The sequence below is a fragment of the Podarcis filfolensis genome, assembly GCF_964270895.1.
Source record: "Podarcis filfolensis genome assembly, chromosome: Z".
NCBI lineage: Eukaryota > Metazoa > Chordata > Lepidosauria > Squamata > Lacertidae > Podarcis > Podarcis filfolensis.
In genome coordinates this window covers 27671967-27948151 of record NC_139617.1, presented here as the reverse complement: position 1 = coordinate 27948151, position 276185 = coordinate 27671967, and the positions used below count along the sequence as shown (strand labels likewise).

Here is a 276185-nt window from a genome sequence, read left to right as displayed (position 1 = left end):
GATTTCTGAAGGCATAAATGATGGGGTTGATGAGCGAGTTGAACGCTGCCGGCAGGGCCAGAGAATAGGTGTAGACGGCTGGGTAGCTGGAGTCCGCCACCAGGGAATAGATGGCCAACGGGATCCAGCAGAGGGCGAAGGTGCCCAAGATGACCGAGAGCGTGGCGATCCCCTTGCGGGTGGAGGTGGCCTGAGAGGTGGCGATGAACTGGTGCTGGATGGCGATCTGCTGGGCGTGCCGGAAGGCGATCTTGCAGATCTGCAGGTAGAGGTGCACCATCAGCGCGAAAATGAGCAGGAAAGCGACGGCCAGCACAGTGGCGTTATTCTTGGTAACGGGCCGGAGGACACTGCAGGTGCTGCGCTCCCGCAGGCAGTTCCAGCCTAGCAGGGGCAGGAGTCCGACGCCCAGGCAGAACAGCCAGACAAGCAGCAGCATAGCGGCCGTGAAGGTCAGCGTGCGCTCGGAGTGATAAGTCAGCGCGTTGTAGAGCGACAGGTAGCGATCGACGGTGATAGCTAGTAGGCTGCACACCGAGGCGGAGAAGGCAGTAATCAGCAGGCCGGCGGCGCTCAGCAGGGCAGTCTCGCTTGGCGAGGACAGCAGGTACTGCACGCTGAAGTTGACGATGAGCCCCAGGCCGGCCAGCAGGTCGGCTAGGGCCAGGCTGCCGATGAGCAGGAATGTGGGTGCGCGCAGACCGGGAGTGTAGAAGAGCACCGCCAGCACCAAGGCATTCTCGCAGGCCATCGTGGTGCCCGTGGCGCACAGCACGATGTCCCACGGGTTGACCGCCACGGCCGCCGCGGCCACATCCCCGCTGTCTCCTGACGCCGGAGACAGATCCAAAGGGCTCCCCGCGGTGGCAGAGGCGACCGACGGCGGCCAGAGGCTGGCGAAGGGCCGGGAGGAGGCGTTGAGGAGCGTTAAGAGTTGCTCCTGCTGCTGCTGCTCCAGACTTTGCTGCTGCATCAGCAAGTGCTCTTCCATGGCTGCTGCTGCGGCTGCTGTAGGGTGACCGAGCATCACTGAAGAGTGGAAGAAAAAGGCAACGGGAGATAGTTATAGGGGAGAAGGCAGGGCGGGGGGCGGGGGGCGGGGGGCGGGCGGTCCCTGGGAGAAGGTCAAGGAGGAGCTGGCAGGGTTTGGGGTGCGTGTGTCAAGTATGGTGGGCACCCGCCCACCCCCAGGTCCCCACGTGGAAGGGAGGAGGGAAGGGCCATTAGCGGTGTTTGCATCCACAGAGCTCAGGTTTGGGTTTCACTAGTGTGCATTCAAACTCGAACGGAGAGGATGCTCCGCGACAGAGCACCTGCTTTGTCTGGAGGATGCCCCAGCTTCAGTCCCTAGCATCTCCAGGTATAGCTGGGAGATAACCCCTGTCCGGAACCCCGGAGAGCCGCTTCCAGACAGTAAGGACGATACTGAGTTAGATGGACCAGTGGTCAGCACCTGACTCCATGTAACGGCAGCTCCGTATGCATGGGGAAGTAACTTTGCTCAGTGGTAAAGCATCTGCTTTGCATGCAGAAGTCCCAGGCTCAAACTCCCGCATCTCCAAGACAGGGCTAGAAAAGGCCGGGAACCCTGGAGATCCACCACCAATGGAAAGCAGATGCCTTTGTTCCTATGACCCAATATATCCCAGTCCCATTTCTGGGGATGGGGAGGCGGGGTAGGGAATGCCAATTCCACCTGGATTTAACACCAAACCAGCCACCCCGTCCCATTGCCAACGAAAGGAACCATCAGCCTTTAAGGCATCTTATAATCAGCGTGGATGCTCCCTAACTTCTCTGCCCCAGGAAACACACATCGGTTCCCGAGCCGCGAAGGTGGAGGCACGGAAGACGACGCTCTCCTCAGCCTGTATTAAAAGCTGTTACCCTAAAAACTCCGGAGCCAGACGCCAGAGGCACTCGCGGGAACACAACAGCAGCTTTGAAAAGGGCACCTTTGCAAAAGGAAAAACCAGTCCCTTCCCTGCAAGCAGTGACCAGTAATCTGGGCGTATGTCTGGGCGTGCAGACTTAGCTGAGTGTAACCTGCTTGGTTACTTCCTCTCCCAAAACCCCAGGTGAAGAGTCCTTCATAGGAGGACTGCTGATTTTCGGGGTAGTGAGTATTTTTAATTTACTGTAAATTATCTCCATTCCCTGCCGCTCATGCCCCTCACAAAAATGAGCAAAATCAGAGTGCCATGTTGTGCATCCAAAATGTTTTCTACCCCCCTCTACACACACACACACTGTTAGGATGCAGAGGCGCTTGCATCATCAGTTGTATGTTGGGTGCTGCGGCTACATGGTGGGGAGGGAAGGAAAATGGGACACCGATGACTTACATAGCGTTATATAGCGGGGCTAGAATTTCTTGGCTTGGTCTTTCCCAGAGCTAATAATAATAATAATAATAATAATAATAATAATAATAATAATAATACCTTTTGACTCGAATGGGAAAGAATTATCGCTCTCTAATTAGCTATATATATAGGCAGATATAATTTGTAGTCTAGTCCTCTCCGGATATCTATTTGCATGATTCCAAAGCACCTTCTCACTCAAATTTCGTTCATAACACATCCAGCTACCGTTAGAACAGTAAGACTGCCGCACCGAAGCAAAGCCAGTTTAATTTGCAGTTCCCGCCCCGACCCCTCCTTTTTGGGGGAATGACACAAGCCGCCTGCGAACAACCGCAGAAGCTCAGCTGCCGCGAAAAAAACCAAAAAAACCAAACGCGCGCGCGCGCAGACACAACCACAAGTTACCCGCACGCAACCTTTCCAGTCTGTGAGACTCCAACGTATTCCCACCCATCACCCCTTCCTTCTACAACCACCGTGCACGTTTCTCTCTACTGTCAGGTTTTAGCGCTGTGAACAAAGAACCCGAGAGCCATTCAAAGGTCACCCTTTGGGCGTTTGGTCTGTGCTGCTGCAGCCGCTGCTTTTGACTCTTGTGGCTGCTCCCATAATACAACTTAACAGAGCCCACCAAAGAACAATTTAGAAAACAGTAGCCAAGCCGTTGGGCTGGTTTCATTGTTCCATGCAACGCGAACACCCTCCGCCTCCCGCTTTCCAAGCCCACTGCGGGATGGAAGAATGTGTGGGTGGGGAAGGAATCAGGTAGACCCCAGGCGACATTCAGAAACAGGCATGCAATTCCCCACCTCCCCAGTTGTTGTTTGTACCTTGGTTTCCAATTCTTTGGTCAGTTGTGCTCCCTGCTAAATCCTTCTCAGTCCTCGGAATTAAGGCTTCCTTCTCTGGTTTACATGGCTAATAACGCTGGCAGGTCTCTGCCAACCGAGTTGCTCTTAATATTTTTCCCCCTTTGGGTCTGCTGATATCTCTCTACTCTGACGTCAAAAGTCTTCTCTTATATTCACGATCGGCTCCAAGTCTGTGAATCAGAGGAGCCTGTGATCAGAATAACAACGAGGCGCTTTCTCACACTAGCTCAGCTCCTCCTCTCCTTTTCTCCAAGATACGCACCGGCGAGGAGATAAACACACTCTCGCGCGAGCGCGCATACACACTCGTCCTCTGGAATTTCATTCATAAGGCTGCCGAGACCCGCCTCCTTTTCCCAAGGTCAGGTGCTTCACATCTTCGCTTTGAGCGAAGAGAAACCTGCAAGGTCTCTCCGGTATGAAATGCAGAACGACACAATATGAACATGAAAAAGAATGCATTATTATCATTATTATTTTGACTGGAGGATGGATGCGAGCTGGTGATGACTTCTGGGGCTCAACTGCACCTGGAAGGATGTTGTGTAATTAGATCGAGCTGCAGGGACCCGAGATACTGATGGGGATGAGAAGAGCAACCTAAGAGCGTTAAGCACTGCTTAAACAATAGCAACAGTATTGTGGCAGTTTAAAGACTAGAACCTGTGTTATGGCACAAAGACCTCTAATGCATGAAGTGTTATACTGAGTTGCAAGTATATAAACAAATGCATGCTAGAGACATTATAAATATTAAGGTCAGATGAAAATGTGATGTAGAAAAGTATAAATAATTAGGTAACTGATTTTTAAAATCACGCTGCATGTGTTAATTGGCTTACCATGCCAGGATGTTTGTGTTACTGGCACAACTGCTTGTTGTGTATGACCACAGCTAACTATGCAAATATGTCTGTACTTGTTTGCATCTCATTTCACTTTGGCCTCACTCTTTGCATGCATGAGCACACATGTGCATGCGTGCACACACACAGGAACATAGGAAACTGCCTTTTACCAAGTCAGACCACTGATCCACTATGTTTGTGGCAAGGAAAAGAATGGTACAAAAGAATAATTCCCTGGATGCCAAGAGCCAAGTTTCGGGCAAGTACTCTTTGGTGAGAGAACCCCAAATATGCAGCAAAGTAAAGCATGGAAATATAGGCTGTTATACCTTTGATATATGTCTTTCTGAGAGAGTTCCAAAATAGTCCCCTCTTCCTCCAGCATAGGAAAAGAAAGGTCACATGTTTAGTAAGATAAAAATGGTTTACTTACAAACTCTTCTCAGACCTCCTCAGACCTCTTCACATGTTAAACTTCTCAGGTAGACTGGGGGGGGGGGTGAAGAAATATTTGATGACCTAGTCCCTCCCATGGTGAGCTAAGCCTGGCAGGACAGCTTACTTTACATTATGAACCCCATCATGGATTAGACTTAATTAAGCAGGTTGGTTATATGAGGCTGGTTATCACACCCACCTAGTTCAATATTGCCTACACTGACTGACAGTGGCTTTCTAGGATTTCAGGCAGGAGTCTCTCCCACCCATGAAGCTCAGTGAGGCAATTACCTTTGGCAGCAGGTTAGGGGCAGCTGGAAGGGGCAGCAGATTCAGGTCCCACAAGAGCATGCTGCTTGCCAGCAAATGTGGGAGTGGATGAGGAGGGCACCATTTTATGTTTTGCCTTGATTGGTAAAACATCCAGGGCTGGCCCTGATGCCAACCCTGCCTGGAGATGTCCATGAAGATTGGACCTGGGATGTTCTGTTTGCAAGGCAGATACTCCACAACTGAGCTACGACCTCACCCCACCCTCCACAAATTATGTACATATGTATCTGCAACTCAGGATAACACTATGCATCTGATGAAGTGGATCGTAGCCCACAAATATTTATGCCATCATAAACATGCTAGTCTTTAAAATGCCACAAGACACTTTGTTGATTTTGCTAACATAGAATATTAGAATTATAGAGCTAGAGGAGATTCTGATGGTCATTTAGTCCAACCCCCTGCAATGTTGGAATCTCAACTAAAGCATCCATGACAGTTGTCCACCCAACCTTTGCTTAAAAACTTCCAAGAAAGGAGAGTCCAGCACCTTCCGAGGGAGACTGTTCCACTGTCAAACAGCTCACACTGCCCAAAAGTTCTTCCTGATGTTTAGTTGGAATCTCCTTTCTTGTAACTTGAATCCATTGGTTCGGGTCCTACTCTTCAGAACAGGAGAAAGCAAGCTTGCTCCATCTTCCATGTGACAGCCCTTCAGATATTTGAGATGGCTAGGATTGTTATTCTTTTTTAAGTGGGTAACCCAAAGTTGGGCCACCCCAATAGAAAGTCCAAGATGCTTTCCAGGGCTGCAGTGTCCCAGGGCCTCCAAGCTAAGGATAATGCACATTCTTTCAAGTTAAGCCACTTGAGACCCCTGCTGAATCAAAGGTCCATCTAATTCAGCTCTCACAGTGGCCAACCAGATGCCTCTGGGAAGCCTACAAACAGGACATGAGCACAACACTTGTGATTCTCAACAACTGGCATTTAGCGGTACCCTGCCTCTGACACTGGAGGTGGTAGTACATAGCTATCACGGCTAGTAGCCATTGATAGCTTTATTCTGCTTCATCTCTGGAAGTATCACTTGCACATTGTGTGAGATAGATGGTAGATAGATGATAGATAGATAGATAGATGATAGATAGATAGATAGATAGATAGATGATAGATAATAGATAGATAGATGGTAGATTAGATAGATAGATGATAGATAGATGATAGATGATAGATAGATAGATATAGATAGATAATAGATATAGATAGATAGATGATAGATAGATAGATGATAGATAGATAGATAGATAGATATAGATAGATAGATGATAGATAGATAGATAGATAGATAGATGATAGATAGATAGATAGATATAGATAGATATATGCATTTAAATAACAAAGCATGTATGAAAATGCTGCCTTTGAGGAAGTATTATGGATGTTTTTAATTACAACAAATACGTAGGGCTGCAACTCTAGTGGGTTTTATTTCCTTACTTGAAAATGAATTGGAACATGAATAATGTTTTGAAAATGGATGTACCATCCTATGCAAGTGGATTTCAGGGCTATATTGAAGGAGGGGCAATGCTAAGCTCTGGGGCATAGTTTCATTGTAGGAATGGATTGGAACACTAGGAGAGGATGTATTGTTTAGTTATTATCCTTCCTAGCTCATGTGAGTAAGGTCAGCAGAGTACCATCCTTTGCAGCTTAAACTTAGAAGCTAAGACAAGGTTGACTCGACATTCTAGAAAAAAACAATCCAGGATGCTCTGAAGCAGTCAGGATTTCCCCTGGTATTACCTTTTCCCCCCTCTTAAGAACATCAATCACACACATTGTTTTGTGAAAAATAAAAGAACTATTTACTTACATGATATAGGTCTTAAAGCAGGAGTTACAGTAACAAAATGAAAGCAGGTTTATAACTACAGTCTCACCGTGGGTTACAGCCACTTCAGGTTGCATTTTTTTTTAGTTTCATACCCACCGAAACCCATAAGTACTGGAATGGGTTACTTCCGGGTTTTGGTGATCACGCATGTGCAGAAGCACTAAATCGCTTTTTGCGCATGCAAAGAAGTGCCGAATCGCAACCCGCACATGCGCAAACGCGCCAATGAGGGTTGTGAATGCTGCGGGTTGCGAACGTGCATCCCGTACGGATCATGTTTGCAACCTGAGCATCCACAGTACTATCTAAGTTACAAAAGTACAAAATGTAAGTTCAAAAATAGTGTCTGAGCTGCAGACTTCAGACATGTACAGGTGGTCAGCTTGGAAGCAAAGAAAGAGATGTCCAAGCTGGAAGGAAGTATGTGGTGTTACAGCTTTCTGCCAAGGCAGAAAAAGAAAGTGATTTCAGAGAGTTCTCTCTAGCAAGTTTTATAGGAAAGCTTTGTAAGCTTGAGCCCCTTCATGTGCCCATCTGGCAAAACATGATTTGTTGGTTTGACTGCAATAATGTCCCACATGAATAGCCTGCTAAGTTGTTTAATTTGATCTGTTTGCCAGTTCCTGCCAAAGGTTTAGTAAGAAACTTTGCTCACAGTTTCACATGTAAGGAAATGATGCAATGGGAAATCTGTGTGAATTTCAAAATCCGTATTACTAGAGCTAGATGGTAAATAAAAGTAACAGAGTTCTGCAGAACTCAAAATCTTGTGTCCTATTGTTATAGCATTTGGGTTGATCAAATAAAAGTATTGCCTTAACATGGATTTTGGAAATTCTTTTATAGATCAACACAGCTATTTTCCTTTTATTGCGTGTGAATTTAATTTAGATTGTATGGCACAGCTCTCTCTTGGGCATATTAGAATGGTGAAGAAACACTGCAAGGCTGCAATTCCTATATTTTCATCTGATACACTGGGGTGTATAGTAATCAGCACTGTGTACTAAATATTTTAAGAATGCAGAAGAGGAATAATATAAGCTAATTAGTTGCTAGACGTGAATCTCCCCACCCCCGAGCAGTGGTGTGCAGTTTTCAGTCCAAACTCACTGGGATAGATTCAAAGGATTACCAAGAACATGTTTATATTAAGCAACTCTTGCAGAAACATGTCACTTTAACCATCTGCCTCCTCAAGAGAGGCTCTCTCTTTCTGACACATCTCTCTTCTCATTCCGACACATTTAGGCATCACAATCTGGCACAGTCAGAAACAACTGGCAGTTTTTGCTAAGCAGAGACTGGATCTGGTACAGCTAAGAGTGAAAACCATACAGGCTAAAAAGCGTCCTCCATGGTCCCTCTTAGTTTTCCAGGTAGCATAGGGGACAGTCTAGCCACGTGCACAAAATACATCAGGTGAGGAAGGTGTCTTGCACCATCAGCAGTCAGAAGGCCTAGAAAGGGAAAAGTTCTCCAGAAGGTTTTGTTTTTTTAATATACATAGTATATTATACTATATCCTTTCCCACCACTCTTCCATGCCATGGAACCCAAGCTAGCACTCATATGGTTCCCAAGCAGTCACGCATCCAGGCATAGAACAGATCTAGACCTGCTTAGCTTCAGCAAGGCCTCATTGATATAAGACAGGACTTTCACTGTACAGTACAGTGGTACCTCAGGTAAAGTACTTCATTTGTTCCGGAGGTCCGTTCTTAACCTGAAACTGTTCTTAACCTGAAGCACCACTTTAGCTAATGGGGCCTCCTGCTGCTGCCGCACCACCGGAGCCCGATTTCTGTTCTCATCCTGAAGCAAAGTTCTTAACCTGAAGCACTGTTTCTGGGTTAGCAGAGTCTGTATCCTGAAGCATATATAACCTGAAGCTTATGTAACCCAAGGTACCACTGTACACTTTCAGCACCTCCTAAGAACATTTTTTGTTTAGGCAAGCTTACACAGGTGTTAAGAAAGTTGGTACTGAAAGTTGGTTAAGCTGTTTTTATTTTATTGCCATTTTAACTGTTGGAAAGTCTTACATTATTGTTGCTAATTCATCTTAATGCTTTGCCTTTTTTTGTAAACCACTTTGAGTTTTTTGTTTTTACAAGTGGTGTAAAATTTTTTATTAAATAAATAAATGTGCCTTCATGTGGTTTCAGTCCGTAGCCTAGAATAAATCTATTGAGTAGATCTATGGAGGCCATGGCACCAGAAGTCTCCAAGCAGTAACTGAGGGTTTATGTCAGGGTTGAGGAAGCTGCAGTCTACTTGGTGTTGTTAGACTCCAGCTTCTTCCCAGCCAGTCAGGGGTGATGGGAGCTGTAGTCCAATGACATATAGAGGGCCTTAGGTTCCCCATTCCATGGTTTATGTAGTCAGCTTGGTTGACTCACTCATCCTGATGTATTAGTGAGGTTCTGATCCTGACTGGACATGGTTCCCCCTGTCAAGTAGGAATCTGACAGGGGATGCCTCATGTTTCCAAACAAGTCTACACATTGGTTCAGACTCCTTGTAGTCCATGTTCTTTAGTCTCCTGTGATGATGGAAGTGTCCCAAGCTGGGAATGTGTCCAGTTGGAGCAAATTCTTGGAGTATGGTTTCTGGTGTTCACTCTTGGTGACTTATCTCCATCCAGTCCTGGTTCATGCTGCAGCACATGCTGGGGTCTTCCTTCTGATAAGGAAGTCTCATCAAATTCTACAACTAGGATTTGACCCGTTTCTGAAGCTGACCTACGCCAAACCTCTCCTTCAAATGTTTTGGACGATAACTCCAATCATCCTCAATGCTTGGGGAAGTCTACCCTATACAAATACAGTGGTACCTCGGGTTAAGAACTTAATTTGTTCTGGAGGTCTGTTCTTAACCTGAAACTGTTCTTAACCTGAAGCACCACTTTAGCTAATGGGGCCTCCCGCTGCCGCTGCACCACTGGAGCATGATTTCTGTTCTCATCCTGAAGCAAAGTTCTTAACCCAAGGTACAATTTCTGGGTTAGCGGAGTCTGTAACCTGAAGCGTCTGTAACCTGAAGCGTATGTAATCTGAGGTACCACTGTAGTAGATGTTGTTGGCAGACAATGACCGCTTTTGAGAAGATGCGGTATTTGCATTTGCAAAGATTTATATCACATTGTATGGCAGAAGTTTAGTCCTGGGTCATGTTGCTCAGATTGCTGTGAGACCAGAATTAGCACAGGATTGTTGAATTTCTGGGTTTGTGATTCTGGTGATCCATTGTTGCTGGCGATAAGATGACTGTTGAGAGGTAATTTAGAGCTGAGTGAGACCTTTAAAGAGCTGATTGTTGGGGGGGGGGAGAGAGAAAGAGAAATATAGACAACATGACAATGGGATACTGAAGTTGGATGCTGCGTTGCTCATTCATAAAATCCAAGCATGTCAGGGCAAAACTGTTCAAGGATGGCAACAAAGGCTTTTTATTGCCATGTGACATGACCACATGCCATTATAAGAATCCATTCCTGCAATTCCTGGGGAGTAAAAAAAATAAATCCCTTTGTTAATGATCCTGGTTTTAAAATGGTCTTTTGCTACTGGGTGGCCTGGGTAGCACATACACACTTCAGAAATGCTGTTCACAGTGTGCTGGCATTCATCACAGCCACTTTCCTAAGAGAAAGCTCCTCTTTACTATCACAGTGGCATACAATTGCATAACATAATGGACGGCATAATAACAGAAAGATGTCAAGATCATGTTTGGAAATAGAACAAGGCATAAGTCCCACTTGTCTGGATGGAGGAGAGGGAGGGGGTATGTGAATCTGTGTAGACAGCAGCCTTCTTGTACAGAGGTGAATTGTACATTGGCTGCCCCACCCACTTTTGCCTCTAACTCTGCCCACCACTGGCATGCAGCCCCTAGATTGGTGTCTAGAAGGAAATGTGGCTCCAGGTGGAAAAAGCCCCTGACCCCTGGGTTACACCACTGCAGGGGGTTTCCCCTTTTTATTTCCTGTTTCTATGACAGCATTTGAGTCTCAGCTTTGCAGCACAATATATCTAACTGAGTTCAACGGTTCTACTCCCAGGGAACTGTGTGGAGGATTGTGTTTTCAGTCAATTAATTAATTGGCTAGGTTAATCAGTTAAAACATTTAATTGGACAAACTGTAACTGTCAAGTGCTATCTTGGAAGAGGCATCACCCCCATTTGAGTCAGAATGGAGCTGCAGTATGGGGTGGGTATCTGTGGGAGAAAGAGAGAGAGTTGCAGGGCGTAGTGGTTTCGGGTATTCATAGGGGATTCAGTGTGTGTGGAGCATAGTGAAGGGGCTGCAGCATAGAGTAGGGTATTTGAGGGTATGGACAGAGGCGGATTTAGGGCTGAATAACCGGATCCCCTGCACAGGGTGTAAGGGACAAGGGAGTACCTTCTCATCTCCTTCCCAAAGCCTAGTAAGTACTGGGCTTTGAGAAGAAGATGTGAGGGTTCTGACAGGTTCTAGAGTCCTCCTTCCTTCCCAAAGCCTAGTTAGTACTTGCCTAGCTTTGAGAAGGAGGTGGGGGGGCTAGGACCCTGCTGGAGTCTCACATCTCCTTCCCAAAGCGGGCACCTCACTTAGCCAGCTTTGGGAAGGTGGCTTTGGGATGGCATGGGGGGGCAATTTTGGTCTGCCCCAGGGCGCCATATTACCAAGGTCCACCCCTGGTGCATATGTGGTTGTGGGGTGCATTCTCCATGACCCTGTTGCAGGTTTCCAAATAAGCTGGTGTGCTTATCTAACAATTGCACAACACTATCTTATTCCAGGGACACGGGTGGCGCTGTGGGTTAAACCACAGAGCCTAGGACTTGCTGATCAGAAGGTCGGTGGTTCGAATCCCCGTGACAGGGTGAGCTCCCGTTGCTCGGTCCCTGCTCCTGCCAACCTAGCAGTCCGAAAACACATCAAAGTGCAAGTAGATAAATAGGTACCGCTCTGGCGGGAAGGTAAACAGCGTTTCCGTGTGCTGCTCTGGTTCGCCAGAAGCGGCTTAGTCATGCTGGCCACATGACCCGTAAGCTGTACGCTGGCTCCCTTGACCAATAAAGCGAGATGAGCGCCGCAACCCCAGAGTCGGTCACGACTGGACCTAATGGTCAGGGGTCCCTTTACCCCTTTACCTTACGATCTTATTCCATAACTGAATGAATAGGTTAGGGGTCAGCAAACTTTTTCAGCAAGGGACCAATCCACTGTCCCTCAGACCTTGTGGGGGACCAGAGTATATTTTGAAGGAAAAAAAATGAATGAATTCTTATGCCCCACAAATAACTCAGAGATGCATTTTAAATAAAAGGACACATTTTACTCATGTAAAAACACGCTGATTCCCGGACCGTATGCGGGCCGGATTTAGAAGGTGATTGGGCCAGATCCGGCCCCCGGGCCTTAGTTTGCCTACCCATGGAATAGGTTGTGGCACAGTAGTAGACAATGTACTTTGCATACAAACATTTAAGGTTTAACACACAACATTTCCAGGAAGGGAAAGGCCCTGTCTTAAACCCTGGAGAGATGCTTTAGTGTACTGAGCTAGATAGACCTATGTTTTGACTCAATTGAATAAAACTTTATTACGGACACAGACCTGCATAAGAGGAACATATGAATAAAATAGCAATTAGGATTTAAACCGGTAATTGTTAAAGCAAATAAGATCAAAGAAACAAGCATAGGATAAAACATGTGAATACGAGATTAAACCCAGATAGTTGATGAATAAGAATTGATAATTAAAACAGATACGAACTAAAAGACACGCAGTTAAAACAACTATAAGGGTGGAGCTTAAGGGAATATCGGTCTTGCAATATGGGCCTTCAGTTTAGGACTGGTTTCTAGCACAAACCATCCTTGGGCGAATATCCATCATGGCAGCACAAAATCTAGCAACTGAGTATGTAACATCTGGGTTTTCATCCTGGAGTAGCAGGGAGATGTTGAGTTGTTCTGTGCATCCTGGGAATTTGTGCAGGATAAACCTGGCTCGTATGTCTACATAGTACTGGCAATGGAAAAGGGCATGTTCTGTTGTTTCCTGCTGCCCGGAGCCCCATGGGCATTTCTTCTCCTCATATGGTGTCTTCCTATAACGTCCTTCCTGAATGGCTGAGGGGAGGGCCTGACAACAGGCCAGAGTGAAAACCCTTCACTGTTTTGAGATTTCAAGGTTGGTTATATATGGCATTTGGGATGTGAGGTATCTTCTGGTTTCACTGATTAGAAATTTTGGGACCTAGCTAGGCCAGCTTGGCATTCTGTGTCTTCCACACGCTGTTTAATGTTTCTTCTAGCTTGTTCATGCCCCATGTCAAGTAAAATCTGTGGGTTGGAGCCTAGAGTAGTTATTATATTTTTCACAGCTCGTTTCCATGTTGATTGGAAATCATCCTTAATAGTCAGGGGAGCAAGGCCACTCAGGAAGAAAGATAGTCTCAACCAGTAATTAAGAGTGGCAAGCCACACTCTGGCCTCAATTCTTATGGATCCAGTTTCAAGACGTATGGTAGCATTGGAGACATGTTTAGGCACTTGGAGAAGACCATATAACAGCTGTGCAATCAATTTAGCCTCAAACAATTTGAGGGCTGCAGGTATATCGTGTCCACCTGAGGTACCTGAGGATAGCATTTGTGCTTCTGTGGGCATTCCTTGCAACGTAGTCACCGTGGGCTTTTCTGCTTCCCGAGGAATGTGGGGCTAGACCCAGGTATTTGAAGCAGGTGACCTGCTTGATCTTGTGACCATTGATGTACCATGCATGTGGTTTGGGCCTCTTGGCAAAAACCACAATTTTGGTTTTCTGGTAATTGAGCTCCAATTGACCCTCCTTGCAATATGCTGCCAGTGTTCTCGAGAGGCTTGTTGCGTCATCTGCGTAAAGCAGCACCGGAATATGCTTTCCTGTGAGTTTTGGAGGGTGGAAATTCATATTGTGGAGGTGGGGAATCATATCATTTATATAAAAATTGGATAAAGATGGGGCCAATATGCATCCTTGCTTGACTCCCTTCTTGGTCTCTATTGCGTTGGATAGATGTCCCTGGAGGGAACATGGCACTTTTAGCAAGGTCCCTTCATGTGCTGTGCGTATTAAATATAGCAAGCATCTGTCAAGTGTGGAAGTCTCCAGTTTTCCCCATAGCTTTATTCTGGAGATGGAGTCGACGGCTGCTCTGAAGTCGATGAAGGCCACATAGAGAGAGAGACAGTATTACTAGATGAGTACTTCTCTATTAGGTGTTGGAGAACTAAGCCTTGGTCAAAGGTTGAGAGTCCTTCTCTGAATCCCACTTGTTCATCTGCAAGTATATTTTCTTGTTGTAGCCAGTCTTGAAATTTCCATTGTAGGTCACTTGCATCCAGTTTACTTATTATGTTAAGAAGACTGATTGGTCTGCAGTTGGCAGGATCATCTTTCTTGCCTTTTCTATATCTTGGGACAATGATTAGGAGTCCCCAGTCCTTGGGAATCATTTTCCTGAATAAAATTTTCACCAAAATTGGAAATATAGTATAAAAATGATTAAACAATGGAGTTAAAATTGCCCAAGTGTGAATTCGCAGCACTTTCTAAGTTGCTGTTAACTACAGCATGGAGGGGGGCACAATTTGGAATTTGCAGGTTTGTAGACCCCTTGAAGTACCATAGGTTTTGGTGTATAAGACGACTTTATAATTGCGGAAAATCCTCTAAAAAGTTGGGGGTTGTCTTATATGCCGGGTCTCCCAGCGCAGAGCCCACCACCCACTGCTGCTGCCCCGCGAAGCTGCTGAAGCTGCAGTGGGTTGTGGGCGGCAGGCTCCGCGCCAGAAGGAAGCCACTCAGCAAAGCCGGCTTAGCATCGCTGGGCAGCTTCACCAAGCAGCTTCCTCCTGGCGTGGAGCCCACCACCTACAGCCGCTGCCCAGCGAAGCTGCCACGTATAAGACTGGTCATCTTATACGCCCAGTCGCCTAATACGCCGGAATCTACAGTAAATCTTGTATGTCAAGTCTTATGTTATTGGCTATACTTTATTATGATGGAGCACCTTTTTTACCTTTATCTACCTACATACCAACTTAGTAATTATTTATTTTGCTGCTCACCTTAACTAAAAAAGGCACTTAGATATCTATATCTATATCATCTATATCTATTGCCATATTATTATTATTAAAATTTGTATACCGCCCTTCAGCCATGAATCTCAGAATGGTTCATAACTTAAAAATACAACATAGAAACACATAACACCCCCTCCCCCCATCCTTCAATAGGCAGGGAGTTCCAAAGGATAGGTGCTGCCACACTAAAGGACCAAGTTCTTACAAAAATAGAAGGGTATTATGTGGCATCTGTTGTAGTGCCAATTCCGTCAGCTGAAGTGGTTGAGTGAGCACAGGTGGGGTAAGGCAATCTTGGAGATAAACTGGTTGCAAGTTGTTAAGAGCTTTATATACCAATAGTAACACCTAGAACCTGGCCTGGTAGAAAATTGGCAAACAATGCAGACCTCTGAGCACAGGTAATATATGCTGACAAGGTCTCACTTCTATCAGCAATTGTGGAGCAGCATTCTGCACTAACTGCAGCTTCCAGATCAAGCATGAGAGAAGCCCCGCATAAAGCATATTGCAGTAATCCAGTCTTGAAGTAAAGGTAAAGTAAAAGATAAAGGACCCCTGGATGGTTAAATCTAGTCAAAGGTGACTATGGAGTTGCAGCACTCATCTCTGCCTTCAGGCCAACGGAGCCGGCATTTGTCCACAGATAGCTTTCTGGGTCATGTGGCCAGCATGACTAAACCACTTCTGGCACAACGGAACACTGTGATGAAAACCAGAGCGCACAGAAACGCTATTTACCTTCCCACTGCAGCAGTACCTATTTATCTACTTGCACTGGTGTGCTTTCGAACTGCTAGGTTGGCAGGAGCTGAGACAAAGCAATGGGAGCTCACCCCATTGCACCAATTCGAACCGTTGACCTTCCAGTTGGCAAGCCCAAGAGGCTTGGTGGTTTAGACAACAGCGCCACCTGTGTCTTGAAGTAACCAGTGCATGAAGTGTGGCAAGGCTTTCGCAGTCCAGGAAACCAATCACAATTGGTGAGAGGAACGTCCAGTCACTGAGGCTACCTGAACCCCCCAGTGACAGGGCTTAATCCAGAAGCACACACAAACTGAGAGCCTGCTCCTTCAGGGGAAGTGCAGCCCTGTGCACTGTAGGCAACTGACCAATTTCTTGGATCTGAGAGCTACTCACCCACACTTCCTTTGTCTTGCCAGGATTCCAGCTCAGCTTGTTTTTACTCATCCATTTCACCATTGCATCCAGGGACTGCACAGCCTCTCCTGATTCAGATGTTATAGAGAAGTAGAGCTGACTGCAAATGACTGCTCCTGGTGACTTCATGAAGATAGCACTGGAGATAAGATAGATCCTTGTGGCACCCCATATTGTTGCCACTGGGGAGTGAGGGGGGAGCAAAAAGCACTCTACCGATGCTACTCTCTAGAGGCAAACCAGGCTCCCTTGCACCTTTGGCAAGGAGCTGTATCAGCCCCCCTCTCTGTCCCTTGGGTCCTTGGCTTTTTAATATGTAATGTTTTATTGTGCTTTTATATATGTTGGAAGCCGCCCAGAGTGACTGGAGCAACCCAGTCAGATGGAAAGGGTACTACTACTACTACTACTACTACTACTACTACTAATTGGCAAAGAGCAGTATCATCATCCCCACATCCCTAGCAGAGTCCCACGCCTACCCATGCAGAGGAGCAAAAGAGTGGCCTGGGGAGCAGGCAGATGGGCTCCTAGTCACTCCTAGTCAGAGTGGAGCTGCTCTCTGGACTTAGTCCTGAAGGTAGGGTTGGAATTTATGCAATACAATGCCCACATTTCCTTTTCCTGGAACCAGTCCAGGAGGATACCATTTGATGGTATGGGATTGAATCTCACCCCAAAATAGTGACAGCCGACAAGTATACCTCACCTGCGCTTGGCATCGAGAGTATTCAAGCTGAGAGAGGAGGAACACAGAGGAATCAGCTGCAGATCTTGACAGTGCAAGTTCTGAAAGCAGAATGGACTTGCCATGGAGAGTTAATACAAACTCCTGGGCTTCACAGGGGGAATGTGGCTTTTGGAATGCAAAAATTACAGAAGCACCTCATCCCATCCAAAAATAGTGTGAGCGCTTCATTTTTCTCTCCGCTATCAATGTTTTGAGTTCTTGACATTTAGCAATGCTAGGAGGCCTCCAGCAGTGCAGCTGCGCTTCTCACATGGTGAGTTGGAGAGAAATGCCTTTGGAAGGTGGTGCTGATGTTTATGGTTACAGAACCAAAACCTGATTTGAGTAATGGTGTGCAATCAATCAATTCTGCTTCAAGGAGCCACTGTGATTGCAATGGCAAATCTGAAAGGGCCCAGGCCATGTGTCTTGAGGACAGAAGGCTGGAGTCAGGGGCCCAGGGCAGAACCTGTACAGAGCTATGTTATACACTGGTAAGGATTAAGGCCCCTTCATGGATCACTGCCTTGCCGTGGCGAAGGGGCTTGAATAACTCAGAGAAGCTATGAGCTATGCCGTGCAGGGCCACCCAAGATGGACAGGTCATAGTGGAGAGTTTTGACCAAACGTGATCCACCTGGAGCAGGAACCGGCAAGCCACTCCAGTATCCCTGCCAAGAAAACTCCATGGACAAAGACAACAGACATATAAAAGTTTTGACGCTTCCCCTCAGGTCGGAAGGCGTCCAACATGCTACTGAGGAAGAGTGGAGGACAAGTACAAGTAGATTCAGAGGTGATGAAGTGGCTGGGCCAAAGCCGAAAGGACGCTCAGTTGCCGATATGCCTGGAAGCGAAAGGAAAGTCCAATGCTGTAAAGAAAAATATTGCATAGGAACCTGGAATGTAAGAACCATGAACCTTGGTAAGTTGGATGTGGTCAAAAATGAGATGGCAAGTATAAATATTGACATCCTGGGCATCAGTGAACTAAAATGGACGGGAATGGGCGAATTCAGTTCGGATGACCATCACATCTACTACTGTGGGCAAGAATCCCGTAAAAGAAATGGAGTGGCCCTCATAGTCAACAAAAGAGTGGCAAAAGCTGTACTGGGATGCAGTCTCAAAAATGATAGAATGATCTCGATATGAATCCAAGGCAGACCTTTTAACATCACAGTAATCCAAGTTTATGCACCAACCACTGGTGCTGAAGAAACTGAAATTGACCAATTCTATGAAGACTTACAACACCTTATAGAAATGACACCAAAGAAGGATGTTCTTCTCATTATAGGGGATTGGAATGCTAAAGTAGGGAGTCAAGAGATAAAAGGAACAACTGGCAAGTTTGGCCTTGGAGTTCAAAATGAAGCAGGGCAAAGGCTAATAGAGTTCTGCCAAGAGAACAAGCTGGTCATCACAAACACTCTTTTCCAACAACACAAGAGACGACTCTACACATGGACATCACCAGATGGGCAGCATCGAAATCAGATTGATTATATTCTCTGCAGCCAAAGATGGAGAAGCTCTATACAGTCAGCTTAAACAAGACCTGGAGCTGACTGTGGCTCAGATCATCAGCTTCTTATAGCAAAATTCAAGCTTAAACTGAAGAAAGTAGGAAAAACCACTGGGCCGGTAAGATACACTCTAAGTCAAATGCCTTATGAATACACAGTGGAAGTGAGGAACAGGTTTAAGGATTTAGATTTGGTGGACAGAGTGCCTGAAGAACTATGGATGGAGGCTCGTAACATTATACAAGAGGCAGCAACTAAAACTATCCCAATGAAAAGGAAATGCAAGAAAGCAAAGTGGCTGTCCAACGAGGCCTTACAAATAGCAGGGGAGAGAAGGCAAGCAAGTTTAGTTGTTTAGTCGTGTCCGACTCTTTGTGACCCCCTGGACCAGAGCACGCCAGGCACTCCTGTCTTCCACTGCCTCCCGCAGTTTGGTCAAACTCATGCTGGTAGCTTCGAGAACACTGTCCAACCATCTCGTCCTCTGTCGTCCCCTTCTCCTTGTGCCCTCCATCTTTCCCAACATCAGGGTCTTTTCCAGGGAGTCTTCTCTTCTCATGAGGTGGCCAAAGTATTGGAGCCTCAGCTTCACAATCTGTCCTTCCAGTGAGCACTCAGGGCTGATTTCCTTCAGAATGGATAGGTTTGATCTTCTTGCAGTCCATGGGACTCTCAAGAGTCTCTTCCAGCACCATAATTCAAAAGCATCAATTCTTCGGTGATCAGCCTTCTTTATGGTCCAGCTCTCACTTCCATACATTACTACTGGGAAAACCATAGCTTTTACTATATGGATCTTTGTTGGCAAGGTGATGTCTCTACTTTTTAAGATGCTGTCTAGGTTTGCCATCGCCTTTCTCCCAAGGAGCAGGCGTCTTTTAATTTCGTGGCTGCTGTCACCATCTGCAGTGATCATGGAGCCCAAGAAAGTAAAATCTCTCACTGCCTTATCACTCTCTTCTGCCTTATCTTATGTCAAACTTGGTATGCCTAGATCAGTGTTGTATACACTGACTGGCAGCCTCTCTCCAGGTTCTCAGCCAGGAGAGTTGCAACGTAAATAATGCAGCCAAACATTAAGTAAGTTTGTAAATAGTTTAAAATTGATTACCTCCATTAGGTGTCTTCTCCGTGTCATCTTTCCAGTGTACTGAATAAACATGTGCCATACTGTTTTAAAATAGTTTTTGGTCTTTGCGTCGCTGAACAGTGTTCCTGGGCTTTTAGAGTTAAGTAGCAGATGCTTTCATAGAATCATAGAAATTGTAAAGTTGAAAGGGAACCAAAGGGTCATCTAGTCCAACCCCTGCCATGCAGGAATCTCAGCTAAAGCACCCCTGAAATATGACCATCAAACCTCTGTTTAAAAACAGCCAACGAAGGACAGCCAACCACCTTCTGAAGGAGTCCATTCCACTGTCGAACAACCTATTGTCAGAAAGTTCTCCCTGATATTAAGTTGGAATCTCCTTTCTTGTCATTCAATCCATTGATTTGAGCCCCATCCTCTAAAGCAGCAGAACACAAGCTTGTTCCATCTTCCATGTGACAGCCCTTTAGATATTTGAAGGTGGCTATCTTTTCCAGTATTGTGTTGTTATATTTCCAACTGCAGACATGAAAAAGGTTAGTAGATCCTTAAACAGTAAATTCTTTAAAGGATAGATCCACCTTTACATGCAAATGGAATCAATTTTTTCTCCCATTCTCCCTATGCGCAAGTAAATCCCACTGAAGAACTTCTGAGTAAACATACAAAGGGCTGCACTTTTCAAGTTTCTAGCCCTCCCAGAGGAAGCCTCACATGAAAACGTAACTGTCAGAGCTGCCCAAGGTCCCAGCTCACAAAGGACCAACGCTGCTTCGTTGTTAAGTACAAAAGTCTTTATTGAAGTTCAGTTTCACTTCCAGAGCTGCAGCGCGCAGCTCTACGTCTCAACTGTCAGACCACTGATGCTCCGTCTGAGTCTCCTCCCCCCAGACACCAATTTAAGACTCTAGCCTTACTCCACCTCTTCCTCAGTTCCTTCCGCCTCTGGTTCCGCCTGGCCGTTGGGGTCTCGCCCTTTCTAGCCTCTTCTGACGCTGAGTCCCCTGAGCCTTCCCCCTCCCTCCGGGCTTTAGGAGCTGGTTCCCCATCCGGGTCTCCTGCTGTTCCCTGCGCCTGTACATTTGAACTTGGCGCGCGCGCCCAGCCGGTAACTTTTCTCCTGACCGTTTCACTGCTGCTGCTGTCACTGCTTCCCCCTCTGGGGGGGCTAGCTGCAACTGACCTCCCCTCCATTGGAGGCGTGGTCAGCCCTGACTCACTCTCTCTCCCCGCTGGAGGAGACGCTGGCCCTGGCACATGTGACTCTTCCCCCTCACTACGCTCTGGTGGGGAAACTGGTCCCGATCCCCCACTGCTGCTTTGGGGTTCCCCTCTGGCTCCTTGTTTCTGGTGCGTCCCCCCTGGGACCCCCCTTGCCCTGACCATCGGCGCCCCCTTCTGGGAATCTTCTGATTCGCTGGAGAAGCTCATGGAATCTCTCGGGCCACTGTCATACTCCCCTACGCTGCCCTCGGATTCTTCCTCTTCGCTCTCCATTTCCTCTCTCCCCAGTGCTCCTGCTCCTGAGTCCCTGACAGTAACTCTTTCCTTTTCACTTTCTTTAGCTGCAAGCGTTCTAGATGTGCATTCGCTCTATTCAGCCTTTGGGGAGCTAAAATAAAACCTGCCTTGATGTGATGCCTCTATTTATATGCACCCCTCTCTAGCTCCTTACCTCCCCCATCCTCTTTTTTTAGCATCTTGAATCGTCACAGTGAACCACACCCTATTTTAAATAGCATTTTTAATTGTGTGAGTATGTCTTATGGCTTTGCTGGTGGTGCCACATCTTCCCCCCCCCCGCCCCCACCACTGCTGCCTCATTGGGAAAGCCACATATCAGGCCCTTTCAAAATGTTGCTTTCAAACTGAGTGGGAAGAACAGAGCTGTCAGGGCCTCCCTTTCAGCTCATGAGCTACCCTTTCTCCTTCTTAAATGTGGATGTAGCAAAGGAAAGCGACACTGACTGACTGGTGCTCACTGCCTCCCACCCCCCTTTTGCCAAGCAAAAGGCACCAAATGAAGCTCCAAATCAACAGCCTCCTCCTCTCTTCACAAGCCTGCCATCAAGCACACCCTCCTGGCACACCTATGGCACACAAGAAAAGCCTAGCCACCTTTTAACAGGCTACCTGAACTGGGCTCCTTCGTGAGGAAAAAGTCACCTCAACTTGAACAGGTGACAATGAAACCCAGCTGCTTTTTACTTTTTCTTGAATGCACAAAAAAGGCAAGAATTGATAGCCTTTTCATTTGTTTCGTTCCCAAGTGAACAAAAGAGAAGGCCAGGCTCCAGGTCAGGAGTCCCCATGTGCTTTACCAGCTCAACAGAAATGAGCTGCTTATCTATTTATTTAATGCAATTATATCCCACCCTTTTCTCTAAGGAACTCAAGGTGTGACATACACAATTCTCCCCCTTCTCATTTAATCCCCACAGCAACCCTGTAAAGTAGGTTAGGCTGCTAAGTAATGACTAGGCCATGGTCATCCAATGAGCTTCATGGCCAAGTGGTAGATTTGAACCCTGGTCTTCCAGGTCCTAGCCCATCACTCTTAACTGCTACACCACACAGGTTGCCTTTTCAAACAGCCCGCCCCTATAAATATGTCCTCAGGCATGCGGACCCCAAAGTGAGTTAAGTTGGGTTCAGATTTCTGCTCCGTTCTTAAATTCCGAGTGACTCCAGAGTAGTTACTGTCATATCTCAAAGGGCTGTTGTGATGACAAAGCAAGTTGCTCTGAGACATGTTGTCACTGTGTGGTGAAAGATACTTTGGGTACAAGTGGGATATGAACAGTGAGTTTTTTTCTGGGGGTACACAGGGGTACACATACCCCTAAACGTTTTGTGAATCTAAGTTTGGCCTCATTGAGGAGCAGTATTTCAACATGAGTAGGGAAATGAGAATACCCCTAAACATTTTTTTTTAAAAAAGCACTGGGTATGAATAATTTGAAATAAATATATAATATTGAGTCAAATTATTTACCTATCCAGGTCAGTATTGACTGGCAGTGGCTTTCTAGTCTAGGATCCTGGTAGAGGTCTTCCCCATCTCTTTATGTGGGAGCTTTTTCACTGGACATGCCACAGGGTTGAGAACCTTGCAACCTTCAGAGCATGAGAAAGTAGATAAGAACTTTTGCAAAGCGCTGAGCTGTGCCACTGGCCCCCTTCCCAGGAAAGCTGACCTCCGTGCTTCTCTAACAGGGTCTCTCCGTCTTTGTACAAAAGCATTTCACCTTGCAACTTGCGCAGCATAATTGTTCTCTCTTGGAAGGGAACGTCATGAGCTAGAAGAAAATAAACAATGGGAGGTATTTTCTGCACAACGACACGGGCACATTGCACTGGTCACCAGGCATGAGACCTGATATTCTTGGAAAGCCTGATTGCATAGATGAGAGACCACCCACCCACACGTATGCTGTACTTTTTAAAAGTCGGTGATGCCCCAGTCTAAAAGCACATCCCTAAATGGACTACATAATATCCCATGTACAAATCAAATGAGTAGTACAAATCAAAGTAGTGAAGGCAGCATTTGTATCACAAGCAATCAGATGTAAGTGGGAACATGCTGCAAAATATTGCAGTGTGAAGTGCTCCTGTTCAAGGATTCAGTCAGCAAGCCGCATCCTTTTCCAGGACACTCCATTCCATTTGTTCTCCTCATCCCCACCCAGAGTTTTCAATTTTTCCATGCAGACCAAGTATGCTTAAGTCTCATTGGGCATTTCTTTTAGGGTTGCTCTGTTAAGCCCCCCCCCCCGAAAAGATTAGTTTTGCAATTTTGCAAGTTTGCAACAGAATCCAGCACTGATTGACTGGTGCCCTTGATATCAGCATGAGAACTCCTGCTCCAAGCTCACAGTGGTTTTGTATGGGGTGAATGAGAAGGAGGTTCCTTTTTATATTAATAGAGTGATTATTGAATAGAGAAATGGCTAAATATATAACTGCAATGCTTGAGGAAGGGAGGGATTAAAAAGCAAGCAGCACACATCTGAAATATGGGTGAAGGATAAGACTGATGCTGAATCAGAATTTGGCCCATGGTTATTTGCAAAGCAAGGCAGGTCCTGGGCCTCCACTACAGATGAGTCCGCTTAAAAATAAAATAAATCTATGGTACTATTGGCCTGTAGTCATTAAGTCTCTCTTCAGCTGAGTTTATCACTTATCACAAGAAACCATTCATGTATAAGTGAAATATCACCCCCCCCCCCAATATTTCCAAGGAGAATACAATGAGTAATCACTATAGCAACAAGCAATCTGCTTCTCTTTGGCAAGTGACTCATCACACACTATTACATCGATAGAACAAGGGTGATGGTGACAAGCTGCTCTGAAAGGGCAGATGACCTTTGGGTTTCTCTGGCTTGCTCCAGAATGGAGGGGAGGCAGGTGGCCTCACTCCTTTGCTCAGCAAGGTTACTAAAATACTGAGAAAGCTATTGGGGAACCTAGACATTTTGAGCACCATAAGGTCTACATCTAAGGCTGGTTCGCAATGTTGCCCCACTTTTTGGAGAAAGACCAAACCAATAGATTTCAGTAAAGTTAGTTAGATAATTTGTATATTAAACCAGCCTCCCACAACTTGGTGCCCTCCAGATGTTTTGAACTACAACTGGGTTACTTTGTGAGGCATGACCAAATATTTAATAAATAATAAAATACTTATAACTCCCATCAGTATGTGTGTGTGCTGGCTGGGGCTGATAAGAGTTGTACTCCATATCATTTGGTGGGCACTAGATTGGTGAAGGTAGTATTAAACAATTTGCACTTTAACATGCTAATCCTCACTGTCAACCTTCAGACATTTATTGAAGACTTTCTTATGCCAACACAATTATTCAGTCGTTTCCTTTATATCATCTATCTATCTATCTATCATCTATCTATCTATCATCTATCTATCATCTATCTATCTATTTATCTATCATCATCATCTATCTATCATCTATCTATCTATATCTATCTATCTCTATCATCTACCTACCTACCAACTTACCTACCTACCTACTTATCTATCTATCATCTATCTATCTATCATCTATCTATTCATCATTCATCTAAGCCCATCATTCCTGGGATTATTTTGTACCGTTTTACAGTATTTTAAGACTCACACCACCTTAACTGGGTAGTTTATAACTATTGCTTATAGGACTGGAGGGGTTGGCTTGGATGATACATGTGGGTGTCAACCAAGCCTGTGATTTTGTATATCTAAGGTAGGAATTTGCCATAGAAGATATGGCTGAACTGGTGAAACCATTCTCTTTGTTAAGGTAACAGCCCTGGTCAAATCTGCTGGACATCCATTTAAATATCTAAAGAGTTGGTCAAGTACTGATGTGTTGCCATAGAAACATAAGAACAGAAGAAGAGCCTACTAGATAAGGTTGATGGCCTATCTAGTCCAGCAACCTGTTCTCACAGTGGCCAACCATACGCCTGTGGGAAAACTGCACGCTGGACCTAAGAATGCTTGACCTCTCCAGTGGTTTCCAGCAATTGGTATTCAGAAGCATTGCTGCCTCCAACTGTGGAGGCAGAGCAAAGACATAATGGCTAGTACAGTGCTACCTCGTGTTACAGAGGGGATCCGTTCCAGAGGCCCGTCCATAATGTGAAATGCCTGCAACTCGAAGCACTGCATCTGTGCAGGCGTGTGGTGCAATTTGGTGCTTCTGCGCATGTGCGGGGTGTGATTTAGCGCTTCTGCGCATGCGCGAGTGGTGACCCGTTCCGGGACTCCTGGGTTGCCGCGGGATGTAATGCGTAAAGATGCAACATGAAGTGGATGCAACACAAGGTATGACTGTAGATCAATAGCCCTCTCTCCTCTATGAATCTGTCTAATCTCCCATGCCTAAGACATCTATGTTGGGGCCATTGCTGCCTTCCATGGGAGCAAGTTCCATAGTTTAACTAGGTGCTGCATGAAGAAGTCCTTTCTTTTATTTGTCCCTAATCTTCCAATATTTAGCTTCACTATCCACAAGTTCTGGTGTTAAGAACGAGAGAGAGAAAAATGCCTATCTACTTTCTCCATGCCATGCATAATTTTATAAACTTGTATCATGTCACATCTTATGTGTTTTTTCTCTAAACTAAAAAGTCCCAGATTGCTGGAAGTTTTCTTAATATGAGAGTCTCTCCATCCCCTTGATCACTTTGGTTGCCATTTTCTGAACTGCTTCTAACTCTACAATATCCTTTGTGAGGTAAGGCGACCAGAACAGCACACAGTATTCCAAATGCAGTTGCAATGTAGATTTGTATAATGGCATTATCATGTCAGCAATTTTATTCTCAGTTCCTTTCCCAATGATCCCTAGCATTGAATCTGCCTTTTTCATAGCTGCCACACACTGCATTGACATCTTCATTAAACTACCTACTTGAGGTCTTCATCAATCTCCAAGGTCATGATGGGTTTAGCCAATGAAAGATTTCACAGGTAGGTGGAGACACCCACCTGTCAATCACATAATGTCATTATGACACCACTAGATTGACAGGTGGGTTATCCCAGCCAGCCAGCAAAATTCCTTGGACAGATTTCCAAGCATTAGAGAACAACAATGCAAGGGGAGTTGGTATCCTTAGACTGAGGGGAGTGAGGGTCATCACACTGCAGGTGGCCCAGGGAAGTCCTGGCACACTGAAGGAGGCCAAGGAGCAGCAGGCAGTGGTGGTGGTGGTGGAGCATGAGGAAGGCAACAAGGGAAGGATATAAGGAGTGGTGTGTTCCTTGGGGTGTGGGTCTGCTGCCCCTCCTAGACTGCCACCTGAGGCGATACCCTCACTGTGCCTCATGAGCAGCCAGCCCTGTGAAGAAGGAAAGGACTTGTCATTTAAAAGGATTTATTGGACTGTGTGTGTCTATTCTAAATTCTAAATTTAGAATAAATTCTAAATTCTAAATTAAGTTCTCAGTAGGAAATGGGCATGGATGGTGCAGTCAAATGTAGGCTTCTGTCTCTCTCGACCAAAGAACTGTGTTTCCCGGGGCAGATATCATTTCCCCACCACAGCCACATCCAATACTAGCAACTCCTTCTAAAAGCTCAGTCTTCCCTACCCCAGTTGGTTCTCCCCATGACTCTCCTGGCAAAGCTTTCCTGCATGATGTGGGATGAGACCCTACACTGCATCTCCCATAAGAGTGTGTGAGAAAGCCTGCAAGTAGGCTTCTCTTTTCTCTCTCAAATAACAGCTCTGGGAAAGCAAATCTTCCCTGCATGATGTGGGATGAGACCCTACACTGCATCTCCCATAAGAGTGTGTGAGAAAGCCTGCAAGTAGGCTTCTCTTTTCTCTCTCAAATAACAGCTCTGGGAAAGCAAATCTTCCCTGCATGATGTGGGATGAGACCCTACATTGCATCTCCCATAGGAGTGTGTGAGAAACCACTTGGATAAGGATGAACCTTGGGGAAAAGCTGCTGACCTTGGAACTGGGAGAAGGTGAGATAAAGTCTTTATTTTTGTGGTCCTCATCTCTGCCCGCCAAAGCAACACTGGGCATTGTTTAATTCCTACGCAGCACCTGCTTCCCAGGAGGAGAGGAACAAGGAAAGCTGATCCTTGCAAAAGGGGTTCGTTCTCCTGCCCGACCCCCTTCTCCTTCACAGAGCAATGTAGGAAAATAATAGGTCTGTTTCCTTTTGCAGCACACACCTTTTCCCAGAGAAACTGAGCAGGATTTACCTCTGCCTGTTACGTATCTGTTAAATGAGGGTTAAATCCTGCTGCTTCTAGCTGCCAGCATCTCTTCACTACTGGGAACAGGCAGCCACAACAGTGCAGAAGTGAGCTTCACTCTCCTCTCCCACCCATTATGTCACAAGTGCTGTTGGATGATTGATGGGTAGGTGTGGTTGGGGGGGAAATGGCCTAGTGGACCAAATTGGAAACCCTGGTGGGCCATGACTGGGCTATGGGCAAGAGGTTTCCCAGCCCAGCCTAGGGGTAGGAGAACAAAAGGACAGCAGCTTGTCTTTGTTTTAGTCTAGGCTGAAGGTGGGAGCTAGAAAGACAGACTCGTTCTTTGTGCCAAAACCAAAGCTAGAATTTTGGGGAACCCATTAGGAATTTAATATGGAAGCCATATCAGGGAATTGGGTGTGTCCAACACTGGTGATAGCAGTGGGATTATGGTTCCTGGAGGAGGAAGTGTGAGCCTCTCCTTCCTAGATGTCTTTCTAAACTATGTTGTTGTTGTTTAGTTGTGTCCAACTCTTCGTGACCCCATGGACCAGAACACGCCAGGCACTCCTGTCTAAACTATAGAATGTGGCAAAAGCCATTGGTAGTTTCTGGATTTCTTAGCTGCTTTGGCAAATAGCGCTGTCCTATATGTTATAACAGAGGGACGCGGGTGGCGCTGTGGGTTAAACCACAGAGCCTAGGACTTGCCAATCAGAAGGTCAGCGGTTCGAATCCCCATGACAGGGTGAGCTCCCATTGTTCGGTCCCTGCTCCTGCCAACCTAGCAGTTCAAAAGCACATCAAAGTGCAAGTAGATAAATAGGTACCGCTCTGGCGGGAAGGTAAACCGCGTTTCTGTGCGCTGCTCTGGTTCGCCAGAAGCGGCTTAGTCATGCTGGCCACATGACCCGGAAGCTGTACGCTGGCTCCCTTGGCCAGTAAAGCGAGATGAGCGTCGCAACCCTAGAGTCAGCCACGACTGGACCTAATGGTCAGGGGTCCCTTTACCTTTACCTACCTATATGTTATAACAACTTCTAAACTGCAGCTAACCAGTTTTTCCTGGCTCCTGAAAAATTCAGATAATGAACACCTGTTAAAATATCAGCACTGTTATCCATTTGACTCCAGAACAAATAGCACTTTCAGCACTGTAAGAATATGTTGCTGAAAGACATTGTTACGCCATCTACTAGAGACTCATTAATGTGATTGTACTCGTATTTCAAGGCATGTTCATGAGCTGATTTAAATTGTTTGAAAGATTTAAATCCATGGTTGATGAAAATAAATAAAACGAACATGAATATGTTTTAAGAGTATTGGTTGCTTGTGGAGCTGAAACAAACATTCACACAGAAGTTTTGAAATGTCTGGCTTTGCTACTCAAATTCTGAATGTGCAATGAATCTGTGAGTGTTTTACAGTACGGATGGATGAACTCAGGTTTCTCCTGGTTTCTCATTTGTCCACAATTTTGCATCACTATGCTCATCCTCATGATGATCTGTTATAGCTTATTAAATTTATATCCTTTTGTTCCTAATACAGTGGTACCTCGGGTTAAGAACTTAATTCATTCTGGAGGTCTGTTCTTAACCTGAAACTGTTCTTAACCTGAGGTACCACTTTAGCTAATGGGGCCTCCTACTCCTGCCACGCCACTGGAGAACGATTTCTGTTCACATCCTGAAGCAAAGTTCTTAATCTGAGGTACTATTTCTGGGTTAGCGGAGTCTGTAATCTGAAGCATCTGTAACCTGAGGTACCAGTGTAGAGTCCAAGGAAGCAAACAACAAAGCAGCAAAAGCAATATAAAACATTCAAAACTTAAAAAAAGAACTGTATGTACTTTTGAATTATATACATATTTCTGCAAGCGGTCTGGTTTTTGGTTTTTTGGTATGTTAGGTTGACTAATGCGTGCCCTTCTAGACACACTTTCCGTAATAAATGCATTTTGTAACATAATTTCAGGGGGTTGGAAAATTGCATTGCAAATTCAGAGATGAGCACTTTTAAAAGTTTATCTGAGTTCTAGTTCTCCTGGTAACTGCAAATTAGGTAGGTTTATATTAAGATGTAAACCAATCAAATTTCTACTCTATCCACACTTTGAACTTATTGACATTTCTTGATGGCTTTTCCTGAATCAAATAAGAACTCTTTCAATGTAATCATAGGTCAAATCCTGTCAAATACTGAATAACAGGAAATGTCAATGTTAGATGTTGAGCTCAAATACTGTATTTAGTTGGAATACTCATAGGACATGCATCAGCAATGTTCTCAGAATGGCATATGAAAGGAGAAAATCACTTTTGAAAAACAAAAATTGCAAACTTTGTTTTAGGCCAAGCAAGGTATCACAAACTAGTGTGCAAACTTTGGCTTCTCCAGAACTTTCCATCAGAACTATCATGGTGGTAGTGGTGGTGGTGATGGCAGGGAGATAGAATGTTGCTGAAGCCAAGGCGTTTGCATCTGGCCACAATCTTAAGATGGAATTTGAGACGAGGTAGTAAACATTCAAATTAGGCTATGCGGGTATTAGGTTGCAACAAGGCCTGTTGGGAACAAGAAGCATAATAGTGGCTGATTCCCCATCTTTGAAAAGATGTTACTAGGCTGTGGGGAAAAACCAGTTCAGTTTGCATTTGAAGGCAAAGTTACCTGAATTGTGCTTTCTGAAGCATTATGTGAACCAAAATGCAGCCATCTTTCGAAATTTGCATTTCTTGAATTTTGCAGTGTGGTTCTCCAGCCAAATAATGTGTACAAAAAATATGTATAGGGTAAAGTGCTCATAAGAATGCACATATCACTGAAGATGCAAATATGTGCTTGTTAGACAAAGATGCATATAAAAAAATGTGTATATTGAAATAAATTCAGGCATAAATGTTGATGAATTTTCATGAGGACTCACTTAAACAACAACAGCCCCAAAGTGGTGTGAAAATCTGGAGAACTGAACTAAAGTTTGTTTTTTGTTTTTTTTTAAAAGATATTTATTAGGGTTTTACAAAAAACAGAGATTTACAGAATGACAAGAAAACAAAAAAAAGGAAACATACAAAAAATACAAAAATACATAGGAAAAAAAAAGAAAGTACAAAATACAAAAAACAGATAAATAAGGTAGAATTAAAAAAAACAAATCCATTTTTTTGGAATCTTTAAGCTCATTTGCTTGTTTCCTTGACCTCCTCACACCTCCCCTTTTTGTATTCCCATTTACATAATCAATTCAGCAAATCCTTATCCTCTTTCATTTATCTTAACTCTATATCATAACATATTATAACTCTATATTTTCATCCATTTATCAATTCATTTTTGCATATTCTTATTAACTTTTGTTGCTGAATACCACTTATTGCCAATCTAAACATAATTTTAACATTCATTAATTTTACTATATTTCTGAAGATAGTCTTTAAATTTCTTCCAATCTTCCTCCACCACCTCTTCTCCCAAGTCTCGGATTCTGCCAGTCATTTCCGCCAATTCCATATAGTCCATCATCTTCATCTGCCACTCTTCCAGGGTGGGTAGGTCTTGTGTCTTCCAATACTTTGCAATAAGTATTCTTGCTGCTGTTGTTGCATACATACATAAAGTTCTATCCTTCTTTGGCACCAATTGGCCGACTATGCCCAGGAGAAAGGCCTCTGGTTTCTTCAGGAAGGTATATTTAAATACCTTTTTCATTTCATTATATATCATCTCCCAGAAAGCCTTAATCCTTGGGCACGTCCACCAAAGGTGAAAGAAGGTACCTTCATTTTCTTTACGTTTCCAACATTTATTATCGGGCAAATGATAGATTTTTGCAAGCTTGACTGGTGTCATGTACCACCTGTATATCATTTTCATAATATTCTCTCTTAGGGCATTACATGCCATAAATTTCATACCGGTGGTCCACAACTGTTCCCAGTCAACAAACATGATGTTATGACCGATATCTTGTGCCCATTTAATCATAGCAGATTTAACTGTTTCATCCTGCGTGTTCCATTTTAACAGCAAGTTATACATTCTTGAAAGTGTCTTAGTTTTGGGAGAACTGAACTAAAGTTTGGAAGAAGTAGAAACTGAGAGAAGCCAAAATTGACAGATTTGCCAGTACCTATTTGTGACCTAGATCCGGCTCCATTTCTTGGCAAAATACATGGGAACCAGGAGAAACAAGGCAGATCTTATATCAGTGAAGGTGGAAATTGGTTTTACGTGGTGTGCTGGACAAAAAGCCAATAGAAACCAGATTGGGGAGCCTTACCTAGCAGCTGGAAGGACTGCTCATTTGGAGCACCAAGTCCCACCTTCACATAGTATGAAATACTCTTCCTCTAGTTTACAATCCCACTAGATCAACCTAACACCTCAGACAATTAAAAGACCTGCATAATTAAACAGCTTTCCGTGTTGCCCAAAGCAAAAAAAAGGATGGTGCCAATAGCACTACTCAAGAGAGGGAATGCAAAGAGATGGGTAACACAATTTAAGAAGCTCTGCCTTCAGTCATCATTTGTCTCACTGCAGGATCTGGAGCAGGCTTTCAAGAGGTGGGTCTTAACAACTGAGTACACTCATAAGACAGCAGGCTGTTCAAGTAAACTGAACCTTATTTGTGCATTCAAAAGAACTTATGAGAGGTCAAGCTAGTGAGGGAGATGTCTAGACATACTTACCCCATCCCTCATTTTAGGAAGTGGGAATGAAGAGGGCTTGTAAGTACCTTTAGATGAATCCACTTACAAGGTGCCCCCCCCTAAAGTAAGGTTACCAGATTTTTTTCAATGAATCCAGGGACACTTTTCAGCTTCAATGGATTTTGTATGGGGACTGATTTGTAAATCCGGGGGACTGTCCCCAGGAAACTGGGACGTCTGGTAACCTTACAATAAATAATTCTGCATTATCGGGGTTACTGTTCATGAGGAAGGCTTGTAAGCCAAATGTGCTTACAAGCCTCTTTCAGACCCTGTCACTTAACAATGGAAGGTTGGGAGTGAAATGGGCACACCTGGTGCAAGTGGGAGTGGTGAAGTGGTGCACCCCAGTTTAAACTCTCATTCATTCTTTTAGATATGCATTTAATTAAATAAAGTACAATGCAAACTTGTTAAAATAAAATACAAACCATTGATATGCTGGAGCTCTGCAGCCTTGTTCTTTTGTAGCAGCATATTGAATAAAATTAAACCAAGCAGCAGAAAATTTGCCTGACTTCTAATTATGTCTCTATTTGCTGCATCTGACAGTACAATTTCCCACTGAAATTAGATCTCATATTTGTTGAAACCAAAACAAGTAAATTAGCAACAAGGGATCACCAAAACTTGGTAATGGTTAATCTTGCTGCATTGATCAGATGAATAATATGGTCTTACCAGGTGAGATATTGGGGGTTTGCATCAAATTTGGACAGAAGAGCAATTTTTGAGTCTGGGGCTATAGTTTAATTTGCAATCAATTCTGGCTTGTGAAAGGTTTTAATACAGAAGTCTTTGGCCCAGGGGCACCATGTCCATGCACACTCATTAGTGGGCAGCATTGCAGCCAGACCCCAGGCCCACAAGTGATCCAACAAATGGTGATCCTTGGTCCCCACAGTTCCTCCAACAAGCTGTGTTATTTGTTTTAGAAACGCTACTTAGCAAAAGTGGATACATCAGTTGAGTGTTTTTAGAGGATTTTCACTAATTGTAATGAGGAGAGAAGGGGGGGCGGATTTTGTCCCAAGACCATTCCCATGAAGTATTGCATATTTTTATATCAGGATTTAAAACTAAGGAGGTTTGAAGATATAAGGGAATATTATCAACTTAATGGAGTGTTGAAAAGAAGGGTTTTTCAAATAAAACCTCCCAGTTCAAAAGGGATTTGTTAGAAAATAAAATTAAATTAATTTCTAAAATGTATAAACTTTTATTAGAGTGGCAAACAAAAGACAAACAGGTTAAATTGGTTATGATCCACTGGGCCAAGGATTTTGGTTATAGCACTGAATCAGCCATGTGGGAGAGACTATGGACAACAAAATTAAAATTTACAGCATGTTATACTCTGAAGGAGAATTATATGAAAATGATGCATTGCTAGCAAATTAGCTAAGATGTACAAATCAAAGTCTAAAATGTGCTGGAAATGTAAAGAAAAAGAGGGTACTTTTTATCATATGTGGTGGTCATGTAAGATGATAAAAGACTTCTGGGAAATGATATATAATGAACTGGAAAAAATGTTGAAAAGAACTTTCCCTAAGAAACCAGAAGCTTTTCTTTTAGATACCGTATTGGCCTGAATATAAGCCACACCTTTAAAATTGGGTTACAGGCTGAAAATCGCTGAGGTTGGTACAATTGTAACTCTGAGCCAATTTAAGCCTTTGAACTTGCAAGCCCGCAAAATTTACCATAAATTTATCAGTAAATTCACAAATTGCTATTCAATCGCTACAATTCCGCAGGCACTCAAGCTTGCAAATCGGCAATAAAACATTTTTTGTTCCATTTTACTGTATGTCTGTTTCAGCAGCGATATCGTAAAAGCCAATTTTTGTAAGGTCGTGAATTTAAGCCGCACTTTAACTTTTCACAGTCAGAATTTGGAAAAAAAGTGTGGCTTATATTTGGGCCAATACACTTTTATAGGACCAGAGATCCTGAAGGACCAGGCGAAACTATTTTTGTATGTGACCACGGCTGTGCGGACTTAGCCCAGAAATGGAAAGATGGTACAACTCCGACCAAAGAAGAGTGGCAGACAAAATTGATGAACTATGCTGAGATAGCAAAACTCACAGGAAGAAATTGAAATCAGGAAGAGGAGGTCTTTAATAAAGCATGGGGAAAGTTTATAATTTATTTGAAAAGCTATTGTAAACAACTACATATATTGGTAGGATTGAAAGAAAACTTGTAGTAAAAAATTGAAGTATGGATTGACAAAGGATTTATAAAAATAGTTATAATAGAGATGCAGAGGGGGAAATCATTACATTAAGATCCACAAGGGGGGGGGAGTCAGAAGTGATTATATGTTTATGTTTTTAATTCATTTGTTTATGTAAAATAGAAAATGCAAATTATATATATATATATATATATATATATATGAAGTATTGCATATTTTTTCTCCCTTAATTCTTGAGCTTCTAAATTAAATAAGGAGCTCACTGAGGGTTGTAGCAAAATGCTATAAAACCTCCCAGACCCATGCTTTCTAGGTGCAGGACAAGAGTAGAAGAGGAAGAGCCTTTATAGTATCTTTTGTTTCTAAACATAATTTATCTGGAATTCAGATTATAACCCCTCCATCACACCTCCATTGGAGCATTCCTGACATAAGTCTTGAAAAATGCTATTTATGATACTTCATATTCTATTTTATCCAGGGTCTTTTTTTCAGCCGGCACTTGCCGGAACTCAGTTCTAGCACCTCTCAGATGGGCACCATTGCTTTTTAAGATAACAAGATGTTCATGGTGAGTTCTAAGAGGGATGCAGGTGCTGATCAGAAGGTCAGCGGTCCGAATCCCCGCGAGGGGGGAGCTCCTGTTGCTCGGTCCCAGCTCCTGCCAACCTAGCAGTTCGAAAGCACGTCAAAGTGCAAATAGATAAATAGGTACCGCTCCGACAGGAAGGTAAACGGCGTTTCCGTGTGCTGCTCTGGTTCGCCAGAAGTGGCTTAGTCATGCTGGCCACATGACCCGGAAGCTGTACGCCGGCTTCCTCAGCTAATAAAGCGAGATGAGCACCGCAACCCCAGAGTCGGACACGACTGGACCTAATGGTCAGGGGTCCCTTTACCTTTACAGTGGGTTCTGGCACCTCTTTTTCTAGAAAAATAGCACTGATTTTATCCAAAACATGCTAAACCTTTGCATCAAGTCATTTTTAAACAAGTGCTTTATAACGTTTCTGGCACTTTTACCCTTCTTTGGTTTAAGACAAAGATCTCTCTGTAGCCATTCTATTTCTTCAGGCTGGAGGTTTATCTCAAGGAATAACCGATTTATCCAGGCAATAGAAGCAACTTGCAGACTATACTCCCCAATTTTCTTTAGGTACCCCGTAGCCCTAATATTTAGGTGGCAATCCTGATCTTGAATGTTCTCCAACTGCAGTAATAGGCCGATTTGTGAAGGTTTCATTCCCTTAATGGAGGCTTTATTTTTCAAACTGAGCTCCATCGCTGCATTGGCTCTTTTAGATGTCTCTGTTATGCTGCTGGTTAATTTGACTGTCTTCCTTCAAAGAGGCATTTTGTCAAATACTGCGCCAACTCCTTGCTTATTTGAGATACCAAACCCAAATGATCATTGGATTTATGCAAGATTGCTGCTTCTGAAATACGGTATGTGCCCCTGGACAGAAAATTCTATCAAATATGATAGGCAGATAAAGTGAGCATTTTGCAGGGCTGGATATTATTGTGCATAAGGCAATGAAACAGTAGTAAGGTCATAAGACGTCCTAATGGTGGTTGCCTGGAGATATTCAATCCAAAGCATAACACTTAGCTGGTTTGCTGTTCTTTCTTTTGTTTTGTATGATTTAATTATGTGCTTGAGTTTCTTTTCTGCTGGATGATGTATATACAATAATGTTTCCCTGGCTCAGAGATGGGGAGCTTGTGGTCTCCCAGCTGTTGTTCAACTCCAGCTCCCATCATTCCCAACCCACTGCCATACTGGCTGGGGCTGATGGGAGTTAGGATTTCAGTAACATCTAGAGGGCAGAGGTTATAGGTGATTTCCAATTATTTCTTACATCTGCTAAGACTTGCACACTAGTTGTTTGCAATGATTTTATCATTCTGAGTAGGTACTCTACACATTAATCTGAACACAGATAACTCTTTTAGAATACCTTGATAATCTCACCACAAAAGCAAATCTGTAAGAGGCAATTCACCCTCCAGGTGGCTCACTGCAACATTTAAAAGCGTTAGGCATGACAACTAAATCTGCAACAGTAAAAGCAGGAAGGAACAAACTCAACACACTACTGGTTATTCAATTCCAAAAGCCAGTTTTGAATAGCAACCTGCTGGAGACTTGCACTGTGATATTCGAGAAGAGGAAGTGCTCTGCTATAGTATCCTTGTTGTCTTAGGAAGACAAAGCCCATCACAGCAGCTAGTTTAGCAAGACCAAAACTGAACTTGTTCCAGAGCTTGACAAAAGTGCAACCTATCCTTTGGAATTACTGGAGTCCGTGGCAAGTGGTCAGAACTAGATTTTTTGAAGGGGAAGGAAAAAGGCACAGAAAAATGTTTGCAGCACGTCATACCCTCCAACTTTCCTCAGATGAAAATAGGGGCATTCCATTCTACACCAGTGTCCTTCCCTGCACCCCCCTATATATGCACACTGTTGATGGAATGCAAGGAAAGGGCTGACAGGCTCAGCTGTCTGAACAGCTTTTTCCAAAGGAGTATGTAACAATACCATACAGGCAAATGTCTTGGTTATATGCTTCTGATTGTGGAGGTGGGATATAGCCATCATGGCTAGTAGCCTTCAATAGCCCTCTTCTCCATGAATCTGTCCAGTCCTCTTTTAAAGACAACCAACTTGATGGCCAACACTGCCTCCTGTGCAAGTGAGGTCCATAGTTTATGTGCTGAATGAAGTACCTCATGGATTTGGGAAAGGTACTCACTATGTGAAGAGACCTTGCAATGGGTCTGCACAACTACCAGTAAGCAGCTGGAACCAGGAAAACTTTAAAAGCTGTATTTATTTGTGAACCATGGACCATCAACGCAGCAGAGCAGCTAGCACTTGCTACACAGGCAAGACTAAGAGCTTATCCACACTTATCTCTCCTCTGCGCTTTTCAGGCAATTTAAAGCTCTGTGTTCAAATGCCCACCACCCACACTTTTGCTCTGGAGCTTTCCCTGTGAAAACCTGCTCTTTAAAGCTGAATCAGGACAAACAGCAATGCACAGAAACCTCAAATTTCTGTTTGTTGTGCTTCAGCTATAAGGAGTTTAATCACTGCCCCCAGCCAGCATGCCACCAGAACTGGCAGAAATGATTCTTCTGGCATTGGTTACTGCAGCCTCTTAACTCACAATCCCAGGAGATACGAGACACATAGACAAAAAAAAAAAAACAAAAAAAAAATTCAACCATGCTATCCAGGCCCAGCTCTCTGCCTCTTAAGAAATTGCCTCTTAAGAGTGAAATGTTAGGCAGTACATATTTGTCCTGATTTGAGGCAGTCTCATATCTGCACGTATTTGCCACTCGGTTTGTGCATGGTCCCACCTACCCTGTATGAACCTGCCATGTGATTTGACATGTTTTACCTTAATGGCATGTCTTACAGCAGTAGAGGCTACTAAGTCCAGGACCTCCCTACACTGTACTTCACCCAGTCTGTTTAAAAGGGATGAAAAATTCTACATTCTGTTTAAACACTTGGCAATCCCAAGAAACCAGAGTACAATACATTTACAACTAGTGGGAACTGCCTGACACTGCCCAAAAATTTGTAGAAAACCACCACCAAATGTGGTTTTTTTAATGGATAGTGTAATTTGTGTTCAAAAAGTTGCTTTCTCCCCAGAGAAGCATTAGCTTCCAAACATGTGGGTGAAGTCCTGCTTTCTATTCTAGAAAAAAAGGTGTGGAAATCATTAATTTAATCAAAACCCGTGCTCTTAATAGAAGTTATGTGCAAAGAAACGGGTTGAACATAAAACTCTTATTACAGACACACAGAGATGAGACTGTTGTCACAAGGACAGTTGCTCATCAAGGCTATTCAACATTCAGCATGAAGTTTTGGAGAAATAAATGGTCAATGTAAAGTTTTTTGTTTGACAACCCATGGTGGCTTTCAAAGGTGGGGAGAGCCATTTCAGGCTAGACCTCCCCAAGGGGAGAAACCAAATCCAGGCATCAGTGCAGTGGGCACTACAAGTTGCCCTTACACTTGCCTACTGATGTATTATGTGCTAATGCCAGGCCTGAACATGCCTTCTAAGAGGCTGAGCTGTGAACCAGGAAGCTTCCATTTCAAATCTTACTTCTAGCTCTCTCATATGCAATATGGCTATATTACCAACATACCATATAACAAACAAGGGTAATCAGCATGGAACACTCCAGATATTCTGAACTATAACATATATCTTGTACTGGCATCAGTCAGGCAACTTTGTTATATCTGTTTTGGCACATACTAAAATCTCTGTTTGGGCAAACCTACCCAGACTTGTAAAAGCTGCCATGAGCTTTAATTTCTAATTTTAAAAAACGGCTTGCACCTTTGCTAATTTTAATCTATACTTTTGTTTTGCCGTTTTGTCAACCACTTACAAGTTTTATTTACAGGTAAGCAAGACACACATTGTGCTAAATAAATAAATAAATAAAAATATATAACTGGCATGAGTCACTTTATCTCAGCACAGGGAGACTACACATACCACCTTTCAGAGGATAGAAATGGAATAAACATATCCCCTAGTCTAGCATTTAAATTCAATTTAAAAACAGCAACAACGCACATACATTTGAGGCATTTCACCTTCACCATACTAAATCTTTTATTGGAAACATTTCGGCAGTCATTTAATTATACAGAAGCAGCATCAAACCACTCTCTTCACAATAGAAACTGTAGCAAAAGTGCACTTTTAATCTATAGTATACATATCTCTTAATATTTTCTATTTCTTACAAGGCATTTTATTTGTAAAAGGATTATCACCAATTATACAAAATAGAAGTGGGTGGTCCTATGTTCTGCCTTATGTTCTCCTACATTACTCTGCCATTTGCTGTTTAGTGCGTGCCTTCACACCTGTGACCTTCCTCTGAAGACCTACAAGATGACAGGCTTTGCTTAACGGCCCCATTTTGGGTCTTTACGGGTGGATTTCTAGCCAAGAGAACATTCACTTGTAGTGCATTATCAAGAGCCAGTTGTCAAAGACTTATTTTATTAGTGATGACAACCTCTGAAGAAAAGATTACTTTTGCATATTTTGGCATTAATATATTAGAAAACATCAGTTTTCTCCCTGAAGTGGTTGAAGTGTGAATGCTGAAACCTGACAGTTTGTCCGTTTTTAATTGCAGAATTTGTTGCTAGCAGAATTCTGCGGGGGAGACAACTGCGTAAGAAGACATTAAGAGAATGTGACGTGATGTTTGCACATAATGGTTGTTGTTGGGGGTTTTTTTTGGGGGGGGGAGAACCAGAGCACAAGTTATGGAATTGCAATTAAGTAGATCTCCTCCTCCTTGACAGTGAGCATGATACGGAGGGCTGCTTCGGGACAAGCAGAGGCAGCTTTAATGTTACAACCAAATGGAAGGCTGAATCTCCACTTCCACTCATGTGTCCCAGTACAGAGTTCTATGTGCTCTAACGCTTACAAGGAGCTGCTGCGCATGTTTCCCATTGCTACAATGGAGGTAATCCTGATGTTTTTAGAGGACTGCTCAAAGTGTCTCCCCTCCACTTGAACCTGCTGGGAAGCCATTTCAGGTGGGAATGTCAATTTAGGCACAACAAAGACTCCCCATAGCCAAAACTGGTCACTGGATCCTGGACCACCCCACTCAGGAGGCACAGTGGTGACCAATTCAGGTGGCAGGATAAACAGGGGCAGCAGATCTGGTAAACAGACACTAAGTGAAATTCAGTCTTCATGAGACAGCCTTGTTTTTCTGTTGAAGCAGCAGCCAATCGAGAACTGGGCAATTATACATGGTCCACAGCTTAAATTGGATACTTCTCAAGGCATCGGTACATGTTGACCTCAGTTAGTTCTTCTTAAACTCCCGCTGTTTGCAAAACAAGGATGATTTGTTCATTAATTCTCAGAATTAGTGTTGCCTCTTAATAGGTATTTATAGAATGTAGATTCATTCCAAAAACTGCCTTTTTGTTTGTGTCTGTCGAGTTTGTTATACGGTGAAACAAACAACAAATATATCTATTTTCAGTAGAGGGCACTTTTGGCTTATATAAGAGCTCTAAGAAATACAATCAATTCATCTTACAGGTCCTCAAAGACTTCTATCTACTTTTTGCTCCCTTAGATTCTGCAATATTGCGGCTTTGAGTAGAGAATACATTATAAAGCACATAAAAATAACATTTCAATAAGATTTGGGGGGGGAAACAAAGTGGGGATAAATGAAGAAGAAGAATAGTGTTGTCTGAAATCAAAATGCTACCCTTTGAGGAAATTCACAACACTATAGGAACAACTTTTTCTTTTTCTCTTGCCACACACAGAATTAAAGGCATGATATTTCCAATACAATTTAATCTGGCAGCAATCCTGTTTTGGGCCACCAACAGCAGTCAGCAACTTTCTGCAACTCATACCCTAAAACAGGTCTTGAGCTGACACTAAAGACTGAAATAATTCTGCTAGAATACAGAAAAAAACAGGAGAAATAGAAACCAAGGGACAGTCTCAGGCCATCAACCCTGAATGATGAACTAACTGTATAATACTACTGAAAAGCAAGAAAATATTTCCTTGGTTCTTGAATGTTGAAGCAGGCATCTTTCAAATAGAGGTAACACAGATTTGGGAAGACAACAAGTATAAAATAGCCCAGAAAGAAATCCAAAGCAAGATGCCTTCTTGCTAATGGCAGTTGTCGTCTTTGAGAAAATGTCCCAGTTTATGTCCTGGTAACGTCCTATGGTCCTATGGCAATGATGAGGTATTGATTTTACTATCGCTACAATGTCCTATCTGAGCAGGGGCTTGATTCCTTTTCTGAAAACATGCAAGATGCTTCAGGGTGCATTGTCTTAGTGCCTTGATTCATAGAAGAGGATATATGCAGATTCTGAGTTTTTGGAATCGTCCGATGATAATCCATAGAATTCTTCAATTGCTTTAGCATCAATTTTCTGCAATTTAAGACAACAAGAAGATTAAGGAGGGGGAAATAACATCACTACCTGCTGAATCTCACTTAGTGTCTCCCCCCCCCTTTAAATTCAGCAAAATATTTCTGGGAGGTGGTGGTGGTGGTCACAGAGAGACTGCATCAGAATTAAAAGACTTGGAAAATTCACTTGGATTATGCAACCGGCTATTTAATTTGGATTATTAGCCACACATTACCTCTAAGTATACTACAGAAGGACAAAAATTGTTCAAAAACAAATATTTCCTAGCCTAAAAAGGTACCACTGATTAATCAAGCAGGACTTTAATTAAAAAGGGGGCTCATTTTAAAATATAAAAGCTTTCAATTTCTATAGAAACTTAGAAAATCATCTTAGAAAAGCTACAGTGGGACCTCGGGTTAAGAACTTAATTCGTTCCGGAGGTCTGTTCTTAACCTGAAACTATTCTTAACCTGAGGTACCACTTTAGCTAATGGGGCCTCCCGCTGCTGCCGCACAATTTCTGTTCTCATCCTGAAGCAAAGTTCTTAACCCAAGGTACTATTTCTGGGTTAGCAGAGTCTGTAACCTGAAGCGTCTGTAACCTGAAGCGTATGTAACCCAAGGTACCACTGTATTTTGCTTTAGGCTATGGAACTCTTTGTAATTAGAGACCATGCATCCTTTCCCTCTTAAGATGGTCTATTATCAACAGTAAATTGCATTAATTCTACCCTGTAGTTACTTACTGGCATTGTGACAGCTTATCTTTTCTTTTTTAAAAAACAAACAAAAAACTGATTTTACTTTCATATGTTTTTTCCTGTAACCTGCTTGTTATTACAATTTAATTTAAAAATATTTGAAAATGTTAAAGGAAATGCATTCCTTTAGATTCTCCATGTCAGCGATGGGCAGGAGCCCGAGGAGTGGGGGCATGTGTGGGCAGAGGAGGCAGGTAGGAAGGATAATCTAAGGGGAGGGCCAGTGATTTGTGTGGTTCTGTGGAACCGGTGAGACAGCTGCCTGCGGCGGTAGAAGAGGGGAGTCTGGAGGAGGAGACTTCGCCACAGGAGGACTTATCACCAGTGCTAAATCCATTTCATTGATAAGGCCCATACAGTAATGGAAGGTAAGATTTGGATGTATAGGTAAAAAAGAAGCAGACATTTAATTTATCATAGCTAGCACAGTTCTTCAGAAACTGGCAATTATTGGCAAAAACCCAAAAATATAAAGAAAACTGTTAGTATTGATCTACAGTGCAAAAGTAGATTTTGGGTTTGATGGATACAATCCAACAGCCCCCCTTTTTTGCACTGGGGTGGGGGTGGGCTGGATTGGGTAAATGGATGGCTGGAAACCCCAGAAACAAGGTGTGTGAAGGGCCTGAGTTAGCCTGGGATGCACAGGACCCAGAGCAGCACATGATACAATCAAGACTCATCTGGGACTAAAAAACCGTGCCAGCTTCAGGTTCACAGCATTTTGTCTGCCTGCCCCGTTCCCTGCCTTCTGCTCTAGCACAAGAGGCAGACCTATGGATGTGATGGTGGCCCCATCTTTTCATCAAGCCCCATGGCTGCCAAACTGGGGTTTCCATTTCTGTCCAAATCTATGTTGTATTAATAAGTACCACCAATATTGAGGTTTTATATTCTTAAAAGATGTGTTAAATAAACTTGGGAGCACTGTTTCTCATAGCCAACACTATTCTTTATTAGACATATTAGAACCCGAAGGCACAGTTGGATCTCACCAACCAGTTCTGGGCACCACAGTGTAAGGAGGATATTGACAAGCTGGAAGGTGTGCAGAGGAGGCAACCAAGATAACAAAAGGTCTGGAAACCAAGCCTTATGAGGAACGGTTGAGGGAGTTATGTATGTTTAGCCGGCAGGAGAGGAGATTGAGAGAGGGTATGATAGCAGTCTTCAAATATCTGAAGGGTTGTAATGTGGAAGATGGAATGAGCTGGTTTTCTGCTGCTCCAGAGGGTAGGACCCAAACCAATAGATTAAAATTAACTCGGAATGAGATTCTGACTAAACCTTATGAAGAGCTTTCTAATATTAAGAGCTGTTCAGTTGAACAGACTCCCTCGGAAGGTGGTGGGTTCTCCTTCCATGGAGGTTTTTAAACAAATGTTGGATGGCCATTCTGCTAGGGATACTGTAGCTGTGATTCCTGCATTGCAGGGGTTATACTAGGTGACACTTCTATGATTCTTTGAAATGTTTGTATATGAAGGTGAAAAGGGATATGGGCATTTGGGACTTGCAATGACTACACCACAGGAGCAGACCTGTGATTCAGATCCTTGCCAACCTCCTGTTGAGCCAAAGCAAAAACAAGTCAAAGACTGGACAAAAACAGCAGAAGGCATAACCAGGCTCTCAATGTCCTGAGTAATGGTGGAAGGCAGGCAACTGATACCAGTGTCTGATTTAACAGAATCAACTGGGTAGCAGAGGATATGATATAAGCCATCCAACAAATTCAGGAGGAATCAGACAAGTCACGTCAGGAGATACTAGCAGGTGCTGGGAGGCAAGTTACGAGGGAGAAAAAGGGAGAAGATGATTAAATAAAAATTGAGAGCACTCACAGAACATCACAAAGAAAAACAGAAAAGGCAGCTGGGAAAAGATGAGCCAACACAGGGCTCATAATACAGCAACAAGAAGTCATTACTCGAATTAAACCAATGACAGCTACTCAGATCCAGGCCCTAACCAGGGAAATAGAGCCACTGACAGAATGAACAGTCTTCTGGCTCACATGGGCAGTGAGGCTGTGGAAAAGTCATGGTAGGTCTGCTGGGACTTTAAATGCACTAGCAGAGGCTAATGGTTCAAGAGATCCATTGCACCCCTACCTGTTTGATACCAAGATAAGGATTCTTATGAAAAGTGGTTCAGGAGCCCAGCTATAGTAGTACTGGGGGAGCTGGATACAAGCTATTTCAATGCAATCCAGCAGAGACCAACTCAGATCCTGGATGGATATGTAGCCATCAATAAAACAGCAGCTGCAGTTACTGATTTGGTGACACATAAATCTGGGGAGAGAAACTGGGATTCTGAGGACTCATACAGGCAGTGGTGGGAGGATTCTTCCTTCCCATCCAGGCATTTGCCACTTTCAATGTGAAGCAGGATCCAGATGGTGACCCTAGAGCACCAAGGTTTGCCAACGACACCCTAACAGAAACTATAACACTGACAAAGAATACCTGTAGACACGGAATTCCATTTCTAAAAGAAAAAAGAGCAAGAACAGCTGTCCTCCAGAGTGATCTGGTGACTCACCCCAGTGGAAACCTCAGAAACCAACCTAGCCCCAGGACACTAGACTGGCAGCAACCCATGCCACAAATGTCAATGGGGAACCCAAGATAGGTAGGCAGGTGCCACGGCAAAGGGAAGGGTACACACTGTATTTATGGCTTGATGGAAGATATGGAAGATGTGGTCCTGGAACGATATGGAGCCAGACCCATATAAGAGAAAAGAAAGGAGGCTAAGCTCTGTCTCCATGGGGTTATAGGCATTAGATCTAGAATACACTGTGGTCCCTGGGAGAAGACCTTTACACAACCCATCAACCAACCAGCTGATTACCAATTCTGTAATAAAAATGAAGAACTGATAGGGGAAACCTGAGGGTCCCATAACCCTGACCAGTGGCTAAATTGCGGAGGGCTCCCCTCCCCACCCAACAATAAGCCACTTAATTAACCACACAGCTTGGTTGCAATATCTTTTCCTTTAAACAAACAGAACTTTCTCCACACATGAAAAAATCTTTCAGACTAAGAACTGAAAAGGAAATGGGTTCCAATTTTCATTGCCAGTCCTTTCAACAACAGTTCTTCAGAAAAAATAGCCAGGGCATGAAAACAACTTCTTCCCGTTTCCGCAGCTATTTTTCACAATCTGATAAACACTTTGACGCTGCTGGCGAAACTATTGGCTTCTGGAAGTGAAAACACATCAGTCTCATGGCAACCAACACCCTTATGTTCCTTGCCCTAATATCAAGAATACTGCAGGATCAATACTGTATTTTTGGAAAAGTTACATCTTCATAGCCTTGAAACTTAGAAGTACAAGTTCGTGTTGACCCAGAGTGTCTTTTCTAAATGGCCTCCTTCGTCTCTCCGGTGGAAAGCAGTGAATAGTGACAGCACTCTGACCCATTGACTGCTATGTCTAGACATCAACAGATGTTGCTCCAATCAAACAGGGAAGAGAAAACATGATCTAGACCAGTGTTTCTCAACCTGTGGGTCCCCAGATGTTGTTGGACTACAACTCTCATCATTCCTAGCCAGCATGACCAGTGGTCAGGGATGATGGGAGTTGTAGTACAACAATATCTGGGGACCCACAGGTTGAGAACCGCTGATCTAGACAGTGGACAGTAAATGGGATCAATTTTGTCCAGTGCAGATGTAACATGGGTACTCTGGTTGGCAAATCTGGAACTGGACAGGAACGAAACAGTCCCTCCCTTTCCCCCACTCCAGGGTGATCATCCTCTTTTATTCTGGATATTTAACCGGGATTTTGCACTACCTGTGCATCTATGTAAACCATTTTAAATGCAAGTCACAATTCCTTTGTAAATGAGAGATTGAACACATGCTTTGAAGTGGGTTTGCACACCATGGTTAGAAGAGACGTTTGAAATTATGTTGTTGCCTTTAACAAGGCAACCAACAGAGTGTAATAATTTAATCACTTTTCAATATCAACCACCTTCAAGTCAGGGCACCTGTATCAGTTGACTTCAGTTGTTCCAGGACCTGCACTGAACCCCAACCTTCAAGATGGAACTTTATTAATTTTTGCCTCCCTTCTCCTTCCCTTCCCCATCCTGCTCTTTGCTTACTTATGAAGCCCATCCAGGACTTCTGCACTTGTTGCTATGCAAAAGCACCTGGTGGCAGATCTCTTAAGACTCTCCCCCCCCCTTTGAACCCTTATTCTTCTGTGACCATCAGTGGCAAAGAATGAGAAAACAACAGCAAAATAACCAACCACCAAAAGTGTTTACGGGACTGGTAAAAGCAGCTCACTTTTCACCAGTCAAGGTTAAACGCCTAAATAATGTGTCGTGACAATGACTTACATCCAAGACACCGTGAGAGTTATCACCAGAGTGTGAGAAGTTGGCATAATATATAGACCTACCTCTACAATATCATCGTCAAACAGCAACCAAAAACCATGACTCTTCACAATGGTGATGTAATGTCCACGGTTTGGACCACTGGAACAAAATGAAAACGTTGGTGCTGACCTTTAAAGCCCTGAACACCTTTAACCCTGTATACCTCAGTGTCCTGAAGGAACATTTCCACCTCCATTGGACACTGAGGACCAGCTCTGAGGGCCTTCTGACGGTTCCCTCCCTGTGAGAAGTGAGGTTATGGGGAACCAGGCAGAGGGCCTTCTCAGCAGTGGCACCCGCCCTGTGGAATGCCCTCCCATCAGATGTCAAATAAATAAACAACTATACGACTTCTAGAAGACATCTGAAGGCAGCCCTGTATAGGGAAGTTTTTAATGTTTTATGTTTTACTGTGATGTTTTAATTTGTTGGATGTCGCCCAGAGTGGCTAGGGCAACCCAGTCAGACAGGTGGTATATTAATATCATAAATTAATGGTTGTCACTGAAACCTACAGATTTTTTTAAAAGTGTGTGCGAATACAGGATCCACACAGCAATGTAGGCCTAATTCTTAGCAACCTGGGAATCTGTGTCTGTGCTCTACCACTTCAAGCAGATGGCGGTTCACAAGACTGAACAGCCCTCCAAATGAAAACATATCATGTGCATGGCAAACTAGTCAGGGTAGAGGTTAGGCTGCAACCCTTCTCATTGGCATTTACTGTTCTTTGGGAAAGGGCTGTGTGGCTCAACGGCAGCACACATGCTTTGGATGCTGCTGGCCCCTGACTCAACCCCCAGCATCTCCAGGCAGGGCTGAGAGGAACTCCTGAGCCACTGCCAGATAGTGCAGTCACTACTGAGCTAGACTGACCAACGGTCTGACCATGTCTAAGGTAGCCTCCTATGTGCAGGTAATGCTCCCTTTTGCCATTTTTAATTGGCTATCCTTGTTAACTCGGTGCTGATGAATTCTCACCAGGTGGCGCTGACTCCATGAAAATATAAACCTTTAAAAACATTTGGTCAAACTATACTGCTTTAAATAATTTCATTGTTCCAATAATAGATTTTATTTCAATTTCCTTTTCAGAGAAGATGGGAGCAGCCTACACCTGGCTTCTACAAATAACTCAGCATTTCTAAACGATCAGTCGAAAACATTAATTCATGTATAATTTGTGCGCGCATCAAGCAAATGTCTTAAATTACTGTAGGGGGCGGCAGGGAGTGGGGGAAATCCAACAATAGTTTTTTGCTTTTTAAAAACAACTTGAGAACTCTTCCTTGATTGTACAAATGAGATGGAACACATTAAGCTACTGTAACATATAAAATAGTTATCAGTCATCTGTCACCTGCAGTCATGAGCAGCCATTCCCTAGTGAGCTACCCTCTGAGATGCAGACTTATTATTATTACTAGTATCACAACTACATTTATTACTTGCCCTTCACTAGCAGGGCCCAGGGTGGGTGACAGCAATTTTAAAAATCAGTATTAAAAACAGTTAAAACAAACTACAAGCACAGGATTAGTGTGCATCCTGAAAACATACTTCTCAAGCCATAGCAAAGAGGTGCCTCTTTCACATTTCCTGAAATCTGAAATTCCACAACTTAGGGGTTGCCAGAGGTGATGCCCTCTGCAGGGATACAACCGCCACCCCAAACTTCTGAGGGCAGTAGAACTACCAAGACAAACTACCAGGTATTCTGCTGATTTTACGCCCGGAGTAAGTCTGTAGGGAAGGAGGGGGTCATTTGGTGCCTAAGACAATTAGTATTTCAAACACTAGGGTGAGCCCATTGAACTAGGCCTAGAAACAAACCTGCAGCCAATGCAGCTGTGTTAGAACAGGGGCTATATGAGTTCTATAGGGAAGCCCAGCCAGTAATCTGGCTGGAGCATTGTGAACCAGATGAAGTTTCTGAGTTGTCTTCAAGGGCATGTTGGAATAATCCAATCTGGAAGTTACCAGAGCATGGAGTACAGTGGTTAAGTCATCGCTGTCTAGAAGGGGCTGTAGTTGGCAAACCAGCCACAGCTGGACGTAAGCATTCCTAGTCACTGAGGCCATCTGAGCCTCAAGTGATAATGTTAAATCCAGCAGTACACCCAAGCTACAGACCTGCTCCTTCCACAGAAGTGCAACCCTGTCCAGAGCAAGCCATCTTCCCACGTCCTTGACTTGAGAACTTGGAACACATAACATCTCTGTCTTTTCAGGATAGTTTCTATTTCTTGGTCCACATCCAACCCACCAATACCTCCAAACACCAGTATAGCACCTCAGCCACCTCTCCTGACTCAGACAGGAGAGACAGATAGTGATGGGTGTCATCCACCTATCCCTGCAAGAACCCTGCAAGACATCGCAGGAAAGCTCCCACAGTGTCAAACAGTAGCTTCCCATAGTTACTTTGTGGAAATGCCCCTGAAGATATGAGCAAAACTATTGAAGTACAGTGTGCTCAAGTCTCACTTTTTTGAGCCAATCCATCAACAATGTCACCAAACAGGGCAACTGAGGCAGTTTCAGAGCAAGACAGAAATGGATCCAGATATTCAGTCTCCTCAAAGCATGCCTGAAGCTGGACCAACACCACCCTCTCAAGTACCCTTGTCCCAAAAAGTGATATTTGTAAACAAGTACCGCCCCAGCGGGAAGGTAAACAGCATTTCCATGCACTGCTCTGGTTTTTCCAGAAGCGGCATAGTCATGCTGGCCACATGACCCAGAAAAACTGTCTGCAGACAAACGCTGGCTCCCTCAGCCAGTAAAGCGAGATGAGCGCCGCAACCCCAGAGTCGTCTGCAACTGGACTTAACTGTCAGGGGTCCTTTACCTTTTTGATGGTTGCTTAACACTTACAGGTAGAGGGAGGTTCTAAGGAGGTTCTAAGGAAGTTCAGAGTGGGTGGTACCTCTCCCTCCTCAAATGAAGCACTGATCACTCCCTGGACCCACCCAGTCCATCTACTATGGCCAACTTTAAGAAGCCAAGATGGTCAAGGGGATAGGTGGTCAACCACACTTCTTCAAGCTGGTCTTCATCCTCAGACATGCAGGTCACTAGAGTACAAAGACAACCTATGTGCTCCACAGCAATGGTGAATACACTCAGGAGAGATCATGCTGATGGCTCCACATACATCACCATTCCACAGTGTGATGAGAGTCTCAACATGTCAGCTGGGAAATCCCCCAGAGCATTCAGAAATCCACCAGACTCCATAATTCTGAGGGTAGACCATCCTATGGGAAGTGTCATCAGCTGGTGAAGACAGGTACCAAAGAGCAGAAGCAGAATGAACAAGAGGGGGACTACTTTGCACAAGAGAAGAGAGGTGAAAGCTGTAGGAAGATTTCCTTTAAAATGTTTTGAGAGAAGGCTTGTAATAGAGAACATGCAAGACACTCTTGTGTTCCTCCAGGTATTGCTGGACCACAGCTCCCAGCCAACATGATCAGGGAACCAATTATCACAGGCGAATTATCTTGAATCTGTAGTTCCGCAACATCTGGAGGGCCACATTCTCCCCACCCCTGAAGTAAGAGAAAGCTTGAACAGACCAAAGACTCATGCAGTCCAGCACCTGTTCCTACAGCGGCCAAGCAAACGCTTATGGGAAGCCTACAAGCAGAACGTCTCCAAACAGACAGAGAACAGACAAATATTTCCCCCAAATACATAGCAAATGCTATATCACATGGTATGCATGTGATCTCTCATAGTTTACCTGCCGCAATGAATAACTACAGCCACAAGATCATACATCCTATCTGGGTTTGAAGCATCTCCTGAAGTGTTGAAGAGTCGAAGCTCCAAAGGAAAGATTACACGGTAGGAAAGTTTGGTATATCGATGCAGATGGTCTATGTATTTGAATCTTTTCAAGTGCAGAGAAAGAATCATGGGTAACTTTTTCACTCGCATCCTAGGTCCACAAAATAAGACCAAAAGAGAATGAGATGGTGGAGGGTGGAATCCATGTTATGAAATCACTCTGAATTCTAAGAAAGCTTGTTTAAAACAGTAAACATGGTAGGTTATTCAAATAAATGGATAGCTTTTTCAATATTAGCAAATCTGAAACATTACTCAGTACCTCTTTTGTGCAACATTGGGAAGAATCAGTGCGGCTGTTTGCCAACCTGCTGCCCTCTAGATGTTTTGAACTACAACTCTCATCAGCCTCAGCCTACAAGCCCTCTTGTGCTGGCTGAGGTTGATGGAAGTTGGAGTGCAAAATATCTAGAGGGCACAAGGTTGGTGAAGGCTGAGAAAGAGCATTATGGAGCATCTGGACTCAAAGCAACTTCTTATATGGCCCAAAAGCATCCGTCTCTCATCACAACAAGGAAAGCAGAAGAAAGAATGAACTCTGCCTTTTGGCTCTGGCTGCTATTGACTAAGAAATAAGAACAATTGATTTTCTCCTGTATCCGTGAGAAAAGTAGGAGGCAAAAGTGGTAACACTTACTCTTACCCAACCATCCAAGTCAGATGGCTTTAATTTGTTTTTGCAGGTTATCAGTCGGCATTTTCCAAAAGGAGAAAATATTGAACAGAAGATATTTGATTGGCTCTGCTTCAAAACACAAAATATGTTCCTGCTTTGTATTGAGACATGACAGCTTTCTTTTACATAAGTCACACAGGATGAAGCTTATCAGGGTCGCAGCCTCCACATGTAAACCTTCAAACACTCTGCATCAAGAATACGAAGTTTTGTGCCTGCTGAATTCTGCAACTTGCTGAGTTCAGTCTCTTATTTTGCATAAATCATTCATCACCTTTTATAAAACAGGTTTGAACAATTGATTCAGATTCTGAAAGTCATGCACAGAGCTTCTTCAGTGCACCCTCAACCAATGCCCGACTACTGGAAACTTAGTTTAGTCATCCTTCCACCACCTGAGATTTCAGCAGGCATAGTTTCAAGAAATCCATCACAAAAGTGGGGCACCCCACAAGCAAGCAAAAAAAGGGGGGTTCAGCGACAGAAAGTCTAGGGAATACAAATTGTTCCAAACTGCAGCTGCTTTGAAATAAGTGCTGCTTTGTAGCATGGAGAGTTCCCACCACCACCAACACCACCACCAAAGCAGTAAACATGCAATATCATGTTTGGTGTTTTTCTGTACTCATAGTATTGCAGCAGACACACCTGGCTCTCTATATAATGTATTGTCCCTAATTCAGACAAAAGAGAACTGTAACCAACCTATCTTATTTTTATTGAGAACCAGGGTGGTTTAATGATTAAAGTGCTGGACAAAGGAAGACACAGGTTCAGATTCCGAATGGACTTTTCTATCACTTTTTCTTATCCTAATCTACCACACAAGGCTATTGTAAGAACAAAAGGGGATGGAGAACCATGCCTACTGCCTTGAGCAGATTGGAGGGAAAGTGACATAAAAATGCAACAACCAATAGCTGTTAGGCTTACCTCTTTTGCGCTTCCTGTTTGCTGCGACACTGCTCACAGTAGTATTTTTGATCACTGCACAGAGTCTCAGAAATACTGAATTTCCTGTAAAAATGGGAAGTTAAATCAGAGTTAGGGCAGTTAGGGCAATTAGCCAAGTACTGCGAATCCCATTTTTCAAAAGCCAAAGCCATGGATCCCCTACTTTTGAAAATGTTGGTATCTCTGTCATAGTTTTTGTTATGTGAACAGCACTCAATGAGTCCCAGTGCAAAACCAGGATGTGAGTCTTCTGCACCTTGCTCCTGTGCAAGTCGTGTGACCTACACAAGAGCACAGCCCCCCAAAACAGGATGTTCCGGACAATTGACAGGTATGTGTCATAGGCCCCCTGGGTGGGTTACATGGACCACCAATTGGCAACCACTGAGTTAGTACATTCAGGCGTTTCACCACCAACCAAGAACTCCTGTTTGCTCATACCTCATATTGGGGAGCAGTTTACCTATGAGAGTGCCTTACCCCGTTTATGCCCACTCAACCATTTCAATTGGTGGAACTGGCACTGTTTCAGGTGCCACATTAATACCTGCTCCGCATTTGTAAGCACTTAATAATAATGATGATGATGATGATGATGATGATGATAATGATAATAATTTATTTATACCCCACCATCAGGCTGGGTTTCCCCAACCACTCTGTGCGGCTTCCAACAAAGATTAAAAATACCGTATTTTTGGCACCACAACACTCACTTTTTTCCTCCTAGAAAGTAAGGGGAAATGTCTGTGCGTGTTATGGAGGGAATGCCTATGGGTGGTGGTGGGGATCTGCTGCAGTCGTGAGCAGATGATCCATGGTTCCCCTTCCTTCCCTCCTCCGTGGCTCACTTTGAAACAGCAAAGCAGGAGAAGAGCCGCTGAGTGGGGAGGAGAGAGGGACAGAGAGCCTGCTTGCTTTAAAGGAGCAAAGCGGGAGAGGAGAAGAGCCTTCTCCCCTTAAACCCCTCTTCTGCATTATTAGCAGCATCCTTCTCCATCACCCCCCGCGTGCTCCTTGTCCCTTGAGTGCTTTTCCCTCCCCACTTAAAACGTGGTTACAAAGCACGGATCCAAATGGATCCTCAGGATTTTTGCACTGGGTCACCCCAAATTCACCATCAGATCACATAGCATGTCCATGGCTACAGTTTGCACCAAAAAAATCATGCACCCACTGTCACAGTGGTGCAAAAACGTGGTTACAAAGCATGGATCCACATACATCCACTGTTTCGTTTAGAATATTTTTTGTTTTGTTTTCCTCCTCTAAAAACTACATGCGTGTTATGGTCGGGTGTGTGTTATAGAGCGAAAAATACGGTACATTAAAATCTTTTAATGTGGAAGCACCTCCATTTTGGAACTCCCTGCCTATTGATATCAGGCAGGCGCCTGCACCGTACTCTTTTTGGCACCTGCCAGAAACACTTTTATTTAGACAAGCCTACCTAGATATTTAGAAAGGTGGTGCAAGTTTTGTTTTCAATTTATTGATAATTTTAATTTTTTGAAAGTTTTAAATTATTGTTGTTAATTCCTTTTCATATTTTTTTGTTTTGTTTTGTAAACCACATTGTTTTGTTTTACAATCAAGCAGTATATAAACTTTATGAGATAAATAAATCTGTTTTTTATTTATACTATAGCAAACTCAGGTTCGCAGGAGAAAACTCACATCCCATCCGGCCCACAAACTGGACAGCCGGCAGGATGAGGCTGAAGCTTCCTCTGTCACATGATTTATTGTCACATGTTCCTAAGGCTCCATTCCTCGCATTTCTGCACCACAGGGATAGGGAACTTGTAACTCAAATCCCAGCAACTCCAATGAGTGCTGAGAAATAAGATCTGTGGAAAACCACTACTAGTCTGCACAGGCGATAATGCGTTGGATGAGGGTAATGCTATCAATGGTGGAATGCTGGAAACCACAGAGTGCTGTCGCATTCATGTCCAGCCCTGTTACTCAACTCAGTAGAAGGCAGATGATTACCTGATTGACTGAACTGATATCCTGCCCTTCCTTCCAAAGGAGCCCCATGTGACTTCCTATGTTCTCAAGGCTTCCCATTTCTAGCATAAGTGAATTTGCTCGTTTTCATCCCTTCATTGGTGTGATGTGAACAATGGGTTAAATGACAGTGCTTGGGCTCATGTCTGGAGGAAGCACATCCCCTAAGTCTGGATGCTCTGAGATAAGGGTGCTGAGTCATTCACCCTCCCATTGGTAGGTGTAGAGATGGGTATAATAATCTCTAGCTTTCAGTATGTCTTGTGTATGTCCTGAGGTCCGTGTTCTGTCCTGATGCTGTCAGGATCCAACTCTGAATCTGTGAGAGTCAAGAAAAGAGGCTGTGGTTTTTACATGGTGGTAGTGCTAGCGGATTTATCTGTACACGTTATCTTTACTTCAAAGCCCAGAAGAACTTTATATAGAAGATAGTACTGTTTCACTTTGCTTTGTACCTGGGGACTCTGGAAGCTGTTCTGCTGGGAGCAGGAAATCTCTGAAGATTCTGCTGGGGCTCTGTATGCTCTGCTGATACATCACAGTGGCTGAGGTCTGGTGAACTACCAAACTACCTCAAGGCCTGCCTCTTCCCATATGAACCTACCCGGACCCTGAGATCATCCACTGAGGTCCTTCTTCAAGTGCCTCCTCCGCGAGAGGTCAGGAGGGTGGCAACACGAGAATGAACCTTCTCTGCAGTGGCTCCCCGTCTATGGAATGCTCTCCCCAGGGAAGTTTGCCTGGTGCCTTCACTATACACCTTTAGGAGCCAGGCAAAAATGTTCCTTTTCAACCAGGCCTTTGTCTGACTTGATCTACATCCTATACCCTTTTTAAAAATGCTGGCTCTTTGGGGCTTTTGTTTTTTATTGGGTTGTGGGTTTGTTTTTATTTTATGTATTTGATATTTTATGTGAACCACCCTGAGACCTTCAGATATAGGGAAGTATAGATATTAAATTAATACAATAAGAATAATAACTGACTTGCACAAGTCACCAACATGCTTGCTATGCGGACTCTGGCTTTTCTCCCCACTCCACCCATCTGTCAAAATTTAGAGGATATGTTCCTTGGGGAAGGATACAACTTTTTAATGACATCTCTCAGTAAAACAGTATTCATGGTGACCTCCAAACATTTTGGACTATGACTCCCATCAACTCTAGCGAGCACAACCATCGCCAAAACATCACTGGCGGTTTCTAAACAGAGGTTGGATTGTCACCTGCCAGGGATTTTTAAGCTGTAAATCCTGCACTGCAAGGGATTGGCTTAGACCCTTGGGGTCCCTTCTAACTCTTCAATTCTAGGATTCTATGATCTGGAGGTTGGCAAAAGGCTCCTGTAAAGTGTCATATATTGACAGCATTACACAAGTGCTTATCTGGGAAGCTCTTGAGGTGTTTGGGTTTTTTAAAAAAAAAAATACCTCAAACAGTGAGTTATTGATGTATTTTGTTCCACATCAATTGAAAGGTCCAGAAAGTCCTCATCTTTGCTGCTAACCTTGAAAAGAAAGAAGAAAAAAAGAGGCAGGGTAAATGGAATAAAAATAAGCAAGTTTAGAAATGCTAAAACGTAAGAAAAGTCTACTGGATCAGACCACTGGTCCATCTAGTCCAGCATCCTATTCTCACAATGGCAAACCAAGTGTCTGTGGGAAATCTACAAACAGGATGTGAGCACAAAAGCACACTCCCCTCTTGCAGTTTCCAGCAACTGCTATTCAAAAGCATCACTGCTTCTGACTTTGGAGGCACAGCACAGCCACCATGGTTAGTAGTCATGTTTCAAGTTTAAGAAAGAAGACATCTTTAATACAGGCAACTTCCGGTTTAGGCATGTCGAAATAATGTGCAATCACACACACTGCCAAACTAATTGCACACTGCCAAACCTGGAGGTAGCCCCCAAACACCACAAAAACATCATGCAAAGGGACAGAGCGGGGGCAAGCGGGCTTATGCAAGCTCCGCCAATGCACGCAGAACCCCCGCACAGGATTGCCTATACTCAAATGGAAGTATGAGTAGGGGTGGACACAGAAACAATGAAAAGTGGTAGGAAGGGGAGAACCAAACAGGAGTACCCAAGAATCCTTGGCAATACTGCAGAGAATGATGGACACGGCTCTTTGATCTCATGCAGTCAAGCATCATTTGACACGCAGCATCCTCTCACACTCATAAATCAATACCACAGCTTATAATACAGATTCATATGCTATAGATCAGCTTTCCCCAACTTGACAGCCTCCAGATACTGACTGGGGCTGACGGAAGTTGTAATCTCAAACATCTGGAGGGCATTAGACTGAGGAAGGCAGCTATGGACCACTGGCTTTCTATTAATGGGTTGCAACCCCCAAATTAGTCATGACCTGACCCCAGTAGGGGCATACCAGTTCCACTAACATTTGGGTTTTTTAATTAATTTTTTCATCCTTATTTTTTTAAAGAGATAAACAGAAAGCCAGGGAAGAAAGGAAGGCAAGGAAGAAACAGACAACAAAATTACGTGACATAACTCCCCCTGCCCCCTGCAAACCCCAGGGATTGTAGTTTGCTCCCCTCCCCCCACACTACAATTCCTAGGGTTTTCCTGCAGAGAAGGAATGACTGTCAAACTGGTATGTCTGCAGTGAGAAATAAAGACAAGGAATAATTAAAAGATGCTGAAGAATCAATGTTGAGCCCCATGCTGCCTCTTATTGCCTCTCTTCATATACTGGGGGACATGTTGGATCAATTGCTGGACTTCAGCTCCCTTCATCCCTGACTAGTTCCCCTTCCCTGCTGTACTAAAACGTCCATGTTCAGAAGCTATTGTATTTTAAATCTGGTGCTCAGACAAACAAACAAACAAACAAACTAGGAGGCGGGCTATTGCCCTCGTGGCCTGATGTGGGCTTCCTAGAGGAATGCCACAATGGGAAGCTGCAAATGGGTTCCAGTCTAAGGTTCACGTTGCTGGTTGGAGTTAAAGGTTTCAGGTCTGAAAAGGTTGAAGACTGCTGAAGATAAGAGCATAAGAGGAGCTTGGTGGATAAGGCCAGGATCCCATCTAGTCCAGCATCCTATTCTCACAGTGGCCAGACAGGATTCTTGTGAGAAACCAGCAAGCAGGATCTGAGCACAAGAGCACAGTCCCCTCCTGTGGCTTTCAGCAGCTGGTATTCAGAAGCACTGCTACCTCTAACTGTGAAGGGAGAGCACAGCCATCATGGCTAATAGCCATCAATAGGCCTCTCCTCCATGAAACTGTCTATTCCTCTTTTAAACCCATCCAGGCTCGTGACGATCGCCGCCTCCTGTGTAAGTGAGTTCCATAGTTTAACTATGCACTGAATAAGAATACTTCCTTTTATGTGTCCCGAATCTTCCAGATAGCTGCTCAGCCTCTTCTCAAAATAAGTGGCAGTTGCAGGCTACATGTAGTTTCATCCACACAGAACACCTCTCCATATAAAATGACAAACTAAGCATAAAACTATTTGTCCGATCAGCAATTCCATTGGTGCAAAAGGAAGCCTTCTTTCCAGTGCAAAGGCATGTGCAACTTCCCCCATCCAACCCAGACAGGGACTGCAGCTGGGCCTGTTCAGGTTTAAACCCCTCCCCACTACTCCCTTGATTGGCTCTGAATTCAGCTCACCTGTGATTGCTATTTATATTTTAAAAAAACAAACCATTCACACAACTGTTAATTGTGTGAGTGGGGTTATATTTAGTTTGGCCTTTGGAAAGCCTTGCATTGGCGACAGGCAATTGCCGCAGAACCAAATTTTCACAACCTGCGCCATGTCGGCTGAGAAGATCCCTTTAGAATGGAGCAGGTATCAAAACCAATGCTATTTTTAAAGCACATTAAGTTTAAAAGCCCACTCGAGATTCCCCCCTCTGCTTAGGACTTTACTTTTCTGAAATAGGTCAGGATCTAGAGAGCTATTTTAGGAGTCCCGCACACGTGCACATGCGCGCACGCACACACACACTGCTTTGGAAGCTCATCTCTTGTTTTCAAAGGCAATTCACCATATAGCAGAAACACATCCAAAGCAAGTCATGTAGTTCCTTGGATGCAGGACATGCTGATTGACTGGATTTGTTCCAGGAAACGATGCAAATTAATGGCTGGCTGACTTAACTGGTTCCTATTTCAATCTTCTTCAGACTGAAATGCGTCTTAAGAAGAGCCCTGCTGGATCAAGTGAAGTAGATTTTAACTTCAAACCTGTTTCCAAGAGTGATAAGGCAGATGTATCAAGAAAGTCTAAAGTACGATGACAAAAACCAGCAAAATTGATAACACTGACTGTTCCATATAGCTGCCATGGCTTACAGCCATTTGTCTACTCCAGCCTTTGCCCGCCTGGTGCCCTCCAGATATTTTGAACTACAATTCCTATCAGGGTATTGGCTGCAGCTGATAGGAGCTGCAATCCAAAACATCAACAAGGTATCAGGCTGTGGTGAAGGCTGCTCTACTCCTTCAGTCTATGGGGAACTCACCTTAAATCTCCCCTGGCTATCTTAGACAGGTGACATCCACACCACACATTAAAGCACATGGCTTTCAGTTCCCAGAATCCTGGGAGCTGTGGTTTACTCTTAACAGATCTGAAATACAAAGCACCATTAACGAGGAGTCATATGCATGAAATGTGCTTTAAATGTATGGTGTGGATTACCTTAGATTCCCCCCCCCCAAAGTAGTCAACATATTCATACCTTCTTATTTGACTCATTTTTTCATTTCATTAGCATACTAGCCATGAAGCTAAATATACAAGGCCTTTGCTGGAATACCTAAGACGTGCCACCAATCACCTAGCTTGATGGTCTTGGTGTTACTGGGCTTCTGGAACCTGCTTTTTAAAAAATCACTCATCCTCCCAAGCTTTTGGAGTTATCTGATTGTTCAAGGTCTCTGTGTAGTTACTGGCCATTGCAAAGAAAGTTTGCTTGACACTTTTCTTTAAGTTGCTTTGGCAGCTGCTGTGTTCCTTATTTTATTTAAACTGTGTTTTATTGGTTAGATGTAGCAATTGTTTTGTTTAAATATTATTTGTATCCCATTATGGGATCCAGAATGAATGAAGAGCACTCTTAAAATGTAATAAAGCAGGTAAGACCAAAGTTATCACCATACTAGACTCCCCAGCATTTACCACAGGGATGGAGAATGTTTTTCAGCCTGAGGGCCACATTCTATTTGGGCAACCTTCTGGGGACCACACGGCACTGGTGGGTGGTGCCAGAGGTGAAGAAGGCAAATAAACAGATGTGAATTTCTAGCATTCATCAGGCAAGCATGCTAGGACACATTCTAGCAAAGCAAAAACACTCAAGGATGGTGAGAAGCAAGTCTGGTAATGGATGTGGCCTAGGAAGAGTTCTAAGGACCAGATGGAGAAGCCTGGAGGGCCAGATTTGCCCCCCTCCCCCGATGAGGTTCTTCACCTCTGATCCAATACTGACACATCACACTTCTTGCAAAACTGCTTTCCTACATCATTGTGGGACCTTGTGCCCCTTCTGTTTGGTATCCCATAACAGAGTAAATTATTGCAAACAACACACAATAAAAACCCCTCCTCTGTGATCGTGAGGAATCAAGAAGTGAAAAAGAGGCATGCACAGGAGGTGGTAGCATAAGTCTGAATCACACCTCACCAAGAGAGAGTGATCACTGGGTGACTTTAGTCCAGTTATAGTCTCTCAGCCTAACCTACCAGGGCTGTTGTGAGGATAAAACTGGGAAGGGGAACCACGTATACCAGCTTGAGCTCATTGAAGGAAAGGCAGGACAGAAATGAACAAAAAGAAAAGAAGTCATACTCTGAGTAGGCCCACTGAAATCAATGGACCAACATACTCTAATGGCTTATTGTTGGATAAGGAAGAGCTTTGGGGGATTTAAAGAACAACAACATACAGATTCACAGGTTAGACATCTGGTTTCATTGGTTAGTGTCCCCTGGAAGATTTCATGGACCCAAGTGCGGTCCACCTTCTCCCCTTTGCTTCTATTCCGCAGCTTGCCATTTTGCTTTTCCTGCTTCTTCTCATCTCGTAGTAAGTCAGCAATCCTGTTCAGCAGGTAGTTCAGTAATTCATGTGCGTCCTGTTGCATGGTGTTGTTGAAGAGTTCTGGCAATGAAGATGTGCAAGACAAACAAAAGGAAGGGTGATTAAAATGCTGTTAGGTCACTCACAGCGTACAGTTTCAGTTACTTCCAAGATGAAGTATGGTGGGGCAGAAGGAGGTGAAATGCACTGCGTAATACTGTTCCTCTTAATCGTGCCACTTGATATTGGTGCTCCACTCTGCCTCATTAAGTCTGGAGAGTTATTTAGAGACTGACAATGGACACAAGGCTTAGGTAAGACACAGCTGACTGGCTGAGGCACAGAGCGCTTTTAAACTAAGCTGGATTGATTGCTGCATGTATTTTTATACGCATATATTAGATCTAGCAGAGAAAGTGCGGATCCACTATGGAGATTCCCAGTACTAAGGCATATAAAGTCTTAAAGAACTTAGAAGCAGGATACCTAGCATACCACTTCCCCACAGACATTCCTGGCCAATGGATAAGATCTACAGACAAAGCCTTGCTGGCTATACTGAAGCCCCTGGGATGCTGCCCTATGACACCTAGGGAGTGGGTCTTCTTAGTACGGGCACCAACCTTCTGGACACCCTCACAAGGGCAGAAGGTGGTGGACACAGTAGTTACTTTTAAATGCCTCTAGAAAACACACTCCCCTGTTTCAGCATTCAATATCCAGGCTGTACGCTATTGTTCACAAAATTAGTAAAAGGGAACAAAGTATTAGAAGTTGCTATCTGTTGGCTGTTATCTCTTAATTTAGTTAATTTTGGCATCATTTTAATTTTCCAGACTTCCATTAACCACTCTTTCAACACTGGATATGTACATTCATGCCATCCCTTCAGGATCATAAATTTCAGACTTGTCAACAAGTGCCATATCAGCAGCTAATTTCCCATCTCAAATATCCAGGTAATGGGCAGGATCCAGGCTAAAGCAGCTGCACTAAAGTCCCGTTTATTTCAACGAGGGACTAAGCCATGGCCATCTTGTCCCATTGATCTCAGCAGGATCTAAATTATAAATAGTTATAAACAGTTCTAACTTATGTTTTATTGTGGGTGTGCATTGGGAGGGGTGAATAACAAAGCACACTGGAGTGAACTGGCGAGTGGCTTCTTCTCTCCTGCAATAAGATTAGGGCCCCAACAAACCTCACATCACTCTGCTGTTTTTGGCCTTTTCTGTCCCATACATGTCCCATTCTTTCTTACAGATTTCTTTTTGTTATTGTAAATTGTTTTAAACTGTTTTTACAGTTGTGCTTTAATATTGTAACCTGCTCTGGGACAACAGGGTGAAGGGCGGGTACTTAACAACAACAACAACTTGTTTGTTTGTTTGTTTGTTTGTTTGTGGCTCTCTCCTCCTTGTTTAATCGCCACAACAACCCTAAGAGGTAAGTTTGGCTGAAAGGCAGTGACTGGCCCAAGGTGAGCTTCATGGTCAAATAAGGATTTGACCTCTGGTCTCCCAGATTCCAGTTCAACACTTAAACCAATACATTACCCTCTCTGCACCCCCCCCATCTCCATGTTCCTCTAGGAAGCAGCTCCCAAGCCACTAAAGTAACACCTGAAAGGCCCCCAAGGATGCATAACACTGAAGTGGACATGGAGATTTAAGAAGTCTAGTTACCGTTGTCTTTCCGCAGCTGGGAAATAAATTTCTTGGGAGGGATGACCCCCACCTTCATCTTTTGTGTGGCGATGTCGTTGAAAAGCTCTGAGAGGCATGTCAAAAGGGTTTCCTTTTTGTGCGGCTGGACCTTGTAAGCCAAAACCTTTTCCCGAAACGGACGACAAAAGTAAAGTGCCTGCAGAACAGAGTTGCAATAGCAGGTATTGCCAAACTAAATGAAAGAAAGCCGGGGGCGGGGGGAGAGAAAGAGAGCAAAAAAAGAAGAATTTTTATTCAAGGTCTACTAAAATGGGGGGGGGGGAGGCAAAAAGTACCTGAACTAGCTGCAGTGAAAGGGCATGAGGGAAATAAGCAGAGTATGACGGAGGCTGACTGCACAATGCATGTGATTTCATGAAATGGGATGGAGGCTAGCTTTAAATTATCTGTTTACCGGATTGCCCTGAAAATAAGCCGCACTTGCCCCCCAAATTCTGACTGTGAAAAGTTAAAGTGCGGCTTATATTCAGAATCGAGCGCTGCACTCCCAGCTTCTGGCACTACTGCCCTGAATGGGGGTGGGGGTGGGGCAGCCGGCGCTGGCGCTGGCTTGGGGAGGTAGTACCAGGAGTTGGTAGTGCTGGAAGTCAGGCATGCAGCGTGCGTGGAATCGAGCACTGGCACCGGCATGGGGAGCAGGGTGCCAAGGCCAGCCACCCCCCATTCAGGGCAGTAGTGCCAGGAGGTGGGCCACACCCGCAAATTTTAAAGGTGCGGCTTATTTGCGGGTATGATTTATATTCGGACCAATATGGTATTATAACCATTATTATAATTATATATATTATAAGGCTTAGTTCTCCAACACCTAATAGAGAAGTACTCATCTAGAAATACTGTCTCTCTCTCTCTATGTGGCCTTCATCGACTTCAGAGCAGCCTTCGACTCCATCTCCAGAATAAAGCTATGGGGAAAACTGGAGACTTCCACACTTGACAGATGCTTGCTATATTTAATATGCACAGCACATGAAGGGACCTTGATAAAAGTGCCATGTTCCCTCCAGGGACATCTATCCAACGCAATAGAGACCAAGAAGGGAGTCAAGCAAGGATGCATATTGGCCCCATCTTTATTCAATTTTTATATAAATGATATGATTCCCCACCTCCACAATATGAATTTCCACCCTCCAAAACTCACAGGAAAGCATATTCCGGTGCTGCTTTACGCAGATGACGCAACAAGCCTCTCGAGAACACTGGCAGCATATTGCAAGGAGGGTCAATTGGAGCTCAATTACTAGAAAACCAAAATTGTGGTTTTTGCCAAGAGGCCCAAACCACATGCATGGTACATCAATGGTCACAAGATCGAGCAGGTCACCTGCTTCAAATATCTGGGTCTAGCCCCACATTCCTCGGGAAGCAGAAAAGCCCACGGTGACTACGTTGCAAGGAATGCCCACAGAAGCACAAATGCTATCCTCAGGTACCTCAGGTGGACACGATATACCTGCAGCCCTCAAATTGTTTGAGGCTAAATTGATTGCACAGCTGTTATATGGTCTTCTACAAGTGCCTAAACATGTCTCCAATGCTACCATACGTCTTGAAACTGGATCCATAAGAATTGAGGCCAGAGTGTGGCTTGCCACTCTTAATTACTGGTTGAGACTTTCTTCCTGAGTGGCCTTGCTCCCCTGACTATTAAGGATGATTTCCAATCAACATGGAAACGAGCTGTGAAAAATATAATAACTACTCTAGGCTTCAACACAGAGATTTTACTTGACATGGGGCATGAACAACCTAAAAGAAACATTAAACAGCGTGTGGAAGACACAGAATGCCAAGCTGGCCTAGCCAGGTCCCCCAAATTTCTAATTAGTGAAACCAGAAGATAACTCACCTCCCAAATGCCATACAGTCATACCTTGGGTTACAGCTGCTTCAGGTTGCGTTTTTTCGGGTTGCGGACCACCAAAACCCGGAAGTACCAGAACGGGTTACTTCCGAGTTTCTGCAGTTGCGCATGCGCAGAATCGCAACCTGCACGTCCACTGTATATAACCAACCTTGAAATCTCAAAACAGTGAAGGGCTTTCACTCTGGCCTGTTGTCAGGCCCTCCCCTCAGACATTCAGGAAGGACGTTATAGGAAGACACCATATGAGGAGAGGAAACGCCCATGGGGCTCCGGGCAGCAGGAAACAACAGATCATGCCCTTTTCCATTGCCAGTACTATGTAGACATACGAGCCAGATTTATCCTGCACAAATTCCCAGGATGCACAGAACAACTCAACATCTCCCTACTACTCCGGGATGAAAACCCAGATGTTACATACTCATTTGCTAGATTTTGCGCTGCCATGATGGATATTCGCCCAAGGATGGTTTGTGCTAGAAACCAGTCCTAAACTGAAGGCCCATATTGCAAGACCAATATTCCCCTAAGCTCCACCCTTATAGTTGTTTTAACTGCGTGTCTTTTAGTTTGTACCTGTTTTAATTAACAATTCTTATTCATCAACTATTTTATTCATATGTTTCTCTTATACTGGCCTGTGACTGTAATATAGTTTATTCATTCATTCAGTCTTCGTTTTTAGAAATAAAAAAATGTTATTTTTTTATTTAGGCCATGGATCCCTTAGCAATGACAGACAATGTGTCCTCCTTCTCTTGGTACTCACTTAGTAAATCACATAACTGTATCCTATGGTTTTTTTCCTGGAAATTGTGACAACTTACTTTTAAAAAACAGTTTTTCTTTATCCCCACCCTCGAAACCGATTCATTATTAAAATTCAATAAAAATATATTTCGAAAAACGGGGAGGGGGATTGGAGGGGAAAGGCAGCTTTGTTTTGGCAGCAAATGTTCTTGCTACCTATTATTCCCCTCCCTGAATGCCCCTTGGAACAATGCAACATGATTGCGCAACAATATTCCAAGGGGGGGGGGAATGGGGGGAGGTTAAGTGTGGGTAGTAGCTCCCATAATGAAACCAGCAACAATAGAAAAGGTAAAGGGTGCAGCCGTGTGTGTAGCTTCAACCCCCTCCACAATTTCAAACCAAGAATTCTCAAGAGAACTTTTGGCTCAGGTCTAAAATTAGATATCCTGTGATCTTGAAAATAGTTCCATAACAGCTGAGCAAGTGGGGAATAAACATTTTTGCTAGCATTGGAAAGGCTAACCTGATTGCACAGATTGTGGCAAAGCACCTGGTTTGTGGGCAGAAAGTCACAGGTCACAATCTCTTCTCTCCCACCAGCTGAAGGAGGTAGAATAACAGAATCACAGAACTGGATGGGAACCCAAGGTCAACTAGTCAAATCCGCTGAAGGGGCAGGGAAAAAAGAGAGCCCTGCTAGCCAGTGTAGAAGCAACTGCTGGCTAAATGGACTTATGGCTTGACTGTATAATTCAGTCTCATATGCACACTCTCAGAGGAGGAGGAGAACTCAGAAATAAATAGCACATACTGTGGAAACAAAGCCATTGGTGCAACATTTAAAATTGCTAGCTCTGTTAAACAACTTGTGTTTCCCGTTTTGGTCAGCCTTCCTCAACCTCATCCTGATACACTTATAAGATTTAAAACGAGGAATTCTAGCGTAACTTGTAGAGGCTTGGGTGAAGACAACCCCCCCCCCCGGTAAAGCCTTGTGATGTGGTTTGGCAGAGAAGGGGGGAAAACAATTGTCCTGCTAGATGCCGCTCAAGAGGGAGCAGACGCAATGCTCTTGCCGTGGGTTAAGACTAGTAAGCAGCTAGCTGGCTTGTGGGGAGGGCAAAGATTGTGGTTTCTGACACACAGTGGTACCGCTGAGAATACCCACCTCTCGCCCCAAAACATGAAGCTGATATGATTGCTCCAAATAATCAAGCAGGCTGAGGTTTTCCCTCTGGGCCAGCTTATAGTGAGGATAGGTGGGTGGGAAACAATTCAAAGTTGCTGGTGTTTGACAGGGAAAGATGCCTTTGGGGGCAAAATGAGACATCCAGTTCACATTTCCTGTTTACAAGGATATATTGGCAATGTGCCGGAGATAGCTAGAAGCAGCTGTTTTGCATCTGTCACATTTGAAGGCTGTCTCATTTCATGGAAAAAAGGAGGATAGGGGCTGATGAGATACAGAATCTAGCAAGGAAGGATGCATCCTGGAGTGCTTGACCCTCAAGCCACTGAAGAATTAGATCCCTTTCTACATCAACAGAAGTCAGCCTGCTAGTTGTAAGAACTCTGCATACGGCACTTTCATCCCTCCCCCAAAGACACTGCCAAACATGTCACAGCATGATAGTTCCTTCACATCATCTGCTGGGCCAAGCTGAAGGAGGCCCCAACTGGAAAAACCCCACTGGACAACACTCCAAGGTCACAACAGGGGTGGAAAAACAATGTTTGCCACCATCCCTGCAAAAGAAAAGGTCCAAGACCAACAGCTCATCACAGAACCATCAGCTGCCTTAGAGAAATGTTGTGGCAGTTCCTATCCTACGGCTGCTGAAGACCTGCATGCTCCAACAGAAATGAACGACCACAGGCCAAGGAGCACACATATCAGCCTGTGGTCAGGGAGTACACATATCACCAGCTCCCAGTTGGCGTGAGAGACCTCTGTGGATCTTTCTTTTATATCATGTTTTTGTTTTAGTGTTTTAATGTTGTGAACTGCCTTAGTTGCCTTGGAAGAAAGGTGATATGCAAAAACAACAACATACCACCGAAACTCCCCTCCATTGTCCCTGCTGGTAATAAGTGCTCTGAATGGACATAGCCAAGCGGGGCGGGCAGTTGAGCGCCCCCCCCCAACCAAGTGAAAATAGAAATAATTAACTGACCAATCACGTTGGTTCTGCCCCCACCCTAACAAAAGTCCTGCCCCTTCCTAACAAAAATCCTGGCTATGCCTATGGTGCTCTGTGAATCCTGTTACTGCTTCCCTACCAATCTGTTATTTTATAATTAGGGCACCCTGGAAAAAAGTGAAAACTGCAGCATTTCTGCACTTGCAAATGAAAAACTCTAACTTACAAGATCATGCAGCCAAATAATGTGTGCAAAATGTATTTCATTTAATTAATTATTTATTTCTGCCTGGAGTGATCTTGCTGGTGCATGATTTTCTAGTTGTGGCATCCGAATTTTCAACTTCCAATAAGAGTCCTAGAGATATAAAAGCATGCAACCCCAATGGAAGATTCATGCTACCCAGTGCTATGCCAACATATCTACCCTGCCCAACACTAGACATTTGTACAGGGCCCATACATAGAGTGCACAGGTCCAATAAAGCCCCTCAAACTTGGGGAGAGGGGGAAAAAATCTAAACTTGCCCAGTCATTTCTAGCAATGAAGAATTTTTTGTAAATTGACAAAAATAAGGAGCTGGTTCTTTCAGACTGTCAGTGTAATACAAATATTAACGTGTAATACAAATATTTTAACGCCATTAAAAGTGTTTGCAGGCTAGTTAACTTATTTAGAAACTTTCTTTTCTTGTTTTTCGCGTCTGAAGGCTTTCCAAACAGTGAGCAGTAATTCAAAAGCACACAAAGACAACAATAAAAGTACAGCACCTAATGTTCTATAGCATCAAGCAAACTAAAGAACATAAATATCTAAAAGGTCATAAACAGGTTTTCACTTGACGCAGAAAAGACATCAGTCCTGTTGCCAGGCAAGCCTTCCTGATTCTAAGACTAGGGAATCACAACTCATAAGGCCCTGTCATGGTTCAACTCTGAAGGTCAACACCAAGGGTGATAATGATACCTAGGTGTGTGTATAAGACCCTGTGTATAAGACTATTTTGGGGGATTACAATTTAAGAAAATGGGGGGAGATGGCTCAGAGTTGTTGAGCTTCTTTTGGGGATGAAGTTATTGAGCTGGGGGAGGGGGGATATGCCGATAATCACTCACCCAACTGACAAACACTACCACTCGCATGCGCCACAGAACACACAAAGTGTATGCCAGCTCGCCACCAGAAGCCAGCAACCGCACACCCACTTGCCACAGCGGTAGCCAATCCATAGCAGCCCTTGATGCAAACAAACATAACCCATCCGATTTACACAGCAACAGCTAATCCAAAGCAGCCCTTGCAGCAGACACTATTCACCCACCCAATCGCTGCTAACAAACTCCTGCTCGCGGCTGCAACCAATCCCCCATCCCCCCTCTGCACTATCCATGTATAAGACGACCCCCCATTTTTAACATTAATTTTGAGTAAAAAAACTCGTCATACATGGAAAAGTACAGTGGTACCTCAGGTTAAGTACTTAATTCGTTCCAGAGGTCCATACTTAACCTGAAACTGTTCTTAACCTGAAGCACCACTTTAGCTAATGGGGTCTCCCACTGCTGCTGCGCCGCCGGAGCACAATTTCTGTTCTCATCCTGAAGCAAAGTTCTTAACCTGAAGCACTATTTCTGGATTAGCGGAGTCTGTAACCTGAAGCATATGTAACCTGAAGCGTATGTAACCCGAGGTACCACTGTACGGTATCTAGATATAGATATATAGCTATATAGATATAGATATATAGATATATATTCATTCATTCTAGGCAAAATATATCTAGGCAGGAACACGCAAGAGAACCTGCCTAGATGTACACTAGTTTCAGCATATTTAAAGGTAAAGGGACCCCTGACCATTAGGTCCAGTCGTGACCGACTCTGGGGTTGCAGCGCTCATCTCACTTTGTTGGCCGAGGGAGCCAGCGTACAGCTTCCGAGTCATGTGGCCAGCATGACTAAGCCGCTTCTGGCGAACCAGAGCAGCGTACGGAAACGCTGTTTACCTTCCCGCCAGAGCGGTACCTAATTATCTACTTGCACTTGGACGTGCTTTTGAACTGCTAGGTTGGCAGGAGCAGGGACCGAACAATGGGAGCTCACCCCGTCGCAGGGATTCGAACCGCCGACCTTCTGATCGGCAAGTCCTAGGCTCTGTGGTTTAACCCACAGCGCCACCCGCGTCCCTTTTCAACATATTTAGGGACTTACAAAAGTAGAAGTAGTACATTAGAATGAGTTTAGAAATGGGCCTGCAGCCAGAGCAGTTCTTTTGATCTGGCAAGATGTGATCCATATGACCATACCTTCTCAACAGGTGTTTCCAAAAGGCAGCCCGCAAGTGGGTGTTGAAAATTCCATAGAGGTCCATTATTGCTTATTTGTTAGGCAATTTGAAGTCAGAATCATTCACATCCAGAGTGACTTGGATACCACTGTTTCTAGAGATGCCAATGAATGTGCTCAGAGCATTGCCTAGTCATGTATTGTTGAACGAGTTTCAGTCTTGAAACCTAGACACAGATAAATTGCCTGGAGCAGTGTAGATCACCTCCTGCCTGCTAGATCAGAGCAGAAGCCTATCTAGAACAGCACAAAACCGACCTCCTACCCAAAAGGAGAAAATACACAGGTACATGGACTGAAGGATCCTCAGGATCCCTTCCAACCAGTGGTAGAAACTGAGATATGAAAGCTAGGACCTAAATGGCACCTTAAACGTAGGTTATGGGCACAACAATGGAATGTCTAGGTGTGCTTTTTTATGACAAGGAAACAAAGCTGAAAATAAACGAACTGCAGCTAAAATATTATGTTAATTTTTCACATGGTCTAGTCCTTCCCCTGCCCACCCCCTAATATTCTTAAGGGGGTCTCTTCTCCAGTCTTCAGAAAGTAGCTGGAAGTGGGGAGGCAGAAAAAGGTTCTCCTTTCCTTCCACTCTGCAATTTTAATCTGAAATCTTAGGTGCAGTATTGTGCCCAGAGCTCAGAAACTGCTCATGCTAATGAAATTCCCTGTCACAAAATGCGCCTAGAACAATGGGAGTTTCGAACATTGCTTCCAAACCTACAGTTCTATGATTCTATTATATGTCTTACCTCTTTATTTCTCTGCTACAGGGCTCACAGCTTCAGAGAGGCAATTTAAATTAGGATAACATCAAAGTCAGAAAAGGTTAAATACCTCCTCTAACACTAATGCACTGATCAAAACTGGAGTGCTCTGCACCTGCTTCAAAGTTGAATGTTTAGCATTTGCTTAAATCCTGCAGATTCATGATGATATCTCCCATGTCACATCTCAGAAGCAGCCAAACAGGCAACAAAGAAGCAGACAAAAACCTCAGCTTGCTCTAAAGCACTTGAGAGACCTGCAAGAAGGCTTTAGCCCTGGAGCTTAAAATCCGGCTGTAAAGGAAGCAAGTCGTCACGGTGATGGGCTCTCGCAGCCATCCCATATGCGTCTACGAAGATAACAAGTGGAAATGCAGCCTTTAAAACTTGGCACACTTCCAGGAAGTAATGCTGCCTTTCAAATCATTACAAAACATGACAGAGGACCTGTAAGGATAATAAAACAGTAGGACTGAAGAAGCAGCTCCTTCTGACCAAAAAAGGCAGGAGGAGGAGCAAAAAACCACTGCAGGAAATATTATGTCAAACATTTGTCCATGTAAATACTGCGGGTGGTAAGAAGCATTTTTGGGGATCCTCTTCCTGCTATCCTGCTATTTGTATTGTAACCAAAGCCTGCCTTCCATCTCCCCCAATGTCAAAGTTCTAGAATGGCTGTTGACTACCCCGAGGGAGGACAAGCCAGCTTGTAAAGTTGTTTCACACCTGAAACTGTTGTCACAAAACATGCCACCAGTTTTATCAATTTGACATGACAACTGAACAAAAGTTTTGAAGTCTACACTACGCCTTTGAGGGAATACTCAATCAAGTTATCCTTGCATGAAATGCTCTTTCCTCTCCCATGCCAAAACAACATCCATGAGTTGCTTCTGACTCCTTGCAAAGATGTAGCCTTCTGCCCAGGTTTCCACTGACCCATAAGGTTAGATCCTGCTATTATTGAAATTCTGTTTTTATCTGTACAATATTGCTTTAATGGTTTCTATGTCACATATCTGTTTTATTGATACTGTCTTACTGTTTTTATGTTTTATACATTTGGATACAACTTAAAGATTATTAAATATTAAACAGTTGAAAAAAGACGTTTAAATACATAAAACTACTTGGGAGGCAGCCATAGGTCAAGACTATCTCAATAAGAGGTCCAATTTGGACAATTTCCTCAACCATGCCCACCTGCCAATCAAATAACATCACATCAGCTGATGGGCAGGAGAGTGGTTCTGAATTTTGCATTGTTGTGGTTGCCTTTTCCGAGCAGGACTTAATCCCCACTTAACAGCTGACAGGTGAGTGGTTAAATCCTGCTCAGTCTGGCCTCTGACTGATTCAACATTCTACAGCCATTTGGGGGGTGTTTTGCTTTGTTTTTGTTTTATTGTGTATTTTGTGTTCTCATTTTGTATTTTTAAGTGGTGAACCACCCTGTGATCTTTGGATGAAGGGTGGTCTATAAATTTAATAAATAATAATTACAATACATCAGCGGTAAAAAGTTTCACTGAAATGTAATCTCTACTCTAGCATGTCTTTGTAAATACTTAGCATTTGCCCCAAAAGGAAAGCAACAGATATTTAAAAACCAACTCTCTTTAGTTTGCTTTTTTTTAAGCTCATCAAATAAATATAGATAAAAAGATGGAGCTTGCCCATCACAGGGTGCTAATTTAAGCCTCTTTCAATTTTGTATCAGTAGCAGCACCCACGGACTGAAGCTGCTCAGGAACAAATACTTTTCATTTTAGAATCCAAAAGGTGGAAGTAAGAAGGTATTATTAAATACAAACCCAGACACAGAAAAGCTACTCACATTGACCAAGCCAAAGTAATTTTCATCCCCAGGAATCTGTTCTACACCAATCTCTTTCTCCACAGCAGACGCACTGGAGCCCTGGAAGACAAAGGAAAGGAGTAGGGGGGAAAAGGTTTACATCATTTGCATCTCTAAGCAAGGAGAAATTATTAATGAATACACACAGAGATATAGAATATTCTGTTGTTATATAGGGTTCCCAGTAGTCTCTCAAACGGGGTGATCTTGTCTACAGCTTTCTAGTTCTGCAAATGCTGCAGACATCAGATGTTCTTATACCATGTGCTAAACTGTGATTAAAATGCCCTTAAGATCTACTGAACAGGGCAGGTATATGGCATCACAAATGCAAAGTCAAAGCAACATATATGTCCTTATGAATGTATGCATGTATATTGCAACCTTTCCACAAGGATCTCAAGGCAGCATACATGATTCTCTCTTCACTCCCACACAATAACCCTGTGAGGTAGGAAAGGCTGACAAATAGTGACTGGCTCAAGATGATCCACAGAGGAATACCATCATCATCATCATCATCTCACCTTTTCCGCAGACTGGGTCTCATGGAAGCTTACATAAATTTAAAAAACACAGATAAAATACAAAAAGCTAAAAGAGAATCCAATAAACAGAATCATCAGGAAGTCAGTAAACTCCACTAGAGTTAAAACAGTATTAAAAAAAATCTGTTAAAATACAAATAATAAAAAGCACAGCAGAGAGTCCTTTCCTTAAAAATCAGTCAGCTCCAAAACACCAATCAGAATAAAACAGTCTTCACCTGCCAGCGGAAGGACACCAAGGAGGGAGGCAGTCTACCTTCTCTAGAAAGGAAGTTCCAAAGTCTGGGAGCAAACATTGAGAAGGCCCTCTCAGGGTTAAGTGGAGATCTTAGCTTGGTCTCCCCAGCCCTAGCTCAACAAGAACTCTGCACCAACATGAGCACTTTTTCCCAAGAGGTACTGAAACAGAAGGGTTTCCTGTAACCCCAAAAGCTAATGGAAGACTGTGTCGTTACATAAAGTGCCCCCAAACCCCGCCAATTTAATGAAATTGTCTGTAAAGCAATTTAGGTCATGGAGAGACACTTCACACACATTTTTTTCCAAGTGGGAGAAAGGGGGAAGAATGCACTCTTATACAGGAAAATAAGAAGCTGCCTAATATCTAGTTAGAACACTGTCTCCATCAAGCTTCCCCAATCTGGTGCCTTCAAGATGTTTGGGCCTACAATTCCCATCACCCCTAATTATTGACCATGCTGACTGGGGCAGTTGGGACTTTCAGTCTAAGACATCTGGAGGACACAAGGTAAGGGAAGTCTGCTCTACACTGATTGGGGGGAGCTCTTCAAGGTTTCAGACAGGAATCTCCTATTTGGAGATGTCAGGAATTGAACCTAGGGAAGAGGGAGTGACATCTCATGAGCTAAATGAAAGCATGCTCTGACCCTCACCACAAATGTAGCTCCCCTAACCATGCTAAAACAACCGGAGTCACCAAACATTTCACATCCTTTGTTGGGACTACCTTGGGGGCTATTGCTCACATGCAAGAAACTCCTCACAACTTATTGTTCAGGTACTTGTCCCACTTGGAAGACTGCTACTGTGACCAAACAAGGCCTCCAATATGACTGCCAAGGCAGGAAACCAAGAAAGTCAGAGAGAGAAAGCCTTGTGACATTGATATAAAAGGAATTTGCAGCATAGTATTTCCAGCAACTTAAGGGCTTCTCAGAAGAGCTGGTTTAATGTTTAAAACATTTAAGAAATCTAACTAACTGCCTTCAAATCATTTTTGCAAGAAGTTAAAACAACTGTGTCAGAGGACCTTGACTTTGGAATTCACCTATCTGCTCAACTTCAGCGACTCAAGGTTGCAAACTTTGAACTTCTACTCAGTATCTCCAATTTGAAGAACAAGAAGCAAAGGAAGAGTCTTTGTTCTCCCCACTTCATCGCTCTTTCTGACCTTGCATTAACATCCTTTGTTCAGTCCTACAGTAAAGGCCACTTTCTAGATTATTCACACAAGCTGGTCTCATGTAAAGATTTTTATTACAACTCATCACCTCTTATACATCAAAAACTGTCAACAAAATTTACTATGCCTAAGTTTAAATGCCTGCCTTAAGAGTAAAATATCAAGGATATAGAGGTGACTTGCAGCTTGTGCACAGATAAGACTATGTGATTTCAACTTTATGCAGTTGAAGCGTGGCTAGTTGAAATCACACAAATTAAACGCACAGACAACAGGGAGCTTAAAAGCTCTTTCTCCACCAGGTTTTCTTCAGTAAGTTTGGAAGCTTAAAAACAGTCATCATACACCAGTAAGTGCTATACTGTGCTTTTTACACGCCATTTTCCAGTTTTTAAATGGTTGTTTTGACTATACGTGATTTCATCCCAAAGCATAAGATGCCAGTCATCTGTATACAATGCTCCAAGGAGGGATGTTCACTTCTGTTGCAAATTTACATGCCATGTGGTAGACAGTTTTGAGAGAGCAAATTGATAAAGCATTATAGAATGCAATTTTATTCATTAAACCATTTAAACTGTATCAGCAATTATTAAGGATAACTCTTTGAAAATGATCCACAGATGGTACTACACACCTGTCCAAACAGCATATATTCAAAGCTTGAAGAAATGTGGGGCAACTAACACATACTAGCATCTCTGGTGCTGTTACCCATGTGCCCTCTTCACAACTGTAAGCTGGGCAGTGGGGTGGGGTAAGTGATGACAAGCTACAACAATCAACTATAACATTGTTCGCTGCATTTAGGTTCCTGAAATTCATACTGATTGTGCAGCTAAAATATAACTGATAGAATTCTACAGGATTAGTGTGTGAAAACAGTCACGATCCAAGAATCCCCAGGCACGCACCTCCTGATGGTGGAGATGTCAGCTGCCATCCTGGTGCCTAGGCATCTTCACTTGGTCACAAGTGGCCGATAGTCAGGTGCTAAATGCGCCTGATGCCTGGCTAATTTCGAACACTGGTTTCAGTGCAACAGGTGTCTATAGATAGGCTTTATTTCCATTAAAAACCAACCACCACAACCAGAAAGCTTTGCTATTTTGAAGAAGCCTGCTGCTGCTGCTCCAGCAGCTAGTATTAATGCACTCCAGTCATTTCAGAATCCAAGGCCAATTGTTCACCCTAAGTGACAGGCGCAACTTTCTTTCACTTCTATTTTAAATTCACCTTTTTAAAGTGGTATTTTATTTGAAGAACAAGCTGTGGGCAACATGCATTTAATAAAATTAATAACCAACAGGAGGCAAGGAGCAAGCAGAAGTGACCTTTACGGGGAACATGATGATTTCCTAGGAAAATGACAGGGCAGCGGTTAGCTAAATGTTTCAGAAAGCATCTGAAGGATTACACAGGCTGGCCACAAAACATAATGTGCTACAGGGCCTTTGGATTAGAAAATGGTTATTTAAGGCCAGGGGGTTGGGGGGTTGGAGCCAGCTGGTATCTAGTGCAAGTTCCTGCAAGGCCTAGCTCTTCCTGAAGTGGCTGACCTTCCTATATCTGGGCTGTACCACTTGAATCTAGAGGCAGGGGCAGGAGGACCCAGGTTTTGTGTGTGTGTGTGTTTCTATTTTGAAAAATATTTCTAATCTGCTTTTACAGGTAATGCCTAAGTCATCAAAAACAGCATCCAAATAAATACAAAAATCAATAGTCCAGTAAAACATAACACAATCAACTCTACCCCAACCACAAAGGAAGACAACAACCCACAACTACTCAGTTCTCACAGACAGCAATGAGGTGGCCAAGTTAAGTCTTGCTTATACCACATGTGGCTACAAATGAGGGCCCACATGACCATGACAGAACATTCCAGGTGCAAAATGTGCCTGGCGCCTGGAGGATTTTGAATGCTGTACTTGAGGGCCATTCTACTTATAAAGGTGAAACCAACCCACCTTTGCTACTAAACTTCATACACACCAGGAGCTTCAGCCAATTTAGGGCAAGTCTTTAATACAAAATGTTTTATGATTATTTGTTTCATTTACACACCGTATTTTGAGATACACACTTAAATAGATATTACATTTTGCTTAAGAAGCAGCTCCTAGGGGAGACATTCCAAAGCCCTGAAAATTGAGCAGGTAACTGGGTGTTCACATTGTTTCGTAGTGTTTTCCAACTTCATTCATACACCCATGATAAGAATGTGACTGTGGGAGGCAGCCTGCCGCAGAACCAAAACACAGTCTCTTGCTCAGGAGAACAAACATGCATTTCCCACGCAGCTTTCGTCATACAAATCCTTGGGGCAGAAGGATCAGGTATGAAATCCAACAGACCCTAAAGAGAAAAGGCCAAGGCCAAAGACTACCAGAAAACCAGCAGGGCTGAGAAGTCAAAACAACAGCACACGATGCAGAGTCCATATATAGACTGCTGTATTTTCCAGTTTGAATTCTACAAGCACAAACTACTTCAAAAAGCAATTCAGTGACAGAGTCTAGCCCAAGCCAGCAAGCTGTTAAGAAAACCAGCAACAACCATCTTTAGCCAGACATGGAAGAATGCAGGATACTGGTTTATTTGACAAGTATGTTAGTACTCCCGAAGAGGGGGATTTAAGAATAACACTATATACAGATCGTAAAAATTGTCTATAGAATGTCCACATGAAACCAGCTTCACGGGCCCTGGAGGAGTCTTATCAGAAGCAAGTGACTCATAGCTGCACTTAAAGCTCAAAAAGGCTGGATCTAAACCAGACCCAGGTTCTTAATACAAAGCACACATTTGCCATGTTACTTTACTACTATGAGATGCAACAAAACTTCATCCAGTTATTTAAAGCCTCCTTTCCTACTTTATTTGCTGAAGAACTTCTTGTTCTCTCCCATCTTTCACAGAGTAATTGCTTTGCTACAACAGTTCATTTTACAGTGCAATGAAATCCATTCATGGGCAAAGTTAGAACTGATTTATTATCCTTGGCACATATAAAACCTTACTGTAAAGATTCTGAAGGCACATCCTCTTGCTCTTTTTTTTTTTCTTTTTTAAGACACTGCTCTGAGTAAAATATATAAATTGCCACTTCTTGGCCATGTTTGCAGGTAACAATAAATCATAATGTTTAGTAAGTCACACCGTGAACTGCCCATGTGCTCCCGCTTCACTCCCTTCTTTGCGCAAGCGGGTAAATGAACCACAAATGATATAGATATCAGAACCTGGGATCAGGGTTTGTTTCGCCCCCCAACAACAATCACTAGTGAGCAGGGCCAGAACAACAAATGTAAATGTTACTTTTGTACAGCAGACTAGTTTCTATCCAGGAAAGGAAGAGGTATGGTCAGAGTTCTAGGACATATTCCAGACAGGCAAAACCCTCAAGAGCATGGAGCAGGCCAGTGAGGGGTATGGCCAGGGAAGGAGTGTGGCCTGAGGAAACTGCTGAGGACCAGACAGAGAAGACCGAGGAGCCACATTTAGCCCCCGAGCTTGAGGTTCCTTACACCTCCTTTATGGCATAGTGCTATGATTCTATGTGTGAACATGGCCTTGAGTAAAATGTTGGGTTTTTTCCGTCTATTTTCACTTCAACGATTTAAAGAGTCCCAGAAGGTATTTACAGACAAAAGTCTTCAAAAAGAAATGCAGTTTAAAACAAAGCAGCTAATTACAGCAGCAAAATTCACAGCTTAATTATTTGTATGTCTGGGAAGAAGTAAGGAAAGTGAGTATATAGGATTGCAGCCTTAGTATGTTAAGACAAAGCAATTTAAAACTTATGACTGATGAAAAAATGCCCCAAAATAGTTTTTTAAAAAATGTTACCTTTAATTTCTATTGCTTGTATAATTACAAACACCAAAGAGAGCATGTACCATCTTAAGGAGAACGCCTCCTTTATCTCCCATGCAGGATGCAATGCTTCATGCATCATCTAGAACACTGATATTCAACTGGTGGGCCTGATCCAAGAACGGTTGCAACAGGAGCACTACCAGCATACAAATATATGGTTAAAGATTAATAAATGGGTCCTCAAATGCATGCTTGGGTTAAAAGTGGGTCCTAGGTCTGAAAAGGTTGAAGCCTACTGTTCAAGAACAATTTCCCTATTCTCTTTCCAAAATATTGTTTTCTTCCATATGGAAATTTAATAATTACTCAACTAAAACTCATGGGATAAGTCACTTCTCCGTTTAATTAGGTGATAACCATCCTAAATATTCTGGCTTCTCCTCTCTTTCAGAACAGATGTAAATCTAGAATAAAGACTGCTAACATGTTATTTTTCCCAAGAGGTTTTATTGAAGTTTGAAAAAAGATATACAAAAATTAATACCGTACATCCAATATCTTTTTTAGAATTTTAAAGATAAAAAAACTAATCTAAATAAAAACACAAAGAAAAAAGAAAAGAAAAAAGAATAATTTCCCATTTTTGTCTGTCAGCTATATAGAATTAATCAAAACATCCACTCCAAGTGGATCCACCCAATTATTCCACTTCCTGTAGACCACTAATTTCTTCAATCCTCAAACCCAGATATCACATGCTCATTTTCTTTTCACGCCAAAAATCTATAACAATCTTTAGTAAATTTCAACAATGATTTTTCTCTAATTAAACACATCAACTTCACCATCTGAACTAAGTCCAATAATTTTAACAACTATTCCTCCATAGTAGGTAGTGATTAATCTTTGTGAATATCTCATTGCTGTAATCATATATTGAAATAATGTTTCACGGTCCTTTTCTAATTGTATTTCCATTATTCTTAGCAGGAAAAATTGAATTTTAACCTTTAAAAACTTCTAAATTTGTATCCAATATTTTTTAGCTTTTTTACAAGTACACCAAGCATGATAATATGTCCATTCATATTTTTCACACTTTCAGCAAACATTTGGAACATCTTTATACATTCCGAATAACTGCCAGAGTCGTACAGTGGTACCTCAGTTTAAGAACAGTCCGGTTTAACTATTTGGTTTACAAACTCTGCAAAACCGGAAATAGTGTCTTGGTTTGAGAATTTTACCTCGGTCTAAGAATGGAATCTGAATGGTGGAAGGGCACCAACAGCAGGAGGCCTCATTAGGGAAAGTGCGCCTCGGTTTAAGAACGGTTTTGGTTTAAGAATTGCCTTCCAGAATGGATTAAGTTCGTAAATCGAGGTACCACTGTACCTTGGTTTTCAAACAACTTAGTTCACAAACAACTCGGAACTCAAACATCACAAACCCAGAAGTAGGTGTTCCAGTTTGCGAACTTTGCCTCGGAAGCTGAACGTCCGGCGCGGCTTCCAATTGACTGCAGGACACTCCTGCGGCCAATCAGAAGCCGTGCCTTGGTTTCCAAATGTTTCGGAAGTTGGATGGATTTCCAGAACGCATCCTGTTAGAAAATCAAGGTAGGACTGTATACCATTGATACATCATTATATTTAAAAAATCTTTAAGCCCATAACACAATGTAAATCTTAGCACTTTCATCCACATATGTTCCATCTATTACAACCAAAAAAATTCCACATTTAATCAAGTGTTAGATTAAATTTCAATTTCAACCAAAGTTTATACATTTTTGCAACAACATGTTCATCATTTGTACACAACTGTATTTCAAAATGTTTTTTTGTTCTACACCAAAGTCTTTTTATCCAGCTTGATTCTCCGTTAGTTGTAGATGAGAAAACCACTGGAAGCTATCACCTTCCAGTGCTAAAAGTTCCCTTGTTTTAATTTTACCATCTCCTTGGTTCCACTCTTAAGAAGTCTTGATAGGTTAACCATTTCTCTTTGCCTGTCACCTCTTTTCTATAAAAGGCTTCTTGTGGTGAAATCCATAACAATGTCTTTGTACATAACCTAGGTTTATTTCTATTCCAGATTCTTAATAAGGCACATCTAATAAAGTTATTTTTGAAATCCACATTAACTTTTAACTTTAACGTACCACAAATATCCATGGCATCCAAACCTCAACTCACATCCTTCTAGTTCCAAAAATCTCTTATTTATCAATGTCAGCCATTCCTTCTTCCACCCTAAGCAACAAGCTGCAAAGTACAATTTCAAATCAGGTAAACCCAATCCTTTGCATCTTGCAATACTTTGATTTTAACTCGTGTTTTTTTCTCCTGAAATAAAAACTTAGATTAATCTTTCTGTCATTGTTTAAACAGAAATCATTAGTCAAAATAGGTATTGTTTGAAATAAAGGCATCATTCTAGGCCACGGGTGTCAAACACAAGGACCGCGGGCCGAATCCGGCCCGCCAGACCTCGTCATGTGGCCCGTGTAGCCGCCGCCTGCCGCCAGCCTTCACCTTTTATTCTCGCTCTTTTTTTTTGACACAAGAAAGGAGCCTCTTCAGCGCATGCGCGGCAGCCTACAAGCCAGAGAACGTCTGCCCTCTAGCGGCGCCGGCCGTTCTACACAGGAAACCTCCACTTTACATGCATTCAGGAAACCTCCACTAGTTTTTATATTGAGCGCATGCCATCCTGTGATGTGACAGATCCAACGGCTGCCTGAACCCTTCTCTCCTGTACTGTAAGTACATATGATGTATGTGTGGGGGGGAGGGGGGTCTGCTTATTAGGGGGGGTCTGCTTATTATTCTGCTTAAAATTTTATGATAATAAAGAGTGGACACATAGTCCTACAGATACAACCAGCCCTTTGAGGGTGACCAAACTGCTGATGCGGCCCCTGATGAATTTGAGTTTGACACCCCTGTTCTAGGCAAAACATTCATCTTTATCACTGAGATTCTAACCATTCTTAGCTTCCCACCTTGACATATTTTTCAAAATTTCAGCCCATGTCTTAACATAATTATTTTGAAACAACATACAATTTGACATTTGACATGACAACATCCAAATATTTTACTTTTTCCCAATTTGGAGCCCTGGTTTCTTCAACAAAACCTTCTGATCTTCTGTTGTCATATTCTTTATTATCATTTTCATTTTCTGGTGATTAACCTTAAAGCCTGGTAACATATCAAAATTAGTTTATCCATAAGAATCTCTACACCCTGTAGCAGATTTTCCAGAACTAACATCAAGTTTCCATCAAATGCCTGTTACTTATAAGTTTCTTTTTGGATCTTTACTCTCATCATTCTCTCATATTGTGTAATGTCTCTTAGCAAGACTACCAAGACCAAAATGAAAAGCAGTGGGAACCATGGACACCCTTGCCTTGTCCCCTTCTATATTTTGCATGGCTTTATTAGTTCTCCATTAACAATTATCTGGGCCTTCTGTGATGTATAAATAGGTATTATCCATTTAATAAAGTTATCTCCAAAGTTCATTTCTTGCTATACTCTAAACAAGAATACCCAATTCACATTGTCAAAGGCTTTTCCTGCATTCCAAAATATCAAAGCAGCTTGCTTCTCACTGTGGCAATTCAGATATTCCAAAATACATAATGTGTTCCAGGCGACGTCACTTGGCCAATAGCCACATTGATCATGATGAATGAAATTTTTAAAAAACTTTTTAAATCTTTGTGACAAAATCAATGTAAATAATTTATTATCATTGTTCAATAAAGGTCAATAGTTTTTCACTAAAGTCAAACCCTGGAATGTAGCTCTGTGAGCCAATTTGCCCAGCCACTGAATCATTATCTCCCACATGTGAAGAACTGCGGGCATTCCACTCCTGTACACAGAGCATAGACTGGATCATGCTTGTCCTTCTCCTGTGAAGCAATCTTCTGAGCATCAAGAACTGTCATGATGGCTACGTTCTCCATCCATTGCTGGAGGCAGCAATGCTCATGAATAGAAGTTGTTGGAAACCACAGAAAGGGAGAGGGCTCTTGTGCTTGCTGGTTTCCCACAAGCATCTAGCTGGTTACTGTAAGAACAGGATGCTGGACTAGAATGACAGCTTGGCCAGATCCTGCAGGACTGTTCTTAGGTTCTTAATCAACTCCTGCTCCTTACCTGATCATTCCTCCTTCATTCCTATCCCATAGTCAGTGGAAGAAGAGACTAGGACACTGCAATTAAGCTTCACTTCTCAAAACATCTGAATCACAGGTCTTTCTCCTCTAAAAGCTATGAGCACTAGCCAGCTTTAAAAATGGCTTGTTATTGGCTTATGAATACTCACTTATATTGGAGGCACCACAATCCTTGGCTCAGATGTGGTAGGGAGTCATGCTTGTTTGTCATGATTGTTTTTTGTGCTTGTGCCAAGGGAGAAATGAAGCAAGAGCAACCGGGCAGCGTGCACAAGCATGCTGCTCATTTCCAAGAAACCAAGGCTCGAGGTAATCTGTCAAGGGCTACATGCTGGGTAGGACCAAAGCAAGCAGTGGTCTAGAACACCATGCAAAGTATGTGTCTGCCCCTCTTTCTTTCTTTCTCTCATCCAATCCCTTTTCTCTTTTTCTGACATTTCGCTATCTCTCTCCCCCACCTAAGCCTTCACACCGTGCAGGATATTGGACATGGGGCAGATTACTCTTGCAAGAGATCTGAACTGACTGCTTGCTGAAGGCTTTTGAAATTAGGAACAACAGGCTGCCTACCTAAGCAAGAAATGGGGCATTCTGTGACATGCAACTACAATTCTCTTCTCTATTTTTTTGCCTTCAGAAATGAAATTAATAGTTATTATTGTACTGTTACTTGTTCTGACACTCTGTTTTGACTCTCCTGCTGTTATTCCTATTTGACTGCTGCTATTTTTGCCAAATGATTGCTAGATTTATTTTTAAGACTGTAATTGCGTGAACTGTTTTGAAATCTCTTTTTCTTTTTTGTAAAACCACATTGGGGGCAGTTATGGTGGAAGTATGGTCCATAAATACAGCAAGTAAAATAATCATCAATAATGTCTTTCATTATAAAATGTATAGCCAGTGCAGTTATTCACTTTTCTGGTAAAATTCAAAAGGATATGGATTGAGGGGTGTGTATTTATAAAACAAAGATAACTACATTCTCTTAAGCAAAATATCCACCTGAGACCAAAAATAATAATAAAAATATGGCAAAATCACTGAAAAGTTATGTCCAGCAAAATTAATTCATGTGACTTATTAGACATCCCAACAACAGCATATCCATATTTATATCTCAAAATTAAGAAGAAATTAAACATTCCACCCCACATTCAAGAATTCATGCATGGTGGATAAGTCTTCTGGCAAGTGACCCAGCTGACAATTAATCAAGGGCAACATGGAGCTAGGCATTTCCCCTTTTAGTGGACTATTTCACAAATGTGGAAACTTTTAGACTGCAACTCTCCATCTCAGTTGGCTGGAGCCAACAGGAATTGCAGCCCAAAACATCTGGAGGGCACTAGGCTGGGGAAGGTTGTCAGGCTATTGCAAGAATGGATGCAGCCAAGAGCTACAGATAGAAAGTACTTTGCTTTGGAAGCAAAGTGGGCTTCAAGAGCACATAATTAATTACACTGGAGCTGGAGAATGTTCAAAGCATGGATGGAAATGGGAGAAGATGGGTAGAGCATGACTCCTTGGGGAGGGAGTATGGAGATACGAGCATGCCACCTTTGTCCCATCTGTACCAATACTTCTTCAGATTTACTGTTCTCTCAGCCCTCCATCTGCTATGCTTAATTGTGGCAGTGCATGCAAGTGCTCTGGTCATTTATATTTAAGGCAACTTAATGTCAAGTATTATTATTACTATTACTATTACTACTACCATTATTATTATTATTATTATTATTATTATTATTATTATTATTATATTTATCACATTTCTATTCCACAATGGAGATAAAGATGGTTTACATGGTGTTCCTGGGTGTTCTCCCATCCTGGCACAGACCAAACCCAGACCTGATAAGCATCCTTTCAACCATGCCTTTTCCCTTGATGTTAATCAGGTCCCACTTCGTTAGAATGGATCACCTTCATAGTTTTCCATTGCCAAGCAAGGGCTTGATCTCCCACACAGGATGCTTATTGTATCTTTTTAAATTCACATTTCTCTTTTTCCTCCATGGTTCCCAACTATAAACCCATCATCTCAAGACATCATTAGACAAATGCCACAGCAGCATTATGCACTCCAAAGCATTTTAACAGATGTACATATTTTTAACAAGCAACAATCACTCCCCTCATAATCTCCCTCTGCATGCTGAAGATGGAGAAAAGCCATTGGGTGTCAGAAGGCAGAACTGCTCAACTCAACAGCTACTTTGCTTCTGTCTCCACCCAAAATGAAGGCAGTGCCCAACCTGGCAATAATAGAATAAACGATGCAAGGTGGGGGCTGCAGCCCAAGGCAGGAAAAAAAGTGGTAAGGAAACATCTAGCTGCCTTATATGAATTTAAATCTCCAGGACCTGATGAGATGCATCCAAGGGTACTAAAGGTGCTTCCACATGTAATCTCAGAACCTCTGGTCTATAACCTTTGAGAATTCTAGAAAAGGTGAGATCCCTGCAGGCAGGAGGTGGGCAAAAAGTTGTCCCCATCTTCAAAAGGAAGAGGAAGAAGTCCCAGATAACTACCAACTAGTGAGCTTATTGATAGAAGGAAAGGTCCTAGAACAGCTTATTAAATAATTGATCTGTGAGCACTTAGAAAAGGATGATGTGATTATTAAAACCCAGCATGGGTTTCTCAAAAACAAGTCAGGCCTGACAAATATCATTTCTTTATTTGATAGAGTTACAAGCTGTGAATGTGGTGTATCTTGATTTCAGTAAGGCTCTTGACAAAGTCCCCCATGATATTCTTGTGGAGAAACTGGTAAAATATAGACTGGACAAGGTACCGTATTTTTCGCCCTATAGGACGCACTTTTCCCCCTCCAAAAATGAAGGGGAAATATGTGTGCGTCCTATGGGGCGAATGCAGGCTTTTGCTGAAGCCTGGAGAGCGAGAGGCGTCGGTGTGCACCGACACCTCTCGCTCTCCAGGCTCCAGGAAGCTATCGGCAAGCCTTGCACACCCAGGGGGAGTTCCCCCCGGGCACGCACGGCTTGCGGGCGGCAGCCTGCAGCGCGGAGCACGGGGCGCCCTCCGGAGGACGCCCCGTGCTTCGCGCAGGTGTCCCCAAGCCTTGCGCGCCCGGGGGGAGATCCCCCAGGGCGCGCACGGCTTGCGGGCGGCAGCCTGCAGCGCGGAGCACAGGGTGCCCTCCGGAGGACGTCCCGTGCTTCGCACAGGTGTCTGCAAGCCTTGCGCGCCCGGGGAACTCCCCCCAGGCCTGCAAGGCTTGCAGGCGGCAGCCTGCAGCGCGGAGCACGGGGCGCCCTTTGCAGGACGCCCCGTGCTTCGCGCAGGTGTCGGCAAGCCTTGCGCACCGGGGGGAACTCCCCCCGGGAGCGCAAGGCTTGCGGGCGGCAGCCTGCAGCGCGGAGCACGGGGCGCCCTCCGGAGGACGCCCCGTGCTTCGCGCAGGTGTCCGCAGCCTGCCGCCCGGCGCGTGGGGCGCCCTGAAGCAGAGTGCCCCTCTCGCCAGGCAGACATCGGCCAGCCCCACAAGCTCGGGGGACAGCGGGGAGGCGCAGCGCCGCCATCCCACTGTTCCCCGACCTGGTTTTGGGGGGGAAATAAAGGAAAAAAATTTTTCCTTTATTTCCCCCCCAAAAAAGTAGGTGCGTCCTATTGGACAGAGCGTCCTATGGGACGAAAAATACGGTAACTTTTAGGTGAATTTGTAGCTGGCTGAGTGTCTGAATCCAAAGAGTGCTTACTAGTTATTCGTTGTTATCCTGGAAAACAGGGACAAGTTGAGTATTGTAGGATTATGTCCTGGGTCCGTTTTTGTTCAACGTCTATCTAAATGAGTTGGGTGAAAGAACTGAGGCGATGCTGATCCAAATTGCAGATGACACTAAACTGGGAGGGGTAGCTAATGCAGCTGAAGAAAGAAACAGGATGCAATATGACCTTAACAGATTGGAGAACTGGGCTAAAATGAACAAAATAAATTTCAGTAGGGACATACGTCATCTTCTGCACTTAGGCAGGAATAACCAGCTGCACAAAGATAAGATGGAGGACACCTGGCTTGCCAGTAGTACATGTGAAAAGGATCTGGAGGTCTTAGTAGACCACACGTTTAACATGAGTCTACAGTGTGATGCAGCAAAAAAATCTAATGCTATTCTAGACTGCATCAACAGAAGTCTAGTGTCTTGATGAAGAGAAGTAATAGTACCACTTTATTCTGCCTTGGTCAGACCACATCAGCTATGAAAAGCCACCTCACAGGAGGAGAAAGATCTGGAATAACTGAAGATGACACCAGCTCAAAAGAGAACCTGGAAGGAGAACTTTCAAGGGAATTGATGAGAAACCCAGCTTTTGCTGGACTCCAGCTCCCAACAGCCCCAGCCAGCATGGCCAGTGGTCAGGGATGACTGGGGATGTAATCCAGCAACATATGAATGGCCACAGGTTTCCTACGTGTTCCAGGGTATGACTACAAAGGGCAGGTGCAATAAAGTTTCCGGGAAGTATCGTGAGGGCCTAATTATATGTTAAGCTGCATTACTCTGATGATGGGCCCCCCTACACCATTGCAAAAAAGAAAGATGAAACAGGAGAAACTTTGCAATAGAGAACAGCAGTTCTTTAATCCTTCTCTTTCCCTGACTTTTCCCATACCTGTTTCATCCCCAACAGGGTTCCAGAGGCAAATGTAGGTAAGAAACACATGAAAGAACAAAAGCAGTGTGGAAAGAGTCCAGGAGAATGGGTACACATTGAATAATGATGCATGGACTGAAGATGCAGGATACGGCAGCCTTGCTGGTCAGTGCTTGGATTCCCTGGAAACATAACGCACAACACTGCCCCGAGTTCCACAATGGAAGCAAATTGGGATATAAATGCAATAAATAAGATTAAGACAGGTACCTAAAAAGAAGAGAACAAAAACACCAAGTAGGAACTTCTGATATTTACTGGAGAAAGTTTGGCGTGGAAAGTATCTAGGAGAAAGGAGGATGCTATACAAAACAAAGGTTGGAAAAGGGATATTGATACTAAAGGTACAATATCCATTACAGATTGCACAGAGAAAGGGAAAGAAGGAACCAGTGAGTTCTGATTTGGCAAAAAAACCCAAAAAAAACCAGCTTCCAGCAAAAGATAGGAAGATGAGGAAAAAGAAAAAAAATGCAATCTCTTCCAGTTTCCAGAAATTTGACCTCTACTTTCAGCTTCCTGCTTCACATATCCAGCAAGTCCCACCCAGAAAACAATTAAGTGGAGAAAAGTATGTTAGAAACCCTTTTGTCAGTTATTTATAATTCACTGAACCTCCACATCCAGGCTGCGAACTCCCATTGCAGCTGCGCTCCACGCATAAAGCTAATTCAATGAATACATGCATGATCCCCATAGATGACAAATGCACAGACTTGTTTCACACCATTTCCTACACATAAATGTTTTGTACATGAAATAGCCTTGGGATAAGGGGTGATGTTAACTATGGGGGGAAAGGAAGGTTTACAAGAGCTAGGGCAAAAAGGTGAGAGGTATCTTCTTGAAGCAAACTTTCAGAGGTAAAATCTTGGCAAGCCAGTTTGATATGAAAGGTGCAGACGGGTGGTATTGCTAGGAAGAAGTAGGTAGAATTTTATTCTCAGCTGCAAAAATGGGAGGATGTAAAGCCAGAAAACAAACACAGAGATGCACACAAAAAAACATGTTTGATAATCTTCCCTCCTATTTTCAAATGTGTCACTCTTGGGAAGGGAGACCGTTTAAACATTTTTTTAAAAAAAAAATCAACTTCATCCTTTTGAAATGGATGCTGTCCTTCATGAGGCAGTGTGGGACAGGTGTGCCAGGAAATGGAGGAACAACTATGCACATGTGCTAAGAGCTACACACTTTGGGCTGCACCCAACTAAGTTCCACTCAAAACGTACCCACTGAGATTCAGACATGACTATGATTTCAATGGGTCTACTTAATACCCACCCAACTTAGTTGGATGCACAGTCGTTTCTTTTAAAAAAGAAAAAGCTGGTGCTTCCCTTTAGCGGGTGTCGGGAGGAAGTGGAGAAGAACTCTGCATGTGCTCAAAACACACGCGGGACAACAGAATTCGGAGGACGCGGAGTGTTTAAAAGTTGGTCGCCGTAGTCCTACAGGGCAGGGCTTTCATTTATTTTATTTGTTTACCCACCTACTTATTACCCTCTCCAGTTTCTATCCCGGCCAATTTAAGAAGGGGAGTCATGCTTGGAGAGGGAGGGAGAAGGGTGCTGACAGGGGGCGGGGAGGAGAAGGGGAGCTCCTACGGGGTAGAATCCCCCTGTGAGACAGAGGGGGGATTGGAGCCCATTCTCCACCCCTTACCATGGTAAGGCGAGTTTTCGGACCGTCACCGGCATTACCATCCACCCGCCATGGTGGTTCCCGCCGTCACTAGAGCACCCGCTGAAGCGCTCCGGGCAGCCACGCGTTCTTCGCCCAAATGGCTCCGGCGTCCCTTCCACAAGTCCGAAATATAAGTTCCGGCGTCCCGTTCCCACCTCCCCGCACCTCCTTGTGGGAACAGGAGAAACTCATCCTGCACCTACTTCGCTGCTTGTATTCCGCCTTTCCATTTCCACTCGCGCCTCCGTTTACAGGCGGACTGATTAACTATTAAGCCTAAGCCATGGTCCTATATACTGTACAGGATTGTTTGTTTTTATGTTTTTTATGTTTTTATGTTGTTTCCAACCACGACCACTGGCCTTGCAGACTGGGGCTGGTGGGAGCTGAAATCCATCGGCACATGGTGGGCCACAGGTTCGCTCCTCGTGCTAGGTCCTCGCGGTTTTTAAAGGAAGCGATGTATTCGATTTCCCAGTGCAGCCACGAAGCTCACTGGGTGACCCGTGGGCCATTCAGTCTTTCTTTGCCTTCCCTTTACAGGCTGGTTGTTTGTTGTTGTTGGGGGGGGGGTAAAGAAACCCACTTATATACCCAGCCAAATGGGCGATGTATAAATAATAAAATAATTTGTTATTATTATTAACTTTATCTTCAACCCCTTGGAGGAATGACAGAAGAATAAAAAAAACTGAAGGAACTTTTGCAGTGGATCATTTATGTATGAAGGTTTTCTCTTATATTTCAGCATGCATGGCTTTACAGGTATTTAGGTTGTTCTACTTAGGCCACTAGCTCCTTTCCTCTTAGCCCCCCAATTCAATCTGGGCTTCCCCCACCCTATTACCTGAGGACATAATCAGCATTCATCCCCCACCTTCACCTCCATGCTCAACAAGTTTCTTCGGCTGCACTGAAATCAATCTGTCCATCTAAGTTTGCTAAGGAATTGCATTGTAGCCTAGGAGTTCAAATGTGTGTGCATCTGCTCAGAGGTAAGCCCCATGGACATTCCTCTGCTGGCTTACTCAGAAGTAAGTCCTTGTTCAGTGGAACTTACTCCCAAATAAGATTGCAAAAAGCCCTACAGTATAATGGGGCATATTAGTCTAAAGTATATAAAATTGGGGTTGCAACTGTGCACACGATACATTTCCGCATTGTTTTGGAAGTGGGTCACTTTCATTTCTGCAGGGATCACATTTTCATGAGACAATCCCCTTATGAGTGTCTACTCAGAAACAAATCTCAGAGACACTGTTGGCCAAAATGGAAATGAGCCGAAATGGGAATATACTACCCCCTGCCACTATGCCCCCCCCCCAATTTTACCGCTGCCAGAACACCTCCCTCTCTCCAAACTTGGTGAAAGCGGGTACATTTGCTCTTCTCTGCCCCAGGCACAGAGAAGTTGAGGTGAATCTGTGGGTAAGGTGAGCTTCAAGGGGAGTGGCAAGACCTTTCTGCCCAAATTCAAACTGTTTTTACATACACTTAAGTAGTGTTGAGAGGAGCCGAGACTCCATGGCCACCACCCCATTTTCCAGGGAGCTTACATGGAGATAGAGACACAAAGTGAGAAGGTATGAAGAACACGTGGTGGTGGTGGTGAGAGAAGGAGTAACTGGGAAAAGGCCAGATTCAGATTAAGCTCTGCCTCTCCTCACAGATTCTCCCCTTTCTCAGTCAGCTTCCCCTTCTCTCTGCCTCCTATTCCTTTCCTCCATGTCAGTGCCAGCTGCAAAATCAGCAAGAAGGAACTATCTCCAACCACTACAAGGCCACCAGTATCTCAGGGATATGCAACAGCAAGGTGAAGTGGGAGTATCTGCAAATCCTGTTATGTTCTGGTCCACCAGAACATAACAGGGGTGATGACGACAAAGTGTTTCTCCCCTTCATCCTGCCACCACCTCGGCCAAGAGAAGAAAGCCTCAGGGATGGGAGTGGGGAATGAACAGGAATGAGCATAGATGGAGCAAGCTATGAGGGGACAGGGAGTGGGGTTGTGGAAACTGCGAGGGGATAGGAGAAAGGGCTGTGTGAACTCCACAGATGGATGCAGTAATGCTTCTGAATACCAGCTGCAAGAAACCACGGGAGGGGAGAGTGCTCTTGTGCCCTGCTTAGGGTATATGGTTGGCCACTGTGAGAACAGGATTCTGGACCAGATGGACCAATGGCCTGATCCAGCAGGCTCTTATATTCTTATCTAGGAGGGAGGGGAGGGTTTCGGGAGTAAGCTGTAAGGGAAGGGCTTTGGGGCAAGGTGTACAGGGAAGGGGTTAGCAAGGGTTATGGAGCTTGGGGGGTGTGGCAGGAAGGCAGGGTTGGTGAGCAATGTGAGCAGAGGTGGCAGGCCCTACTGATTTTTTATCAGACACAGCACTAGATATCCCCCACTTTCTCTTTGACGCCTAATCCTAGCCACGTTGATATGGAAGATCAACTTAGATGGCTTCAAAATGGAGGATATGATGATCAATGGCTACTAGCCACAATGGGTATGGTGTACCTCCACTTTTGGAGTCAATATACCTCCGACTACCAGTTGCTGGGGAATCACAGGTGCGTAGTGTGATGTTATGCTCTGGTCCTGCTTGAGTGTTTCCCATGGGCACCTGGTTGGCCACTATGAGAACAGGTTGCTGGACTAGATGGGACATGGACATGATCCAACTGGGGGCTGCTCATGTTCTTCAGAGAGTCTCATTGATAGCAGTGGGTCGGGGTTCCTAACAGAATTGCAGCCTTTCTTTAAATATCTGCATTGGTGGAAGGGGGTGGCAGCTGTGGGAGAAGTTTTTCTAGTTGTGTTTGCAGAGCATTTCATCATCATTAGAGTCTGTGTTGCTTTTGGCTGTGGATTTAAAAATGTGTTTTTAGTTATATTTTGCTTGGCACCCAGGCAGCCTCAAGCAACAATAGAACTCCAAAAATAACATTTTATACTGCTTTACACTTGAGGCTCTCAGTGTATTTTTAACAATTGCAATTAAATTGCACTGGAACAAGACTATTGTATTTGCAGAACAGAGCTGCACAGAGGCACAAGCAGGAGAACAGAGAGGCTAAAGGGATTTCTGTTAATCATGTCAGCAAGAACTAGGAGCGGAAATGTTAATCTCTCAGGCCTATCCACACTTACCTTTCCTCTGCTCTTTCTAGGCACGGTCCACATTTAAAAGCTCCATGTCCGAGTGCTTTTGTTTTTGTATTGTTTTGTTTACCCCACAGCTTTCCCCACAAAAAGCTGCTCTTAAAAGCTCAATTGGAGCAAACAGCAGTCCACGGAAAACCCAAATTGCTGTTTGGTTTCACTTCAGTTTAAAGTGTATATTTCCACAGATAAAGTTGGAGAGGAACCCACATTTGAGCACAGAGGATTAAAGTGTGGTAAGAGTGAGGCAAGAGGTAAATGTGGATAAGTTCATCTTCGTATTCCAGCCACAGGCAATCTGCTTTTCTACTCATTAACACTTGGAACACCCTTCAGTTCTATATTGTAGCCCTATCTGGGCATTATAACTCTGCTTAAATAATGTGTGTCAGGGAAATGGGGGCAGAAACCACCCCCACCATTCATGCATGTGTGTCCTGCCCACTGAGCAAATACATTTGAAGGTGGGGGATATAAGACTGGAATTAAATGGAAATTGGAGTTGGTACCACAAGCGAGCATAGTTGGGCATCTGTGGATGGTTGCTCCTCAGCAGGGGGCCCACTAACAATAAGTCCCTTGACCTGCTGCAGTGAAGCAGGTCACTTCTGTGGAAATTTTATTAGATGCACGCAAAATGACCACAGTGGCAATAATTCATGATATCGCAATCGTTTTAGCATTGCTGAATAAAAGTGGCACCATATATTTAAGCCAGCCTACTCCAGCCTGATGCCTTCTAGTTTATGCTGTTGGACTCTAACTCCCATCAGCCCTAGCCAGCATGCAACAATCGGAGGTGATAGGAGTTGCAATCCAACAGCATTGGAATGGTATTGGGTTGAGGAAAGTTCATCTAAGCTCTAACTGAATTGTGAGACTGTGATATTTCCATTTTATTGCCATTTAACTCTACTGTCTACATCCCCCCTAACCCTACATTCATGTGTGCATAATATATCAGAAAACTGCAGATCATAGCGCAACACGAGTTTTAGTCCACAGCCATCATAAAATGTGCTAGTTCTTAATGTGCCACAAGACTCTTCGTTGTGTTTTTGAGTTTTCTGCAAGCACAGAGGCTACCAGTCTCACAAGTTTAATAACCTTTGGTTAAATAACCTTTGAACCTTCAATTTTCCAAAAAGACTTTTAAGGGAATATTTTTATCCCAATGTGTTGCTACTGGAAATTGTTTAACGTGTGATTTTATTGTAAAATCACTTCAGGGTGTTTTATGAGAAGCAATTCATAATTGAATTGAATTGAAATCTAGTGCTAATACTAATGACTAAAAAACTCCCTTCCATCAGGGTATTTCCTATGTTCTTTCAAACATTCCAAACTTGTTACTTGTTTACAATCCTACCACTTAATCAGGGAATGTTCTTTTTTTGGTTTTCACTCTGTGGCTGAAGCCTTAGACAATTCGATTCGATTTGATTTACTTTGTATATAATAATATTTATGTATCACTTGCCATTAGCAACATAATCTCAAAGCAGTTTACAGATATGAGAATTAAAATACATAAAAACAAGTCCAATTTATAAACAAACAAACAAAACCCCTGAATATCACAGATATCAAAAATTATATGGGGCAATGGGATCAGTACTGATACTTTATCCCTCCTGGGCCAGCAGCTGTGTAACTGAAGCTGCACTCTGCACTTGGGGTGTGTATGTGTGAAGGCTCATGAACCAAGCACTCACTAGCTCTTCTCAAAAGAGGCTGCTTGCAGACCTTTTTGCTACGGGTGCAACTCCCACTATACTTTCCTACTCCCCAGGGATAGTCAATGTAGTGCATTCCCCCCAAATATTGTTTGATTCCAACTCCTATCAGTCCTAGCCAGCATGCCCAATGGTCAGGGATGATAGGAGATGCAGCCAAACAACATCTAGAGGGCACCTCATTGCCTACCCCTGCTCTAGCCTCTGGGTTGGTAACTGGGGAAGCAAAATTGTACCCAACTGAGTCTTAACTGAGAGTAGATATAAGAAAATTAAGTCAGTCGTGTTCATTAATTTCAGTGGCTTGACTCTGGGTATGACTAACACTCAATACAGCTAAGCACAGGAGAGAATCTCAGTTCACATTTAAACCGAACCTGTCTAATTCACACTTGCTGAAACAAAATACAAACCCATGTGCAGCTGTCCTTCAATAACGCACACTGTATTTTGAAATGCAATGCTCCAGCCCAGTAATGTGTAGAACAACACATGTATTAGGTCAGAGAATATATAGAAATACATGCATCGTTCAAAATAACATATAAAAAATGTAGCATGTTAGACAAAATAGCTTTGCAAAAATGTGTATATTTTTTATTGATTTACTGATTTATTTGCAGTGCCAGCCTGGTTTACAAAACAGAGAAAATAATAAAATCATTGCTGAAAAATTGTTTACAACCATAACTTAAAAGATACAGAAAGCTAATACCACAATAGAACAGACTAAAATAAATTATACAAACCTTCTAACCATCTGTACAGGCTTGTCTAAATAAGAATGACTTCAGCAGGCATGGAAAAGAATATAATAACAGTGACTGCCTGCTATCCATAGGCAGGGAGTCACAAAGTGCCGTTGCTGCCACAGTAAAAAATTGAGTTTTAAAAATGCTGTGCAGGTATTATGTGGCACCTGTAGTAGTGCCAATTCTGCAGATTGAAGCAGTCAAGTGGGCACATATGGGGTAAGGCGATCTCATAGTAAACTGGTCCCAAGTTGTTACACTTTTTCTCTACTAATAGTAACACCTTGAACTTGGCCTGGTGGCAGATTGGCAAGCATCGCAGGTCTCTGAACACAGCTGTTACATACTGACAAGGTCTCACTCCTGTCAGAAATCGCGCTGCGACAAAACTGCATATGAAATTGTATATCTTTTTGGAGAAAATTGTACTAAAAAGCTGGTGAATTTTCATGAGGGGGTTTTGTATTTATTTTTTAAATTGCAAAATGATGTGTAAATGTGCAAAACTGAACTCAAGATTGGGAAAAATAAGAAATTTAAAATGACAAATTCACCCATCCCTTGCTACCTACAGTCCCTTAAGGGGACCAGACCTACCTCAGAGTCCACTCATGGCCAATATCTATTTCCAATTACTAATCGTGCTGATGAACCCATTAAAATTTGTAGCCTCAGTGGGTGCCTCCATCCAACTTGGAAGCATTGTTCCAGAGCTCCCTCCCTCAGTGTTTGTGGTTTTGCTTATTTAACAAAAGTTTCTGCAGCACAAAACGAAGCCCCTCAGAACCCAGTGGCAAGACATCAAAGTGAATTTTATTTTCTTCTCCCTATCCCCACCCCACCCAAAATGTTATTCCTGATATAATCTCCTCCTGCTTAGTTCCAAGTTTAAACCAGTAAAATGGTCAGCGAAGAAAAAGAATGAGTGAAAATGGCAGAAAATGAGTGCAGTTTACTGTGAGGCCCGGACTTTATGTCCCAAGTAATGGAATGTCATGTTTTGACTTCTGATTGGCTGAGGAATGCAGGAGTCAGTTTTCACTGGGGATGATCAAAACGTTCCCCTCTGCCTGTCGGAGCACAATCTTTTGCGGGGAGAGGGGACTGGCGGCTGCTCTATTTTTCTTCCTCCAAAATGCTGCTTCAATGAAACTGCCGGGAGATTCCATTGTCAGGGTGGCACAAGAGAAGAGAGAGGCAAGGGGGAATTGTGCTTTTTGCTCCGTTCTCTTCCTACCCCATCAGCAGAGCTCATCAGGTCTCCTCCACTGGCATGCCCTTCCTACCTAGGAATACTATGTCACATTACTCCACAAATTTCCTATTACTTCCCATCCCTGAACATCCTGTCCAGGACTGCGCAGCCAACAAAGTCATCAAGCTCGTTGTGTTGGGTGGCAGCGGCGTTGGCAAAACGGGTAAGTCTTCAGAAGTTGCTGCGGAGGCAGCCTGGTCTTTTCTTTCTCCCCCCCCTCCTCCTCCCCCTCCCTCCCTCCCTCTCCTCTCTCCACATCTGCCATCTGATTTTATGTTAATATTTGATGGAAATAATGATCCGAGCCCATGTTTATCTTGCAAAATGTAAAGGTTAACCAGATCAGATTCCCACCCCCACCCCCATGCCGCTATGAAATATAATGCCTGGAGATTTTCAAGCAGATGAACTGAGGGAGGGGGGAAGGTCAAGGTTCGTTGGCACTGCCCTACACTAGCAAATTTTGTATTATGTTGCATGGGGTTTCACCGGAAGCTTATCAAGGTTTCATCAATGAGAGGATCCACCATGGTAGAGAAACTTTCTTGAAAGAGGGCTGGGCTACTGCTGCCAGGCTTTCCCTGCAGCATGGAGTTTGGGGTGTTCTAGATTATCTGTCAGTTCACATGGTGAGCCTAGGGTAGGCTGCGAGGGTCCTTGGGCAAGACCTCTTCCAGGGGCCCCTCTCCTTCATGACACCATTCCTTCGCTGTAGCAGTGTTAGAGGGCCCCCTTCCTGCAGAGTGCAGATGCCCAACTGTGCTGACTTGTGATACCAGCCCCAAGTGAGATGCAGCTGGTCTGGCTCCTCCAGTGTTTTGCATGAAATGAATGTATGGAAGAGGGAGAGGAAGCTGTCTTATACCGGGTCAGACTAGTTGCCCATCTAGCCCAGTACTGTCAGCAGCTCTCAAGGGTATCACCTGGTGGAAGGTTTTCTCCATCACCTGCTTTAAAGAGGAGATGCCAGGACTTGAACCTGGGACCCTTTAGCATGTGCTCTACTGTTGCACTGCATTCCTAGTTGAATATATGGCCCCCTTGCTCAGAGTGAGAATTAGTGATCTTTTGCTCCACAAGTAAAGGCACTTACCCACCACTGGGGATGGGCAGAAATTAGATTCACTTCACATTTAAAGGTGAACCTACCTAATTTGCGCTTTCTGGAACAAGAGACCTTAAACACAGCCACCCTTCAAAATTCGCTCTTCTCTAAATTTTACAGTGCGGTTCTCCATTCAAGCAGTGGGTACAAAAATGCATATAGTTGGGTAAAGCATGCATAAAAATGCATTTATTAGTAAAAAAAAAATCATACAAAAATATATTAAGGGAAATTTATTGGGGAAATGTGTAATAGATACAAGTGTGTCTATTAGGAGAGATCCACATTAAAAAGCAACAAACAAACAAACAAATGTGACTTAAAACCAGAACATGGTGTGGAACTGTAAGAATGGGAAAAATGAGAAAATCTGAAATGGACTTACCTGACCATCCCTACCTACCACCAATAAGCCACCCACCCTTGAATAGGCCCTGAAATGCTCTGCAATACGCTGGGATTTCTGTACAGAGGAGTGAAAGCAGGAAAAGCCCCCCCACTCCACCCCGCTGCTCCCATGAATTTGGAATGCTATCTGATTGGCTATCTGAAAGCAGAACTGGGTGCCAAGTGCCTCAGTTATTAAACTGTGCTTTGGACCCTGCCCCGCAAAACAGGAAAGAGAGTGCAGGATGGACACCCTCCAGAGGGTCATGAGCCGGGCATTGGGGAATGACGTTCTGTTGGTGGAAGACAAGGAGCTATTGGGAATCTGCTCTCAAATCCAACAGGAGATGCATGAAACACTTTTCAGAGAGTGGGTTGCCAGGGAAGACAGTAGGGGAGGCATGAAAAGAGCAAACAAAAATTATTATGGCTGGAGCAATTCTGCAGGGCTCTTATGTCCTTATGGTATAGCAGTCATATTACAATGATATTTCATATCCACGGATTCTCCCATGTGGTGGAGGGATGCTCTTCAGATCTGCCACAGGACCCTTACTCATTGCAGACAATTCAGGGAGACACCCTAGGTTGTTGCTGCACAAGTCATTGGGCCTCATCTTCTGCCTGAAAACCACTGAAGATGGAATTACACTTTACCCTAGCGAAGGTGAGCTCCCAAACCTACATTGACCATGACATTGCCAACTTGGTGCCCTTCAGAAGTTTTGGGCTGCAACTCCCATTCACCCTACGGAGCATGCCTGTTGTTTGCAAAATTCCGCCTTCACCAGCCTGGTTCCTTCTTGAGGTTTGTTTTCCAATTCTGGCTGATATGGAGTTGGTGTACAAAACAAAAGACAGTGTTAGGGAGCGCTGTGTTTGGGTGGCAGCATTGAGTAGTTTCACCTTTAGCTAGCTCATTGCATCAAAAAAGGTTGCATAAAAACGGTGGGTATCTGCTGCTGCTTTTCCGTCCTGCGGTAAGCAATAGATGTGAAGTGTGTGTGCATGTCACATGGTTCATTTCCTCATAATAATAAGTTGGGTTGAAAGGCGCTATGGGAATTCCACTTAACATAAGGGAGACAGTGGTGGAAAACTTAGTGTCCCAGACTCCCAAATGCAGGAACGTGAGAAAGCCATGAAAAAGACGATAAATGTGAATGTGAAAACAAATAGATGGGAGTTTTATAGCAGACATATAGCCTTAAAAGCAGCTAGCAGAATGATGTCCTTGGCTGCCAGCCTGTTTACATGTCTATGAAAGTAACTCCCGTTGAACTTATGAGTGGGTTTGCATTACAATGCATATGGGTTAGTTTTGTAAGAATGTGCTCTGTTTTGAATACAGTTAAGCTTAAATCTGAAAGTTCACGCTGTGATTGCTGCTTCCTTTGTAGTTTAATTATGTGACTTTTCGTCTGGGTTAATATATCCATTTCCATGCTACACTCTGTAAATACACTTAGGGACTTAGGCTGTCTCTCTAGAAGAACTTCACGGGGGAGAGGGGGGAATCAGAAAGAGGGACTAATACTACATGAACAATTCCCCTCAGTCGTGAATGGCTTAATCTGCTGCATACCTGTAATGCAGTCACCAGGCCAAGCCAAATTGTTAGCCACAAATAATTTATTACATTTGCTACATGGAAATTGTACTAATGGGGGCAGGAGATGATGGCCTAAGAGTCATTTTTCTGTGACAATATATGGAACCCTGAAGAGTTGGGGTATTACTTTTCAAGTTTCTAGCTCTCATGATATTGGCAGCATCTTAGAAAATGTGTTTGCAGCAAGTGATAAGAAAACCATAGACAAATACTGCGATTTTTAAAGAGTCATGTCAAATATTTTTGAAGGCCACTTCACACATTAAGCATTTTTAGGGGTTACCCTTGAAAGCATAATTGTTATCCTGAGTGAGACCATCAAGCTCAATATCACCTACACTGGCTGGCAGTGATTCTCCAAGGTTTCAGAAAGTCTCTGGGGCCTCTCACAGCAGTTCCTGAATATAGGCAGTGACCATTTTGTGTACGTTCGATTGATGCATGGCTGCCAACACGTGGGTTGCTTTGGGCTTCAGGGGCAGGGCAGGGCAACCGCTTATATGCAACCGCTGATGCGCTTAATGACCTGGAAGTCACCCTCTACACAAACAGAGAGTTGCCTGCATGCTCTTTCTGGGACCTTTTGCATGCAAAACATGTGCTCTACTGTTAAACTATGGCCTTCCCGACAAAGGAAGCTTTTCTTATACTAGGTCAGAATATTGGCTTATCTAGCTCAGTACTGTCTAAATTGCCTCTAAGGTTTCAGGCAGGCGTCTTTCCTACCTGGAGATGCTAGAGTTTGAACCTTTTGCATGGGAAGCAGAACTACATCTCTTCCCTGAACATGACCAAGACATTCGCAAATGCAAATGTTACTCAAAAACACACATAGGTGTGTCTGAGTAGTATTCCCATTTGATTGCAAACCTGTTGGGAAACCAAGGTTTGCTGCTGTGTAATGCATGAAATGGCCCTGGGAGACCCAATGCAGTTTTGTTTTGGGGCAGACACTTTGAGAATGAGACTATTAAATTATTTATTAGTAGTATTATTTATTAAATTTGTATACCACCCTATACTGGTAGATCTCAGAGCAGTTCACAACATAAAATCACAATATAAAAAACACAATATTAAGTAATAAAAACCAAAAAAACAACCCAATAATCCCACCACCACCACAGCATCGGATGTCAATCAGCCAAAGCCCTGGATGAAGAGGAATGCTTTTTTGCCTGGCACCTAAAAGTGTGTATTGAAACCACAGCTGAACCTCCCTGGGGAGAGCCTTCTACAAATGAGGAGCCACTACTGAAAAGGCCCATTCTCATGTTGCCATTCTCCAGACCTCTTGTGAAGGTGGCACATGAAGAAGAGACTCAGAGGGCCTTCTTGGTGGTGGCACGCACCCTGTGTAACGCCCTCCCACCAGATGTCAAGGAAATAAACAACTTTCTGACTTTTAGAAAGGCAGCCCTGTTTAGGGAAGCTGTTAATGTTTGAAGTTTTGTTCTGTTTAATATTCCTGTGTGAGCCGCCCAGAGTGGCTGGGGAAACCCAGCCAGATGGGCGGGGTATAAATTTATTATTATTATTATTATTATTATTATTATTATTATTATTATTATTATTGCCTTTTTCTTTAAAAAAACGTTTAGGGGTACTCTCAATTTGACTCAAGAAAACCACCATTTTATAGTTCACATTGGAAAAAATAAATACAGTAAATGTACAAAAGTACAAAGATTCACAAAATGTTTAGGGGTATGCGTACCCTTGCGTAGCCCCAGGGGAAGAAAGCACTGATGATGATGTTTGCAGGCAGTCCTTGAGGTACTGAGCCATTTAAGGCTTTATAGGTCAAAACCAGTACTTTGAATTGGGCCCAGAAATTAATTGGTAGCTGGTGGAATTGGATTAGGATCAGTGTAATATTTTCAAACCATCTTGCCCAGGTGAGCAATCTGGCTGCTGAATTTTGCTCTAGCTTCAGAGGCAGCCCTACGTATAACACATTGCAGTAATCTTAATAAATAAATAAATACAAATGTGATGCCTGCTGTGGTCACAAAACTTTGGTGCATACTGAGGAGTGGTTCTTGACTGCATTGCACATGTCTGGAGCAATGGTCTTTCGTTGCTAAACATGTTCCCATCTAGCACTATTGTCAATGAAATGTGTGTAGCACATGGAATGAAAGCAGGTGTTTAATTACCACTCTGAGCCTGCGGCTGCAGTTTCTGACATTTTCTAACTCTGACTAAAAAGCGGCATTTTTTCCCTTGTTTTGCAGCCCTAATTGTGCGCTTCCTCACCAAGAGATTTATTGGAGACTATGAGGCCAATACCGGTACGTCTAACCTTCTAACGCTACATCATTAAAACTAATGTATCTGTGTCTAACTGTCCTGGGGACAGAACGAAGGGTCATGTGGTCAAAATATACAGGTCGAGTCAGGTGAATAGATTGCTATTCCTCTTATGGTTGGAAAATAAAGATTTTAATTTGCCATGTGGCTTAGTTGTTGTTGTTGTTTGCATAGGTCACCCAGCCAAAGGATTTGGGGCTGCTCCGATTTTTAATACCTGGCTCCTTCGGTCCCTCACTCGATGGGTTGAATAGGCTAATTGCTGGGTTCATGTTCTTATGTTTCTAAACCAGCCTCCCCCAACCTGGTACCCTTGAGATCCTGCAAACTACAGCTTCCATCAATCTCAGCCAGCATGGCAAACAGTCAACGATGATGGGATTTTTGCACCAGGTTGGGGAAGACTGTTCCAGAGCCAGCCTTCTTTTCTTTTAGTGCTGTGGATCACTGGCAAAAGAAAATGCTAAAACGCTGTCTAAAATGTGCATATTTTCAGTGAACTGCCCCTGGCTATGAAAACAATAAATCAAAGCCCAATTATTTACAGCCCCGCTCCTTTTCTTAAGCTAATACTCTATTCACTTTAACAGAATAGGATCAGAGGAATGAGTCTGGCTGACACACTTCCTATAAAGAAAAAGGATCAAAAGATCGTTGCTTCCATCGACGGACAGAGGGCCAAGCACTATCCAGTTCTCCATTTCCAACAAGCAGTGGAAATGAACACTGTGTTTAAAAAAGCACCAACCTGAAATATAGACTTTATTTCTGTTTTTAGCGCTGTTCAAAAAGGGCAAGACTGAAATAGATGTAAGTGGGTTTGTCAGTTGACCAGCAAAATGGCAGCTTAGCCTGTCCTTGTACATTTAATAACAACAAGGTGACTCTGCCAACTGTCCCCCCCCCAGCTTTTTTTAAAAAAGCATTTGATATGTTATGAGATAGGGGGCAACACTAGATCCCCTTAAATGTGTTATAATTTAGTAAAAGTGAGAATTAATCAAGGTTTGATCAAACTTTGCCTATCACAGAAACTCCCTGGGTTTAGTTATGCCCATGAGCCAAGGCAGCTCAGCAGAGCTAGCTGGATGGGCTATTGGCAGGGGACAAAGGCCAGTGATGACCCAGCAAGGAAACAAAGACTAAACAGGAGCCAGTAAAAACTGCACAGAATCCAGTAAAAATAATTGGCTGCTGAAGGAAGGAGGGCCCATGACAAAATCAAAAGTTTTAAGTAACTTTTCTGGACATGGCAAATTCCACAGCTGAAGTCTGTTGCAGCAAAAGGAGGCTTGTGGTATCCAAGAGATTGACAGGCATCTCCCAACTGAGGATTAACTCTTTATGGATCTGATGAGGTGGTCCCTAGTCCATGAAAGCTGCTTACATTTAAGGTGCCACAAGACACTTTGGCTGCAGTCCTATGACACCTTTCCTGGACACCACATATTCCCCCTACCCAAAATGCAGTGGGTGGGTTCTAAATCAACCTATGTAGGTTTGCAGCCTTTTGTTGTTTAGGTCCCACAAGACTCTTGGAGTGATCAAATGTCAATTCTCCCTCCTGACTGATAAATGAAAAACTGGAAACTTCGCCCCTCTAGCTCTGTCCCTTTCATCTGATTAAAATGCACTGCTGGGCTTTTCATTCCTCATCTTTGCTCTTAAGGCTGTCAATGGGCTGATCTTTTGCTCATGTACTTGATTTGTTGGTGCTTCTTTCTGTTTCTGTGTAACCATGCACAGGATTTGTGCTTCAAATCTCTGTTTCCAAGATTTGGCTGCTAGAGAAGCATTGCTGGGAGCTGCATGCTTTTTCCATTAAGCAACCATCCCTTCAGCAATCCTTCAAGCAGAAGCAAATATGTTATAGATCGGAAACAGGTGGTCATATATAACTGAGGCCATGGAGAAATACTTCTTCTCCCATTGCTGGAGGGTAGGGCCAAATATGATTAGTGTCTGGAAGTACCCAGACATCTCCTTTTGATGTGTTATGGAAGTGGAATAATATGCTGTCTGGACTTTGTTTCATAGGCTACTTATAAAATGGTGTCAGCTCCAAGCCAGGTACATTTCTCCTGCCTGTGTATTCACTCTTCCAGTCAGGCCTGGTGCCAGCACTCAGCATGGTGGGGCAAGTGCCGCAGCCACGGGGCTCCCAGAAGAGCTGCCACATTAGAGCAAATGGGACACTGCATCACCACCTCCAGGACTTAATTTCTCCAAACCCATCTGCCTGCTTTCTTACTTAAAACGGGTTCAGGGGGAGGCTCTGGTCTGGTGATGCAGTAAAACAGTGCCTGGAGTGTACCATTTCAATCTGCAAGTACAAATCTGTGTGACTGAATGCTTCCTCCCATTGAGAAGATGAGTGATCATGACGGCTATGTACCACCACCAATATCAGAGTCAACACTATGATCACTACCAAAAAATAATTTATTCATTCTATTATTATTATTATTATTATTATTATTATTATTATTATTATTAAATTAATTTATCCCCCAGCCCTTCAACCAAGTTGCTCAAGATCCTGCACATGGTTCTTCCCATTTACAACAGGTATAGGGGATATCTGTGGTTCTCCAGATGTTGATGGACTCCTATCAGCCCTAGCTAGCTTGCTGAAGACCAGGGATGGTGGAAGCTGCAGTGCAGCAACATCTGGAGGGCCCCAGGTTCTCCATACCTCTCTTACAACTAGCTGCATGAGGTAAGGTTAGAGATCCTTGCAATGCTGTTTATGGGTGAGGAAGGATTTGAACCCAGTTCTCTGGAAACATAATCCAAACACTGTTAACCACTACACCACCAGGACCAATCAGTTAGAAGCAGAGCCACCACGCACCTGGCCTGGCAGTGGGGTCACTGCCAGTTACGAAGAGAGGTGTGGGGCAGCAGGGACATTGCCACTGTTTGGCTGCATCGGTGGAACCAGTTTGGTGCTCCCACTTGATGTGCCCATGCTGTGCTAACCTACACACCTTGTTGCTCCTTCCTCTCTTGGGAGGAGGTAACAGCTGTGCTGCTGTGAGGCTGGGTGCATGCCAGAACCCCTTCTCACCAACCTGACCATTCCTGCACTACACTATACTGGGTCTTTTACCTAGATTAGTAGAAGTACTGTACACACATTCTTAGATTTATTTGCATAAACAATGTTCTTTTAATATCAAATCCAGATGTTGGAAACTTGGCCATGGGGAATTTATCTTACTGTAAAATGCCTTGATGAGCTCGAAACAAACGTCTTCCACAGAAGAGAAACACCTCCTTCCATGAACCAAATCCTACAGCCTTATCCAACCTGGTGCCCCTCTAGACATTTTGGATTGCAACTCTCTGCACAACTGTACCAAACCTCTGGAGGGCACCAGGTTGGCAAAGGTCCATAGAAGTTATTCTCACTGGGCTAAGCTTCCCCAGTGCTTTGGTAAGTGCTAAATGACTACCTGGTGGAAACATGAGCTGCAACCTTTTACCAAGTGCGCCAGAAAAAATATCAGATCAGAGTGGAAGCATACTTGGAGATGGAGATAGACATTTTGTGACTGAAGTTTTCATCTCAAGTGAATCCGAAAATGTACTTCCTAAAGCATAACTGTTCCAGATTTTTAACTGGTGGTACTTCTGTGCCTTTAACAGCAGCCTGTCTCCACAGTAGGAAATGTTACACCTGCTCAGGCTGCTGCTGAAAGCAATGGCATTGGGGCACTACAAATATGTATTGGGGTGGGAAACCTGCAGCCCTCCAGCTGTTGGCTGGGCCCAACTCCTATCTGTCTCAGTCACAATGGCCAGTGGTCAGGGATAATGGGAGTTGTAGTCCAACCACACCTGGAGGGCTCCAGGTTAGCTACCCCCTGCATGGGGGTAGGTGGGTGGGTGGGGGTGGGGGTGTTCCAGGACGCATACTTACAACCATGTCAGCTTGTTGTAGTGATAGTGAAGACAAGGCTGCCTTGCAGCCTATCCTTTAGCAAATCTGCATTTTGCATCCATCACCACACTCAGAATAGGGGGGAAATTAAATATGGGGAAGTAATTTTTTCCCCTGACACTTCCCAATATATGCCAAAAGCTGAATTCTGCGTGCGGTGACAGGTTTCACACTGCCACCTTGCAACCCAATGATCAAGCATAGGTTTTTATGTCCCCTGATGCAGTGGTTGACTGTCCCAACCCCTTCCCTTACCAGACCTGTCTTTGCAATCCTTCTTCCCTATTTATATCCATGCATGTGCTCTGAACAACTTGGGGCTCACTCTCACATCTTTTAGTGCAAAAAGAATTTAGCCCAGCTTATGAACTTCTAAATTCCCCCTGTGTACCATGTCCAAAAATGCAGGCACCAGCTCTCTCTGCCAATAAGCATTTGCATAGCATAAGGAGACACTCTTGGAGCATGGCCGCCCCAGGTTTTTGCTTAGTTACCAGTTGGGTTGTGCAGGCTCTGATGGGAAATATTTCATGTATCCATCCGGTTGTCATCTCTCTTTTTTGCCAGGTGCACTGTATTCCAGGAAATTCACCATCGATGGAGAGCAGCTCACTTTGCAAGTTCAGGATACACCCTTCGTTTCACTGGAGGTAAAATGGCTTTTTAATGTTGAGATGTTTAAAAAGAAGTCTTAATGTAGAAGTAGCCAATGTGATGCTCTTCAGATGTTGTTGAACTCCTCCTCCCATCAACCCCAGCCATCGCAGCTAATGGTCAGAGTGCTGGAGTTCAGCAACATTGGTTGGCTTGGTGCCCTTGTTTTAAATTTCCATTATTCTGCCATGACTACCAGTCAGGGTACAGCAGCTATGCCAAGGGTGGGAGCTCAAGTAGACGGCCACCACCCTTCCCTTATGTTCCATTTGGGAAGAAGTGACATTGGAGGGTGCAAGACAAATACCTCAGAGGGAAGGTGAAGAGAGCATCCAGCTTTCCTCTGTCTCGCAATGAGCCCAACGTAGCATGCTTTTCTCTTTTGAGTCTCTCTGATACACACACGTGATGTGAAGCCAAATGGCCTAGGCATGGGGGGATGAAGTTCCCTTTAAGTCACAACACACACAATAACCCCCACAGGCAATTTTAAGGAGTTATGAAGGGCAAAAGGACAAGGAGGGGAGGTACAATGGTGCCTTAAGGAAATAAACAAAATATACTAGAAAGCTAACTAGGTCTAGGAGTTATAGTGTGTAATTAGACAAACTAGAGTAATCCACATTGCCTAGAGCAGGTGTGGGAAACTGTTGGCCCTCCATATGTTGCTTAATTACAGCTCCCATAATCCCCAACCACTGACTATGCTTGTTGAGGCTGAATAGAATTGTAGTTCACTAGTTCAGCAACATTTGGGAGACCAAAGTTTCTGCACTCCTGGCTTAGAGCAAGGATGGGAAAACTATTGTCCTCCACATGTTGTTGGACTGCAACTTCCATCAGCCCTAGCATGACTGATGCTCAGGAATGATGGGAATTGTAGTCCAACAACATCTGGAGAGGCACAGGGTCCCCCATCCCTGATATAGAGAGGCAACAGAATTGTGGCTGGTAACTGAGGAACAGGAGACAACCTTCTGTCACCAGCTGGCTGTAGAAAGATCAGACTTGGGTTGGATACAGTACTTCTGAAGGTGGAAAGAAAGAAGCATTGCTACTGCTCTTGTAGACACTCAACACACAATGATTTTTGTTCACATTTCAAAAGCCTTCGCAACCTATCTGATCAGAGGTGTGTCTGTGTGGGGTGAGTGTATGCACCAACCTCCCCAGCCTAGTACCCTTCAGACATGGTTGAACAAAACTCCCATCATCTTAGTCATCAGCCATGGTGGTTGAGACTGATGGGAGTTGGAGTCAGAAACATCTGGAGGGTGCCATATTGGGTAAGGCTAGAAAGTCTTAATTTGATCTAGGACTTAATTTGATCCAGGGTTTATCACAGATGGCTCAGAAGCAGGGCCAGTTTTCAGTAGCAGGGATAATAACTACAAAATCACTGGGATTAGTATGATGGGAAAGTGCCTCTGAGGATCCACAGAGTGCATTTTTCTTGGTAATGAAAATTGAGAGCCAAGGATTACGGACTTCTGGGCAAATTTAAGCCTCAGCACTTTTCATCTTTATCAGCTAGAAACAGCGCCTCCCGATCATACTACTTTCAACTCTCTTAAAAATGAGCTTTTAAAGGGGCCAAAACTTTTAAAGTAGGATATTGGTTATGTAATATTACATGCAACCAGATAACTGGGCCATTTTGAGTGCAGACATGACAGGGGAGAGGGATTCTTAAGAACAGTTCCATCACACAATTTAAAAAAAATATATTAGGGAAAGTTGGAGTTTGTCTCCAGCCCAAATGCTAAGTAATTTTGTTCTTCTTTGTACCCAGATTAATAGAGCTTTTATTGGCATGGATGAGGGTGTCATAAGCAGAGCAGTGGTAGTTGTGCTTTCATAATTTCGAGAAGTTCCAGAGAATACTTCAGACAGGGCATCGGTTTTGCCTAATTCATTATTCTTTGAAAGAGAAAGCCAAAAGGAAAGAGATAATGTAGGTTGTTGGCTGATGAAATGCTGTCTGAAAAGTGCATGGTCAGTAACTATTTGTGTCTCTGGTTGAAATAAATGATTAAGAAGACATTTCCTTTAAAGCAAAAAATAGAAAACCCCCGCTGTCCTTTATCTTTCATTAGGCCACATTCCATTTTGATTATTGCACCAATTTCATTCTGGGCTGCTATCAGATATAACAAAAGGGAAATTTCCAGTTGCCTGTGGACATCATTTTGCTCTTTTCTGCTAATCTTTTGAAAATATATAGGTATATATATTCACAGGTGTATGTTTGTTTGAAAAATGATCTCTTAATGAGGATCATTTGCCAGTCAAATATAACAGATTGTCACAGCTCACATCCTTCTCTGTAGGGTGGACAGGGGACAATATACTGGGGGGCAGCGGGGAGTCAGTACAGTGGTACCTCGGGTTAAGTACTTAATTCGTTCCGGAGGTCCGTACCTAACGTGAAGCTGTTCTTAACCTGAAGCACCACTTTAGCTAATGGGGCCTCCTGCTGCTGCCACACCACCACCACACAATTTCTGTTCTCATCCTGAAGCAAAGTATTTAACCCGAGGTAATATTTCTGGGTTGGCGGAGTCTGTAACCTGAAGCGTATGTAATCTGAAGCGTATGTAACTTGAGGTACCACTGTATATTAAAGAAGGCATTGAGTCCAGCAGGTCAGAAATCCCCAAAGGGGAAGATTCCTCCTCCAAATCATTATGGGTGATGATACTGGGCCCTAAGAATAATTTACTACTGGGACAAAGAAACTACACTGGTTGCCAGTTCATTACCAGACTACTTCTCTTGTCGCAGATGGAAGGCTATCGGGGAGGCTGGTTTAGTTTGAGCTTCTGATTTTCCCTGGCACCATTGTTCCTTCCCAACCGGAATCTTCTTTTTTCTTCTTGGTTTTGTTGACAGGACGAGAGTGACACTGTCTGCTGCCAGGAACAAATAAACCGGTCCATCTACTGGGCAGATGGTTTTGTGCTTGTCTATTCCATCACGGACCATAACAGCTACCGCACCATCCGCCCCTTGCACCAGCATATCCGGAAGATCCACCCCAATGCCAACATCCCTCTGCTGATCATGGCCAATAAAGGAGACCTGCTGCGAGCCAGGCAGGTGTCTGTGAAAGAAGGCCTCCAGCTGGCAAACGAGCTGGGCTGCACTAACTACGAGTTGTCTGCGCGGGAGAACTTTGAGGAGGTTCACGATGCCTTTAAGCAGCTTTGCCAAGAGATGAGCAGGATGATTGGGAGCTGCAATGGCGAGAAACGCAGAGGGCTCCATCTTGTTCGGCCCAAGTCCCCCAACATGCAGGATCTGAAAAGGCGGCTGAAGCAGGCCTTGTCTTCCAAGGGGAGAACGGCCACAACACTCTGATGTATCTCAGAGTAGCAAGCCTGGCCTGGGCCTTAAGAGGAGGGATAAGACAATGGGATATTTATATCTATTTATGGCATTCTTTTGCCAGCATTTTTTGTACGAAAGAATCCCTTCATGACAAGGTGATATTGGATGGCAAGCTTTCAGAGCTGCGCCTTTTGTGTCGAAATTGTCACCGAGACTAATGGCATCTTAAAGACAGGTTCTTCATCCATGCAGTGAGCTTAGCTTCCTAACTGACATGACATGCAGCCGTACCAGCCAATCAACCTTGCTCTTTCCCCATGTTTCAGGCAGGCAGTTTATCTTTATTCCATCATTTTTCAGTGCCACATGCATGTTTATTCAATCAAATAACACCTGCCCACATATTAAACAGAGTTGTAAAACTGATGCAGAGGTGGGAGGGGTAGTTGTTCACTGCAGTGGCACAAACCAACACACACCCTTCACCATACTGAAAACCTGCACAACTAGGTTTTTAAGAGCTTACCTTAGAAGAGAAAAGTACCAAAACTTCATCTCACCCCTACTGCACTGGCACATTTGAGAAAAATAGTTCTCGTTTTATCTAGGACGGTAGTAAAGATTGGACTGAATGCCTCGCTTAGCAGTGTGATCAGCATATGATCAGGGGTCAGCAAACTTTTTCAGCAGAGGACCGGTCCACTGTCCCTCAGACCTTGTGGGGGGACGGGCTATATTTTTTTGGGGGGGGTGAACGGATTCCTAGGCCCCACAAATAACCCAGAGATGCATTTTAAATAAAAGGACACATTCTACTCATGTAAAAACACGCTGATTCCAGGACTGTCCGCGGGCTGGATTTAGAAGGCGAATGGGCCAGATCCAGCCCCCGGGCCTTAGGTTGCCTACCCATGAATATGATGAACCAGAACTTGGCAGTGCCCAATAGGCCTATTCCAACTCATAGTTAATGGTGCTTAAGTGCATAACGCCAGTATAAAATAGTTAAGACAATGTGTGCTTAGCTCTGTATTCGATTCTGGGCATTTTGCGTACACTTAATGCCAATTTAAAGGAACATTTGCCTTGTCCCAACTGCAATTGCCACATCATAAAATTGTAGAGACTTCACCATCTACCTGAAGTAGCTACAAAAGGTATATTAAATGGATGGAACTATATGTTTGATTTCCACAGTGATGGTGATCAGGCTGCAAGTATGCACAACCCAGTTTGCTGGCCTAATTCAGCCTTCTCCAACTTGGTGCCCTCTAGTTTTTGGTTACAACTCCCATCAATCCCAGCCAGCATGGTGGCCTTGGCTGATAGGAATATATCTAGAGGGCACAAAATTAAGGGAGGCTAATCCATACTGGGCTCATCACTCTTGTTTTGCCATGCAGAGCTGGGCTGAAATTTTCAGCTGGGGTGAATTTAGAATAAAATGAAGAGCTGTGCTCAGCTTTCTCCCTCTCCCAGAGAAAGAGGGCCAATTTGCTTAACATTCTCTGCCATTCCTGCCATTTGTAGGATACAAAAATGGGCCCCAGATTGCCAACACAGGAGTTCTGTTGTTGCTACCTGTGTTAGCAGCAGCAAAAACCAAAACACTTATAAAAAAGAGTCCTCAATCGTGCCACTGCTAATGATGAGGTCTTACCCCCAGTGCCTCTGAAACTGTTGGGGAATTTTCCACCTCACTTCTAATAATATTTAGAGAAATATCCCACTTACCCTAGTTTTGCCACCTGAAAAGAAGGTGAAGAATTTTGGGAAGCCAGCTTTGCTCAGTACTCAAGTTATCTCACCAGCCCACTACAACCCCAAAGGCTTGTTCCTGGTTTGTTACCACCAACATGCCATGGATGTATATATATATATGTGAAATGAAGGTTTTTTTGTGGGGGGGTTTTTTTGCCTCAACATGCATCACTTTACACTTGTTTATATTGAATTTCACTTGCCATTTTGCAGCCCAGTCACCAGTTTAGAGAGATCCTTCTAAAGCTCTTTGCAATCTCTTTTTGCTTTAACGACCCTGAACAATTTAGTATCATCAGCAAACCTGGCAATCTCACTGCCCACTCCTACCATTAGGTTGTTTATGATGAAGCTAGTTTGCTTTCAGTGGAAGGTATTTTTTTGATACAATATAACTGGGTCAAACTGGACATTATGTGTTTGAATCTTGTTCTTCTGTTTCCTCAAATCCAACTGCTCCTTGCTCAGTGCCTGGGCCCCTAATTCAGTTAAGTTTGTAGAGACCGGGAATCTTATCCTAAACACACTTACTGCATGGAGCCTGCATCAACAAGACTCACAGATTATTCTCCTGGGAAAAGGACAGAAAAAAAGTTTAAAGTTGCTTCATCCCCTCAACTGGACACATGGTCTTGGCGCTATTTTGGCACATGCCCAATAAAGCTCATGTTTTATATCTCTCATCTTTGCAAGTCTCTCAGTCATCCCATCTCCTCAGTAGGGCTGGGCGATATAGCAATATATCATCCAAAACTAGTTTCAAGTCCATATCACAGTATTGGCTTCATAATTTTTGACCTGGCACTACAATATGAATCGTGATGTCTGTGTGTGTGTGTGTGTGCGCGCGCGCGTGTGCTATGCAAAAAAAACACACAATGTGGGGGAAACCATGAAGCCAGCCAAGGCTTCTACATAGCTCCATCCTTATTTCGGACATTGTGATATGTCAGTATATCGCAATGTTTAGCTGCTGATGTATCACAAAGTTGGAAACCATCTCTATCCTTTTCAGACACATTGTGATATATTGCAGTGTTTAGCTGGTGATATATTGTGATGTTGAAAACCAGATATCGCCCAGTCTTACACCTCAGAAGTGTGCCATGAAAAATGATTTTACAATATAAAAGACTCCTGTGAGGCCTCCACAAAAATATCTGGCCACAGAGGAGGCTGCCCACCACATCTCTGCATGCTCTACTGCTCTGGCCCTGCCTTTGTCCATCTCCTGTGCTGATCGATCATCTCTGGATAGCACAGCCAATTCCAATGCTATATAGGTCCCAGCCCTGTCTCCAGGGGTGAAAAAATGTTTGGAGACAAATTCCCATAGGAGTGACTGAGGGAGGACAGAAGATGCCACTGAACCTTTGATTTGACTATATTTCCCTGGTAATGAACTCTAGTCAATCAGGAGTCCTTCAGAAATGACGACTCCATGGCACTATTTCATTTTATTTATACCATTTATTTGCAACTTATCTATAGTAGTCTCTAAGCAGTATACAAAGATACAGCACTTATAGTGCAGGACTATGAGAAGCCTCCCCACCCAATCAGATGCATGCAGTTCAATCTGCCAATCGGATGCATGTAAAATCTGCAAGCTGTGCTGGCTCTTCTCCCAGCTTGCATTACTGTTACCTCACATACGCAATCAGCTGGCTAAAGCAGTAGGCAGTAGCATTTTTTCTGTGGCCAGCCTACCAGCCTTTGAAGGAGCAGCAACAAAATACCAGTGTGAACAGGGACAGCCAGTCATGAAGCACATTCAGAGCTTTTTTTCCAGTTGGAGCACACTGGAACACAGTTCTGGCACCTTTTTCCGGAGCCCCCAAATAATAACTCCTGGTGCTGAGCCCCGGCACGAACCAGTTCCTGAACCAATTCCTGAACTCATCTTCCTCCTCTCCTCTCATACCACCCACCCCCAATCCTGACATGGCCTTGCTTCTCCCCATGGGCAGAGGCTGCTGTGGGCAACGTCAAGGCCTACCCAAAGGACACCAAGACGTCCCTTCTTCCTCCTCCCTCTGGATGCTCTTGCAGAAGGCAGGAAGCCCATGGTGCTGGTGGAAGAAAGCAGGAAGAGAGAGGGGAGGGGAAGGCAGGCCACAGCATGAAGGGATCACTGTGAGGAGAAGGAAGGTAAAAAGAGGTGCTGTGGGGGAGGCCTCCCTGTCGCCCTGGCCCAGGTGCCCAGGGACACTGGGCGCAGCATGTCTGCCAGCCTATGGATGGGAGATGGGAGATGGGAGTGAGGGAACAGTGAGTTGGCTGTTGTAGGGCAACTCCATGGCTGGGTCAGAAGTTTCATGGGAAGCAGCGGAGGGAGGGACAGACATACACATAGCTGTCAACTTTCAGATTTGAAAATAAGGGATCAGCAGCCTCAAAAATAAGGGATCAGCAGCCTCACCTGTCCCGGGGAGCCTCAAAAATAAGGGATCAGCAGCCTCTCCTGTCCTGGGGACAGTCTACAGGATATCTAACAATCCGGGATAGAAGCAGGAAGCAGCAGGAAATGGTGCTGGAATAAGGGAATTTCCCCCCCAAAAAGGGAAGGTTGACAGCTATGGACATACAACACCGACCCTCATCTTTGCCGCAGGGCACGCTTTCCTCTATTCCCCCCCTACCCTCAAATAGTTTTCTCAGTCTGCCTTCAAATGGATGCTCTTCGCAGGCAGAGGCTTATTTGTGGTGGCCATTTCTCCCATGGCTTCCAGGGTCTGCTGTGGCATGCAAACAGGGTGGCTACCCTGGTAATCATAATTTTATCATCATCGTCACCTGCTGGGAGAAAAGAAGAACTGCAGGCACACCAGCAGCCCATTTTGGAAGGTCTTGCAGGGTGAGTAGGAGGCGCAGGAGTGAGCAGGCAATTCCGCCACCCCCTACATTAGACACCTGCCCTCAGGTGCAGTCAAGGATGCTAACTAGTCACCAGTGTCAAAACAAAATCACATTGTCAGTCTCGTGGGTCTCTGTATATGGATTAGGGATGCAGGAAGGGAGACAACCATACTGACCCAGTCTGCCTCAGGCAGCAAAATGTCTTGGGTTAGCTTTATGTTTATTGTCCAAATGTGCAATCAGGGTGGAAATGGGGGTATATATTACTGGCCCCAAAGGCCTTTGTTTGGGGCGGGGGAAGCTGTACAGCAGTGTGGGTGCTATATTCATTGAAAGCCCCTTTACTAGCAGGAGTGGGGAGGGGAACAGGAATTCTGTGGTTGGCAGCAGCAACAGAGGGCAGGTGTGTTGTTAGTGCTGATGGGGCTTTCCTAATTATTTGGGTGTGGGGGAGAATATCTTGCCCCCTCCTCAGTTCTGCCCTCCATGGCATCAGCAGGCCTTCCAGATCTCAGAAGGATTGCTTTGGGGGAGAAGGGAAGGAATTGCCCTGTGTAGGTAGAAGGAGGACTTAAATTTCCATCATATACTTAGCAGACATCTCAAGCTGTCTGGGAGAATGACTTATGAGCCTTTGAGGCTGAGGCTGGGAGTTAGGCAAGGCTAAAAAGATTTTCTGGTGTTATTAGAGTTCACCTATTCTAAACAGGCCTCTTACAACCCTTCAAACTCAGAAATGCCATGCTCCGACACCATTTCAGTTAGCATTGGCAAAACAATCTGAACACTGCCAATAGCCTTAGTCAAGTTAAATTCCATGTGCTATCAGGTAAGCCAGGGTCCAAGGACATCTCCTTATGTGTGTACAAAATCAACTAGCAGATATGTGTGGAGAGAATCGCCATTGTAGCTGGTACTTTGTTTGCAGCGTAGCCTCTCCTATTAAAAAGACTTGTTGTTTTTTAGTTTAGAAAATGGAGTGATTTTAATAATAATGTGTTTTCTATTATGACACAAACAATGAGAAAGTACAACTGTGTTATATGCTATGTATTGCCTTCTCAAAAAGCTACCAAAGGCACCCTGCTAGCCTCAGGGCTGAATGGGGATTCGAAACCTAATCTTCCAGGCCCTTGCCCAATGTTCTAACCATAACATTTGCAATTACAGATGCTCATTTTAACTACTTTTTTTTTTAATGCCCAAATGTATGTTTTCTCTTCTTTTGCTCTTTAGTTCTTTACATGATAGGGTTGGCAGTAGCACTTGTGTGCATTTAACAGCTGTGTATGAGATGGCAGAAAATGGTATGAACTAAAGAGTGCATTTGATGAACTTGAACGGACCTATTTGTTCCTTTTTTAAAATGAACTTTCCAAAACACTGGTGGTTACTAACACAAACCTATTCAGAAGTAAATAAACTCCACCATGTTCCATGGGGTTTATTCATGAGAGCTAGCGTAAGACTAGAGCAGGCACCCCCAAACTCGGCCCTCCAGATGTTTTGAGGCTACAATTCCTATCATCCCTAGCTAACAGGACCAGTGGTCAGGGATGATGGGAATTGTAGTCCCAAAACATCTGGAGGGCTGAGTTTGGGGGTGCCTGCTCTAGTCTTACACTAGCTCTCACGAATAAACCCCAAAAGACTAGAGTATTGTGTTGTACCTAAAAAATGTGAGTTTCCAGTAACTCACTCCCCTTGAGTGTGTGGCTTTAGAAAGGACCGAGAGAGAGAGAGCATCTATCACTTGAGGAGCTTGTCTCATTCCTCTAATGGTAGGGCCAGCCCTGGGACACAAGACCCAACTCCTACTATCAATGGCAGATCTACATTTTTGAGGCCCTGAAGCTTGAACTGTTATGGGGCCCCTACACAACCAGCAACGAGGTCTGGGTAACCATGGTTAACTTCTTCAGTGGGTTTGTTCCATGACAGATCATCACCCAAAAAATTTTTAATAGCTACTACATCTCAGATTTTGATTTAAAATTGCTGTACTGGATTATTTCACACGTCCAAGTCACTGGTGTGTGAATAAAAATTTCCTATGCCTTACAGTTTTCAAGTTAGAGCTCATTTGGTAGAGTGTGAGGCTCTTAATCTCAGGATCATAGGTTCAAACCCCACATGGGTAAAATATGGAGCTTGGACTAGATGATCCTTGTGGTCCCTTCTAACTATTCTATGCGGGAGGAATGAAAATTGGAGGAAATGTTATATGCATGCATGATGCACTTTTCACAGCAAAAAAAATTAAGTAATGTGGACTTAAATAATTTCTGGGGCTCTTCCAGGATTAGAGGCCCTAAAGTAGGGGTGGCCAACTCCCAAGAGACTGTGATCTACTCACAGCATTAAAAACTGGCCATGATCTACCCTCTTTTTGGGGTTCAGGTCAAAGTTCTTGAGCTTTTTTTAGGCAGGAGGAAAGCCCCGATTTTTGAGGATTCAAGCCTAAACTCAAGAGAGAAAGGGGAACAGCCACTCATCAACAGATCGCTGGGGAAACAAACAGCCTCACTGAGTAAACTCCATCTTCCGTTCTCCAGATTGTGCAACAATGGAGGGCAGGGCGAGGGGCCGGATTCTCTTTTACCAACGCTAAGGAAAGGGACCCAGCGATTGACCGCGATCTACCAAAACCTTCCGGGGATCTACCAGTAGATCGCGATAGACCTGCTGAACATCCCTGCCCTAAAGCTTAAGATTCATTCATTTCATAGGCGATCCTCACCTGCCTAATATTTATGTACAGTCTAGTCACCAACAAGTTCCATCCTATGTTGTTGCATATTCTAAGCTTTGGCTACGTAGAAGTTTGAGGACTTCTACAGAAAAGTCTACCTCCCATCATGGGGTTCCTTGGTTATACCGGAATCTCATTGTCTCCTGGAAGCAAGGCATATCCTTGTTATTCAACAATGTTTAATCTTCAGAGAAATGGGACTTAAAGAAAATCAACGCAGTTGGGAATTTTGTACTGAACATATCAATATCCATTCCAAGCCTTTGTAGTGAGGCAGGATATACACTGAATTATATTTGCCGGTGGCAATGCAACCCTGGGGCTTATTCAGGCGCAGGACAGCAGCAGGAGTTAATAATTTGAAGGAAATCATTAGAGTTTATCCAAGAGCCCTGTGACTCATCAGCAATTAAGCTATACAGCCATCCGCTTCCTGCTCTTTTACACTTGAATGCAGTTATGTGGAAAAGCTGCTTACCTTTGCTTTTTTTTTTTTTAACCATCCCAATGTAGCCATAAAAGCCCCACAACCTTTACAACGCTGTAACAAGAAATGATTTCACTTATGCAAAACCACCATGTAGTCTACATTTGCTGTCATTAGTTTTAGTGGGGGGCTAGATAAAACCTCCTTTACTAAGATAGTCGCAAATGACTCAGTATATGGATTTAAAATACCTCTCCCAGTTGTTGTTTTTCATGTACAATCTCATTTCTGAAGCTTTTTCCACTGACAGTCCACCAAATTTCAGGTCACGGTGACAATAAAAGCTCATTATCATGTTTTGTGAACAGAGTGGAAAAAGGGCAGGTTGCTGTGCCCAACATACATGCTATATTTTTTTTTAGACATTATTGTAAGGATGAGTGCTCTCTTGGCAATTAAAAAGAAGCAAAATGCATTAAAACAGAGTGGGCTGCTCAGAAGAACTAAATTATCAAGAAAACAAACAAGGCCCCATCCTTATGCCAGCAAATAGTACCTTGTGTTCAGATGCCTCCTTCAATGAGCTCAGCATTGCATATGCCCCCCCCGCCCCCATTTTCTGGGTGCCCTGAAACAGGATCAGGCCATTCAGGATCAGGCCTGCCTGATCTGCTGCCTAGGTAATCACTGCTCATTGGCCAACTCCAAGCTTTAAACCAGGCATGGATCAGACCATTTTTAAACAGAGGACACATTTGAATACAATGGTACCTCGGGTTAATAAATTACGGTAATTCGTTCCAGAGGTCCATTCTTAACCTGAAACTGTTCTTAACCTGAGGTACCATTTTAGCTAACGGGGCCTCCTGCTGCCACCGCGCCGCCACCATGCAATTTCTGTTCTCATCCTGAAGCAAAGTTCTTAACCTGAGGTACTATTTCTGGGTTAGCGGAGTCTGTAACCTGAAGCGTATGTAACCCAAGGTACCACTGTACAGGACTGTCCTCTACAGTAGTGGACCTTGGGGGGCCTGTAGCTTAAACTGTTATGGGGCCCCCTTCAAAACCAGCAATGAGGTTTGGGTAACCACTGTTATCTTCTTCAGTGGGGTTGTTCCCATGAGATATCACCACATTTTTATTTTTTAATAAGTACTACATCTCAGATTTTGCTTAAAATTGCTCAAAACCTTTACAACATCTGTGCCACTGACTTTGGGATTGTTGAGCTATATGCAAAAAATTAATCAACTACTAAATAAAAAATATATATTAAGCAATGTGGACTAAAGTCGCTTTTGGGACTAATCTGGGATTAGGGAACCTTCATTAGTTCTACCCATGGCCCTGTAACAACACTTCAAACAGAGGAGGATTGTCCTTTGTAGACATATGGCTGCCCTAGAGCCAGGTCAACATAAGAACATGCCTTAGAGTCACCCAGACCATTGACACATTTAGCTGAGAGTTGTTTGTACCTGTCCTTCATCAGCCTGGTGCCCTCTTGATGTTTTGGACTATTGTAATCATGGGAACATAAGAAGCTGCCTTATACTGAGTCAGACCATTGGTCCATCTAGTTCAGTATTGTCCACAATGACAGGCAACAGCTCTCCAGGGATTGAGACATGGGAGCATTCCCAGCCCTATCTAGAGACGCCATGGATTGATGCTGCTGGCTGGGGCCTATGGGAGTTAAAGTCCAAAACATCAGGAGAGCACCAGGTTGGGAAAGGCTGCTCTAAACCTTTTAACATGTTAATGGACATCTGTTTTCTAGAGTGTATGAGAATTACCATCAGAGGAGGCTACTTTCTTTACTTCCTCTTAAGTCACTGTTCCAACATGGCTGTTGTGGTTTAAAAAAAAGGAATGAAGCTGAAAGCAGTGACTCATGCAGAGACCCAACGGGCATCTGCTTCTGTGAGCAAATTATTCAGTCACATCTGTGCATTCAGAATGATTGACTAATAATATTGTACCCAGTTCAAAGATGCAGTAGAATTACCCATTGCCAGCAGAGGCCAATTGGAAGGGGGCATGGCCAGCACAGTAAGCCATGCAGAGTTACAGCAGGCAGCCTCTGCTTTCAATTGGTTATTTGATCCAATAGGAGAAACAATTAAGAAATCCCTTTCTTAGTCTCTTGTGGGTGGCACAATTTGTTAATTATTTTTCTGCATCAACACCAGAGACTCAGAATAGGGCACATCCATTTATCTATACGTAATTGAGCTGGCACAGTTTTCAGACTACAGGGAGAAAAAAGTAATTAGATGTAGCAAGAACAAAAGAGGGAGGTAAGATGCTGAAATTATGGGGACAATTAAGTTTCCCTTTAGATCATAACATTTGAACTGTTAACATTAGATTGAGTATAGAATTTCCATTGTGTGTTGACCGAGAAAGACACAAATCCCCGAAAAGAGCTCCCAGGTCCTTTGGAGGTGGGCCAGTACATACCGTATACAGAAGACAATAGGAAAGAACATTTGTGCCAGCAGTGCAATGTTCCTATGCATTCAAGCATGGGGTGCGATGGGGTGAGGTTTGCTGTTTCAAACGAGCTAAACAAGGCAGGTTGGCAGAGAAAGTGACAGAGTGCAGGGCAGCAATTCCCAGTTTGATGCCTTCCAGATATGGTTGGACTCAGTGCTTTTTGGGGGGGAGGATGCGGGGGTACACATACCCCTAAACATTTTGTGAATCTAAGTTTGGCCTCATTGGGGGACAGTATCTCAATATGAGTAGGAAAATGAGAGTACCCCCTAAACAGTTTTTAGGGGGGGAAGCACTGATTGGACTACAACTCCCATCATTCCATATGGTTGGGCATTGCCAGCTAAGGCTGCTAGCAGATCTGATTCAAAAGCACCTGGAAAGCACAAGGTTGGAGAATGCTGGTTTGGGGGAAGAAATATAGTAGCGCCTCCAGAGGAACTGGTGCACTGAAATCTTAGTACGTAGCAGCCACTGACCAATTTTCTTTGTAGTACAAAATAACTGGAAGGAACCAAGTTGGGAAGGGCTACTTTAGGGTTGCAAGTCTTGAGATGACTAGTAACCACTTGATAACCAATGTGGTTCTGTACGACTGCTCTTTTCAGTCATATTATAGGTGAGCAAGCTCTCCAAACTTTATCTTAGATTAACTCAGAAGTTATCGGAATTATTCAGGGCGGGGGGGGGCAGTTGGTAATTTAATCCCATTTTTCTCAAACTCTCCTTTTGTAAGGTAAAGTTAAATGGCACAAGGACCCCTGGATGGTTAAGTCCAGTCAAAGGTGACTATGGGGTGTGGCGCTCATCTCGCTTTCAGGCCAAGGGAGCTGGTGTTTGTCCACAGACTGCTTTCCAGATCATGTGGCCAGCATGACTAAACTGCTTCCGGCGCAACGGAACACCATGACGGAAGCCAGAGCGCACGGAAACGCTGTTTACCTTCCCGCCGCAGTGGTACCTATTTATCTACTTGCACTGGCGTGCTTTCAAACTGCTAGATTGGCAGGAGCTGGGACAGAGCAACGGGAGATCACCCTGTCATGGGGAAAGGACCCCTGGATGGTTAAGTCCAGTCAAAGGTGACTATGGGGTGTGGTGCTCATCTCGCTTTCAGGCCAAGGGAGCTTTCTTGGTCTGAAAGCAGAGATGAGTGCCGCAACTCCATAGTAGCCTTTGACTGGACTTAACCATCCAGGAGTCCTTTACCTTTCTACCTTTTTTTTTTAACCCTCTAGTCTAACTCAATTAGTTCCCAAACTTTTTTGAGGTACTGACCTCTTGGTTTCATAAACTCACTCCCAGTGCCCCCTAAAAGCATTAGTCGGAATTGCAGTCTGTATGACTAAGGAAGGTAACAACACAATAAAAAACAGTAACAATTAATTGACAGTTATTCAAAATCCTATTAAAACTATTTAGTTTCATTAATTCCACAAGATTGAAGAAGTTAATCCAGTGATACCAGCTTTGCAAAGTCCGATAGTCATTTAAGCTTCCAGTGCCTGCTGCCACCCCATGCCTCTTGGTGTCTCCCTAGGTAATCCCACCCTCCACCTCCTGTACACTTTGGGAACCACTGTCCCAGGCACCACATCAGACTGAGGCCATTGGCTAGTCCCAGGCAAGATTGTTGCTTGTCTGTTCTTTTTATAGGCCTGTCTTGCGTCCTAATCCCTTTTCCAAATCCCTTAGTCACTGCATATTGTGGCCAGGGCTTGACATATTTCTTAAAAGTTTCCAAATCTTATTCGCTGAGGACCTGCCAGGCAAAACCTTCCCCACCACTTCTTCCTTTAAAAAAATACATTTTAAAGCATTCTCCATTTTAGACAAATTTCTCTATGGCTACATTTCTGGAAACTATCACAGGGTACCTTACTCAATTCCCCTGCAGTCAGAAAAGCAAAGAACTCAGATCCTTTTTCTAAATTTGATGGCTGAAGGACTACACAGGTCTTGAGCTGTTATTATAACTGATTGCTCTCAGGCTGCTTTTCCAAATCAGGAGGTTTCCCCACCCCCTGCCCCATCACTCTGCTGAGAATCTTAGCAATCTGGGGCAGGTCATGTCGCAAAGGAAGGCTTTCACTCACTGAAGTGGGAGGACATGCTGTGCTTTTCCCTGCTAGCCAGAAAACGTGACAGATCTGTGTGGGATGGGCAGGTCTGCAGCCGTTGGAATGCTCACAGACAAGCAGCTGAATTGCATACATCTTGGCCATGATCCATCCTTGTTCACTGGACACTGGACATTAACTGAATTCCACATTGCTTGAAAATTCCCAGTATTCAACTTCATTCCCCAGGAAAGCATAAGTGTGTGTTTTTATTTTACTTTTGCCCTTTGGGAACTAGGCACAGCATGCTTTCCAAAGGAAACTAGTACTGTAAGAAATGTGTGACTCAACAACACTGTTAGGATCATACTAGGGCTGCAAACCAGAGGTATACCTGGGGGAACAAGGGGGCACTGGATAATACCTGAGTGTTAGCCTCCAGTTAAAAACACAGCTACAGAAGCTAGTTGTGTTGTTGTTGTTTTTTAATGGTTTATCAAATATTTTCTTGGGTTACAAAAGTACATACAGCGTCTGTGCTTTCAGTTCATAGAGTCCTTTCTACAGATCAGTTATATTCAATGTGAGACACTAATGTTATATAGACAGCATAAGGTTGGGTGAGAAGAGAGGTGGGGAGAGAGAGTGGGGGGGAGAGAAGTGGGGGGAGGTAAACTTTCATTGTGTCAGTGTCACATGGGTAGGTTCTATTCTATTCTTTCTTTCTTTTTTATAGTTTTTGTTGGCAGTGAGAGAGATTGGGGGATCCAGGTTGGTTGCCTTCAGCTGACTGCAGTGAGTTTTGTTTGTGTATATGAGGGGGAAGCTACAGATGCTAGTTGAAAAGTTGGCAACTTTACCAATAATCGTCCAATCCACTAGCCACTTACTGGTAGGATGGGAGTCAAATCTGATCCAAGATGGATCTCAACAATGGTACCATAACATAGATATGGTCAATCTACCAGAACATAGATATATAGAGATAGATAGATAGATATAGATATAGATATAGATATAGATATAGATATAGATATAGATATAGATATAGATATAGATATAGATAGATATAGTGTTGAATAGTAGGTAGACATAGCAGACGACACAGCAATTCTTCCAAGCATCTCTTTATTTGTAAGCTGGAACAGAACTGAACAGCACACAGCTCAGCCGGCCTGCTTTTATAGGCAGCCGGCTGTCAACATTGTAGCAACAACAACCCAGGGTTTCCCGCCTAAAATAACTGACGTGGACCTGAGTGAAAACTACATACACAATACTCCTGGTGGCCAGGGTGAGAACTTCAATACATAACACCCCTCCCCACCGAGATAAGGCGTTAGTTACAATCATAATGGTTTTCTTATATACAGCACTACACATAATGGTTCAATTAGGCACAAAGCATATCGGTTACATTTCATATACTTCCATTAGACCAACAGTGTTACATGTCCAACAACATAGTCCTTTAAATACGGTCTACTGGCCTTGTGGATTTCTTGGGCGGAGAGTTCAACAGCTTCTGAGGCCACGGACTCCTCAGTGGCTTTCTGCAGTATGAGGTCTGGCTTGGCGAGGAGATGCCATTGCAGACGGATGTCCCAGCCCCCGCAGACAATTTGATCCATCAGGGCATCATCTAAGTCTTGGAACTCACAGTGCATTGCAGCCTGTCGGAGGGCGGCGGTGTAGTTGTTAATTGACTCCCCCTCTGCCTGGTTCCGGTGGTAGAACGCATGGCGGGCAGCAATCTTGGATGGCTTTGGGGCGTAGTGGTTGTGGAGCTTCTCTTGAATCATGTCCCAAGGTGCTGCCTGGACTGCTAGAGGTGCAACCGATGCTCGGGCCATCGCGAACACTTCGGGGCCACCAAAGGCTGAAGAAGAGGCCCTGCTTCTGCTCTATAGACCCTCTTGTCAGCTCATTTGCTTGGAGGTAGCAGTCAAACTGAGCGAGGTAGGAGTCCCATGATTCAGAGGCTGGGGCAAATGGTGGTAGAGGCACGAGTGAAGCCATGGTTCCGATGCCGACATGGAGGGCGATGGATGGAACACAGTGCTCTAGCCAGACGGTCAGCTCTGAATTGGTTCTGCTCCGTGATTTCGCTCAGTGTTTCAGCTCCATGATTCAGCTCATCTCAGAGGGTGGCCGCATCTGGTTGTGCTCTGATGTCCATCGATCCCATCCTCGTTGCCAGTGTTGAATAGTAGGTAGACATAGCAGACGACACAGCAATTCTTCCAAGCATCTCTTTATTTGTAAGCTGGAACAGAACTGAACAGCACACAGCTCAGCCAGCCTGCTTTTATAGGCAGCCGGCTGTCAACATTGTAGCAACAACAACCCAGGGTTTCCCGCCTAAAATAACTGACGTGGACCTGAGTGAAAACTACATACACAATACTCCTGGTGGCCAGGGTGAGAACTTCAATACATAACATATAGATAGATAGATAGATAGATAGATGGATAGATAGATAGGTAGATATAGATAGATGATAGATAGATAGATATAGATAGATAGATAGATGATAGATAGATGATAGATAGATAGATAGATATTTGTTCCTACAGCCCACCCTTCACTCAATGGTCCTAGGCCAGGTTGCAAAAATATCACAATTAAACAAAATACCAAAGTAATCAATAAGAAGTTAAGAGAACAGCAGCAATAATATTAGCACAGGAGAAAGGAAGACACTTATTCAACCAAAGGCCTTAGTCAAGAGGCGCATCTTGATCAGCTGAACTCAGTGAGGTGGTCACTTTCTCTTGGGCCAGTGCCCTTCATACTGTTGCGGGGGTGGGGGGGACAAGAGAAAGGGAGCAGGAAGGGAATGAGAGAGGAGGTGGCAGAAAGAGAAACAAGGCCTTGTGTACTTTGGCCTCTGGTCACACCCACTGCTGGATTTGGTGCTGCCCATCACCAGCATGTAACCTCCAGCAGATTATAGGAGAGGGAGTGATACAGAGGTGTGGCTGTCTTCTAGATGGGAGCCACCAGCAACATACCCTCCAACATTCGACAGATGACAATTGGGACAGATGTCCAAAGCCTCCCCACCTTCCCCAAGCCCCATAAATGCTTGCCGGCTTTGGGAAGAAGTCAGGGGGACTGTAGGATCGTCCCTGGAACCTCACCTCTACCCAGGCGGCTCAGGTCCTGCTCCATTTTTGGGACATTTCTGGATTAAATCAGAGGCCATCATGGCATCCGTATTTCTGGGAATGCCACAATGAAATCATGGCAGTTGGAAGGTATGCAGCAGTCTTCCCCCACTTGTCTGCTGTGATAACAAGTTTGCAGAGATTTACAGTATTACGGTATTTTACAAGCTAGTTAGCAGGAAGTTCCTTCTTCAAATCTTGCCTTTGCCATGAACCCAATATGTGCAAGCCAGTCTTTCACAGCCATCAGCATTTTAGTGTACATTTCTCCTAATATACACAATTTTGCTTGCAGTTTCCCCTAATTTTGTATGTTATTTTCACTGATATATGTGTTTTTATGCACAGTTTCTCCTACTATGTGCATATTTGTTTACATTAGTTTGTTGAAGAACTGTATCACAACATTTGGAGAGGTGCAATTCCTCCCCAAAAGCTGGTTTTTGGTTCTCGTATTGCCTCAGGAAGTGCAAATTAGGTAATTTTGCATAAAAATGTGATCCAACCCCGATATCTCCCTTTGATCCCTACTTAACTTGCATGGTTGCTGTATGGATAATGCAACTGGATAATGTGTGCGAAGAATTTGAATGCTAATAATAATAATAAAATTTTATTTGTATCCCGCCCTCCCCTGCTCAGAGTAGCTAACATCATATTAACAGCACAATATACATAAAAACAAGCAAGTGATCGATTAAAATGCATCCCAAAATTAATTCAAATAAATTAAAATTAAAATTAAACTAAACAAATGGCAGTCCTCAGGTTAAATTGAAAGTGGTTAATACTCGCCATGGGACGTGGGTGGCACTGTGGGTAAAACCTCGGCACCTAGGGCTTGCCGATTGCATGGTCAGTGGTTTGAATCCCCACGGTGGGGTGAGCTCCCATCTTTCGGTCCCAGCTCCTGCCCACCTAGCAGTTCGAAAGCACCCCTAAGTACAAGTAGATAAATAGGTACCGCTTTATAGCGGGAAGGTAAACGGTGTTTCCGTGTGCTGCTCTGGTGCTGGCTCGCCAGAGCAGCTTCGTCACGCTGGCCACGTGACCCGGAAGTGTCTCCGGACAGCACTGGCCCCCGGCCTCTTAAGTGAGATGGGCGCACAACCCTAGAGTCGGACACGACTGGCCGTACGGGCAGGGGTACCTTTACCTTTTTAATACTCGCCAGGACCAACTGTTTCCACTAATATTATGAGGACCTGTGAGCGGGCTGGGAAACCTCCTTCGTGCTTGTTCTTATACAAAGAGAAAATGCTTCAAAGCATGGTGCAAATGTCCAGTATAATTTTCAGGGTTACCAGTTGACCTGTTCAATCAGGAATGACAAAGTAAGGTATGGAAGCCGCTGCTAATATTGTGACATGCTTCACCATATTATGATAGCCAACTGGGGAAATGGCCAAGAGGAAAAATAAATAAGGCAGGCTGGGGGTTGGGGGAGAACTGTGTACAAAATTAGTAAGCTAGCTTCCCAGAAAAAAAACTCCAGCTCTGCTAGAAGGGTGAAGAGAGTGTGGCTGACCCTGAAGCATTTCCTGCTCTGAAGATGGGAGTGCAGCTTTTGCTCTAAATATGGTTCCCACGCTTGCATGCAACATATTCCTCACTGGGTTCCTCCCACCCAGCTAGCCAACGCTTCCTTTCTTCTTGATCCTGTTCCTCTCCGAAGACTAAGTGGCCTCTTGCTATCGCGTAAAGCACGTCCAGCCATTTGGGATGCCATTTAGGGTCAATAATGATTGTTCCATAATAGCTAACTGCTGCTGAAGTTTGACAGACGTAAAGCGGGGGATGGGATGGTGAGCCCTCTCCGCTGTCCTCCCCCCCCTTAATTCTTTCTCTTCCCTCTTTTCCAACTCAGAAGCTGAGCTGGAGGACAAAGAGGCACTGCTCTGCTCTTCTCAGCAATGCCTTCTTCCTTCCTCCCATCCTTCCCTAACCCATCACCTATGTTGTGGGAGGGGGCAGGGGAGAGGAGAGCTGTTATTGTACATGAAGCTGCCACCCCTGCTCACATTGCCTACCTAACACCCTTGCCAACACCCCACATCTCACCCAATGACCCCATCCCCTCACAGCTCCCTCAACTGCCACAACTCTGCCTACCCTCACTCCATTGCCAACCCCTACCCCTCGCACAACTGGTCCTCCCTCCCCTCCCAGCTCACCCTAATCCCAATATCCTGCTGCCACTTGCAGAGGAGAACAGAATGAAGAGAGAAGGTTTCTCTCCCCTTTGCTCTGTGTCACCGACAGAAGGAAGTGGACAGCAGCACAGGGCAAAGGGAAGAAAGAGATGAAAAGGAGGAAGTCTCTATACATGTCTGTAACTGAACTACAGTCTGCTTAGTACACTGTAAAGCAGTGGCTCAGATCTTAAAAGTGCAGATAGATTCGCTGTTTAACCTGTGGTTCCTGAAATTTTGCAGACCACCGCCCCCTTGGTTCCATAAACTCATCCCCAGTGCTCCCTACCGCACCCTATAAAAAGCATTCACATAACCCACTAAGGAGGACACAATAAAATTCAAAGCAGTAACAATTAATTGCACATTTATTCAAAATCCAGTCAAAACTATTCTGTTCAATTAATTCAACAAAATTGATGGTGATTCAGTGATCATCTGATCATCTGATCATCATTTACATCTCCGGTGCCCCCTGCTACCCCCTTGCCTCTTGGCACATACTCCTAAGTAACCCCATTTTGGAAACCACTGCTTTGTAGTATCCTAAAGGAGGGTCTGGCTGCAATGGAAGCCTGGTGATGAACACTCCTGTTGGGAGATAAGGAAGGTATGCTGCAACATTTGATATGTATACAAGGTAAGGATCTACAACACACTGTTGTAGTATATCTAAATACAGTGGTACCTCGGGTTAAGAACTTAATTCGTTCTGGAGGTCTGTTCTTAACCTAAAACTGTTCTTAACCTGAGGTACCACTTTAGCTAATGGGGCCTACTGCTGCCGCCGCGCTGCTGGAGCACAATTTCTGTTCTCATCCTGAAGCAAAGTTCTTAACCCAAGGTACTATTTCTGGGTTAGCAGAGTCTGTAACCCGAAGCGCCTGTAACCTGAAGCGTCTGTAACCCGAGGTACCACTGTGGTGCTTCTCTTCAGAGCTCAAGCCAAATGCCATTTGGGGTAATCACAGAAGGAAGCGGCGCAGGCCTGCACAGAGCTCCAAGTCAAGGTTGAGAGCAAGCTGAGGTCACATCTGGACCACATATTTAAAGCACATTGCTTCCCCAAAAGAAAACTGGTAGCTGTAGTGACCTCAGCCTTCTTAAACCTCTGCCCCCAGGCTTAAGCACCTTGCAGATTCTTAAAGGGCCAAACCACTGATGTGAAGACTCCTCCTCCATTCCAAAGTCTTGTGCCTGGCAAGCTCATGCACTAGTGGACCAGTAATATCTTATGGGAGGCATTGGATATCTCAGGAGAAGGCTCTGCAGGGTGTTGGCGTTTTCTTCTACGGGCTCATGTAAATCAGGCCCAGTGACCTCCTGATCCCCAGAAGCAGGCTAAGACCCCTGGCTCCTTCGCTGGAGACTCTGCACCCTCTGACTTGATTGCTTCTGATGATCTAGCCCAGGCACCCCCAACCTGTGGCCTTCCAGATGTTTTGGCCTACAAGTCCCATGATCCCTAGCTAACAGAACCAGTGGTCAGGGATGATGGTAGTTGTAGTCCAAAACATCTGGAGGGCCAAAGGTTGGAGATGCATGATCTAGCCCAATCCCCTGAAATGCAGGAACCACAGCTAAAGTTGGTCTTCCAACTTCTGTTTAAAAACCTCCAAGGAAGGTGAGTCCAACACTTTCCAAGGTAGTCTGTCCCACAATTCTTTTCATCTGAAAGTTCTTCCTAATGTTTAGTTGGGATCTCCTTTCTTGTCATTTGAATCCATTGATTTGGGTCCTACACTCTGGAGCAGCAGAAAACAAACTTCCTTTATCATCCATAAAATACAGGTTTCGTTCCTTCGTTCAATATGAATAATTACAGCTTTGGAATATGCAGCAGTCAGGAGAGAAGATCAAAATCAGAAGGAGCTGAAGGGTTAACTTTCCAAGAAGGCAACCTGCAACCACATAAACCCATTATTGCATAAACAGTACATTGCACTGAAATGGATTTTGATAAATAATCTGCTTGTTGTGCCAACAAATTTGCAGGAACATTTGGCTCACTTTTCCCTTGAAGTGTGTAGGTGGGAATTTGCATCAAGGAAACAGTCCAGGGGGGATTTAACCTTTCCCCAGCAAAGAACTACAGATTCAAAACAAAGTAGCTGCGTTTACACTTTCAAAAATGGTAGGCGGTTCCATTGTAGATCTCACCCTCTGCTTTGTCTGGGTATGCCTTAAAAGACTTGAGGGTTTTATAAGCAAATCCTGATGACAGTTTTATTGCGCTGATGGTATGGCTTATTGTCTTATCAGTGGTCCTTAACCTTAGATATTGAACTCCAACACCCATCAACCCTGACCATTGGGCTAAGATGGTTGGGAATTAGAGTGCTGCAGTTCAGCAACACCATGAGACCCAAGCTTGGAGAACATTGGTACACAGTTCATTAATGTTGCAATCCCACCCCTGCTTACCTGGGAGTAAGGTCCAGTGAATATGGTGAGACTTAGTTTCTGACTAAATATTCATAGGATTCCCATGGAAGTTACTGTTGTCTGGTGTTGGTGATTGCCTGTATGCTTGTGGTTGCATGTTGTTTGATGTCTTGTTTTCCTCATTCCCATTCTTCATGATGCTGAAGTAGGTTCCCAGTTCCCAGTTCCACATAGAGATCATCAGCACACCCCACATCACACACTCTGCAAGCACCCCAAAGACATGCACACAGGCTGCCACTGCCACCGCCACCACCCCCCGCCCTCCCGAACACACAGCACACATGGGGAGAAGTGCAATGACTATTTATTGAAAGCACCCTATAAGATAGGGGTGCAATCTGGGTATTTTTGTACTGGTTCAGTTGTCGATTAGCCAAACGTGTTGCTTGTCCCATCTCGTCACAGTTCTACTAATATTCCCATTCTGATCTTTTCCATTGTTGAAAAATAGCTTGTCATTTTTCCCCTGAAGATTGCAACCATTGTTAATTTCAAAAAAACAACAACAATGAACCAGTAATTGCCCAGGCTAGTATGCATCTTGCCTCAGAGTTGATGCAGTTGTTGATGTTGTTACAGGTATGTAATGTTGAAAAATTGAAACTTGAACAGAATGTAGCTTCAAGCAGTGCACTCTGTTAGAAGTTAAACAAGGATTGATAAAACTTAAAGAATGGAATGTATTTTTAATTATTTGGCTCACTCACTCAGATGGCCAGTGCATTCTTTCCATGCCTCTCCCTCCCCCCCCCCAAACAACACAACTTTACAAAGCAACTTTCTATTCACAAGATTACCATCTTCTGCGGATGGCAGGGGAAATGGTAATAATCACCCACTTTACAAAGCGATAAATGGAATGACCTAGAGACATGCCTACGTTAAAAGTGGCATTCCATTGTCTCTGTGTGTGCGCAAACTGCATTGACTGTCCCTGCTTGCAAAGCACAGTTGGCCACCAGCCCAAATCAAGGTGTAAAGGAGACACTGTTTTAGTTGTGTGAGTCAGTCTTTCCTATCTTAAAGAAGGCAAACTGAAGTGGTACACTGGGTGTCTGTCTGCAAGACAGCTGAATGCATTGGGTTAGACCAGATTAAAATATGGTATAATAATGTAGCCCAGTGGTGCTAATACCCTCCGCATGTTGCACACACTAAACTTGGGCATGGCCTGCAAGTTGCAGTGGATGCATTATGCATCCCTTGCAGTCATTTACCCACCTGTTCTTACAATATGGAGAGGCTGCTGCTAAAGGTGGAGGCTTCATTGTTCAAGACAAGTGTTAGGGATGGACCTCTGGGAACCATTATTCTTTTTTTAAAGTGGATGTTTTAGAATTATAATGAATTGGGATGGGGACTGCCTTAAGTTCCTCAGTAGGAATTTAATGGGGGATGAGTGGGACATTAGCCAACTTTATATAGAAATGATTGTGGGTGAAGGAGAATCCCTGAAAGGAAATCAAATTGATTCGGAGCCTGAACTGGTGGGAAATGGGTAGTGATGGTAAAATGAATTGTAGAGGGGTGCTGAACGGGGCAGGCTGCAAAATCCCAGGGGGATACTGTGACAGTACAGTACGAGTAATGTGACTTGCAGTAAGTGACTTCTATAAAGCTATTAAGTAACACTGTGTTATTAATTTACAGTTCAGACTGCTCTGCCTCCTTTCTTTTAGCAAATGTTTTGTGCCACTGGGGAAGTGGTAATTCTGTATTGATTTGTTTTGGATGTTTGTATGTGATGCCAATAAAAGGTTTGATGATGATGAATTTACAGTTCAAGATTTCCGCCCGCCCCAAAAAAGAATCCACTTTCTTAGTTCTAGAATGGCACAGCTTTCAGGGTCCTGTGAGTTTTAAATTTCCCTCTAACAGCCCACTTTTCACAGAAAAAAGGACAAAAAATACAATTTGCATGGATTGAAAAAAATAGTAATTAATAAGCATAAATGAGGTGAAAGAGAAGTCAACTGTTTATTAAAATATTATTTATAAAAATACATGCATCAGGCTCACATTCTAACTAACAAAATACAAGTAAAGCCCAATTTATTTCTTTAAATCATGGAAGTATGAATAAAATAATTTCTTTTAAAAAATAGATTTTTAAAGAAATAAAATGGCTTAATCCACTGAAAGCTATAAAACAAATATTAAGAGGAGCAATGCCCATTGCTGAGCAAGGTTGCTAAAGTAACAGTGACATATCCCTACTTGTTATATATTGCTGCTGGATGACTTGCCAGGGAATTGCAAGGGAATTGCAAAGTGATAGAAAGGTAGAAAGTGACAAAAGGGGAGTCAGAAAGAGCTAACGTGAGAGAATCAGTAAGCTAGAGGGAGTTGGTACTTAATACTACATGCAAACATGCCCCAGAAAAGGCATCCATGACCAGTATTGGTCCCAGGAATATTTATGAGACCATTGCTTCCTCTGGTGCTCCTATCCACTCTCATCAAAGTTCAGCTGCTTGAAAGATGATAATTCCCTTTAAGTCCCATTTTCAAAGTCTTAGAAAGGCTGGGGGTAACTTAAGTGCCAGTTGATATACTGCTGCTCTTTGTGTCAATGTTAACGTTCCCACTATGGCCTGGGTACTGCACCCAAAATCTTCTTCACCCCTAGAAGATCTCCTTTTTTCTACTCTAGATCTTCAGTGATGAAAGCAAGAACTTCTGAATGGAAAAGAAGAAAAACAGCACTTAAGGGAAGGGAAACTATTGCAGGCACCACATCCCACTACAAACTGTTGGCTACAATAGGATGCTTGTTTCAAGCCTAATTTCAAAGTGGGGAGGGAACGCTGTGGGCCCAGAAGAGGCACCTCTCTGTTCACATGTGTGCCCATGAGTGGCACATTCACACCCCTGACCTAACTACTGCACCACATGAACTCTCAGAATTAGGCTTTCACTTCAAAAACGGTGAGGAAGTTGGGGGTGGTACCTTTTGCCCACTCTTCCGGCCACAGGAAAACTTCCATGGTTGGTGGTTCATTCTTGAATTTCTTAAGTGAGTAAATCAAAACTGGTGGACTCAGTAATTCTATTGATGGAAATATAAGGTCAGAGAAGAACTTAAATGGTTATCACCCTTCCTCAAATGTGACCCCTCCCAATTCTTATTAAATCAGAGACTATTTATTTATTATTTATTATTTATTAAATTTATTAGTCACTTGTAACCCAAAGGTCTCCAAGTAACTTACATTAACGCACACACATACACAAAATGCCATAAGGGAGTGGGGAAAGAAGGGATCATATAATACATTAATATATCGTCTAACATAACACTTATGAAAAAACAAAAAATCACGCTCTCCATATAAATAATAACAGCTGTTCCAATGTGTTCTTAAAAATGTCCCTTTTTAAAAGCACTTCTCAAGCTGTCCTACATCCCTAGCACAGAGCTAGACATTTGGTAAGTCATAAAATAGCTTACTTAACAAAACTCTTCAAAGGTCAGATTCATGTGCTTTCTTTAATTTACTAACAACTTACCATCAAATGACAGTATTATTAAACAGTTAAGTAAATAATAACTAATAGGAAATGACTAAATAAATAAGTAGCCATGTAAATAAATAAGCACGTAACTAAGTAGGTAAATATTGGCTTTGTGGTTTCATTTCAATTGATAGCAAAAGGCAGTGAGATCTAGATATTGTTGGACTCTATTTCTCATGATCTTCCGCCAACATGACTAAACGTCAGGGATGGAGTTGTAGGTGAGCAACTTCTGGAGGGCCAGAAGTTAGCTGACTTTGGTCATGGGATGAGGAACCTGTGGCCTTTCACGTGGGGCTGGACAGCATCTCCCATCATGCCAACTATTGGACTTGCTCTCAGGACCAAGGAATCCCCCACACCCGCCCGCCCCCTGTCCCCAAAAAACAGTACTTCTGTCTTGTCAGGATTCAACCTCAATCTGTTAGCCGCCATCCATCCTCCAACAGACTCCAGGCACTCACACAGGACCTTCGCCGCCTTCACTGGTTCTGATTTAAAGGAGAGGTAGAGCTGGGTGTCATCTGCATACTGATGAACACCCAGCCCAAACCCCCTGATGATCTCTCCCAGCGGCTTCATATAGATATTAAAAAGCATGGGGGACAGGACAGAACCCTGAGGCACCCCACAAGTGAGAGCCCAGGGGTCTGAACACTCATCCCCCAACAGCACTTTCTGGACACGGCCCAGGAGAAAGGAGCGGAACCACCGTATAACAGTGCCCCCAGCTCCCAGCCCCTCTAGGTGGTCCAGAAGGATGTTATGGTCGATGGTGTCAAAGGCCGCCGAGAGATCCAGCAGAACTAGGAAACAGCTCTTACCTTTGTCTCTAGCCAGCTGGAGAAACTGTGCAACCAAGGAGGTTTCAGTCCCATGGTGAGGCCTGAATCCTGACTGGAAGGGATCCAAATGGTCCGCATCCTCCAGGCGTGCTTGGAGTTGTTCAGCAACCACCCACTGAACAACTGAAATGGTTTTGCATTGGACTATTCTTATAATAATGTGTTGATTTTCATTTCTGTTCTCATGTGAGCTGCTTTGAATCCTTTTTAAAGTGGCATAAAACTCTAAATAATAAATAATGATAATATAAATAAGCAGGACATGAATACAATCGTTCTCCTCCTGTGTGGAATTCCCATCAGCTGGTAATCAGAGGCATACTGCCACTGAATCCAGAATGTAACCATTGTGGCTAGTAGCCTTATCCTCCATGGATGTGCCAAATCCTCTTTAAAAGCCATTCAAGTTAGTGGCCATCACTATCTCCTGTGGAAGCGAATTCCACAGTTTAACTATGTGCTGCATGAAGATGTATGTTCTTTTATTTGTCCTGAATTCTCTAATGCTCAGCTTCATTGGATGACCCTGAGTTCTTGTATTACATTTTCTCCATACCACACGCAATTTTATATACCTCTCTCCTTTCCAAAAGAGATGTTCTGCCTAAGGCAGAAAAACAGAATAGATTGGTTGGAGGGCTGATAGTCCAGGAGCTCACAAAAAACCTGAAGCTGCAACTTCCACCTCACCCCATCCCATGCAGGTATACATGATGATGCCATTGTGAGTCACATAGTTGACGGGTCAGTGTAATGGTGAGAAAAGTCAACTGTATCTTTTTAACAGCAGCAGGCACAAACGGAAAAGAAGGGATCTGCAGTTGAGCTCTAGTTGAATATCACATGCCACCCACTCTAACATTTTGCTCTGTGAAGAAAACAGACACCCATCCAGCCGGAAATGCTCATGACCTCTGAATGGGGCCATTTGGTTACCAGGAGACTGGATGCAGTATCTAAAGCTACCTTTAACTGATTAACCACTTGATGATCTGCTTACAAATTTTTCACTGTCAGTGGTTAGTAGCTAGAGGCTAAATAAGCTTTTCCCAGCCTGATGCCCCCCCCTCAATGTTTTGGACTACATCTCCTATGGTCATGCTGGCTGGAGCTAATAGGAGTTGTCATTAAAACATCTGGAGGACGTCAGTTTGAGGAAGGCAGAATTAGCTTAAGCTTCCACCTTCAGAAGCTGCAGTTCTGCAATGAGGGTACACAAGAGCTTGGTTCTGTGAAATGTATTGTGAGTATATACAAAAACAAAAACCTTTTTCCAGCTTTCTTTCTTTCTTTCTTTCTTTCTTTCTTTCTTTCTTTCTTTCTTTCTTTCTTTCTTTCTTTCTTTCACATAATCCTCACAAAAAAATTATCTGATACACAGGCTACCAACTTTCCCCTGGAAACTTTCCACAGGAAAATAAGGCATGCAATCCCATTCCCTCTCCCTGCCGCACAGCTAAAGAACTGCTCACGTTCAAATAAGTGAATTGTCACATAGCAAGTATTCCACTTGCAGGACCAGTGGGATGATAAGGAACTAATAAATTTAATTAATTAATAAATATTATTTGGTCAGAAATTGTGGTCCATATTCACAACACTTAAAGAACAAACTAAAAAAAAGAAAACACAAAACAAATGGTAAACATATATCCATAAATCTGCAAGTTTCTACACACGGACTTATGTTTTCCTATTTTCTATTTCCTATTCTTATTCTATTCTGATAGACTTCCTTCCTCCTCAACGTGGGTCTGATTTTATACTTGATAAACTGTTTCTTTCTCGTTTCGTCTTTTCTACCTTTCTCCATATGCTGTACTTGTAAACCCTATTTTGTTTTGCAAAAATTACTCGAAGCAAGTCCAAGTTTTAATTTGAGGGCACTCTTTTTAAAAATAATCTCTGTACTTTCCCCACTCTTTTTGAAATTTTTGTTTAGACTGTCCCCTAATCGCATCCATCATTTTTGCCAATTCAAGGTAATCAAATAGTCTATCTTGCCACTCTTTTAGTTGGTACTGTTTCACTTTTCCAATTTTTTGCAATTAGTATTGTTGCTGTCAGGGCAGTCAGGGGGCAGAGTTTTTATCTTGACTACCTAGTCCTGGTTATAAAGCTCTGCTAGCTACTCCAGGCTAGTGCTGAGATAACCTTCTCTTCTGCCTCAGCTGCAGGACTGCTAACCATGGTTCTGAACCAGTCCTTGTCCAAGGTCTGGTGTTGCCTTAAGCTTCTGGTCTGTTCCACAATGCTGAGCCTACTGTTTATTATCTTCCTTGTGTCATCTTCCCATGGTTGTAGACATCACATAAGACCAGTTCTTAACACCTAATAAATGGCTAGAAGAATGACTTGGTGTTAGTTTGTGGAGGAGTTGCACTGGGGCCCAGTCTCTATTCTCTTTTTTTTAAAAAAAAATAAATTGGTTTTCCATTTTTAACATTAATATAACATCTTATTTCCTTTTACAAATTTTTAGCTCCACTCGACTTCCCTCCATTCCATCGTCTGGTTTTTGTATACCTACATCATATTTCCACACATCTATACCATCTCAATTCTACCTTTTTCCTTAATATTATTTTAGTCTTTAAGCACATGTAGAAGCTTCTTTCTATTAAATGTTGTGAGATTTATCTAAGTCCTGTTAGTGTCTTTATATGTTTACAATGATTGTCTATATATAGAATAAATTTACTCCACTCTCTCACTGACACTTGGTCACTCTGGCTTTGGATTTTCCCCACCAGCTTTGCCAGTTCCACATAGTCCATCATCTTCATCTGCCATTCTTCAACTGTCGGTGATTCTTGTTGTTTCTACTTTGGGGCTAATAAAGTTCTAGCTGCCGCAGTAGCATACATAAACAATTTCCAGTCAACTTTTGATATTTCCTCTCCTGTCATACCCAACAGAAATGCTTCAGGGTTTTTTTGGGAAAGTATACCTAAATATGTTTTTTAACTCATTGTAAATCTTTTCCCAAAATAATTTAACTTTATCACATGTCCACCACATATGGTAAAAAATTGCCTTCTTTAGCACTATATTCCCAACAATTCTTATTTCTTATTTCTCATGCTATACATTTTAGCTAATTTAGTTGGAGTTAAATACCAAATACCATCTATACATCCCATGCCCCTGGGACATGTGCCACACCCCTGCGGGCAGTGTGCCACGCCCCCAGGACACGCGCCAGCCATGCCCCCACCTGCTCTCCATCCCTGGTGCCGGAGCATGAAGCTCCGCCACTGATCTTGTAGTTTCAAAACCATTTTTCTTTTGTCTTTGTTAAATATATCATTTATTTGATAATATTGCAACCATCCTGTTAATACATCACCAACTTCATCAAATGGTTTCATTTCTAACTCACTATCGGCTTCCATCAAAATCTCTCTATAGGTGGGCCATTTTCCTTTCCTTTCCTTTTAACTTTTAATCTTTTAACTGATATTGCTTCCACTAGGAATAGCCACCAAGGTGTTTTTCTTTTTAACAGGTTTTTATACCTCACCCACGGGACGCGGGTGGCGCTGTGGGTAAAACCTCAGCGCCTAGGACTTGCCAATGGCATGGTCGGTGGTTCGAATCCCTGCGGCAGGGTGAGCTCCCATCGTTCGGTCCCAGCTCCTGCCCACCTAGCAGTTCGAAAGCACCCTTAAGTGCAAGTAGATAAATAGGTACCGCTCTAAAGCGGGAAGGTAAACGGCGTTTCCATGTGCTGCGCTGGTGCCGGCTCGCCGGAGCAGCTTCGTCAGGCTGGCCACGTGACCTGGAAGTGTCTTCAGACAGCGCTGGCTCCCGGCCTTAAGCGAGATGACCACGCAACCCGAGAGTCGGTCACGACTGGCCCGTACGGGCAGGGGTACCTTTACCTTTACTTTATACCTCACCCAAACATCATATATGGATTTCCTTATTGGGGCCCAGCCTCTATTCTCACTTTACCCTAACAATATGGGAAGGAAACTCTCAGAGTTTCAATCTGAATCTGCATCAAAGTGATTTTGCTTTGCTGCCTGAATCAGTTACTGCAATGTTTATCCTTCTGGCCAGATGAATTTCCTGTTCTGTAAATCTACACTGACATCTGCTGGCAGGCTTGAGGTAATTAAAAGCAGAAGTTTTTGATTCATCACCAAAAGTAGAGATCCGTGATTGTCTTGACTACTATCTTACCCGCCAAAACATTCTCCCCTCCTTAAACTTTCAGCTTTAATTTTTCTTCCCAGGAAGCTGTTTCATACTGAGTCAGACCAATGGCCCTTTTAGATCAATACTGTCTACTCTGGCAGTTCTCTAGGGTCTCAACATACTTCCCCCTGAGTTCTACCTGGAGGTAAGAGAGATAAAACCTAGCTGAGTTTATTTTAGGCTATTATATTCACACCCTGCTTTTTCTTCCATCACCGAACCCAAAGCTGTTTCCAGTCAGCCAACCATTCAGGTGCTGATCAGAGTGAGACCTCCTTGGTTTCAGCCAAGTAGTGGCCTCATGTATGTAGCTTTAGACTGTACCCAGGGCCCATCTGCTAGGGGAAATAAGCAGCAATCAGTACTCTACCCAAATATTCAGAAAGAAGTAAGCATGTTCCTGATTTCTAGAATTCCAGCCAATGAGTGCAAAGATCAAGGGATAGTTGAAAAAATACACTTTGAACTTATTTTTGATTATATTTAAATGTTGATTCTATTATTGTGTCTTACATCACTTTAAAGATACACTGTAAACATTATTCAGATCATTTCACATTCATTGTGAAGATTTCCCAGTACTCCCTTCATCTTGTCAGCCACATTTCTGGCCACAAGCCTGTGACTGAGACTGGCTGGCAGCTCCTTTATGGAACTATAAATAGAATAATTTTCCATGCCAGGAAAATTGATAGCTCCAGTTTTTGTGTGGAAAAGACAGTATATAAACCTTATGTATAAAGAGATAGCAAACCCCTTTCTCACTGCTGTTGCCAGGTTACACCTGTCCAGAGGGGTGATGGCTGTAACTTCCATTGCTACCAAACAGGGAACCTTTGTGATTGTAAATATAGAGAAACACTTGAGTCCAGTTTTCCTCCAGCCTGGTGTTTTGGACTCCAGTTACTACCAGCCCCAGCTAGCACAGCCAATTGTTAGAGGTGATAGGAGTCACATTTCGTAGGCACCAGGTGGTAGAATGCTCTTGATGCTCTGCTACAGAATGACCACTTTAATCTACACTGAAACTGTGCAAAGATCTCACTTGAACAAACTGGAATGCTTGTAAATTGAGTTGTTGGCACAAGTGAAAATGAACAAAGCATAAACCCAAATGTTCTATTGGCAGCTTTCTAGTTTGTGCCCAGTGTTGGCCGGCACCCATTGAAGCTGGTAGGGCAAAAGGCAGGGAGACAAATAGTAGGTAGAGGCAGAGGCAATGGCGGGCAGAAAAAAATGATTCTAATGTTTGCCCCTATCCTCCTCCCCAGTGAATTCTATGAGGGCAACACTGAAGCTACATACTCACATGTTTGTAGCAAAAAATGCATTATTTCTCAATATGGAATTGTTCCTGCTCATCCTCAATTAATCAATCTAGATTTATTCTAGATCCTGACATCCACAAGGGTGGGTGCACATGTTCCCTTATCCCAAAGAAGTCCAATAAAGAAGACAACTTTCATTGTGCAGCCTTAATTTGCAGCTGTGTGATTGAATTGCATTTTGAAATGGTGACAGTCTAGAAGTGCCCTAAGCTTCTGCTGGCATGTTTTCTCTTCTTTGTACTGGTGTGAGTCTTCCCAAATGTCCTTTTTTGATTAATTTGTCTCTGAACCTTTGTATGCATGCTAAAATCTAATGTAGAAACTATTTTAAAAGAGCAGATTAACCTTGATTTAACAGCAAGCAAATTTATAAAAAAAAATTTCCATTGCCCTTAAATGGGTAAAAAGTCAGGTCAAGTTCTGCTTTGGGAAACTGCTGTCATCTTCAGCATTAAGCATGCCATATACCATGATAACACTGCAAACTGACCACTGACTTGCAGACACTACTTCCTGAGTTTCATTAAAAAATGAAAAAGACCTGTTTTAACCTTCTCTGCCTACTTGAGTTGTGTTCACCTGACCCCCTTAGACTATCATAAAGGGTTTTTTTTCCCCTTGGTGCATTACACAGTTTTCCTCTCATCCTGTTCACATCAGAATGACTTCATTCATTTCTGTTTTTGTTCATACAGCAGAGGGTATCTTCAGTCTGTGTAAAAGTGCTTACCCTGGCTCGAGACAAATTCAGAGTGGTTTAGGGACTCCAGTCAATGTCACTCTTGCTACAACATGGCTTTGTCACTGTGAGTCTCCATCTTTTTCCATTTCCAAAAGTAGTGATGCAGGCCTTACAAATCCCAAATGGATATTCAGTTTAAGAGAACAATGTGCAAAATAGCAGGGCTTTTTACAACAAACATGGGCATTTTCCCCACAACATGAAACTTGCAGAGGAGAAAAATTCAGATGTGGTGGTAACCCTTTATGTATATTTTTAAGACCTACTTTTCCCCTCCCCATTTTTATTAGATTTGATTTGATACAATTTTATAAAGCTAAAAATGAAAACAATACGTAAGGCATAATAACAGAAAAGGAACATCCCATATTCCCCATCCTACCACCTCCCTAGCCTGCACAGTGTTTCTCACACTTGAGTCTCCAGCTGTTGTTGGACTACAACTCCCATCATCCCTGACCACTGATGGGAGTTATAGTCCAACAACAGCTAGAACTCAAGTTAGAGAAACACTATGTGATTCAGTTGGATTACAAATTAATTAAGAATTCTGATGCTTATGGGTAAGGAAAGGCTCTGGTGTAAGGACACTAGCAGCCTCTAAAATATTTTATCCTATACATCTCCATTGTGCAACTTGGAGTGATTGGAAGGAGTCTGGGTGGAGTTTCGTTTGTCCACTGTAGTGGAGATGAAAAAGACAACCATTAACCTCTCTAGAATTGCTATCGGATGCTCAGATGTTGATGTTATGCTAGTATCTGTTGTTGAATGGGTGATAATTGATCTGTCCTGTGATTGTCATTAATATATGAAATAAGCCTCCAAATTGTAAAGAAAATGTCTAGTTTCTCTTTGCTTTGAGCAAAATGGAATTTGTGTTACCTTTTTGACAATAGCCAATTCCATTTTTTTTATAACATAGGTCTATACAGTGGTACCTCGGGTTACAGACGCTTCAGGTTACAGACTCTGCTAACCCAGAAATAGTACCTTGGGTTAAGAACTTTGCTTCAGGATGAGAACAGAAATCACATGGTGGCGGCGCGGCAGGCCCCATTAGCTAAAGTGATACCTCAGATTAAGAACAGTTTCAGGTTAAGAACGGACCTCCAGAACAAATTAAGTTCTTAACCTGAGGTACCACTGTATGCAAGTCTTTCCATTTTGGGGCAACAGATAGATCTCAAGTCGTGGTGTGGTGTGGTGTGAGGTAATCTCTTCCTTAAAGACTGAGGTATTGGCGTTAAAGTTGTTTATGTTTCAGAAAGCAGACTTGCTTGACAGAGTGCAAACCATATAAGCTTCAAAAGTGAGACATCTCATCTCCAGTCTACAACTGATTCCACCTAGCTCTATCATGCTCACTGACCCTATTTGAGGATCTCTCTAATTCTGGCACAAAACAGCAATGAGGCCTCAATTCTAGACTATTTAAATTCCTAGTGGACCTCAAGTATGAAAGTGGAAGCAAAGCATGTCAGGCATGGGAAAGAGATATTGGGTTTAAATTTATGAATTACCGTATTTTTCCATGTATAAGACTAGGTTTCCCCCCTAAAAATAATGACAAAAATTAGGGTGCGTCTTATACTCTGGGCCATCTTTCCCCATTTTCTTAAATCTGAGTTCCCAAAATAGAGGGCATCTTATACATGGGGGCATCTTATAGATGGAAAAATACAGTATGCCTGGGAAAGTATGTGGTCTAGTACTTACCTTGACTGCTACTTCCATAGTCATACACAAGGCACTTTAAAATTCAGGTGAAGATCAGTCATGGTCATACCTTGTTTTCTCTGTTTTACCAGAGGGGTTGTGAAGTCACTGGTTCATATATGTACCTATGGTAGAACTGTTGAAAATGAAGGGGTTTGGTAAAAGATAAGCAGAAAAATGAATTTTAGCTTACAAGTTTAGCCTTTTTAGGTGAAATATAACTAACACTGAAGCAAGTAATAATATGCTTAGAAAATCCCCTTTAAAAGCACAACTGCTCTTTTAGATACACATTTTTTTGTACTGCGTCATTACAAAATGAAGTTTAATGGATACTTGTCCTTATATATATTATACTCATGTTTATTGAATATGTATTTCCACAAGGCAACAATTTGGCAACAATTTGTTAGCTAATTGCTCATTTTATATGATGCAGCCGTTTATTTGGGAATCTCAGTTGCGGCACATAATAATTATTCAGACATTTAGATTTATCCCCCTGCCCTTTCACTCTTACCATGTTGCAACATGAACAGAACCTTTTTGGAAACATCATGTCCCTTCACTTAAGCAGTGACAGAAACGTAGGTGGAACCAGCCAAGTGCCTCTTCATTATCTCCCTGTATCCTTTTTGTGTCCTCTCCAAGTTTTTCTCAAATTTGTTCTGCTGTCCATTACGGTACTTTGTTATTTATTACAATTAACATATAATTTCCCCGCAGATATGGCAGGCAGGCACTTATGTTGCCTGCTGAAATTGCTTTAAATGTCACTGTTGTCTTTACATCCAACCTACTTAATGTTCCCGGTGACAAAGAAAGCAAATATGAGGTTTTATGGAAACAATTACAGGCAAATGAGGCTTTTACATCAGTCATGATGTATAACAACACCTCTCCATAGAATATTACTCTGATCTAGCCATCAAATAGATAATACTTATTCATAATATCTCAGCCCACATGATCAGCATGCATTTGCTGCCTTAAAAACCTCTATCAACTTGCTCACTCGCTGGATCATCACCTTATCGTGGTGCATGGGCTTGCACGTCCCTGTGATCCTTGTGAGCGAAGCCATTGTGAGTCTCATACTGCCAGCAAGGTCACCCAAGGCGGTAAGGTCAAAGGAGAGGAGCTAGAGCAGTGGTTTTCAACCAGTGTGTCATGGCACCCTGGGGTGCATTGAATCATGGTCAGGGTGTTGCAGGCAACACTGGCCTCTGTCCCTCTTTCCTTCCCTCCCTCATCTGATGTCCTCTGCGTCTCTGCTTCCCAAAGGCTTGAACAGCTGTTTATTGCAGCAGCCATGGAGCTGCTATAAGCTCCACAGGTGAATAGCGCCTCTGGGAGGCACCTCTCTTTGGGGGGAGGGGCAGCTCAGAGACCAGGGATGGCAGCAATAGCTGCCTGGAGGAGAGGGAAGAGGAAAGGAGGCTGAGGGAACACTCCACAAGGAAGGGTGTTTGAAAAAGGATGAGAGGCTGCCAGCTCTGCAGGCAAGGGGTGACATAACTGGGCTTCTAAGCTCCACATGGGTGCTACAGAAACTGTAGTTGGTTAAGGGAGCCGTAGACTCAAAAAGGTTGAAAATCTCTGAGTTAGACAAAGAATAATCTAAGAAGTCCTCAGCATCAGAACAGGCAGAAAATAATAAGCTGTATGTTACAACGGCTGTGAAGGTGGATGAAGGCTACAGCAGATAAGAATCTACTAGTTGTCGTGATGCTCATGCTATCAGAATAGATCCTTACTGCATGAACTGATCTCAACTCATAAAAAATATTCACATGCAAGCATCTTCCAAAAACCCATCCCAAAACCCACCCACCCCAAATGAACTTACTAGGGGCTGACAACCCAGGTTGCTTTGCTCACCAATCCCCTAGCCCCACCAATCCCCTTCCAACCCTCATCACCAAAGTCCATCCCTCCTTACTCCTTGCCCAAGCCCCCTCCCCTAATCCCCTCCCTTTACTCACCAAACCTCTACAGCTTCCCCGTGATGCTGCACTGCCTCTCTCAAACCAACTACCACTGCAAGCCCAGCTTCCTCACCCACTTCAACCCCCTGCTACAAGCCCAGGTCTCTTGTCTGCTGCCTCTCTTCCTTACCTGTTCCTTGCCTATACAGTATAAAGAGAAACTAACATACCTATTCCAAACTCTTCCCAACGGGTACAATTAGAAACATATATAATTGATAATATCCCAACCACAGTCTACCACTTCTTTAAAACTAGAATTAAAAACACTACTACTATCAAAAATAGATTACACAAACTATGTTTAATGTATGGAAGGAGAAAATAGAAACATTGTCTCCAGGTTCGTCCCCCCCGCCCCCGCTCCCTCTAGCTTTCCATCCATTCTTTTGTAAATCTCTTCACCATCTCTCTGTGACAAGATTGAAAGCCAAGAGTCTATACTGCTTAATGAACATCTATGAGAGCAATACCCCACTAAGGGTACAAGAACTGCAAACTAAATGGGAGAAATTCATATATCATGGCTACTGTGCTACCAACTGGAAGCTTTTCTTCCAGGTTGTCTCATCCCCCCCCCTCCCGGTACAGGGGCAGAGGAGCACAAAAATCGCACCACTCCACTCTGGCTCGGAGTGGCTAGGAGCCTGCCTGCCCATTCACAAGCTCCCCAGGCCACTCCTTTGCTGCTGTACAAGGAGGGAGACACGAATACATCTCATTGCCAAGTGAGTATGGGACTGGGATGGGGTGGGGGTTTGCCATGATACAGTTCCTTGCCAAGGGCACAAGGGAGCCTAGGTATGCCTCTGCTCCTGGCATGCTACTCTGTCCTGCTTTTTACTAGTTGAGCTGACCATTCTACCTCTATAGCAGGCTGGGATTTTTTAAAGCAGATTTCTAGCTGCACAAATGCCCTTCCCTATAAAAGTGGGAGAGCCAAACAAACAGAAAAAGTACTTTGTCCCTTGGTTGCACTCTGTATCAGTGGAGGTTTCTCCATAGGACTCAGTGGCTCCTATCTACTTCACAACAATGATTCATACATTTATCTACTCCAGTAACTAACAGGTGCAAAAACAGGAAGATACGATGAAGCGTTACTTGCACAGCTGTAAAGGATGAAGAAAATGAAGTTCTTATCAAAAAGTAGAGGATGTTTTCATTTAGCTTGGGGAGTTCGTTTTAGGTATGGCAATTGAGCTTAAGTAATTTATTGCAAGTTCTGTTGCTTTACTCTCAAAACAATGCAAGTGTGAAATTTAAATGAGAGACTACCATCAATTCCTTAGCAACTATATCATAGTGGCTCCCTATTTTAAAGAAGTGAATAATGTTTAGTAGTGGAACAAAATGAGAGGAAATTAAATATTAATTTAAAATAATTGCCATATTTCCAGAATTAAATTTAAGCTTGCCATGAGATCATGATGACTGCATAACTACAGCAATTATAGCATCGGGTTTCATTTAAAAGATTATTAAGTGGACATGAATATTATTAAACCGAATAACCTTTAAAAAGCCTGGTACATTATTAATCTTATGCTATTTTCTTTTTTTTGTAAAGTTTTCTATTATTATATGTTATGATGTATATAAAACAGAGAGAACAATTATTATAACAGATAAAAATTAAAAAGATGAAAAACAAAGTTATAAAACAGACATGAAGAATGAGTATGGTTGCAAATGGGTTAAAAAAACAAAGTCCAAGTTTGTTGTTGTTTAGTCGTTTAGTCATGTCCGACTCTTCATGACCCCATGGACCAGAGCACGCCAGGCACTTCTGTCTTCCACTGCCTCCAGTAGTTTGATCAGACTAATGCTGGTAGCTTCGAAAACACTATCCAACCGTCTATCAAAGTTATCATACTATCAAATCTGCTTCCAGATTTGCCAGAATTGCAATGAGGGCTGCCTTGAAAATGATGGTTCCACTGTATATGCCATAAAGGAATGCCAAATCACAGAAAAAGTGTGTAGCGGTTCTAGCTCTTGTCAAAATCTCAAATTATTTGTAATTTTTTCCGTTATAGCTATATTCCAGAGTGATTGATACCAAGCATCCAATGTAAGATTTGGGGCAGTATTCCACTGAGTTGCAATTACTACTCATGCTGCCCAGATCATAACCTTATACTACTAATCTTTATACTTGGCATGCAAGCCTCAGTATTACGGGTTACCTTCCTATTGAGAAAAAGTATTAAGCTTTCCTCCTAGATATGAATATTTGCCTTTCTAAAAACAAAGCACTGAGAAGGAAACATACTATATCCATATTATGTTCAGCACTTTAAAAAGTATATAAATTATAAATTATTTCCTACCAGACTTAACATATTGGAAAGAACATGAATCATAACCAGTTGGGTCTTATCCTTCAAAGATATATAGCTGACCTGAAAGGTCTTTAGTTTCATGAAGTTCCATAAAATACACAAAACACCCCTAATTCTAGTGGCCCTGGATGTATAAAAAGTTTTTGGCCCTGTTAATTGTAATTTTTCATTAAGCTCTCTTTCTTGTTATAGGTTTGGCCTCAAATTTACTGCCACATGCTATTTATTCAACCTACCACTGAACATAGATATGAGCTAATGATCTAGATTTGTGTGTGTGTGTGTGTGTGTGTGTGTGTGTGGAGAGAGAGAGAGAGAGAGAGAGAGAGAGAGAGAGAGAGAGAGAGATACCAAACAGGGCTGCCCACTGTCCCCCAACTTTTCATATTAGTCTTTGAATTTTTGGCTAACACTCTTTGATCCAACCTTAGTATCACAGGCATTAATGCTAATGGCACAGAACAGCTGTTAAACTTTTATGCTGATGACATTCTGCTCATCCTGCAAGGCCTCCAGACAGTTGTTCCCCTACCTCATATATGAGTTGGAAACTTGTAATGAGAGCAGGCTTTTGAGTGAATTTTGGAAAGACATAGGATGTCAGATGATGTCTTTGAATATATACCCAGGTACCCAAATTTCCTTATTCTATATATTAGGTATTCTTCTCTCTATAATTAATACTTTTGGGTATATAAACATCTGCATATCTTTTAGAGCAAATTATTGTGTCATATGGCAGAAAATACTTCCAGTGGAACAGACCATGGGTGCAGCCAGGGTTTTTGGGGAGAGGAGGACTTTTGTTTCGGGGGCAGAACTGAGCTATCTGTGACTCAGTCGGTCAGCTTAAGGTTTTTTTTTAATTAACTTGTTTGAGGGGGTCAGCTGCCCCTCCTACGCCCATGGAACAGACTAAATTAAAAATATTACAGCTGTCTGGCAGCTATAAAGAAAGTAATCTTCCCGAGCTGTCCTGCCTGTATATTTTTGTTTTTAACAACAGTGATTCTGTCCTTGATACTAAGCTGCTGGCAGAGTATAGTTGAATTCTTAACTTTTAAAAGTAGAGATCAAGAACCTCTAACGTTCATAGATACAGACCTGCCTCTGAAGAAGGCTGGGACATTCCTCTATTTAAGATTTATTATGAGTCAAACCAGATTCAACATCCAATTTATTTCATGGCAAGAAGGCAAATAAATCAGTAGGTGTAGGTGGAAAAGGGAATCTTAGGTTGGATTATACAGACAGCATTCATTTTGTTAAAATGGTGTTATGTCACTTCTCTGAAAAGAAACAGACTGCACTTTGGCAGGGACTCTACAACTTTGGAAACACAGAAAATAAAGGCTTTTACCTAACATATCCTTCTAAATCATGCTACACTATTACCTGGACTCTGCCTCATGTGATAGGCAATTTAATATTATAAACTTTGAACAGGGAGGTCTTTACAGATTTAGATATTTCATCTAAATTTCACTTGCCTTAGCTAGGGATTTGCCCAAATCTTTAAATTATGGTATATAATTTAAAGAAGAGTGTAAGCAAATGCCGGGTCTTTGAGCCACTATCCTTAGTAGGGTAACAACTGATCAATAAAAGACTTTGGCACAGTGGACAAACTGAAGGAAGTGTGGGAATCTGATTGGTCTATTAATCTTGAAAATACCCATTGGTCTTCTATTTTTGGAACCTTTATTTTTAAGTCAACACCTGTATCCATCAAACAGACAATGCTAAAAAAAATTCTTTTGCAGCAAATACGTCAGTCCTTCTGCTACTCCTCTGTGTTGGAAAGGATACAGAGAAGTTGTCTTGTGCTAATATATGTGGTGGCTCTGTTGTAAGGTTTCCAAATTTGGGGATTTTTAATGAAATAAATAGAAGAAATAATAGGGCAAAAAACTGTAAAATCCTTTGATTTGGCATACTTTTGGCCTTTTCCAGGGAACAAATGTGGGACTGCTGTTTAAACCTCTTATTGGACGCTTATTTGTGCCAGCTCAGTTGGTTATCGCTTGATACTTGAAGGATGACACTGGAGCCACCAAGGATAACTGGCATAATAAGGTTGGGCAAATTGCATTATTGGAGGACTTAACTAACCAACAGTATGCAAAAATGTTGGTTGGCCCAGCATTGGCCTACTTCTCCTGCAGTATCCCTTCTTAGTGGCTCAGATGTGCCTGGGTATGGAGCCCACCCATATCCTGGTGTGGGGACATACCCTGGATTCAAAACTATTCCACCCAGTTAGGACTCCTCCTGTAGCTCTTGGTGTATGTTGCTATGTCTTGAGGATGGAGGCAAAAGAAAATGCCCCATGTTGCGTCTGCATATTATCTACTGCTGTAGCTGAATAATGAGGGAATTGCTCTGTGGTGCAATGAGCTGAAGCTTCTCCAAAACTATCCATGCATTCTTAAGGAGAACAAGTAACATAGTTCTAGTGGAAATGAACCTCTTAGCTCTTATCCTGATAAGAAGGGAAATATTCTTTAGGTATTCTTTAAAACAAAACAAAAAACACAACTGTGAGGTTGTACAGGTACAGTTTTATCTGTAGGTATATTTCTAATTTCAAAAACAAACAGTATCTTATGAATAAAGCTTAATTTAGAAACCATTATTGTACTCTACCAACATAAGTATCTTAGTGAACCTGGGGGGATTTTTTTATTTGGCTCTGTATCCTGTGGTTTTAGCTCAGAGCAAACTGTTTCATAAACAGTGCAGGTGTCTCATCTTATTCAGTAGGGTGTGTCCATTTGTTTCAGACATATAGAGACATATGACACCACAGAACAGGAAGAAAAATGAAAGACAAACCTACCCACCTACATGTTAAGAGATGCAGAGACACAGGATCTAATGCTGAGAAATGGGCAGGTACTGAAGAAAAGCAGAGGGTAAGGGCTTCTGCTGAGGTTTTCAGCTGAGTAAAATTTTGAAAGTTGTCTGTGAGGTTTTGAGGAATTTAAAATATTATGTCAAAATGAATTAACAAAATGTACTTGTATTGATGTTATTTTTATCCATTTTTCTATTATGCTGTAGGACATCTTGGATATATTTATGTGAGGAAATGGTGAGCAAATTGAGGAAGATGAAGAAGAAGAAGAAGAAGAAGAAGAAGAAGAAGAAGAAGAAGAAGATTCTAGAGAACCTATTTAAAGGATTTCAGTTGCAGTGATGTTTTATGGTAAATTTTGAAGTGCAGCAGTTCATCATGACAGCTCCAATAGCAATTTCCCTTGGGAGAGTTAAAAATGCAGATGTATTGATCTAATATTTACACACAAACATGCACACACAATAAAGACCAGTTCTATGTGGCATAATACTCCATTTATTAGAAAAAAGCATGACTGCCATCTTATGCATAGCCAGTCACCAGGGAGTAAGCTCCAATAAACTCAGTATTATGTATTTATGACTGCAGAGGAAGAAGAAGAAGAAGAGGAGGAGGAGGAGTTTGGACTTGATATCCCGCTTTTCACCCCTCTTAAGGAGTCTCAAAGCGGCTAACAATCTCCTTTCCCTTCTTCGCCCACAACAAACACTCTGTGAGGTGAGGCCGAGAGACTTCAGAGAAGTGTGACTAGCCCAAGGTCACCCAGCAGCTGCACGTGGAGGAGCAGGGAATCGAACCCGGTTCACCAGATTATGAGCCCACTGCTCTTAACCACTACACCACACTGCACTCATTAATGCCAGTATGGACTTCTGACAAGAGCTTCACAAGATCATTTTTGATAGCAAAGCCTACTCCATGTATTCAACGTTCTTGTTCATGTATTCCAGAAGAATGTGTAGCCTCCTTTTTCTTCCTTCAGTTTTCCCTCTTCGAGTTTCTTGAAGCGCTGCAATATCGATGTTAAAACGTCGCAAATCTCTTGCAATGATGGCAGTTCTGTGTTTGGGATGTTCATTATCTGTGTTATCCAACAAAGTCCGTGTATTCCATCTTCCAAAGTTCAATTGTCTTACGACCACTGGGCGGTAACCCCACTGGGCGTGGTAATCCATTCAGGGGGAAAGGAGGGTAGACTATGTTTAGGGAACCTTTTCTAGCCCCTCCGCCTTTTTGGGATGAGCAGAGTAGATCCTAAATAGGGCTGCTCAGTCATGGACACAGCTGCCGAGCTGCTCAACTGCCTCATTCCTTGGGTCAGAGTGACTGAATATGTATCCCCCGCCTATGTGCTGGTTCATAACTAGGGGCTTCCAGATTTCACGGTCCTGCCCCCGTTACCATTTGCCAATCATCATGGGACTTTTTTGGGTTTGGGATTTGGTTTTGGAAGACACCAATGCACAATCTCCGATGGCATGAGTATCATGAAGACTGGTAGATTCTTCTGCCTGTTCTGCCGTTGAGGACTTCTTGGATCCTTCTTTGTCTAGCTCCTCCCCTTTGACCTTACTGCCTTGCGTGACCCTACTCGGAATACAAGACTCCCAGCAGCTTTGCTCACAAGGGTCATAGGAATATATAAGCCTACTCACCACAATGAGGTGATGATCCAGCAAGTGAGTCTGAAAATCACAATACCAGTGACTGCATAGGGTAAGATGAATTCCAGATGATAGCTATAAGAATGAATGATATTGATCAATATGTCTAAAATAATGAAGAACATTTTTAATTATATGATTGATCTTGTATCTTTTATTCTTAAATAAACTACCAAGAATGAGGGATAGCTAGGACATGGACTGAATGGCATATTTGGGTATCCTTAACTGGGGCCCTTGTGCATCAAGGGGAAGATAGTGTGGGATATTGTGCAAATAAATGATAGGCAGAGAGAAATGCCTGTTGTTGGGGAGGATGACATACAAATGTTATACATGGGTTAAAAGGGGAACAGAGTAGTGCTAGGTAATGGGCATGCATCCAATATATTGCTAGAGGCTAGTCAGGTAATGAAACTATGAAATGCCAAATGTTTTCTGTAGTACAGTGCCTGGGGTAGTGAACAGATATGTTTGCCAACAAGAATAGCACAAGGATCCAAAAAACCCTACAAAATATGAAATTCTGGCAAGAAAAGGGCTAGAAAGTTTTAAGAATTCCTCTCAGGTAGCATCTCATAGAAGATGTTGAAATTGGTTTTTGTATTTCTTAACACTGCAGTTTACTCCTCCAAGTTGGTCAGAATGTGCATTCATTTTAAATTGTTTTTCTCCGTGACACGAGCAATGACTCTGAAGCTCTCTCACATTATCTCTGCCAAGAATGAACATTGCTAAGCAAGATTGAACAGAGCCATGCGTCAATCAAAGGTAAATATATGACCTAATGTAAGTTCAAGATTATTGTTATATGTTCTTGAGCAATTCAAAGTCCAATGGGCTAAAAAAAGGTTAAAACTCCTTTTCATCCTTTCTGATAGGGGCTTTGTTTCATCACACTCTTTGGCTGGGAGTTTCATTTTCTCTTAGTTTGCTGTTCTTGTTATAACAGCACTATGAATTTTGTTTGCTCCTTGGATTTATGCTAATTCTTTTTATGTATATTGGCTTATATTTTAATATTTTTGTCTTACTGTAATATTACTGCTCAGAGGCCTCTTGATGAAAAGGCACCCAGAGGGAAAATGGAAATCTAGATAAGCTTGCAAATCTGAACACCATAAAACACTGGCTGGACAGTTTGACTTCAAGGTCAGTTCTCTGACTGTGGACCAGCTGCTGTTTTTCTCCGTTTAGGTCACCTCACAGAATACTTTTATGAGTTTGGTGCAGAGGAGTAGGCTGTATGCCAAGACCCAAGTGTTAAAATGTAAACAAGGGTTCAAATTCCTGGTGAGATGAAAGCCTAATTAATGGGCCATTAAATGAACAAAAGAAGTGAATCTGTGCCAGACAATAAATGGGTTGAGCCCTACCCTCAACTGGCTGTTAGTTAGAAAGACAAAAGCTAGAGAGTTGGGAGATGTGAGCTAGGAGCTAGGAGCAGAAAGCAACAGGTTGGAAAGCCAGAGAGTTGCGTGATTTGTGTTTAAATCCAAGGCTGTGAACCCCTCCATCCAATGCCAGCTGGCCTTTTAGGAGCCCCACGACAATGGATCAAAATGGGTTTATTAGAATTATTGGTTGGTAAAATAAAAAACGTATTAGGAGATAATCTGCAAGAGGGGCTTGGATATTTGGACAGCCTAGGGGTTTCAATAGGCTTTAATCCGACACTGCCTCCATTGTTGTACAGTGGTACCTCAGGTTACAGACGCTTCAGGTTACAGACTCCGCTAACCCAGAAATAGTACCTCAGGTTAAGAACTTTGCTTCAGGATGAGAACAGAAATTGTGTGGCGGCGGCATGGCAGCAGCAGGAGGCCCCATTAGCTAAAGTGGTACCTCAGATTAAGAACAGTTTCAGGTTAAGAACGGACCTCCGGAACGAATTAAGTTCTTAAGCTAAGGTACCACTGTATATATGTGTGTAAATAAACCATATAACATAGAGATACCAGTCTCCGCTGTGCCTCATTCTTAAGGAAGTGATTGGAACCCATGGAATCTCACACCACTTGGAGACTGGGGTGGCATGCAACAATACTTTCTAGAGTTGCATATAAATGTGTGATGCAAACTTAATAAATGATAATAAACAAATATAAAATGGGCACAGTTTATGTAACACCCCACCACTTTTTAGGACTGATGGAGAAACTGTGTAGACAAGAAAAACAAAAGTGCATTCTGTTCAATGGGTCTGACTCCCTAGGATGTGTGTTTAGGATTGGGCTACAAGTGTAAGTGCAGGAACCCATCAGGAGATTTTAGTGTTTTAACTTTTGTATGTTTTAAAGAAGCTTTGCGGATTTTGCCCACCCCCACCCAATTTAATTTTTTTATCTTTTCATAAACAGCTTGTGTGTGTTACAGTCAAGCGGTGTATAAATTATATGAAATAAATAACTCTCCCCCTTCACCTGCAAGGAGCATAAGGTGGCCTCACAACAACTCTGCCAGGTAGGTTAGGTTGAGAGCAGGCAAAGACGACCAGGGGGTCATTCCCCGCGGCTTGAACCCTGGTCTCCCAGGTCGCTCGAACCGCGTCTGCACCGCGCTGTAGCCTGCGATTTGGGGCAACATTTTGGCCAAGGACGGCGGCATCAGAGCCAGCCATTCATTTTATACATCTTTTGCGTGTGTGATACGGAGAGACAGGAAACTTATCGGGGGGGGGAGGGGGCACCTGGAGGACAACCAGCCGGGCGCGCGTGTGAGGCGTTGTTTTGAGGGGCGGCGGCAAAGGCAAAGGCAGGCGGGGAAAGAGGCGGCAGCAGCGGCTGTTTCGAGGGGTGGAGGCGGGCAAGCTGAGGCACCTGAGCGGCGTCCGCCTCCTCTTTCTCCTCCCTCTCTCCGCCCTCTCAGTGGTTTCGTCTTTCTTTCTTTCCTCCGCCCGGAAACTCACAAGAGAAGCAGCCACGTTGCCTCAGTCCTAGCGACCTGGGCCGGATTCGGCGGCGGCGGCAGCGGCAGCGGGTCCCCTGAGGAGAGCCGGGAGCCCGCGCTTTTCCTTGGCGCCTTTCCCGCCCTCCCGCGGGTCTGAGGAGCCCTCTCCCCCGCGCCTTACCTCCACCAGGTGAGTCCGCCTCCCTCCTCCTCCCTCCTCCTCCTCCTCCTCCCGAGCTGCCGTTGGGATTGAGACCGGGTCAAGCGCGGAGGGGGAGACGCACCCAACATCGTTAATTCTTACCACAACACACACACACATAAACACCCCGCACGTTAGAGTTTAAAAGTTTCGGGGTTTGGATGGGAGGTGTTGCGGCTTCTTTCAGAGAGGATCGCCGAGTTCTCTCGCTCTCCTTTGACCACCTCAGGATGACTTCCGTGCCCTAAGAGGGGTGTGGAACCAATAATAATAGTAACAACAGCAGTAACAAGGCATAAAAAATGACTCATGTGGTCAGGAAGAGCTTCAAAATGTTACTTGGGTTGTGGTGAAGATGAGTTCTGTTCTGTGTTGTTGTTGTTTTAACTATTCGCTGACTTCTGTTTTGAGAAAAATCAACCAGGCGATTTGCAAAACTCCTCGGATTAAAAATTTGGGTTAGTGGGGGAGGAGTGGGGGAGGTTAATTTGAATAGGGGGTTATGCTTGGGGGGATTATTATTTCCCTGATGTCTCCCCCCAATAATTCCCTTCATGATACTTATGTTAATAATTGTATAGGTGAATTTATAGTTCAGAGCTCTGTGACGTGTTTGTCACCCTCAGTGTCTTTAGGTTGAGCTAAGAGTGAGCAATTGTCCCATCTCACAGCGTGGTGGTTGTGAAGATAAATTGGGGAGAGACGTTCCATCACTTATGTGGTCCTGATCCCCGATGGAGGTGGGGCAAGATAAAAATGCAAGTAGTCAGAATTGTTCAACAGGGTTTAGAAACTATGTCCTCGGTTCATGGACAAACATGAATGGGAAGGGTGGAGCTCAGTAGAGCTTCAGGTGTACTTATAATACAAATACATTATATTATTAATATTAATCTTATTGGAATGGTTGTGATCAACACAGAAACCAAACCATGTTTTGAACCACCCAGCAGCAGTGCAAGAGCAATTATTATGGATTAGTGACTTCTTAATAAGTTTTAGGTGCTCTTTTTGCCTTGTGACGTAAGAAGTGGGTTTATTCCGTCGTTTGATGCAATAGCAATAGTTTAGATTGTACAGAGCAAGGAGGCCATAGGTGTAACAACTTGTGATCTCCCAAAACTGCAAGCAACCCCACCAGTCACTGGCGAGTTATTCTCTGTTTTTTTCTTACCTGCCTATTAAATACTGGGTGATGGGGATGGGTTTGTCAGGCTAAAATAAATACATACAGGCTAGTATGGTCATATTTGGTGTCTCACAGTTTGTGCAGCCTAACCCATGGCTATCACAAACACTGATGAATGTGTTTGGTATATTTCTATCCAGCTTTTTAAGACAAGCACTCACAAACATGTAAAAAAATTAGATTTAGAGCTAATTAGGCTTAACTAAGTGTTAGTCCCATTGAACTTCTGAGTTGGTATGCTGTTGCTATAGAACTAGGAGATAGCAGTTTTTAGTTATGCAGTGAGCGTTTCCGGAGAAGCAAATCACATCAAGGTCACTGGGATTTGTTTACCTTCTAGTAAGTGTTTAGTCTTTCTTCCTATTTAGGAGTCATATGCAAGCCTACTCGGTGGTTTTTCCTGTTTAGAGAAATGCGTATAATATTGCAGTCTAAATCCTGATTGATTGTGATGTTATGTATTAAAATCCAACAGTTGCTTCTGAAAATGCAGTAATACAACACGCCCACCCCATGTGCTCTTCTGACTAACTCTACACGCTATATTTACTCCTGCCTAATTTACCATTTTCCCTTTTTTGTAGTGCCAAAAAAAGAAAAAAACCTAGTTGCAAAGCAAATGTAGAATAAATAGTATTCTGAAATAATGTTGTGATTCACAATTGCCCTTTTCTATGTAAATTTTAGTTTGGACTTTGCCCTTTTTGATTAGGTAATCTTGTTTGCCTTCAGTTTCGTGAAACAGGTAATAATTGAATTGGCTCTCTTTTGTGGAGTTCTTTGGAGCCTCTGTACAAAACCTATTGCTATGTAAGCATTACTTCACTCCAGGTACAATCCAAAACCTGGCTGCTACCCAATGGGCTTTTTGAAGTGGCCTCTCCCTGCACCTCAAGATGCCATGTTTCAGGGCTATCCACTGCAAGCAGGCAGAAGAGACTATTCTGTGCCAGCAGAGTGATGTTGGTGTCATTCCACAAGTGCAGAAGAACAGGACTGTGCCTCCACTCAATCTAACCCTCTTCTAGCCTGGCAGAAAGGGAATTTGGCGGCTTGCACAGTTTGTCTTGATTTTTAAATGAGCAATTACACATTTGTGCAATAAACACAGTGATCCAATTCACACATCATGGTAAACCATAATTAATGGTTTGCTCTGTATTCTCCTCACTAGTGCTGGGGGGAAACAAACAAGCATCCCTGGCTCTGCATTGCATCTGAACCAGGGATCATGATTTGCTTACTCTGTGCCCTCTTAGGAATGAGCATGGTAAGTCATTAACCATGATGTGATGTTCAAATGGGGCCAATTTCAATGGCCTTTGTTTTCGAAATACGCAAGTGAAAAAATAAATAGTGACACAATAACAAAAAGAACAATGTGTTTTGGCACCTTAATGACACACACATTTATTATGGCATTTGCTTTTGTATAATACAGCCATTTAATCAGATGTATGAGGTGTTATCCTGAGTTGCAGGTATATATATACCCATGGGGTGGCATGTTGGAATTATAAACAGTCAGATCAAGAGTTCAGGATAAAACTTCATGCATCTGATGAATTGTATTGTGGACCATGACAGCTTATGCCATAATAAATCTGTTAGTCATTAAAGTGCCACAAGACTCATTTTGTTGTTTTTGCTGCAACAGACGAACATGGTTATGTCTCTGGACAATGAATAACAAAGTGAAAGATGCATGAAAAATGTAAAGACAAGGAAGAAGAAATGTTTTTCTGATGCTGTTTTACTAGGGTAGGACTAATGAGATACATCCAGTCTCTTAAGTGTCATGTATTGCTTCCTTTCTTAAGAACAGTTCATCAGCTTATTTTTCTGTGACCTGCTTGAAGTTGTGATGAATATGATATCTCCTGTCCAAAGTCTACTTTTGTAACTCATAGACAAAAGATGAGAGACATAAATATGATTCTCTCATTTCAGCTTCCCGCTAGTGATAAATGAAAGAGGATTGTAGAGCTCTACATATATTGCAGATAAAGATGGCTTTGTGCTTTCAAAGACCTCATCTTCCAAAAGCCCAAGTCTTACAGAGGAAATTGCTGGTTAAACCCCTGATTTTATCTTTTGAGGCAATATAATAACTATGTTTCTTAACTGAAAAGGATGGTTGAGGAAGAAAATTAAATAGAGCCTTACCTACATATTATGTGGATTAACCACAGAGAAATATAGAATGACAGAATTGTAGAGTTGAAAGGAACCACAGGGGTCATCTAGTCCAGTCCCCTGCAATATAGGAATCTTTTTGCCAAATGTGGGACTTGAACCCATGACCCTGAGATTAAGAGTCTCGTGCTGTACTGACTGAGCTATCCTGTGGGCATCGCAGGAGCAGAGTACTGTACATACCGTATTTTTCGCTCTATAAGATGCACCAGACCACAAGACGCACCTAGTTTTTGGAGGAGGAAAACAAGAAGAAAAAAATTCTGAATCTCAGAAGCCAGAACAGCAAGAGGGATCGCTGCGCAGTGAAAGCAGCAATCCCTCTTGCTGTTCTGGCTTCTGTAATAGCTGCACAGCCTGCATTTGCTCCATAAGACGCACACACATTCACCCTTACTTTTTAGGAGGGAAAAAGTGAGTCTTATAGAGCAAAAAATACGGTAATTTTTTTAGTCACTTGGGAGGTGTCTTCTTGATGGTAACAAAGACCACTTTATATACTATCCATAGCATTATTATTGAAATGTTAGCGTGAGAGTTCTGTAAAGATAATGTTAAGGGGAGCAATCATGCTTGCTTTTCTAACTGTATAATTCTTGGTGCTCTTTGTGTATCCTAGAACAAATAAGGGAGTGCCTAATAATCCATTGTTTGTAGAGAGAAAACGTGAATTCTGATGTATGGGATACCAAAGTCTGGTGTGTTGGTTGAACGTCATGCCAAGCAACAGTTTGCCCAAAGCTTCATTTAAGGTTTGGTTTAACAGCTGCTCTCAGCCCATTGTTTGTCAGATGTTGTCTGTTTGGTCAAGGTTGGCTCGGTGAACAATGTCAGGACCATCTCAGTATATGGAACTATGAAGTGATCCAACATAGAACCTGAAAACTGTTGGGAGTATTACTACCTAAAAGCTCTAATATGTAGTCGCTTACACCTATGACATAGCCAAGTTTAGGACTGTGAAATTGTGGTGATTGCTGATATTCATTCTTTTCTTCTGCTTAGATGATGCCATGGCCTTTGGCTAGTATAATGAAAGTTTACTGATTACTGAAATTGTATAAATCCAGTAATTTTTAATACCTCGGCTTAAACCTTAGACTGGGCCTTAGGAATTCTCTTGAAACTGCTGTGGCTGTTGCAATCCACACAGTTCACCTATATAGTGGTACCTCCGGTTAAGAACTTAATTCATTCTGGAGGTCCGTTCTTAACCTGAAACTGTTCTTTTTTTTTTTAATGATATTTATTAAAGTTTCAGAAAAAGTTACAAAAGTAAGAAAAAGAAAGAAAAAAGAAGCAAAAAGTACAAAATACAGAAAAAATAAAAACAATTAAAAATAAATCAATCTTTCCATATCTTTTCTTTCATTTACTTATTTCCCTGACCTCCTCACACCTCCCTTTTTTGTATTCCAGTTCAGTTAGTTAATTCAGCAAATCCTTTCCCTCTTTTTTTTATCTTAATCTTTTATCTTAAAATATTACAACTTTACATTCTCACCTGATTAACAATCCATTTTTACATACTCCTTTGTAACATTACTGCTAAAACTACTTAACTTCATTCCAACATCATTCTAACATTCATTAATTTTACAGTATTTCTGTAAGTAGTCTTTAAATTTCTTCCAATCTTCTTCCACCGACTCTTCTCCCTGGTCTCGGATTCTGCCAGTCATTTCCGCCAGTTCCATATAGTCCATCAACCTGAAACTGTTCTTAACCTGAGGTATCACTTTAGCTAATGGGGCCTCCCGCTGCTGCCCGGCCACCACCCCGCCATTTCTTTTCTCATCCTGAAGCAAAGTTCTTAACCTGAGGTACTATTTCTGGATTAGCGGAGTCTGTAACCTGAAGCGTCTGTAACCTGAAGCGTCTGTAACCCGAGGTACCACTATATAACCATTTTTTAAGCATTTCAACCCATAATTTTGTTCTTACACATTTACATAAGAGCCACCCTGCTGGATCAGACCACTGGCCTATCTAGTCCAGTTATTGTTTCTCACAGCAGCCAATCAGATTCTTATGAGAAGTCAACAGCTGGACAGGGAGGCAAAAGTACTCTTCCAGAAAGTAACATATTGCTAATATTTCTAGTAGCCATCAATCTGTCTTACTCTCTTTCGACACCATCTAAGTTGGTACCATCATCACCACATCTTATGGAACTAATGTCCATAGTACAGTGGAATGAAGACATATAATAGTGATTGTGTGAATGGTGTATGGAATTGTGCATGATAGTATAGCTGTGTATGGAGTTGTGTGGGGTGTTGAGCCCTTGCCCAATTAACATGGAATTTGAGAAACTGTAAGGGGGAAGAAGAAAATTCACAGTATCATTCATTCACAGTGTTACTTCTTCTCATTGTTCTGTTCCTGGATGCACTATCTATTTCTGCTTTGTTACGTTAATGAATGTCTGGCTAGACGTTCTGATTAACATTTCCAAATTATATTAGATAAGGAACATTTCTTACTGTGCTGTCTTGAAGAATGATAGGTGAGGGAAGTGTACAATTATGACTGTTTGGCTAGACATTCTCATTAACATTTTCAAATTGTGTTAGATAAGGAATATTTCTTACTCGGCAGTCTTCATGAATGACTAAATGTGATAGGTGACAAAAAGTGTGTGCCTGTGATCTGTTTAAATGGACAGTTTCCCAGTGCTGTTGGAAGTACACGTCTGAGGCTGCTGACGCTATCTAGTGTAGCATGATTGGACAGGAGTGAAAGAACATGCTAGAAATGTGGCTGTAGGCATTATAATTTGCTAAAGCTTCATAAGGTAAGGTAATTACTTAGCATTATCTCTCTTAAAATTAAGTAAAGTGGAATTTTCTGATAAACATATAGGATGATATGTGTTTTGAAGTGGGCTTTTCAAAGAAATTAGGTAGTAGACATACGGTCTCCATTTATTAACACTTTACCACATCCTCGGAAGGTACCCATTCTGTTGGCAACTCTTCTTTTAGCTGCAGTTACTTGGATAAATCCTAGGTTTTAACTTTTGCTTTTAGTTTGGATTTTGTATGTTCATTGCAGGAGACATTATTTGTTCAGCCTTGAGCCTTAAGTTTGGTTGCTTTCTTTGTGAAGTCACTAATATCAATAAAAAGAATGAAGAGTCTTGACGACACTTAATGAAGTATGGTATATAAAAACAGCTTGTTAGTTCAAAGCACATTTGGCAATGGAGGACAATATCTTTCAAAAGGAAACGTTGTTTAGTTTGGAAGACAGAGTAGAAACATTATTTAGCTGCTGATTGTGAAGTTTAATAGGGTCATTTTCTAATATATTCACTCAGGCTTCCATCCTATACATACTTACTGTATGTATACATACATACTGTATACATACATCCTATATATACATACTGGAAAGAAGTTTCATTGAACATAGCTGTATACCTCACTCCTTAGTCTGAAGACATTCTGAGTGTTTTACAGAATTCTTAAAAACACCATAAACAACAACATCTTTAACATTACAAAACCCAACAGTACAGTAAACGCAGCATAAAAGCCTAGAAGACAAAAAGTCTGAAAGACTTGGGCAAATAAATAGTTCTTACCATGTATGCAAAAAATAAATCAGTGCTGGAAACCTTCCCACATTAAGTGTTCCATAACTTGGGTACCTCTTCAGAAAAGGTCCTCTCATTGGCCATTTGTCATCTTACTTTTGGAGGTGTAGGGACCCAGATAATGGTCCTTGAGGAAGACAAGTTTGTGCAGGAGAAGATTGTCCTTCACATATCTGGGTCCTAGCCTGGTAAGATGAGATCTAGCAATTTGAATTGCTCCTGGAAATGGACTGGGAATTGGTGCCAATATTTCACTGCTGCTGAGATGTGCTTCATATGCTAATCACAAATCTAGTTTCTTTGTTTTGTACCAACTGAGGTTTCCATGTTGTCTTAAAAGGCAGCCCTTGCACAATGCATTATATAGTACTCTTAAGTGAGCTTTTACCAGAGCATGTGTAAGCTAGTCACACTATCTCTTTCTGGGCATGTTTAGTATCATCATTAGTTAGTCAAATGTTCTTTATGATACAGAAACTACTTGGGTCTCTAAATTTAAGGCTGGGTATAAGGGCAGCTCAACATCTGTTTCTGATTCATTAGGGAGAGAGCAGTCTATGTAGAAAGGGATCCACCTCTGAAGCCAGATGAACCACTCACCAAAACTTCCTCCATCTTAATCCAACTTCAGTTTATTGGTCCTCATCCAGGCCATTACCAACTCAGGGACCAGTTCAGCACTTTCACAGCTTCAATCTAAGAAAAAGCAAAATAGAGTTGTACATCTACATATTGATGACATCTCACCTCAGATATCTAGATGAGCTTGTTCAGTGGTTTCACATAGTTCAGAGAAGGAGAACCTATTGCCCTCCAAATATTACTGGATTACAACTCCCATCAGTCCCAACCAACATGGTCAGAGGTAGGGATCATGGAAATTGTTGTCTAATCGCAATTGTAGGCCACAGGATTGATCCTCACCCCCAGTGCAGATATTAAATAGCCTAGGCAACAGTATCAGAATTTGCATGTTATATAGGAAGAATGGGAATTATAAGAAGCATATGAAAAAGAAAGTTCTTAATAAGGGTGAACTCATAAAGAATATAGGAGACATTTTGACCTTCAGGGAACCATTTCTCCATAGACTCATCTTCCGAGGAAACACTTAAACATTTCAGAGCACTCTAGGTCATGATTCAGGGTAGACAGTAAATTCACAGGTAAGTTTCCCTGGGTGTCCTCATTGTACTGTATGAAGTGTGCATGCTAGAACATGTCCACAGCTTGACATAAATATTCGTAATGGTGGGCAAGCTGTCTCTCAAGAGAGCTTGTGCATTATTACTTCACACCGAGGAACTCCTCATAGACTTCCAAGGTTTTCTTGGAATAAATTCTCATAGAGTCAAAGGTTTTCTTGTAACAAATATGCAAATCACCAGTATATGAGCAATTGTGTGCCATCTTCAGGGTGATGGCCATAGCTTGGTTGTAGAGCAGATGCAAAAAAATCCCAGGCATCTCCAGATGGGTGAATAAAGCTTCCTGTCTGAAACGCTAATCAGGGTAGACAAAACTTAATGTAGGACAAATGGTCTGACTTTATAAGGCAGCTTCCATTGTGGATAGCTACTATTCTTCCTAAATTTATTCTGCTTATTATCTATTGGCTTTTTATACGCTTCCACGCACAATATGTCAGATAAGCACATGCTGAACTGCTTTAGTTCTTCCCTTTGACCTCTTTCTAAACTTATGCCATGACTACATTCCTGTGTAACCTGACTCACAAAATTCCTGTTTAGATCTTTAGGGTAGATAAATTTAGGTGGCTAGGCAGAAATTTATTTATAGGCATTAATAACTGGGAAGGGAGAAAATCCACAAAAACTTTAATTTATTTCTAGGCTCAAATAACTCCTTGCTGGGAAAAGTAGAAGATCGAGACTGGGCAGATTGTTTACCTGGTTAGTAGACCATTAAAGGTTACATGATTGTCTTGTTGTGTCCTCCTATATGTGTGGTAACAAAATGTGGGTGGTTAAAACCACCTCATTTCTCAATTTGAAGCTGCACATACCTGAACAGTATTTGTCGGTACTGACATCTATTTGACCATGATTGTGCAGAACAGCATTAGAGTATCTTGTTGAATCTTTCTTACTTCGAGGAAAAGTCTTCTGTAGAAATGGAGAGGCAACAAGGGACAAGAGGAACACTTACATTACTATCATTAAAGTGAATTTCCAGTGTTCATAGTGCCCTGTGAGAGGCTGCTCAGCTCCCTCAGAATGTAGAGACTGAAGCAGCTTGGTTCAAGCTAGGCAAGAGGGGAGCCAGAAGGAGCCAACTGGTTGGTAAGTTGCCACTTGACTACCCCTTTAATAAATCGGGTAGCCAACATGGTGACCTCCAGATGTTGTTGACCATTACCCCTGACCATTGGCTGTTATGGCTGGTTGGTTATTCCTGCCATGAGGTATGCTGGACCTTTGCAGTTTGAGGCTTTGAAGATAAATGCCAAGAAAATGATAATATGTGAAACTGAAAAAATACAAGTGTTTCCTTTTGTCTTTCCTGACTCGTCCAACATTATGCTTCCTTGGATGACCCTGGGTTCTAGTATTATGACAGTGGGCAGCAAAGCCTCTCTTCATCCACACCATGTATATTTTTATACCCTGGTGTTTTGTCCAGAGAAAGGTTGAGCAAGACTTATTTTTCTTTTTACTTGATAAATTTATTATTCCCTTGAACAGATGTTAATATAACTGGTCTGTAATTTCTTGGATCCTCTCTGAATGCCTTTTTAAGAGCTGATGTTACACTGACCACTTTCTCGTTCTTGGGTATGGAGGCTGATCTTATGGATACTTTGCATAATTTTGTTAGAAGATCTGCACTTTCACATGTCAGTTGGGTCAGTTGGGTAGAGTTAGGCAAGTGCTGGCCTAAGGGATCTCCTGTCATTATGCTTTGCCCCGGCTTCCAAGACTCTCTAGGTCTAGGACTTCCAGATAAGTTAGCTCATGCACAAGGATCTGCCCTACATCTTCCACAGTGAAGAGAAAAACAAAAGGTTTCAGCTTCTTGCCAATCTCCTTTTACTCTTTTAACATTTTAAGTCCCTTCTGTACCAAAAGTTCAACCACCTCCTTAGCTTGTTTCCTACTCCTAGTATATTTAAAGAATTGGTGATGGTGTTAATTGTGGGCTTTGTGAAGGCATGCATATGGAAGATTGGCATCCACAGGAAAATAGCAGGAGGCTATAGTGAAGACTGCTTCATATGTTGCTGTAACACCTGAAACAGTGCTTCATGAATATAGTTAGACCAGGAAATTGCTTTGAAGAGTTCTGGAAAGAAAACCCTTTGAAAATAGCAGAAGAGATGGCAATGCCTTTGTTTAAAGACCCCAACACCTTGGGAGAGGTTGATTTATCAGCTTGTAACACAACTTAATAGTGAAAACAATCCAGCATGAGAGCAGTTGACAGGAAATGCCCCTTCTTGTACCTTCATAGGACCACATGTTTATGCCCTTTCACAATGTAGCCATTCTGAGATAGCTAAAGTCTATGTCCTATTTTGTTTCCAAAAGAAGACTGTAAGAACTAGAGTACTGCTTCTGTTGAGGCAGGCTGGGTGACAAATTCCTACTGGAAGTTGTTAGTCTTTTCTTGCCCCACCCCCACCCCACCCCACTGTGTTCCTGGTGAGCACCCACATTTCAGGTGAGAACTGAATAGTTATTACTCTGGTATTGATTCATCTCTTAACCCACCAAAAGAAAGAGCAGAGAAATATGATTGTGTTGGGGATGGGAAATAGAATTTCTGGGAGCTAAACTCTCAGAACTGGTCGCACAAGTATTGTGGCTGAGAAACAAATTTGATTGCTGGCAGGCAAGGTTTTGCTACCCAGGAGCAAGGTAGCAGGGATGTTGTATCAAAGGGTTTTGACACCACTTAGTGTTTTAAGGCTGTGAAATGGGGCAAATACCTTATGCTTCCTCCAAATTTCATGGGTATTAAAAGACTCTTGGAGAGTTTGTCTGTTTTAAATGACAGTGATCAAGAAAATAGCATATTTCCTCCACATTAACACTCCATATAAAATCTCCTTTGTTCTTGACCTAAGGGCCTCAGCCTCAAAAAGTGTTTGGCTGGGGGGAGACTAGAGGTTGGGAAGAGTCAGCTGCACACATATGAACCATAGTTGCTGCATTCCCTTGATCATTTTGGTTGCCCTTTTCTGAACATTTTCAGTTTGGAGAAGTCCCTTTAGAGCTCTTCACAATTTTGGGCAAAAGATTCCTGCATTGCAGGAGGCTGGACTAGATAATCCTTGTGGTCCCTTCCAACTCTGCAATTCTATGATTCTTTTGTTTTAATGACTCTGAACACCATCAGCAAACCTGGCTGCCTCACTACTTGCACCTCATTTTAGATAGTTTATGAACAAGTTATTTTTAAATATTGATATTACATTGACAACTTTCCAGTCCTGAAGTATGGAGGCTGATTTGAGGGGCAAGTTACATATTTTTGTTTAGAAGATCAGCAATCTCACATTTGAGTTCTTTGAGAAAACTAAGGTGGGTACCATCTGGACCCGGCAATTTGTCAGTTTTTATTCTATCTAGGAAGATTAACAAATTCGGTGTTGTACTTAACAAGGTAGTGCTAGTCATGAGCAACCAAGAATTTCATGCAGGTGGATATGTAGGAAAGTTGATGGCAGAAGGATCATACTCACATACTTCTTTACAAGACTGAACAAATGTATTACGGTGTAAGCTTTCACAGACTAGAGTCAACCTCATCAGATACAAGAAATGTTATACTAGGTTGGCAAGTATATATATACAGTGGTACCTCGGGTTAAGTAATTAATTTGTTCCGGAGGTCCATTCTTAACCTAAAACTGTTCTTAACCTGAAGCACCACTTTAGCTAATGGGGCCTCCTGCTGCCAGAGCACTGCTGCCAGAGCACGATTTCTGTTCTCATCCTGAAGCAAAGTTCTTAACCTGAGGTACTATTTCTGGGTTAGCGAAGTCTGTAACCTAAAGCGTATGTAACCTGAGGTACCACTGTATATTCAGATGGGTATGCATTGAAAAGCTTAAACCAAATAGCAATGAAACTGTTTTAGTAAATATTTTGCTTAACACTTTATCAGAATTCAGATAATCCTCCAAACCAAGTCTCTCAAGTCCTAGTTTTGATGATGAGGCATGAGTTCCAAAATTTTGACTACAAATAACCAAGCTGACGTAAATAGTGACAGTCTTGGCCTTTTGTCTGACTGTCAAAGATAGGAGTTGGCAGGTTGGCTGGAATACATTTTTTATTACTGGTAGTTAGCAATATCTGTAGGCTGGTTTTGCAAGATTGTGTGATCATGAATAGGAAAAGGTGATGGCAGAATAGTGCAGTGGTTTACTCTTTTGGGATGATGCTGATTACATTATACGCATACTTCCACTGGTTTTTCTAGTTCCTGTAGGACACTGGGTTTGTTGCACATAAATTCTGTTGCCATGTCTAATCTTTTTGTCAATATTTTTGCCACCTGGACTGTGAAAAGGCTCAAGACATATGACCTTCTCATGTTCTTATCAACTAGTTAACCCTTAACACTGGGCTTATCTTTTGATCTACTCACAAAAGCACACAAGGACTGCTATACTTGTTCATTTGCTAGGCAAGGAACTGGAATGTTGCATATCCTGTCTTCTAGGATGAGGTCCATGCTGCTTATGCAATGTACTATTCTATTATACAGTTGACTTAATTGAGAAATTAACTATGTGCAAATCTTGAAAGTTTGAGGATTCCACTTTTAGCATTTGGTGAAATTTTAGCAGGATTAACTAAAATTCTTTTATTGAATGAGTGCTTTAGTTAATTTCAAAAGTGCATGTTAACTAGTCTAATATATGTTCAGAGTTTGTCTTACCCGATTCCTGTATTAGCAACAGCATAAAAAGGAATAAATTCCAGGGTCTAAAAATGAGTCTATTGAAATTCATCTTGTTAGTTTTTGTCCACTTCTCCAATCTGTTATAAAGTCACATTGAATCCTGTCTTCTGCAGTATTAGCTACCCCTCCCAGTTTTGTGCCATCTTCAGATTTGTTGGGTATCCCCTCCGTTCCTTCATCTAAGTCATTCAGAACCCTATGACACTGCACTTGCTTTTTTTCTGGGGAGGTGAGAAATTGTTAGTGAGCCATCTTGGGTTTGGTCGGTCAACCAGCTACAAATCCACCTAAGTTACATTGTTAGTTCCATGGTTCCCTAAGCATTTATTTCAAGTATAAAAAATGAGCTGCCCATTATACATGTTCTTACTAAACAGGCTTATTCTGCTTTGTAGCAGCCTAGTACTAACACCTCCCACCTTGAAATTTCTGGTTTGTTTGTTTGTTTTTACTCCCTGAGGCCAGGATTCTATTTTACTTTTCCTTGAGGTATATTATTTTGTTTGCTAGGAAGAACAGAATATGATTTTGCCTGTAGGATCTTAATAGCTAGGTGTTTTACAGTTGAGCCAGCAAAAGTTGAATAACACTGCTTTAGTCAGCATTTCATTCCTTGGATTTCTTCCTAGATTTGAAGATTAAATAAAATGCAAAATGAACTGAAAGACTCATCGTTGTCTTTATATTTGGCATAACTAAATTATTAGTATTCTATAATGCCATAGATGTGTAAATACAAAGAGAATATGTGTGATTCAGCAAATGGTGAAAGCACTGTAATTTGACATGATTAGAGGCAAGAGCAGACAACTTGCTGCTATTGTAGGGAATAATTTTAAATTAGCAAGACTATAAAGCATAATGGGTGCCTCATTTGGCTTTTTATAGCTAGAAACCAGCAGCATGCAATTGTTCTTTTATTTCAGGCATCAGGGGTTATTAGAACAGTGGTAATGATAATGTAAACTGGCCCCTGGAGTGGGGAGAGAACCCTGCTGCTTGAAAGTAACAATATGGCTAAGGACTGAGAAGGTAAAAATGCCTGGAGTCTGCACACGGCATTCTCCACCACTGATGCACGCTTAGGGACATCCTTTAATTCCTACCACCACCCTTAAGCTCTGACTGTTGTTGGTCAGGGCTCACTGTTTAAATTTATTACAATGCTGTGGAACTCTACTACATCAAGGTTATTGTGGAAAGTGATGGCTCCCAACTGCCTAGCTCTTATCATGGCACTTCTGCCTGCCAGACAGTCTCTGCAACCACCACCAGGTAAGCCCTCTATGGAAAATCCATATAGGAATAGCCCCAAAAGACATGACTTTGCTGAGGAATCGTTCAAGCCTTTAATTGGTCGCGTTGGCTTCTGTAGCAGCCTTTGTATAGCCACTGTTAATGCTACTTAAAAAATTCTCTTTGCTTTTTATGTTATAGCACAGCATGGGCAGGTTTTCAAAGGTTATTCCGTCAGGAATCCATTCCATATTGACTGGGAATCCTCAAGTGTCTGCTGTGGAATTCATGATACTGAAACAAATCCAAGGGTGTAGGTAGCTCACATGGAACACTGGCCAGTCCTGTTGGGTCTCATCAGTGTATCCTAGGATGCATCCAACACACTCTAGCTGCTGCACATTGCTTGGGAAGAACAAGTAGTGGACAAGCTTTTAGAGGAATTTCCCCCTTGTCACTAATCTTGTTACCAAACACTCAAGCTTGCATAGAATGCCAAGCTCTCTTGGAACACAGCTTGAAAACCAGTGAGCTGAATAAAGCCTCATTTCCTCTATCAGTAATCAGGGAACTTTTAAAAGATGAGCAGGGTCTCCCAAACCAGTTGTTGGGACTACAACTTCCATCATCCCTAGCTAGCAGGACCAGTGGTCAAATATGATGGGAATTTTAGTCCAAAAACAACTAGAGACCCAAGTTTGGGAAACCCTGGTTTAGAGTAATAAAGTACTGCGAATACTTAAGTTCTAGCCTGATAACTGTAGCATATATAATTTATATTGTTCTTCACATTTTTTAAAGAAACACCTAAGCAGTTCACAAATATCAAAAGCAAAGTACAAAAAATGCTATAAAATATTAGAGATAAAAATCAAAAATTATAAATACATTGCAGAACTTCCATAATTTAAAATACATTAACACCGCCAGTAACAGAGCAGTTTAACTCTCCTAAACATCAAAAAACACACTGTGTGAAACATTAAGTAGATGGGGCTTCGGGAATCTCTTTTAAGAGGTTGCTCCAGAGGGTTGTTGAAGCAGCTTAAAAAGCTTGCCATGGAATTTCAAGCACACTGGCGAAGGAGAGACAGGGTGCTGCATCTCCTACCTGTGCCCAGCATAGGCCTACTCACTTTTGTAGACCCAGAACAAGTTGCTTTTTATTGATTATCAGCTTTATGCAACTGCATAGGAAAATGAAAGTAACCACAAGAACACTAATGGGTGGAGTCTTGGCTCCAGCCTATAATACCTGGAGACAATGTTTAACTTGTATCATTACCCATTACTACAGAAACCAGTTGGGCTGCCAGAGGAGGCAAAGCCCTTCCTCATTCGTCATAGAAATTGCAGGTAGCTGCTAAAGGAGAATCAGAACTCTTTTTAGCCTAAGAAGCATTTTTTGTGGGGCAATAACTTTTGTGGGTTCATTTACAAGCCTAAAATAATGCCCAGTTTTACACATATGGTAGTAAAGAACCAATTCAGAAACTCTTATTGAATAACACCACATGGAACATCTGCTTTCTGATTCAGTCACTGAGGACTCAACAGACTAGTTCCAGCTTGCCATGCTTAGGAGGGCTTTTCACTTTACCATCGTGCAGACAGGTGTGGATTGTCTTTCATCGCTAAGGTCAGGTCTGAGTTTTTAACAGTCTGAGCAGCTTCCTTTTATGGACTTAAGAGAAGTAATGAGGTACATTCAACACTTTCTTGGATGTTAGAAATCTGAGCCTCAGTGGTTAAGAGCTACTTTGATTTGATCTCCAAGAATTTTGTGTAAAACTTGGGCAGTAATGGAGTAAAACATCAGTATTTGAAAGAAAGTTTATTTTACTCTATTTTTTTGATATGCCACATGACTTAGCCGGACACATAGCTGTTGTTTAGGAATTCTTAAAGTATAAATATTGCTGTATCTTCCTCAACTGACCAGTCTCTTTCCTCTTAAATTGTTATGAGTCTCTATCATAACAAATATTAAAAACAGATGTAAAATATATCTTTATTATGTGATTATGAAATGGGCTAGGTTGGAAATGTAAAATAAAGTTACATAAATACACTAGAGTTAGATATTTTACTGAGGGTTTGTACTTCGTTTATAATTACCATCTGCAAGGGTCACAATGAATATTTGCTGAATATGACTTTAGTTACTTAATGAAGGGTGTTAACTGCTTGCAAAGTTAATAATCTTCTTGAATGTGTATTATAAGATGCTTGGGTGATAACAAAAATATTCTCTTATAAGTTCGTATTAGAAATTGTCTAAGGAAGTGACACAAATATATCTGTTTATAGTTGCAAAACTGCTCAGCTTAAAAGCATCTCTTCTCAGACAGCTTTGTCAATGTCAAGCAATAAATCTGTCAGCAGACTGAAAATGAGTTTTGAATTGGATCATAAGTTGCAAAAGTAGCATTAATGTACCCAATGACATCAGTCTTAACTGGGTGGGTGGAGAGTGGATCAATTGCAGGTAATTTTAAATGGCCTTACAAACAAATGTCTTCAGTTCTCTAAAGTACATTACTTATATGTAAATATTGTATCTTTTACTACATGAAATTTGTATACATTGCAGAGTAAAGTAGTGATCTCATCTTTTTAATTAAAAATTGATTTGATGGTTTGAAATATTACCTAATTTTAAATTTTTCCTTTCTACCTTATCAAGTAGGAAGGGGCAGAATTTGTTCTGTAAAGATCCTTTGCAGCACCTCCCGTAGTTGGAAATATTGGGATAATTTGTTGACTTAACACATTTCACACAACTCCTGCCACTGTTACTGAACAGTGTTTCATAGTTCTTATTCACATCAGTAAAGGTTTACCAACCCAAGCCATAAGGCAGAGAATGTAAAGTCAGACTAATTAATGACCTCACGTGAAGTGCACATTGCAGGGGAAGATCTCTAACCATAGAAAAGCACTATCGTTTGCCCTCAATCATTTTCTTATTGAGGCTGCCCTGGTGAGAATTTCATGGATAAAATTTGAAAGATACTGTCTACCACTTTTTTGTTAAACATATTGGCCCTTATTTCATCAGCGATAAACTTTTAAAACTTTTAAACAAAACCGGCAAGGAAAAGAGTGAGCTGTGACATCACAGTTTTCTCCCAGAAGACCGGACTTGGATCAGTCTGCTGGTGTAACATTCTGATAAGCATTCGTTTCTTCATTTTAGGTATCTTCTCTTCACTACCGCCAAAAGACCTGCCTTGCCCCCTGATTGTAAACACACCAGATGTTGGGTGCCATGGCTGAGACTGCAGGAGAAGAACCGGTCTTCAAACTTGGAGAACGGTGCCATGAGTGTGGGCAGCTCCACTTGTTGCTAGACAATCATCTTTATAACTTCCAGGATGAAGTGGATGATGAGCTCACTTGCCATATTTGCCTTCAGCCTTTGCTGCAGCCTATGGACACACCTTGTGGACACACATACTGTTTTAAGTGCCTTGAGAACTTCATGCAGGAGTATGACTTCTGCCCTATGGATCGGAAAAAGCTGTCCTTCCAGCAGTGCCGAAAATCTTCCCTTTTAGTGCGGAATTTACTTGATAAGCTCATTGTCCTCTGCCCCTTTCAAGAAGATTGTAAGCACACTATGCAACGGTGTGAGTTAGAGGCTCACTTGCAAAACAGGTGTGTATATGGTTCAGTAGTGCCATTAACTATACTTGCATCTTATCCTCTCTGGCTCCTTCACCTTTATTAGTAACTTATAATTTCTGTTTATTTTTGGCCTGAATATTGCATATATTAACAATAGAGGGCAACTGGGCAGCATTCTTAGTTAAGAAATAGATCGCTTGACTGCTAAAATATGTTAATGGGCTAGTTCCCATTTTTTGAATGTATGTATACATGTGGAAGTTTTCTGTTTCTTTTTTTATAATAATATTTATTAAATTTTCTGTTTTAACAATCCAATAAAAACCACATTAATAACATTCCAAATTTTATGCCAAATTATAAGTCTCTGGTTAGCTTTCCATGCCCTGAGGTTCGGGGGGTGATGATGATCTCACATTTATACTGCTTCTCTTAATTAGTCCAGGTAGTTCCAATAAAACAATCCGATGTTAATTCTTCATTTATTTTTAACAGCCTCTGAGTTTGTCTGGCAAGCAGGTTAGACCAATATAGTATGTTTCTGTGTGGGTGTTTTAAATAGCGGGCCAGTCTTATGAAAGTGCCATCCTTCCTCTTTCTGGAGTAATTTTAATTCCCCTTTCCTTTCCTGACATAATCATAGTCTTATGTGTATGTGCTAATGTAAGCCATCTTTCTCTAAATTAAAATTTTGACTAGTGAAGAAAGCTATATGGATAGTTTCAACAAAAATGTTTTTACATTGTCAAACATAGGAAGTTTTTTACTACAATCTTAGCCTCACTTCTGAGTAGACAAGGTTAGGATTGTACTGTTAAGTTGCAAAGCTGCTGATGGCTCTAACAAGCACCTGCATTTGAAGAGCTGCTGGTCTAATTGTACTTTAATTGTTCATTTGGCAAGTATTCACACAACAAGCTGATAATTTGTATTATTTCCTATGGGAACATTTCTAATCCATGAGATGTCTCTTCTCTATCCCTCCCTGGTTTCTGCCTGAGATCGCTGCAGCCAATCAGGAAAGATCAAACAAAGGGAAAACATCTCTCCTCCCTGATTCTCCAATCTCTCTCCCTGCCCCCTTGAAATAGTTTCCACCAACCAGCAAAACACAAGAAAGAAGTGGCAAACTCTAGCTGATTGGTTATTTGAATTCTTTGTGTTCAGATAACTGAGATTTCAGATACCGAGCTTTCCAGTAGTGGCACCTGCATGTATTACAGCCTTTCCACTGTAGGTTGTGGTGTGCCCATAACATTTATTTCAGTACTAGACTGTAAACAGAACCTATCTTGGGTTTAACATATATATCATACATATCATGAGCTAATAAAAAGAGCAAACATGTTTCAGTAATTTGAAGGCTACGTGTTTGTTTCTAGCAGAACAACACACTTTTTTTCTGTAGCTGTAAATACCTTTGCTCCTAGTTAACTACTGTTGATAATGGATCTGAAGACAAATCATCCTATAAATTAGCCATTAAGATGTAACATAGCAGACTGGTGCTGATACAGCCAGATTGACTGAAGACTGTCCAGAGGGCAATTGAATTAGAATTTGGGTATGTCTGAATGTTACTTTTTTAAAAAGTTATTTTTTCTGATATAGTGCACACTAAAAAATATTTATTTTTTAAAAATACCAAAACAATTCATAATTTGTAAAACAGCATTGCAAACAAAGTCCAAAAATTTAAAATATTCTAATATTTTGTCCTCAATCTCTTAATTTTATAATGTTTTGGCGAACTAAGAACTTATTAACTGTTTCTAATTAGGCCATGTATTTAATGAGCCCTGTATCACTCCTTAACTGATCCAAAAATGATTAAGTTGTCTCCAACTAAGTTTTACTCAGAGTAGACCTAATGGACCTAAATTAGTCACGTTAATTATTTTGACTGAGTCTGCTCTGAGTAGGATGTGCATTGGGTACAACTCACCCTTCCTCAAGCTGGTGTGTGGACAGCTTGTTATTCTGAAAAAACATTTTTTAGATGTTTTGATTTATTGTTTGTTTGGTTACCACCCTAGGCACCTTTGAAAGGATGAGCAGGATATACATCTAATAAATTAATAAACAGAAACGGTAGTTCAAGTCAGACTATCCTGGAAATGGGCCATGGATTTGTGACTTCCCTCCTGCCTTCTCAGTTGGCTTGACTCTTATCTTATTCAACACAAACAGTAGTTTGAACATTTGCCATCTCTGCAAACTGAAAGTGAAGCCAAGAGAGTAGGATGGAAGAAAATATGTGAGACTGCTGCTAATTTGGCTTTTCCATTGAGCCAATGGGTTATAAATGGATAATCTATTTACATTTAAGACTTAAACCCCCCTGGTAACACCTGGTACAGAGTCTCAAATAAACATGAATAGTTACGCTTCCTCTGAAACATGGTTCTCCTAACTAAATAGAGTGTAGTTCTAATGTCCTTCTGAATCAGTATCATTGAGGAGTATTTCTGAAGTATATGGCTTGAGGATTTTGGTCATAGTGCTTTGGTGGGCTGTATGGAAACTTTTGAGTTGAGGAATATGGATGCCAAGTCAAATATAAAGCTACACTGGAGATATAGTAGTTCACCACTAGCTGATGGATTTTTTTTAATTTAGAAGATGAGATGCTCCCTAGTTAATTTTTGCCCTAATTGTCAAAACTGAAATACACACTAATGATAATGCTTGGCAGCATCACTGATAAACCAAAGAAAAAAGGGGAATCCTTATTAACATAAATGTGAACTTAGTGCCAACAAGTCCTCATTTTGACTCATCAATGTGCACCCCCCCCCAAATACCCCTAAGCTCTAATGCATCTGGGAGACTAAATTTGCTGTCTTGTTCATTCCTTGGCAGCCCTAGACAAAGCGTAACAGTTGAAAAAAATTCTTTAGGCTAAGCAAACTTAAATAAATGAATCACTGTAACCTGTTATATAATTGACTTGACAGAAATCATTAGAAAATATATGGGCACCTCTTGAAAACTAAAGGCGTGGACTACCAATATGCTTAATTCACAGCAATTCTTTTGCTCTTCTTCAGTCCCAAATATTTGCTTATGCATTAAAAGATGCATATATTGTAAATAACATACAGTGCTTGATTAGCAAACAAGGGAGCAAATGAGAGTTACTCCATAGCAAATGAAAGTAATGCCTTTCTCTCCTCTCTGATTTCTTAAACTTACTGATTTATTTAAGCTGACAATGACATCTGCATGTTGGATAGGCAAACTACGTGAAAGAAAACATCCTGTTGGTGGAAACTGTGTGGTTGTCAAAACTTGTGTTGCTTTGTGAAGTACTTTCATGTCCCTATCATAATGGTGTGTAATGAAAGATACATCTCCTTTCATAGATGTTTGCCTTCTCATGCAGGTGTCCTGGGTTCAAGAAGTTCAAAGCTCATCTTGAAAGGAAAAAGAATCCTCGCTTCAGGTTGAAGGCAGATTCTCTTTCCAGACAGGAAGCGAGTACTGTAAAGGAGCCTGAGATATTGAACGCAGTGCCGTCCCTTGTTTCTGGAAGTTCAATAGCTGCAGTGGTTTCCCTGGAGACACCGGAACCTGGATTGATTAATCCAGCCTTTGATGGGAGTGAAGAAGGTATGCATTCATCTCTCAGAATGAATTCTATGATCAGAGAAAGCAAGTCTGCCTTTGCAAAAATTATGTTAGTTTTCATTCCATCTGATAAGTTTACAAAAATGCATTAGTTTGTGGTAAAAGAGTTGAAAGCTACAGTTTTATAAGCAAGGCTGCTCAAATTGTGGTACAGTCAGACCTCAGTTGTCGAACGTAACCCATTCCAAAAGCCTGTTTGGCTTCCGAAATGTTCGACAACCGAGGCACGGCTTGCGATTGGTTGCAGGAGCTTCCTGCACTCAAGCGGAAGCTGTGCTGGACATTCGGTTTCCGAAAAAAATTCAAAAACCCGAACATTTACTTCCGGGTTTTCAGCGTTGGGGAACCAAAAGTTCCAGAAGCTGAGGTTCAGAAGCTGAGGTTTTGCTGTACTGTGGGCAGAACCCAATTTTCTAAGAATCTTGACTTTATTTTTTTAATTTTTTTAAAGGTAAGTTGCAAAGATACATGTTTGAAAGTGTGTGAACAATGCATTTGAAATCTCAGAAGCCAAATAAGTAGCTTTGTAGGATTTCTAGTAGTTTGTAAGCAGGGATTCAGTGTCTTGCATAGATTTTTTACTCTCCTATGAATAATAAAACCTAAATAAGAGGAAATAGTCAAATAGTCATTTGCATTGTTTATATAGATTGCATAGTTCAGATTTTCTCAGTGCAGGAGTTCCATTGGAGCAGTATTGAAGTTTTTAAGAAGTGTAGAATACATAGCCCTGTTTATTTCAGTTTCTATTTCAGTTTATTTATTTCTGTCCATAATAAGCACCCCATGGTGGGGTGCGCTCCCGTCGTTTGGTCCCAGCGCCTGCCAACCTAGCAGTTTGAAAGCACCTCCGGGTGCAAGTAGATAAATAGGGACCGCTTACCAGCGGGAAGGTAAACGGCGTTCTGTGTGCTGCGCTGGCTCACCAGATGCAGCTTGTCACGCTGGCCACGTGACCCGGAAGTGTCTGCAGACAGCGCTGGCTCCCGGCCTTTAGAGTGAGATGAGCGCACAACCTTAGAGTCTGTCAAGACTGGCCCGTACGGGCAGGGGTACCTTTACCTTTTTATAATAAGCACAGGTGCTGTTGATTGTACTATATTTGTACAATACATATCCACAGATGAACCAAGGAGAGGGGACAAAAGTGCACTTTTGGAAACATTCTGTATAGTACACTTTTGTTTCTGTTTTGCTAGGAATAAAGGAAAATTACCGGTAAGTCTTAGGAAATGGAAAGTTATACTTACTTTGCATACTGGGCTGTTCAGAATCAGTGAAATAGGTCACCAGTATTTAAAATTTCTAGATGTGATCTGCAAGTGTGTCTCCTTTGTCTTCCCTCTCCCATCTCTGATTCTCACTTTCAGATTTACCCCAAAGAGCCAGTCTTTTAGCAGAGACAACTACAATTGAAATTCACCGAGAAGACCCTGAGGAAGAACTTGGGATGCGGATAGTTGGGGGTAAAGACACCCCACTAGGCAACATTGTTGTCCAAGAAGTTCTTCGGGATTCAGTCGTTGCTGCAGATGGAAAAATAGCGCCTGGAGACCATATCCTGGAAGTAGGTTTGATATAATTAAAAGGCTTCAGAGTAAAATTACAAATCAATTCCAGGACACTAAAATGCAAAATCATGTTTGAAAATTAGTTTGCAAGGGGAGGAGATATATGGGAGCATTTTGAAAGTATTTAAACTGGTGTAAAGATTTGGAAGAAAAGAATATCCACTATAATAAGAATCTATTCATTTAAGTGGATATCAAACTATCCTTAAAATGACGAAGTGACAAAACACTAGGATTGGATGGATTCCTCACTGAATGGTATAAGTCATATATAGATATATTGGCACCAAAACTTCATCAATTATATGATGAGATACTTCATGAAGGTATTTTGTCAACAATATTTAATCAAGCTTACATTACAGTTATTCCCAAACCAGATAAATACCATACACAGTGCGCAAACTATTGCTCTATATCCTTGATCAATGTTGATATAAAGATCCTAACAGTGATTCTAGCAAATAGAATTCAGCAGGTAATAGCAGCGATTATCAAGAGTGACCAGACTGGCTTTATAAAAACAAGATAAGCTGCAGATGATATTAGTGATGGATTTGGTAGCTCTAAATAAAAATAAAGACCATTTGTAATCACATCGCTAGATGCTGAAAAGGCTTTTGTCAAAAATCTATAAACAGTATATGGAAGTAAAGATAAAGGTACCCCTGACCATTAGGTCCAGTCGCGGACGACTCTGGGGTTGCAGCGCTCATCTCGCTCTATAGGCCGAGGGAGCCGGCGTTTGTCCACAGACAGCTTCCGGGTCATGTGGCCAGCATGACTAAGCCACTTCTGATGAACCAGAGCAGCGCACGGAAATGCCGTTTACCTTCCCGCCAGAGCGGTACCTATTTATCTACTTGCACTTGATGTGCTTTCGAATTGCTAGGTGGGCAGGAGCAGGGACCGAACAACGGGAGCTCACCCTGTTGCGGGGATTCGAACCACCAACCTTCTGATCGGCAGGCCATAGGCTCTGTGGTTTAGACCACAGCGCTACCTGCGTTAAGTAGCTTTACTTAAATTTGGATTTTCATTGGATTTTATAAAATGGATTAAAGTAACGTATGAAGCACCTGCATCAAGAGCCAAAGTGAATGGTATTATGTCTGCCACTTTTCCTCAGGCCCGAGGAACTAGACAAGGATTTCCACACTCACCATTGCTTTTTAACATTTGCATTGTGAGATTTACAGTGTAGTTCATAATACATTCAAATATAAATTAGTTTTATTTGCTGACAATATTTTGTTTATTTTGAAACCTCAGACTAGCATTCCCATTTTGATGCAAATGATTGATGCTTTTGGTAAAATATATGGTTATTCTATTAATTGGTCCATATTGGAATTGATGCCAGTAGGTCAAAATCTGATTATACATTCTTTCAAGAAGTACAGTAATACCTCCGTGAACGTCTGCCTTGTCTAGCATCCATTCTGGCGAACATCCACGGCAAACCCAAGGTACCACTGTATTATTCCCAGACCATATTAATATATATTTTGAGAGGACTTCCAGTTTTTATGTCAGGATCATATTTCCAAAAGATAAACTTCCTGTTTAGGAAAACTGATAGATGAGGAAGATGAGTTTTACAGTTATATTGTTTTAAGACAAAAATATCATCTACCAGATGGGGCCCAGTGGCAGTACCTTCAGTTACAACATCTCCTAACTAGTTTGTATGGCCCAGCAGCTTTCTGAGTCTTAATCTTATATTAAGACTAATACAGCAGAAAATAATATTTAGAATCTATTGCACTCCTTCATGTCTGTATTAAAAAAAGGATTTGCCAAGATTGCAAGATGCTAAAGATGTGGTTCCCCCTAAAAAGTTTCCCTCTACATTTTATAGAAAATGTGCTAATTTAAAAATAATATGTACTATAAAATAACAGTTGTAACAATATATTAAGGCAAACATTTATCAGTTTTAGGCCTTTAAGTTGTAGTAGCAGTTGCCAGGACATTGCCCTGTTTGCCTCTACATAGTTCCATCCTCCAAAGGCCTTCTGGTGGTTCCCTCACTGTGAGAAGCAAAGTTACAGGGAACCAGGCAGAAGGCCTTCTTGGTAGTGGAGCCCTCCCTGTGGAACACCCAGCCTTCAGATGTCAAGGAGATGATGAACTACATAACTTTTAGAAGACATCTGAAGTTAGCCCTGTATTGGGAAGTTTTTAATGTTTGATATTTTACTATGTTTTATATATGCTGTAAGCCGCCCAGAGTGGCTGGGGAAACCCAGCCAGATGGCTGGGGTAAAAATAATAAATTGTTATTCTTAATGTTTAGGCATTGTGATATATTTGTATATCATGATGTGTAGCTGGTGATATATCGTGCTTTTGAAAACCAGACATCACCCATGCCTATCACCCAAAGGGCTTTTGTTTTAGCAGGATTCAGTCTGTTGCTTCTTTGCCCTCATCCAGCCTATGACTGCGTCCAAGCTCCGGTATAAAACATGCACAGCCTCTCCTGATTAAGATGTAATAGAGAAATAAAAATTGCTGAGGAAATTCAAGAGGCAGGAACGGACTGGTTGCAGTATCATCAGATAAATGATTTGTTTAGATAGGACAGGTGGAGAGCTTTTATGACCCAAAGCTCACATTTTGAAAGAAAGATTATTGAGAGTAAAGGAAAAGTGGTTTTCAAAATGTACAAGTTATTATTAGAATGGGAAACAAAAGATGAACTGGTAAAATCAGCTATGATTCACTGGGCAAGAGATATAGGTCATAATATAGATATGAGTGCATGGGAGAAACTATGGATTCTTTTAAAAATGTTACACATTGAGGGTGAACTTTATGAAAATGATTTACAGGTGGTATCTGACACCGAGTTAATTAGCTAAGATGTATAAATCTGAATCACATCTCTGTTGGAAATGTAAAGAAAAAGAAGGTACATTTTATCATCTGTGGTAGACATGCAAAAAGTTAAGACTTACTGGGATATTATATATAATGAACTGGGAGAAAATGTTTCAAAAGACATTTGTTAAAAGCCCAGAAACGTTTCTTTTAGGTATAATAGACATAAGTGTATTTAAAGACCAGAAATCACTTTTTATGTATACAACAGCAGCAGCATGAATGGTATATGCTCTGAAGTGGAAAGAAGATACAATACTAACAAAGGAAGAATGGCAGATGAAGTTAATAGAGTATATAGATATGGCAAGATTGACAAACAGAATAAGAGACCAGGATGAAAAAGTATTTAAAGAAGAATGGAAATGTTTTGTAGACTATTTGAAAAATTAATGTAAACATATTAAAAAGTTAACAGTAGAAGAGTAAATTCAGCAGTAAGAATTATTGAGATATAAAATTGAGAAAAAGAAAATGTTGGGAAAATTAGAATATGCAATGGAAAAGAAATTAATAAAATGAACCATGGAAGGGGGGAAGGGAAGTTGAAAATAATTGTGTGTTTTATATTTGGATTATTCTTATTGCTTCAGTTGTAAAAAGAGAAATGATTTTTAAAAAATTGAAAGAAATTCTTGAGGAAATGAACTGCTCCTGTGAAGGGCGATCTATCTCCCTTCATTGCTCTTATTCTATATTTTCTTTTTCTTTTTTTCCTGGAAGAAGGGAGGGACAGGGTATCATAGTACAAGGCTCTGTACCAGGTAGTATAGTGATCAACTCTTTGTTTTTATTTTCTTTCAAGGTGAATGGCGTCAACATCAGCAGTGTGACCCATGCTCAAGCTATCTGCTTACTGCGTCAGCGCTGTGCTGTGTTTCACTTCATAGTACTGCAAGAGAAAGGGTTTACCACCAGAACTGGGCAACTGGATTCCAGCCGTTCAGTAAACCAGGAAGTGATCCATGTTACCCTTGTAAAGAGAGACCGATCTGAACCTCTTGGCATCAAATTGATCAGAAAAACAGATGAGCCTGGGATTTTCATTCTGGACCTTCTAGATGGAGGCTTGGCAGCCAAAAATGGGAAACTCAGTCGGAATGATAAAGTTCTCTCTATAAATGGCCAGGATCTAAGACAGGGAACTCCTGAAGCAGCTGCACAGATAATCCAGGTAACTAACTAAGTCACAGGTGGGGAATTTTGGGCCTGTGGTTGAATTTGGCTCTCCAGATTGCTTTACAAAGGTAAGTGTTGTATTTGTTGCCATGGGCACTTTTTGCCTTTGGCCCCCAGAATGTTAGCCATGAGGGAATTCAGCACTCTGGCTGAAAAAGATTCCCCACCACTTGCTTTAAGGAGTGCCACAGTCAACACTCTAATTAAACTTATTTGAATTTTCAAATGTTGCAAGAGGGAAGCCTTGGTAATATGAAGAGATCTCTTTCCCAGACCTACAAGTGGGATCTTTTTATTGATGATAATTGAACCTGGTTTATTTACTATTTATTTTTAACTCTCACAACAAAGCAGTGATCTGTCTCTTCCTTTTGCAAACTTGGAAGTTCAGTCTTCAGCTCGTTGTCTTTGCATATACTATATGTATAGACACACAAACAAAAATAAATTGATTTCACAGTTTGCCCCTCTCATTTCTGTTTTAATGCAATATGCCTGTAAGCTATACAAGTGAAGAATTTAAATTAGTGCTTCCTGTTGAATATTTAAATCAATCCACTCTGTTTGCCCACTTCGTTGCAGTGCTGTCCTGTGCTTGATATGTCAAGTTTTAGAATTAGATAGGCATTGATTGAAATATGAGTAAGCAAGGGTTGTCTCCTGGTTTGTAAACCATAATTTGGAGGGAGGCAATCTTGTATCTGCACTGGAACTTTAAAAGTGCTGAACTAACTTCAGCATTCATATTATAATTATATTATAATATTGTTGGCATCTTTCTCAAGAGACAGTGGAAGTGTGTGCCATCGGGGGTAAAGTCAAACCGTTGGAGAGTTACAGCTCCTGTTGTGGCTGTAGAGACCAGCATGGAAGAGACATGTTTTATTTCAGCTGGGGCAGATGAAGGTGTCTGGTTTTGCTGGGGCAGATACACCATGATGTTTCTTCTCTCTGCGCTCCTCCCAGCAGTCATTTCTCCTTTGTTTTTTGCTGTCGTATCCAGGCACTACGGTCATCTGCAAGGGATTCCCATATGGTGGGATTAATGTTGCCAGCCTTCATGTCAGATCGCATTTAGCCAGTGCTTCCCCCCCCCCCCCCGGGGCACTCAAGCGTACGCAGTACCAGCACTTCTATTTTTGTTGTTAAAAAGTGTGGCACTTATGTAACTACTTCATGTACCGGCACCTCTTTTTGGGGGAGGGGGTGTTAAAAAGTGTGACACTTAGAGTAACAATTTCATGATGAGTACCGGCAACTAGTTTTCTAGAGAAAAAGCACTGAGCATACCATTGGAGATCCTGCCATCTTCCATTCTATGTACATGACCAAGCCAGTGTAGATCTGGGAATGTGAGCTTAGAAAAGCACTTATTTGTTTGAGACTCTGTCTCAATATATATAACTTAATATAATATGTACATTATAATATACAAATCACCTATTATAATTTTTCTAGTGACACACTGGAGAGATCCCGCAAATTTGCATGCTTGAACATTATCATTTTAAGCTTCCTTCCTTTTTGGCTTTCTTGACAGACTTGTGAAGCGAGAGTAAACTTTGTTGTTCTCCATCAGTCTGGTGTGCAACTCCCAGAAACTGTTGAAGATGGCAGCGCATCAAACACCAGCAGCAGTAGCAGTGGAGGAAGCCCAGTGCATCGTCGCAGAGGACCTGAACAGAATCATTATCGATGGAAGTCCAATTACCAGAAGGTATTGGTGATTTTAAGTTCTGGTTTTGGGTAGGGATTGGCTTGATTCCTTTCCTCCTTGAGTACTGGGTATTATGCAAATAGCACCACCAGATATGAAAAAAGGCCAGGCAGTGAGTGATAAAATATGGGTTTATATTAAAAACAACTCCACATTCATGATCTCCTGAGCAAATGATGTAGATTTTGCTTACAGGTCGAATATTTTTTACGGGAAAAGAAACTGTCTTCTGAACAGGGTCTCTCCCGCCCCCCCCCCCCGGCTTTCTACACTCAAGAAATCCTTTAAACAACAACAACCCATAGACTCATTATTAATGAAACTGCTGTGTGTTTGCCATGGCATCTCAGTGTTCCATTGCAGAAAATTCCAGAGCATATTTTAGAGGACATGCTTGGTTCATGAAGGTCACATGGCTTGTTGGGCCATGCTGCTGTTCAGTTTTAACTGAGAGTATGGTCTTTAACACTAGTAAAATGGGGCAATAAAATTTTATCACGGTTCCAGATCAATACAGAAAGGTTATGTATAAATCACCTTGAGATGGTGGTTTAGAAGGTGATTAATAAATTAATTGTAATAATAAAAATAATTAATAATAAAGCATTGAACATAGGAATGGGATGTTGGGGTGGGACTGGCACATGCACCCCTACCTCTTCCTCAAGCACACCTGAATAGGAGTATAATTTGGCTTGAAAGTTGTTGGTTTTTGCTTGAGGAGGACTGAGAGTGTTTAGATTTGGTTAGATGACAACCACCAGTCAGGGGGAGTGTGAAGGCACCCCCAAACTTGGCCCTCCAGCTGTTTTGGGACTACAATTCCCATCATCCCTGCCCACTGGTCCTGTTAGCTAGGGATGATGGGAGCTGCAGTCTGAAAACAGCTGGAGGGCCAAGTTTGGGGGTGCCTGTTCTTTACCGAAATGAAGTTTCTCCATCGGGATGGATGTGGAGCAAATGAAGATTCTTCTTCAGTTAAAAGCTAGTGGAAGGTGTCTGGAATTGGTGAAGGTTAAGGAGAGAAGAGATCCTGATGGGAAAATGGCTTCTTCCTCTAAGGTAGCCTATGTAGGTAGTAAGTTTTGGAATAATAAGTGAGAATAGGGTTCAATAGCATAAGTAGGACTAGAACAGGTTGTGTTTATTATCACCTGTTTAATATCATGTAGCTGTTGGCCTCAATACCTTCATTAATTTTGGAGTGTGTAAAAAAGATCTGTTACATTTACTGTATTTTTGTTGTTGGTTAACTGTTGTAAATACCCACAAAATAAATCGGTAAACCCCTGATTATTCAATCTTTTAAATGTGGAAATCCAGATTGTAAAAACCTCTAATGCTATTCCACATTGCTAAAATGCATTCTAAGAAGGATTTTCAAGATGTTTTAACAAAAAAATTTTTTTCCTTCCAGTAGCACCTTAAAGACCAACTAAGTTAGTTCTTGGTATGAGCTTTCGTGTGCATGCACACTTCTTCAGGTATCTGAAGAAGTGTGCATGCACACGAAAGCTCATACCAAGAACTAACTTAGTTGGTCTTTAAGGTGCTACTGGAAGGAAAAAAAAATTTTTGTTTTGACTATGGCAGACCAACACGGCTACCTATCTGTAACAAGATGTTTTAGTTGTTCCAAAGAGCAAAGTAAATTTCTAAAAGGAAGTAATGCTAAATTTCATTGCTCTCTATAGGTTTCAGGCTCCCCACACCACAAGAATTGTACTTTGTGATTATGCTTTGAGAGTAGAAGATTAATACATTAATCTTGAAACCTGCCATCCTGACAACCTTTATAGAAACATAACCAGATGTTCCCCCCTCCTCTTGTAAGGGGAACTTGAACAGAGTGTCATTCTGATGCCAGTCCCTTGCAGATTGTTGTTTGTTTAAATTGCCTTATGTGTGAAAAAAATCTTATTGAACTGGTTGAGAATCTTTCATGTGGTGTTTTAATTTTTCAGTCAAGTGCTTTATAGTTTGATGCTGTCAAAGCTGTTTGTGCAAGAAATTTATCTCTCCTATATTCATTTTATTACATTCCTTCCTCATGGCCTGACAGGATGACTGGACTTTTAAAAACACTTTTTTCTTGAGTTTTATAGGGTGGTGTTGGTTAATTCGGGGTTAGAGGTAAGATTTTCAATTGTGCTCCATACTGACCTGCCCTCGTTATATTGGTTATAATGATCATTACCATTAGAACCATTGGAGGGACGCGGGTGGCGCTGTGGGTTAAACCACAGAGCCTAGGACTTGCTGATCAGAAGGTGGCAGTTCAAATCCCTGCGACGGGGTGAGCTCCCGTTGCTCGGTCCCTGCACCTGCCAACCTAGCAGTTCGAAAGCACGTCAAAGTGCAAGTAGATAAATAGGTACCGCTCCGGTGGGAAGGTAAACGGCGTTTCCGTGCGCTGCTCTGGTTCTCCAGAAGCGACTTAGTCATGCTGGCCACATGATCCGGAAGCTGTACGCCGGCTCTCTTGGCCAATAAAGCGAGATGAACGCCACAACCCCAGAGTCGGCCACGACTGGATCTAATGGTCAGGGGTCCCTTTACCTTTATGTTGAGAAAGGTGAACTGAAAATGTTAATTGGAACTTGGTAGTAATTGGGTTTGTTCACACAGCAGTAGTTTAGTGCTGTGTGCGCAAGCAGGAGCAAAACCATGAAAAGCCTTGAGTTCATACTAGCATTTAGTTTCATTTTCACAGAATCCCAATTAACGAACCAAAGCTTTTGGTTTAAAAACAAGCTGGTCAGCTTCTTAACAAGCCAACTTCAAAACATGGCTAAATGCCAGCCAAGTGCTTTCCACTGCATGGGAGAGTAAGTGGGAGGGCTTCACTGTTAGGCAGAAAGGCACTAATTGGTTTTGTAATTTGAAATTATTAGTAGGAATCTACAGACTTCCCTGTAGAATGTGAGCCAGAAGCAGTTGCAGTTTAATCACTATGTGATTGATATAGTTGTCATATTCTATTGCTTTTCATATATATATCAATTTCCCAAATTTTGATTATGATTATTGTTCATTCATGTTGGATCCACACTGCCTGACTGCTAAAACTCTTATAACTTGAAGCACATATCCATTAAATAACACCACAAAAATCATGTGTATGCTGCGGAAATACTATAGCCAGTTACTACTCCATGCTGTGCACACAACAAGGGCAAATATGATCTAGTCATTCAGTGTATTAAAATACTGAGTAACCATATGTAGTATCATCTGGGTCACATGGGGTCCTTTTGCAATTCAAACAAGCCTGGTTTCTGTGAAAGAGGTGCTAAAGTTGGAAACAAAGTGTGCATCCCCAATGGTTTCTTCCTATCCATTTCCCATTCTCTTTAGCCATTTCTAAATATATGATCATCACACAGCCCTTAATCCCTTAAGGGCGGGGGGTGGGGAGAGAGAGAGGGAGAGAGATAGAGCAGAAATAGCTAAAAGTGGTGATTCCTTATCCTAAAATATCAGGGTTTTAAAACACTAGCTTCATGGAGTTATTTCCCCCCACATCCTGTTTTTTGCTATCTTATTAATATACATGCTGTTATTTCTCTCCATTCTCCTCTTTCAGGCACTCCCTCAAGGTTACCTCAGCCAGGAGAAGTTAGTTAACATAAAGAAGGAGCCAAAAGAATCTCTGGGAATAACTATTGGAGGTGGAAGAGACAGTAAAAATAAACTCCCTATTTATGTAACTAGCGTACAGCCTGTTGGATGCCTCTTCAGAGATGGTAGAATTAAGAGAGGTAAGATGCTTTGGAGTGCCTGCTTTTTAAATTTGGTACATGGGCTAGCATTAAGAGAACAAAGTGCCATGTCATTTTGTACTAAGGAAATTGCAAAGGTTTAAATAGCTATACAGTGGAACCTCGTGTTACAGACGGGATCTGTTCCAGAGGCCCGCCCGTAACATGGAACTGACACAAACCAAAGTGCCGCATCTGCACACATGCATGGTGCGATTTAGTGCTTCTGCGCATGCACGAGTGGCGAAACCTGGAAGTAACCCATTCCGGTACTTCCGGGTTGCCGCAGGACGCAACATAAAAGCACGTAACCTGAAGCGGACACAACATGAGGTATGACTGTACAAAGAAATGGTGTTTTTATATATATATTCATATATATCCCCGCGGGGTGAGCTCCTGTTGCTCTGTCCCAGCTTCTGCCAATCTAGCAGTTCAAAAGCACACCAGTGCAAGTAGATAAATTGGTGCCACTGCGGTGGGAAGGTAAACAGCATTTCCATGCGCTCTGGTTTCTGTCAGTGTTCTGTAGCGCCAGAAGCAGTTTAGTCATGCTGGCCACATGACCCGGAAAGCTGTCTGTGGACAAATGCCATCTCCCTTGGCCTGAAAGCGAAATGAGCACCACAACCCCATAGTCGCCTTTGACTGGACTTAACCATCCAGGGGTCCTTTACCTTTTTACCTATAAATATAATGTTATATATTATAACTTGTCCTTTTTTTTTTTTTTACAAAACAGGAGATGTACTGTTGAGTATAAACAATGTTGATCTGACTCATCTTAACTACAGTGAAGCAGTCTCTGCGCTGAAATCAAATGCAGCACTGCACACAGTGACATTGAAAGCCTTGGAAATTGTGGTAACGGAAAAGACATCTGAATTTACTGAGGCACAAGATACCAGGGAAAGTGGGTGTAGCTGGGCTAGCGGGGCTCCTCTCTGGATCATGTGGCTTGGATTGCCTAGGTAAGTCTTTCTGCTTCATGTCACTCTGGGAAATTTTCCCAATAACGGTATGTTAGTTACATTTTAGTTGATCTATTTTGGTTAAAATATTGTAAACGAAAGTATGACTTGCTTTGATCAATTAGTCTTGCCTATGAAACTAAAGCACATAAGAAAACCAAAGCTTTCAGTACTCCCAGTTGTGCCTTTGGAAAGTGATGCTTGAAAGTATTTTTAAAAGAAAAGAATTCTAAAATGTACTGAGAAATCAGTGACTAAGAGATTGAACCAAGATTAGCTTAACTATGGTTTGGCCTGATGTCTGAATTAACAAACCATGATTAGGGCCATTGCCCTGCTTTTTCCCAGAAACTGCAGGTGAGAGTAAATTTATAAAATTTAGAGCACAGAATGCAAAGGAAGACAAACAAGTCAGCCCATCCCCCAGTTAAGGAATTCAACTGATATAAAGCAAATCACCTCCCTTTGCTCATTTAAATGGGCCTTAAATATCCATTTTCTTACCATGGCTTTGGGAGGCTAATTTGTGTTGCCAAATGCTGGCTTTTTTAATGTGCTAGATGGGCTTTTTGTTGGTACACTGACTTGCATATTTGTGAGATGGAATTGGATATTACTTTTAACTGGTTTAAAAATTGAAGTTTAGGGATTTATATTTGTATGTAGCTGCAAACCTGTTTGAGTGGCATCTTTGCTAAAAAAAATGGTCTAAAAGCCTTTTAAATATGTCTTTTTAAAAAGTTATTAAAATAAACCATATTTTCCTACCTCTCAGATGTTTTGAAACCATGGTTTGAGTTCTAACCTATGTTTACCAATTATTAGAAATCATAGCTTGATTGAACTGATCCACTCTGTCTTAGAAGGCAGAATCAACATCAAGTTGATGTGGCCTTTGTGGATTCAGGCTATAAAATATACTCCAGGATGATGCTGCCAGATGTGAAGACAAAAGTGAGTTTGCCATCAAAGACTCCTGCATCTCTCCTTTGTCCATAATATGTGATACCACTCCATTGTAATAATAATAATTTTTATTTATACCCTGCCCTCCCCAGCCAAGGCCGAGCTCAGAGCGGCTTACAAGCAATAATAAAAACAAGTTGAATGAATACAACTTAAAAACAAAATTAAAATACAACATTAAAATATTGAAACATTAAAATATTAAAATGTAGCCTCATCGCAGGAGGAGAAGGAAAGGAAAAAAGAAAGAGAGGGAGGGAATCAAATTGGCTCCAAGCCAAAGGCCAGGCAGAACAAATCTGTCTTACAGGCCCTGCGGAAAGAAATCAGATCGCGCAGGGCCCTGGTCTCATGAGGCAGAGCGTTCCACCAGGCTGGAGCCAGAGTTGAAAAGGCCCTGGCTCTGGTTGAAGCCAATCTAACTTCCTTAGGGCCCGGGACCACTAGGGTGTTGCTATTTATGGACCTTGAGGCTCTCCGTGGGGCATACCGGGAGAGGCGGTCCCGTAGGTACAAGGGTCCTAGGCCGTGAAGGGCTTTAAAGGTCAAAAGCAGCACCTTAAATCTGACCCTGTACTCTACCGGGAGCCAGTGCAGTTTGAAAAGCACTGGATGAATATGCTCCCTTGGCAGAGACCCTGTGAGGAGCCTCGCTGCAGCATTCTGCACCCGGTGGAGTTTCTGGGACAGCTTCAAGGGCAGCCCCGCGTAGAGCGAATTACAGTAGTCAAGCCTGGAGGTGACCGTCGCATGGATCACTGTGGCCAGGTCAGGGCTTCAAAAATACACAGCATAGTTGCAGCAGAAGAGCTAGTGGAGGCATGATTGACAGAAGGGGAATGGAGTAGAGTGTTGGGTGGCATTAGAATGAGTGACCGTAGAGAGTGTTGATTTGGAAACAATAGCCAGCCTCTCTTTGACTGTTGATTTGAGGACTGTTTATACCTTTTCTATTTTAGAAGGCATAGACAACAAGCAAGTTGTTCACATAGTGTGGGGGCAAGGCTTTCAACCCATTTTGAAGAAATCACCAATAATTTTTTTTGGTAGTTCCAAAATGTTTAGAAAAAATGCCGTCTCCTTTTGGATTGGCCCCAACTTTTTTACAATATTTTTTAAAATCTTATATGGAGAAAAGAATGGACAAGTTCTTTTCCAACCAAGGTCACAATTAAGCATTTTACAGGCATAGCACTGCATAACATAGTTTTCAAAGCTAGAGCAGGCTTCCTGGATGTGTGTTCCTTTCTCACCTCCTTTCTAGCCATTAACCATAGCTTCATGTAACATGGGCACTGACACAAACTATAGTGCTCTTATAAACCAGTGACTGTAGCTGTTGTTTGAGATGTATTTGCAAACCATTACACTCAGGCATCACTTTCCAGACACAATGTGTTGCCAGTCAATTGTTTGTTATGTGAGCATTCGCATAGCAAGCTGACTATTTCCATTATACCCTATGAGAACATTTCTAATCCATGATTTGTCTGTTCTGCCTCCCTCCCTCCCTGGTTTCTGCATGAAATGGCTGCTGCCAACCAGCACAATTAAGGAAGTGGACAAACTCCAGCTTTTTGGATATCTGAATCAGCTGTTTGTGTAGTGAGGTTTGGGTATAATTCTTTGTGTTCAGATAACTGAGATTTCAGATGAGCATTCTGATAGTGGGATCTGCATGTATTATGACGGAACTAAGGTATGGGGAAATTGCTTCAAAAGAGGGGAGGAGGGAACATTTGTTTAGAAAGCGCAGTTTGTAGGTCAGTGTTACATCTTCACTTGTCACAGTATATTGTGATGGTGAAAGGGATCCAAAATTTATTCTCAAATGCTGGGAATTTTGTGACTTTGGAGGGCATTTTATAATTCTGAAAATCCACTCCAGCCCATATTATTACACATATACTATATATATATTTAAAGTTTAGTACAAAACTCCATTTCAAAGAAAGGTCCTGATTTGGGTGTTTGATCAAGGTGGCCTTTTCCAACATCATATTTGCTTTTGATCAAAGAACCTGCATGCTGAATGCAGTCTTTGTTTCTGGTGCATGATCCACCAGAAACCAGATATTGATTCTCAAGCAGCAGTGCTGCTACTGACAATGATCTCATAATTGTATTGATTTCAAGGAATGCTCAAATGTAGCACAGACTTGGCATTTCCTGCTTAGCTTCCTCTAACACTAGACGGGGTTAAGCCAGGAATGCCATAAAGGTGAAAGTTAATACAGTCTCCACATAAAAAACGAAAGTGGGAATTCTATATGGAAGCCAAAGAGTGCTCTCTGTTTTCTATTTCAGTCACCTCCATTGCTGTCAAGACATTATCCTGCGTAAAAGCAACTCTGAGAGCTGGGGATTCAGCATAGTTGGTGGGTTTGAAGAAAACAAAGGGAACCATCCATTCTTCATTAAAACCATTGTGCCTGGAACACCTGCTTTCTGGGACAGAAGACTGAAGTATGTACATACACTATTGTTTCTATTACTTTTGCATTCTTTATGAAATATCTGGTGTTGCAATGTAATGACTCATTTTGATAAAACTACTGCCCCGGTTACTCAGAGTGAGATGGGTTTTTCATAAGAGTGACTGGTGAGGGCATTTTATCCCATAACACCTGTTGCAGAAACAGAGAAATTACCAATTTTTAGCAGAAGTATACAAAGCCAGAGAAATAAATCTCTCTGAGGTTTGGTAACTCTGTTGTGCTCCTGTACTGCGTTGTATTATCTAATTTCTCCCTAATTACTGTAATGAAGGCTGCTTAGAGGTATGGACAGATTTCTGAATTATGCAGTGGGACAGCTACCTCACAATGGGCAAGTTCTTTGGGCTCATGAGCATTTCTAATTATTTAAAAAGGTTAACTAGCAAGTCTGTCATTTTTTGCTAAGCAATGTACTTGATGTTTTAACACAATCAGTGCAGACCAATTGCTGTACCAATAGGGACATATATCAAGAGCATTACTAACAGTACTTTTGCCTTTTTCTTTGACTAGATGTGGAGATGAAATTGTGGCTGTAAATGGAGTGTCTGCCATGGGAATGAGCAATGCTGAATTGATTCCCATGCTGAAGGAACAACGGAATAAAGTAACTCTTACTGTGGTGTCCTGGCCTGGAAGCCTTGTTTAAGACATAAACTCAGTATAATTTTGGGACTACTTTGGTACCAGATTTCAAGGCTTTGAGTGATGAACCAACCAAAGAAACAGTGAACTGATTTAAGATGGCTTTTCTCAAGACTGTCACCTAGAATCCTATTCCTATGCCAAAGGCAAACTGCTTATTTTATTTTATTTTTTATTTTATTTTTTTACCCAGCTTCCTGGCAGACAGAAGCCATGCTTCAGTGATCAGTTAATGTTTTTGTTATGTAACTATTGGACGTTGAACATATGAAATCTAAACTACAGCCTGTTTCTCCTCAACTCACATTTTAATCCCCCGATAAACTGCTTTGGAGTTTGTTTTTACAATCAAGGGGTATATAAATTTTATGAAATAAATATATATATATATATATATATATATATATATATATATGAGTACAAGAGAAACCTGTAAAAAAGGTTTTCATGATTACTTATGGCTCCTGGTAAATTCAGTAAACATTGACTAATGTCGCAGGTGGCACTGCAGGTTAAACCACAGAGCCTAAGACTTACTGATCAGAAGGTCGGCGGGTTGGAATCCCCGCGATGGGGTGAGCTCCCATTGCTCCGTCCCTGCTGCTGCCAACCTAGCAGTTCGAAAGCACGTCAAAGTGCAAGTAGATAAATAGGTACCGCTCCGGCGGGAAGGTAAACGGCATTTCCGTGTGCTGCTCTGGTTCGTCAGAAGTGGCTTAGTCATGCTAGCCACATGACCCGGAAGCTGTACGCCGGCTCCCTCGGCCAATAAAGCGAGATAAGCACCACAACCCCAGAGTCGGTCACGACTGGACCTAATGGTCAGGGGTCCCTTTACCTTTTAACTTTGGTAGCTTTAAAGATGTTGATAAATAAATCCTGCAAGTCATTATTAAGGTCTGCCTCACCAAAACTATCGTCTCCTTTTCATGCTTGGTAGAAAGGATATGTGAATGCCAACTTTTGGGTAAGACTCACAAGATGTTCCTCCTTTTTTCTTCTCTTCTGTGCCTTGTTGAACTTGAGACCATTTGCAATGTAAAGCTTGTCTCTGAGCATTTGTGTTTTTTGTGTGATGACATGATGCACTAGTGTGATGCCTACTGCACCAGCCTTCTTCTGCTTGAAGACAGGATCTTTATTGCTGATGAAAATGAACTGAAGGACCAATGGAATAATGTTCCTGTTGATGCATTAGCAAGTAGAGATCTCTCAACATTTATTTGTGTTACCGCTGCTTGTTGCAATTCAGGCGCTGGGTGGCAAGTTGCATCTCATTCCCACTGTCTCTCTGAAAGAGTTGGGGATTGGCATCTAAAGCCAGTGATGGGAAAATTCTGCAACTTGAAGAAAGTTGAATGGATGGCCCCTGTACCAAGAACAGAGACTGTGTGCAATGACTGAATGTAAGAGAAATCTGACAGGACTTTCAGTGAACATATCATAGAACCAAAATAAATGTAATGGCAGCAGACCCATGTGCAGAATTAGGCCTGCTGCAGAACTGTAAAATACTGTATGTGTAAATTTAAACCCCAACACCCCTTCTCACAACATACTTCTTCAAAAAATTATGGCCATGCTTATACTTCCGGTCACATAACTAGCAGGGCAAAAATGGCTTAAAAATAATATGGAGGGAAATGTATGGTTGCTGAAAAGCATGCATATCCATCCAGAAATGCTGTGTTTTAAATTGTCTCCTCTGCATCCCCTACTCCCAACTTTGTAAGGGATCTTGCCACTGTACTATCTAGTTGTGTCCTTGTAGAAGGGGAGACAAATAGCTGTTATGGCAATTTTGTGTAGCTTGGGGTGGAAACCCCATCAAAGCCTATCCATTCTGCTATTGTCCTTTTCCCACCCCACAATGTGATTTTTTAAATGGCATTACTTCTCTCAGTATTGGGGCTCTCCTGCTTCAATGTTTTAGTGTTTAAGATCCAAGTAGGAAGGGACATTGGAAGCAGCATTCTACCAAGTCAGAACATTGGTCCATCTGGCTTATTATTGTCTACACTGACTGGCAGCAGTTCTCCAGGGTTTCAGGGAGGAGTCGCTCCCAAACATGAAGTGCTGGGGATTGAACTTGGAGACTTCTGCCTGCAAGGCAGATGCTCTAGCACTAAGCCGTGGCCCTTCCCTGCAATTAGGTATAACATTCCTTTTTTTGCCAGAGGCCTGCTGTTAATAGTTGGATGGCATGTAGAAATTGCTGGGCCAGACAGTTGATACAGAAGTGTGGCATCTGCAGGTAAAATTCAGCTACACAGTTACCAAGTACACCTTGCGGGGTGGGTGGGTGGGTGGGAATGGAACCCCTAATGTTGACAGGACTGTTTATTTCAAACTTAGTAAAGATATACTCTACTTCCCTGGGCAACCACAGTTCCAAGCTGGTCTCCAAGTGTAGGCTCATTTCCATGATTCTACTAGCTTGATTGTAGACTACAGACAGTAAGTTTGAGGAAACTTCCATAAGGATGGCAGTGTGGGGTACTCCTTTGTTGTTCTAAGATTGTGGTTTGCTTAATGTGAGTCTCTGCCCCTGTGAAAACTGCTTGCTTTACCTGCATTCTATAGGGCAAGTGTAATGCTTAAAATAACTTTTGGTCCAGCATTTCTGTATACAGTGGTACCTCGGGTTAAGAACTTAATTCATTCCGGAGGTCCGTTATTAACCTGAAACTGTTCTTAACCTGAGGTACCACTTTAGCTAATGGGGCCTCCCACTGCCGCCGCGTGATTTCTGTTCTCATCCTGAAGCAAAGTTCTTAACCCGAGGTACTATTTCTGGGTTAGCGGAGTCTGTAACCTGAAGCATCTGTAACCCGAGGTACCACTGCACTAGTATATGTAACTTGTATAAAATGCAGGTTGAAATCAGACTAACAGCTATGTGTGAAATACAAGTTCAGTGATCAACTTTCAGGAGGAGCAGTCCATCAAATCTACATGTTTAAAGAATCCAAAAGGACCCAAGGAATGATTCAAATTGCCATCTCTGATTTAAATGTCTTCACTGCCTCATTTGGGTGTTGCAAGCTGCTGTTATTGCCATGTGTGAGAGGACATTGATCTAACAGGGCATGCAATTTTCATGTGGGTGAGGTGTTCCTGCAAGTCACAGCATCAATACTGAGTGTTAATGCCTTCATGTAAATGTGGTATTAAAAGGAATCACCATTTACATCTCCTTGCAAGGGGTGATTACAGAATCCACAAGACCCAAGGCGGAAGCCAGGAGTAATATTTGCCTCTTGCAATGACTGTAGAGAGGAAATTGTATGCTTTTTCCAAATGAAGGGTATGTGCTGCCTCAGCAGCACTATTTCACTATGTTGTCTTATTTCAAGGTGCCTTTAACAATCACCAGTAAATCTACATTGTTTTGCACCAAAGAGATTATGATACATTGTTAACAACTGTTATTATTTTGATGCATTTATAAATTATTCTGAAGTTATTGAAGCTGTTTCGATGATGTGTTATTCTGATCATATTGGCTCTCCTAGCATGCAGCATCCCTACAACTAGCTTCTAGCTTTTAGAAGTCAGACTCTAAGCTAGCTGTCAGGTAGCTTATTGTGATAATTTTGTCATAATACTTTCCTTTTTTGGACAAAGCTTCATGTGGCTGTTACTGTTCTAAAAAATAAAAGAAGTCAATGATTTGCCAAGTATTGTCCTATATTCTAAATGCATTAGTTTGCACGGAAGCTATCTCCCATAAGAAGCCATGGGATCTCACATGTTGGTAAATAACTGCCTTTTTTTGCTGCCAGTTTTCTCTCTCCAAAAATCTGTGAATGTGGTCTTCTTTCACAAAGAGGAAGCTTGTGCGCATGTTTGGTTGCTAATCATTTCAGTCGTTTTAATGTCTCAGGGGAAGAAAGTCGCTACAGACAATCTGGCTGTAAAAATGTCACTATTCTTTTTGGACCACAGATTTGCTCCTTCATGAATCCTGTCCATTTCTCTCCAGTACACCTTCCTCATGACTTCTCTTTCTTCTTGTGCTTGTTCTTCTTGTGGTTTTCACATTCTTTGCTCTCATGCTGCTTACTAGGATTGGACAAAAATACAAGAAGAATTAATGCTTTGCTCCTTATCATAGAAATACAACAGAATCCTTGGTGGCTTTTAAGCAAAACTCTAAACTTATCTGTCAGATTTTCTAATATTGTACTGCCAACATCTCAATGCAAGAGAGAATATTATAGTGAAAAAGTAGTTTAAAAATGGAGAGGCAGGTGATTGGATGCAAAGCAATCTTATGCATCAGCTCTGGACTACAGCCATCCTTTTACAGAAAAACTGGTCTTAGAGCTCTAACATCAAGAGGCCTTTTCCACATGCTGGGGAAATGTTCCAGTAGGAACCTGAAACACATGGTATTTCAGGAGGATCAATCAATAAGAGACTGACATAACACTGATCAGTGAATTTCTACCTCAAGGGGGAAACTGATGGGAATGCAACACACACATACCCAAGTCAATTTTATCACAGCTGTGGGGCTCTCACAACCATTGCTGCACCTGAATGATGCAGTAGCTGTCAGGTATGCACCACATCTTTGTATTCCCAAGGCTAGGCTACAGTTAACAACCTCTATGGGGCTGTCCTCTAGTGCCTGGAAACTTCAGCTAGTGCAGGGAGGAGACTGAAAATATATATATTAGTATGAATCAGACTGGACCACAGTTTAACCCTGCATAATTTAATGCTATTTGGCCTGATCCCAGCTAGAGGCTCCAAACTACCAATGGGAAGCCTCTTGCCACCATGATTTGTGTTTGCCTGCTTCCTCTTTGTCTCTGTGCCTTTGCTCCCGATGATGGTCTTCTTGCTCTCTACTGTGGAAGCCCCACACAAAATCATAACTACATTCTTGGCTATAGTAACCATCCCTGTCATCTTCACTGAAAGAATGAGGAATAGTCACTTGGAGAAGAGACTTATTCTAACAAGAAAAAGGTTTCAAACACTCTTCTCTCTTCAGTTTCATAAATAGGTCACAATATTTACCTACTGGAACCTCATCATAAACTCAGTTGTTTCAAGAAATGTAAACAGTTGGAAAGTTGATCACAAACCATGTGAAAACACCAGAACCAACAATTTTAAAATTTCTTCCATTGTTTTAGCAGGTATGGGCATTCCAATGATAGGAAGGGTATACAAAAAGAGCTCCTGCCCCAACCCTCCCCCAAAGATGGATGACCAATGGCTGAACCAAGTCAGAACAAACCTAAGTCAGGAAAGGTGAAGCCAAGGAGGGCTTCCAGAAACGTCCATGCAAGCCTGGCAGGCAAAGCCTATTCCTTTACAGAAGCATAGTCAATAAATCTTGCCCTAGTATAAAATTTGTCTGTAAACATTCAGTTAAAACCAAATTGATATTATAGTTGCCCATTCTAACATGAAATTCCTAGATAGTGACCTCTAATGTTTTACTATCATAAGTTTAGCCACTGCCAAGAGAAATAGGCTTAAGTCTTAGGGTGTTAAAACCTCAGTGTCCATTTCTGAAATATACAGCAGGACCAATCTGGGGTTGGGAGTCAATAATTGATTCTATAACCAACCAATATCTTTAATTATTTTGGTCTATAAGGACCTTTGGGCAGGTCTACCACATGTGGTAGAGAGATCCAGCCATCCCTCCTACACCTATTACAGCCTTTGTCCATTCTAAATTATAGATAAAGGCCAGATTGGAACACAGTTTACCCCTACATAATTTAATGTTCCTTGGCCTGATCCCAGCTAGAAGCTCCAACCTACCATTGGGAAAAGCCTTACCACCATGATTTGTGTTTGCCTGCTTCCTCTTTGTCTCTGTGCCTTTGCTCCCAATGATGATATTCTCACTCCAAACTATTATCTCTACTGTGATAGTCCTGCTCAAAATTGTAGCTGCCTTCTCTGCTATAGTAATGATCCCTTTCATCATCACTGAAAGCAAATAATAGTGAGTTAGAGAAGAGGCTTTGTCTAACAAGAAGAAAATTTCAAACACTGTTCTCTTTTCAGAGTTTCATAAGTAGGTCACAAGATTTACCTATTGGAACCTCATCATACACAAACTTGCTTCAAGAAATGTAACAAGAAATGAAAACACATGGAAAGTTGATCACAAACCATGTGGAAACCCCAGAACCCACCTTTTTAAAAACTGCTTTACTGTTTTAACAGATATGGGCAATTCCAGTGATAGGGTTTACAAAAAGAGCTCCTGCCCCAACTTTCCCCTCCCCTCCCCCCAAAATGGATGGACAATGACACAGGAAAAAAACCATGTGGTAAAATGGCTAAACCAAAACAAACCCAAGTCAGAAAAGTGAAGCCAATAAATTCTTCCAGAAATGTTCACATGAGCCTGGCAGGCAAAACCCACAGTCCTTCACAGGAGCATGGCCAATAAGTCTTGCCTGAGTAGTGTAGTTGTAGTTCTAATGTAGTTCCTGCCTAGGGTGAAACTGTCGCTGAGGGACCCAAGGTGGTTTTGCCTCATGGAGCCAGTGCAACCCCTCTAGCTGATCCAGAAGGATACCATGGTCAATGGTACCGAAAGCCACTGAGAGATCCAGCAGAACTAGGAAACAGCTTTTACCTTTGTCCCTAGCCTACTGGAGATCATCAACCAGTGCGACCAAGGCAGTTTCAGTCCCATGATGAGGCCTGAATCCCGACTGGAAGGGATCCAAATGGTCCACATCCTCCAGGCGTGCCTGGAGTTTTTCAGCAACTGCCCGCTCAATCACCTTGCCCAAGAATGGAAGATTTGAGACTGGGCAATATTTGACCATAGTGAGTGGGTCTACATATGCTTTTTTGAGAAGTGGTTTAATAACCACTTCTTTCAGCGAGTCTGGGAAGACTCCCTCACAGAGGGAAGCATTCACCATCCCACAGAGCTTTTATGAGCTAGGATAGGCAGGGATCAAGGAGACAGGTGGTTGGTTTCACTCATCCAAGCAGCCTGTCCACATCCTTGGAGGTAAAAGATTGGAACCGATCCCATGCAACTTGACTAGACAGGACTCTAGCACTCTCCCGCCCCGGCCCTGCTCCCACGGTGGAGTCCACCTCTTTCCAAATCTGAGCGACTTTATCTGCAAAAAACTGCAAAATCATTGCAGGAGATTTTAGGGACCTTACCAGGCCCTGATGGCATTAGATTGTGAACCACTTGAAAGAATCTCCTGCTGCTGTTTTCTGCAGATGCCACTGAGGCAGTGAAAAGTTCCTCTTCGTGGTCGCTATTGCCACTTGGTAGCGTCGATGTTGAGCTCTTACCCGTGTCTGGTCAGATTCAGAATGAGTTTTCCACCCCCAGCGCTTTAGCCGTCTCAGTGATTGTTTCATCACCCTCAGCTCTGGGGAAAACCACAGGGCTGTCGGGGCTCCATGCAATCAGAGAGGGTGTTTCGGAGTCAGACAGTCTTCTGGGTGTTGAGTTTTGTGCCCAGTCTCATGCTTCAGAAGTCTGCTGTACCTGTAGCTCCAGTTCCATTCCAACATAAGAAATACCAGCACTTACTTGTATTCACTGGTGGGAGATGTCCAGTCACAATCTCTTCGCCTCTTGAGCCAGAATGTTCCCAGTGACTGGAAATATTGGAGGCTGTAGTCATCCATGGCTTGTGAGATGTAGAAATGGGAGGGTAGCTTATAAAACCCGAAGCTGTGGAAAAGGAAACAGTCTTTCACTACCCAGTTCAAACAACTGTATGATGGAGCTGGCATGTGCCTTGGTCCTCCACAACATCCATAATGGAACTTGCAACAAACTCTCCACATAGATATAGCCAAGAGAAAGTCCTTCCTTCCTTGCTTTCTGTCCATCTCTTGAAAGAGAACTAGACACAACTGTGTAAGCTGTCCAAGTCATATCTATTGCAGAAGTTAACTGGTGTTTCAGTGGAGTAGCTGACGAACAATGCTGATTTGGAAACTCTCAGGAACTGCTTCCCTAACCCTAAGGAAACTGGAAGATTCTAAGAATCCACCCTTGAAGCTTACTCAATAAGTGCTAAAAGCAATGGACTGTACAGAAGTGCAGTTCCAGAAAAAGGCACTCATCTGACACAACCGTTTTAAAAGATGTAGATTTTGTGTTTTGTGTCCCAATGGTGGTAAAAGGCCTGCTTCATGTTCCAGAAGTCTTTGCCCCTTATGAAGTGGACACACAGAGCAGAAAATAAAAGCACGGCTGGGCTAATAGATTATATCTAAGGTACTGCAGCAGCCTTTGGCTATAAGCAATAAACTTGACTGACTGTCTGACTATATCTAAGGTATAGGGGACTGACAACACAAAGCACTTTAAAATCTAGAACCAGTGTGGCCAATGGTTGGGAATGATGGGAATTGTAGCCCAAAAGATTGGGTGGACCCCACCTATTTGACTGAAATGAACACAGTCTCCTTTCTCATCAGCATTGCCCAGCTTCCTACACGACTCTTACCTCCATGTTAGCTCAGAGCAAGTATCAGTATTTTCCACTTGTTAAAATCAAGGCTTGCATTTGAAACATAAAGTGAGTGATTCAAGTAGCATCAAAATGTGGCTAACATGAAACTGTCTTATGGGTACAGAGGGAAGAGTAACCACAGTGAAATCTGTAACCAAGTGTTTGAAACCCTGTTAGGCTTTGCATATAAGGCCACTGCCTAGAAATATATGGGGGTGTGGTGTGGTGTGGAAGAGCTCAGCAAATTATTCAGATGTAGATATAGAGCAGTATTAATATGGAGTTCCTCAGCAGCAGATACAGAACTGTGCTTAAGCCATCCACTTCCTACAAAGTAAGGAGAGAAGCAAGCATTATGTCTTGTCTTCATGGAGGATGGCAGGTGCTTTGGCATGTTCCTGGCAAACATACCTGGAAGCAGTAACTGGCTAATAAAATTAAGCATGGGCAACATGTTAAAAGGGTGATTACACTGACTGGTGCTGGTATTTTTCAAGTGAATTTGGGAACATGTTAAGGCCAGGAAGATCAGGCAGGGATATGCAGGAGAGAAATCTCAGGAATATTGTAACATTCATGACATCCACCCCGCCCACTCCAGGCTTTAGCAGTTGTTGGGAGAATGAACAAGGCAAATGCTGCAATGCAGGGAGTCACACAGGAAGGGGCAGCTCAAACATGGCTAGCATAGAAGGCACATCATGGGGCATAGTGGCACTCCAGCTCTTCTACACCTGCCAGTTTGCAGAGGTTAGCATTTAGTGGCAGCTCATATCCAAGAGTAGACAACCTGTTGCCAGTCATAGAAGATGGACCTGCCTGGGCTCTGAGATCTTCAAGGGAGGCCATTCTCAGGCCTGCCACCCTCACAGGCATGCTTGTTTTATGTTTTATATTTCAATTCTACTAATGTAAAATTGTTTTTTAAAAAACAGATTTCTTTTTTATTGTCAGGGAATCAGGAGCAGGAGCACTAGGGAGAGAGGATTGGGAGAGCGAAGGGGAAGAATCCGAGGGCAGCGTAGGGGAGTATGACAGTGGCCCGAGAGATTCCATGAGCTTCTCCAGCGAATCAGAAGATTCCCAGAAGGGGGCGCCGATGGTCAGGGCAAGGGGGGTCCCAGGGGGGACGCACCAGAAACAAGGAGCCAGAGGGGAACCCCAAAGCAGCAGTGGAGGATCGGGACCAGTTTCCCCACCAGAGCGTGGTGGGGGGGAGGAGTCACATGTGTCAGGAGCAGTGTCTCCTCCAGAGAGGGAGTCAGGGCTGACCACGCCTCCAACGGAGGGGAGGTCAGTTGCAGCTAGCCCCCCCGATGGGGGAAGCAGTGACAGCAGCAGTGGAACGGTCAGGAGGAAAGCTGCTGGCTGGGCGCGCGCGCCAAGTTCAAATGTGCAGGCGCGCGGAACAGCAGGAGACCCGGATGGGGAACCAGCTCCTAAAGCCCGCCGGAGGGAGGGAGAAGGCTCAGGGGAATCAGCGGGAGAAGAGGCTAGAAAGGGCGGAACCCCGGCGGGCAGGCGGACCCAGAGGAGGAAGGAGCAGCGGAGAAGGTGGAGCAAGGCTAGAATCTTAAATTGGTGTCAAGGGGGAGGAGACTCAGACGGAGCATCAGTGGTCTGACACTTTAGACGTGGGGCTGCGCGCTGCGGCTCTGGAAGTGAAACTGAACTTCAATAAAGACTTTTGTACTTAACAACGAAGCAGCGTTGGTCCTTTGTGAGCTGGGACCTAGGGTAGCTCTGACATTTATATATGTTTTTAGCTGCTTCTATTTTAGTTGTAAGCTGCCTTGAGTCCTGCCAGGGAAACATGTGGGATATAAATACTGTATCGGCCCAAATACAAGCCACACCTGAATATAAGCAGCACCTTTAAAATTGGAGGGGGGAAAGAAAAAAAAGAAAAAAATATTCGAATAAAAGCCACTCCATTCCTCGCTGCTCCTGGCTGCATATGGGGGGTTGCTGCGTTGCTCTCTCCCTTTCTGGCCTTGGGGGAGAGGACGGGGGACTACATGTGGGGTGGGCGCTGCTTTGCCGCACTCCTGGCGCTGTTTGCCCTGCACTCTTGGCTGCATACCGTAAAGTCATGAATATAAGCCTCACTTTAACTTTTCACGGTCGGAATTTGGGGGGAAAGTGAGGCTTATATTCAGGCCAATACAGTAAATATAACAATAATTAAATAGAATGGTCTAAGGCTGCCCAACAAGAAGCGAGCGGGGAAATCCACATAACCCATAATGGGTAGCACAGGACATTAATTGATTTCAGGCAGCATGTCTAAGGGGCTCACCTGTGGAGTTGTAGCCAAATGGAGGTGGTTGGCTGTTGTTGTAGCTGGCAGACTGGCTTTGAGAGAGGGAGGGGGAGGGAGCACAACAACAACGGGTTAGTAATATCTAGTCCCCCTGTCACCTATTCAGAAGGAGAAAAATTAACATCAACTGTTCTAAAACAGAGCATCATTGTCCCAACTCCCTTAAAGAGCTTCTCTCTTATTGACTGTAAGCCACCTCTTCATCAAAGGTGCTGATTCTTTCCTAGTCCTACCATGCCATCTCTCCTAGCTACTACTGCTTTCTTGTCTATCCACTAGGAGCACAACCTAGGAGTGTTGAGTATGCAGAGAGCTAGACACAAGAATACTGAAGAGATGAGACCACCTAGCCCTGCATCTGGCTTTCCACTTTGAACACCAAGATGCCTCTGGGAACCCTACAAGCCAGGCATGCTATCATCCTCTCCTGCAAGTCCCTCCTCCCCAAGTGACATGCAACCTCCATAAATATGGACGTCCATTTGATTATCATGGCTGATGTCCACTGAAATCTGTAAAGTTCCCCGTAAATTTATCTAATCTAGCCTTTCCCAACCTGACACCCCTCCAAATGTTTTGGACTCTAAGCATCTGTGGCAATTACCATGCTGACTGATGGAAGATGGGAACTGTAGACTAATACACCTGAAGGTTGCACCAGGTTGGGGAAGATATAGTCCCATTGTAAAGCCATCTCCACATTTTGCCAAATGAACTCCATAAACTGACAATGTGGGGAATGAGTGTGTAAGAGTTCTTAATCTAAGCTCCTGTCTTTTCTTTGTACAAACATTTTTGCTCATGAAAAACCTTTCTCCTCCCCCCCCCCCAAGGCCATTTGCAGTACATTAAAACCAATGAAACCAGTGTACACAAAATAAAATCCAAATATCTAAAACCCAGGAAAACAGAGAAAAGCTAAATCCTTAAATCTCATAATTAAACACCATTAAAATGCCTGCCTAAAAGCTGTTAGGGGCAGGCCAGTCTAACTAATTGTGGAAGGGAATTCCATATCTTTGGGGAGGGGGGCTGTCACAGAAAAGGCCCAATCTGCCTTCCTACTAAATTAACCTCTTCTGCTGATGGGACACAAATCAGGGCGCCACAAGATGACAGTAACCTATGGTGAGCTGAGGCTGCGTTTCAGATATTCCTGGACAGGTAACAATCAGCATCTAGAACTGGGACCAGGAAAGTGGAGTGGGAGAAAGAGAGAACCAGAAGCCAGTGCAATTGATATAAGACTAGTGTAATGTGGCTGGAAAAGTGCTCACCATGAAACACTGTGGCTGCTGTATTTTTCTGCAGTTTCAGATGCCTCTTCAAAAGCATCACCACATTCTCTGCACACCACTGGAAAGAGCCACAAATCATCCCAAGAGTTCTGCTCTTAGCAACTCATGAACTGGCAGTCTGAATGCCACTGCTCAGCAGTAGCTGGAGGTACAAACTGCAGGGAGATAAGGCACACTGAATAGGCATGAGCAGTTCAGTTGATAGTTGCTGGCCCCTATGAAAGCTTTCGGGTCAGATTGGCTCACATGGTCTGAGCAATCTGGAATCTATCACCAGAGAAGCTACAGATCAGCTGGCTCTCTCCATCTGCTTTTGCCTCCCACCACTGCCCTCAGCTATGGCTTGATCTGGTAATCTACAAAACTGGGATTACAACCTTCCAGGTGGAATGGAGACGGCAAATAAAAAAAGGGGGGGGACACCAAACAGCCCTAGCCCTATCTCCAAGAACCCTCACTAATATTATAATTTACAAGTAGTGCAATCACAGTGGATCAATAAACTGACAAAAGACAATGGTGACCAATCTCAGCCTAAGGTTAAAAAAAAGTGTTGATGTGCATTTGAATGGTGATTCTGCTAATGTCCACAATCATATTCAAAGAGCTCTTTCTCAACCACAAAGTAATGCAAAACCACAACCACAATTCTGCTAGCCTTTTGCAGCCTACAGATGAGACAATATTAAGAGAGATGTCAGTGTGGCATAGTGGTTAGAGTGTCAGACTAGGACCTGGGAGACCAGGGTTCAACTCTCCACTCAGCTGTGAAGCTCAGTTGGTGATCCTCGGCCAGTCACTGGTCTCTCAGCCTAACCTACCTCACAGGGTTGTTGCGGGGATTAACTGAGGAAGGGAAGATCCACGTGTGCCACCTTGAGCTCAAAAAAGTTAGGATATAAATGCAACAAACAGAGTCACTTACCCACCATGTGTTAGAATCAAAAGGGGTGGCGGTGAAGCATGAGGTGGAGGAAACAGACCTGTAGACAAAGTCATACTAGTTTAAATGTGTGGAGAAGGGGAAGGGAAGCTCTCAGCCCCCTTGCAAATGCTGCTACAAAGCCTGACAGAGCTGAAGGACGGTATGCTTCAGCCTCTCCCATCAGTCAAGAGCTGTGGGAAAGCTGTTCCTCCTGCTCCCCAAAAGAACATAACACCAAAGTGGAGGCCACCCTGGCCTCATTTCTCAGATGAAGAAGGAGCAGCACTTTTAGTGAGCTCACTTGCTGCCTCTAAAGGAAGACCCTTCAACTGCCACTGAAGCCTTCTCTTTCCTCACTGGTGTTTTTTCTTCAGAAGCATATAATGTTGTTTCTTTGGCCACAGAATGGGGACAGAGAATGTCCCTTGAGCATGTTCTTGTGCTCAGATCCTTCTTGTGGTTTTCTTACAGGCACCTGGTTGGCCACTGTGAGAACAGGATGCCAGACAAGATGGGCCACTGGCCTGATCCAGCAGGCTCTTCCTAGAACTTCACTATGCCAATTAAAACCCTGGTATCATCTCCATCCTGTTTGGTAATGTGCCATAAAGCATACACCTGTCTCTGAACTTCATGTTTCATCTCCCCGCACCCCAACCAGCTGCTGTCAATAATGCAAGGCAGGAAACACACAATGTGATAATATCAGCATATATTCACTACATATTAGTGAAGGAAGAGAGATGGGACTCAACAATGGACTCATGTCCTACCCATACTGTGCAATTCTGCTATCCCACCTGCAGTTCCCAGGTAGCTTTCCTTCCAGGTGTCTACCACATCTACTTCTGTCTCAGGAACTTAGACACTTTCAGACCTCAGCCTTGCCTATTCCATTACTCTTTAAGGTGTTTCCCCACCCCATAACCATTACACACCAGAGAAGTTAAAGATTTCATAGGTTGGTGCCCAATGAAATCTGTAACTTCTCTGATGTATAATGGTCACAGGACAGTCCCCTCTAGATGGTTCTTGATTCCAGCTCCTATCAGCCCGACCTAGAATGGCTAATAGTCAGAGATGACAGAAGACTTAGTCAAGAAACATGTTGACAAGACCATGTTTGATTAGCTACATGTGTTCATCCAATTAAATGCTGCCCAGATTTCTCTTCAAAGGCTTTAATTTGAAGTGCTCCATTCTCCAGCAGGCCAGATTGAATTTGCTACTCTTATGCTTAAACAGAAGTACTTACCTGGAACGGGAGGCATACCTAGGCAATAACAGAATACTTGTTAAGCAGGTTTACAAATATGGTTTAGAGCAGGGGTGGAGAATATGTGGCCCTATTGCTGGACCCATCAACTCCCATCAACCCCAGCAAATGCCACCAGCAGTCAGGAGTGATGGGAATTGTAGTCCAGTAACCTATTGAGGGCCACGTATTCCTCAGCCCCACTGTAGCTAATGTGAAGAATAGAACAGAAAGCACTGTAAGTATCTACACCACCAAAGAACCATTGGGCATAGCTCTGCACATGCTGCAGAACAAGGTGAGATCGAAGTGGTATAATCCTGAGATTATTAGAAGCTTTATAATCTTTAAAGAAAGGATCCTGACCTTCCGTCTGTGGCCCAGTCCTTTCACTTTGCTACTGTGGACACAGGACAACCAGTGAGTGCTCTTTCAGGCATTTCCTATAATCAACTGCCTATGGCAAAGCGGGTTTCAGACCGTGATGGTAGGGTCTACCTAGCTTTCTGGAACAGCCTTCTATACTAGCAGGCACCTACCTGGATGATGACGAGGTGGTGGGGAAGAAGTAACTGGCATCCAAGGAAGGAAAAAAACAAGATGGAGGTGAACCACCTACTGATGGTGGAGGACCCGTGGGTGGCACCAATGGCTGTTGTGGCCCTGGTTGCTGCAGTGACTTTGTGGGATGTGCCTTCCTCCCATTGTCACCAAGTAACTTTAAAAGGAACAGAAAACAGAAAAGGGATTGGTTAAAAAGAAAAAAGAAAATACCTGACCTCCCCGTTAATTGCAGCCAAACTGATTCCTGTACCAGGCCTTACACAAAGCACATATCCCACATGGGAGGACTGCACTGTGCCATTGGAGCACAGAAAAATGGCAGAATGTGGTCCTGGATGTGGAGTTGAGCTTAAATGGAATTCTGAACTTCTCCTTACTTTGCTTTTGAGTATGCAGACTGAATTTACCGTATCTTTCCATCTATAAGACGCCCCCTAGTTTTGGGGACTCGGATTTAAGAAAATGGGGGGAGATGGCCCCGTGTATAAGACGCCCCCTAATTTTTGAAATTTTTCAAAAGGGGAAGAACCTAGTCTTGTACATGGAAAAATACGGTAATAAAAAGGGTATGCAATCAGCCCCAAAGGAGGCTCCTTTAGACGAAGGGTGTGATATAAATTTGAGAACCAGTGTGGTGGAGTGGTTGGACTAGGACCTGGGAGAGACCAGGGTTCAAATCCTCCCACTTGGCCATGAAGCTCTCACTAGGTGACTGTGGGGGCCAGTCACTGCCTCTCAGCCCCCCTACCTCACAGAGCTGTTATGGGGATTAAATGAGAAAGAATGCACCACCTTGAGTTCCTTGGAGAAAAAGGTGGGATATAAATACAATAAATATATAAACAAACTAATCCACTTGTACTCAAAAGTGAGTTAGATAAGAAAGTGAAGTTCATGCAGTCTGGACAGATTTCTTACCTGAATTGAGTTTTCCTCTGAGCCATGCTTATCACGACGCCTTCCTTCCACTCTTCTAATAGTGCCTGGCTCTCCACCTATCACATCAATGGTCACACTTAGCTTCCTGGTTAGAAAAGGGAGAGAAGCAACATCTCAGATTCAGCATAAGCAGGTGACAGACAGATGGTCCGGGTGCACACTTGCACTCTCCCCCTCATTCAGCTATGCAAACAGGGAAGAGATGGAAAGCCTTGAGATTTACCAACACATAGGTCATATACTGCACCAAGCTCCACTGTATAGACCCTTGGCCCTTAGATCTTCCACAGGAAGGACTTGGGCATTCTTACCCAGTCTGATTGAATAAACGAACGAACGAACGAACGAACGAACGAATGAATGAATTCAAGTGCACAGTAAGATTCATGGAGGGAGCATGGCATCCCTAGCAGCCAATTAGGGAGGCCCAAAGACTTAATTGCAAAGCATTCACTGGCCCAGACACACGAGCACCTCATCTAATAACAAGGGTTAAGGTTTTCCCACACCTAAAGCTTTTGCTGAATGTTGTAGGGTTTTCACTGCCTTCTCTTGGGGTCTCCAGGGGACAGAATAACACTTTAAGGCACAGGGTCAGGAACAAGTAGACAGGCATTTCCTGCTTGGCTTGGGAACTTTTGTTATTTTACTATGTCCCCCACAACTACATCCACTTGGCTCCACCCAGAGGCAAAAGGCATGCTGTGTCTTGGCACAGTCCGTCGGCATTAGGCTACATTCCTTTCCCAGGAATGGGTAAATTCATGGAGGATAAGGCTATCAATAGCTACTTGCCATGATGGCTATGTTCTTATCCTCCCCCATCCTTAACTCAGGAGCTCCACCCCTTCATTTCCAGGCTGGACATTGTGCAACTCAGGTCAACCCTCAGGAACCCTGGTGACTTGAGGGGTTGGGGTTTTCTAAATCCTCCCCTGGGCGCTTCCTTTTCCTCCCCCTCATCTGAATATCACTCTTCTCTTCATGCCCTGCCCTGCCCCAAACATAAAGAGCTCACAGTGATGCCTGGCCTCTGCTCCTTCTAAGGAAGGACAGAGTATGTAGAGTCTTATACATCCTGCTGCACGTTCAGCCTGGTGGGGCAGTTGGCAGGCCCCTGAAACAGATATGTTTGCGGGGAATCAGAAGATGATGGACCATAACTTCAAAGAAAGTAACCACAGTTAAAGTTAAAAATAACATAACCTACTTAGTGTACTTGCACTTGCAGATTAAAATATACAATGATACTTAAGCTGCTAAAACATTTTACACAGATTAAACTATTGCAGACTAACTAACTCTGACTCTGAGGCAGACAGCAACACATCAAAACATAACCTGCTGCTCTGTGAAGACTGTTCAACTGACTGAACCAACTGTACCAACTGCTATAACTGCCTCAGACGTATGACATCACAGAGTTCTACAGCTCTTGCAACGATCCCTTTACTATATGCATTTTGGATACCAACATCCCACAGGTTGCGGCCACCCACCTGCCAAATTTGGCCTGTGAGGTGGGTCCCAAAATGGATCTGGCCCATAGAGCCTAAAAAGGTTCCCTGCCCCTGCAGCAGGATCAAGCCTACACAAGAACAGCTTGGAGCCGACCTGGCATAACATAGCATTTAATTAATACAAGAAGCTTAAAAACAAAAAAAAAGTGGTTGGTGTACCTGTTTGCGGGAGACCCGACTTTCACCTGGGGCCGTAAGATCCGCTTTAAAATTCTGGTTCTTTTTCTGAATTTCTAGTTCCTCCTTGTTGAACCTAAGCAAAAAATTAAAAATCAAAAACCAATAGCATAATACAGCCTTTGTTAGCCAAGGCACAAAAAATGGAAGTTGGAAGTTTGCTTTGTTTATATAACCAAAGATGGCAGTTACCTGCAGGGAAACTTTCACCAATCTGGAGACTCTCCAAATGGTTTGAAGTACAGCTCCCATCAGCCTCTGTTGCCGTCCAGCAACATCTGGAGGGCCTCAGGTTGGGGGAGGCTATTTCAGAATGTGTTTAAGAGTCAAAAGTAACCACACACACACAGTGCAGCAACTCACCATTCCGAGTGTTGCTGCATGAGTCACTGATCTGAGCATGCCTGTAACTGAACTCCCCTCCCTGCAATGACCCCTTCACAATTGCAAAGCCTTCTCAGGGTGTGGTGTGGGGAGAGAATCTGCACTGGGAAAGAGATGTGGATATAAAGAGCACTTAACCATTCTCCTCCCAAATATTTTTTTAGCATGAAATTCTCTCCAAGCTGTTTTTACCAAGTGGCTACTACACCATGTACGGAAACTCGTCCTGGCAGCTGAAATGAATTTCTACATATATTGGTTGACTGACTGAGGAAGTGGCTAGAAGCAAACTCTGCAATAGTTTTTTGTTGCTTGAGGTTACCATCATTTGTATATATGCATATTATATTTATTTACAGAATTGTGTCACAATGATTTTTTTATTTAAGATTAATAAAATTAATACATTTCATTTAAATATATGTGTGTGTACACACACACACACACACACACACACACATGCATATATGAATAAGCTAAGTACACCTGAGCGCTCTCTCTCTCTCTCTCTCTCTCTCTGTGTGTGTGTGTGTGTGTGTATCTCCAAGTAATATTAATAGTAATAATTTTATTACTTATACCCCACCCATCTGGCTGTGTTTCCTCAGCCACTCTGGGCAGCTTACAGCATATATCGAAGCATAGTAAAACATCAAACATTAAAAAATTCCAGATACAAGGCTGCCTTCAAATGTCTTCTAAAAGTCACATAGTTGTTTATTTCCTTGACATCTGATGGGAGGGTGTTCCACAGGAAGTGTGCCACTATTGAGAAGGCCCTCTGCCTAGTTCCCTGTAACCTCACTTCTCGCAGGGAGGGAACCGCCAGAAGGCCCTTGGAGTTGGACCTCAGTGTCTGGGCTGGACGATGGGTGTGGAGACGCTCCTTCAGGTATACTGGGCCGAGGTCATTTAGGGCTTTAAGGTCAGCACCAACACTTTGAATTGTGCTCAGAAATGCATTGGGAGCCAACAAAGATCCTTTAGGACCGGTGTTATACGGTCCTGGTGGCCATTACAATCACCAGTCTAGCTGCCGCATTCTGGATTAGTTGTAGTTTCCAAGTCACCTTCAAAGGTAGCCCCACATAGAGCGCATTGTAGTAGTCCAAGAGGGAGATAACCTGAGCATGCACCATTCCGGTGAGACAGCCTGCAGGCAAGTAGGTGGAGCTGGTAGACAGCTGCCCTGGACACAGAATTAACCTGCACCTCCATGGACAGCTGCAAGTCCAAAATGACTCCTAGGCTGCACACCTGGTCCTTCAGGGGCACAGTTACCCCATTCAGAACCAGGATGTCCCCCACACCTGCCCCCCCCCAAAACAGTACTTCTGTCTGGTCAGGATTCAAGCTCAATCTGTTAGCTGTCGTCCATCCTCCAACTGCCTCCAGTACACCTGAGTTCCACCACTTACCTTGATCTGGTTTTCAGCACTGACAGGGGCAGATGACTTCATGCCAAGTTGAAACCAGCGCTGCTTTTCACAATAGGCTTTCCATGTTTCCTCACTGAATCCATAATTGAAGTAATCAGAAAGGTCAGCACCTGGGAGGGAATGAATGAATGAATGAGGCAGGTTCCATATACCTAGTAGAATGAGATGGCAGAATCTCGAGGTGGGAGAATGCGTCATCCCACTTCAGTCTGCAGTGGAGGACCTCATTTTAAAATGTGTTCCTATGTTTTAAAAACAGCAGAGCAATCTACACACAGAGAGAAAACTAGCATAGACAGAAGCTGCTGATACATTAATTTTCTACTTACAGAGGAGCATTCATAAATGCTCACTTGCTGACCAAAGTTGTATTGTCTACTTTACCACTTCATTCTCCTGCATATGTAGATCATTTCAGACTTTGAGTCATAGAAAAATTAAAACATCCTCAAAAAAAATTAGCTCTGGGGTTAATACAGCTGTGGTGCTATTATATGTTGTGGTGGGATACAAAGGAAGTATCAAAGTCTGGAACAATCTAGCAACCTCTGAGACAAAATGTATTTCATTACAGTAAATATCAGCATTCTCATTAACAGTCATAATCCCAGTCAAAAACGGGTGAATTTCTGAGAACCAAGGCACAACATTCCACAGTTAGTGGTTGACCTGTGCTAATTTTCTAGAAAATGAGGTGATGGAACTCCCCGTGAACGTCTCCCTTGTTCTCTTATAATGGCAATGGCTGAGGGGGGCTGGAACTGAGTTCCACCTGAAAAAAGTACTGGGTTGACCAGGACTAGCCTCTTAACTATGGACTGAAGTAGATTTGGAAACCATGGTAATGAGACAATCCTACCTAAAGCAAACTTTGAAAAAGCAGAATAAATCCATGCTGATGGGAGGGAGTATTTGAGTCCACTTAACTACAATTGTATTTGTAACAAGCTCCAAGGCACATCAGTGAATGGCCCTGTCATGATTTAATTGCATTTGTCTAAAAAAAAGGAGGAATACTTTAATTTGGGGGCATTAACCAAATCAGTCTGGGATCATCAGCATGTGAACATTGCCATCCTAATGTTTGACTATAGAAATCAATGCCTAAAGTATCTAACTTCTCTTATATAAGCAAATCACACAGAAGGAATTAAATAGCATTTCAGTTTCACAGCATTGCCTGATCTATTATTGTGCCAGAATTATATTTTTGGCGTTGTTCAGTTAAAAAGGAAGGGAGAAAATCCAAGCTGCAATGTAAAATGCCAGGGCTGCCAACTGATTTAAGGAATTGGTAATAGCCAACTACACTTGAATATATTTTGTACACTAGCATAGCCCCAATTTAGATGTCTTTCTGATATAAGTTAGGAAGTGAAAGACAAACCAATCAGTCAGTGTCACAAGGAAAAGCCATCTCTAATATTTGCTTCTGTGAGGGAAAAGCCTGGTTTCTTGCTGCTCCATTTGCCTTGCGGGAGCCAAAACACAACCTACGTCAACAAAATGATTCAGACTGTGTCACAGAAAGATTGGGGTGGGGGTAGGAATCTGGGCAGTAACTGTCTACCTTCATCTGATCTCAGTGGAGTGTTAATCTTTGCCTGGCAAGTATGCCAGACTTCTGATTTGCTGGAAACTGCCTGCCAGATGGGGGTCCTGAGCCCCTTATAAATGGACTGTGCTATGTAGCCTTTGTTCTCTCACATCAGGATCCATCCCACCCCCATCAGATAATCCTGCAACTGACCATCCTTGCTACTCACCTGATCCCAAGTAGAAAGTTTAGGATGAGATAAATTAGAACCACAGATGCTCCTTTTAGTTTTCCTTGTTCTTCTGGGTCCTGTTGACATCTTCATTTCCCTATCTGACTTTTAGAAGACATCTGTGCAATCCCCACGTAGGTGTTTGAGTGAGGGTCCCAAGATCTCCCTCCTGACTTATGTTATGGAGGAGGGGTGGCAGCAGAAACCAGACAGCTGAGCCATAACTGGCCTACTCTACAAGACAGTTGTGCAAGGAAGGGCAGAAACAAACTTTCCTGAGCCTCTTGCTTCCATTACAGCTTTTTCATCCTCTAGTCTAGAAACACACCAGAACCAAAACAGCCTGCATAAGGAAATATGTATGTCCTTAAAAGTTCCACTGATTAAAACTGGCTTCCCCTCATTAATCAACTAAAGGTTTGGTTGATTTGATGTAATGATTAGAGCTTGGACGCCTAATCAATTATCCAGTTATAACACTGCTGCTGCAATGTTTTCTGCAACACACATCAGTGAAACATTCTCCTCAGGAGCAAATATTCCTGGGGGTCTTTTGATTTAGTCAAGACTTCCATAAATTAAAGTAGCTGGAAGCTTTAAAAATGTGTTCAAGCTACTTCAAGATCATATCTGATACTGCTACGCTTTGGCAGATGAGTTTCACCAGTTACACTGTCTACCAAATTTAACCCTTTCACCAGCCTTTCAAGGTTAATTAACTTGCTCAGATCCCTGGTCTGTACCTTTCACACTTAAATCCAGTGAAGAGAGGGGAAATTCAGAGCGGAGCTTCAGTTTATTATACAATGGTGCCATTCTAGTTCTGGGATTTTAATGATTCGGCCAGCCAAGTTTCCCACCCAGCAATTGTCCAAGAGGCTCATCTTTAACTTTTCACTTAAAAAATCCAGTTTCACAACCATCTGATAGAATTCCCCCACTCTCTCTTTTCCCTTATCCCTGCTATCCTCTGCAAAATGTTTCACTTATTTGAGTCTACACCAGGCAAAGGCAAATTTGAGAGAGATTCATAGGGGAAAAGACCACTTTCTGTTGTCTCCCCCAACGGTCTTGCCAGGGCTAGGAAACTACTTCCTCAAAGTTTGTCCCAAGCACATGAGTATATTTAATTAGTAAATTGGGAGCACTTCAACAGCCAATATGCTTGCGACAATTTTATTTATTTATTGCATTTATATCCCACGTTTTTTCTCCAAGGAGCTCAATGTATGTTGTACATGGTGTTGGAAAATAACTAGGGAATAACAGTTAATCCTGAAGTCCCAATAGTTGACTAAATTCAAAAAAAGCATAGGGCTTGACTCACTGTCTAGCCTAAAGAGCCCCCAGTAGAGTTTAAAACTAAAATATATGTGCAGTGTTTGCAAAGGATGGGCAATATAGGCTGTTAGACCTTTAAATGTACCAGTATTAAGCACTGACAATTGTGCTCCCCCACCTCTACCCCTCTAGGAGTGAAGAGACCACAACCTTAAGTAAGTTTAAATGTTTTACTTACAGTAATCAGAGGTCTCACTCATGCATCATTCAATGCTACAGCAGAAACAACACAGGTAATGTATTCTTGGTTACAAAATACAGAAGTCGAGCTCAAACACACAGACTGAGTCTGGAGCCCCAGCCTCAGATGTCTGCTCAGTTACACGGTTCAAAGAGAAGACAGAGAGAGAGAACAGGAAATAACCCTTGCATCCTCCCTCCCCAATGGTGAGGGGTCATGACCAATCTGAGTCTTCTCTAGCAATTAAGAACTCTGTGAGACTTAACCCTTTTCTTACTGGTAATTATACAGTTATGTTTGGCTGCATAAATCTCCCACACATGGTTCTCCCCCTCCTCCTCCAATTCCCACAACAATCCAGTAAAGTAGCTTAGGCTAAGAGGAGTGACTGGCCCAAGGTTACCCAGTGAGCCATGTGGCTGGGAGGAGATTTGAACCCTGGTACTAGCCCCCACTACATTTAGCACTCAGGTCTAGCTAGTGGGTTTGGGACAGAATTCATCTTGGTCACCCTGATGTTTGACCTCTATCAGGAAACGGATGGGGCGAGTGTGGCTAAGTTCTTGCTGGATCTCTCACTGGCTTTGATACCATCAGCCATGGTATTCTCATGGACCATCAATGGCAGGAGTCTTCCAACTTTTCAGACCAAGGTCCACTACTACCGGTAAATCTTCTAATTTTTGCTATACAACTCTATTTAGTCTTTCTTCCCCTTTCCTCCCCTTTCCTTTCTAAATATAGCAGAAAACAAAACCACAGATAAAACCAAGAGCAGAATTCTGACACTTGCAGACGTACATGAAAGATGGCCTTCTTGTTGTGATATTGCCAATCATTACTTGGATGTAGTCATCACTGTCACTATCACTGTCTTCCTCGTTGTCTTCTCTACCTGAAAGGGTCTAGGAAGGAGACAGAAGACATGCACAATGAGAAGACAGTTTTTAAAAATACATACCTAAGCAGCAGCACAAGTTAGCTTGTTCCCAATAAAGTTAGCTCAACTTCAATTGCAATAAATTTGATAAGTTAGGCATGACATTACTTTTAAGTCCTGTTGGACTTTGTTCACAGTGAAATCTCAACCATGCCTACAAAAAGTAACTCTCCTGTAACTCAGTGGGGCTCACTCCTATGGAAGTGAGGTTAGGACTGCAGCCTTAAGCCTGAGAAATAAACATTCAGAGGCTTTTTTTTTTTTAGTTAGTTACATAAAACTTTAAAATAGGAATGCTCAAGAGGTACCATCCCCCTCCCTTCAGGTTACTTGTGCTGTAAGTATGTAATTTATTTTAATTTATTTGTGCCAGCAATCATGGATGATGAGTGAGTTGAGAAGGATGGGCAGCTATTTATTTATCTGTTGATTCAAATCTAGGAAAGAGAGTCCTTTTTGATCGAAAAGCCACATTTACTTCCGGGTGACTGGAAGAATAGCAACAAATGCAGATTTTATTTTATTTTTACCATTTGCTACTTTCTATACACACTCACCGCTCTATATTCTCCATCCAGGCAAGCAAGAGGCATTAATCCAAGTTCAAGAACCCATCCCAGCCAGGAAGAAGCAATAAAGGGCAAAGCATGGTTGGTAAGCTGATATGTGTTTGCAGCTAGGCAAGAGATATGGGCTACGGAGAGTATTGAGGCTTAGAGGGCTGCATTTGGGCCTCTGCCCTGAGGTTCCCCAACCCCCTGATTTAAATAAACAAATGCAATGCAATGCAAAAGCACTCTACCTTTATGAGATAGTTGACTGTATTTTGCCAGCAAACTGAACAACTGCCCAACCATTCTGGGTCTCCTCTACTTCTGTTAAGCTTGGCAAAGAGCTAAACCATTTTTCTAAGCCAGCCATCTCCAACCTGGTGCCTTCCAGATGTTTTGGACTCCAAGTCCCATCAGCCCCGGGTAGCACACCTGTATGTTGTTGTCCGGGGCTGATGGGAGTTGGGAGATCTAAACAACAGAGGAGCACTGGAGTAGAGATCTCAGCTTGATTATACCGTACTACTTACTTGCTGTAATAATTCTCGTTCTTCATCACTGACAATCTTTTTCTCCTTCGGAATGTCTTTTAAAGGATGAGGTCCTGTGTCCCTGATAAACACAGAACACACACACACAGACTAGAACCTATGTTGGCTCCTTCTCAAAACACATCTCAGTCACAATGATCAGCCAGTCTGGCAAGGCAACAGAGTAGTGATTGGTAACCACAATCAGCAAAAAAGACCAAATACATACATACATACATACATACATACATACATACATACTGTTTTCCATTTTCTATTCTCCCATGCAGCTGTGTGTTAGTTAGCAAAAGATACTAGCAATGTTGAGTAGGGGAGGTTGCCAGGGTTACAGGGGGTGTGATGTCCATACAGGGGGGTGGGGTGTCCTTTTATACAGAGGTTTTTGAGCAAGGTTTTGGGGAAGAAGTATGGAGGAGTAGAATTCCATGTGGTGTTGGCTGGAGGAGGCTGAACCAAGAGACTGGGGGTCATGCCTGGCTTCTGCTCTGGACCAAAGCTTTCTGAAGCTATGAGATGAGCAACAAGATACACTACAGGGATGTAATTTTCTGCATTCCCTCCACCTAAACTCAGGTGTAAATATGTATAAATAAACCATATTTCTAAAAGATACTACAGTCTCCGATGTATCTCATTTCAAAGGGGTGGCTGGTAACAGTATGTAAGCCATCCTGGCAAATGTACTGCTGCTGCCCCCCCCCAAAAAAATGCATTTGACTCTGAATTACAAAAATAAAATAAAATTTACCCAGGAATTGGTCCATCATCTTGATTACCAATGTCAACTGCAAATATATCAAGAGGAGGAAAATTTTATCAAAGCTTCAGAAACTTTTAGAGAGAGAGAGAACATACCGCTACATTTGCATACATTCCTCCCCAACAAATCATGCAAGATGCTTATGTCACTTTTCCCCTTTGAAAAATTCAGTACAAAAAATTAATAATTGCCGCTGTAGTATGCTAATGAGACACCCTGCCCAGTGGAGGGGAGATGTGTCTGGAAACACAAAGAAGCAGCACTAACTCTGGATTCGCTTCATGCTTTGCCTCACTTTCATTTCCCAGGGCTGTCCCTCGCTCTAGGGCACACGCAAACTCCTGTCATCCCTTTTGCTTTCTCTTGGCTACCATGACTCTTTTATCTTCGCTTTGGCCACCGCAGCACCTGTTGCATACCATTAAAAGCTCCCAGTTGGTCATATAGAAATCCTGCTGTCTAACTTTTTCCTTCCCCATTAGTGGTGTCTAAACCTGCAGGAATACAGAGCCAGTGGGGAGTTTCAAGAATGCCACTCTGCCTAGCTGGCTGCCCTTACTAAGCCTCCAGACAAGAATGTTCACCTACTGCCTTCTCTTAGCATACATCCCCTGAACATGACGTTCACCTTCTATGAGAAATAGGGACTCATATTCAATGCTGTGCAAAGTAAGTGTCCTGCTGGTGCAAGGATTCCTTCTTGCACAGCATAACTCACTCTCACATCTATTTAGTGGTGGAATCCTTGCACTGACAGCATGCAGCGCACTGGATACAAGGGAAAGTCTTTGGTACACGATCACCTAGGCTGTCCAACTCCTTGGCTGTTAATATTAAGCAGGGGTCATCAGTACTTTGCTTCAGACCCTTCTGCTTGTACAGGCTTTTTCTGATGTATAGCTCAATTCATCTGTTATTGCATATCTTAAAGGTGAAATACTGAAGGCACAAATGCAGACAATCCCAACAGGAAGGAAAAAAGTGGGAGGCATTTAAAGAAACCGGCTCAGAGATGAGCTGAGATTTAAGAAGGAAAAGTATAAGAAATGAAGGAAAGGGAAAATCACAAATGAGGAATATGCACAAGTAGTCAACAGTTGCAGGGAGGAAGGCAGGCAAGCCAAAGCTCAGAAGGAAAGAGGTTAAAAATAACTTTAAAAGGTTTATTCTGCTTTGTTCAAAGCAAGAAGAACAAGCAACTAGTAAGCCCCCTAGTGGAGAAGACGGAGCAATACTATTGAGTGACAGAGAAGGTGGAACGGCTCGACACCTGCTTTGCCCGTTTTCACCCAAATGGAAAGCAATACTCAACATGGGAGTAGCTAGAATTTTTGTTGGGGGGGCAGGCATTTTGCTGGGGGGCTGTCCTTCCCTGCCCCCCCAGCTATATAGCAACCTGGTGATATGCAACCTGGTGATAACATAATAAATGATGCAAGGAGGGAGCTGCAGCCCATGATAGAAAAAGAGGTGGTAAGGGAACACCTAGCTGCTTTAAATTCAAATCTTCAGGGCCTGTTGAGCTGCACCCAAGGGTACCAAAGGAGCTTGTGGATGCAATATCAGAACCTTTGTCTACACAGTACTCTTTGAGAATTCTTGGAGCTGAGGTCCCTGCAGACAGGAGGCAGGCAAATGTTGTCCCCGTTTTCAAAAGTGGGGGTGGAGAAGACCCATGTAACTACCAACCAGTGAGCTTGACACCAATGCCAGGAAAGATCCTAGAATAGATAATTCAACAGTCTGTGAGCACTTGGAAAAGAAACCCAGCATGAGTTTCTCGAAAACAAGTCACGTCTGATGAAACTTTTCCTTTTTTTAAAATGGAAAAGATCCACCAAGCTTGTAACTCTAACTCTACAATTCTATGATTCTACCAAGACCATAAGCAGTGCCTGCTGGATGAGGCCAATGGCTCATCTAGTCCAACATCCTGTTCTCACTGTGGCTACTCAGATGCCCAAGAAGGAAACCCTCAATCAGGATTTGAACACAGGTCCCATCTCCTGCAGTCTCTGTCTTCTTAATCTAATTTAACCCACCCTGCTGCTTTCAGGGGTGCCTTCCCATGCCCAATTTAAAGTGCAAGGTCTAACCTTTAAAACCCTGAACAACTTGGAACCAAGTTAATTTTAAAAAACTGGGCCTTTTAAATCAATGTGGTCTGGATCTATCAGTTTTTAAACCTATGTTTTAACTTTGGGGGGTGCAGTGAATTTGAGGGTTATGTGTGTTTATGTTGCTTTTGATTTTAAAGTTTTAGGACATATTTGATACTTAAACTGGTTACTTACTTGTCAATTGTAATACACCCATAAAACTTTGCATTATGGGGCAGCATACAAAAGCCATTACAGCTCCTGTTATTTTAAAGCCTTACTAATTTGCTATTTTGGTTTGCAAGGTGCTGCAAGAACTTTGGCTGAATACTGCGAACTTTAAACGAATGAAGTTGCATCCCCTGTACTCAGCCTTACCTGGGAGTCTAAGTCCCACTGAACTCTGCCCGGCTTACTTCCAGGATCGCCCTATAACAAATGTGCAAGCTCCTCGGGGAACGAGACCTCTATTTTTAAAAAATTATTATAATTTTTGATTGTGACGCTCTGCAGTGCCCTGAGGATGCGAGTCAGGCATTAAATAGCCATAGTCACTACACGGCAGGAGGCTAGCTACGACTCCGTGAGGGAACCGGATAGCGAGGGAAAGATGCTCTCCCTCCGAGTTGAAGTCCAAAGCGACCCTAGGCAGACGCCCCCGCCGCCGCCTCCTCCTTCTTTTCCTCTCCTTCCCTAGAGCAGGTAGGGCAGCGGCGTCGGGAGCCTGCGGACCGGTGGGTTTTGCCACGCGCTGCACCCCGGCGGCGGCGCAGCGGCTCTACTCTCCAGGCAGCAGTCCCAGATCTCCGGCCCAAAGGGGCGGTGTGGGAGGGGCCGGAGGAGAATTGAACGCGGCGCGGCGGGTAGAAGTTTGCAAAGGCGCCGCTAGGTCGGCATGGCATCCTCCTTCGTTCCACCGCGCGCGCGCTCCTTTCCCACCCTCCAGAGCAGCAAGAAACAAAGGAAAAAAGGGGAAGGATGGGGTCGGGGCTGCCACCGCCGCCTGCCAGCCTGCCTACCTCCGTAGAGCCATTGCTCCTCGTCCTCCGTCTGCATGGCTTCCCAGATTCGTGGCCATGGCGGAGCCGGAGGCACTTGGCTGCGGAGCCCAGGAAGGGAAGCGGGCCGGGAAGAGGTTGCACAAGAAGGGAAGGAAGGGATCCAGCGAGCGAGGCCTCTCAGCAAGCGCAGCAGAGGACTTCGGGGGGGGGGATTCAGAGAGGGAGGTGCGCCTCAACCGGCTCTATCCTCCGCGCGGAGCTATTGGAGCAGTAGCCCCCCACCGGGGCTGCTGGGCCAAAGTGCCGCCATCCATCGCCCTTTCTTGGGCTTCTAACCCCGGAAGGAGAGGGGGTAGGAAAAAGTGGGGGGGGCACCTCTCAACGTCGGAGCAGCGGAGACAGAGAGGTGGTTGCGGCTGCTGTTGCGGGAGGAGCGGCCGGGTCCTAGCGCCCAGCCGGGAATATCTCTACTTGGCTTTGGGCCAGCTTTTCAAACGAAATTAAAATTTAAGATAACCCGGGGCTAGTGAGTCTGATCACAAGCGCGTTTCCTCACAAGAAGGCTGGTTGCTGGGTAGGTGGATTTGCATGGGAAAAGATGGTCCCGTAAGAAAGGAAAAGTAGCGTGACAGGCTGCTGCTCTCTGAAGTCAGAGCTTTCCAAACTTTTCTAGCTGGTGACACGCTTTTTAGACAAGCATAGTTTCATGGCCCAGTAAATTCAGTTTTACTACCAAAACAGAGGTTAAACTAACCCGTTATAAGAGCGCGGGGAGCGTTTGCGCGACTTACATACAGTGGTACCTCGGGTTACATACGCTTCAGGTTACAGACTCCGCTAACCCAGAAATAGTGCTTCAGGTTAAGAACTTTGCTTCAGGATGAGAACAGAAATCGTGCTCCATTGGGCGCGGCGGCAGCAGGAGGCCCCATAGGCTAAAGTGATGCTTCAGGTTAAGAACAGTTTCAGGTTAAGAACGGACCTCCGGAACGAATTAAGTACTTAACCCGAGGTACTGTACAGTATATGCACCGCCGCGTTCCTCCATGAGGACTTGATGAAGCGAAGTGTATGCGTTCGCGGACCTATGGCTCTTTTAATCTTTAGAATTTATATGGGGCTTTTGAACCAGTCAACGATCAAGGTGCTTCTCATACAACAGCCGCAGGAAGGTTATCCAGTGTCAGCCCCACTTTTCCAGTTCAGAAGGCAGAGAGTGAAAAATAAATCTTGCTTAAAGCGCCCCTGGCAGGCGGGAAATTTGGAGCAGGGTCTTTCTATTCCTAGCGCAATGTGGCAGCTGCTGCAGTACGCTGGCTCAGCTTCATTAACGTGTGACCCTGAAATTGCAGATTCCCCCCCCATTGATGCCTAAGTTCAGTGCTAATTTGTGTCGCGAACCCGTTTTGTGCCGCCCCTCAAACGAATAACTGACACTCAAACTGGGGTTGCAAGTAAATGTCCCAAAACCCAACCTTGACGATTGATTCCAAACTGGTGCCAAAGTAGTGCACTGGTTTGGTGCTATAATTTGGTGCTGTAATGCCAAAAAATCCAACCTTGTCTAATTGACTCCAAACAGGTGCCAACGTTTTGTGCCGCAAACCCCACATTTTGTGCTGCCTCCTAAACTGAGTAATGGACACTCAGACTAGGGGCCGCAGGGACACCCCAAAACCCAACCTTGTCTGACTGACTGCAAACTAATGCAAAAGTTGTGCAAATGGTTTAGTACTAAACTTTGGCATCGGATTGGAGGGGGATCTGGAATTTCGGGCTCACACATTAATGAAGCTCACCGACTCTGTAAATGGCTGGGTGTGCAGCTGGGAAACACACAGCTAATCTGGCTGCCCAGCTGATGTGCCCATCTAGTTTACAGTGGTACCTCGGGTTACATACGCTTCAGGTTACATACGCTTCAGGTTACAGACTCCGCTAACCCAGAAATAGTGCTTCAGGTTAAGAGCTTTGCTTCTGGATGAGAACAGAAATCGTGCTTCAGCGGTGCGGCGGCAGCGGGGGGCCCCATTAGCTAAAGTGGTGCTTCAGGTTAAGAACAGTTTCAGGTTAAGTATGGACCTCCGGAACGAATTAAGTACTTAACCCGAGGTACCACTGTATATGTAAAACAATACACAAACATTGCAAGAAGAAAATATACACAGAAAGGAGAATGCTATGCCAGAAACAGCTTCTGTGATGGGTTTTCTACTTGCATTGCTGGTTTGGGACTAGTGTGTGAGTGTGTGTGTGTTTCGTTTTGAAACCATATGGGAACATTCAACATTGGTATGCCTCACCTCCTGCTGGCTGAAGTGGCACAGCCTGCCAACCGTCCCCTTCCTCATTCTGCTGCATTGGTATGCCTTGTCTTTTTGTCTTCCAGTTTACATACATGAATAGTTGTATATGTTATTGAAAAGAAGTGGGTACCCTTCTCTTTAAAAGACAAAACAGGCACAGATAAGCAGAACTTGAATGCAAGTTCATTATTGCAGGGGTAAAACTAGGCTCATTTTTGCCTGGGTCAAAGATCCAGTTTGGCACACGCACACCCCATTCCCATTTACACACACACACACACACACACACACATGCTAGGAGTCTCAGTGGTGCCCTTCTGGAAGCTTCACGCTGTGGAAGATCACCAGCATTGCATACCAAAGGTCCCAGGTTCAATCCTTGGCATCTCCAGCTAGGAAAGCCTCTTACCTGAAGCCCAGGAGAGCCACAGTTAGTCAGTGTAGGTAGGCAGTATTGAATAGGCCGGAATCAGGCCTTCATGGGGGGGGGGCATCTTTGGAACCCACTCCCTTTAAATATCAGATACAGACTTTATTTGTTCTTTCCACACCTGTTGCAGATATTCCTTTCTTAACAGTCCCTTCTAAATGAATATTGGAATTGGTATTGGATTTGAAATTGAATATATATGTGTGTGCGCGTAATAGTTGTTGTTGCAGTTGTTTTGCGTGCAATTCAATTATGTTTTTATTGCATTGTAAATTACTATGTGATGGATGTTCCTTAGGAAATGATTCATAAATGAAATAAATGTTAGCCAGCCTGCTATGCTCACAGCCAGAGGGAAGGCAGCTATCTTGGTAAAGGCCACACGAAAGTTTGGAGCCAGCCTTGTATCAGTGACAAGGCAGAAGCCCCCCTGCTCCGGGCAAGGAGCTTTAGATTAATAATGTACTGTTATGTACAGTAAAGTTGAAATTAAGCACACTCAGTATGGCACCAGCCTGTATGACTGCAGCCACCAAGCAACCAAATCACGTAACTCCCAACACTTGTGCACAATGCAAGATCTCCTTTGATATCCCCGTCTGCCACAAGTAGGCTGAGCAAGCTTTGTAACATCTGTCCAGCCCTATCTGTCTAGGCTGTTTTGTGCCCTCGTTATATGCTGATCTTTCAGGTGCTGAAATAAAAATACTCAGCATTTTCCTAAAAGGGGAAGAGCCTTCAGTATAACTTATCCTTACCCTGCATAGTAAACCTACCCTTCTCATTACATGCCAGCCTGATATTACCCACACAAATACAACATCATCCCATCAAGAATTAGGAGCATAATGCCTGAAAAAATCATGAATGGCCAGCTACTGGGAACACGCAGGACAAGATTAGTATTGTGCAATCTATGCCAATGGTGCAGATTTGACTGGTCATTATACCAAGGGCTTTTACAGTCTAAAATAATGTCATTGGAAAACCAGGCAGGTGGTGTAGAAATGTTTTAAATATCATATTTTTCCATGTATAAGACGACCTTTTTTTTTTTAACCCCAAATCAGTATTTTTGGGTTGCCAAAGTTGTTGATCGCCCATGTACAAGACAACCGCCCATTAAGAAAATGCCTTATACACACAAAAAAGTAGTAATTGTGGGAAAGCCTTTCCATTTAGTATCAGTAGAATCACAAGCACTTGCTTGATACCAGTGTGTTTTATAGAGGTTCCGTCAGGCTAGGAGAAGATTCAAGGACCCACATAGCCATGAACCTTCAGCCCATCAGTATCAGCCTAACCTACCTCACAGGGGTGCTGTATGTGATAGAACACCATATTTGTTGCCTTACGCCAGGATATAAATGAAGGAAACTACATTGCAGAAACTGTGTTCCAAATTAAAATAGGCTAAAGTAGTTTTATACAGCAACAGTTGTTGTCAGCATCAATCTCAAGATAGTGGAGTGTGCTCCCAGGGGTGAAGTCAAACCACGGTGTTAGTACCTATGCGACCTCTCCAGAGCAGTGACCAAGCCTAGGCAGTGAGTGGAGGTCCTGAGCTTCCCAGATGACAAGACCAGCCTCTCGGCCTCACTGATGTAGTCCAAAGAAAAGCAGAGCAATATGTTTGGTACCAGCTTTGTTGGAGGAGTTGCTGGAAGGAAGTGTACAAGGCGCCATCCAACCACCTTAGGGACAGGTTTGTGTAGGGTTTACTGCTTAGCCTTTTCTTCTCCCAAAATGTCCTGCAAGGCAGCAGGTATTGATTTTTCCTTGGGGTGCACTCCTGAAGCCTTTTCACAAATGAGTATAGCCGTATGGCAGTGGAGGTTTAGGATTAGAGTTTTCCTTCTCCTAGATGGGTTACCTTCCCAGGCTGATGAGCCCCATCTGCCCCTCACTTCCATCTGCACCAGATGCAGAAACCGCCTTCTTGACTGTTGGACCCACTACTGGGTCTGTTCAATCTGCTGGAGCCTGTCTTTGCAGGGGTAGTCCCTAATTCTCTGGCTTAGCTGGCCAGCTGAAATTTTTTCCTATGGTATGGCCACTGTAGCATGCTGACAGCTTCTAGGAGCCAGAGCTGAGAGCTGAGTGCAGGGTGGGGATCAAAGGTGGACACATCCAGTGTCTACCCCTCCTATACCTACTACATCCCACAGCAGCAAATTTGTATTAGTTGTGCTCCATACAGATGGCCAGGAAAGTTTGACTGTTAGGCTAATTTGGCCTTTGGTCTGACTTGACTAAGCACAGCCATTTTTAGGTCTTCAATATCAAGGTTAAAGCACGCATTCAGAAATGATTGAGATGAGGAGGAGGAGGAGGAGGAGGAGGAGGAAGAAGCAGCAGCAGCAGCAGCATTTGGATTTGATATCCCGCTTTATCACTACCCTAAGGAGTCTCAAAGTGGCTAAAATTCTCCTTTTCCTTCCTCCCCCACAACAAACACTCTGTGAGGTGAGTGGGGTTGAGAGACTTCAAAGAAGTGTGACTAGCCCAAGGTCACCCAGCAGCTGCATGTGGAGGAGCGGAGATGCGAACCCGGTTCCCCAGAGTCACCATCTATTTTCAAGGGCCTCTATATCCTCCAAGCACTAGTCTGGAGGCCAGAACAATCCCAACACCTCACCTTGTGGCTGGTCAGACTTGATAGTGCTGGTTGACAACCCTGAAAAATAAGGTTATCACTTGTATGGATCAATGAATGATCTCAATATCATGGATGGAAAGACTGAAGCATTTTATTCAAGAGGTAGATTAGGGCATGACCTGAAGGCACATGAAGCTACCACTCAGGAGATCCAGGTCTGGTCAATACTTGAATGGGAGACTGCCTAGGAACCACATGTGCACTGAGCTTTCATGATGGAAGATAGGCAGAATAGAAATGTACAAAAATAAACAGTCGGACCACCAGGGGGCAGTTGCTTCAGGGCTATGTTAAGACTGCAAGTTGACTTTCCCCTTAGTGCATATTAAGTACCGTATACATGGATGCAGCACTTGTGAACACAGCCTGTTTACGGACTGTTGTCTGGTTGGATCCTATAAAGAAACCAAAGCAACAGAAAAGCTCTCATTGCAAAAAAATGGTTCACCAGTAAATTATTTCCAAAAGCAATTCACAGTGGAAATACCTAGCATCCATATGTTGGCTAAAGGAGACATAGGGCAATGCAGGAAGTCACAGACACAAAGCTTAATTAGTTTTTTATTTTAAAAACTTCAAGGCATGAGATCATCCTATTTAAAAAGTGGCTGTTAATTCGTAAACTGAATAGAAGTATTGAGGACTTAATTAAAATGCATACAGTTTAACAAGTTTCATGAGTTACGAATAATTATAAACAAAAAATTCACAAGATTACAGAATGTGAACATATTTTAATGCAATGTTGTTTACTAAAATGGTAAAATTATTTACACCATGTATCAACCCACTGACCCCTTCCCCTTATTGCTCAATTCTAGTGTTTTCAAGTGAAAGTGATCAGTCATTGTCAGGACACTAAAATGCAATATTCACAGTTGAGCATGTAGAGTTCTGAATCTTAAATCAGGACAAGAAAATGGATTTTTGAATTTATCAGTGTTAGTCATATTCAGGAACAGACCCACTGAAATCAATGGGTTTTTCAATGGGTCGGTTTCAAGTGTGACTTAACATAGGATATCTATAATACATTCCACAGTTTGGAGTGGGGCAGAGCCTCCCAGTTCTGCAATACTGATGTAAATTGAACAACCAGTATACATACTATATACAAAATAAGGTGGTACACTTCTGGACTGTACCAGAAGTCTGCAGGTGTGCAGTATCCAATATATGAATGCTCTCCCAAATTAAAAGAACCTGTACATGTAGTAAAATAGTGCATCAAGGAGATAGTGTGGCCCGCCCCCTGTGGTTCTAGTTTAGTACATGCGGAAAGCTTTGTTACTTATAATTTGGAACATATGTAGGACACTCCTCACCTATGGAATTCTACCACCTCTCCTATACCATACAAAATGGCTTTAAACCTTGTAGGGAACAACAGCATAAAATCAGTGACAGCGTTTGGCTTGGGTTTTCCAGTTTGCCAATGAAATTCCATAGCTTTATGTATACAGCTCTGTACATCTGAAATGTTCAAGGCACTTCCTCTTCCACTACTTGGGCATGTTACTATAGATCAGAGATGGGTAAACCTGCAGCCTTCCATATGTTGCTGGGACCACAGCTCCCATCATTGGCCATGCTGGCTGGGACTAACAGGTGTTGGGAGTCCAACTTCTGAAGGCCTACAAGTTTCCCACCTCTGCTGTAGATCTACTTGACTGTTACAGGTTATGAAAAAGAAAAGAGGAGCTTCTGTTGGGGGGATGGCCCAACCGCACACAAAAAATCAACTAAAGAGGCAGCATGGAAGGAGCAACCAATTCAAGATGTAAAGCACTCGAAACAGCACTAGGGAATGCTGAAAACACAGTAGGGAATGTGAAAACCAAGGAGATGCTCCACAGAATCATTTGTAAAGCCACTAAGTATACTGGGATGCACCTCTCAGGTGGTGTGTACATTAACTCAGAATAGCAGAACGGCTTGAGCAGAACTTGGGTTTTTACAGAATTAGACTCTGGGGTGGTATTCTGTCCTCACAATCCTACTCAAAGTAGACCCACTGAAATTAATGAACCCATTAGTCATATCCCTTACCCTAATTTCACTGGGTCTACTCTGTGTACGGCTGGAGTTAAATACTACCCCAAATATAATTTACTTTCAGACTGAAGCCTACGTGGTTCTATCTTACAAACATTTGGATATTAATAAAAAGATGACCAGATCATGAGCCAAGTAAAGTCCTCCACATTCATGGGTATTGAATACAATGTTCTCAAGTGTTGGAAGGGAGAAGTGGACAGTAATAAGGATGGGGGTGGGAAAATCATCCACGGGCTGCATCTTGGCTCCCCATGTGGAACCCTCAATCCTAGAGCAATCTGAAGGTGAAGAGGAAGTCAGGTTTGGGGCAATCTTTGTAGCTTTACACAAAGCTCATTCAGCTTACTGAAAACTGAAAGGGCTGACATCCCCATTCCTCATAACATTTCATTGCTGTTGAATCAGTATGAGGACAAGAGGAAGGGGGGAGGCTCACACTGTGTACACATGCCTCAAATACTACCCCAAATAGGATGAATTGGGTAGTATTTTACATCTGTAAAAATGCAATACTTACATTATTTGAATAAACAAAATTCTGCATGCTACTATTAGTAGCAACACTGTTGGGCCATATTTTTTTCATTAGAAATTGAATTAACAAACATTTGGCTCTTGTACACCTAACAGGTAACACATATGGACCCTTTGTCAGACAAACTTTGGAATTCAACTGAGCTTTTAAACTAACTGAGACTTGGAAGATTTGTAACCTAATCCTACAAAAGAGGAAAAGAAAGGTTAATTGGAAACAAGTCACACTAGTGTCTATGGAATTAGCTTCTACATAATATGATCAGAATGAGAAAGTGGAGGTGTTTTTGTACAAGTCTTAATTTAAGACATACTACCAAAATGAAAAAGCTCCAAGCCTGGCATAGTGTTATGATTATTTGAAGCAAGAATGGGGTGGGGTGAGAATCCCACTGTAACCACTGAGCAAAGAAATGACATGCATCTAAAAAGACACATGGATAGTATTCAGAATTCATTACAAAGAGTGTCAAACACACGCTCAAATCTTCTCAGTGCTAAGAAACTATCCAAAGAAAAACTCACAGGGGGAGGGGAATAAGAGTAAGATTTGTGGGGTTTGGGCTATTCTGTGATATTCGAATGTGACAGTTATGCACTGTAGCATAAGAAGCTTCAGTTACATCAGGCAAGAAACAATATTTAGACTTACTCTTTTTGGCAATACTGTACATAACTCTCAACACCCTTTATAATGAATGGAAAAACACTACACTGCATTTCACACTGTACCACATTATTTGGCTATTCAAATATTCATTCTGCTTTCCAATACTCCTCTGTTCAATACCATGAACATTTTAACAGAATGTGAAATACCTACACTGAGTAATAAAAAGGTCTAAGTAGCAAGCAGCACCTCAAAAGTTCTATTTAACTGATATTCCATTTTTAATACTCAGTGTTCCATTTTAAAATCCAACTGGATAGCTCTTGCCATCAGGAATTTCCTCCTGGAGCCAGAAGCCTGGGCATCACTAAATATTTCAAGGTTCAAGTTATACCACATACCTTAGAATCCTTTGCTTTCGCAGCTGCGCAGTGTAAAGCATACTAAGGAGCACCCCGTTCAAGTCCATGATATTAAGGATTCCACAGGCACTCTGGTGCATGCACAGAGCTCCAAGTAAGCAATGGCTCCACCATTCTACTAAATGGGCAGCCCTAAACATGCAAGTGGTATATGCATACATAGATGCATGCAAGTTCTTGATGAAACAGGAGCTCTGGTCTGCACAAGAAGCTGCAATGCAAGGCTCATGATGGTGGTAGCTTGCTTTCTTCATCACTGCTGTTACAGCAGAGCCACAAGCAAGCAACATAAAATTGCAGGCACCTTCTGACCCCATTTTAGTCACAATTACAGCAACATAACTGGGGTAAAACTGGAATATGTAGTGTGAAAATACATGTAAACCAAACATTCCAGAGTCAAAGCTAACATATTCATCAAAGAAATATTTCTGATGAATTTTTGGCTTCCCAATTCTTGAATCCTACCCTGCACTCATTAGAGGCTTTTCAGGTATAAGTGGCCTTTTGTGCTCAATATTATTCAGTCCACTGGACAGAGAGATATTCAGATATATTCACAGAATCATAGATGAACACCTCACCTTCAAAATCAATCTGTCAATGAAAACCAAGCAAGGCAAGAGCCACCAAGCTGAGTGCATGTCTTGACATATAATTATTCAAAGAGTAAGTTATTGAAATAGAGGAACCTGGTGGCTTCCAGATCTGCCATGCTATTTCATTAGTACAGCTTACCCAGATTCTCTGAACTTTTTTAGAGGGATAGTCTTCATAGAAGGATGAATCACGTTATGTTGAACAAAATAATATTATAAGAGAATACCCAAGTACAACTCTGCTAAAAAATTATTTTCTTTACTGTATTTCAGTTCTGCCACAGTCCTTAAAACATAATGTAGATTACAATCCTACTCTCTACAATGTCTACTCAAAGGTAAGTCCCATTGAATCCAATGAGGTTTCAATGGTAAGTGGAGTTAGGATTGCAACTTTAGAGATGTTCTCTCCATGAAAGCAGACACTCACCCCAGTGCCATATCATAAAATGCATTTGAAAGTTTCCCCAGTTTCAATGGAAGCTAAGAGGCATGCTGTGGAAGAATTTCAAGCCAATAATCCCATTGGGTTTGTGACTCCTTGGAGATATACAGGTGTTGCAATAATACCTTTATAAATGTGATACATTTTCGCATTCATTTACTAACAAAGTGCACCTGAGCGGGACTTTTGGTAGTATGCACAAACCCATTATTGGCTTCATAGTATGGCACACTAATGGGTCATACAATCAGAAGAATGCTTACAGACATAATTCATAATAAATCTATGTAGAACAAATGTAAAACAATAGGAATTATATTACATTTTGTAAACCTTCATGTAGTATCACACTTAACATTATACAATGAGGCAATATTTATAGACCCATTGTCTATATTGCAAATGAACCCTCACCCTGCTTCCACAATGTAAAATGAGCAACTTTGCAAGTGCAGGACAAAACCAGTACTGCTGTTCATTGCAAGTCTTATACAACTGGATTATCAAAACTGTATTAATAGTTACTGAAAGCTAACCTTGGTTGTTTCTGTCAAGAATTTAAAGTAGTGTGAAATTGATGTACCGTGTCAGAAGGATGTATGTTTGGAAAACAGAGGGATTTCAAAATTCATAAGGCAGCATGCTCAAAAAAGGCTACAAGCAGCACTGATTCTATATCAATAGTGGCTATTATATCTGTAGTGACAACTCTGCATCACTGAAGAAGTTTAAAGTAATAATTCAGGGTACACACAGAAGCCTCATTATTTAACATTAAAAATGTGCAAATTGTTTTCTTCTTAAAACAAAAGAAAGTAACATAGCAACGAAGCTACTCTACTAAAGAACACCTTTGTGTTTAAAAATCACAGAAAAGTAGACCATCTTCTCTCCAACATCCCCTACAAGGCACTACAGGTAGGAAACGACAGATAACATGAAAGGTAATACTGCTCCTCAGTCAGGTCGAAATATGGGATATTTTGGTAAGAATTCTATTAGTATTACCTATGGAAGGGGAAAAAACACAAACATATATTAACCAATACATTCAGCTCATTAGTGTACAGAATATTAGGTAATCTACAAGTAATTAAATGTGTTGGGTAAGATCATGGACAGTACTTTATACCAAATTAATCACTGGCCCATTTAATTCAACTCTTCTATACTGACTGTGCTAAGGCTGTTGGGTGCTAAGGCCCACGGTGAAGTGTACCCAATTGACAATATTTCAGACCTTGCTCCCCCTAGTGGATCCTGAAGGTGCTTTTTCACTGAATCTAACTTGGCAGTTTTCATCTTCTGAGTTACAGCTGCTTTCCGGTTGTTTATTCCTCAAGTGGCACCACCAACAAAGGGCAGGGTTATCAGCAGTTTTGTTGCCTTATATAGCACTTGAATGATCAGTGCAATGTGGGAAATGAAGCTTCTGCAACAATGTGGCAAGTCCATAAAAAGGGAAGCTTGAAACTTCCCTGTTCACAAACTTGGCAGCCACTGTGGCACCGTGCACAACCTTCTCTCTTCCCACTGCTCATGCATGTCACCAGTGAGCAAGTACAGGGCTGGTTACAACAGGTGACTCTGCCAATCTGAAACCTTTCCTGAACAAGTTACACCCCTAAACACATGCAGAGGTCCTAACTAATCCAGGAGGAGGTGAATAATTCAGCACTAAAGGCTATGGGAATCTGAGCTAAAGGTCTGCACATATATGCATGTTACGGAAAATTCCCTGAGTGCCACAACACTCTCAGTCTCAAATGTTCAGAAATTCCAGTATGGTTCTGTAAAATTCAAAAGATATAGACCATGTAATGGAAGGTACATGGCTAAAACCTTGTTGCTACAACCAGCTTGCTTAAGAGCCACAGCTGAAATCTGTGATTTTAAAAAGGTCTGATGGGCCAATCTGCATCACCTCAGGACCAAAGATGATCACATTTACTTAAATATATATATGAACCAGAATGGTTAAGGATGGGGGGGGGGATGACAACGGCGACAAAGGTAAATGTAGATTCATGATATCCACAGGACGAACAGACAACTTCAGAAGAAAATCAATCTGCACCATTAGCAGCATGAGGACCCAGTGCCAAAAATGTGGAAGTCCAATACCGCATGTAACAGATTAAACCAACATATATGGAATGAACAGAAAGGAAACGGGACCGGGGGGGTAGGGGGGAGAGGAGAGGAGAGGAGAGGGACAGCTCTTTCCCACCTATCTAATTTGCACCACATGAGTAACTGGAGGCAAGGAACTGGACTGAAACTACAGCTTGGAAGCACAATACAGTGGCAACTCGGGTTACAGACGCTTCAGGTTACAGATTCCGCTAACCCAGAAGTATTACCTTGGCTTAAGCACTTTACGTCAGGATGAGAACAGAAATCGTGGCGGCAGTGGGAGGCCCCATTAGCAAAAGTGGTACCCCAGGTTAAGAACAGTTTCAGGTTAAGAACAGACTTCCAGAACGAATTAAGTTCTTAACCCAAGGTACCATTGTATCATATTAACCATTCTTCCCAATGCTACCAACTTTCTCCAAATGTTGAAATAAGGCAGACTTTTTAGAAAAGAGAGTGCCCCAGTGAATTGCACAGACAGATACATAACCAATCCTATCCAGGTTTACTTAGAAGGATTTCCTACAGATTTCAGTGGGGCTTATTCCCAAATTAGTATGCACAGAACAGAAGAGCCAAGAGTGTTTTGTTCAAAGTAAGAGCAATTAATTGACAAATCAGACAGAAAAATAGGGAAACACCTTTGTAACCAACAATCTGTTAACAGAGAAGTATAAAGTACTTACATACTCCATCATATTGCTAGTTTCGCATTTCCTTTTACTCAACTTCCAGTGCAAACCAAGCTAGGAAAGTAATATAATGTTTAGCATTACCTTAATGGGAGCATAATATTTAGCATAATGTAACATGACTATCTGTGTGTATAGTTATTTTATCTGTCCATTTGGGATATTAGCATTTGTAAGGCTACAACTGGGGCACATAAGCAATACAGAAGCATCTTTAATCCAGCGATGTGTCTTTGTTAATTGTATACTACTTGCTTATAATAAATGTACTCACACGAAAATTGAAAAAACCCTGAAACACTCCATCATGATTAAAGCAGCCACTTCCCTTCTTACCTTATGATATAGTCTGCTATTTTCCCATTCTAACAACTTCTCAATTGATCTTCTAGTCTAGGAAAGATGACCAAAATAGCATTAGAATATGGATCCAATCAGTTTCCTTAAATATGGCCCATAAAACTGTCCCATGTGTCTGTTGCAATTGACAAGGAATTCTGCAAAGGATCTCTCATCTCTTTGGCTCTACACAAATAAGATAGGATGAAGGAGAACACAACAGATTAAAAAATATACAGTCTTCTCCAGTTTCGATATAGTCCGCATTGAACACTGTTTGCTGTGAAGAACAAGAGCGGAAAGTGTTGTTGTGCTCATACCCTGTTTGTGGGCTTCCTAAAGGCATCTGATTAGTCACTATGGGAAAGACTATATTGGCCTTTGGTCTCATCCAACAAGGCCATTCTTATATATTTTGTTCTGTGAACCATCCTGAGACTTCTGGGTATAGGAAGGTATATAAATTCAAGCAAGCAAGCAATAAAAAATAATATAAAATGAAATATATGACCAGACTGCTTGCAGTATTTACAGAAGTTGCACAGGGGTCAGGAATTTTGATGATCGTTAGTGTCTAGACCCAAAGTAAAAAGTATATCTGGACTGTTCCAATTTAAGATAGATGACAGTGGGGAAACTATATTATTGAACGTTCACTATATACTTGTTCCCAGTCACATTGCTAGGGAACAAGAGCAGAAGAGTGCTATTGCACTCATATCTTGCTTGTGGGCTTCCCATAGGCATATGGCTAGCCATTGTGAGAGCAGAATGCTGGACCAGATCCACCTTCGGCCTGATCCACCTTGGGCCTGATCCAGATCCACCTTGGGACCAGATCCAGCTGGGGTCTGATGTTCTTAGGCTGTCTGATGTTCTTAGGCTGTGCAGGAAGGACTATGAAACAAGAGAGCAGCTTTTTAACCTAGCCTTCTCCAGAAAATGTTCTATATACAGGGACTAGTTTTTTGCTGGAGGGAACATTCAATCATGCCACCTCTAACTGCAGTCTGAAGTAGTGCAGCCGAGAAACATATTATGAGTCATAAGTTTATATCAGTGCTGGGGAACCTGTAGTCATCCAGATGTTGCTAACTCCAACTCCTATCACTGCATGATCATTGTCCATGCAGGATGGGGCTGAGGAGAGATGGAGTCTACCAACATCTGGAGAGTCACAGGTTTCCCACCCATGGCTTATGCCATATTATGTAAAGTACCTATTTTTATCCTAATCTTGCAGTCTGAAGACATGATACACAAGGAAAAGGGAGGAGGAGGGGAAAAGGAAGGTGAGTTACAGTTACAGTTCTTATAAAGACCAGCTGTGATGGAAACAGTACAGATAGGCCAAAGGCCTGTTAGCAGGGGCTACGGTATAGCCTGGTGGAGTAACTGGAAATGAGAAGGGGTTAATTTCCTTCATGAGTGTAAATAATTCCATGGATGAGCTAATCACAGGTACAAGGTCAGACAAGCCAGTGTTCTGACTATATCTGTGATATGTCATGGCAGCTTCATGTGTCAACCTGTAGGTCTGCAGTTTGTCTGTCTGTCTGTTGGTTAGTATGTCAATGTTACCTGTCCACTGATACATCTTTACATGTTACAAGTTATTTAAAGTTATTTAAAGCAACCAAAATACAAGTTATTTAAAGCAACCAAGATACTGTACTTTGTAGTTGTATGCATCTGTATAAATCTATCTGCAAAAACCTACAAGCTGTATATATCTATGTCCATAACTGTTTTACTCAGCCTTATGTTCTGCAACAGTAAACTATCTGAACCTTTCTCAGCTTACATGTGGTTACTGGTACTGGAAGCAACTTCCACTGCGTGGGTATCTCACCTGAGATTCCCATCATAGCCCTGCTTCTTTTCTCCCCCTCTGCTCCCACTGATGGAATAGTCCTATGGGATTCAGTTGTGACACTTTTGGAGTTTTGGCACAAGTGCACAGGGTGATCTTGGTGGCAAATGGTTTGAAGTGAATTAACACTCAAGCAAGAATATACCAACCAGAAAATACTGGGCCTACTGAAATAGCTATGACCTTCATTTCTCTAATTTAAAGTGAGTAGAGGTTCCTAGAGATCTGCCTAAAACAGGCATAATTCTGTACCTTCCTTATTTTCCAAACCTGTGCTGTCTTCTGCTCTCTATCAAAATGAATGCATTATGAGCAATTAGCTAAGGTTTGGGTGACAAGAGCTTTGAAAGCCTCAAGAAGGCAAAACTAAGGCACTTAGGGTTTATTGAAAGGACACCGAACAAATTCAGGCATCTAGAAGTATTGATTGCATTTCTACAGAAATAACTTAATAGGCAAGTAAAGGACTGTTTAGAAAAGAAAATAATGTATGAATCAATTAATTAAAAGAATAAATTCGGCATATCATGGTGTTGTAATGGATTTTAATCATTTGGATATAAATTAGAGCAACAGAGTTCTTGTTGTTTGAAAAAATAATGAGAAAAATGCTGACAGAAAAGGACAGATGTTCTAGGGTCAGTACAAGAAAGATGTGAATTATTTTGATATATATTCAAGAACAAAGGTTTGTGCAACTAATGATCTAAAAGCAATAAAGAAATTAAGAGCTCAAGCAACTGCAGGTAGCTGCTGGTGACACTAGTAGCCTAATATGTGTACTTACTCTTTTGTTCAGACAGACAGCAGGCCACAGACTGCAGCCAAGTGTGCAGCAGCAGCACAGACAGCCACAGAGAAGCCATTTTACACTGATAGGGAGATTCTTCTTTAAACATACATTTACACGACTGATACTTGTCTTGAATTCTTCCGGAGCAACCTGGAAAAACAAGAAATAAACCTATACTGGGAACCATGTATATAGAGAGAAAGTAGAAAAAGAAAATATAATTCTGGGATTTATTTATTTCATAAAATTTATATGCTGCTTGATTGTAAAAAAATATTGTAAAGGCTGTCAGGAATTAGAACTCTACTGCCAGTTTGTGTGTGAGAAAATGCAGTAATCACTAAGGATGAAATTTTTGTTTTAGTTACTCTACAGACACTTTTGGTATTCTTTCTTGTGTTTCTTGCCTGCATAAATAGATTTAAATACTTCAACTTCATACCAAATCAGTTATTCTTATTATCATCATCATAATCAATGTTAAACACAGTAAAAAGTGAGCTCTCTCTCTCCCCACCCCCCACCCCTCTGCAAATACAGTTTTAGCAGGCTACGGTAAGCCCCACAGTCCTTAGGATAATGTTGAATGTGTGAATTATGGAATCCTTTTCAAACATCCTCTCACACAAAGGTCGCAAGGTATGGAAACGTGATGGTCCTCAAGGAGCAAGTGACCAGAATAGTGGTCCTCAGTAAAACAGTGTTTTAGGAAATTAGAAATTTTCTGGAGGAAAAACAACCCAAACACCCAGACAGCATTCTAAGAGATTCCTTTTCAGCCCAGTACACCATAAAAGGGAATAAAGGTGGAGGGAAGGGTCATAATATTTTACAACAGGATACAAGAGAGGAAAGCAGCAATGACCAGCAGGCTCACTCTCCCTTCTTTGGCCATCATAATCACAGCCAAATCAATCACGCCTTGTGCCAAATTACAATACAAAGGGAATGTTTTATGACTTACACTTCCTTGCACTGGACACCAATTTCCCCACAGAAGTCCTTGTTGTTTTAAGATCAGGACAGGAAACTGGACTTTCCCCCTAAAGGATTATTGATTGATCAAGGTGACGGGGAAGTGGCAGATTTAAGGCCATATATCACAAACCAATATTTTCATCCATCAACTAAGAACTGAAAGCTAGGACTGAGACTTCTTGCCTGAACATGCAATTCTGTTGCATGTTGAGAAGATTACCAACATATCCATTAAAAGAATTAAGTGAACAAAAAAAAGGGGACAAGAGTTCAGGGAGAACTCAAAGATTTACCAAGGAAAAAGAATGATTGTAAAGTTGAAGAGGAGGGAAATAAAATTTATTGTTAGGGCCTATATTTTGAGACCTATCCCCATTCTGCATCTTGTCTTTTTAAAGCTCATCCTAGGCTTCCTGCTTACAAACTTCCTTTTGTACAAATTAAAACAAAATCTCAATCCAGTTATCTCAGTTAAAAAAATAATTACACAAAATATGTTCACATTCTTTATTTATGAAGATACTTTGTATTCTCAACATGTATGATCAATAATATAAGAATTCAAATATTAAAAAGCAATCCAGCAATCTGAAATGTGGAGTTTAAACGTAATTGTTCTGTTGCATCTTAATCCTACAAATATCCTTTTTAAATATAAAGGTAAAGGTACAGGATTAAATATACTGTATAAGGAACAAAACACACTCAGCAGAATATCTTCACAATACTTGCTATAACTCAGCAATATCTTACTATTGCTAAAATTAGTATGTATTGGCATTGTTATAATCCAGAATTCCATGATATTAAAAGTGTTGCATGGTAATTGCTACTGACTTTAACTTAAGTATTTTAAGTTATGCCTGTGTTGAAAATGAAATGGATGGTAGTTACAGAACCAAAGATAATATGTGTTCCAGACAGCATCATCATTTATAATTTGTTAGTGCTTAAAATGTACAAGGCACTTTACATTTAAAAGTGTACAGATCCCTATTGCACAAGGTATTAGTTGTGTGCCAGGACATTAGAAAGCTGAAGCAAGATTTGTGGAAATTATAGATGTAAGAGAGAATAAATAAAACAAAATGAGGATTCTGGGAATTGCTAAATGAACCTTGAATCCAATAAGATGAAGTGACTAAGATGTCAACGAACCAACACCTGGTACTCTGCTCCACAACACATTAACTTGAATGTAAATTCCATGAAAATCAGTGGCTGGATCTCAAAATATAGGAGTACAGGTCAGGATCACCATATCTTTCAGTTCTTTCAACATTTAAGACATTCAGCCGACTGAAAGAAAAGCATTTTTGCAATTTACGCGGGATACATGTGCTGACTTACCTTCCCTGTCAGAACAGAGGGAAATTCGGTGTCAAACTTGTTGGTTAAGCCAAACCTTAAAAAACAAAAGAGAAAAAGTATTTCCACCTAACTTGTTTCTAACACCATAAGTTATATATCACTGCTACTTTCCACATCAGCTTTCAAGTGTTCATAGTACATTTTAAAGTACTACTGAAAACGTGCAGAGAACATAGCTCCTTTTATTAACACTTAATTTAAAAACCACATCCAAAGGCATGCACCTTCCTCCCACTTTCATGGTTATAGACTATTAGGGCAATTGATGTTTCTATTTGTATTAAGTAGTGCCTATAAAGTTCATCCGTTTCTTGCTTATGCCCACAGCCTGATGAACTGTAAAGAGTACTTTGCTGAGATTATTGCAGAACCTGAAAACTAAAGGAGGAATTTAACATAGCTCTTGACAATTGTTTCAGACAGAATGATCCCCCCCTCTTCTCTCCCCATATCCTATTCCAGAGTTTCTCGTGACCATCATAGAGGCAATTTGTGGGGGGGCATGTGGGGGGGAGAGGGTTAAAGCTGTGCAGTCCTTTCTTGGGATTCTGCTAGTGAGACTCATCAGCTGAATATGACTCTAGGAATTAGGGGCATAATCCTTTCAACAAAACTGATGCAAAAATTATTGCACTTTGAACACCCCCCCCCACTTTACTGTTGAGCTCCCTTTGGATGACAAAATGATGCAACATCTTAACAGTAATCCCAGTGGGTCCCTCATAGGATGGAATCACAGCAGTGTCATTTTGGCTTTGCTACCTGCCTTGCATACACCAGGGCTAGGCGATGTCTGGTTTCCAACATCAGGTTAGATATCACCAGCTAAACTTCACAATAAAACAATGTATCACAATGTCTGAAATAAAGATGAAACTATGTGGCAAAGAGATAACCTCCTTCTTTAAAAAAACCCATCAACCTTTATTTTTAATACGGAGGGAAGCTATTTATGGGGCACCAAAAACGTAAACTCCAGGAAATGGAAATAAAAACACTTCTCTCCTTCTTTTTCACCAGTGGGTGTGGGCCAGAGGGAACAAAAAGGAAGGTGAAGAAGCACATAAGGAAGCATAGGGGGTGTGGGAGGGGAATGTGTGAGAAAGCAAAGGGGCAGGGGAATATTAGGGAGAGTACGATGGTAAGGAGGAGAAAATGGGGAACGTAGAGGGTGAGACACATACATGTGTGTACACACAGAAGCGGAGAAGAGAGGAAAGGGACAAAGACATGAGGGATACACAGGCACACATTCATGAAAAGATTTTGGTTCTTCTCAAGCCACCATGGCTTGGCCCCCATTGCAGGAATACTTTGCAGGGGAAAAAACAGCAACCTTTCATAAAGTGGCACTGTGCACAAGGCCGATATTTGGCGCCCCCAGATGGATTTTCTCGATTTTGCACCGCCTCAGATTTTTGAATGCATGAAATTAACTATGTAAAAACGAGAACAGAAATAATGGACTGCAAACAGTGTTTTTTTTTTTTTTTTTAATAGTATTTTTTATTGCGTTTCTTTCCAAATTTTGTACATTGCAAGCAAATGAGGAGTTTACAAGAAACCATTTTTTTTTTTTTTTTTTTTTTATAACAAAACAATAAAAATCAAAACAAAAATAATCCCAACTTGGACTTCCCCACCCCTTCCGATTCTGCGTTCTTTATATTAACCTTGTCAGCAATTTATTACCTTATGTCCTACCTTATTGTAACTTTTGCATGTTATGTATCTAAATTCAATATATTATATCACAATTTTTATACCTTTAAAATAAACGTAACATGTTCAATTCATATTATCTCCTTTTCTCTTTTATCACTTGATTTACTATTTACTTAATCATGATTGCTAAAGCGTATCATTTCCAAATCATGCACAATCTTAAGATTCATACAGTTTATAATACTTTTGCAAGTAGTCTTTAAACTTTTTCCAGTCCGCCTCAATTGTTTCTACATCCAAATCTCGGATTCTGCCGGTCAGTTCAGCTATCTCCATATAGTCCATCAACTGCGTCTGCCATTCCTCCAGCGTGGGTAAATCTTGTGTCTTCCAGTTCTTTGCAATGAGTATTCTTGCTGCTGTACTAGCATACATAAACAAAGCTCTGTCCTTCTTTAACACTTTCTGGTCCACCATGCCCAACAGGAAGGCCTCTGGTTTCTTGGGAAAGGTATACCTAAATACCTTTTTCAACTCATTATAAATCATTTCCCAGAAAGCCTTAACCTTTGGGCATGTCCACCAGAGGTGAAAGAAAGTCCCCTCTGCTTCCTTACACTTCCAACATTTATTGTCAGACAGGTGATGTATCTTAGCTAACTTGACTGGGGTCATGTACCACCGGTATATCATTTTCATAATGTTTTCCTTCAAGGCAGTACTTGCCGTGAATTTCATTCCGGTGTTCCATAACCTTTCCCAGTCTTCAAACATAATGTTGTGTCCAACATCCTGTGCCCATTTAATCATAGCAGATTTAACTGTCTCATCCTGTAAATTCCACATAAGCAGCAAGTTATACATTCTAGATAACAGCTTTGTCTTTGGTTCTAACAATTCTGTCTCTAGTTTCGACTTTTCCACCTGGAAACCAACTTTTTTATCCATTTTGAAAACCTCTTGAATTTGAGCATAATGTAGCCAATCTCGCACCTTATTTTTTAGTTTATCCTGGCTCTGCAACTTCCAATTGTCTCCAATTTTTTCAGTTAGTTCCCAATATTTCGGCCAGTAGGCCTCCATATTGGGTCTTTTTCGGGCCTTGGCCTCCACTGGTGATAACCACCTCGGAGTTTTACTCTCTAGTAAGTCTTTATATTTCATCCAGACTGCAAAAATTGCTTTTCTGACAATGTGGCTTTTAAACAATTTATGTGCTTTAACCTTGTCGTACCATAAGTATGCGTGCCAACCAAAAGCATTATTAAAACCTTCCAGATCTAGGACATCAGTGTTTTCCAACAAGAACCAATCTTTCAACCAGCAGAAGGCTGCAGCTTCATAGTACAACCTCAGGTCCGGCAGGGCAAACCCCCCTCTTTCTTTTAAATCTGTTAATATTTTGAACTTTATTCGGGGCTTTTTGCCCTGCCAGATAAATCTAGATATATCCTTCTGCCATTTTCCAAAGCAATCCACTCTGTCCACGATCTGTAAGGTTTGAAACAAAAATAACATTTTCGGCAACACATTCATTTTTATAGCTGCGATTCTTCCCAACAAGGAAAGTTTCAATCTTGACCAAATTTCTAAATCCTTTTTAACTTCCAACCAACATTTCTCATAATTATCCTTAAATAAATTCAAATTCTTGGAGGACAAATAGATCCCAAGGTATTTCACTTTTTTAACCACATTCAGCTCTGTTTCTCTCTGAAACCCCTCTATTTCTGTAATTGTTAAATTTTTGGTCAGAACCTTAGTTTTTTGTTTATTCAACCTAAATCCCGCCACCCGACCAAATTCAGATATAAGTTCAAGAACTTTTTTTGTACTGGATTCTGGCTCCTGCAGTGTCAAAACTAGGTCATCTGCAAAAGCTTTCAGTTTATATTGTTTCACTCCGACCTCTATCCCTTGTACCAACCGGTCCTCTCTGATCATATTCAGTAGCACCTCCAGGACTGAAATAAATAACAGAGGGGATAGAGGGCACCCTTGTCGTGTCCCTTTTTCAATTTTAAATTCCTCCGTCACCACATTGTTCACTATTAATTTAGCTTTTTGTTCTGAGTAGATTGCATGTAATCCATTCTCAAACCCCCGTCCTACTCCCATCCCTTCCAAGTTCTTCTTCATAAACATCCAAGATATGTTGTCAAAAGCTTTCTCCGCATCAATAAAAATTAACACCGCCCTTGTGTTCCTGTTAGTCTGCAAAAGTTCTAAAATGTCAATGATGTTTCTAGTATTCTCATATAAATGTCTACCAGGGAGAAAGCCTGCTTGGTCTTTATGAATTACTTCATTTAAAACTTTTTTAAGTCTATTTGCCAAAATGTCTGCAAATATTTTGTAATCCACATTTAGGAGTGAGATGGGACGGTAGTTTTTAAGCTGAGTCTTTTCAGATTCTGACTTAAGTATCAATGTGATGAAGGCTTCTTTCCACGTTTCTGGTGCCCTCTTCCCATCCATGATCTGGTTGCATACCTCCAACAAAGGTTGTATCAAATAGTCCTTCAGAACCTTATAATATTTGGAGGTAAGCCCATCCGGGCCTGGAGATTTGCCTAGTTGCATGTTCTGAATGGCACCTTCAATTTCCTGTGAGGTTATTGTAGAGTTCAAGATTGATCTTTTATCTTGAGTTATTTTTGATAGTCCATTTGTCTTTAAAAATTGATCTATCTCTGATTCTTTCTGGGGCCCCTGTGCATACAGTTCTTTGAAGTATCTGTGGAAACACTTCCTAATTTCTTCTGGTTTCTGTACTATCCTTCCATCAATCTCTAGATTTGTTATCGTATTTAGCTTTTGTCTTTTTTTCAGCTGCCAAGCTAGCAGCTTTCCACATTTATTTGCTGATTCAAAGGATCTTTGCTTCATCTGTTTTATTTTCCATTCAATCTCCTGATTGATCAATTTTGAGTATTCTGCTTGGTGGAATTTAATTTCTCTCAGCACCTCCTTGGACTTTGGTTTGGTTCTCAGTTTTTTCTCTCCTTGGTGTATTTTCTCCAGTATTTTGTCCTTCTTTCCATTCCAGAGTTTTTTCTTAATTATATTCTGTTGTATCAGAAACCCTCTCATAACAGCTTTGCTTGCATCCCAAATCGTTCTTTTTTCAACTGTAGTATTCAGATTTATCTCAAAATAATCCTTTAATGTTTTTTGGGCCTTTTTCACAATCTCTTGATCTCTTAGTAGTGTGTCATTCATTCTCCATCTGAAGGAACCGGGTTGAGTTAATCTAAGTTCTATTTTCAAGGCGTTGTGGTCGGAGCATGTTTTTGGGCAGATTTCCACCTTTTTAGTCTTAGGTGCCAGCCCCCTGGAAGTCCAGATTTGGTCGATCCTTGACCAGGACAGGTGGGCCTCAGAGAAAAAAGTTCCTTCTTTACCTAGGGGGTTCTTTGTCCTCCATATGTCGATCAAATCCAGATTGTCAGTCAATTCGAAAAAAGTTTTGGGCAGTCTGCCGTCTGATGTTAAGTTCTGGTTGTAAGACTTATCCATATGTGTAGACACCACTCCATTCATATCTCCCATCATTATGATGTTAGCATAATCCAGATAGTCCAGCAGCGTCTCATGCAGCTTCTTGAAAAATTCTAATTTCCCGTCATTTGGGGCATAAATTCCTAATATCAATATTTTTTCTCCTTGGGTTTGAATTTCAATTGCCAAAATTCTTCCTTGTTCATCCTTAAATAAAAATTTAGGTGTCAGGCTCTCCTTAGCATAAATCACCACTCCTCTTTTCTTTACTTTGTCAGACGAAATAAATTCTTGGCCTAGTCTTTTATTAACCAAAACCTTCCTATGGAGCCTGGTCACATGGGTTTCTTGTAAGCAAATAATGTCCAATTGTTCTTTCTTCAATATGTGAAATAACCTCCTTCTTTTCTCCGGGGAATTTCCGCCATTTATATTCCAACTGAGTAGCCGCAGAGACATCCTGAACTATTCTGCCACACCTAGAGCGGTGTGTCTTCTTTCTCCTCTGGTTCCGAAGGTGCAGGTGTTGCTCCACCTGGGTTGAGTATAGGCCAATTAGCTGCTGCTTCTTTTTGGAGATCTTCTCCGTGGTCGTGCAGGAACTTTTGTAGGTCCTCTGGTGATCTTATTTTAACCTTCTTCTGTTTGTAGGTAAATGATAGCCCTTGTGGGAACTCCCACCTATAAGGAATTGTGTTGAGTCTCAGCAACTTAGCCAATTCTGAATAGGTGGCTCTCAAGTCCAATAACTGTTTAGGAATATCTCGGTAAATTTCCACCCTTTTCTCTTGTATCACAATTGAGTTTTTGAAATGTAGGCCTAGTATTTTGTCTCTCTCTTCCCTTGATCTCAAAGCTATTAAGCAGTCTCTGGACCTGTCTTTTCTTACTAATCTTCCCAACCGAAAAGCCGATACAATTTTGAAATCACTTTCTTCTTTTAAGTCCCAGAACTTTGTAAACTCTGTTGTCAAAAGTCCAATCAGATCTTCTTGTTCAATTTCTGGGACTGCCCTTAGCCTGAGGTTGGTCTCGCGATTTTTCAATTCCACCAACGAGAGATAGGTTTGTTGGTCCCCTATCTGTTTATGGAGAGGCTTGACTTCCGCTTTAACTTCCTCGACTTCTTTTTTAGCTGATGTTGCAATTTGAGCGGCTTCCCCTGCCAGTTTACGATTCTCTTCTGTTGCTCCTTGCAATTTTTCAATTGCTAGGTTATGTTGGGAAACCTGATCTGTCAATTTCTGGATCGAGGATGTTGCTTGATCAATTTTTATTGATTGGTTATCAATTTTTTGATTTATTGCTGACAATTGTTCCAAAACTTGTTTCAGTATTCCCTCAGCTCCTCCTGCTGCCATATCTTCCTCTTCAGATCTTTCAGGCTTTTCGGTTTCTACTTTTTGTGTCGCAAGCACAGCTGGAACTGATAATCTACGTCCCTGAGTTAAAGTTGTTTGCAAAAGCTGTGCTTGCTTTTTTGCTTTCTCTTTCTCCTTAGCTTCTTTAGCTTTGGCTGCTCTTGTCTTTCCTGTGCCACTCATCAGTCAATGTTCAAGGTCAGATGTTGTAGTCCCATGGGAGAGGCAAGCCCAAAATTAAAAACAGTCTATTGAGAGAAGATAAACAGAAAAACTTTTCCCAGGCCTCTATATTCCCAATGTCCTCTAGGGGGAGTGCCACCAAAGTTTTAGTAAGAAGAGGATAACTTTTCCGCCATTAAAGTCCCTTTGTTCCAACTTTAAAAACAATTTTAAAGGCAAATTAGTTCCAGCACACTAAGAAAAAAGTCCTGCAGAGCACTTTTAAACATGTAACAAAGTTCCAGCAAGGTGCCTGCAATTGTATCCACTTCAGCTAAGTAAGCTCAAAATTACACTCTCCAGTTACAAAAGTATCTGGAAGTTTGCAACAGTTCCGCAGTTTAAACAACTTTACCCGGCCACCCGGGAATTTGGGGTTAGAATCTTCCCTTGCCCCTTGGGGGACCGCTCCAGGTCAAATTTATGCTGTATTTATTCTTTAAAAGGAAAATTCAAGTGTGCACGAAAGTCCCAGTTTAAAGCTTTAAAGCTTCCCTGTTCACAGCGCTTTCCGCTCTTTAGACCGTCTGCTTTGATCTTGAAAGCAGTGCCGGAAGACGGACTTCCTCTTTCTCGTCTCCCGTTTTTAGCCAAATTTTCCAAATTAATTTGTAGGATCTTGGGTCCTTACTCACGGGTTTGATGTTTCAGCCCGATGTTTCTTGGAAGAAAGGTCAGCGCTCATCCGTGACAGCCGCGCGGCTTCGCCTCCGCAGAAAGAGCGATGAACCCACAGCACCGCTCCCCCTCCTTCACTCCGGAGCCCCTTACGGGGTTCCTTTTGTGATTTCGGGGTCGCTCCAGGTGCCCGCCGGGTCCCACGGCCACGGACTCACTCTGCCCGTGGTTTATCTTGATGGGTTGCCGCTGCGCCGTCGCGAACAACCCTTTTCTGCGGTGCCCCTCTTCAGAACTCGAAGAGGTCCGCCATCACGGTTTCGCGCCGCCTCCGGAAGTCCTGGACTGCAAACAGTGTTAAGTACCCCAAGGAAGAAAAAACTCTGTATGAAAAGCAGGTCCTACATGCAATGTATCATATGATAAATGACGCTCTGCTCCTTGAAAACACATGGAGACTGATAAACTAAAATGAGCACCCTGCATCAATATAGGTCAGGCTGTAACTAGGGCTGGATGATGTCTGGTTTTAAAAATAGTCATATATCACCAGCAAAACATCACGATACACCAATATAACACAATGTCTGAAATAAGGATGGAATTATGAAGAGGTGAACGGGGTAATGTCCTGGCAACTGCTACTACTTAGGGGTCTGAAACTTAATTCCCCCCATGCTTTTAACATATTGTTGCCACTGTTATTTTAAAATACAAATAATTTTTAAATTAGGGCACTTTCTCTAAAATTAAAGTTGTAGAAGTAATTAGTAGCGTGGATATGAAAGGAAAGGTGGGAGGAGGTTCCCTTACAGACACAAGGGAGACACACACACAGAGAGAGAGAGAGAGAGAGAGAGAGAGAGAGAGAAGCTGAGAAGGCACGAGAGAAGATTCAACAGAGAAATGTTTATTATTATTATTATTATTATTATTATTATTAACTCATAAGTAAATAGTCGCCGTTTATTTTTCTATGGAACAAGTGGTGACTTCCAAGCCAATCCCAGCTGAGACCAGCAGCAGTTCAAAGGCAGCACTGGACAGCTCAGCTCTAGAGAAACGAGGCAAAAAAGACTTTCAAGTTTAAGGAGCTGCAGAGCAATGGAGAGTGAAGGAAACCCTCTCTTATTTACTCCAACACAGAGAAACATCGGAACCACGGCATAAGGTTTTCCTGGCTTTGTTTTCCTGCCTTTGTTCTGTTGTTCCGCCTGCACTGCTCTGGCTCTGGGAAGGAAGGGTTCTGGCATGGTCCTAGAGCCCTTCCCTCCTTCCCAAAGATGGGCAAGCACTTACTATCCTTCGGGGGAGGGGGTAGTGCCAGGGGTCTGGAAGCCAGACAAAATGGAGGCAGTTTGTAATCTTTCACAAAATGGAGCCTTTGCAATGCTAATATCTGGTGCCCCCAAGCGGATCTTCTCAATTCTGAACCTTCTAGGACTTTTGGATTAATTAAATAGCATAGCACTGTGTAAAAATAAGAACGACAATAATGGACTGGAAACGTTAAGAACCCCGCCCCCGCCCCCCCCCCCGTTCCCCAAAGCAGATCCTACATGGAGCATCCTACAGAAAGGGAAATGGCTGCAGCTAGGGCTGGACAATGTCTGGTTTTCAACATCGTGATATGTCACCAGCTAAACATCGCGATATTACCAATATAACACAATGTCTGAAATGAGGATGGAACTATGGGGCTATGTCCTGCCAACTGCTATTCCTTAAGGTTCTGAAACATAAATATCTACTTACCTTTAACATATTGTTACAATATTCTGTAGAACACATAATTTTAAAATTATTACACTTTCTCTAAAATTAAAGCTGTAGAAGTAATACGTGGCATAGATATGAAATGAAAGGTGAGAGAAGGTTCCCTAACTGACACAGAAATAGGAACGCAAGAGAGTGGAAGAAAGGTTAAACAACAGGACAAAGTTTATTATTCTTATTATTTATTCATATGTAAAATAACCCCAGTCTATTTTTCCATAGGACAAGACTTTGCTTCCAAGCGAGCCCCGGATGAGGGCGGTAGCATGCATCATTTCAGAGATGAGGCAGAAAGCACTTTCAAGTGTCAGGAGCTACAGAACAGAGTAAATTGATAAATGGAGAACAAAGGAAACCCTCCTTTGCTCTCATTCCCACCCACAGAGACAACTGAACAAAGCTGTGATCCCATAAGGTTTGCCGGGTTTAGGGAGGGTGGTGCTAGAGGGCATCCCAGAGCCCTTATCTCAATTTCCCAAAGGTGGATAAGATAATGGACTATAGACAATCTATTGAAAGATACAACTGAAAAGATATAACTGTGGAGGAAAACCTTGGGCACAGCTCTGGCTCAGGGAAGGAAGATCCAGGGCTACTGCGGGGTCCTAGAACCCTTCCCTTCTTCCAAAAAATGGGCAAGCAAGTACTATGCTTCCGTCATTGGGAAGGCAATGCCAGGGCTCTGGCATCCCAGAGCCCCTGCGCCACCCTCCAAAAGCCAGACAAAATGGAGGCACTGTTATCTTTTATAAAATGGCTGCTTGTGAGTCCGCTATTTGGCACCCCAAGTGGATCTTCATAATATTGCACCACTTAGGACTTTTGCATTAATGAAATAGCATAGCGCTGCGTAAAATGAGAACAGCAATAATGGACTGCAAACAGCATTAAGTACTTGAGGGATGAAAAATCCCTACAAAAAAAGCAGGTCCTATATGCAGTGTATCATATATGAGGTTCTGCTCCTTGAAAAAGCATGGAGCTTGACAGACTGAAATGAATATCCTACATAAACATAGCCCAGAAAGGAAAATGGCTGCAGCTAGGGCTGGACGATGTCTGGTTTTCAACATCGTGGTACGTCACCAGCTAAACATCGTGGTATACCAGCATAATACAATGTCTGAAATACGGATGGAAGCAACTGCTACTTAGGCATCTGAAACTTATAAATACCTCCTTGCCTTTAACATATTGTTACAACTGTTATTTTATAGTAAGGATAATATTTAAATTAAGACACTTTCCCTAAAATTAAAGTTGTAGATGTAATTGGTAGCATAGATTTCAAAGGAAATGTGAGAGAATGTTCCCTGATAGACATGAGGGAGACAAAGACACACAAGCATGCCCTCAAATACAGAAGGAGAGAAGGGAGAAACAAGGCTTAAGCAACTGAAGGCAGCAGTTATTCAAAGCAGCACTGGACAGCAGCATTTGCATCTCTTGCCATGTGAGACAGAAAGGGCTTATGAGTCTCTGGAACTACAGAGAGAAATAAATAGATAAATGGAGAAGAAAGGAAACCGCTTATCCATTTACTTATTCCCCGTGCACAGAGACATCTGTGCAAAGGCATAAGGTTTCCGGACTTTGGGAGGGCGGTACCAGCCACCCTCCCAAAGTCAGATAAAATGGATCTTCTCACATTTTTGCCACCTCGATTTCTCTGTGCTGTTCTTCTGTCTACGAAGAAAGATCCAGGGCTCTCATAGATCACTTGCCCTGCCCTCCCAAAGTCAGACAAAATAGAGGCACATTTGAGGAAACCCAGAAAAAGGAACACACACACAGAAGGGGAGAAGGGAGGAATGAGGCTTAAACAGCAGGGTAAGGTTTATTGTTATTATTATTTTGAACTCAGAAGTAAATGACCCCAATCTATTTTTCCATGTGAGGGACCCAACAGGGCTCAGGTGTCAGGAGGTGTGTGTGAGGGGAGTAAGTAGATTAATTTAAATAAAAGGAAACCCACTCTCCATTTATTTATTCCCACGCATAGAGACACCTGCGCAAAACTGCAATCTCATAAGGCTTTCCCAGCTTTGGAGGGCAGTGTCAGGGCCATGGCAGCACCTCAGAACCCTCATACTGTCCTTCCAAACCTTTTGAGGCCAATATTTCTCACCCACAAGTGGAGTTTCTCAGTTATGGATCTTGCAAAAATTGTGGCATCTCAGGCTGGGGAACTGTACTGCTAGCACTGCTCTGGCTGTGGGAAGGAAGATTCAGGTCTCTGTTGTGGTCCTAGCGCCCTTCCCTCCTCCCCAAAGATGGGCAAGCACTTCTTGAGCTTCCGGCTTAGGGGAGGCTGTGCCATAGTCCTTGCGCCACCCTCCAAAAGCCAGACAAAATGGAGGCACTCTGTTATCTTTTATAAAATGGCGGCTTGTGAGTCCGCTATTTGGCACCCCCAAGTGGATCTTCATAATATTGCTCCACCTAGGACTTTTGGATGAATGATTTAACACTGCGTTGTTTAAAAATGGGAACAACAATAATGGACTAGAAATACTGTTAAGTACCTCAGGGAGGAACCCCTGCCCCCAACCAGAAATGTAGGTCCTACCTGTAATGTATGTTTTGATAAATGAAAATGCATGGAGATTGACACACTGAAATGGTATCCTACAGAAAGGAAAATGGCTGCAGCTAGGTCTAGACGATGTCTAGTTTTCAACATTGCGATATGTCACCAGTTAAACATCGTGATATACTGATATAACACAATGTTTGAAATAAGGATGAAATTATGAAGAGACAAACGGGGTAATGTCCTGGAAACTGCTGCTAATTAGAGGTCTGTATTGCCTTTAACAAATTGTTCCAACTGTTGTTTTATGGTAATTTTTAAATTAGGACACTTTCCCTAAAATTAAAGCTATATAATTAGTGGCATAGATTTCAATGGAAATGTGAGAAAATGTTCCCTAACAGACATGAGGGGAGACACAGGCGCACAACCCTGCACACATATACAAAATGGGAGAATGGAGGGAGGAGGCTTAAACAAAAAGCAAGGTTTATTATTATTTTTTACTCAGAAGTAAATAACCACTGTACAGGACTGCCATTGTTCTGTGCAGGAAATCTGCAGCACTGCTCTGGAAGAAAGATTCAGGGTTCTGGCATGGTCCTAGAGCCCTTCCCAAAGATGGGCAAACACTTCTTAGGCTTCCGTCATTAGGAAGCCAGTGCAAGGACTATGGCAGCATCCCAGAGCCTCCACCCCGCTCTCCAAAAGCCAGACAAAATGGAGGCACTTTGTAATCTTTACAAAATGGCACCCTCTGTGAAGCTAATATGTGGTACCACCAAGTGGATCTTCATAATATTGCACCAACTATGACTTTTGGATGAATGAAATAACACTGTGCTGTTTAAAAATGAGAACAGCAATAATGGGGTTAAAAACAGTGTTAAGCACCTCAGGGGAGAAAAAAACCCTACAAGAAAAGCAGGTCCTGTATTCAATGTATCATAAACGAGGTTCTGCTTCTTCAAAACGCATGGAGATTGAGAGACTAAGTAGGTCTGGACGATGTCTGGTTTTCAACATCGTGATATGTCACCAGCTAAACATCGCAATATACCAATATAACACGATGTCTGAAATAAGGATGAAACTATATTGAGATGAATGGGGCAATGTCCTGGCAACTGCTGCTCCTCAAAGTTCTTATATTTACTTAGCTTTAACTTATTGTTACCACTGTTATTTTATTGCACAGATAAATTTTAAATCAGCACACTTTTTTAATATTAAATCTGTAGACATAATTAACAGCACAGGTATGAAAGGAAAGGTAAGAGAGGGTTCCCTTACAGACACAAAGGAGACGCATACAGAAGAACACACAGAGAGAGAAGGGGAGAAGGGAGGAAGGAGGCTTAAACAACAGAGCAAGCTTTTTATTATTATTTTTAACTCAGATGTAAATAACCAGAAGCGAGCCCTGGCTGAAGGCAGTGCTGGATAGCAACATGAGCTGCTTTTGGGAGGCAAGGCAGAAAGGGCACAGGCACCTGTACAAAGCTGTGATTGCAAAAGATCTTTTCAAGGGTGTGCCATCTCCCTCTAGCTCAGGGATGGCCCTAGAGCCCTTCCCTTCTTCCAAAAAATGGGCAAGCACTTACTATGCTTCCGTCATTGGGAAGGCGGTGCCAGGGCTCTTGTGGCGACCAAGCCCTTGCGCCACCCTCCAAAAGCCAGACAAAATGGAGGCACTGTTATCTTTCATAAAATGGCGGCTTGTGAGTCCGCTATTTGGCACCCCAAGTGGATCTTCATAATATTGCACCACTTAGGACTTTTGGATGAATGAAAAAACATAGCGCGGTGTAAAAATGAGAGCAGCAATAATGGTATGCGAAGAGCATTAAGCACTTGAGGGATAACAAATCCCTACAAGAAAAGCAGGTTCTATATGCAATGTATCATATGACAGATGAGGTTCTGCTCCTTGAAAAGGCACAGAGACTGATAGATTTAAATGAGTATCCAACATCAAGTCTGGCTTTAAACACTGTGGTATACCAGTAGGTGAGCATCATGATATACTGATACAGCACGGTGTCTGAAATTAGGATTAAACTATGTAGAGGCAAATGGACTCATGTCCCGGCTACTGCTACTATTTAGAGGTCTGAAACATAAATATTTACTTACCTTTAACATATTGTTATAACTGTTATTTTCTGATACAGATAATTTTTAAATTAGCACACTTTCTCTAAAATTAAAGTTGTAGATGTAATTGGTAGCATAGATTTCAAAGGAAATGTGAGAGAATGTTCCCTGATAGACATGAGGGAGACTAAGACACACAAGCATGCCCTCAAATACAGAAGGGGAGAAGGGAGAAACAAGGCTTAAGCAACTGAAGGCAGCAGTTATTCAAAGCAGCACTGGACAGCAGCATCTCTTGCCATGTGAGACAGAAAGGGCTTATGAGTCTCTGGAACTACAGAGAGAAATAAATAGATAAATGGAGAAGAAAGGAAACCGTTTATCCATTTATTTATTCCCCGTGCATAGAGACATCTGTGCAAAGGCATAAGGTTTCTGGACTTTGGGAAGGCGGTACCAGCCACCCTCCCAAAGTCAGATAAAATGGATCTTCTCAAGAGAGACACACACACAGATACAGAAGGGGAGAAGGAAGAAACAAGGCTTAAGCAACTGAAGGCAGCAGTTATTCAAAGCAGCACTGGACAGCAGCATTCGCATCTCTTGCCATGTGAGACAGAAAGGGCTTATGAGTCTCTGGAACTACAGAGAGAAATAATAGATAAATGGAGAAGAAAGGAAACCGCTTATCCATTTACTTATTCCCCGTGCACAGAGACATCTGTGCAAAGGCATAAGGTTTCTGGACTTTGGGAGGGCGGTACCAGCCACCCTCCCAAAGTCAGATAAAATGGATCTTCTCAAAAGAGAGACACACACACAGGAGCACACAGAGAGAGAGAAGGGGAGAAGGTACAAACTAGGCTTCAAGAACAGAACAAAGTTTATTATTATTTTTAACTCAGTAGTAAATAACCTGCCTATTTTTCCATGTGACAAGTGGCAGCTTGTAATTCAGCCTAGTTCAGGGCAGCAGCCATTCAAAATGCAGTGTTTGACTGCAACGTATGCGACTTTCAGAAGGCTTAGCACTAAAGGTCAGGAGCTGCAGAGGGAAGCAAACACTAAACGGAGAGTGAAGGACACCCACTCTCCATTTATTTATTCCCACGCATAGAGACACCTGCATAAACTAGGATCACATAAGGTTTCTGCTGGCTTTAGGAGGGCGGTGCCACAGGAGAAAAAAAACCATACAAGAAAAGCATGTCCTGCATGTCGTGTATGATATCACATATGAGGTTCTGCTCCTTGCAAAGGTCTGGAGATAGACAGAGTGAAATGAGCATCCTGCATATGGTAAACCCAGAAAAGAAAAGGACTGCAACTAGGTCTGGACACTGTCTGGTTTTCAACATCGTGATATCTCACCAGCTAAACATCTGATGCAACACAATGTCTGAATACATACAAGTGTGCACACATACACAGCTAGGAAGAAGGGAGGAAGGGTGCTAAAGCAACAGGGCAAGGTTTATTTTTATCTTTAACTTTAGAAGTAAATAACCCCAGCCTATTTTTATATGGGACAGGTTTTGACTTCCAAGCAAGCCCCACCTGCGCAGGCTGAGTGAGGATCCGAGAAGGAAGATCTAGAACTCTGGCACAGTCATGGAGACATTCCCTCCTTCCCAAAGATGGGCAAGCACAGAGCCCTTGCGCTGCCTGCACTTTTGTAATCTTTCACAAAATAATGCATTATACGAAGCTAATATGTGGTGCCACCAAGTGGATCTTCTTAATATTGCACAGCTAGCACTTACAGTGGAAAGAAAAAGCTTAGCATTGTGTAAAAATGAAAACAGCAATAATAGACTGGAAACAGAGTAAATACCTCAAGAGGAAAAATCCCTATGAGAAAAGCAGGCCCTACATGCAATGTATTATATGATGACCATCTGTCATGGATGTTTAGCTGAGCTTCCTGCACTGCAGCAGGTTGGGCTAGATGACCCTTGGGGTCCCTTCCAACTCCACAATTCTACAATTCTATGATTTATGAGCTTCTGCTACTTGAAAAGGCCTGCGGATTAACAAACTGAAAAAAGCATCCTACATAAACAAAGGTCAGAATGGGAAAGGGCTGCAAGTAGGGGTGGGAGATGTGACATGTCACCAGATAAACATCATTATATACCAGTATAATACATTGTTTGAAATAAGGATAGAATTATGAGGCAGAGAATGGGCTAATGTCCAAGCAACTGTTACTACTTTGGCATCTGAAACTTTAAAATGTTTACTTACCTTTAACATATTGTTACAACTTTTATTTTACTGTATGGATAATATTTAAATTAGCACACTTTCTCTAAAATGAAAGCTATAGATGTACAGCATGGATATCAAAGGAGAGGTGAAAAAACATCCCCTAACAGACAGGAGAGAGATGCACAAGTCCCCTAACAGACAGAAGACAGATGCACACACACAGAAGGAGAGAAGGTAGAAAATAGGCTTGAACAACATGGCAAGGTTTATTTTTATTTATTTTAACTCAGAAGTAAATGACCCCAGTCTATTTTTCCATGGGCTTCCAAGCTGCCATGTTGCTCTCAGCCGTTCAATAGCAGGGTTAGGCAGCAACACATGCAGCTTTTGGGAGGCAGGGTAGAAATGGCTTAGAGTATCAAGAGCTGCAGAGGGAAGTAAATAAACAAATGGAGAGTGAAGTAAACCCCATCTCCATTTATTTATTCCCATGCATAGAGAGATTTCCCGGCTTTCGGAGGTCAATGCCAGGGCTGGCCCTATGCCCCACCCAATGATGGATAAAATAGATTTGCCCTCTGAAAGCCGGACAAAATGGAGGCAGTTTGTAATCTTTCACATAATTGTGCCCAGTGGGAGACCAATACTTGGCACCACCAAGTAATTTTCTCAATTTTGTGCCACCTCAGGCTTTTGGATGAATGAAATAGCATAGTATTATGTAAAAATGGGAACAGTAATACGTAATGGATTGCAAACAGCAAACAGTACCTCAGGGAGGAAAAAATCCTACAGGAAAAGCAGGTCCTGCATGTGATGCATTATATAATATATGAGGTTTTGCTCCATGAAAAGGCTTAGAGATTGACAGGCTGAAATGAGCATCCTACATAAACATAGGTCAGAAAGGAAAAGGGCTGCAACTAATATAGCACAATGTCTGAAATAAGAATGGAACTATGAATGTATTGGTGGCTAGGGAAGGAGGTATGCTGAGCAGAATGCAAGAAAAGCAAGTACTCTGCTTAGTCTGAATGAATATTGGCCTGGTTCCCACATAATGCTAAACCATGGCTAATTAAACTATCCCCCGTCCCAAGCTTTGCACCACCTTCAAGGTTAAGCCAACGTGGAAATCTTCCAGTTCCTCTGACTGATACAGCTGCAGCTAATACAGGAGGGCCTCAAAGAGTGACTCTAAAGAAATCTCCGCTCCTTAGGAATGTCAAGGAAAGAGCAATGATAAACATAACCCTAATTAACTCTATACTAGAGGAAACTGAAGAAATAACAAACAGTATTCAAGATTCGATGCGTGACCTCAACAAGCCTAGGGTAAACCCCCATGAACCTGCTCATGTGGGCAGCAGGAATATGAATAATGATAGCTCTGGAAAAGAGGAGATACTGGCCTTTCTACAGGAGGAATCCCCGGTAAGGGACTCATCCAACCAAGAAAGGCATTTGCAGACCAAGGGACTGGACCCAACTATACGCTGAATTAGCATGTATGACACTATAGATATTTCATCCACACTTCTGCCAATAGAACAGACTTTGCCCCCAGTTAAGGAGGATGAGCGAGCAAGGTGAGAAACTACACAGATGTCTGGGGAATTATCTGAACTCGATCAGGAGATGCACAGTGGGAAGACGGTCACCCCGAGCGCTGAATTGCGATTCTGCCTAGCTGAGGACCAACCAGAAACTTCCCCGATAGGTAACATAATGCCTAACCTGCCGGATGTATCACAAACTACTAAGCAACCTATTCTCCCACCTGTGTTCCAGGACTGCCTCAAAGCCCATCTGCAAGAAGTTAATATCTTAGTACATCAACCTTCATCTTGCTTCGCAAATGCTGACTTGGTTATGCTGGCACTAGAGGACACCTCAACAGAAGAAGAACCCCCGGGAATGATTTCTGGGATGCATATTCCAGTCGATGCTCTCAGTCCTAGCGATCTCACCCCCCCCCCCCCAAATTGGCTACTCGACTTCGAACAAGGAGTCGACAGCAGACAGTTCAAGAAGCGTTGACACCAGGGACCATGGTCTAACTGGCGCCCCTGAGGCACTAGAGGAAATGCTACAGGTTCCGCCCAGGGCCCCTAGTGATAGCCAATCTAATGACATCTACTTAGACTGACTTTGTGCCAAGGCAGGAAACCTGGTGCAACACTCTTCCCTGAAGTTGCTATCATGGAACGTGGCAGGATGGTCCTCAAAGTTATGCTATCCTGACTTTGTTAAGTTAATAAGAGAGCACAATATAGTTTGTTTACAAGAAACTTGGTCGACACGGCACATTGACTTTGCTGACTATAACGCCTATGCGGTTCTGACAGTCAAACTCCACAAGAAAGGCAGGCCCTCGGGTGGCTTGCTAACCCTGGTGGCTCCCCATATAAAATGTGAACACATTCTCTTGACTAATGCAAATTGCAAAATTTTAGCAACAAAGATAGAGCTGGAGAGCCAGGAAATGTTACTAGTCAACGTGTATAATCCTCCCACCTCTACTGTCATAGCCAAGAACCATCAATGAGATCTCCTTGCACATCAATGAGATCTCCTTCCCATTGTCTTGACAGGTGATTTTAATGCCCGCCTATGCCAAGGGCGGGAAGTATATACAAAAGCTTGGGAGATCTTGGACTGTTCTGCCCTCCCTGATTTCTGCTTATGGGAATGAGAATCACGGGACTTAGAAATCAACCTGGCGGGATTACAGCTCACCAAGCTGACTACCACCAGGGTTTTGGTGTGGCTTAATGGGCTGCCAGACTAGGAAGGCTCTGGGAACTTTACCTTCCTCTCCTCACAAGGAAATAGTGTGGTAGACTATATTCTGGTCCCCACTAAATTGCTGCCCCAAGTGGTTGAGTTCCACATAGGTGATCCTATGCTTAGTGACCATCTCCCTCTTCAATGTAAATTTGTCTTTCCATCAAGAGTGCCAGAATATATAATCAATCCACCCCACCCCAAGGTACAGTGTCCTCAGTACATAAGGATTCGAATTAACGAGCATACACCATCGTCTTTCCAAACCTTGGTGCATTCTGATCGTGTGATTCACTTGATCTCGGTAGGGAGTGGTGAACTTTCCCCAATAGCTAGAGTCACTTGGTTTGAGGAGCTTATGGACACTCTAATAACCAAATTGCCCCATTCACACTCGCACAGGCCACCTAAGAAACCAGGGTTTGGCGAGTGGACTGATAACGAAATCAAAGGCATTATAGTAGAGGTTAAGAGAATATTTGAGAGTCTAGAGAGGCAGGCACCTCTCAATTGCCTGACACATATTTCGTTAGGGAGTCTATCCAGCTTAGCCAGATAAGATACAACCAGGCTTGCTGGGATTCACTGCTTTCAGCCATCCTTACCAATGACCATAAGAAATTTTGGAAGGTTATTGCAGACCCCCCACAGACCCAAGATCATCGACTGACATTGATTCCATCTATGCCATGGGTAGAGCATTTTAAGGCGATCTTCTCCGACAATTGTATTCCATCAGACAGCCAAGATCTTGCCCCTTCTTCGACCCTGGTTGAGTGGCCCCCTGTCTCCATTACTGAAGTCGAAAATTTAATTTCTCAGATGAAACTAGGCAAAGCCGCAGGCCCTCATGCCATCCCGCCTGAACTAATTAAAGCCAAGCCAGACTGGTGGGCTCCGATTCTAGCAGAACTATTCACTGTGGTGGACAGAATTGGAATTATGCCTAATTCATGGCAGAAATCCATAATCATCCCAATCTTTAAAAAGGGGGACAAAAACATACCGTCCAACTATCGACCAATAAATCTATTGTCAAATACTGGGAAATTGTATGCAAAACATCTATTATCCAAATTAACCACGTGGCTTGACGTGAACAACATCATAGGCCCAGAGCAGGCAGGGTTTAGGCCAGGCAAATCCACTTTACATAACTGTATAGTGTTATCCCATTTAGCCGCCAAGTACAGTGGTACCTCGGGTTAAGTACTTAATTCATTCCGGAGGTCCATACTTAACCTAAAACTGTTCTTAACCTGAAGCACCACTTTAGCTAATGGAGCCTCCTGCTGCTGCTGCTGCTGCTACTGCTGCTGCTGCTGCTGCACCACCGGAGCACGATTTCTGTTCTTATCCTGAAGCAAAGTTCTTAACTTGAAGCACTATTTCTGGGTTAGTGGAGGCTGTAACCTGAAGCGTATGTAACCTGAAGCGTATGTAACCCGAGGTACCACTGTACACGCAAGACCATAAAGAAGGCCTATATGTGGCCTTTTTAGATCTTAAGGCTGCTTTTGATTCAGTTAATAGAGGGCTGTTATGGTCCAAACTGGAGTCATTGGGCCTAGACCCTAGGTTACTTTACTTGATTAAAAAGCTTTACTCAAATAATACCTGTCGTATAAGAATAACCCCAGGGGACGAGGTGTCAGACCCTGTTGTTATAAATAAAGGTGTGAAACAGAGCTGTGTTCTTGCTCCCTCTTTTTCTAATCTCTTCCTAAATGACCTTGCCCCATTATTAAAACTGGTGGATGCTCAGAGCCCAAAACTCAATGCATCAAAAATTCCCATTCTCCTATATGCAGATAATATGATTCTGCTCTCATGGTCAGGAATTGGCTTAAAGCGTCTGCTAAATGCCTGTATCGACTATCTGTCTAGAATGAAAATGAACATGAACTTCGATAAAAGCAAAATAATGGTTTTCAGAAATTATCGTAAGAGCTATAGTTGGGTTTTTGGTGGGAAACACATCCAGCAGGTATTCAAATTCAACTATTTGGGGACCACTTTCCCATCACATGCTCCGGTGGTCTTCGCACTGCGCAGAGGCGGCAAATGCCAGCAAGCTGTCTATGCAGGCCATAATGAGCTTCTTTGCAACAAGAGGTAACCAACACATCACTTCTGCCCTTAAGGTTTTTAATGCCAAAGTTAGAGCTCAACTGCGCTATGGAATTTCAGTCTGGATAATAATAATAATAATAATTTTATTATTTATACCCCGCCCATCTGGCTGGGCTTCCCCAGCCACTCTGGGCGGCTTCCAAAAAAAAATGTCAGGGTTTACCCAGTCAATGGAATGAGTGCAGGCAGCCTTTCCATTTAAGATTTTTGCTGTCCCACGCTATGCACCTTACACAGCCCTGTGTCTAGAGGGAGGCTAACATAAGCTAGAGATCGTTGCCTGGATGAGTTTTCTTTTATGCTGGCTAAACATTTGTTTTTCAGCAGACAAAGATACTTTACTTTGCAAAGTTCTGTCAGACTCCTTCCCTTCCCCAGGGCTACAATTGTTTTGCACAAAGATACGGCAACTTGGGCTTTCAGAGGATCTCTTGGGTGCTGTGGCTTTTCCAATCGCCAAGGCCATGTTAAAAACTAGGCTGTGGGACATAGATCGCCAGGAACCAATTTCAGCTGTGGAAAAAACATGTTCCCTTCTTTATTTTCGACTCTCTTGGGCGCAGGAATTTAACCTCAATTATCTACAATTTTTGTTTAACCCGCAAGAAAGAAGGGCTTTTTCGCTGGCTAGGTTCAATTCTAATCCTAACCTCCTTTGGGTAGGTTCGCGGGTATGGCAGAAGGAGATAGGATCTGCTCATGTGATGCCCACCTGGTGGAAACTCTAGCTCACATGGTCCTTAAAAATGTATGATCTCCACCAACAATTTTTAGACCAGCTATGTATCCCAATGTATGTATCCCAATATGGAAACCAGAGACAGAGGTAATTCGCTTCTTATTACAGGCGAGAGACCAGGAGCTCACCAAGACAGTAGCTAAGTTCCTCTACAGTGGTACCTCGGGTTAAAGATGCTTCAGGTTACAGACGCTTCAGGATACAGACTCCGCTAACCCAGAAATAGTGCCTCGGGTTAAGACTTTGCTTCAGGATGAGGCCCCATTAGCTAAAGTGGTACCTCAGGTTAAGAACAGTTTCAGGTTAAGAACAGACCTCCAGAACGAATTAAGTTCTTAACCCGAGGTACCACTGTATTACGCTACAGGACCCTGCCCTTGCTGGAGAGCCACAGAGGTGAAATAGATTGCTCGCCTCTTCTTTCCTTTGGCAAATGACTGTACTGCTGAAATGGCAACGAGATTGCACTGGCCTATTTATTCTGAATGTTTGTAAGTGATGCTAATAAAGGTTTGATGATGATGATGTTATTAAACTATGATTTATTAAACCCCAGTTAAGCATTATTTATGAACCAAGCTCCCCACCTCAGTAATGGTTTGTTTACTAGCAGGCCATAATTTGAAGATGCAGTTTGTGACTGGCTTTTGAATCTTGGTTTGCATTAGCTATGGCTTCATTATGTGTTATTACATGTGAACTTGGCACTCTTCCTTAACCAAGGTTTCCTCAGACACTCACTGAACTACAAGCCACGAGGCAAGAGTGGTTGGACAATAAATCAAATTTGGGAAAAACAAGCCATGATTTGTTTGATTGTCTGTGGGAAAATTCATGATTTGTTCAACAAACCACGGCTTAACCATGCAGACAGTCTATTCACCAAACAACCACAGGAATTAATTAGTGTATTAATTTAAACATTAAATTTAATGTAGCCAGTGTATTAATTTAAACATTTTTTGTAAATAATTCAGTGATTTAACAAGAAATGAGATGCATAATGGGGAACTGAATGTATTCATATTTCTCAAAATGAACCAAGGCACAGCTTAAGCCAGTGATGGCCAGACTCGGCCCTCCAGCTGTTTTTGGACTACAACTCCCATCATCCCTAGCTAACAGGACCAGTGGTCAGGGATATGATGGGAATTGCAGTTCCCAAAGCGCTGGAGGGCCGAGTTTGACCATCACTGGCTTAAGCAAACAGGATGGGAATACAGAAGAAAGAAGGAAAATATACTGAGATGACATATAGGACAGTAGGAAAACAAGAAATACAAGATGCAAACGCTACTCCCAAAAGGAGTAGATATAGCAATAATGTGTGATAAACGTTTATTAAATAGAGTAGAAAAAAAATGAAATACAGAGTGGGTGCAATCCAAAACATCCAACCTGATGTTTGTAAGAAAACAGCTGAGAAACAAATTGACAAATACTGTGCAAAGTACGCTCACTTATTTCAAAGACCAAAGAGTCTGAGTGCAAATCCAATAAATATAAAATGATAAAACAATGCTTATGGTGTTTAAAAGACTACAATTATTAAGGATTAATAAAAGGTTTAGAAGATGCTTTTTAAAATGATATGGTAAAAATCAAAAGTACAGTGGTACCTCAGGTTATATACGCTTCAGGTTACATACGCTTCAGGTTACAGACTCTGCTAACCCAGAAATAGTGCTTCGGGTTAAGAACTTTGCTTCAGGATGAGAACAGAAATCGTGCTCCGGCGCGCGGCAGCAGCAGGAGGCCCCATTAGCTAAAGTGGTGCTTCAGGTTAAGAACAGTTTCAGGTTAAGAACAGACTTCCGTAACAAATTAAGTACTTAACCCGAGGTACCACTGTATTTCTTAGAAATAAAAGATGGTTCCCTTGTTGTATTAAGATGTTTCTTTTCTATTCAATAGCACAGTATACAACACTGACTATCATGAACCATTTTTGGAGAAGTGTGAGTAAAATTCAAGAGCAATATTAACAAAGAAGTGTAGTTTTCATAGCATAAAATAAATTTTTTAAATAAATACATGTAATTTTTTTCAAATGACCCTATTTGTGTAAACTATCAGCAGTTATGTGAGACTCAAGAGTTTTTGTTCTAATCCAAAGAGAACAACTTCTGAACTGTTGCTTTACTGAAAGTATCAGCCCTGTTCAGTTGCTAAACTTTGCAATATTTCAATAAATTTTAAATTTTATGTACTGCTCCAACCTATTTTTAATTTGTATATTGCGTTTAAAATGTTGGTTGCTTTTAATAAACATGCTGCTAACATTAAAATCAAAATGCCGTTATGAATAAAACATGCAAAACCCATATAGCTGTGCCTTTTGCCTTTACTGCAGTACAGAACTCAACTGGCTAAATTAAGCTAGACGAAAAGTTAGCAAACCAACCAGCCTAGAGGGGTTGATTCTATTTTGCAGTCATTCAGAAAAACCCAGGATTCTTATGACAGCATGACCAGATTGTTTGGAGCTGTCCGTTTACTAGTCCTGCAGGCCTCAAATCAATCTAATTTTACTTGCCTCAATAGTGTTTTATTGGAGTAATAATTATGGGACCTCTACCCAGCCCAACTTAGCAATTTTTTAGAAAAAGTTTTAAATTAACAGGGTTTTTGTTTTTTAATGCAACCAAATGAGAGAGAGCCATAACTGAATCCCAAGGCATCTAAGGGGATGTGGCAGGTGTCTGTGTTGTGGGGTGAGGAGTTGTGCTTTATACAGTATTTATTGTAGGTTGACCACAACTCATTCAATTAAGCTTCAGTGTGTTATCTCCAGATTTGCTTCATTCCGCAGCAAACCTCTTTTCCCCCTTCCAAGCAATAAAATTGGGCACTTGTCATATATCCATTATCCACACGTGCGCGTATAAATCTGTACCCCAAACACCTTCTGATCTGAAAGCCCTTCTCCCGTTCCCAGCCCGCCTCCTCTGCTGCACGAGGATTTGCCAGAAAAAGGGCAACAAATGAAAACACAGTACAAAGCTGCTCATGTGGATCGCAGGGCCCTAGTGCCGAGTGAGATATTCCAGGAGGGACCCCCGCATAACCCTCCCGAGCTGCAAGCACTTCCAACGAGAATGAAATGAAATGTGCTGCAGGAAGGGACCTCTGCACCTCCTCCTTCGCAAGGTCTCATCCCCACGAAAGAAAACGAAAAAGGGCTGCACGAATGGCTCTCTGCACACACTCAGGGGCTCCCTCTGCTTCACGGAGTTCCGAAGCATCTGATGAGTTGAATGAGGAAACTGCGCTCTCTGCACCATAGCTGTCAACCTTCCCTTTTTTTGCGGGAAATTCCCTTATTCCAGTGCCGTTTTCCGCTGCTATCCCGGATTATTAGATATCCCATAGACAGGTGAGGCTGCTGATCCCTTATTTTCAAATCCCTTATTTTCAACTTTTCAAGTTGACAGCTATGCTCTGCACTCCCTCAGAGGCACCCTTGGCGCCAGGCAGGCCTGTAGCCAGCGAGCCCAAACCCCTCCTCCCCCACAACCCTCACCCGCGTCACCGCCGCCCTCCCCTTCTTCCCTCGCCCCGCCCCCTTTCGCCCCGCCCCCTGCCCAGTCCCGTCAGCCAGCAGCCGCCCTCTCCCTCTCCCCGTCACCCCCTCCCCAGGTTCCTTACACAGTGATTTGCCCGGCGCCCCTCACAGCCACGGGTTCAGGCGCGTCCCGGAGCCGCGGCAGCTCCTGACTCCTCACCACAGTCTCGGACTCCTCCTCCTCTTCGTCTTCCTCCTCCTCCAGCTCATAGATAGTGTCAAAGTCAGCCATGTTGGGGAGCAGGACGCTCATCGCCCCCCCTCCCTCTCCGGCTCGCGATCTGGAAACGCGCGTGCGCCCCGCTCGCGGGAGATGGGGGGGTGGGGTGGCCCAGGTTGGCGGCAGTTAGTCGCTGGCTCGCGGGAGGCCTGTGGGCATGCGCCGAGTGGGGCCGCCGCTGCCGCCGAGGCTTTTGGAGACGAAACCGAAGCTGAAGACAGTTTAGAGGCAGGGAAGCACCTGAAGAAGTAAGAGGTGGTGCGATTTCGGCTGCGATGACCCACATAGCCTGGTCCTGTGAATGGTTTCCCGGCTTTCTGGGTTGAGAAGTTGTCTTCATCACCCAGCAGTGGAAACACGCAGGTGGTTTGACAAGGGATAAGGAGTGCGGAAAAAATCGTTGGCTGGCACGTCAGATGAAAGTAAAAAGCAGCCAAGTGAGAGACTGAGCTCCTTGCCACGTGGAAGAATGGAGTTTCTTCGTAAAACCCACACCCCCAAAAGCAGCGGTTCTCCACTTGTGGGTCCCCAGATGTTGGACTACAACTCCCATCATCCCTGAGCTCTGGCCTTGCTAGCTAAGGGTGATGGGAGTTGTAGTTCAACAACATCTGGGGACCCACAGGTTGAGAAAGGCTGCCCTAAAGGCAGTGGTCTTTAAATTATTAAACAGAGACTATACCTATCTGTATAAAAAGCAAGTAAATGCACAACCCCAACTGCTAAAGGAAGGGCTTGTGGAAAAAAATGAATAAATATCCTCTTCAAGGTCTCCACCTTCTCACAAAGCAATGAGCAATAAAACTATCCCCCCCCCCAAAAAAATAGAAACCACAAATGTTGACTGAATTATTGTATCTTTATTATTATTTGGTTCATTTAACTATTTGTTAAATGCAAGAGAGGGAGAGTTGGCAGCAACTGAGATGCAAATGTGGACTGCTGTGGCAAAACTTGCCTCACTGTTCATGAGAGAGAAGAATATAGAGTGCAGTCCTTTGTGCAGGATCCACTGGTTGTGGAGCTATAGGATTTGACAAAAGCCCTGCTATGACAGCAAAACAATAGTCTGCCACCAGTGGAATATATTGGCAGCACCATTCCATCAGTGAAGGTATGTTGACAGAGGGAAGTCAGCAGCAGCATAGAAAAACACTCTGCATCCAAGAGATTGCCAGTGTGATTCCCGGCAGGCACCAGTGTGCTTGCCAGTACCTCCTATGGCACTTGCTAAATGTCTCAATAAATATCACCTCAAAAATCTATAGAGCACAAGACACTGTTTGCTCTTCTTGCTTGGTTCATATTTGCACTGGCTTAGCATCCTCTACAAAGAACACTTCCTTAATGTGCCCACATTTCATTAGGTGTCATTAGGCAGAAGAGGCGTATAAAAAGCTTTCCTCTGAGTGCAGCAGCGGCTGACACTGGTGCCTTTCATTAATGGTGTGGGGACATGGCTGCACCATTTTGTGGGCCCTTTTCTGCTCTTTTAGATGTGGCAGCTATTTTGTGTGATGTCACACATCCCACAACGGCCAGTTAGTTGTGCCACACACCCTCGACAGCTGTTATGTGACCAGGGTCTACTGCACTAATACACCCATTGGCCTCCAAACATCGGTGACTCCTATTTGATGTATGTTATGCTCCTTACTGCTTGATAATGCCTTTATGGATGGCATAACTTTATACAGGGAAGCTCTTTCCCATTGACTTAAAAATGTTGCATAACAGTGCATAGGATATGGTGTAATTCAGCACTCAAGAGCAGCACAACGCCACCAATATATAAAACCCCACACAAGGAGACTAAAACTCAGGTGACAGGACATCTGCCATATTGCTACATCTCTGGCCTCACTAGGGATAACTTTGGTAATGGGAGAAAGGTCTTCACAACACATGGGAATGGATGAGTTTGCTCTGTAAAGAGCCCTTTGCCTGTATTGCAGCTGCAGGGGAAAGCAGTCAAAGTGGATAATAAGGGTGATCCGTCTAATTTTGTGCCAGATTGGTAGGTTCAGGCCCCAGGCTGCTAGTTGGTTAGCCCTTGTTCCAGACAGAAGTAGAAAATTCAATACAAAATGACTGCATTTATTTAGGAACATGTTATTTACCACTATAGCTGTAAATCTGTAATAATGTGGTAGTCTTCGTCTTTGACAATTACTCATAGCTGAGTAAGATTGTCTTCCATGAACACTGTTTTAACTGAGACCGAAAGTGACCGTAGAGGCCAATTCTGGATCCACACGTCCTTCCACAGTGGGGAAATAGGTTTCCGGCTGGGAGTTGATCACAGTGAGGGTTTGCCAAGCGTACCTTCCTCTTAGCACATTTCTCCCTTTCGTCCTGTGGTAGTCCAAGGTACATAGTATGCATTTTATAAGTGTGTTGAAATGATATTTTACAATCATAATTATTTTGACAAAAATAAAACATTTCCTTGCCGTTACGTATATAATCCTCCAAGACATTGCTGAAGAACCACAAAGAACCACAAATGAAGTAACATAATTGCATATTTAAAAAAACTATTATTAACTCAGAAATTCATCAGTTTATCCATGATACAAATTTATAATAAAAGTTGAGCCAGTTGAAAATACAATCCTGCAGGATTGAGAAAATATTGTATTCAAAAGATTTTAATAATCTCCATATGGTTACTTACAGTGTGGAAAAGTACTTTCATTTGATCATGTACAATCTTATCAAAATGTAATCCTAAACATGTATACTTAGCTCAGAAATAAGTCCTGTTGAATTTAGTGGGGTTTACCTCAAGATAAATGTGGCTGGATTGCAGCCTGAGTGTAATGTACTTCTATTTTAAACCATATTTTAATTAACTGTTTGTTTGTTTCTGTTTTTTCTATTACGTTTTATTGTAATTCATATCTGGTGTTAGCCACCGTGAACCCGGCCCTGGCTGGGGTATGAATAAATTTATTATTATTATTATTATTATTATTACTACTACTACTACTACTACTACTATTTTACTTCTCATGGGTACAACCTACAAGGAAGCTCTTTTGAGAAAAGCCTCTTCAACACAAATTTCCAGTGGATTGGGCTCCATGTATTTAGAAGTCACTGTTCAGACATTTGCCTAAACACACCAATGCTCAACATTTCAAAAGGGTAGGATCCATACAAAAAGTCTGCCTGCAATATTTGGTCCCCAACATTCCTGGCATTGTGTGAGGAGGGGATTAGGGGCCTTATTCATTTACTTTTTTTAAAAAAGAGGTTTACAACAGTATAAAATAAAACATTAAAATTTCTGATAAAAAGTTAAAAGCAGATATTAAACATATTAAAAAAAAATTTGAAATCAACACTGACTAAAAATAAATAAAACACATGTAACTTCTACAGTGTTGATTTGGGTTCTTAACAAACCTTTCTGATCTTCCCAGGTTGTTTTGATGTGAAAGTTTTGGAACAAACTGTAATGCAAAGTATCCTTTAAAGTAGTTCCCTAAACTCCATTGAGGTGTTAAGATGAAGCACATGCCACACAAAAGAGCAGCAAGAAGTTCTTATTGAGACCTCATTTCACATTCAGACACACAAACCAATTGGTTTGGAATTTACAAGCCCTAAACAAATGTCAACTTCTCTTTCATCTCCAGGAAAACAAGCGGACAGAAATAGATGGATGCCTAATTTCTTTTACTGATTTCTGCAAAATCTCAGAATGGAACCCTGTTCAACTGAATCTGAAAGGTTTCTTTAAATAGTGCACTGAGACATATTTCGCTAAAATAGCTAAATCCTTTTGAGTGAAATCCCTAAAGGTGATTGTATAATTTCCAGCTACCTACCTGAATCTGTATAATTTTTTTGTTATTGCTCATTTAATTATTATAACTTGCAGACCAGTCATGTGAATATTTACTTTTAAATCACTGGAACTTAATTCATTAAGACTCCTTAACAAGTCTGCACAAGTGTTCACTTATACACACAGTTACTTAGAAGTAGATTCTTCAGATCTCACAAGGACTTAAGGGTAAGCAAACCTAGGATCAGTCTGTAAGGCTGCTATGCACATTTTATTGGGGTTTAGCCCCTTGAATTGAGTGTGGCTTCTTCATAAGCATGCATAGAATTGGTATACTTGGGTCATATTTCATCCAATGCTATTCATACTGAAGAGCAAACTAGTTGAAATTAAGGATACAAATAAACATAGGCTTCAGCTGGTTTACTCTGAGTATGATTCAGTTGGATACAACCCATAGTATGTTCACAGGGCATTTCAAATGCTCAAAGCAGTTCCTATGCATTGGATAAGATTTGTTAAAATATCTATAAGAAAAACCTTTCTGTGACAGATAATTGCATTTCAAGTTACAAACTATAAAGTCTTAAAATTGCAAATGCAAGAGATAAAATTTAAGTGCTCTTATTCTAACACCTCTTTAGTAAATAAGAATAACAGAGATGAGGGAGGGGGAGTTTAACCTATTCCACCCTCATAAAATTCACAGAACATTTCTTCTAAAGACAATAAAGCTGAAAGAAACTTTTTTTTTATTTGCTGTGAAGATTAGCACCCTTTCAGGCAATTTAGCTGCTGAAGAAAAGAGAAGGAAGACACAGTTCTGCATATCAAAGCTGTTTAAAAGAAGTGTTAAAAAGGTCTGTGGCTCACTATGAGAGGTCTTAAAACCAATGGCACACTTGGCTAAGAGAAAGTTGGCACAGCTCACTTGCATTGTGAAATTAATATTCAGATTATACACATTTTAGAAGTATAGGAAGTTGTGTTATATCAGTTCAGACCATTGATCCATCTATGCTGATTTAGCAGGGAATCTCTAGGGTTTCAGCCAGGAATATTTCCCAGCCCTTAATGGAAAGGCTAGGGATTGAACCTGGGACCTTTGTCTGCAAAACATGTGCTCTACCATTGAGCTATAGACCTTCATTTAACATACAGGAACATAGGAAGCTGTCTTATTCAGACTGTTGCATAATCTAACTCAGTATTGGCACTGACTGGCAGTGGCATTCTAGGGATTCAGACGCATTTCTCTAAGCCCTACCTATAAATGCTGGGGACTTGGCCCTTTTGTATGTAAAACAGTTGTACCACTGAGCTATAGCCCTTCCCCTATTTCTTGTGCCTTTGCATTTTTATAAAAAAATAGGGGAAGGGCTTTTTATTTCATCTTTTCATCTTTTTTTTAGAGAAACCATTTAGGTAAGGAGTTTTGTTTCTCACCAAGCTTCCCATCACTTGTGTTTATTCCTCAGGAAGACCTATATTTCTGATGATTCCTGGTTCTAAAACACTATTGTTGCAGACCATATAGAATCTATGCAACACATCCTTGCTTAACCAATTCCTGGCAGCTTCTTCTATTGGGCAAATATTTTCCCCTCCTGATGCTAACTTCTTTTAAATTATTTAATTATTATTTTTTTAATATGCTATCCTGCCTTTCTTTTAAAAGAGAGCTTACCAAACTTTTCATGTTAGTGACACACTTTTTAGACATTCATCATTTCATGACACAGTAATTCAATTTAACTAGCAAACTGGAGGTTAAACTAACCCCTTTCCAGCCCCTAGAGGAGTTTAGGGAGTGTTTTTGCAACACACCTACACACTGCAAGCGACACACTAACATGTACCACAAACACAGTTTGGAAAACTCTGTTTAAAAAAGTAAACCAACCCAAACCCTTCAGGTTTCACATGCATGGTTACCCTTGGAAACAGATGTCTGGCACTCAGACCCTCAGGTGGGGGAGAACTTAGACACCTCCTCCCCTTGCCCTTCTTCATCCCCTACCCCCAGCTTGCTTTGTCTTAAGTGGAACAGTTATTGGGTTTACTTACACAGTAGTTATGTGAAACATATAAATCTGCCCTGTGCAAATGCCCCTGCATTAAAAAAAGAAAAGAAAGATTAAGTTGTATCCAATGTAGAGGACTTTTTGTCTATAAAATGTATGTTGTTGATTGTCTGTATTTAGTATTGCATCTTAATTGCAATATGCAAAGCTCTCTACAGTGGTACCTCTAGTTACAAACTTAATTCGTTCTGGAGGTCCATTCTTAAGCTGAAACCATTCTTATCCTGAGGCCCGCTTTCGCTACTGGGGCCTCTTGCTGTGCGTGTGCCTCAGGCACGCAATTTCCATTTGCATCTTGGGGCAAAGTTCGCAACCAGGAGCAGCTACTTTCGGGTTAGTGGAGCTCGTAACCTGAAGCATTTGTAACCAGAAGTGTTCGTAACCATAGGTACCACTGTATTGTAATGCACATTATACCCTCCAACCTTTGTTAGACTCCAACTCCCATCAGCATCAGCATTACTAATGGACAAGGATGATGGGAAGCTGTAGTCCAAATCAGCTGAAGGCCACTATGTTGGCTACCTCTGCACTAAGAGATAATCTAATAATGGCAGTAAAATGTCTGGTAGTGATTGGTTGAACTGCTCTAATGCCACAGAATCTTAGATCATAAACAGAACCCACTGTCGTGGAAAATCTCTCATCTCACTAAACGTCCCCCCTCCAAATACACAGAAAAATAAACGAATACCAGATAAATAAAGCAAAGGCATGCAGCTGGAGGTGTGTGCTTTTTTTGCTGCAGCAAAGGGCCCTTTGCTTGAGCTATACCATGTTTATAATATGTATGACATCTTACATAAAGTGAATGAAAATAGAGTGGTCAGATTTGCCTAGAGGAGACATGGATTCAAATCTCTGCTTATATAAAAGTTAAATAGTATTATTTTATAATGAAGATACATTCCTCTGTTTCTCAATCGAAGGAGGCCTTTAAGAGTGTCTTCCAATTTGTTTTCTGTATGGGAATTCTGTTGGTGATTCTTTTGAAAGAACGCACACCGGAAATATTTCATAGGAAAGTCTTCCCCAACCTGGTGCCCTCTAGTTCTCTTGGCCTCCCATCAGCCCCAGCCAGCACAGCTGATTAAAACTATAGTTCAAAACCAGGTTGAGGAAAACTGATGTATGATGATAATCCATATTTCTCAGACTTTCTTAGTGAAGCCATGACAGAGATGAATTTTATGTATTTCATGAGTTTCTGCACTGTTTTTCAATAAATATTTCCAGGGCACTTTACAGCAAGAAATAATGAACAATGAAAACAATTAAAGCAGCAAAAATAACTTTATTCTTTACACCAGTAAAGCAGCAGGTAAAAACAGCATTCTTCAAATCTGGAACTATACTTGATGATCTGATAAAGTTAATAGTCTTTACTTAGACTTTGTTATTTTAACTCATGTGCAACTGCTTATTCTACATGCCTGTTGTATAGTTTTGTTCTTCTTCTTTTAATTTTTGTCTGTTATAATTGCTCTCTCTTTTATATACATTGTAAAATGAAATAATAATAAAAAGCTTTACACAAAAATATCAAGTATTTAAAATTCCATAGATATTAAAATCTCAATAGATGTTTGGAAATATAAGTGTTTGCCTGGGACTAAAAATACGTTAAATTAGACAAGTCTCCTTGGGGTGCCACAACTGATGTGAACCAGATCTACCAGGTCCAAGCTCAGTATCCTATCTTCAGTCTAAACCATGCAAGCACAATAGTATTTTGGCTTATGTTTTATACTATGTATTTTTATCTTTTATTTACAGGCATTTTAAGAACCTGGACTTAGACTCACTTGAATCTGTATTGCCTCCTAATTTTTTTAAGCAAAACTAGTAACGAGAAGTACGAATGTTTTGGCACAAGAACAATCACCAAATGAATCTCAGCATTGAATGATAGTAGCCATTAGTAGCAGAGTTGTTTTACAAGCTAAATTGATGGGTTTAGCATCTTGTAGGATTAGTCTACTGTAATTACCCTTCTCCTTGGTACTCAGTGGCACACTTCAGGCACAATTTTGCCAAACTCAAGCACCTTTAAGTCTCAAAAGTTTTAATGGGAGATATTTAAGCATGTGCTGAACTCTGCCACTGAAATTAATCAGCATGAAAAAGTGTGTAACTCCAGCTTAATTCTATCCTTGCTGTTAACCTTGCTAGAATTGCCAGTGGTCCATTATTCTTAAATTCAACATACACAAAGAAGAGGTTAAATCTGGCTTACAGGTTTCCATTAAAACAACCACAACAACCCTTTCTGTTTTAATTTGGGCCTTCAGGAATATATTTTTAAAACAGATGGCAAAAAGTCTTCTGTAAAGCAATAAGTCATTTATTAAATAAACAGGACACTATAATGGGGAAAATTACAAATTATGGCAAATGATCTTAAGACACTTCTTACAGAAGCAGACATGCTTTTCATTTGCATCTAAGTCAGTAATTTATTGTACTTACTGAGTGATACCTAGATAAGTCATAGAGCTGATCCATTGGGTATGACTAATGCTGGATAGCACCCAATGCATGCTTTTTAGTTTAAGCATGTTAATATGAGGTGAGACTCCTTAAACATTAGAGCATCATGAAACTTAGTCCAGCTGTATCAGTCAACTAAACATTTGGGGGCAGCAAAAAAAAAAAAGCTCTCATAATGAATATTTTTTCATACATTAAGAATATCATAGGATAACTTTATTGGAAAGACTGTATTCTAATGTAAAAAAAAGAGATGCTATTAAGAAAAATATATTTTTTTCATAATACTCTGGCTCATGCTGCAAAGTGCTATAGATTCAACATCTTTCAAACCTAAACAAATGTATAAAACTTTGAAACTTGCAACTTTGCGAAGGTGAAGTTATTTCAAGCTACCAAGATTTCAGCCTTTAGAAGCTGAAATTATGTAGATTTAATTTGCATAAGCACAGAAGTTTCATTTCTAAATAAAGGTTCCAGCAAAGAGTTAAGAAGTTTTAAGCTCCACTGATTTCAGTAGGAAAGTTAAGCACTTGCTTAGTGCACTTTCACTCTGTGAGAGGAATGAGGAATAGATATGTGTGGGATTTGAAACTTCAGCTGGATCATGCCAAGAGTTCTACTAGAGAAGAAAAGATTTGGGGGGGGGCAGATTACGAGGTTGGAAATATAATAGTGTCCACTTATCTTTATTAGTAGAGTACATGCATTTTCTCATCCATTCATAAGATGAGTTTTGTCTTTGACTATGGGGAGAGACTTGATCCATATTAATTGTGTAACAGAAGGTGAAGGCACAGAAGATTTGGGAGCTGTGATTAGCAGCACTGTATGAAACCCTTTTAGGAGATAAGGAATTCATTTGTAAACAAGTATCTGTCCTGGAGGGTCCTTGGTCGTAAGAATGCCAATCTTCCCTTTCTAGGTCATCATGAGAACCCCAGCTCCCCAAAGACTGGTTTACCAGTCCATGGTTTTCCATACTTGGCAGATGATAATAAGCCATGCAATCTGTATATGGTGCTGTGGAGGCAGAGTTTTGTATTGTTAGATGCTTATTGTTGCTCCTTAGGGATCCTGGTTTCTTTTTCTTTCCAAAAGATGGCTTATATATGTGATATCAGTGACTGGTGGATTTTTTTTTGACATCCTGCTTGTTGGTTACTCTCTTCCTATTTAAGGTGAAATATAAGTTATTGCTGGTCTTTGGAACACATCACAATCTGATTGAATCTGTTACTCTATTTTGAATTAACAGCCATTGTGTTACCACGCTTCTGGTAGTCATGGTTTAGGAAAAGGTCTGCCAATTCTCTAAGTGCATGTCCATTCAAATGAAGAGCTGACGCATCCAAGCAACCCCACCTTTCTGCTAGCTCTGTCTTGCTCTCTTTGTTTACATTTAAAAAATAAAAATAAAATCCTAGATCATATATAACTAAACACTAAGGTATTTGTCAAAGGATGTCCTTGCAAAAGAGATGTGACGTATTATGAGACCTTTAGCTTTTCAGATAGGTGGATTCTTTCAGAGCTCTTTACACCTTGACACCATTCAGACTAGTACATCCATACTAATTCCAGGAAAGAGGGAAGCTGTGACCATCAGAGAGATGGGTAAAAGGCAAGCAAGACAGTTTCTCTAACAAGAGAAGGTGAAGGAAAGTTCAGTATCTAGAAGTGGAAAGTTTAAGTCTCATTTTCAGAAGTGGGGAAATTCAGGCACAATGACAAAATGTGACTCTCCAGGACCCATATCTAGCCCTCAGAAGTCTCCACGGGCCACACATCCTCACTAGCCCTGCCTTGTACCCTCTTTGAGTGTTTTTGCCTGTCTGAAATGTACCCTTGAACTCTGACCATGCCTCTTGTTTCCTGGATGAAAGATGGAGAGGGGTGTGGGAGTTGTAGATGCTACTGTACAAAGGTAAAATTCACAACTATTGTTCTTCCCACTTTGCCTCTGGCCCTCCCCACAAATGACATGTCATCCTCAAAAGATTGTCTAGCAGGCAATGTAGTCTTGGGATAGAAAAGGTTCCTCACTCCTTCACTTGTTTCCTTTGTAGTATGTTCAGATTTTGATAGCATTAAGCAAGAAATGGACATTTCAGTCAGTATCTGGGGATTAGTTGGGAACAGAGACGGCTCCAAACTGTAAGGCAACCTTCTCCAACCTGGTTTCCCTCCAGATGTCGTCTTCTTCTTCTTCTTCTTCTTCTTCTTCTTCTTCTTATTATTATTATTATTATTATTATTATTATCAGTGGTACCTCAGGTTACATATGCTTCAGCTTACATACGCTTCAGGTTACAGACTCTGCTAACCCAGAAATATTACCTTGGGTTAAGAACTTTGCTTCAGGTTGAGAACAGAAATCGTGCAGTGGCGGCGCAGCAGCAGCAGGAGGCCCCATTGGCTAAAGTGGTGCTTCAGGTTAAGAACAGTTTCAGGTTAAGAATGGACCTCCAGAACGAATTAAGTACTTAACCTGAGGTACCACTGTAGTTTTTATTAAAGATTTTCTTGTGTTACAAAACAAACAAACACGGAAAAGTACATAAGAGAACTCATTCTGAAACTTACCTATAGATGGTACCTAACAGCATGGAAGCTGGCGCTGGTACACCCAGGAACCTCACCTAAATGCAGGAAAAGCTGCCCTTCCAGATATTTTGAACTATGACTCATATCAACCCTAGCTTGCATGGCTGTTCCCCAAAACACCAGAAGGATACCAGGTTTGGAAAGGAAAGGCAAAATGAAGTGGCCAGTGACTTGTCACTCACAATCCACCATCAGTTCCTGCACAATCCTTATTGAAATAAATTAAATGCATAAGAGTACAGTAGTTTCTGATTATTGCAATGGAGCATGTGCAGGAATCTTTCATGATGTATTGTGCCCTATATTAACAGATGGGATAATTGTTGTTTAGATATTTCAGCCACCGAAATGTCTTGGTCAAGCCTTCTGTTCCATGGAAGAAAGAAGGTTTGGCACTCAGGAAAGAAATGTTGAGGGCATGAGGAATAATTGGCTTCTTTCCCAAATTCAGGGACCAAAGATGTCTGGAAGGCAGGAAGGCGGACATACATTATTTCCCCACATGCCAACAGTTTCTCTGATCCCTGGTCCATCTCTTTCTCCATAGGAAATGCAAGAATTTCAGTCAACAAAATGACCACTCTTGTACAAACACTCTGGCCACTCTGGCTGCTGCTCGAGTTCTCTTTGTTTATGAAAGGATGTGTGCAAATGGGGGAAAGGAAACAAAGTGCTGCGAAGTAAAAACACACCTGCAAAATGTTCTGGCTTTCCACTTGTACAAATGTATTTCACAAACATTTATTGCATAAAATAGCTTCTTCTTTGTTACAGTTAACAAAATACTTACTGAGTCAAACTTCCTGCATGGTTTCAAATGAGTCAAACTGATGTTAAATAATCACTGTTGTTGTATGCCACTCCTGTCTTTGAGCTATGTAAGATTCCAGGGGTTTCAGTCTCTCACTCAGGGTCCGTATTTCCTTTTGGAAATGTGGCACATCAGAGACTGTGGTATTCGTAGGATATATAGTGTATTTACACATATATACAACCTGAGCCTCCAGTGAAGGTGTTCACAGCATTAACACTCCAAGCAGGCCTTGCTTTTCTCACAGCCAAAGCCTTGAATGCAAATAAGCTCTCAAACCTTGCTCTCAGAAAATTGCTCTGAATCTCCTGTTCCTGCTTTACTTCTAGGTCACATTACTGCCTCTACCCTAAACTTCTAACTCACATTGTTTCTAACTCTTTATTTTAAACTCTGGCTTTATTGGTTGTGAGAGGGGCCCCACCCATTTGGCTGTCTCACTAAGTCCCTTGGAGCCCATGTTTTCTGAATGGCCCATAACCTGCCTATCACCTCAAAAGGAAACTAGCTAAGCTTAATTATCTTTTAACACTTACTGATCCAAGGATTAGAGATGGCTAGTACACCTCTTAGCACCCCAAACCTTAATTAGATTCTAATACTTTGCTGGATCTGGGGATTGTAGTTGTCTGGTAATTTTCTGAAATTAGCAGTATTTGATTAAATTCTAACACTTACTGGTTCCAGGGATTTAGAGGAACCTGGCACCCACAGACTCATAACACTATATAACTACTAGGCTAATGATAGATAAGGCATTGTTCAATTTTATAGCAATATATTTTAATCGGGGCTGTCAATAGATTAGACATATTTTAGTTATTAATCTACCTTTTAACCAATTAATATATTGAGTTCAAATATAGTTGCATTTTTTCCATGAGATACTACTTTTTGTGCTACTGAGTAAAATAACTTGCAACTTGATTAATAAAGGATCATTGTTAGAAGGACCATCTTTATCATTTATTTTCGCATCCTTTATTGCAGTAATAAACTAGGGCTACAAGTGGCTTGAAAACTATATAAACAACTGTGCTCTTAAGGTATAACAGCTCCAAAGAACTTGTCCTTTTATTCTTAAATCAACTCATTTAAACTTTTCAGTTCTGATTTTAACCTTTGGATACTGCCTTATTAAAAACTCTGCTTTATGTTACATACTAACAGCATCTAATGAAAACATATTGCAATCAAAAGTAAGCAGCATTTTAGCAAATTAGAGTTAAAATATGTCTTCAAAGCCTTTCCTTATCTTCCGTCATAATTATCTCCTGTATGTAAACAAGGTAAAACAGACTGGTTTACCAGATAAACTGATGCTGCAATGATCCTGGGGCAAGTGACTAAAGTGCAGTTTTTGTTTTGACATCCCAAATTTTCACACCAGGAAGTGTAAGTTTCTCTTCCTTTAATTGCCACCATGGAATTTCTAAGGACTTTTCAAGTATGTTTAGGAGAATAAAAGCAACGTAATCCTTGCTTTGTTCATTGATACCAATGTAAGTTGATGGCAATTTGATATTGCATGGGCTGCTCAGTATCACGTCTTTGTATTTTTGAACTGAGATATAAAAGAATAATTTTCTTGCCTACATTTTAATATGATCAGTTAGTGTATTTATTGTAGGGTTTTTGTTTTGTTTTTGTATTTTTACTTATGATCACAAGGAATAACAGCAACAGCTTTTGTGCCTTGACATTTCCTGTAGTAGCTTACACCACACTACAATGAAAACATCTGTATCATTTATTGCAACCTTTGCCATTCCATGATGGCTGGAGCTGATGGGAGTCCAAAACATCTGGAGGGCACCACATCAACAAAGGATGGTTTGTTAAAAAATGTGTATATAAAGCAACTTTAAGGTCTGTTATAATGTTTAATTTTTTTAGAAGACGGAACCCATTGTTACAGCCTAAGTTAATCAAGACTCTTTAAGCTACAAAACAACTTTCAAAACTGGATAACAGAAGAAGTAATGTAAAAATGAACGTATTTAGCAGTTTCCACTGACCCACTCAGGAGATGAATTATTTGCTTTGTCTCCTGTTCATTTCATCCTCCAGTAGTTAATATTTCTGAAAACAACACACAGGGCCAGACTTGCAACCCTTCCATATGTCCTTTTTTATTGTGCATTCATGATTATTTGTGCTCATGATGGTAATGGGATAGTTATATTCAGACTAGCTTGCAATACTGTTGGTGTCTGCAAAAGCTTTGGGGCCAACATACTACTTCATTTCCAATCAGTGTGTGTCTTGTAACTTCCTACTGAAATCTGGTAACTTTTTATACCACAAATATTCCATTTTATATTTTTTTGTAAAACTCAGTGCTTTT

At 42.4% G+C, this 276185-nt stretch overlaps 6 protein-coding genes and 2 long non-coding RNA genes across 14 annotated transcripts; 3 read left to right on the top strand and 5 right to left on the bottom strand.

The window, feature by feature from the left end:
- Positions 1-4: 4 nt before the first annotated feature.
- On the bottom strand, positions 5-3461 carry LOC310754693 (G-protein coupled receptor 12-like; the record flags this gene model as incomplete). Its single annotated transcript, XM_083596774.1, has 2 exons — positions 3200-3461; positions 5-1029 (listed from the first exon to the last, which is right to left on the bottom strand). A coding segment is annotated over exon 2 (1023 nt), but the record flags the coding sequence as incomplete, so codon positions are not given.
- Positions 3462-38638: 35177 nt separating this feature from the next.
- LOC310754513 (ubiquitin carboxyl-terminal hydrolase 12-like) lies at positions 38639-88130 on the bottom strand. Of its 4 annotated transcripts, XM_083596515.1 has the most exons (9): positions 87526-88130; positions 71166-71246; positions 61407-61620; positions 59588-59802; positions 55080-55156; positions 51614-51697; positions 49898-50095; positions 46173-46251; positions 38639-40992 (listed from the first exon to the last, which is right to left on the bottom strand). In XM_083596515.1, the coding sequence occupies exons 1-9, from the start codon at positions 87526-87528 to the stop codon at positions 40891-40893; spliced, it is 1053 nt and encodes a 350-aa protein (XP_083452641.1). In that variant the 5' UTR covers positions 87529-88130; the 3' UTR covers positions 38639-40890. The 4 variants fall into 4 exon arrangements, with proteins under 4 accessions (XP_083452641.1, XP_083452642.1, XP_083452644.1 ...); XM_083596516.1 differs by lacking the exon at positions 46173-46251 and having other exon boundaries at positions 87526-88127; XM_083596518.1 differs by lacking the exons at positions 71166-71246; positions 87526-88130 and adding an exon at positions 63467-63569.
- A 6048-nt stretch (positions 88131-94178) lies between these two features.
- LOC310754544 (ras-like protein family member 11A-like) lies at positions 94179-110238 on the top strand. The gene is made up of 4 exons (XM_083596597.1): positions 94179-94612; positions 99791-99847; positions 104380-104462; positions 107359-110238. Exons 1-4 carry the CDS (start codon positions 94468-94470, stop codon positions 107824-107826), a joined length of 753 nt encoding a protein of 250 aa, XP_083452723.1. The 5' UTR covers positions 94179-94467; the 3' UTR covers positions 107827-110238.
- Positions 110239-151873: 41635 nt separating this feature from the next.
- LOC310754235 (ligand of Numb protein X 2-like) lies at positions 151874-193556 on the top strand. Of its 2 annotated transcripts, none has more exons than XM_083595954.1 (10): positions 151874-152254; positions 169622-170082; positions 173438-173664; positions 175053-175249; positions 178945-179313; positions 180859-181035; positions 184622-184796; positions 185539-185767; positions 189041-189199; positions 189745-193556. In XM_083595954.1, the coding sequence occupies exons 2-10, from the start codon at positions 169682-169684 to the stop codon at positions 189878-189880; spliced, it is 2070 nt and encodes a 689-aa protein (XP_083452080.1). In that variant the 5' UTR covers positions 151874-152254; positions 169622-169681; the 3' UTR covers positions 189881-193556. The 2 variants fall into 2 exon arrangements, with proteins under 2 accessions (XP_083452080.1, XP_083452081.1); XM_083595955.1 differs by lacking the exon at positions 151874-152254 and adding an exon at positions 168892-168910.
- A 168-nt stretch (positions 193557-193724) lies between these two features.
- On the bottom strand, positions 193725-194654 carry LOC310754344. Its single transcript, XR_014543715.1, has 2 exons — positions 194369-194654; positions 193725-193941 (listed from the first exon to the last, which is right to left on the bottom strand). It is a non-coding gene; the product is annotated as an uncharacterized lncRNA (long non-coding RNA).
- A 5-nt stretch (positions 194655-194659) lies between these two features.
- On the bottom strand, positions 194660-218777 carry LOC310754692 (uncharacterized protein; the record flags this gene model as incomplete). The annotated part of the gene is made up of 17 exons (XM_083596773.1): positions 218395-218777; positions 215265-215301; positions 214496-214577; positions 213227-213379; positions 212280-212287; positions 209163-209385; positions 207392-207436; positions 206966-207033; positions 205643-205748; positions 204700-204878; positions 202910-202963; positions 201757-201805; positions 200659-200710; positions 197426-197569; positions 195685-195837; positions 195337-195353; positions 194660-194842 (listed from the first exon to the last, which is right to left on the bottom strand). Coding segments are annotated over exons 1-17 (1590 nt in total), but the record flags the coding sequence as incomplete, so codon positions are not given.
- Positions 218778-224315: 5538 nt separating this feature from the next.
- CHIC1 (cysteine rich hydrophobic domain 1) lies at positions 224316-262284 on the bottom strand. 2 transcript variants are annotated; one of them, XM_083596158.1, is made up of 6 exons: positions 261913-262284; positions 236601-236655; positions 234267-234422; positions 231604-231660; positions 231262-231321; positions 224316-229447 (listed from the first exon to the last, which is right to left on the bottom strand). In XM_083596158.1, the coding sequence occupies exons 1-6, from the start codon at positions 262080-262082 to the stop codon at positions 229397-229399; spliced, it is 549 nt and encodes a 182-aa protein (XP_083452284.1). In that variant the 5' UTR covers positions 262083-262284; the 3' UTR covers positions 224316-229396. The 2 variants fall into 2 exon arrangements, with proteins under 2 accessions (XP_083452284.1, XP_083452285.1); XM_083596159.1 differs by lacking the exon at positions 231262-231321.
- LOC310754345 lies at positions 262273-267239 on the top strand. Of its 2 annotated transcripts, XR_014543716.1 has the most exons (3): positions 262273-262412; positions 265694-265858; positions 266613-267239. It is a non-coding gene; the product is annotated as an uncharacterized lncRNA (long non-coding RNA). The 2 variants fall into 2 exon arrangements; XR_014543717.1 differs by lacking the exon at positions 266613-267239 and having other exon boundaries at positions 265694-265942.
- The last annotated feature ends 8946 nt before the right edge of the window (positions 267240-276185 follow it).

Bases quoted from the DNA above. Each gene is read 5' to 3' on its own strand.
- LOC310754235 (XM_083595954.1), top strand. From the start codon at position 169,682: ATGTTGGGTGCCATGGCTGAGACTGCAGGAGAAGAACCGGTCTTCAAA. The intron at 170,083-173,437 runs GTGTGTATATGG...CTTCTCATGCAG, and splicing joins GAGGCTCACTTGCAAAACAG to GTGTCCTGGGTTCAAGAAGT. The intron at 185,768-189,040 runs GTAAGTCTTTCT...TTTCTATTTCAG, and splicing joins ATGTGGCTTGGATTGCCTAG to TCACCTCCATTGCTGTCAAG.
- LOC310754513 (XM_083596515.1), bottom strand. The intron at 55,157-59,587 runs GTATGTTGTTGT...TTTCTTTTCAAG, and splicing joins GATGTCTAACCTGTGAATCT to GTTAGCAGCAAAGATGAGGA. The intron at 50,096-51,613 runs GTAAGCCTAACA...TTGTGGACCTAG, and splicing joins AAACAGGAAGCGCAAAAGAG to GATGCGAGTGAAAAAGTTAC.
- LOC310754544 (XM_083596597.1), top strand. From the start codon at position 94,468: ATGCCCTTCCTACCTAGGAATACTATGTCACATTACTCCACAAATTTC. The intron at 94,613-99,790 runs GTAAGTCTTCAG...CTTGTTTTGCAG, and splicing joins CAGCGGCGTTGGCAAAACGG to CCCTAATTGTGCGCTTCCTC. The intron at 104,463-107,358 runs GTAAAATGGCTT...TTTTGTTGACAG, and splicing joins CACCCTTCGTTTCACTGGAG to GACGAGAGTGACACTGTCTG.
- CHIC1 (XM_083596158.1), bottom strand. From the start codon at position 262,082: ATGAGCGTCCTGCTCCCCAACATGGCTGACTTTGACACTATCTATGAG. The intron at 231,661-234,266 runs GTAAGTACACAT...CATCTTTCCTAG, and splicing joins CTGTCTGTCTGAACAAAAGA to ACTAGAAGATCAATTGAGAA. The intron at 231,322-231,603 runs GTAAGAAGGGAA...TTACTTTCCTAG, and splicing joins ATAGCAGACTATATCATAAG to CTTGGTTTGCACTGGAAGTT.